This window comes from Cyrtonyx montezumae, unplaced genomic scaffold (genome assembly GCF_038088225.1).
Source record: "Cyrtonyx montezumae isolate F1298 unplaced genomic scaffold, pur_monq_1.0 scaffold_3, whole genome shotgun sequence".
Classification (NCBI taxonomy): Eukaryota; Metazoa; Chordata; class Aves; order Galliformes; family Odontophoridae; genus Cyrtonyx; species Cyrtonyx montezumae.
In genome coordinates, this window is record NW_027072034.1 from 12,580,140 (window position 1) to 12,868,497 (window position 288,358).

Genomic DNA, 288,358 nt, shown 5'->3' on the forward strand with positions numbered 1-288,358 from the left:
CACCCCATGAAAAACTCTGAGCTTGAAAATACTTTTCCACTATCACATATATTACAGAATATTTAAACTGTTACAAGGATAGTAAAATACTTTCAATGCATTTCGATTTCTAAAGATGCAGTATCCTTATAGCTACTTTTCTTTTTCTACTAAAAACTGCTTTGCTGCTGCAGTTGATCAGAAATCAAGCATTTTTAAGGTACCAACAGGTATGACTTCATAAGCATATTACACAACAACCGTAATGCGATCATGAAACTATGAAAATATAACAATCATCTCTGAATCTGTGTGCTTCTCCAGTTATAAATCACAGGCAAAAGCATAATACAGTGATACGAGCTAGTTTCTTAAGAAGGTAGTACTTTCTTTAATGTCCAATTTACTCCCAATTCTTCATCTTCTGCTTTGTTTTTACAAATGTGTTTGTTTATATCTGCTGATGGGAGGAGGGATGTGGAAGTGCTGGCGTTTATAGGCATGGCTGTTTGGGTGAGCATGTAGCAAGGCGTATTTACTTTAGACACATCTGCTGTGGAAGATGTGGTTCCTCACACTGACCTTTCCAAACCAACGTTCAAACTAAAAAATAAGCAGGGTATTAATGGTGAATCTTACTCTGATTTGAGGTACCCATCTTCAATAAAGGAGAAAGAGATTTTTTCCATTAAACATCATTTATTATCAGAAGATAAATTTATAAATGGTAACTAGAATACATTTTCAATGTGGCTAATGGAAAATGAGATTTATGATGACTGCTATTCCATTATTAAAGAGGAGAAAGGTTGTCCAACTATTTATCCATGCTCTGCACTGTAAGTTTATCCCAAACATCAACATCACTGATGTCACTTTTAACACTGTTAGTTTTGTTATACATTACTCCCGCAAATAATCATATATACAAGTCAGTCTAAATCTATTTCATTAATTGTGTAAGCATGATAGAGAATAAGGAATACTGCATCTTCATCCCTAGTATAAACTGCCGTTGCAATGAGCCAATTTTACAGTGCTGAATAAAACAGATGCTCAAAAAAATAATGGCAATTTAAAATTTAAAAAGTTCTGTATCAAGGCTGTTTGCTCATTATGTTTTCATGTAATGCTGGCTACTGAGATTTCCTGGCAAATCCACTGAATCCTTTTGAAAACATCTGAAATCTGACACTTCAGAGTTTCCCATGTAAGCCGTAGTGCTCACAGTGGGTATTACCCATCCTCTACTCACACTGAAAAGCATAAATCTCTGTCTTTCTGAAAGGACGGGGACGCCATATATTTGTATTTCCCAACTGCTCAGTTAATTAAGATGGACTTACTGTGCTGTGCCAAGCCAAGATCTGGTATTTCTGCATGCCACATGTGATGTCAGCCTTCACCATGGTTATGCAATGCCACGGCACTGCAGTGAGATATTGTTATTTTTGAGGAAACCACTACAGAGCAGCTGCCCTTGGAGTCCGTACAAGCACAGGAACTTGGGAGGAACACAGATGGAAGAGCACCCTGAGCACCTGGGAGACAACCACTCCACCTCCCAACACCTCCCTCCACAAAGCAATTTCTCTCAAAATACTCCCACAAAGAAAAACAAAATCAAACATATTCTCACAGAATATCTGGGGCCAAAGCCTGAGGGCTCTGAACAAATGAGAAATTCTCATTTGCTTGAGACCCAGTGGTAGATGACTGCTGGTTGTATAAGTTGTCAAGGGGTAACAGCAGCATAAAAAGCTCTTACATGTCTGCTGGAAAGGCTGAGCATACTTTTCCTGCTGCTAAAAAAGAACATTTAGGGTACACCTCTTAATCTTTTGGCTTCATTCTCTTCGCACTGACACGTTCTGTGACTGCTGCTTTACCCCATTATTGCTGTGGGCTTCTTTGAATAAAACCACACCCTCTTTCTGCCACAGTTTCATATGTATAAAGTAACTAGCTGAAAGACAAGGAGTTCACAAAGAGTGACTTCTGCCTTGGGAAATGGATTTCCTACGGGACCTCTGTGCAGTCAGCAAAGGACAATTCAAAGCTGCATACTGAAATTTAAAGCCTCACAATTGCTCTTGGAGTCTTTTTTCTTCCCATTCACTACACAGAAGCCTGAAGAAGATATTGGTCCCTCTCAGTGATGTTCAGTCCTTGTGAGCAACACCAGAGAAGATCTCTCTTACTGCTTCTCTTGAATGCTAACAGAATGGCCTGATTTCTTTCTGGTCAAATAAACTTCATTTTCTATGGGGGAAGAAGAAAATCATGGATTCTACTGCTATTTAGGTAATTAATAGGTAAAATGTTCTTGGGCAGGAAAATAATTGTATAAGTTGACTTTTACTTGACCTGACTTCTTTCCCAGAACATTGAGATTGACTGATCTGTTAAAGGGAATGACCTTCAAGTACATAAAAGACAGAGCTCAGATGCAATCCATGAACCACCTCAGGTACAACACTGATAACCATTTTTTTTTTAAATTAAAGAAGTAATGCTGTCGGCAAAAATGCAGTTCTGTTGCTCCACAATGGCTTATGGGTCTGATCTGTTTCAGACATTTTAAACTGCATCAACACTTGGCACTGCTTCTTTATGCCCAGTTCTGAGTTGGATGCTTAAATGCTGCAAAATTTCATGGAAGCTGATCACCAGCGTGGTCAGTGGGAATGGGAGAGACATTTTTCCCACTATCATATAATCCTTGGAGTCGGAATCGACCTCTGAGGGACACCTAGTACAACTCCCCTGAAATGAACAGGAACACCACAGCTACATCAGGTTGCCCAGGGCCTTATCCAGCCCCGCTCTGAAAGTATCTACGGATGGGGCATCAACCAGCTGGTTATCAACCTATGGCTATTACATTCAACCTATGGAGTTTCTATGTTGACCACTCACCACAGGGAAAACTGAAATAGTACTAAAGTTCTTTTAGGGGACTGATAGATTATCAGACAGAACATTAACAATGTATTTAAAGACCATCAAACTCTGAAGCCTCTAAGTACTGTTATGATGTATTATCCCAGCCTTATGAATCCTCAGTTAACTGCAATTACTTTCAGTGTTTGTAAGGGTTTTCTGTTCTGCCTTTTTCTTAAAGATTATCTTGACTTCAGAATCCATTCCCAACATTACAACTATTACAATCAGAACTGAATTCAGACTGATCAAATCTTTAAAAATGAACAAATGGCATCACAAGTTGAATCTGTGCAATTCCTGGAACCAAGTATTTGTAATTAAATGCATTGCAAAAGACCTTTATGTATACATCTTTTATCTCTAAGCTATAAAAATCTCAACACTTTAAAAATCTTGCCAAGTCTTCTCTTTGTCTCATTTAGCTGAATAGGCAGATCCTTGTGAAGAAGGAAAATAGAAAAAAGCTATTCTGTTTTCACAAACAACTGATGACTAAGAGTTTCTCTCTTTCCTACATAATTCAATTAATACAAATCGATTCACAATTATAGGGCTGTATGGGAATGATCAAGAATTTCCTTTTATTTAATCTGAAAAGGCTTGGATTGAAAATCCCAGCAGAGGCAGCCACTGATACCCATATAAAGGAGCATTTGTATCATAACAGACAGCTGGCAATGTCTTGCTATTCCCTAACTCCCAGGGAGAAACCTAATGTCTTGCAGAGCACCACTGCAGAACCATTTCTTCTTCCTACTTACAGTTCATCCACGGACTCCTCAACACTCAGCTCTCTCCTTTATATGTTTTGCTTTCCAGACACAAGTAAGCATTATGTTTAAGGAAATGAAAGTACTTAATTGTGGTAACTAGCAGGTCAGTGAAACCATTGGGAAGATTAACTTAAATCATCTTATGTGCAATTTCTGCATGCCTCCCTTCTGTTGGTTTGGAGTCAATTATTGTCTCGAGAGCCATTTTACTCATTATTGCTTTTTCTCTGCAAAGAGACGCAGCTGTTTCTTCTCTATTCTGCATCGTGGGTACATTCAATTCTGTTTCATGGATGGCTACACCACTAACCTTGGTACTGGCAAGTATAAGATCTGACCATTTCCTCATATTCAAACACTGGTCATGGGGAAGAGGATATCTGCATGAAAGGAAACTGCGCATTGAGAACGGGGTAGTAGCTTTTAGATTGGCTTTCTCTATACAAATCAGGAAATGGTTCTAAATAAGTCCATGGTAACATACAGATACTTGATGTTGTACTTGCAGCAGAAATGCTGCCGCCCCTTTTTTATTTTACAGACTTCAACAACAACAACAAAAGAAAAGAAAGTTAAAAAAAAAAAGGATAGAAGAAGAGGGTTAAATGGCTGGTGTCTTCTAGGGCATAATGACAACTTGTGGTACAACATTAAAATGCCACCATTGTTATTGCAAAAGTCTGCTCAAGAAACCCTTCAGCTCTGATGGTGAGACCTCTCCAGCAGGATCTTCTCGCCTACTCCCATGCAGCTCATTCGTAGCACAGCTCAGGCGTGATGCTGACACTGGCCAGGTGGTATTCAGAACAAGGGGAAAAAGATGGGATAGTAAAGGTCTACTGGTCTTGCTCTTATCTTCATCATCGTTTGGTGGCATCTAATCCTCCCATCAGCAGTGATTTTTCAGGAACAAAATGTCCAACAGCTGAAAAAACATACAAGCTATAAACATTTTTTCTCAAAGGATGCAGCATGTAAAATAATGCCCATTCCTGTAGCACTTCAACTGCTATTTCCCAGGCGATTGTGATGACATTTTGGGGGGGAACCATGCTGAGGGGCAGACGGGGTTAGCTTCAGATGGCGAGGAGAAGAGTGGCACTTCTTTTCCTGCTTCTTTTTTGTTATTATTTTTTTTTGTTACAGACAGCAGAGACAGCCCTGCCTGCTAACACTGTAGAAGGTGATTCAGCCCTGCTGAATTCACTCCGGGTAGTTAAGAGACCCAGCTCTTAAGCTCGGCTGGAATAGGTAGCGTTTCTCAAACCAGCATGTGCCTGCGGCGGTGGAGCGCCAAGTGATCTGAGCGGGAAAAGCTGCGGTCACAGTCTGCACACTTGAATGGCTTCACTCCTGTGTGCTTGCGGTAATGCCTCGTCAGTTCGTCGGAGCGAGCAAACTTCCAGGTGCAGCCTTCCCAGGTACATTTGTAGGGTTTTTCTCCTGGGAGAGACAAAAGAAAGAGAGAGCGGGGTGGGAAACAGGTGGTGGCTTTTCCCTCATTGCTCTTAATCCCCACAACCCCCTCTGTAGGCTTCCCATGAACACCCACTGCCTAGGGGTTTCTTTAGGCCAAATTACACAATTACTGTGTACCGAATCTGCTGAATATAAGGAAAGGGCCTTGAGACTTATCATTCCTGTGGCATTCACGTGACTAAGAAAATCAGCAGGATTAAGGCACCAGTATAGATCCTACCTTGCAGGACTGATGTGGGGATTAGCATAAGGACAAAGGACTGTGTAATTATTTTCATGATTACTGTACAAGTTTGCTAGCCTCATGCCACCAGGCCACACCTTCACCCAAAATGGACAGCTTGCCCTGTTTTTCAGCACGTTATCAAAGAATGCCACAAACTTCCAATTATTTTTAGAAAGTTTGTGAAGGTTTCTAATTATTTGGATAAGCAACACTGCAGGACATTTCTTAGCAAGCAATAAAAATGACTGATCATTTCCCAAGGAAACATAAAAATTCAATCAGTGAAGTGTTCTCCTTATTTACTGCTCTCACTCACTTTCGCATGGAAGATGTTACCATGGAATGGTGTATCATTTTTAAAAGTACTCAGCTGCAGGACTCGCACGAAGTTGTTGATAATATCCAGTTTACTTCAATGAGATCAGACTTGAGCTAAGAGCAGGTTTTTGGAAAATCCCACCCTCTGCTTTTTATTTGAAGTTAAGCATCATGTACTGCTTTAGCTTCTGTGTTGCACAATGCCACAGGAGAAGATTAATATGGCTGATCCAGACTTTGTGTTTTGATGAAAGAAACTGCTATAAAATCCCACTTTTGTCATCTTTGAAGGCTTTTCTTGTTTGGGATTTTTATCACCGCTCATTAGTGTCTACAAGTTAAATGCTCCTGGGAGTTACCTTCATCCCACGGTTGAGCATGCTTCAAAACTGAGGAAGAGAAACTGTGTGAGGTCCACATGTGTGTTCCCTTGGTGTGTCAAAAGTGATTTCTTACCTCCCCTTCCTACACCAGCTAACCACAAGCAGGACAACATAAGAGCATCTCTGCAACAACTGTTTCCTTCGTCAGACACAATCATTCCTAAGTTATTATCGTTTATGAATCATAAGCAGCTTGCAAGATGCTATTTCAATTTTACGAACCGGTGATGCAACACTGGCTCTGTCGTAGGCAGCACCTTCCTCCAAGCATTTCTGAAAGTCAATAAATGTTTTGCTGAGAGCCCAACGTTTCAAAATCACTGCAAAGTTCGAACAGGTCTGAGAAGCCCAGCTGAAATAGACACTGCTGCCTCTGTCAGGAAGTCAGATGTTGTACAGGCTCTGGCCACCCGTACGATTGTCAGCAGCACTCGAGCTCACTGGGGTGGTACCTTCTGGGCTCCATCTGGGACGCACTGCAGTTTTGGTGTTGGATAGGGTAAGAAACTGTTGTCGTGAGGAGAACCCAATGATCCAGGCTCCAAGGTGACAGAATCATTGAATATGCAGGGCTGAAAGAATCAAATCCAACCCCTGGCCCCGCACAGGACTAAAATCCAAACCCTCTGTCTGTGCTGTCCCAATGCTCCTTGAACTTTGGCAGCTCAGAGCTGTGACCACTGCCCTGGGCAGCCTGTTCAGTGCCTGATCGAGGGTGATTGGTGCCGAAACCTTTTCCTGACACTCACACTGACCCTCCCCTGACAGCTCCATGTTGTAATGCAGCCGCCATGAATGCACCCCTCGGCCTCCTCTGCTCTGGGCTGAACACACCAAGGGACCTCAGTCTCTCCTTACACATCTTCCCCTCCAGATCCTTCATCATCTTTGTAGCCCTCCGCTGGATGCTCCCTAATAGCCTGATGTCCTTTTTAGGCTGTGGGACGCAGCCCTGCCCACAGTGCAGGAGGTGAGGCTGTACAGGACAGAGCAGAGTGGCACAGCCCCTCCCCTCACCTGCTGGCGGTGCTGGGCCTGCTGCACCCCAGGGCATGGATGGTTGGCCCCTTGAGCTGCCAGGGCACACTGCTGGCTCACATTCAGCTTGTCGTCAACCCAAACTCCCAGATCTCTTTCTGTAGGGCTGCTTTTCACCCTCTACTCCCCTAGGAGCTGCATGGCAGACAGCAGATCTCACACTCTTGCCAGTGACCAAGTGCTACAGAATGTGCCCCGATCTGCCACTGAACTGTCTTGCATATGTGCCCTCACCACAGATGGTGGTGTGAAGCACTGTGCAATATAATTCTCCCTGTGTGACCTGGCAGGTCTACCCAAATCGCCTCATCACACAGCATGAACAGTTTATAAGTGGAGCGCTTGTTGCTTCCAGTTTTAGCATAAACATCCTTCTTTTGAAACTGCGATCCTGCCCCCATTGCTTTCTTTGACTATAGAAACTTTGAGAACAAAGCAGGGAGGTATTTTCTATGCACTGGATTCTCACTGAAAAAGATCTGAAAATCTGTGACTCTAAGACCCTTCCCTGCAATAGCCACTGTGGTACACAAAGTCACAGATCCTTTTCTGTGGTAGAAAAGCAGTGGGAAAACCTGATGCGGGAAGCGATGGAAGATGAAAGAAATACCAGAACTAGTTTGTTTGTCCTTTAAAAGAGTATCACTGTGGAGAGGAAACGAAAGCCAGCTGATGGGAAGATGTGAGCATGGGTCACTCAGCTGAAGTTCCCAGGTGTTGCTTTGAGCCTTTCTCCTCAATGAGTCCGGCCTACCCAGCCCCTACAGAACTATGTGCAAGAGACAGGACTAACTGCATTCCTCTCACACTATTTACACCGCTGACGGAAAATATCTCTTACGAGTTCAACCCAAGGAGACCTTTCATTATTTTCAATTATATATAGATGTACAGAGTAAGAAAGAAAAAAACAAGACAATGCAGTCTTACTCTAATGACATTCAGTAATATGCACCTTAAAAAAAGCCACTGTAAAAGAAACTTTGAAATCCAGATATAGATAATGATAACACTTTACACAAACCTAATTTTTAGGGGAAAAATTGTAATGTTTCTTTTCTGTTAAACTCCTACATTTTCTGTGGTTCATTACATGCTAGAAAAAATAAGTTCTTATTCATAGACAATACTACATTAATTGTGAATCTTTTACTTGGTAACATCCCAAGTCAAAGTCAAACACTCAACCATTTCAACTCAGGCACTTCTGCCTTGTGCTAGCACTTGAGTTTAAATATCTAAGACACTCTCAAGTTCAAAGTACCTCTTGTTCTTCAGCTCCTTCAACAGCTCAGCAGATGCCAGAGTATGGGCCTCAGAGTTACTGCCACACACCGAGGCACTCAAATGCTCATTCAGCTCTAAGGAGCAAAGGCAGGCTCCTTGCCCTGAGTAGTGGAAACGTGGGAATGGAGGAGGAGACAAAACAGTGGACAAACTCTGGAAAAGAGCAGGAAAGATAGCTGCAGAAAGAAACTAAGAACCTACAGTAATTAGGGAGAAAAAGACAACTGGAGAAAGAAAAAACACCATTAGCTAGTTTAATCTTCTGAATTTGTAAGGTTTTAGACTTGTAGAAGGAGCCTGTTTAAAAGCCTGATCATTTTCACAGGAGTTTGCCCTCTGCTTCCCCACCTGCCTTTGAAAACTCTATTACTTGGTCCTGAAACCTGACAAAATGATCCCGAAACAGAGAGAAATCACATCCTGGTGGTACTTTGAATCTTTGCAACAAATAGACAGTGAACAGTATATCCTGACAGTCATTTACACCAATCAAGTGAGACTCAGGAGCATGAGAAGGTTCTCGTAGGCTGTTCTCTGTAGAAAATGAGTGTTTTCTATTGTCTTGAGGGGAAGTTAATTAGAAAGTTTTAAATGTATGACTCAATGCCCTGGATGGTACTAGTCATTTTTTAATCTTCTATTAACAAAATATCTGTTTCTAAGAGCCCTCCGAAACACTGCCTTTTCTAATCCAGATGCCACAATCCAAATTAGTTTAATTACTATTACTATATTAATTTTCCTACACTACTGTGACGCCTCTCACTTAAGCACATAAGAACATAGTTGCAACGGTTACTCACAAAATCTCTCTAAACTCAGGCAAATAATGAATTAATAGTGTTGAATGATGACCATTATTTAGTCAGTATTCATGTCTAACTTCTGGAAGATCATTCATCCAAGGAAATAAATCTCTCTCGAACTTATACTTCACTGTTCAGTTACATTCACATACTCCACAGAAAAGATGTCATATTTTGATACCAGCAAGACATCAATAATTTTCCACTGCCCATCAGCTAGTTGGTATCACAGTAATTGATGCTTCAAGGGAAGGTGCAACAAAAGCCTGATGTGAAGAGTAATGAGGCGTGCTGCCATCATGGAAACTGCTCAGGAACTCCATGAAGCACAGCTAGGCTTGCATTCCCTAAAACTTCTTCGACTGAAATTGCAGATACTCTGTTGTGCACTTGTAGTCCCTTTCGTTTGTGTATTATTTAAGCATCGTTCATTCATCTGTTTATCAGGCTTTTGGCAATCATGCTAATGAGTAATGATGAGGTAACTGTCTACTACCAGGACAGAAAACATCCCAGTCATCTAGCAGTGACCCTATTTTACTCTGACATAAACCCCATTCTTTCTTTGTTATTCTAGGTGATGTCATGTCCTTTCCCAACTATGTCCCATCTATCTTCTTTTTCTCCATGTAACTCTCACCACGAATCTGAGTTCTTACTTCTCTGTGGCCTCTTCTGCGATGGTATTCATCATTCTGAAACAGTGATAACATTTTTACTTCAAGTACGATTCACCTAGAAAATATCCTCAGAGGAACGTTCAGGGTTACAGGCTTAGCCACCTAGTCAGACTTTTCTGCCTTTTAGCTCTCATTATCTTGTGAAAGAGCCACATGTTAAAATTCCATTTATTATGATTATTTTTTTTAGAAGGAAAAAGTTTGCAAAACACTTGAAATGAAACTCTGTTTACAGTTTTGTGCAGTGTTTCCAAACAAGGAGCGTGGGAACACAAGGGAGATGCTGTCCCTCGCTCCAGTCACAAACTACAACGGCTTAAGCCAAACTTACATGGTTTAACAGGTGGCTCCAGCCCAGCTCTGATACTTAGAGTCACATCCTTACACATTCCTTATTCAGTTTCTATTGTCATTACTCTTGGAGGAGTATTCCCCACAAAACAAACAAACAAAAAAAACCAACACAATAGAACAAGGTCATAAAGACTCAGCCCGCAACAAGTTGAAAGAAAACAAACAACACAGCAACCATGCCTCTGCCTATGTGTGATGATGTTACATATTTTAGTTGAAGTCAACAGGTCTGCAATTCTGCAGGGTCAGGACATCTCAGTGCTATTCCTGGTTTGGTTTCTGCTATGGAAATACTATGCAATGTGTGTGCAGCACTATGTAAAATATACAGTGTATAGTGTTTATGTCAACTGGTTTCAGCTCCCACGTAAACACCAGAACCATTCTAAAACACGTACTGTGAGACTGCAAGAGGGGAAATCATAAACTGAAAACCACAAATAATGGCTAATTAGATTTTGCATTTCTACTAAAAATTAGTGATTGCAGCAGAAAAGAATCTTTTTACAGCAAAAGCACCATCTTACAAAGAGCGTCCTCACACACTCCTGGCAGGAAGACTTAGCTTTTAGACACAAGGAAAAGGGAAAAGTGACAACTCTTATGTTTTGTGTGACATTTTTATTAGTATTATTTTTTAATGAAAAAACATCTGAGCACTTATAAAGCACTTTCCAACTTCAAAGTGCCTTGAGAAACCATCGTTTTACAAAAATATATTAATACTTTATAAAAGTCTGGCTTCATAATAGCACCACGTAACAAGTACTGCATCTTCTGCAGGTAGGAAAACCAATGCAGCCTTCCCAAAACTGCACAGAAAGTGAACAGCAGTGTATTAGGAACAACTTACTTTCTGTACGAAGACCACTAGATCTCAGTTCCACCCCTTAAAGCGTTTGAAATACTTTGAGTCATCTTGCTTCGAAAGCCTAATTCAATCCGGTCTCTTTCAAAAGGTGATTTTGGATCTCTGTTTCCAAATGATCTTTTCAGCGAATATAGTGAATTTGAATTTCGTTTCAGTATTGTTGAAATATGCAAATAAATTATCTTTCTGGGAAGAGATTAAAGTTTCGTATCAGTTGAGCAAGTCTGGGAAAATAATTTCTACGAGCAGAACAGGATGTACTGCGCTAATTGTGACATGTCTTGAAATTCAGGTTTTTTACTCCTTGTCCTCAGGTGAAGCAAAGGGACATGGTTACTTCATATGAAAATTGAACAAAATGACTCCTTCAATTCAAAAGCACAGTGACCATCTGCACTCTTAAACAACAGACAGAACTTCATCTGATTTCTGTCAACCTTAAAAGCACTTACGTTCAAACTCTGCTTCTGATAATTCAGACCGAAGTCATTTTCTCACATCACAACATACAAGTATCCTTCATTTCTCTGCAGTGTTGATACTGGGTGCTGTTTGCCACCCTGGCTCATCTTGTCACTCCCTCTGCAAGACCAGTACTAGTTCAGGACTATCATCTATTTCCCTTTCTTGCACATCGTTCCAACACTCTTTCAGGTTCAGCTTCAGTTTACTGCTACTCTATACAAATCCCAGCAGAAAAACTCTGTTTCCAGGCTCACAAAAATTCTCTATAACTCCACCTCTCCAAATTCACCTCATCATTCTCAGCTCTGTTCTGTCACTGTACACAGAGAAGGAAAACAAACAGTTAACACATGAAGCTTCTCTTCTACATTTTCTCTGTTTATGGCTCTGCAGAGAGACTTTGTCCTTTGACTGGACATACCTAGTACTATGTGAGAAACGAATTAACACTCTGGGACAAGGATTGGTTCTGTACCTTACCAAAGACATGGCTGAAATAAAGCGATAAACGCAATGCTTACTACAACAGTAAAAATAACTTTTGGAAATGTTAAAGGCCTCTTCCTGTGAATTCAGGGGTCAAATCAAATCCCAACAACAGGTATCAAACAGCACTTATTAACACTTCCTGATCATTTTTTTCCCATATGTCAAGGCGCTTTTTGCGCATATATGTATGCACACACATGCACACCAAGGTATATCCTTATATATATATATATATATATATATGTATGTATGTATGTATATACATCTGGAGCAGAAGAGGGCATGGAAATTTCCTTCTGCTCACCAGTCACAATATGGGACCATCAAAACTTCCGTTCCCTGGGTAGTGATGAGACTTTTCCTCTTACGGCAACGTCCACTCAGAAAGGAATTTGGGAAAGGTGATGCAACAGGCCTCTACTTACATCAGCAGCCAACTGCACACAGGGTGGTAGCACACCTGCATACTGACTTTCTTCATCTAGGGTACTGCTGGCCTGGGGTTTTGTCTGGATTCCTCAAATAAAACACTGTTTTTTATTTGTGGTCCGTAACTGCAAGGGAGATGTCAATTAAGTGACACTTCCCTTTCCATCTGCAAGAGCTGTGCTGCTGATCCTCCTCCCACCGCTCCTCCTGGATGCTCCAGGACTTGCTCCACCATGCTCAGCAAGAGCAATATTGATGCTTCATGGAATGATAATGAAAACCAAAACAACAACAAACAAACAAACAAACAAAAAGCCCCACAGAAATAATAATAATAAAAAAAAACAACCAAAAAGCTCCAGGGGATGCGCTTTGCCTCATTTAGAGGGCAGCACCCTAGTGTGCCACTCCATATACAGAATCAAAGCAATAGAAAAAATACCTCCCCCGAAATTTACTGTCTAAGTAACTGAACTGCAAATAGCACTGAGTTTTCCAAATGTAGAGATACCAATTTTTATCACCATAAAATGCACAAGAATTATATACACTAGTAAAGAAAAATATTAACTGACAAAATACACACGATGAGGGAAAAAAAGTCTGGGAAAAGATCATTAGTTAATGTAACCAAGATACCACTAAACTTCATATTCTGTGTAGAGACAATACTGAAGTGTAGAAAAGAACCACCTGTCCTTCACAGGAGTCATCTCATCTTTCTCTTTTCACAGGAAAGGAGAAGTGCTATAGAATTTCCCCAGTTTTCTGCCTACTTATTTGCAAAAGGTGAAGATGGAAAACACTAGCTTTTAGTCTCTGCTTTTTTTTTTTCCTTCTATGCAAAGGAAAAAGCAAACGGGGAAAAAAAAGGAAATTTGACTAAAGTATTAAAGCAAAGGCTTTTGTGAAACTTACTTGCAGATACTCTCCAAAGACTTTGCTTCTGATCAACAGGCTGCCCTGCAAAGGACAGGATGGGCATGAGCAACTCCAGATGCACTTCACAAAGGACATGTGGGGATCAGCAGTAACAGACGTTTCAGCAGCAAGTTGCTATCCTGTTCTCCGCATGGGATTGGAAGAGTGGGCTGCAAGAGTTAACATCCCTGGAAGCTCTGTGATTTGTTATTTACTCCTCTAGGTCTGGGTGCATCTGGGTGCAACATCTGGGAAAGCACTCTGGAGGGAATGGGATTAGAGAGGTCTTTCTCGCCTTCATGCCACTGCAGGGCTACACAGAAATGGTAGACCACAATCATGCCTGAGACCTCAGATGAACTACAGTTCTTTGGAGGTAGAATATTAAGAACTAAATGGTTCACTTAGAGAAAATTCTATTCTGCATAATGAAATCATCATTACTCCCTTGTGCCACACACAGACAAAACACATATGCACCCCATATTTACAAAGTCAAGGGGCATGGTTGCAAATATTTTTCATAACCTAGAGACTGAAAGCAATCACAGACACAATTAGACTTGCTTTCCCACCAAAGTGCCTTGGAATAACCATGCGGGCACTCGTCCATATCGGCACAGCATCAGACCTACAATGCAGAGAAACGACTCCCTGTGTGTAAGGTGAGTTCAGAGTTTGCAAAATGCGCCAGAAATGAAATCATTTAACTTTCCAGAGAGCAGCTTTTGGAAGAGAACTGGATGTACAAGCTCCCTGTGGTATGGACACCTGCCTGCAAGTAGCTGGATTCGGACAACTATTTCAGGCAGCTAGCAGAGGTTCATATTTCTGAACATCACCTTACCAGGATGTGGTGGCATCGGTGAGTCTGCCTTCATACCCTGGTACGTATTCAAAGAGCAGACACCCTATTTTAATAGGATTTTTCAGATACATCACAAGTTCTGTTTTGAAATGTGAACCCAGCAACATCAGTAAGCTGAGGCTTCTGCCGTCCTGGTTTAATAATTTGTGTTTCTTCTAAATAGAAAACGCATGAAGAAAAAGCAGAAAAGCTAGACATGAAGATTTCCGTGGAATACACTGGTTTCCACATTGGGAAGCTCTACTGCTTACGAAACTGGCAGTAAATTTTAAACACTACAAGCAAATTGGTTCTTAAAAAAATAAAAGCATCACCCGATACAAATAGAACCTATCTCACTTAAAGCATATTGCTTTCATAATTGGCTTTGTTTAACATCTGGAACAGCACGGGAACCTGCTGCTACAGCTTCTTTCACTCATCAGGTTTACATGCAGGAGGAAGAGTTCTGGGATAAGAGCCTACAGAGCACGTAGCACATGAGACAGAAAAGCTGGGCTTTTGAAGGGAGAGTCTGGAGGGCAGGTGACAAAGAGACGTTAATTTTAAAGCAGGCCAAAAATGTACACAGTTGAAGTCAAATCCAAGAGGATTATTTTAAAAATGCTGCTTCCTCCCAGTACTTGTCTAAAGAAGGGATTACAAACCTGGAACATATAGCTAGCAAAAGGCATTACACAGCCTTTAAGAAAACAACAGGTAATGAATGGAGTTTTAAAACCTACAGTGCAAAAATAACTTTTTTGGTGCCTCCGACTTCTTAAGTCTGCTCTGAAATTGCTGAAAGGAAAAAATGAACAAAGACTAATGACAGAGGCCCTTTCATATTAAAATAATATATGGAGCAACAGTGAGCGAGAGGAATGCAATGTTTGAAAAAGCACAGACTAAATAAAACACCCATGTACTCACTAGCCCTCTCTCCTCCAGGGTGGTGCCTCAACCCAGTGAAAAAGGAACTTCTCAGGGAGGAAATGTCATTTTCTCAGGTACAAAATCACATTTCTGAGATGCTTAGCGTCTCCATGTAATGCTGGGGAGAACACCCTGACACTGACAAGTAGGTTTCATTACATCTGCTGCAAAGGTATTTGCTCTCATATCTCAGGAATGATATAGGCGTTGATCAAGGACAAAACCCTGAATGCTGAAAAAAAATTATTTGGCCCGGGGGCTGCATTCAGCATGACTCTGTGAGCACAGCCCCAGCTCCTGCAGCATGGGCACCAAGAAGGGCGATTTGCACTCTGTGTGAGATGGGGCTCATGGATGAACAGCAGCAGTCACAGCCCTGTGTGAGCCTCACAGGAGGCCCTTCGGATAAGGGCCTTCCTCCACCCATCGGAGGCAGGAGCAAGGCCACAGTTGTGCCTATCAGAAACCCACCCTACCTTACACTTATGGACTGAATCCATTCTCACTTCTCGTCTACAGAAACACCCCAAGCTTTTGCTGCCAGTGACCCCAGGAAACAACTCTGCCACATTCCTCTAGAAATTAGTAACTAATGACTGAAAATAGAGTTTCAAGGAAGTAGAAAATGCTGTTTATTCCTGCAGTGCTGGCTATAGGGAAAACACTATAGAAGTGAGAAGACAGAAAACAATCTCTGTTGTATCAGATATTGTAAAATCACGTTCCACATAACCTTAAAGTAGGCATCCTATTTCTTTATTCAATTCTTCAGGATTATTCACACATTTTAAACTCCTTGGGCACTTGCATATGGTAAAAGAGTGGTCACATGAAGCTAGAAATGGATTTGGCTCTGAGCAACTTTAAATGTGAAATCCAACACAAATCAAAATCCCTTTAAATAACGATGTAGTTAGTGGGTTAGTTTCTCAGGTCATACTCCCCGTGCTAGGCACCGCTTTGACTGTGACGCATTCACACCACACAGTGTACTCCACACACTTAGAAGAAAGGGAAGAGCTTTAAATATATACTCCACATGTACTATCCATTATACGTTTCCAATCTCTGTGTTCTTCGCCAGGCCCCCTAGCAGACAGGATAATTTGCTTCTTCAATTTACATAATATGGCTCAAATTTACATGTTCTGTCTATTTAAGAGGAGACAGATGATGTCTATGAAAACTGGGTCACAATATGCAAAGGTTAGCTCTGGTTCCAACTGGCCTGTCATTCAGGTTGAAGTAGGATATTACAAACTAGGATTTATAGACCGGGTAGCCTCTGGATCAGAAGAGAAGATGCTGGCCAGAGGAACAGCTTGCCTCTGTCAGGTGGAAGAACTTAGGAGTGCACATAGCACTTGCCTTGGGATGTCACCCACAGCAAGCAGTGCAGAGATGGACTTCCTCCAGTGTCTCTGCAGGCAGCTAGAAACTGTCACTGTTCTATATACACACTTTCTATTATTTACTGCATTTTATACCAAGACAACTGAAATCATTACGAATAGAAATGGCTTTGTGTGTTTTTCCTGTGATAACTGTCATGTATCCAAAAGGTATTTTCACTTTTTTGGGCCTCCTTTACCATGTTATGGCGATTAGCCTAGAGGGTCCTGGGTGTCTTTTCTTACTCTCCCTTTTCCCTCTCTTAAAGCTCACTTCCTTGACCTCTCATCTTTCCATACACAACCTTTATTTGCCACTACTATGCTGACTGAAGCTAATATAATAATATGAGGGCTGTTCCAAAGTAGCACCTCCTATCTTAGGACGTTGGCTCACAACATCAGAGGCAGATGTTGGTGGTATGGCAGCAGAGGCTGAACCTTCCCACTAATATTCTGTTACATGTTGCTGCTGTGTGACAGATGGCAGCAGAGGGGCAGTTTGACGGAAGTGCATCTGAAGCAATGGTGTGCCACTGAATTCCTCTGTGCTGAAAAAAATTGCACTCTCTGATATTCCTTGAGGCTTGCTAAACTTTATGGAGACCAAACAGTGGATGTGAGCACAGTGAGGTGGTGGGTAGTACATTTCAGCAGTAGGGACAGTGACCTAAAAGACGAACCACATTCTGGATGGCTATGCAGATTTTTACAAGTGCATCACGCAGACTCCTGTTCATCACTGGCAAAAATGTACAGCTAATGGTGGTGACAAATACTGTTTTATTGCTGAGAATTTTCTCTATCAAACAATGTAATTGTGCTCTTTGTATCTGTTGTAGTTACCAATGAAATAAATAGAAGGCATTATTTTCCAAGTGACCTGCATACATACTTGAGATGTATTATGCCACCTGAGACTTTACCGTCCTCCACTGACCTAACATGATGGCTTTGTGCATCCACCTTCACCACCTCTAGCTCACTTACCTAATTTCATTACAGTTACAGATGATTAATTAAAAATTGTCACATGAAATATTGCAGGGAAGTTGCAAATATTTCTGAGCACTTCGCAGCTTTTCAGTGCCATTTCAGAAACATCCAGCCAATTAGAGAGAAGGCTGAGATACACCTTTGAATTTATGGCATGAAAATATCTGCATACTTTTTGCCAGAACAATGAAATCTTTGACATTTATTGCCAATTTTAAAGCTGCAAGGACTTCCAGTTTCATCAATATCACAGATGAGATATTAAAATCTAGTTTTGAAAACTCAGGTCAGTTTCTCAATAGAAGAAATGATTTGCCTTTTCCATTTATATAAAACATAGAAGATTTTCATAACCTCTGCTTCAAAGGAAGAGAGACCGTAGCTCTTTCATAGGCCAGGTCTGGTACAAAAGGAAACATCAATTCTTCAAGATAAATGTAAATTTTGGTGGTAGAACAAAACAAAACAATACAAAAACAAAAAATATAGTGGAAAGAACCAGTATTGCTTTAGTCTGAAATGCTCAGCTGCCCTACTAGAAGCATCAGTGGCAACTTTAATACCTCCTAAAGGACCTGAATTAGCAATCATATATCATTACATATACATATCATAAAATAATGCTATAGTTTGTTTTTTTTTCCCTGTTCGTCTTCAAATCAAAAGAAGAAAACTAAAGAAAATGAGTTCCACTCGGGCTGTACTGAGCTTGCAGGGATAGGAAGTTTCATTAACGTCCTGGGTTGCCTATGCTGAACACAACATGGACTCATGCAGACCAGGAATACAACCCAAGGCTGCAAACTTTCTGATTTTTAAGATTATTCCTTTATAGAATCACACATTAGTAATTTTCTTTACGATCACTGAAGAAGAAACTAACTCAACACAACCTCAGTGAGCCAATTTCTCACCAAATTCCCCTTGCAAAAAGAGTTGATAAACTCGAGCTTCAAGACTGACAGTGAGTCCAGAAGGCTCTCCATCACCACTGATACCTCTTGATAGCTTTATCTGACGATTTGGCAAAACAGCAACAAGAACTTGATACTAGAAAGAGAAATTCAATAGCAAGTGTCTGTGATTTATGAAATGCTCCAACGATTCCTGGTTTCACTTGCACGTTTCCGAGTTTCAGAGCTGATGCACAATTCAAGGTCGCCCCCCAGTGGATTCCACACACTGTGCTAAGCTTTGAGAAGCTGAGAAGTACTTGGGTGCCACATGATAGCATACCAAAAACGAAGAGAGACTCCAAGAGAACTGAATGCAACGGGTACTGAGTATGACGTTTTGTTTCCAATTTTAATTATGTTCAAGTGAAATTTACTTTCCAATCAATAAAGTTGTTTATCCCATCAAAAAAATCACGATTTTTCTTTCGATATCCAAATGAACGTTAATGTGTATGAATTTACTAAGCACGTATAGTAAATGAAAATCAGTTTTCAAACACATCCAGCACAGCTAAAAAATTCTCAGCACAATCAGTCTGCCTAAAAAAAATAAAAAATAAATCAAGATTATGCAATGCTGAGTTTCTGTGATTCTTTCTCAGAAAGTTTCCTATTCAAACGTGCTCACCCTTGCGTGCATAGCTGTCATAATTCATTTATACCTATCCAAAACTGCACGCTAATTACTGTGGGTCATACGTGAATAATTAACTTATTTTGCCTGAAGCAATAGTACAAACCAAGATAAAAAATGTAAGATGAGATTACTACATAGAGTATGCTCATGGCCCATGCTACATGTGGAGTCAAAATACAACAGCTTCTTACCAAGACTCAAGAAGTATCTGAAAACAAGACTTCCAGCACAATATGGATTTTCTCACCAGATCACTGGCTAAGTTCAGTGCTCACCTTCTCCATAGACTACATGTTATATTGCAGCTGACATGAAGACATGGCAACATAAAACAGTTAACAGCTAACCAACCATTTAATGAAGGTTTCTGATTTTATGTTCTTTTTCCTAATATGTTTTCTCCTTGAAGGAATAAGTCAATATTCAAAATACTTCAGGCAGTTGCCTTTTGGGATGGGTACTCATTTCAGTCAGCTAACAGGCAAGTACCTGAGCTTCCTCTGTATCCAACAGTGAAATACCTTCAGATGCCAATTCCTGGGTCAACCTGAAGAAGGAATAACATGCCTCAAAGGTGCCAATCCCTCTTCTATGACTACCCAGAGATCCCAGACAGATAGCATAGCCTAGACATCCAACTGCTGATGAGACAAAGCTGGATAGATAAATTCTACGGTTACTTTTGTTACAAAAACTCCCTTCATGCTACTGGATAGCTTTAGCTGCAGAAGTTGGAATTAACAAGTACATTTTAGCTTTTGGTGCCTAGTTTTGAGCACTTGAAGTACATTCAGTAGTGTAGACTACCTAAAGCTGAATTTGGGTACACTGTGTGCAAGAGTTATTAGCCATGAGATCATTAATGAATTATAGACTCATTAGAGAATAGGGAGAAAGCTCAGTAAATGAGAGCAAAAAAGAAGGGAGTGGAGTAGAGCTAGAGTGAGATAAATAAAGAAAAGCAATGGGTAGGGGAAAATAAAACATATTAGAAGACAAAATGTACATGTGAGAAATAAGAAAGAAGAAAAAAAGAATTAAGACAAAACATAATACACAAAAGAGAGAAGACACAAACATTAATGGGAAGACATGAGGAAATTGGAATAATTGGCCTGGAGGGGAATCTAATGAAATGCCCAAAACATTTCTGCTGTCATAGGACGGGATTTTCTATTTACAGGACTGAGTGATAAGTATCAGGACAAAGTCTTGCTCAGTATTCCTTTCAATGAAAGACCTACCATTATCAAAAGACATTACTGAAAAGAGAGACAAAGAAGCGGCTTCATCGTAAATAGAGAAGCCATCACTTGTTTTTTAAAATAACATAACATTTAGAGTATGTAATAACACAGAAAGCACCAGCAGGTTCTCAACAAAAAAAAATAATTGTGTTTTGTGCTGGGCAAACACCAGCCTGTCTCCAAGGAGTTACAAGAATGTTGAAGTACATTAAGAACGGATTGATCAATAAATTTAATTTAAGATCAGCAGCACTCTGTTCTCTGCCTCTTTAGCCATTCCAAAGGTCACCTTTTAAATTGTTCTAGATGACCTCAAAGATCTGTTCCTTAGTTTATCCACAGTAAAGTTACAACAATTACACATCAGTGCTTCAGCTAGCCTCACATGCCTGTCATGAAGTGTAGTAGCAAACAGCCCTTAAGTTCAATAAGAAAAGCAGGTATCGATTAAGTATTATCATCACTGAATGGGATCCAGCTCATGGAGGCATCTCTCTTGCATCTTTGTTGCAGGGACCCAATGCAATCTATTCTCATAAAATGATTGACTTCCATTTGCAGTAGCTAGTAGGTGTTTCTGAGAGCATCCAGAATTCTGAGTTCTTGAGTTTACGATTGAATTGAACAGAATGTATTTAGCAGCACCTACCATTGAAAGGCTTCATCTGTAAAACCAAATAATAGCGCAAGAGAAGCATGGCTGCTGAGATAAGAAGATGGTGCTGAACATCTATGCCCATACTTCTTGAAGTTTTTTTTTATTTTGAATAGCTTTGGTTGGTCTCAAGCAGCGATCATCCACTTTTGGTTGAAACACGTTGGATGTATCCATGGAGGCTCCTTTTCTATTAACTTTCAACTGAAAAGAGTAGTTTGTGCCAAGAGAGCTCGTACTGAGAAGCAACACATGGAAAGTGTGAATAATAGAGAAGTTCAATTCAAAAGCATGCTCTTGGTCTGCACCACTGTGCCAAAGCAGATGCACCTGCAGACGTCCCCGTTATTTATACCCAGACTTTTGTTTCCTGATGTAGCATGGCAAGTTCAGTAGGTCCTAAATTAGGCAGAAAGGCTTGTCACAGCCATGCAATACAGTGCCAGCAAAGTCTTACCTGTGTGCGTCCTCCGGTGAGCCTTCAGGTGGGAGCTTTTTGTGTACACTTTGTTGCATCCCTCGAAGTCGCACCGATGGATGCGTCGCTTCCTGGAGTCTGGAGACTCAGACCTTCTCTGACGCCTTGTGCTCTCAATACTGAATGGTGAAATTGAACTAAAAAACAAAACAGAGGGAAAAAGGAAAAATGAAGCAAGTGCACAGCATATATCTTGGACCTCAAAAGATAAGTAGTAGTAAATCACTGTGCCAAAAGCAACCTGATATTAAATGTTAAGTATTTCCTTTTCTGCATAATAGTCTGCAGCACCTCGTTGAAACTACTTATGTTTGAACTAGAGTATATTTTGCAGTATTAAATAACTCAAGTCTTGATTTAGAAATGCTGATTGCCAGATAAAACACCTTGAAATAATGCTTCAATAATAAACCAGCCTGACTTTATCTGAGTTTTATTTCTACTCTACATGTCCAGTTCCAAGTTCAATGAAGAAAATGGAGTAAATCTTCTGTGAGTGTGCATGTTGTTGTGGGGATAGTTCCCTGGTCCTGCGCTACTGCTAAATTCAGTGGTCTGAAAGAAAACAAAATTCACTGGGGCTTTGAGCAACCTGGTCTAGTGGGCTCCATTTCCTCCAATGCCCTATCAGTTTTAAGCAATTAAAATGTAGTGTTAAAACTCATATTGCTTTAGTTTATACAGTACACATCAAGTCAAATTCTTGAAGAAATTCTGCTACAACAATGCACTTGCCTCAGGTTAGGCAAACGGGTGCCATAAATTATCATCAAGTTGGTACACCAAGATCCAAACCCTTATTGATCTCTTCTAATTATATTTACCTACCTATAAATCATTAGTGATTGATTTCCTTATCAGCTCCATTACACTTACACTGCACAGTGGCTGTGCTCACCTACAGTTATACTAGCTTGCTCAGCTATTTTTAGTATGTGAACAACGTTAGCCTTCCTCACCTTTCTGGGACTTCCACCACATTCTCAGTTTTATTGACATCAGCCAGCTCTGTTAAACTCTAAAGATGCAAGTTCTCCGCTCCTGAAATAACTTGTGGCTGTCAAATGAAAATGAATCATAGGGAAGGAAACTGAATGTGCTCACAAAAAGAAGCATGAATCTCTGGGGAAGCTAAGACACTAAGAATGGCATTTGAAATACTGATACTGATGCATTTGCTGAGAAGCTCCCGTGTCAACACCAATAATGGACCTGTGACAGTAGCGTGCTGTTGCAACTACAGCTCTTCTGGCATAAACTCCACTTCTAGTGACTTTTGAAATTTGCTGATGATTGTACTGGGTTACAATTTTAAGCATCTCACACAACTAGCATGTGATTTCACTGATGTTCCAATTTACTGCATTTCAAATCTTTAAGTCTCAAATTGTGGCAGTCCAAATTGTGCATTCTTTCTTTTTGTCTAATTGCTTCTACAGTACAATTCCAACTTAAAGCACTATTGAAAAAAAAGAAGAATGATCTGACAACCTTATTTTTCTCTTAACACTTGATATACTGTTATACTTCACCTTCAGGCAAAGAGATTTTTCAGATTAATTGTTATTGCCTAAAGTACAGTATGTGGAAATGGGCATACAGGGGATTTCTGAAGTAGAGGATGAAATGGGCAGAGGGCCGTAATCTCAACATTAACTAGCAAAAGTGAGTCCCCAAGAGAGTGAGACACATCAGTGCTTTAACTATGTGACATGAATACAGATATGTTTAGCTGTCACAGAAATGGCTAAGGAATTGTACTGCAGCATCCGCATCTCAGGGCAAATAAAAGTCTTGGGCTAGATGAATCACTGAGATCCGTCAGACTACTCCAGATTCTCTTTTTTAACATCCCACCAGCTAAAATAAAAAACAAACGTGTAAATCAAATCTTAAAGCTCAGTACTGAAGGTACACAGTGCAGCACACAAGGCCAGAAAATCTTTATCTTCAAAAATAAATATTTGCGCATCATTTTTTTCTGCGTGATTTATGAGCCGTCATAAGAGCCTGTTTTGTAACCGAGCGTTCAGATCCTGGATAATACAGCTTGTTTAAGTGGGAGGAGGATTGAGCTTACAGTGCTGCTGCAACTGCCAGCACTGAGAAAAAAAAAAAACGAACCTTGAGCACAGTCAGCACCTCATAAAAAGCTATTTGTCACGTACAGAAGGTGACCTCACCACACGCTGCTCTCACTTTCCCAGGGATTTATACAGGAGGGGGTGGAATACAGTGGTGCCACACGATTCATGCTGTCATTTCTCAGTTCTTTTTCTCCCTTTCCCTAAAAATTGAAGCATCAGGGCTACCTGGTTATAGGTGACAGGGAAATAACCAAATAAGGCACAGAAAGTGCTGCGCATTGCCATTGCCCGTTGTGAGCTCTACAGCCCTGATGAGCTCAGCACACAAGGAGAAATGTTAACTGCCAGAGGGGAACAGCAAACATAACCTCATGCCTTCCTTCAGCACTGCAGGCTAAGTGACACGATGGTCAGCAGAAGGCACACAGGTGCCAACAGAGCATACCCAAAGGGGATCTCTTCCAGCCCCTTTGCTGCAGGCTCACCCCATGGTGCAGGTCTCACAGGTGGAGAAAGGGCCAGGTCCTACCCAACACTACCAGTTCTGCCACAGCCTTGCACAGGCCCCGTGAGTGCAACTGCTGATGCCACAGGAAGCCTTAAAAAGAGCATAAAGATAGTATTTGAGCTTCCTAAGGTTCATGCCTCCTCCAGTTCAGTTCTTCTCATTGGTCATACAACAGTAAAGGGAAATGCTCCACTTTCTTGAGTTACAAAATGACTTCACTGATCACATAGAGAGACAAAAAAAAATATATTGAAGTCCTCAAAAGCGTTTCTTGTGCTTGCTAAAGGCCACTGAGCTCGGCTAGCTGGCTCTGGTCAGCAAAGAGCTTCAGAATTACAATTTGATGGCATCGCAGAGGACAAATACTCAGAATGGAAATGATTGGGAACTCAAAGGTATTTGCTTTTTGAAACGTTCTTTTTCTTTTTTTTTTTCTTTTCTGTTTGCAGTGTGCTTAAGGTAATGTAAACATTCTTGAAAACATCATTTGTAGCAACCTCTCCTGACTGCAAGCATCTCTTGCAGACTTCCCTGAATGAAGACCTGGAAGTGCATCAGCTTCTGTGAGCTGCCAGGGTGCCCCAAGGAGCTGTCAGCTCTCCTGCTGACATCCAAGATCTCAGGAAGCCTTCAAAGCTCAAGGTAGGGTTTAGCAATAGAATCAGTGTGATATGTAACATCTCAGAGAAATTGCAGGTTATATCTAATTACTGCTGATACATCAAATTTGAAAGGTAAAATAACAAAGAAGAAAACTGTGTTCTGGCTCATTAGCTTGACATTTATTTATTTGCAACTCATCATTTCTAAAAACAGTGAAGTTTCTACATTGTTATTGAAATTATAACACTAACATAAACCCTGGGAGACAGCTGGTTGCTTCCAAAAGCAGTTGCAACACCTGTAATCATTACTGTTCATAGGGTGGAATGAATGAAATCAGACATTTTTTTGGATGAGAGCATTTAAGGTGATTTATAAAACTAGGTATTTCCAGCCAGAAGTGAAAACATGCATTTCTACAGTTCAAGTATATATAAGTCATTTTCTACAGTAAAGTCTACACTCTAAAAACAAAGACTCAGGTTTCGCCAGTAGATGGCCATCGAGACCTCCAGTGTTATGTGTTCTGCATTCAATGGGGATTAGAACAAGCCCAGGAATGCAAAATTATTTTCCCTTCCCATGAATGCTTCCCTAGGTGTCTTGCCTGTGCTCCTCATATAGACTGCAAAAGGCACCTGCCTTTGGCATGTGCAGTAATGCTATTACAAGTGTACACGGTGGGTCTTTTTACACTTGTTCTGAGCAATATGCAGAGCAGAGCTGCTCAGTGAGAGTGGTATGTCTACTGAGGCCTTAAACCACATTCAGTGACAATAAAAAGTGCCACATGTTGACAAGTGCTTTACAGAAACCGCCTGCTCAATGTGGCAAGTACACAGTGTCACCTTCTGCCACCAAAATATGAGGTTCCCAACCCTGCCAGTGTCCCAGCAACCTGTGCAAGAGCTTGGACAAACTGTACCGTGTAGCATCCTTCACGGCGTTATGGCTGCTTATGTCTCCCTTAGTTGTTCCTGTAGCTGATGTGAGACTTAGTATAGCTTTACCACTCTACCAGTGGGTCAGTGGCTGCTAAAAACAGATGCTGACTTCACTCCAGAGCAAAACACAGGCAGTTATGGTCACTGCTCCCCTCTGATTTTGCTTCTGCAAGGAGGAGCACCAGAGGGGTTGGCATCTTGCAGCAGCTGCTCAGGATAAAAGTCTTGGCAGGCCAGAGCATGCTCCACAAAGTAGGCATCATGCAAGCTGTGGTCCTCATACGTTTCTCAGGTTGTTGAAGGATGTGATTTGGTTAAGCTAATGTAACAGGACAGTCGTTCTCTCTCTGTGTCGGCACAGGCGCCTGTCTGATCCTGCAGTGTGCCAGCTTAGGGACACATGATGATGAAAAGTCAATTCTGAAAAAAAGAAGCTGAGCAGCTTGTTTGCTTTCGCTGGTTTAGCTCTCTGCACAGTCGAGTCTGCCAAGTGCCTGCCCTGACACACTGGAGAGAATGGGAAGCTGTGGCCAAGGATGAGGGGAGTGTCATCACCCTCTTCAGTGAGTTATACCCCTCCTCAGCTGTTGTACCATCATGCCAGCATTTCCATGGAAATTCGGAATTTGGTATAAAGAAAATTGAGAATATTCACATGAGTAATCCACAGAAGGAAGAACTGGAAAATGTGATTGTCGTGGATCTTGTGTACGCAGAAATAACGCATACAAAGATAAACAGAGAAATAGACAGGTTGAAAAGAAAAATGAGGAGCTGCTGCTACTGTAATTAGAAGATAATAACGTGATTTGGTGGTACAGGACAGAACCAAGGGGCAGCACACAGCTCCATTAGGGAGATAATCTCTCTGAAGACAAAGTACCCTTTTTTCAGTTTAAGATCCTCAACTTTCAGATATTAACAGGCAAGATCTGGGTAGTATGTACGTGTTTGAAAAAGGGAACTGAAGTGCATTTCCCAGTTTCCAGCTCTCAATTACTTTCCTTCCTAGCAGCTTTTCACATCAGGTAATTTCATTTTCTGATAGCTCTTATAATGTTACGTTACCACTCAGGGTATCAGTGAAAATAACTTTACAAACATTGCATATTTGACCGTGATGAAATGTAATATGCATTATTTTTCATTACAGTTTATATTACCATATCTACTGCAGTTAAGGTCGTCCCCTCAAATATTTACTTGCCTTTTTTTTTAAATACTAAGTTTCTACTGCGTCCTGTTCACAGGCAAACAGATGCACATGCATAAATACATATGTATTTTTCCTCCTCTCTGATTCTGAGACCCTAATTAATGTTTCATGAATGGCAAACATCTGCCTTAGGAATGTTTGACACTAAAACATATCAAGCAGTACTTAAGATGATCATTAAAGGGAATTTTGTACTAGTTTTATTAGTGCTAGCTACTTCTATCAACGTATTGTGGAGGTGATTTTATACTAGAAATCACACTTTTTGTCAAGAGAAAAAGGAAGATTTTGGCAGCGTACACAGTTACACACATTACATAGGAAAATCACATGGGTAAGTGAGACATGGGTAGGAGACTCTCTGAATGACCAGCGGAGTCCAGGCAAGAGGATCCTACAATCTGGCCCCACACGGCCATTCCCGTGCTCCTACGCTGGACTCTGTGATCATTAGAGTTCTCTTCCAACTCAGGATATTCTACAATTCTAAGCTCCTGTCTACAGTTGCCACAAAACAAGATGTTGAGCTGCCTTGCAGCACTACAGGATGTTACATCCCTCCAGCTGCAGTGGAACTGAAAGGCTACAAGTGGAACAAACTCCTGACAGTGGGAAAGAGCTTGGGGGTCTACTGGGAAAAGTGCCAATGTCAACTGCAGCATGTCTTACCATTAGCAGCTTTGTTAAACCAAGACATGAGAATGAGATGGTTGCTTGATCCTCCTGAGCCATGGTGATGCTGTGGGAGTGCTTTCCAGCTCCCACAGCAGTACTGTATTCCAGTTCCATGCTAGGCTGAGGCCCAAGCACACACATTTCACCCTGTTCCTTTGTGATGGATTACTGAGGAAAGGGAACTGGGCCAGAAAACATGTGCAGCATGTTCCAGCATCTCCCCCCAAATCTGATGATTAGAGGACCAGGACTGCAAAACATACTGCCTGCAAGATATAGAAATCCTATAAATCAAGCTCGTGATGAACTCTGAAATGACACGCCAATAAAACCTCCACCAAAGCCTCCCATCTATTTTACACTGTCCAATTGCTAATAAAATGTTACCCCAGAGACTCACTGTCTAAAAGAGCACAGGACTTACATGTTAACTGACTTGCACTTAGGCACTGCGTGCATTATTTAAACATTTATTCCCAGTTTGGGAAACAGCAAGTTCACTCCATCATGACAACTTGTTCTACCTGCAGATCCCACTGCAAAAATCAGAATCTGGGCAAGCTCCTACGCAGAAACAGAATGATTCCTGAAAAACTACATTCATCCATGTCAAGCACAGGCAACTTCAGCTCCTGAAACTCCTTATAAACTGCAGAAAATTGGGTAACTGAGCACTTCCAACTCAGCTTTGAGAGCACAGGGCTCTGCTTTTTACCTTTCCCATTTCTTTCTTATCCATACCTTTCTTTCATGTTGGAGTCATGGGCTGAGCTGAAATTCTCAGTGTGGAAATTAGATGAGAATGTACATGCTCATGCCTTTCACTTTTGTTCTGGTTGCTTGCAGGACTAGCGCTGTTGCTCCACTTTCTAGTGCAGCACTCCCAGTACATTTTAACTTGCTCACCATTTTTCTCTTTATTCTTATATCTCTGCTTCTGATTTCTTGTACCTGTGTAGCACAGTAGTCATTCCCAGTGTCTGTACAGTGATGACTCTTGCCTATTTATCTACCTCCTCTTAAAGCTCATACCAAGAAATGTGAAACTGATCACCTTACTGATAATTAAAAACTCTTTCGTATATCCTTATCTGACAAAATTGTCACACAGTATCTCGCCCAGACAGTGACATTAAATGAGGACACTTCATCCACTGGGACTGAAGCTCATGTAAGTGACCTTTTCTTCCTTCCTTCCTGCTCAGAAGGCTCATTATCAATATGTTAAAGATTTTATTACCCTGGATACCTTTGCATAATGCAATCCAGGGTGGTCATCTGTAACACTCTGCCATCAAGCAGATTTTGGTAACTACTAAATTGTTGACTTCATTGACATGCATACTTCAGCCAACATACGAAAAGATAAACTGCTACACTCAAGAGAATGTTATCTCAAAAAACAACTTAATATGCTCCATATCTCTTCACAATGCTCCTGTCTCTGAGAATACATACAGCAAAGAAAGCATCTATTGCAGAGATAGAGTATCATACCTATTCAGTCTGTATAAGGAAAAGAGATGAAGTAATTTAATTATTTGGGGACAAAAGAATTATTGAGTGCAAGGTCATACTTCAACGATTACAGTTTCTTCTTCTAAAACTCCCTTCTAAACAATAGTCTGAGATTTTTATTTGTCTTCCACAGCTCCCTTTCTTAATGAAAGGAAGTTTTTATAAAACAGTATAAGAAAACACTCTATAAATCAAAATAGTTACTATACCTCAGAGGCCATACAAGCCGTGCCACCATATATTTTCATTAACAATGAGAAATCCTGATGTATTTATGAAGTACGAGATCCTAGGGATATTCAAAATGCTAACTTGTACCTGGATTTACAGTCATGCATATCTATGCAGATCTTCATTTAGATTACAAGCTCCTTGATACAGCTTTTTCACTATTTTGCTTTTGCATAGCAAATAAGTACAGTGGAGCTCAAATCCATTAGGGATGTAAGAACACATTACTTCAGCATGAAGAAACTCCACTCTCTCTCCTTGCAACTGCAGTATCCTCCTCTGGAAAAAAGGACCACATCAATGTTCTGGGCACCATGGCCACATCCTCTCTATAAGCTAACAGGGCCAGATTTTGTCTCCCATTAAGATACTGATATGGGCAGATATTTATATATTCACAGTTCCATTATGTCTGCTAGAATCTGAAAGATTTCTAGTGGCTTTGACTACATGCTGGAATAGAAGGCCATCCTCAAAGCTGTAGAAGTCTCTCTGCCTTAGCATTTCTGAGAAGGAGGAATCCATTACCACCATCTACATGCTGGAATAGTTACAGTATCTTTTTACTGTCCTTGCAGTGATTAGTTGGACCACTTGGGTAGCCATTCCTTTTCTTCTCTGCATCACTGAAATATACCTAAGTTCTACCCAATAAATTCTCACATTGAACTTTAACTGTGATTAGGCAGTCTTTCTACTTGTAATTAATTAGGCTACAGAACACTTACCAACTGTCCAAACATATCAAAAAGGTAAATTTCAACAATTCCATGGTTATCACCACGTCAGTTCAAAAGTCAAGAAGACATCTGGTTCGGAAGCAGGCCCACAGAAAGACTGGCCAAACTGCCATTGTCTTCAGTGGATTCAAACGCACACACTCCCAACAGGAAGAAAAAACTTCAGTTTTCATGAATTGGTTTCTTTAACACTTTCTTACGAGGCAGCAGTGCTTTTACTACCTCAATAGCTTATAGGAAGTGCAAGGTTTGATTCAGAGCAAAATTACATTGGTAGACAGCATGCATACAGCCATATGGTGCATTTTGCACTAAGAAATATATGGAAATACACATTCTCCAGATCTTTTTGCTGCTTTGTAAACCGTTCCACTTGCACTCAGGGACAGATGACAAAGTCTCTGTTCTCCAGGACAAACTCCCCACAACCCTTTTCAAGAGCACTGATCTGGCTGGTAGCCAAGAAGTTCAACTCTTCTGGGTTTCCGTGGCTCCAGCTGGCTGCATGGGCTGCATGTTCTCATGCTCCTCCGCTCAAACAACTGTGTGGACCTCAGGGTGGCTACTCTCTGGTTGGGAAAAACTACAGAAGCCTTTAGGATGGGAACAGTCCTCTACAAAAAGGCAAGAACAAAATCCCTATGACATTTCACAGTCGAAAGAAAGGGTCAAGATTTCACTCTATGCGTGCTTCAGCTCTGCCAAAGTAAAATCTGAGCGAGGACTTGGCTGGTTTTATTAACTATGCCTTCCCAACTATGACTTCTTCGTATGTGGGTTTATAAGAAAGTTCTCATGCAAGGATTTGAACTGGGTAAGATTTAAATGATGCTGCCTCTTCAGTTTTTTTGAAATATAACACAATGCGCTCACCTGATAAGAGATGTTTTCCCACTGGCTAAAAGGCGTATGTCTCACTCTGGGACATCAAGCATTCAATTATTTGAAGAGAATTATTCTGTTATTTCCAACAGACATTGAATGTTTTGTTCAGAAAAAGACAAGAGTATGTAAAGTTGAACAACTCTTGGAACTGAAAGGTTTTTGACCCAGCCCTTCCCTAAACACTAGCAAACAGTATGCTTGTAGCTTTGTGAAATTTTATTTAATGTTATTCCACAAGTATTATTTATAATATATATAATTATAATATAAAGATATTAAAAATGCTGCTGACACAGAGAGAGAATCGGTAGTCTTTGAATACTACTACAAATCAAACAAATCTTGTTTCACAAGAGAGTCAATTGTCACCATTTTCAGATACCACATTTTTTCCTTTTAACTTGACACTGTCTCAGGGAGGAAGGTAGGAATTCACTTCTCAAATGGTTAGAAGCATCATCCAGTCAGCAACTGAATTTCTTGCACGGATCTCTTGCACGTCTTAGAAACACGACAGACCTCTTTCATCCACAAGATACTACTTGTCCTATTTAGTGCTAAAGCATATTTCTATGGCCTTGTTATCATTTGCTATATTTATTTTTTAACCATCATTTATTTGCACACTTTGAAGCACACTCAGTTACAAAGGGAAACTCGCACAGAAGCCAAGCGCATCTGTCTAGCTGCTGCTGTCTCTGAAGTGGGCATGTCCCTCCCTCCCGCATCTCCTACAATGCTGAAAATCAAGGGACTGTAATAATGGGCCACTCCGTTAACCTTGCTAATTTATGCATGTTGCTCATTAGTGCTCTGCCAAGTGCAGTTTTCAAGTCCCAAAGGTAGGTCAACAGATCTGAGCGTCTAGAAGAGCGTGCTCTGAATTACAAGTATCTGAAACTTGTGGTCAGGAGCACTGGTCTAGGATCCAGCGATCTCTTGTTTTGCTACAGGTTTCCTAAGCATTAATCCTTCCTCAAAATGTGCTGACCCAGGATGCAGTTTACTGCTCTCTGGAATTTCTGCTGCTTCCACGAAGGCACCAATCTTCTACCTCTTCAGTAACAGGATGTTTGGCTTAAGAGCTTCAGTTCTTTATCAATAACCATCACTTCTTGTCCTCTCATAAGATACAGCTACAAACGTTTCCAAAGCAAAACATACTGACAAAGCACAATAAAATGAGTGACTGCGGAGCTTCTCTGAGGAGGTTTTACAGAGAAACTTGCTCTGCAGAGAAAACTGAGTGAATGCCTCAACAGAATTAACATTAAAAAAATAATAATTTAAAAACACATCAGGACTACTTCATAGTGGTAGTAAATAAGATTTCTTTAGAATATCCTGATTAAATAAATCAAGCAATCATTCAATCAGTCCATCCATCCATCCATCCATCCATCCATCCATCCATCCATCCATCCATCCATCCATCCATCCATCCATCCATCCATCCATCCATCCCCACCACCACCTTTGGATATTTTCCCACCCCTCATCCATTAAAATCTCTGCTTGTTTACTAGTTGAGACCTTACAAACAGTATCACTCATCAGATAAAGCACCAACTTGTACTGCCAGTTTAGTAATTAAGAACAACCACTGTGCATACAATCAAGCTTTTACTGGAGAAATCATAGTCTGTTCAAATCTAGCAAAACTCAACCCTGCCCATATGTTGTTTTGTTTTGTTTTGTTAAATGGGATGGAACACACCAGAACTTTCAAGATCAAAAATCCCCATTTCCTAAAACATTTGCAGCCTTAGTTTGCAGTAAGAAGGGATAATTATCAAAGCATTTTGCAGTCACAATTGTACATTTTAGAAGAGGCACATAAACAAACAAACAGAATAAAAATAAAACACTCTCTCATCATGACAGAATGATACTGCTTAACTACAGTAAGATAGAAAGTGTTGGGCAGGTGGAAAAATCAGACAGGTATTCAGCTTAAGGTCAGACAAGACAACTGCAAGTATAGAGAGTGACGGCCTGAATGAGACATGCTACACATCTGACCCCACAGCCTGGAAATGGGGTCCCTGCTGACGCTGGCTGGAACCCTGATGTGTGGGACGTTGTTCAAAGTACTTCATGACACGTACACAGTAGAAAACACATTTCAAGGGGAACAGTGGTAGGCTCATCCTTTCCACTGTAGCTTTTCTTTCTTTTTTGTTGTATTTACCTCATGTGGGATGGATAGAGGGCAGAGGACTATCATCACAAACTGAACTGGGGCTCACTGAGATAATTCCTGATCAGTTTGAATCTAGGTAAAAAAACTGAATCATAGACAGGTTTGGCTTGGAAGTTATTACCCATTCCAACCCCCCTGCCACAGGGATGCAGGGACACATTCTACCAGGTCAGGTGCTCGAAGTCCCATCTAACCCAGTTGTGAATACTCACAATGAGGCTACCATAGCTTTTCTGGGCAACCTGATCCAGTGTCACACTGGCCACGTAACACCTCACTTCATGTGTCTGCATACATTTTTCTGTATTTTTCCCCAGAAATATTGCTATAGGAAATCTGTTTACTTCAATTATACTCCTTAATCCTTTCTGGACATTCCCATTTCCAAGCCCACATTTTCCTTCTTCGCTTGGATAAATGGATGCCCATTTGGAATCTTTTTTCTATTAGCTGTAACTTCAGCCACAAAATCTATTTGTCACTGAAGACTCATATTCAGCTACTCAAATGCAACCTATCTGGTTACACAGATGGAGGGAATACTGCCACCGTGGATTTTCTTAAAAAGCAAAACCACTAATGAAATACACCATAGAAGTACCTGTGCCAAAGGAGGCCCTCTCCTGCCATACACAGGGTAGGTACACAGAGCATGCAGACAGGAACAGGCAGTCCAGAATAAAGCTGCAAAGCTTCTGCTAATGTGTTAGTTATCAGTGTTATGAGGCTGTGCTTGCTGGCCTACAAAACTGAGATGTCAAGATTTCAATGTGTTTTGTGTTCAGCAAATTATAGTCATTTTCAGAACATCTTTAACCTTTTCAGTGGCCCGTGGTCAGGCTGGCAGACCACTCATGGCTCTTCATATTAGAAGTCTGACAGACATCTTCTAGAAAGGCAAGGCAGGCAGGGAACTGGTTTGTAAAATTACAGAGTATCAGCTGAACTGCTACTGCATACTGCAGTACTCTGAATTTAACATCGGGATGCTAAATTCCACTATCTCATTTTTGTGACAAAAAATTGAGCAACAACAAAAAATGGCCCACTATTAATCTATGTTTGTGACAGGCTGTTTTCAGTTCTGTCACTGGAGTTTAAAGGAGAAATGTGATTTAGATACATGTGTGGTGGATGAGGATTTTTTTACTGAAGTGCTGAAGCCTAACTAACCATCTAAAACCACTGAATTTAAAAGCCACTATGAAGCACATCACTATTACAAAGTCTTGTGTTATTTTAGTGTCTCTATTACTCAACAGTGCCATTCAATTGTACATTTGAATTAAACACACTTCTTGTTAAAACAATGTGTTGCACTCAAATAGCAAAGATGATCAGGAGGACAACACAGGACTCCACGACACCGCAACCTATCTCTTGGATAACCTCAGTCCCGTCCCTTATTCACTGTGTGTTTTACTTCCCAGTTTGAAAATACTGGGGATACTACCACATATCATTCCTCCTTCCTCATCACTCCACCTTAGATTTGTCATCATTTTGGGTAGTGGCTAAATCTAACCACATGCTTGTGCAAGCACAGCAACAGGGGGCTCCAACTTACCCATGACTTTCAGGTAGAACAGTAAATAATAGTACTATCAAAACGTAATATCCTCTAATTTCTGATTCTGCCAGCAGTCAGCGAATGCTACTCACTGCAATTCTGTTTAGAATTCCTTAGTCTAGATGCATATTGGAGTTGAACATGTTAAGGAACTGGTTATGTTGTATCATGGTTAGCCCTACAGCCCTACTGCATGCTTCCACATTACACACACACTGCTAGACAAAACACAAGCCAAATGGTACGTGATTTACAGAAGATCTTTTACAAAATGTTAGAGTTTCTTTTCCTAAAGCAACGATTAAAAAATCCTTGAGTAAAACAGCTTGTGATCAGACTGTTTCTGCTCTGTTGGCAAACCGCAAGCTCCCAGACCTGGAACAAGAGAGTCATTATTGGCCACACACTAACAGGAGTGCAAAGCCTTCCCTTCATATTCTGGCAAACGTCCCCACGAAAGGTGGTGCAGTGATTTATGTGCCATTCAATGTTGTTTTCAAGACATTCACTGAACTGAAGAAGCACCATTATAATACGTCAAGCTCACGTCAAAACCCATCTAAATCAGCTGGGGCTGAAAATACATCATGTGCTAGAAATACAATAATTGACATGTCGTATTACATTTGACATTTCAAGGACAGTAGTGCCTATTTAAATGGAGCCACGGTAATATGAACATTTCTTCGCTCGAGCTAATTGGGCATCTAACAGGGCATCTTGGTGAAGAGCTGATCAGTAAATATTTGAAGAAAGAGAACTTTTTGAACTTTCTAAAAGAAGGAAATTTCTAATGGCTCAAGTTATGAAATGCAGAAGAACCAACTTCTTGAATGAAGATAGCCCTACTAACAGATCACTATCTTCAGGGCTAATTCTGGGTCACACCAGCTAGGTAGCTGCTACTGATTTGCATGGAGATGTAATTTCACCCAACCCTCCCTACTTCCTTTACAGTTCTGAATAGGTTTAGGCCTCCAAATAACACTGCAGATTATCAGCATGACAACTGATACAGAAATATAGATTAACAGGACAGGAGTACAAGGAGGCATGAGCATAGCATGGGTCACACTTTTTTTGCCTGCGCAGATGAGACAAATTGCAAAGCAGCAGAAGTTTGAATTACATATGCCCCACCTGACACCTCAAAGTCTTTCCTGGACTTTGTCAGTAGTCACAAAGGTCCTATAAGACGTGTTGACAAGAGAAAGGAGGAGGTAGTATAAATTATCCAAAAAAGAAGCAGACAACTCATGACATTTTGATTGGGAGATAACCCAAACTTAGTGCCCGACAAATTCAGCTTGCAAAGCACGCCGTCATACTTTCTTTTGGCTTCTACCCATAAAGGAATTTTTTTAATTATTATTTTTCTAATTCATTTAGATATCAGAAAGGTGTTTGTTTTTTTTTTTTTCTTTTCCCATCACATGTTGTGATGCAAACTAATGCTGCTGGCAGAAAGTTTTTAAACTGAAGTAGATGAAATCAATCTGCTGCTGCTGCTTTTATCTAATACATTCCTGTATCCTTAACCGATTCCTTCTTGTTCTATCTTCTCTCCTCTGCATTTCTAAGATGTGATGCTACACTCCCCTGATCTGCTATTTAGCCAAGCAGTACGTATTCAACTCCTTTATCCTCACAGCTATCCCCTCCAGCAATCTAAGCAGTTTGCTACCCTTCTCAGGTCTTGTTCAGATTTGTAAGTGTGCTGAATGCAGCACAGTTCCCTGAAATAACATTATGCTCTCAGCCAAGAAGCATGGCAAAGGCATAATCTAACAACATTACGCTGTGTGGATACCATACACAAACCACCATATAGGAGGGCGGGTAAATCACCATTATGAAGAATGAAGAAAGCATCCAGAAATCTAAAAACCAACCCACAAAGCCCAAATCTTCAGAAAGATTTTGGTGAATCTTCTTAATTGCAGTAACTACAAAGAAAAATACTATGAGTAAGCTGTCTTAAGTCTCATCCTCCTTTCAGAACTGTGGAAAACGGAGCAAGGTAGAAAGAAAGATACAGTGCCAGGGTTTCACTTTAGCCCTCAGAATTTAAAATACAGAGATGAAAAAGTTCAAAGGAGATGAATGTAAAAAGAATTCAAGTACTCTGTGAATTTAAGTTCTTCTTAATGTTTCTGTCTAAGCTGCAATAACAAGACAAAAGCATACTGGGGAAAAACTGATGAAGACAAAACTACTAAAGAGTGTGAAGTTATTTTCAAGACTCAGAATAGGAAAATTCAAAGAACTGAGGAAAAGAAAACTATAAAGCACTTTTTGACAGCCTTCTTTTTGAGAAGTGGCTGGACAGATTTATCAAAGGGTGTGAAATGTTTGATCCTAAACTGAACTTCCATGAAAACAGAATCAGATTCCTTTCTTTTCTGAGGTCAGAGAAACACAGACAGAGCCCAAGAAAAGGAAGAGCACTTTTTGATTTTAAATTAGGTAGTGCTGCATGTGTGGACACAAATGTATATGGAGCTAAATGGCAGTTCCTGAACACAAAATATTTGTACATATTTATTTCAATAAAAGACAAAGATAAACGTTGGAATAGAAAACAATTAAGAGCAAACAACGCAAGTGAAAGGGAGGCTAATTAAAACACCGACAGATACAGAGAACGGAAATATGTAAACTAACTCAGAATGTTTTCTAATTAACAGGCAGGTGCCTCAAGGCTGTGGAAGTAGAGTGCACCAGGGATGTAAAGACAGCACAATGCTGCAGTGGTGGAAGGTACCTTATCTTGAAAGTACATAGTGCTGAACAGCATAGTACAACATGAGCTGCAGCCCCATGCCCTTGTGTGCCAACTGGGAGCTGAACCCAGCCCTGCTCTGCTCCAGTTCAGGGCCGTCCTCCTTCCCTTGGCACATCTAGTATCCCCACACTGCGATGGTGTGACCCACCAAGGGGAATGAGGCCATTCCACCACTCTATAAACTATGTTAGGAACGGGGCACTCATACATAATTGAGATGGGTAGAGTCTGTTATCCTACAGGTATCAAATGCCACATCTCATATCTCAGGTGGCATGCTGCCATGCCAGGACTGAGGAGAATGGCCTTCTGCACAAGAGAATCTCCTCCCTGAAAGACTCACTGCCAGCTCTTCTCTTGGGGCTGTGAAACTGGACAACCAGAGTGAGCGGCAATGGGGACAAGGCAAATGAGGGCACCACATGTGACACAGGACAAACAGTGTCTGCTGCTGCCCCACTGTAAGGTGCAATAAACCTCCATGTAGTCCAGATTAAGGATTTCTAATGGTAATTAGAAGGGGAAAAAACTGTAATAAAGAAACAAACAGTTCTTACTTGTGATTCATAAGCCTTATGCCAAATAACTGCACTGTATCTTCTTTACCTGCCTGCCCTTCTCCCTAGTCCTGTCCAATATGCTACCACCTAGTGTGCATCCTAACTTCCCAGTGCTGCACTACACATGGGGCTGAGGGTCTGAAGCTGTAGGAACATCTGAGGAAGGAGACAAAGGAGATGACCAAAATCCTACAGCACCACAGTGGGGACAGGCTGTCTGCACACAGCCTGAACATACTCCCAGAGCACCCTGTAAACCCTTGCAAAGTAGAATGAAAGCAACTTGGAAAATACTGGGCAGAAACCAAGCATGAGGATGGCTGTCAGTTAATGACTCCTAACAATGACTACGATTCTAATGGTATCTTTGCATTATATATATATATATATATTAATTCAATTAGATTTCATTGTTTGCAGGAATATAGCCAGGAAACAGCAGGGAAAGGTTTAAAATTCAGGTCAATTTTTAAGTTGGTCAGAAAGGACGTGACATGTTACTCAATTAGCTGTTGATTGTTTCTCTAAGGTTTAAACCACGAAAACTGAGCAACCTGCTTCCTCTCTTTCTCTCTGGAGGGAAGGCCTAGCTTCTAACTAGCTTGGTTTACTTTTAAACACACATTTCTTCAGATTGATCTTCATGCAATTTGACCATCAGATGGAATTTGGGATTTAACAACAGTGTGATAAAATTTACTGATTTTAAAAGATGAAGAAAGTAAATCCTACATGTTGGTGTTTAACATTACCGCAAATCCTAGAGGTATCATAAATCTAAATGGCAATTGCATTTTTATTGACTAAAGTATTGAAGAGAATGCTTTCAGTGTTAGTTATCAGTATCCAGCTTGGTTGCAAGTTTTTGTTGTAGCAACTCCTGTGCACTTATTTGTAAGTTATTGTCCTCCTTTTAGCACTATCCACGGCATTTGAAATTACACGCAATCAGAAAATCTGAATCAGAATTAAAATACTCAGACTATCTGTACACCAAGAAACACATAAAAGAAGTCCAAAATATGTTTATAAGCTCAAACTACTCTCACTGAAGTTAAAAGCAAAGAAAGTAATTCTATTACTCTGACAGGTCTTTCTTTACAACTGTTTTCACAAATGCATTAACTCAATGCTACTCCTGAAAATATAATCAACATTAAGTCTCAACTCTAGATGGCAGTAGACTCCTTTAATTCTTAAGTTTTCTCCTTCCTATCTCCTGGTCTTTGTTCCCTAACCCTCCAAATAATTCTATACTTTCTTCTCTTCCCTCAAAATAAAGACTTCAGTGCTCCAGGCAGTTTGGGGAAGAGCACTGCAAGGTATTTTCATGAAAGAAATCAGGCCATTCCTGCAGTTAAGCTACACAGTTCTTCAAAGCATACAGAATAACTGAGGCCTGAAGTGGGGGAGAAAAGAAAGGAAGATTTTTTTTCCTCTCCTCCTTCCTTTATCAGTCACCTGGAGAAGTGTTAGGAAAAGAAAGTGCTTTTTGTCTAATGATACCCCTTCAAATAAAAAGGAAGGGGGTAAAGGACAGAGAAAAATAAAGAAACATGGAAAAGAAAATGAACAAAAAGGTGCCATTTCGTAATGACTTTGAACCAAGAAAAAAGTATTTCTGAAGAATATGGCTTTCAAGCACCAAATGATTTTATAAATCTCTGTCTTTGGGCACAGTATACTGTTCAGATACGCTACCCTGGTACAGTTTATCAGATGAGCCAAGGCTACTTTAAGTGTTTTAAAAACAAACACATAAGGAAAGCAATCATTGAAGCTAGAAACCCTTGTTTGATCTCATTTTCCCTTCCTCTAATACTGGCATTTAATTTTGCCACTCAGACACTGTTCTTGGTGTTCTTCTACACTGAATGTCTTTCCCTGTAATGGGTATTTGGTAGGGTGCTATACCTCCTCCAACTCCACATACTCCTGGACATAATCACTTCTCTGTCGTCCACATGAATCAAATGGAAACAGAAACATCTTGAACAGATTTCTCCAAGTCCGTGCTTACTTAATTCCTTAACATCTGTCATCTGTCACAATTAGAGTCTGATTCTGTGAACCCTCAAGCACCTAAGCAATTTCATGCAGGCGAACTATCCAGTGCAGCCGTATCAGCCCATCCTGTGCAGTTTTCCATACAAGTTTTCAAAACCATTACGCTTCCGAGTTCATAATTACTGTCAGAATTTTGGGGATTCCCACATACATGTGTTGTCTTTTGCTCTACTGGTAAGGAAATGTAAGGACATCAGAGCCCACTAAAGAAACAGCATTTTGAAATAGGTCCTGCTTAGCAGTACTTCAGTGTGTTAACACTGTAATATGTTTGTGCTGCCTTCATGACCCATACACAGACTTTTCTTTCAGTGGAAAATGGAAGGGAAGAGAATAAGAAAGGAAAGAAAAGGAAAAGAAATGAAAAGGAAAAGGAAGAGGAAGAGTAAAAGGGAAAGAGGAAAGGGAAAAGGACAAGAGGAAAGGGAAAGGGACAGGAAAGGGAAAGGACACAGCTCAGTCCCCTAGATGACTTTTTCAGATCCCAGAAATTGTAAGCCTGGAAAAACTAAGGCTAAGAAGGATGGACCTTGCTGTGATACATAACACATTGTCTTCTGGGCTTATGAAGGCTACAAAAATACAGCAAACTAATATCTTTATCTTCCTCTGCTTGCAGTCAGTGAGTATGCTTTTCTATGAGAAGGAGAAACAAGAATAGGAGTAACAGACCAACACAAAGTACTCGATGAACTGCAAAAAACATCGAAGAAAAGTTTAACTTCTGAATTCATCTCTGATTTGCTCTACAGCAGGATCAGATAACTTCAAGAAGTCTGAATGACGAGGTCTTCTCCTAAACTCTGCCTGATTACCGTTACTAATTACATGGTCATTACATAATATTTTTCAGTGTGATTTTTGATACAGCAGAAAGGAGCCAACTTTGTAGTTCAGTCAGTATTTTGCTTTATCCCTCCCTCTTCACCCCAAGCCATACGTGCCTGACCTGCTAGCACTCCTCTAACCCTAGATAGAGGCAGGTTAGGGAGCTAACATGTGCTACTGCCATCTCTATGTGTTTTATCAAAAATAAGATGAACACCGGTGCCCACTTAAGAGAAGAGACCAAAACCCATAACCAGACTGACCATTAGATCTGCCCATTCACCTATGTAATTATGGCATACCTGCTACTTTTTGAAAAGTAATTAATATCACCCAGTTGTATCACTGCTGAAGGACTCAAGCATGAAAGCTTAAAATAAATTTAATGGCATATGTAGGTGGAAATCCTTTTCACATCATAACTGAAGCAATCCAGGCATAACACTACACCAGTACTATCTCAACATCCACGTGGGACCTCAGTGAAATTAAAGATATTCTCTCGAGGTAAAAAGTGTAGCTTGCATGAATGGACTTGGAGCATTGGGATAAAAATCTTTATTTTGGGGTCTAACACACAGTTCAGAAATTGCACATGAAGTATGGCCACTTTAAAGTCTGTATTTCTAAGATCCAACACAATTCATGACAACATCAGAAATCACCAGTGGTCTCAGTCTGAGGATTATAGTAATGAACAATTCATTTTGGTGCTGGTAGAGGGAGCAAAAAGAGAGCAAACAAAGTGGTAAACCTTCCTTCTCTCATTCTTCTCAATTATTAGGTTTATCTATAATTCATAGGCTTTACTATGAGAATCAACGTAATAACTGAGCTGAGTTTGGATTTCTGAATTGATTCTCTCAGTACCCAAATAAGTCTGACAGACAGCGTTACCATCATTTTTTAGTCAAAGGAATGGCATAACAGAGTAATTATCTGCATTATTTGTTGCTTTTTGTTTTTTACAAGAGGTGTGATCTACAATGGAAAATAAGAGACCAGTAAAAGACATGGCATAAGACATCTAAGCTAACAGAAATGACCTCTGGCAGGTAAGAAATATTAAGTCACAATCCCATATATGTACTGAACACAAAGGTGTACCAGATCCTTCAAACTCCACGTTCCTGGCTTTCATTTGATGTTTGTTTCACAGCATTTAAGATTAGAAATCATATACTAATTCTCCAAGGAGGGCATTTTTCTCCAGAATTGTATTTTTACTTCACATTTCCTCCACATTTGTGATGTTCTCTTCAAAACTCATTCTCTCTCACACTGTTTTAACCTATTTAAACAGTTTGCTTTAGATTTTTTTTTGATGGACAGTGGACAGGGTGACACAGGGGATAACTGGCATTTCTTGGGTCAATTTACCTCATGTACCTCACACATACATTTCTTAAAATGGGATGGAGATGTCCATCTCAGTTCATTAAATGCAGAAAAAACTACATCCCAACTTAACTAGCAAAAGGAGTCATACTGAGAGAAACACTGAATGTCTATCAGTGTTAATATCTTCAACTCTTATACTGAAGGCACTGAAAACAAAAGCTGACATGGAGAAATCAAGACAACTATTTCCATGTAGCTGATAAACGAGGTGATGGTTTGGGAAATACATTTAAGAGAGGAGAAAAAGGAAAGAAAAACACTCATTTCTTTAACAAACTGTTTGATTACTCAACAAATCGCTTAGTCATTTGTCTACTCACATTTGCCACACACACGCATTTATGAAAACGCAGTCTGAGTGAGGGGCCACAGAGGGTGTCTGGAGGCAATACAGGTCATGCTGATACACCCTTGACTTCAACACACTGGGCTTGTAATGAGGGACTAATTTGGTTCTAAGCACTAGCTTGGCAGAAACAAAATACTTGAAGACTATTAATAGAGAAACTTTTCACAGAAGCTGTGACCTTTATGACTTAGCATGGTTTACAGCCTTCCCTCTGCTGCAATTAAGCAAATCCTTGCTGCAAAGCAACATGTTTGTGTCTTTTTCTGCCTATTCCAAGGGGCAGACTGCTATGCAGAGCAACTCTTTATTACATATACTGATGTGAATCCCTTCTGCAGTACGGAGTTGTACTACTGAAACACGAGAGAGGGAAACACAAGGTTTACAGCGCACTCAGCAATAACATCCTCTCATGTCCTACAAAAATCTGTCCTCAGTATTGACAGCTGCTCAGCTGACGGCCTGTGTATGTTTGGGGACAGCGATCTCCCTGTTGTGATAATAAACAAATAGGAGAAAGCATTATCAAAAGCATAGATGCTGTGGAATTCAGGGGGAAAGAAAAAAGGAGTGTACAAAAGTGGTTACCTCTCCCCCTTCAAACTCAGACAAATACGGCAGATTTCTAAATACACTGAGTGTAATTCAACACTTAAAAACAGTGTTACTGTTTGAAATGCCTGATGGAAAACGTTATGAAAAACACTGAAGAAAAAAACGTTCATTTACCATGTCAGCACTTGTTTGCCAAACTGTGTGTCAACAAAAATAAGGTTGCTGAGACTAGAAAGGACAGAGAAATAACAATGTTGGGCTCGTTTTTAACTCAAGCAGTTAAAGCCTGCAATTCAGGAACCGAAATTAAAATCTGCAGAATACACATTTGGCTTTTAGACACAGTAAAGCAACTTCTAAAAATTATTATTATAAAAAATACTTATTCGTCTAACTCCGTCTGCTCACCGCTGTAACTCACAGTAACATAGAACATTAGCAAAAGGGCATGCAGTGTGCAAGCATGGGACTAAACGAAAGAAGACATAAAGCTGTACACAAAGACAACAGATTAATTCTGTTAATTTCTGAGACAGAAATTTAAAACTAATGAGGAGAGTTGGTACAGTAACCCTAGCTCTTTCAGGCATTGCAAAAATGACTTCTACAGGGATACGCCGCTATCTCAAGCAGCAACACCTATACGTTTTGTCACACTTAAAAAATAAAGAGTTACAAGTTACTGACTCACTACAAGCAAATGGTGAGAGCAGCTAAACAACTCTCATTTCAGCAGTTTCACGTTTGGCAACTGCTTGTGCCACCAAAAAAAAAAATGATTTGTAGTGATGTTCAGAACGTAGGAAGTGATAGAACAGCTCCGTGCGTGTAGTGGGAAGCATGTTTCTCTAATGTATCCTATTCTTAGTAACAGGTTGAAACGCTGTCAGATCTAGGATTAGTTGGGTCTCATGGAGGAGTGCAGAGTGAAAACTCCTCCTGTGAAAATTATTTCAGCCACATCTCTGACAGCTGGCCCACAACCTCGCTACTCTGGGAATGCCAAATTTCGGAGATAACTGAGGGGAGATTGCAGAGCTCTCCACAGCCAAGAATGTAATGATAGCAAGTGACTATTCACTATTTTTTCAAAGAACTGATGGCTTGAACTGAACAGAGGAAAGAACTTTTTTCTCATGCAATGCATACATGGAACTCATTGCCACTGCATGTTGTAGAGGCCAAAAGAATAAATGAGTTTGAAGGAGGATCATAAAGGGTGGGATCATCTATAGATACTAAACATTAAGGCCCAGAAACAGCCTCAGGGTCTGAAGGTGCATAAAATACTGATTCTTTCAAGATGTGAGGTAGAATATGGATGAGTGGAGAAGCAGGTAATCCAGAGGAACAACTGTACAATGCCAACCTTGCTTTGCTCTTTCAGTGCACACTAGACAGGCTATCAGCTCTGCTTGGACTGACTTGATATGAAGGATTTTAGGTTTTCATAGAACACAGAATCCTTAAGAGTTGGAAGAGACCTCTGGAAACCATCTAGTCCAACTCCCCTGCAATGAACAAGGGTTCCACAGCTAGATCATGATGCTCAAAGCCTTATCCAGCCTCTCCTTGAAATTCTCCAGGGACATGGCATCCACCACATCACTGGGCAACCTGTTCCAGCACCTCACCACCCTCTACATTGACCACTTGTTCCCACACACACACAGTAATTAAACATACACTTTTGAAATCAAATGCAAATTTTAGTGAAGTGCCCCCATGCCATATCTCATATTGCTTGAGGTACTTACAAATATATGCCATGTGCAACAGAAGACAGTTTTAAAAATGATAAATCCAATGAATCACATTCAGAAAGGAGAAAGTTAGGTTTGCAACGTCTTGGCTATCCAACAAGGCAGGGCTTCTTGCTGTACTTTGTCCACTCTTTTGTTCGGGCCTAAGCCAAATGACAGACTGAGGAGCACTGTACCACTTCCTACGTATGAATATTTTATAGTTCCATAAGGACATGCCATCTTTTCAAGAATCCTCTTACCTACAAAGCAACGGAAGGGAGAAGCAAGAAATTGCTAAAAGCATGGAAGGATGATGGCTGGGCTTCTTGGTTTCAGTGCAAGATACTGGGAGAGAGCCAAGGTATGTGGGTTTAGGCTTCAGAAAGGAACAACAACCAAAATCAATAGGATATGCAGGCTACAAAGGGGACTGAAGCAGTAATGGGCAATCTGAAGAGGCAGAGATTTCATCAGCTGAGTGTAAAGAATGAATTTCCTTCAACTTTGTGTTAAGACCATCTTCCCTAAAAACATCCCCAGCTGAAGAGAGTACAATGACTCAGTAACTTTTTCTCATCAGGTCTGGTGGTAGAAACCACTTAGGGTAGCATAGGGTAGCATGGAAACTACTTTAATTTTCCCCACTGAAATCACTGTATGGCTTAGCACTCGCACAAAGATTATACACAACAGTACTTAATGATCTCTTACCATGGCACAGTGATGAAGGAGGGGGCTGGAAAGGGGAACTTAAAAAACAAACAAACCACTACCACCAACAAAAAACGCTCTATAAAATTGCCATATTAGTCATTTTTGTGAAATGAAAAGTAATTTACACAGCAGTTTTACAGAAAAGAGAATTATGCAGTTAATCAGCGCTGCTGGATAATTACACTGTACACGAGGCCTTGCTTTTAGGAGAAAATACAAGCTAATAAAGAGAGCCAGGAGATCAGTAATGGCAGGGCTTTGGGGAGACACTGGAGACACAAAGCTAAATAATTTAAAGCGAACGAGTATAATGACTATGAAACTAAATTATTTTAAGCTTACATTAATTCTCCACCCAATTACATATCTAATGTTAAGTGCAAAAGCTAGAGAATTCCCGCCTGCTGCAAACACACAGAGTGAAAAGGAAGCCAAGGGAACGTGATCTGAACATGAGCAGACTCTGAACGCCTTCTGTGAACTACTGTGGACGTCCTTAATATTCAGAGGTCTGCTGGAGATTTCAGTTACTTTTCACCTCTCTCTGGTCACTTCTAGTTCAAGTGAGGTCTCTGGCTAATACAGCCACCGCAGTCAATTGATTTCCTTGGCCATGTCTTTTGGTGCTTTTCAAGAATAAGTGGCAGCTGTCTGCCAATGAGCAGCTAAACAATGAAGCAATGAGAAGCTAAACAACGTGGGATTAAGAATGAAAATGACGACTGGTGTAATGAGATCGTTGCATTACCTTTGTGTTGGAAACAACTTACCCCTGATGATTACTGACTTCCAGTGATGCTACATCTGAGTGAAATGCGCTGACCTAGAAAAGTGTGGGTACACTGGAACGCAGACAGAGTTTCTGAGGGCATTCATAAATAAACTAGACCTTTTCCCTTCCTGTGTTAAAGGTTCATCTTACAGCTGAGTTACCAGCACTCAGCAATCACCCTTAATTTGTACAACAAACAATGCAGGAAAAACCTGACACAGTGCACCTAGCAAATTATTATTATTATTATTACTTCTATGGCACCCAAAAGAGCGCTTGGTACTTCATGAAGTAGTTAAAAAGACAAACTGCGCAGTGAGCTAATACTTGGTAAAACAGTGAAACTGCATGAGGTGGAAGTATGTGAAGAGGTGGTGTAACGAGAAAGCAGATGAGTTACAGGAATAACACCAAACAATTACTGAGGGATCAAACAAATAACACCAATAATAACACTCAACAGTACTGTGTCAAGTTCTGGGCTCCCTGGTACAAAAAAGACAGGGATCTCCTTGAAGGAGTCTAGCGGAGAGCTACAAAGATGATAAAGGGCCTGGGATACCTCTCTTATGAGGAAAGGCCTAGAGACCTGGGGCTGTTCAGCCTTGAGAAAAGAAGACTCAGAGGGGATGGGATCCACGTCTATAAATATCTGAGGAGAGGGAGGCAAAGGGACGAGGCTGAACTCTTCTCAGCAGTGTGTGGCAACAGGATGAGGAGAAATGGCCACAAACTGAAGCACAGGAAGTTCTGCACAAATGTATGGGTTTGTTTTGGTAGGGGGGTTGGACTTGATGATCTCTAGAGGTCCCTTCCAACCCCAACAACTGTGTGATCTGTAAGATACCAGGTTCAGTGAACATTACCAATTCTTACTCCTTAAGATCAGAGGAATCCCTATGACAGGATGTTTGGTGCTTTCCTAGTCCACATTTTCCTCCAAAAGCATGCTAATCCATAATAAAATATCTATACCTTAACACTGCTTAGTTTTTGCAATCCCAAAATAGATCTATTTGAAAGTCTTGTCAGTTCCAATGTAAATATGACCATGAAGGATTTTCAGTTTAGCAAACAGAAGCCCCATATTTTGAAGCTTTCACTGATTTCACAGCGATGGTATGATAATGTCTGTGACTCTGTGCCAAGTCACACCATGCCAAATGCACAGGAGCAGCTCACATCCCTGCACAAAACATAATGCACCGACAAATCACACAGTGGGACTCTGCACACTCACAAACTAAGCAACAAGAGCTTGTGACAGATGTGTTGCTCTTACTGACTCTTCATTTAACTTTTAGAACTCACTGTTTGGGTACTGGACAGCCTGTTGGTGTAGCTGACGTAGCCGAAGCACTATGATGCTACATAAACCTGCTGCTCCCACACTTCTGTGTCCTGACAGCACTTCCCTGTCTTCTGCTGGAGGAACTGCAGCATGCTTTGTCTGCTGAATGCACTGGAGGCAGCCCAGGGCGGGGGCAAAACAGAGGAAGGTGCATTAAAACGAATGAGCAGGAAGAACAAGAGCACTCATTTCCAAATACATCTACCAGCAGATAAACAACTGTCACATGGCTCCCTGCTCTTTCAGCAGCTGCATACCGCTCAGAACAAAGTGTGCTGCTGGTGCCTCCAGATTATTATTAATAGTAAGGTATGAGCTGCAGCAGGAGGGAGAACTGCGAGGGGTGGTGCTCCACAAGGCTGGCATATGGGATGGATCTGCTCCAGGCTTCCTGCCAAACCCATCGGAAAACTTGATTTTTCCAGGGGCCACCAAGGATGTTTTTCTTCAGACTGCAGTACCCCTGTGAGAACTTAAGTCTGGGCTGGGCTACGTGGAGACAAATGCATGCTCTGCAGTCTCCCCAACCACTACTGCTGCATCCTGATAAAATGCAGTCACTGAGCTAGTGACCCTGCCTGCCCCAGCTGTATCAGTTTCTACTCCACACCCAGGGGTGTATGAAGAGGTCACAAGCCAGTGAGTGAATGTCTGATAAAGAAAGTATTCCAACTAGCTCTTTAACTCAAGGGGATGCAAGGGGGAGGGCAGAGCCTGCTGCAGGAGTGATTCAGGTTTGTCCACAACTGAGCAAACACAAATAATAGGACATTTCACCAGATAAAGAGGAGAGAAAAACATCAGTTATGTTCTGATGGAAGCAGCCCAGTTCCTGCTGTCAGACTCAAACAACTGAGACTTTGGAAAAGGCACAAAGGCTGTGAATGAGCACCGAGAAAGGAAGGGGAAAAAGAGGCAAACAAAAATTAAGATGCTAGAAACCATTATTGCTCATTTTAGAAGGAAGGAAACATGTCTGAGTGAAATAAATTGTATATTCATGATCAACCCACTGCACTCACCGTCTTGGATCACCTTCAGGTTTCTACACTCACAAACTATCCCTGGGACACAGTGCATCCCTCCTAGGGCCCTTCTCATTTCAGATGCCTGACAAAGGCCAGAGCAATGCACCCTTCACAAAGAATGAAGTCCTGGATTCCTGGCTTAGTTAAAAAGGCCTGCAGACGACTAGCTCCTGGAAGCATTACTAAATATGTTGATGTTTCACTCCTGAGCTTGCTCTCATTACTGGATGTGTTTCTGGTTTCTGTACCGCCAGAAGAGTAGGGCACTGCAAAGGCTTGCTGCTGTGCAGAGCTGCTGCTGTGCCTCACCCTCACTGGCACGGTGATGAAGGCTTCCCAGTTTGTTCCTCCCGGCAGCCTTCCCCTGTTGATGAGATGTGCTGTGATGCACTGAAAGAACCTAGCTCCTTGCGAATGTGCAGACAGAAAATGATATGTCGTCTATATACAGACTTCAGCTTTCAAAAGACTAACGCTGACTCCACAGGTGGGAGAGGCAATTTAGCTTCCATGTGCAGGGAGCAGAAAGAATCTGATATATCATCTATTTTGCAGAGGATTAAGGCTACCAAGCATCTACTTTAAGACATCAGCCTGCCCCACAAATACAAACATGCAGTTTGACTTTCCAGGGATATTATCTCACACGATGGGATAGGCCAAGGAGTTAACCTAAGCCTCAGAGATAATGTTTTACGATGGGTTTTGTTATCGTACTGCCATCTCTCAAATACAACTTTGTTTTTATAAAAAAAAAAAATCCTTTGGGAGTTTCCACCAATAAATAAATAATTACAAGTCTTTGAGGCTTATCTTGAGGATTCTTGGAAGTTTTTTTTTCTGCGTACTAGAAAGGGCCCAGAGATGACAGAGCCTGCACTGCTGCTGCCCATAGCTCTCCTCCTGGGGATGGCCCCTCCCGACTACACTTTCCTTCCCTGCCCAAATAATTTCCACGTGACGTCACAAGCTTCTAGAAAAAAAAAAAAAGCTCAATATAATTAGCAGCTCACTCCAAGCTGGCTGTATGCAAATTAGAAAGTCTGTGAGCACTGCAGCCCCCAGCAGGGAGGGTGAGCGGCAGCCTCTCCTCAAGACCCAGCACACCCGTGCCCTTGCAGAGCCGCTATTCTTCCAGCGCTCTTCATTAGTGTTTTCCCTACAACGGCTGCAGCAGCTGAGCTGTTCTGCACAGATTTTCTGCACGGTATAGGGGGGAGGGGGGAGAGAATGGGGGTGTTAATTATACAGCAAGATGGAGCGGGGCCAGACAGCCCCTCCAGCGAGTGGGCTCCTTCCTGCTGCTTGCAGCTCTGAGGATCACCTGTTGGCCCTGGCGCCCGCCCAAGCTGGGGCCTAGCGGAAATGACAGAATCAGCAAGAGATGAGAGCCAGCTCCTATTCCAGCTACTCAAATGAGGGAAATACAAAAACAGATGATGGCAACGTGACCTGGCTGCTGCGGGAGGGAGCTGGGAGGGGGAAGGGGATGGAAGAAGGAGGAACGTGTGCGGAGAAAAACAGAAAGCAACGCAGCATTAAAAAAAAAAAAAGCAGCTAAAAGAGGAGTTTTTTTTTTTTTTTTCCTGCTGAGTCTTTCTGCTTTCTCTTTCCACATTCTGCATAGCAAAAACATGAAGAGTAGTTCTCCCTGCACGCAGCCACCTGCCCGTGAGGAGAACCATCCTACTGGGGAGGCCGCATCCTTCCACCTCCTAAAGGAGAGATTTCAAATGGGCATTCAGGCAGGCAGCAGAAACAACCTGTCTCTCCATCCTGTGTAGTGACATACAGGTGGGTCACAGATTGCTGTCAGCTTTGTGTCCAGGTTTCTCCTCTCCCATAAAAACAGTGCTCAGCAGTATCTTGTAATTGATAGCATCTAGATGAACTGCAACATCAGGAGTAAGCACTACTCGCCTCCCATTTCATGCTCCCAAACACAAAATCAGCTAAGAAACCAAAGAGAAGATGACTCTTAGTAACAATTTCAAACTTCTGCCTTTTGATTGACAAAAATTGATTACTAATGACACACTGAAAACTCAGATACCTCTAGCTTAATACAATGTGGAGTCCACATTTACTCCAAGCAGAAACCATCCTAACATCTGAAAATTCTAGTGAAATTTCTCCAGACCTCTAAGTTCAGACACATATGTACACAAGAAATGCATACTCTATCAAACAGCTTAACGGGCTTTAAATGGGCTTCTAAGAGATTATGTTTTCCCCCCAAAATAATCCTTAGCATCAGTTACAATAAAAGCAGGAAACACTTTATTCTTTAAAGGAAATTTTTCTTCTCCAAAAGTGATGGAATGGATTCTTAAGTGCTCACTGCTTCCTAAGGAAATCCACATGAATAACAAATCTTGCAGATTCCAACCCCTCAGTAAGCACCAACCCTTCAAACATACTCAGCACTGGTCTGTTTCTGCAACTTCTGCCCTTAAACTGCACTGCTTTTCCCTTGCCCTCCACAGTTTCACCAGCTCCTTCTATTACTGTTCTTTCTAGCAACTAGGTAGGTAAGCAAAAGAAAAATTTAAGTAGTGGGAGCAAGCCGGAGCTAATTTGCACATTATGAATTATTCAAGTGCTCCTGATTCCTGCACCTGCACAGAGGCAGGAAGCTCTGAGGAACAGTCATTACTCTTCTCTTGGGTTTGCACAAGCTCAGTTACTACTCAGACACTTTGTTCTGTAACTGAGGATTTCATGTCCCATAGTAAGCAGTGCAAGTGAAGAAGAAAATAAATTTCACATTGTCAAAAGCCCCCTTCACTGCCCCGAACCCTGGATAATCATTCAACCCCTTCTAGGACAAACGGCAGCTTGTATCATAGTGCTGGATTCATCCCACATATGCTAATCCAGATCAGAGCATCAGCAGAGAAAAAACAATGTGTGCACGAGCTGGCCCTGCCACATATTTACTCAGCTGTATTAGTCTGCATGTTTGAACTTTTCTCTAGCTCAAGGTATCAAGTATTTCACGTGCTAACTTGATTGTTAAGGCATCCTTCTCCACAGATACTGCAGAAATGTATTTTCTCCTTAGCCTTCCGGGCTAGCATCGTGGATACTAACAGTTTAATACTGCTGGAAGAGTCAATACTGTGCTTTCAGCAGGGTGGATTTAATGCGCAAATAGGTCTTTTCCATCTTCATCTACCATTACTTCGGTAAAGAAAATGTCACACCTAACTGCAAGTCCGGATATGAGCCATGAATCTAGCCAGCCATTAAGCACATTTACAGTGAGCGGATGAAAACCAATTAGCACCATGAATATTTCAAGATAACTATGGTTTTCGAGTTAATATGCTAAGGCAAAGTGATCTAGAGGTACTATGCAAGTTCAAAGTAGCGAATCCTGTTCTCGTCCTTACTGAATCTCATGTCCATAGTTGCAGTGGATATATTTGGTTCTTGTCCTTTATTAACATGCCATCCCCAACAAGTCCTCAAGTTAAAAGATTGTCTCATTAATCACAGCTAAACATCATGCTTGGACTGACTTGGTAAAACAGATCTGCAGCAACTGATAATGAAACCTTTCTAATCCCCTATTCCAAAATAACAAGTCAAATGCAAACACTCAGAAAGGTACAGTCAATCCTTATCACATCTTCGTTCTTCTCTTTAATGCCTAAAGAAGTTAATTCAGCTTCCTTTCAATGCTGAATGCATGAATGGACCTGTGCTGCTCCTATCTCATTCCTATCCAATATAAGGTTCTCCGGTTCCTTTTTAAGGTACTTTAATCAGGCATGTAAACATGTTTTATTCTTTGATGCTCTTTCATTCAGCATCATTAATCCCCAGCATTAAATCAATTGACTTACAACATTTAATCACGTCAAAATGCAACATACAAATCCACAAATGGCTTTAGCTCATCAAACAGCGAGTAGCTTGCAAGTTGGAAGCTGTGCCTTCTTTTTGCCCTGGGATTCAGCAAACCCTATGCAAGCCTTTCACAGAAGTAAACAGATACTCTCTCCAAGCATCTGCCATTAGGCAAAGAAAAAGTTGCTGAGAAACAAAACATGGAGTTTTGTTTTTTCTCTGTCATCGTTTTTATCCCTTGCGGTCACTTTGGCCTTATGAGAAATACTTCTACTTGTTTTACAGCATTTTACAACAACCTCTTGGCAGCAGGAATGTTTAAAAAAGCTTTTTTAAGAATTGTTGGATTACAGACTGTTACTAGAGTGCAAGGCAGGGAATAACATCCTCGCAGCTGTTTATTTTCCTTTTTTTTTAATGATTAGCATACATTGTTTTTCCACTTGACAAGAATGCATATGGGGTAATAATCATTGGGATTTTTTTTTTTAAGGGAATTTGCTGTACCTCATATTATTTCCAAAGTGATTCAGACATGCAAAGTGACAAGAATCTCTTTCATAGGGCAGAAATTGTGGTTGAGATGCAAAAATTCTGGATAGCCAGTTCCATTCCTTGATAGACAAAGGACAGAAATAGGTAAAAGGAAAAACGAATTCTCCAGATAAAGGAATAATACCTTTAATTCTGCTACATAAAAAAGCACCAAGACTGCTCATTTTAAAGAAGAAATTACTGTTCTAGATGTGAAATATGTGAAGAAGGTGCCCCAAACCCTTCCTAGATCCATGATCACATTCCTACTCACTGTCCCAGAAACAGGCATACCCAGCATGTCCCTGAACTTGTCAAGTCCTTCTCTGTCACATTGGAGCTTCTTTGGATGCTTACCCGAAGTACAAAACATGTTCACATATACTTATTCTGGGAGGTGTCCCTTTTCCATCTACAGCCAAAGGCAACATCCTGAACTTTGCCTACATCTTATGAAGAACCCCCAAATGCAGGCAGACTTTTGATGGCAGTGGCAAACTTCTTGCCCTGTACCCATGTATTCAGGTAATTCAGCCAGGGAAGAAGGGACTTCAGTTTCAGGTCCTTCTTGGACAAAAGTGCTCACTAACCATCTCCGCATCCCAGAAATAACCTGGCTGTAAGGTCTCTGAATCTTCTGCATGGAAGCGAGATTGCTCTTACAGCCAGGAATGCAAAAAACACAAAGCTACAATTGGGCAGGAAAGAGGAATCCTGGCTCCATAACAGAAACCTGGGCATTCAGCTCCGAGTAGGAAACGGTGGAAGCTCTGTTTCACTACCCAGGGCTGTTTCTGTTCTAATGTTGCCTCAGGGAACTAAGCCTATAGCTGCAGTCCTGTCTGCAATCAGCTAGGATTCAGGCTCTGTTGACCCACTCTCCATCTCATCCTGTGCTCTTGTCTATACAGTGCTCTATATTCAGTAAGAAAGGAGAAGAGATAAGACCTGTGCCAAAGATCCCAATGATTAAAATGCATCTGTCATGCTTGCGCTGAGAACCTAAAATCCAGGCATCACTTGACACACTGTTAACAGAGCTCTGCAAAAGGTGGACGTACTGCTGTTGCTGCTACCAGCGTATTTCTCAAAAGAATATTCTCTACTTTGTAGAGAAAAAAGCTGTAAAGATCTTCTGTACGTGAAAAAGAAGCTCAGTTCCTGCCAGTCCCCTGTGCAGCCCCTAACAACTTAGTGTAACAGGGCTGTACTCCTATGGAAACATTTAGGTCAGATCACCCTCCAGAACTTCTAAACAATGAGGAGAAAGTTTGTGTCTAACAAAGTGACTGTTGCTAAAGGGTTAAAAAGTTTTATCAGCGTGAAACAGAGGTACCACTGTCTCCAGTGTGGATCAACATGCTCTCAGTACAGCTGAGAGAAGGAATGAAAATTGCATAGCAAGTCTGACTAATCCATACTTTACTGCAAGTATCTGAAATCTCAGTGACCTCCCGATTTTGAAGTTTTTCCCACTGAAAGCAATGCTTACGCACTGAGCTGCACGGTGGAAAAGATATAGGGATATACTAGGGAATTACTTCAAATGCTCTGGCTATCCTAAATGCATTAATTTTTCATTACCTCATTTAAAACAACAACAACAACAACAAAAACAACAAAGGTAAAACTGAAAGCACATAATGAGGACATTCAAAATGAGGCAAAGAGAAGAGCAAGCATTTACTTCTGGCAGCTATATTCTATTTATTAGCAGCATTATTCTTTATTCTTTTCCCTTCAAAATGAACTAGATTGTCTCCCAAATATGCAGCTTTTTTTTCTGTTCAACAGAAGCAAGATTCACTCATGGCTGAAAGCAATCAAAGTTTAGACACAGGGATTTATTTATTTATTTATTTATTAATCCTGTGCACTGCAGTTGATATTTGCTCTGGGAGATGAAATCCAAGTACTGAACTGGGCCTTAAATTCTTAGTGACTTAATGGGAATCGCAACAAGTGAAACAGTGTACTTTGCCATGCTTATTTTCTTTTTAAACTGGTGACAAATGAGATCTACTTTGAATTAAGTCTTACAAATGGCAGGAATAAAACACAACAGCACAAACGTTTGTCTTTTAATAGCAGAGACTCAAAGCAAACTGAGGTGAAACTAAGGCAGGGTGATTCAGATCAGGAAAGTCATCCAACTCCATAGCAGCTTGACCCTAACATAGCCCCGGAGGCAGTGCTGCAGCTGCCAGCTAGATAGCTAGCCAAGAAGCTAGCTGAGGTGCAAGCCAAGAAGCCAGCAACCAATCTATGTGCCAATGCAAGAAAGCTCTATTCCAGAATTTGGCATCTGGGTCCTCCAGCTGCCAAACATCTCCCATGCGGCCAAATCTGTGGAATGAGGTGCTAAAAAGTAGAATGGGGTGAATTACAAAGACTAAAATCAGAAATGTCTGCAAGACACCAAGGGTGAAGAGGCACGCTGTGCCAGCCAACATCTGAGATTCACATATAAAATCATTTTGTGAATGGTGAAGTGGTGGATCAGGCTACTCTTGGATCAGGAGATGAAGAATGGAGAAAATGCTCTGCATATTATAGGAGAAGAGCAGTTGGTATCTATGAACTGGAACAAAAGCCTCAGCCTGCAGCCATCCATGGAGGTCAGCAGATGCTGAATGTGGGAGGAATCAGTTTTGAGTAAAACAGATTGCATGAGCACAATAAAGAGTGGAAATCAACCTGCAAAAATGTTTCTTCAAGATTTGATGATCCGCTCCGTTCTCCTGTTGCCACAAAGAAAATAAAATATTTGCAAATATTTTGGTACTTTCATAACTAAAATACCATCATTGTGTCATTCTGTGGAGGAAAAAAAAGCTTTCTAGAAATTTGGTGGAAAAATGTAACTGAACAGAAAAAAGTGAAAAAAGAACAGATAGGGATGCATAAAACTTCACTCAAATGCAACATATCCTTAGTTAGCTGTCTTAGTTGTAACAGAGCTCATTTCTGATGAGTAATTACTATTTCTAAAAGGTAATAGCTCCATACTCCAAGAAGCAAGAGAAATACTCCCAGCAATGCAAGAAATTGTAAATGAACCATGGAATTCCATAATTTCAAGTGATACACTGACTTAAATACTCATCTCACTGGCCTCACTCCCCCCACATCACTCTGCAGATAGTCCACGTGAATTAAATGAGGTTTGACAGATGTCACCTTCTTGAACTATTGGCTCCATTATTTAAAAAGGACAGAGAAGTCCCTGCATCCCTCTTCCAAGTGTATGGCTTTATTAACAGTTATTTGCCTCACCAAAATATTGTGTTTCAGTTTCATCTCATGTCAATCAAAAAAAAAACCCAACAATTTGCAGTGGCTGAAATGGTATATGAGAAGGTTCAGGCCATCTTCATCTACTTATAAGTAAGCATGATGTTCAGGGGTCTTATGAGTAGGATCTCATGTTCTTTGTTACGGTATATGTAAATTCACAATCAACTTTTTGAGCAAATTATTGACAACATAACAGATCTGGACAAAAAAAAAAAAAAGGAAATACTTCCTGTAAAAGAGAAACTAAGAGGTCCTGGTGAGGCCTCACCTGGAGTAATGTGTCCAGTTCTGGGCTTCCAAGTACAAACAAGACAGGGATCTCCTTGAAAGAGTCCAGCGGAGGGCTACAAAGATGATAAAAGTTGTGGAGCACCTCTATTATGAGGAAAGGCTGAGAGACCTGGGGCTGTTCAGCCTTGAAAAATGAAGACTCAGAAGGGATCTGATCCACGTCTATAAATATCTACAGAATGGGAGGCAATGGGATGAGGCCATACTCTTCTCAGTAGTGTGTGGTGACAGAACAAGGGGAAATGGCCACAAACTGAAGCATAGGAGTTCCCCATGAATGCACTTCTTCACAGTGCAGTGACGGAGCAGTGGCACAGCAGCACAGAGAGGTGGTGGAGTCTCCTTCTCTGGAGATGTTCAGGACCCACCTGGACGCCTACCTGTGCAACCTGGGCTAGAGAGCTGCTTTGGCAGAGGGGTTGGACTCCATGATCTCTAGAGGTCCCTTCTAACCCCTACAGTTCTGTGACTGTCATAACAGGTGATTATATAGAATGCTGTCTCTGATTACAGCTAAGAGTCTGTATGCAAATTTGTATACAAAATACATATTTACTTTAAAAATGACACACTTTGGGAGATTAGTAGTCTCTTCAAAATCAGTACTGAAGTTATCCTGATATTTTCAATCATATCTAAGGACTTTATTTTAAAATAAACATATCTTCTCAAGGTGTCCAATTCTCAAATTCTGATAATATTTTTTTTTTTCAAAGAAAATCTTAAATGTTCTGTACTGACCTTAACAAAGAAGTTGCTGCTGCTACTTCGAAAATGTTTAATAAGATCTTGCAATTTTTTAATATAAATATACCAGTTGTAATGCAATTAACTGCAAATTGGTGATATGAGTAGATTTGAGGAATGATTTCTGTATTTGACTACTCATTAGCAATTTGGAAGCATAATTGCTCTTAAATATGCCATCTTCTTAATTTTCTTATGAAGATTATATCTACTTGTAAATGTGAAGAATTACTTTTCTGCTGTAACTTATTTGCCTACAGCGAATGAATAAAGTTGTTTCTCCTTTGGAAGACCACATTAGATAGTCCACGGATTTATACTGAGTGATTAAAGCAGTGAGTTGACGGGTTTTACACTTGTCACACAATATATGCAACTCCAAACAAACCTTTTCAGAGGGCCAAAAAGAAAAGGAAGGGAGGAGGACAAGCAAACAAGCAAGCACACTGAGAGAGGACATTTCATTGCGCACCTTTTTTGAACCCAATAAAGCAAAAGCAATGAAACCAACAAAACCAGTAACCCTACCAGCATTAGTACCCTTGTTCTGCCATATATGACATATTTATGCAGGTGAGGTGAACATGAAGCACCTGAGAGTGTTAAAAAGTGTTACAGCACTTGCTGGAACCTCAGGCAGGATTATTTTTTGCTATTCTCATTTTTTTATTTATTTACTAGGATTAGGGAGGAAAAAAAATTGCAGTTTTCCCACAACGCACAACACCATCCTCCCGGCCCCAAAGAATAAAAGCCAAAACCAAAAATCAACTTTGGATCTTGCCCAGCCCCACATATTCCCCAGCCATGACATAAAGAGGGAAATAAAGCTGAAAACTACTGCTACTAGACTTTTGTCAATAAAACAGAACATTATATAATACACAATAAAATGCTTCATACCTGGAGTTGAAAAAACGAAAAGGGTTAGCAGCTGACCTGGCACAGCCCCACATGCTCTCTCTGGAAATTGAACACAGACAATTAGGAATTTTAAGTTACCCCAAACAAGTGCAGGGGACTTAGACAAACGTGGGCAACACTTACTGCAGAGTAAGCAAAGAGCCTCAGCATGGAAGTGACTCAGGATTTTCCCATTCACTTATAACTCCTCCTGAAACTAAAATTGCTCTGTAGAGGCCCCAGCTCTACAAGGCATTAAGAGCTTTGCCACTGATTTGTATGGGAGCAGAGTCAAGGCTTAAGGGCCCAGGTGTCACTTGGTCGTCATTCCAGATCATGGTGAAACACACTTTCTCATTAAAAAATAATTAGTGACCAAGAAGAAAACACTAATGAGAATTTAGAGCAGGCAGATATTGCACAAAGAGGGAATAGAGGCTGGAACAAACGTCCTTTCCCAAAATTCTGCTGTTTCATTACTCCCAAGATATCATAGGAAAAAAACAAAACAAAACTAGCCATAAATGCTTTTTACTTAAAACTGAGACTCCAAGGAAAACAGACAATGTGCTAGAATATTATCTGGAATATTGAACAATACAAATATACTACATAATAGCTGTGCAAGCACTTATGCTGTGCTTTGGGCAAGGAGTAGTCCTTTTAACTAACAAATTCTGATCTATTGCACATGCTCAAACAAGAACCATCAGACAGCTGGCTTTCTGAAATAGTTCCACAATGTTAGAAAAAAAAAAGACCTGCATAAAGCCAAGTCCATGAAAAACCCTCTTCAGTCCTTCCTCTGTAGTTTAGATCTCAAACGTATCATGAGGCCAACACTCAAGACGCCAGCAAAAATATCGGAACAATAACCCCAATTATAAAAAATGTTTTAGCACACTAGCAGTTGAATGCATGTGCACTGCAAATATTTTGGATCCTTTAGAACAATCACTTAAAATGGCCAGGTTGGCCTAGTAGATGTTGAAAGTGAAAAGGAAACTTTCAAAGTGACTTCCCTTGATTTATCCAACTGCCCTTTCCTGTGGCCTAACTTGGCATCTCAGTGTTTAGAAATAATCTATTTTTTCCCAAGATTTTGCATTACATCTTTCAAACTTCTCATGCTTCTATGTTCTGAAGTGTAAATATTTGTCTTCTTTACCATTTTGCCATTTCTTAACTAATATATTTCTGATAAAGACAGAAATCTGCTACTGAAATGGCAAAATGATGCAAAAAATCTTCATAGCAAAATCAGCTCTGCCACAGAGTGACTTTTTTTTCACTCTTTTTCCACCCTATACGTAGAGTTTCTACATCCTTCAGAGTTATATCTGAGGTACGTATCCCATGAAATCATGAGGTAGAGATTTTTACCTTATAATTGCACCAGTACACAATCAAAGGCAACAGACAAATTCTCTCTCGCTCCATTAGTCCTCAAATGAAATGAATATGTTCTGGAAAAATGATAACTGGAAGCTATGACATTGATCATTCTCTCCCATGTCAATTAATTTATAATAATCTTTTCAGTTCTCTTCAGGTTTTAGTGGAAAAATACTTATTCTCATAGCTAATAAAGACAACAATACATTACCCAGAAATCATGATTGAATTTTGTACAATTATTTTAATTAAGCTCCATTTTTAACACATAAGCAGCAGAGTAGGTAAAATTACTGTGGATGAGGATGAGAAGTATTCATGTGTTCAATTTCTGGCAATGGGAAATTCAGCCGACAATTAAAATTTCCTTAAGAACTTTCAGTATCTGGGCACTGAAGCTAAAAACAACCAGAAAAATCTGTCTTCCCAACAACCCAAAAGACACCTAACACTAATGTTCCTCTTTGTTTGGCCTGAAAGCCAAATGGCTGTGGCTCACAAGCGAGCACAACTCAGTCTAAGACGAAGAATGAGTTTCCTGCCGCAGCTGTTCACCCTACTCTCACTCCACCAATATCTGAGTGGAACAAAGAGAGAATGTAAGCCAGTTCTTCATAGTAAAATGTACCTTAAAATATCATTCAGAAAGTTGGGGAGCATCCTGAGTGGGCAGCTAAGCACTTACCTCCCACTGCTCTGACCCTGAAGAAGTGCCCAACTCTTGATTCTGGGGCTTGAAGCTTTTCTTTGCTTTGGAAATGGCTAAAACAGACTTGACAACATGGAATCAGCACAAAACAGGATCTGTAATAGTCACTTTCCAATCCAAAATGCCAGTGTAGGAAGAAAAAGAAGAGGAAAAGGATGCTGTGGAGCCACTCCTAGATATCTTTCACATCCTGTCTTTGGACGTGTTAATTGGCAAACTTAGGTATCTGGCTTTCCAAGTTAGTGTGCTAACTGCTGGGTTTGTATGCCAAGTGTGGGTGGTTCATCGCCAGTGCCACTAGCCATCATGTCATTAGAATGAGTGGATCCCCTCCTGGGATGCTGCTAGGAAGAGACAGGATGTGTTTTAAAATAAGTAGAAACAGGTCAGCTGTGAACAAAATCAAAATCTTAAATAAAGTCTCTCATCTTCCACAATGGGAAGATGGCAGTGTAAAACTTTCTTTCCCAAGCTGTGCTTTAATGAACAGCTACAGGTCAAAAGTTCCACAGAGTAGAGATGACCATGGACTCATCCCTAGCAGAGATCCAGAGCATTTAAGACTTCATTGATGACATTAAGAGAGTGCTGGTGCATCGTGTAGATGCTCTAGAACACTGCTGGCACCAAACACCTGCTTTATAACCCTGCAACACCTCCACCAAGCTCCCTAAAGCAGACAAAGCACACCTCATCTCAAGTGCCTATGTTGTTATCATTCATCATAGTTCTGAATACATGCAGTGTTTTATGCACATTGCAAGCATATGGGACTAGTGGTACCTCTATGCCACGCGGTATATTAACAGGCATGTTCCCTTTACAGACCTGCACGTACTTGGTAAGGCACTCTATGAAACCATTCTGACTGAGGTTTGTATATATTCAGTCATTGTTCTAGTTCCTGTGCTAAATACTGAATCTTTGATACAAACAATTGAGAAAGATGTTTTTAAAAGACTGAAACTCCTACTAACTTTTAACAAGTGAATAAATGCAAGTATTTCATTTTGGGCCTGCTAGCAGGTCCTTTTAGTAACCATTCCATTTCATTTTTAGGCTTTGTTTGCAATGCTGGAAGTTTCCACATGCAGCAGATTGTATAGACAAGCCTCATCCTGAGTGCTTTTCAGGGCAGCCTCTGACCTCAGTGCCTGCCAGCCCTCTCCACTTTGCTTGTGCTTAGATACAGGCTAAGCAAGAGTGGTGTTGTCACCTGATGCATTGTTTGTTGGCCATGGTTATAACAAAGAAGGTGCCCACCTCAACTCCGCTCTTTGTGACTACTGCTACTTCTTACACACCTCAGGATCAGATGTTATCTTAGCCACTGATTTGCTTTACCTCTTATTTCATCCTTCAGCTCCTTTGATTTTGGCTAGTTACTTCATATGCTGAACAGCCTGAAGCTCTAATTAGCCCTACCTTGAAGTGCCCAGAATAGTAATGGTCAGCCACATGCACATGAAGAATGGCACTTCTTAGGCACAAGGGCTCAGCACAAAGATTTCTTCCGTGTCCATTATCCAGGAACCTCCTTTCGCTCCTTACCAGAAGCCTAAAAAGAATCTGATGTGAGAAATGAAGCTGTGCTGGAGTCAGTCTTAAGAGAAACAGGACTGAACTAATAAAGGGGAAAACCTGGGACAACCATTCCCCATTGTGAAGGAGAAAAACAGTTTTTCTTTTTGATTCCTCTACTCACACACTTAACTCAGTTATGCCTGGCTAAACAGTGCTCCCCACTGAGAGTACTCTCTTTTGCAAGCAGTTCATATACCTGGGATCCACATGTCATTCATGTTCTTGCGTGTACCGAGGAAACATTTTTCCACACATCAGCACTGCTATTAAGCATTAACTGTGCTGCATGCTGGCCTGTCACAAAATCACAGGAACAGGAGCACGGAATAGGAAAGATAAAAACTTATCAGATTCAGATAATGAAAAACGAAGTAATTTTGGCTCAAATGACAGCAGAGGACAATGCCCTTTCTTTTTCTTATCAGTAAGTCAAGGTAGCAGTTCACTGAAGTAGTTTTATTGTGGCTTTTTCTGGCAGAATTGTGCTGTCTAATCCGCACTGATGAATATTTGCTGCAGCTCTGAACATCTTAACACACACAGCTCTGCCTCCACTTTTGGTGTTGATTTAGAAAGAAAGTAAGAAGAAGCTGAATAACGAATCACTGGGGATACTCCTGTCACATAGGTGCATAAACTGCAAACTGCGTAGCAGTAATACATATTGTTATTTATAATTCATATTCAGTGTCACGCTCTTGAAGCAATTACACAATGCCTGTCTCCATCAGTACAATGCATTTCACACCTCTAACCACTAATGACTTGAGCTTCACTCTGGAGTGATTCAGCGTAGTGGATTCAGCATGAGACTAGAAGGCAGATGCTCCTGATCTCAGCTCACCCTCTACTTTGCCATGTGGCCTTGAGCAAGTCACTAACCTGAGGATAAATTATAATATCTGAACACTCAGGGGATCCGTACAATTTAATTAGCTAATGTTTGCAAGGGTCTCCAAAGATAAAAAATGCTATATGAATTATAATCATACTATATTGTTTTGAGGCATTTTATGCTAAGGCACACTTGTGTAAACATGCCTAACAATGTAAAATCCCAACAATGGAAAAGTTTGAAAGCTACACTGAAGTGATTGAAAACTTCTTGGACAAAAATTAACTAAAACATTTAATCTATTTTTTTAGAAGGCAATTACATGAAACAATCAAATATAGATACTGAACTAAAGCTAGAAAACAAGATCTTTGAAAGTTTGCTTGTGATGAATAATAATAATGAAAAAGACTTAAAGAAAGGTATCTATGAACCCACATGTTACAAATAACTGTCTTGCTGCATCATAATGGTCCCAAAACACCCTGAGTGTTACTTTCCTTCTTTTTAGCCATCCAGACCTGTTATGATTTCAGGATTAACCATTAGATGTAATGCGGCTAATGACAAAACTTCTCTGAACTTTGTTTAACAGAGTCAGGGTTCCTTGGTTCTTCCAGTTATGTGCTTAATTTAAATCTTCATCTTAAAAAGGAAATATTAGTCCTAGTGATGATATGGTAAAATAAACATCTAGCTTTCTTCAGGAAGTAATCTGACAGTATTCCCATCTCCTAATGCTCTGTCATTTAAGGAATATCATCCCTTCAAAACAGGCATCTATGGTAAACTCTCTGTAGAAGATACTTTTGATTTACAGTTGCTGGCTGATGGGAAATCTGTTTTCTTGGCCAAAGGCTCTGAGACGTGCACAAGTAGATTCCTACACCAACAATCCCAGCACTTCTGTGCATGCATGGAATGGCATCCTTCAATTTTATTGCCCAAACCATCAAGTTATTGAACTTTTTTTTTTGTTTTGTTTTGGTAAAATGTTGCATATGCAAAAGAAAAAAGTAATACAAACTGCATGTGAGTAGAGATCATAGTCTGTAGTAGTGGCATAGACCTGAAGTTCAGATGAGTTCAGGCTGAGTTTCTTCATAAGTCATAGACTTCTATCATGGCCTTAGAAAGTCCCATGGAGCAGAATTCCTCACAGACCTGCAGTAGTCTTAAGGTTAATTGTTCTCCCTAAGCCATCTGCCCAGGCTCCCTCATAACCACTGGTGAAGTCAGGCATTTCCAGAAGGCAGATGATCGCATCTGAGGAGATGAGCAGACCTAGAAGTATTCCACTCCAAGAAAATCCAAAACATTCAAGCACAACTTTCAGATAGCATGAGTTATGAAAGATGAACCTTGCTGCAAGGTTAAGTTCAAACTGCACAGTCAGTACTGCTCAGATGTTCCCTAGGCCAGCTGAGACAAAGCACACATCTGCCAGCCCTTGCCCAACCCAGCGCCATTTTATCAAAGCACAGCGCCCTTCTTTTCTGCCACAGTGTACACAAGTGAGACTGCTGACACTTTTAGTACAACTAGAACAGAAAGCATCCTTGAAATAACCACGAAGTGAGGGCACCAACCATAATACAAAGGATGGGGCTCTACATCACCAGAGCATCCCACTTACGTCAATATCTGTGCACAGCCAGTTCAGTACAGTGACTCAATGGCTGAAGGGAAGTCCCATGGCAAAACAGTCTGTGAGCAGATAGGACGTCCATGGGCACTTCTATTTTCTCAGTTTTTGGGGTACCTGGCACTCCTGAGAGCATTGCAGCAACTGTGCCATCTTCTGCTCTAAGGCTTTACAGAGATGGAAAAAACTTATTGCAATGGACAAACGCATCCCAGACTTGGGAAATCTTCATGAGAAAAGTCAAATTGAAGCTGATGTATTCCCACAGCTTTACTTTAGACAAACTAGCCTTCTCAAGTGAAAAAAAAAAAAAAGTTTTATTGAGGAATTCTGGAGCAGCACTACTCAGTTCTCCATGGGCAAAATCACCACACAACTGTATGCCAGTTTTAATTTGAGCATTTGTTTATAGAGGGCATAGAGGAGAGAGAAGCAAAGTTCACACAAGTACTGGCAAAACAACCTTAGGTTTCTTAGAAGATTCAGGATAAAGTACCTTGTTTGTAACTAGAGGAAAAGCCTGAGGTGAAAGTTCCCTATAATGAACAGCAGAATAGTAGTAATGATTGCAGCTGAAGCAGGAAAACAGACATTATCAGTGTAGAAAATGAATGGGCTGATGGGAACACACTTATAAAACTCATGAGAGATAGAAATCAACCACAGGACTGTGGAAATAAGTGATATAAGGAGAAAAAAAATAGATGTGAAAACTGCATACCATCTTAAGAGTACACTGCTACCGTGGCTGTGCTATCTGCTGAGGACTTTGTTTTTCACTAATGCAGTATACAAAACTATCTTCCATCAGAATTGAAAAATAAACTAAGATGATCACATTAGCATTAACATATCCATCTCATAACATAGCCAAAGAGAAGGCAGCAGGGTCAAATCCCCCAGTCTCATTTTCAAGCAAGCAATGAGCAGCATCCAGCACAGCACAAAAAGAGTTCGCGCTAAAGGCCACCATGGTCACATCCAGATGACAAATCACGTTCCTATGAAGTAGCTGCAGCTACAACCACCAGTATTCAGGATTTCTTTTCTGAATTTTCTGTCTCTCAAGTCATCTGAGAGAAACAAGAATCTACCTTAAGCAACATCAGTTCACATGCACAGTACATCTTCTCCTTGATGTTATTTAAAAAAAGCAAAATGGTTTCATCCACCTACATTCCGTAGCAAAAAAAAAAAAGTCAGTAGAGACAGAAAGGAATTTCTGGATCTTCAGGTTTCTTTTTTTTTCCTTTTTTCTTTTAACCAATACACCTATCAAAAGTTCACGTTAAAACTCGCCCTCTGCCTCTCCCACTTCTGCCTTCAGTCTCTGCAGGTAGGAGCGATCACATGGCACGTGTTTTTTGGGGGATGGAGCTTATGTTTTAAAATACTGGAGTTATATGGTGCAAGCATGCAGGATAAGGAGATGAAAGCCCTGTGCAATGTTTGCATTGCTGTGTATCATGAGGTGGCTCCTGAGATCCACTGCATCACAGCTACCCAGGGGTGGGAGGGCTGCCAGGCTGAGGGAACAGCCTCGAAGGGGGCACTTTAAAACGTTTTACTGGTCTTCCAAGGCTTGACTAATGCTTTCTCTTCCCTTGCCTTCATAAAGATTTCTGGAGTGTGTCTGAGATTTGACCCTGAATATATGATGCTATTCTTGCTGTGTAATAAGCACCCAGTGGTGTCAGGCATGGAGAAGCAAATCTGCTCTTTGTTAGAGAGCTACATGTCAGAATGAGTTTGTAAAACATACTAGAAAAAGAATGAAACGCTGCTTACAGTGCAAAGCTCACTGAAATCTACATATTGAGGCAATATTTATTGCCAGACAGAGCAAATTATCTAAGATTAATAAATTATTCTTAATCTAAGATATGGTAAGGCACAGGAACTGCCATAAAGCAGCACTCTCACATAAAGAAATTTCACCCAAGCGCTTTGCTTGAAATAATGACTTTGTTTATCTATAACTTTACATTATTGATTGGGTTTGCTGAGCTGAAGTAGGACTACAAAGTCATTCCAAACCAACTAATGAGAAGTCTGCAAGCTCTGCCAATACAAAGCTAGCAGCAAGAAGGCATTTTCCCTGAGAAAAAATAGTCATACTTGGTTATTTTACAAATATGCACCCAAATTACATTCTGTTTAAGTAAATAAGAACTAATGCCAAACATGTGGCTTTTAGCATCTGACTGTCAGAATTTTTCTGGTAAGATTTTTTTTTCCTAGTAAGACTACAATGGATCTAAAACAAAGCAGAAACACAGGAGGATGCCTTCAGTTTTAGATGACATGAAAAGCAAAGCTGTCATACAGGCATTACAAACTATCCTGTGACCTACCCACATAAGGGCAATTCTCAAGGCGACAAGCTTAAAAATGGCTATATTAATACAATTCCCCCTCACATACTGACTAGTTTTTTCCAGCTCATGGTTAATCCTTGGTGTTATTCATCCAAATTAGCAGGTTTAGACCCAAGGGAAGATGCTGGTAACATGCAGCACCAACTCCCACACGGTGGCACACTGACCCTCAAGACCAGCCATGGATTGGCTTACCCTCACCTGGCACTGGAGACCTGCAGGGCCAATGTGCACACCCTAGACAGCTGTGTACATGGCCTCCCTAAATTAGACGGTTCTCTCCCTCCCTAAATTAGACAACTAGCATTGGTCAAAAGAATAACCAGCTGGGCACATCTCCTGCTATCTGCTCCATATGCTGGGAGGCCAGATAATGAGCCTGGATGCAGATATCTGTGTTGCAGATGTCTAATTAGGCAATTGGAGGATAAGGGCCAACAGGCAAATATATATTACATAGACGTGTATTTATAATCCTTATGAAGGATAATTTAAAAAATGTATGATACCCAATCAGAGAAAGGTCAAATGCTGTCTGGCACCTGCCACTAGCACATACAAACTAGGCCTGGCATTTCATTAAACAAAGACAACAGCTATCCAATACTGAAGAACAGTACTGTCATCCCTTTGGAGGCAGCCAAGCTGTATTTTCTAACCATTATCCTCCATGAAGAGAATACTCTCGCCAGTAAGTTATTTGTTGTTGTCAACCATCTAACTATTCACAAGAAAGCACTTGTATACTGCTAAGAAAGACCATTTGCTATAGGAGAGTCTTCTAGACTCTGAGATCGACCTACCTCATCTCAACACTTAACTTAGATCCACTTGAAGCAGTTGTTTTCTGCATGCACCTACACTGCCTGGTTACTCAGGGAATGGGAGGTGCCTGTCCATGTCTTCAGAGGAAATTCCTGTCTGCTAAGTTTAGGCACTAAATTGAGCACAGAGGATCTCCCTTTGGAAGGCTTCAAAGGCACTTCCCTCCCTGCAGTAATGGGACATAGAATGCAGGCTTTTAATTTCAGTGGATTGCTTTGCTAGACATCTAAAATTAAGGTACATGCTAGATGACAAAATTATAGAATGGAGCCTGCTTGTAAGGCAATATATTATAGACTGAGGAAGAAACGAGTTGAATGGAGTCAGTATAATGTACTAACATCTCTTTCTTCAGCTCAGCAGCTGTATGTATACTGTCTGCAACTGAGAATGAAGTAAAAAAATAAGACAAATTGCAGATCATGGTCAAATTAAATTTTCCTAATGGGGCTTTTGAAATAAACTAACAGATTACTGTTTAAATAAAACCTGTAACAAGGATGAGTTGATGTTATATTATTAAATTTCTTAATTTAATTCTTAAGCTCCAGAGCAAGCCAAGTAATATTCAACACATTTTCCTTCATAAATTGTGGAATGCATTATTCTAAAAAAGCTTTTCATGGTTTGACCGATTCTCTAAGTGTTCCAGCAATAGCAAGCACATAAAATAGCATCTTCCTGACAGTCATATATTAGAAGTATTCACTAGCTCTCCATGCCTTCTTCTCTTTTCTTTAATTAGGCAAAACTATTTAAAGCAAAATCATGATGGGTTGTATTATTTTTCTGGCTTATTATGTGTGCTATAAACTGAGAAAAAAAAATACTTGGCACTTCAGGGTTGGGTGTTGTAACTAGCAAATCCAAAATATGTGCAAGCCTGTCAGTCAACCAGCAGCAGCACTTGTGAAGAACTGTCTCCTTCCTCTATCACTGCCAGAATAGGAGCATGCTAATTACAGTGAGAGCAAGCACCCTGCTTTGGCCTTAACACACTCCCTCTCTGCTCATGGGGAATACGGTTTTGAGGATCACCATTTCAGTGCTTGACCTAAAGATGAGTTAGCAGGTGCCTGATCAAAGTCCTCCTGAGTTGTGACAGGTGGACTTCACAGAAGCACCATGGCTGGATGCTCTTATAGGCTGCCAGCTCCTGCTGAAGTCTGCGCTGGAGAATCATTACTGCCAGCCCTCTCCTCCACAGCACCAGATCTTCCTGCATCTTTGAGTGGAATGGTGAGTTACAGTGGGAATGGGGCAACGTAAGGAATACCTCAGGAAGAAAATTATTGTCCCAACTGCCCGAACAGTACAAAAAAAAACCCCAAAAAACCAAAAACATAGCTCTCCCTCAAACACAGCAGCTTTCTGTCAGCATATAGATAACTGCTTTGGGAACATCAGCATTTTTGGCTACTGACAGCCAGGAAAAAAAAAGAGAATGTAAGTACTTTTAGATATTGAGTTAATACATTTAAAATGAATTTATAATTAATTATATAACAACTATTTTTAATGGCCTTTATTATATCACCTCTTATTCAGTAATGTCCAGAACGCCCATGGTTTGAACCTCTTGGGTGGAGTAATATGTTTTGTAGGGCTAGCACAGGCTTCAGTGCCTGGAGGCTCTAGTGCTATTTCCAGCTCTGCTTCAGACTTACAGGGTGACCTTTACACATAGCCTCATTTTCCTCACCTATAAAATGGGGATATTAATACTTATTTACCTCACAGTTGGTTCCCTTCCAGCTGCTACAGTGACTGAGCGAGCTTATCTGTCTGTAGAATTACTGATGCTTGTGATAAACTTTCTCTTTTTTTTTTTTTTTTTTGAACGAGCAATAAAGAAATTAAATTCAGAATATATTTTGTCTGTCCCGAAAGTAAAAGAAAAATAGCAGTAGTGGAAAAAATGTTCAAAGCCCCTCACTAATTTCCTTTCAATTATTCTATTCTTCATGAGAAATGTGGGCGATTTCTATTTGACAGCAACTAGAAGAAACTTCCTGATGCTGCTTTCAATCAGTAAAAAGTTCCTTTTTGTTTCAGAGAAGACTAATCTGGTATCCCTTTGGAGTAAATATAAATACACTACGATCTTTGCAAGCAAATAATGGAGAATCATTTTGATCAGAAATTTTATCTAATAATTAGGAAAGAAATGAAAAGAGGATCAGAGAGAGCAGAGAGAAGTAGCTATCTCTTCCTAAAAGGAAAGAAGCTAAAGAGAAAAGCTGCTAACAGGTAGGCCAGCTCACAGCTGAGGGACACCTCTGCAGAGCTGCTGATGACAGGTGCCTCCATCAGCCAGGGCGCACCTTGGCTGGCAATACTTGTCTCACTCTGGGAAGGTGATACTTACTCTTGTACTGCTCTGGCTATGGAGAGCGCTGTAGATCCAGTTTCATTAACGCTATCTAAGGTCACATTTGGCAGGTCGTCATCATCACTGTCACTTTTAATTTGCCTGGGAGATAGGCCTCGGGGGTCCATTTGTGCTGGAAAGAGACATACAATGGGTTAATATGAGCATGCTGAAATTAATCTTGTTCCAGAACAACATTAGGGTGTACAACACATCCATCCACTTAGGCTGCATGGCACATTTTGCTCAGAGCTGCACAAATCAGATGACAAATTTGCAAAATAATCTAGCATAGTACTACAGATAAACACAAATGTTTCTGAAGGCATGCAAACATTTGAATGCACACAAGCTACAGGAATGCATTCTGTGGACTCGAGTCAATGAACACAAATGAATATACACACACAGTTTTTGTCAAAAACTCAGTTCACCCTCAATTATTCTGGTCGTTTTCAGGAAGCAAAGGGAACGCATCACATTTGCTTTGTGTTTTGTACATTACACTTGAGAGTAGATTTTACAGCTAAATTTCGAGAGTGATCCTGTGCTTTTGACTGTTCTGAGACACATTGGGTGGAGATCTGTGTCATTCCAGTCAGCTCACAGCTAGCCATCTAATACAGGTCAGGCACCCTGGTTTCTGACTCGATTCAGTGCCAATGTCAACCTCTGAAGGTGCCTTCCTTCCACATAACATGTGTCAAAGCATCTACAAATAACTTTGCACAGATGACTAACTTTCAGGTGATTGATGCTGGGCAACTGAGCTCCTTCCTTTAAGTCAGATATTTCTGAAAGGTCACATGCTCTCGAGTCTTAAGAATATCCAAGCACCGCAGGACTATTTTGTCCATCCACAGCTCACAGCATCCATAATGCATGGTAATGTGGTGGGTTTCTGTCAAGGTGCAGGCACTGAGGAGTGGTGTTTGTGAGGCACAGCCAGAGCTGCCCCATGCTGGCCCCATTGCAGCGCATGGCTGACTGAACCCAGCAGCCAAGATGGCGGCGCCTTGGGGCAGGGCTATTTGTGAGAGGGCAAAACCACTGCACAGGCAGTGAAGAGAAAAGCGAGTAACAGCCCTGTGAACATCAGAGTCAGACAAGAAGGGGAGGAGATATGAGTGAAGAATCCCCTGCAGACTATGGAGGAGACCACAGTGGAGAAGGTATTTCCCTGCAGCCTGTGGGGAAAACGCCTGAGGAGCAGATATCCACACTGCATCCTGTGGAGGATCCCATGCTGGAGGATGTGTTTCCTAACAGCGAAGCCCAGGGAGAGCCTATGCTGGAGCAAGCTCTTATGACAAGAACTACAAGCCATGGAGAGCCCACACTTGCATAGGCTTAGCTTAAAGATCTGCAGCCTAAGGAAGAGCCATGCTGGAGCCAGAAGAAAGCATGAAGAGGAAGGAGCAGCACAAACTGCTGTGTTCTGACCATAAGCCTCATTCCACATTCTCCTGTGCTACTCACGAGGTAGGGGAAGCTGAGAATGAATGAGTGAGCTGAATCCTGGGGCAGGGGAGGGTTCACTCATTTAATTGAAAATAAATGGCATGACTTCCCCAAGTCAAGTCTGGTTTGCTCATGACAGTAATTGGTAAGCAATCTCCCTGCCTTTACCTCGATCCATGAGCTCCTCCATCTTATTTTCACACTATATTTTCAAAGTCAGGCTGGACAGGGCTCTGAGCAACCTGATCTAGCTGTCAGTGTCCCTTTTCACTGCAGGGGAGCTGGACGAGATGACTTCTTAGGGTCCCTTCCAACTCCAGAGATTCTATGATTCCAAGTTCTGTTAAAGCAGGGAAGAGTGGCTGGATGGAGTCTGGCAGACAGTCAAGAGTCAGCCCTCCAGAGGTACCTTTTGTGAAAACTGAGACAGGAAAGGAGAGCAAAAAGGCAGGCTATATGTCCTCCCTTCAGTTTTGGCTACTGCCCTCCAAATTGAAGCACAGACAACAGCGGGTGGAGAGAGGAAACCAAGAGGTGGAATGAGAGGAACCTTGGGGCACAAATGTGATCTGGGATACTGCCAAGGAGAACTGAGGTTGTTGCATGAAGGGACACATCCAGAGATAAACTTCAGAGGGCATGTAAACAAACACTCCTTGTCACCTGTGAATTACCATGCAGAATTATTAATCTCTGAGAGAGATCGAAAGCATGTGGAGCAGAGAGCAAAACCAGAGGGATATGCCTGATCCTTCAAGGGAGGAGTAGGGAGAGAGGGCAGGCAAGATATTTGCTTATAAGTATACATATTTTGTTTGGCCAGGTGAAGTAGAAGAACGCATGATAGTATATTTAATGAGCTTAATGTTGCAGTTTGTTAGTTTGTACTCTACTATAACACACTATGAGAGGATGCTTTCTGTCTTTCTTACATGTGTTCCAAGAAAGACAGCTTTTATTCTCCCTCAGCTCTGGATAAGTGGAGCCCTGCAGGACAGGTTTCCTTTACAGATCACAAACAGTTCATAAGCTGTAGGTCTATGGCTACACAACAACTTTGAAAGTCACAGTTAAATTTCCCATTTCACCACATTTCTTCAGTTGCTGTGTTCACATGACTCTAGAAAAGGGACTGAGTTACACTGAAGAACGGGAGAGATATACTACTCCAAGAGCTGTGCAGCCATAAAAGTAGCACTGATGGATAGCTGGGCTCTTGAAAAGAAAGCACTCCCTAAATGAGTGATGACTCTAGGGAAAGTTGGTCTTAAATTTTAATTTATATCTTGGCGGCCAACCACTTCTGAGCGAAAGAACAGTGACTGATTATAACTACCCTTCAGCTGCATTTCTATTTATGTTAAAGAACTTCACAAAGAAATTATTATTAAAATATGTTCAGTAAGCCAATGTAACAATCCCTTCCTGAAGCACAGCAAATTGTGTGGACGCACAGGGTTACTTCTATTAGCACAGTTTAAGTGCCTTGGTACTACTGACTGCATTCTGTTTGCTTGTTATTTCTGCATGTATGCCAAAGAAAGCACCTTTTGCATATCAAATCAAAGACTGTTGACAATGAAAAATGACCTGCACTGAGACAAACACACAGTACCTTAGAAATTATTCAAATATTTAATTATTTTAGGTAGAATAATCACCGTTCTATGTTTCTGAAAATTGCAACTTATTCATGATGATATTCAATGTGTTTCTGATCATCAAGGATAATTTAGTATTGGATTTAAGAGTGACAGAATACTCTAATCAGCTGATTTAGCCCCAGAAAACTATTTGGAAAGAAGGTGCTACTTCTGAAGTTATTTCTTCTGAAACAAGGCTACACTGTTAAATGCAACTTTAAGATGATTGTTACTTATTTCATTAGTTTTTCTTGAAGTGAATCTGATTGCAGTAAGGTATACATTTATATAAACACAGTATTTAAATGTTTTCTAGGTGACGCATTTGTGAAATAAAATTAAAGTAAAAAAATGTGTTTGTTACTTTCCATTTACTGGGGTTTAACCCAACTTGCACTATGGAAAAAGCTTTAAGGATCCAGCTCAGAAACTTTCTTGATGTTTACATCTAGGCTTAACTTAAAATCACAGAAGTTATTTAGCAATTTAGTTCACAATATAGTTATTATACACCAATTTTGAACACTTCACCATGAATACACCTACAGAGCCGATATAAATGTATACAGTATCTAACACACTAATGTTCCTTATAAGACACACAGTTTCATTATTACTACAGATTGCCAGCTCTTAAGATATTATTGAGATTTCTATGCCATTTGCTGTTGTTTCTAAAGAACCTGAGGAATGTACTAAGGTAAAAATTCAATTATACTGAATTAATATCTTCTGTTTGTATGTGCTCAGTGAAGTACATAGTACTCCACATACTCCTCATGCACCCATGAAGCTGCCATTAGGATTGTGCTTTTGCACCTAAGGATAATACAGCCCCACGGACACTATTTCCTTCACCAGCAGCCAAAATCTGAGCACATCATGGGGTGTTGTGACATATCAATATGCTGAGAGTGAAATGCTATGAATGGAAATCATTTGTCAAATTCAAGGACGTTTCTGTTATATTTTCACAGTGAACCTAATTAAAGATGAACATGAAATTACAGAGAACAATGCAGGGATTATTCCCTTATATTTGAATGTCAGCCATATAAATATGAATATTTGTCCTACTTTCCATTTGTGACCTCTTCTCCTGCTCAGCCTTTCCACAACCCTCTAATTCTTTGCTCTTCCTGTCCTGGAAGGCCAATGCTATCCTGTGTTCCATCAGCAGAGGGCGAGAGAGGCGATTGTCTCCCTCTATTCTGCCCTCTTGAGGCCCCATCACGAGTCGTGCATGCTAGTCTGGGGCTCCAACACAGGAAAGATGTGGAGCTTGCGCAGAGGCTCCAGGGGAGGGCTACGAAGATGATCCAAGGGCAGAAGCACATCTACTATGACAGCAGGCTGAAGAAACTGGGCTTGTTCAGCCTGAGGCTGTGGATGCCTCATCCCTAGTGGTTTTCAGGTCCAGCTTGGATGGAGCACTGGGCAATCTAATCTAACACTTGATCTAGCAGCAAGTTGGAACTTGATGGTCCTTGAGGTCCCTTCCAGTCCAAGCCACTCTTTGATTCTATTATTCCTTTTATGTCAACAACATTGCTAGCACTGGGGAAGAGTAAATGTTGCAAGATGGACCAGTGGAACAAAAAGCAAAATAGGCTCAACTTCCTTCCTTCTCCTGCTTCATATTTATGGACAGCCATGATGCTGGTGACCCAAGGTCACTATCCAGGAGGTTGAGCTTTGCTGCAGACATGTGGAGTAAACTGCTCTGTTTTCTCCACAGCACGGCTGCAGCTCCTGTCAAGAGAAGCAACCTTTAAAGCTATTCTCCTCTCAGAAAAGAGGCACGTGAAAAACCAACTTGCTGAAAACCTAACAGATCTCTCCTCCTCACCGCTCACTACAGTGCATGAATTGCAGCACAGATTTTTATACATACAGAGTCCACAATTCCTACTTATGCCAACAGCCTTCACTTTCCCTTGGACATCTAAGAACAACTGCTGAACGGTTGGAACCAAGGTTTTTAAATACCAGCAGCAGTTCATAAATGATGAATTAAGAGCAATTACTGGCCTAATGAACATCAAACTGGGAAGAAGGAAGAGATGTAAGCAAGAGATAATTTAACAAATTAGATGAAAAAGGTGGAGGACAAGTGAGTAATGGAAAATAACTGGCAAGCAGGTGAGTCCACAAGACATGCCAGTGCATTTTAACCTTGCCTTCCTCCAAGGACCAAGATTTTTCTTGAACTTAATACCACGGGTCTTAAAGAAATCTGTCTGCATCACTAAATCAAGTCCTCCCTTGCACAAGCAGACGTATTTAATTAATAAAGCTTAGGCTCTGAAAATGAGCTTACTACTCCTAAAATTGCCCTTACTACTCCTCTTGAAAAGCAAGAGTTTCATGAGACAAAGGAGTCACTGAAAGACTGAACAGGAGTTCCAGAAGCAAACTTTTAGCACAGCATGTTGGCAAGACTGGCAAGCCAGAAAAGTTATTTAAGAAATGTCTTTAATTGTAGAAGGCTGCAAGCAACCATACCACCTTCTCTCCCTGTTACTCTCAAGAAGTATTTTCTACTAAATACAGATAACTGCTTTTGACACAAACATATATGCAGCCTTTCTTTGATGCCCACCTTGTCAAGCTGTGCCAAAAAGCGGTTTTCTCCTAGAGAGTACAAGTGAACTCATCCTGAACTTTCTTTAGGGTAAGATGTGCAAATGGATCTGACAAACGATGCATGCCTGCCTGTAAATACTACAGAACTCATTCTACCATCATTAATGCAGTACCTGCCAACTGTCAGCTGCCAGTGGGAAAAAATCTGATCTGGATCAGATATAACTTTGCTTCTATTTGCTTCTGTCAAACTAAACACAGTTTCTGGCTGTAAAATTTACGTTGGTTTTTGAGGCCAGACAATACTTGATCCTGGCTTTGGGGACAAATCTCCTACAATGCTGGGACAGATTTAAAGTTGTATGAATTTCTAACTAGTGCTGATGTATTTTGTGCTTTCTGGCACAGAATCTTTGAGAATGAACAAGTCTCCTGGCTCAAGGATGGATGAATCCCTCGGATTTATGGCAAAGGACACAGCCTTCACCTTCCCAAGGCAATAATGTAACCATAGGGACACATAATTAGCAGATTTTTCTCCTTCCGCACTCTCTAAACTTCTGCTGTTTGCACTGGGGTGCTTCCTGCAAAGAGAATACTTTGGATTTCAGTCTCTCCAGGCTGACAAGAGCCCAGCACACCACTTCTTGTAATCATACTCAGGTTACCAGGCTGCTAGGTAAACAGCATCTCTGTTTCCTCTGAGGGAAACTTTGTGCTCTCATCACAAATAGACAGGCATGCTTCAGGAGAAATTTTGATTTGAATCACTCCAGGCACACTTGTGTGTGTTTTGTTTCCCATCACCTACCTCAGATTTTGGGGACAATTGAGACCTGAGCTCCCTCAAGAGAGAATAAAGAGTTTTATTCCACGCTAACATGGAACAACAACCCCATCACTTGATTTCATCCCAGAAATTGTTTAGAGCCACACAGCACAACTGCGCTGACATAGTTGCAAAGGCCATGCACCATCAAAAATCCTGGGGCTGAATGCCTGTAGTAGGAACTCTGACCGTCCTTTCTCAGAGGTGAAACAGAACATACACAAACACACTGCTACAGCTGCTGGCAGATTTCAGTGACCACAACTCGATTCAATTTCCTCAAATGAAGTCTCTAGCGAATGAAAGGATTCATCCCACCAAGAGGCTTGCTAAGATCCACTAGATAATTTCACATCTACACACAATCTTTGATTTAAAAGCAAATCTGAGCCCCTTGGGTTAAGAATGAATGAAGTATTTAAGAGCAGGAGAAAACTAAGAAACCACCAGGAGTTCTGCCTCATCACTAAGTCATGCAGTATTAACTAACACTGAAATGACTCATTATGAGATGATACTTGCTGGTGTGAAAATTGAGAAAATTTCAGCATCCTGAAACATGGAAGCCTCTGCCTCATTTTATTTTAATATCTCAGTTTTCTGAATTAACTTCTGTGCTAATAGCTTTGTAAAAGTACGTACGTACGTGTAGACCTGGTGATACACTACATCAAAACAAAAACTGGATCATGCTTAGCTGCTCTCTTAAAATAAGTGAAAATCTGCTTCTGCTTTATGAATGGATTTCCAAATTCAGAGCTGGCTTGTTTTTGCTTCTCACATTAAACTTCCCACTGTGCTTTCTCTGAAGAACGCCTAGGATCCAACATTCTGATCAAAGTGATTGCTCATCATGGGGTTCCCACGTGACCTAACATCTCACCACAAGATCTGCAGAAATTAAATTCTGCAGAAATGAGCAGTCCTGAGGTACCTCAGATATGCCTGCAAGAGTTGTGTTTTCTATTCTCTTAGGAACTTTTCCTCTACATTTGCTTCCAGTGCACAATGGCATACAGTAGCTAAGAGATTGTTACTAGTCTTAAGTGACAGTCACTCTGCACTAATGTCCATTAAAAATGAAAAATGCACTACTCAATGTCCCAAAAATTATGTTTACAAGAACCTCATTAGTAAGACTTAGACATGTGTGTGTCTATGGGCACAGAGAGGGAAGAACTGAGGTAAGAAGGAATTCACAAGTGGAATGTAGGAATAGACAGGTATAAACTCTTTAGGAAAGACAGGCAGGGAAGGAGGAGAGGGGGTGTTCCCCTCTACAGCTATGACCAGCCGGAGTCCTTGGAGCTCCGCTTGGGGATAGATGAAGAACTGACAGAGAGCTTATGGGTTAGGCTTAAAGGAAAGGCAGGGGAAAGAGACATCACAATGAGTCTGCTATAGGCTGCCTGATCAGGAAGACAGAGTGGATGAGACACTCCATAAATAGACAGGAGCAGCTTCATAGTCACAAAACATGGTCCTCTTGGCGGACTTCTACCACCCTGATATCTGTTGGAGGGACAAATCAGCAAGGCATCAGAAACTGAAGAGGTTCCTGGAATGTGTTGATGAGAGCTTCCTCTTCCATATCATACAGGAACCTATGAGAAAAGGGGCTATGCTGGACTTTGTCCTCACCAACAAAGAGAGACTGGTGAGTAACATGAAGCCCATGGGCAGCCTTGGCTCAGTGGCCACAAAATGGTGGAATTCAAGATTCTTACGGCATCAAAGAAGGTGCACAGCAACACTGCTTGATTTCAGGAGGGCAGACTTCAAACTCTCCAGGGAACTGCTTGACAGGGTGACATGGGAGAAGGCCATGAAGCTATGCATCCAGGAGGCCTCCATGGATCAACAAGGAGCCACTGGACATACTTAAGCTCAAAAAGAAAGTCTACTGGAAGTGGAAGCAGGAACAGGTTACCTGGGAGGACTACAAACAAGTTGTCTGAGCAGCCAGGAATCAGGTTAGGAAAGCCAAAACCCAGATAGTATTAAATCTATCCAGGGACTAAAGGAGAACAAGAAGAAATTCTACAGGTATATCAATGATAAAAGGAAGGCCAGAGAAGATGTGAGCCCTCTCCAGAAGGAAACTGAAGACCTGTTTGTGAGGGATAGGGGGAAAGTTGAGGTGCTTAATGACTTCTTTGCCTGAGTCTTCACTGGCAAGGGCTCTAGCTACACCACTCAAGCTTGCAGAAAGCAAAGGTAAGACTTGGAGAAGGAAGATCTGCCTTCTGTAAGTGAAGATCAGGTTTGAGACCATCTAAAGGACCTGAAGGTGCACAAGTCCATGGGACCCCATGAGATCCATCCATGGGTTCTGAGGGAACTGGCAGGCAAAGTTGCCAAGCCACTATCTGTCATATTTGAAAGGTCATGGCAGTCTGGTGAAGTTCACACTGAATAGAAAAGGAGAAAGATAACCCCATTTTCAAAGAGGGAAAAAAAGAAGATCCAGGGAACTATAGGCCAGTCAGTCTCATCTCAGTGACTGGCAAGATCATGGAGCAGGCCCTCCTGAAGGCCCTACTAAGACACATATTAAATAAAGATGAGGTGGTTGGTGGTAACCAACATGGCTTCATCAAGGTCTAGTCATGACTAATGAACTTGGTGGCATTTTATGATGAAGTTACAGTGTCAGTGGGTACTCAGTGGTCAATGGCTCCATGTCCAAGTGGAGACTGGTGACTAGTGGTGTTCCTCAGGGATTGGTGCTGGGACCAGTTTTATTTAACATCTTTGCAGGAGACATGGACATTGGGATTGAGTGCACCCTCAGCAAGTTTGCTTACAACACAAAGCTAAGTGGTGCAGTTGACACACTTGGGGAAAGGGATGCTATCTAGAGGGACCTGGACAGGCTGGAGAAGTGGGCCAAGGTCAACCTCATAAAGTTCAACAAGGCCAAGTGCAAAGTCCTGCACTTGGGTTGGGGCAATCCCAAGCACAGATACAAGCTGGGTGGAGAATAGCTTGAGCAGCTCTGAGGAGAAGGATTTGAGAGTGTCAGTTGATGAAAGACACAAAATGAGCTGGCAATGTGTGCTTGAAGTCCAGAAGGACAACTGTATCCTGGGTTGCATCAAGAGAAGTGTGACCAGCAGGTTGAGGGAGGTGATTCTGCCCCTCTACTCTGCTCTTTTAAGAACCCACCTGGAGTACTGTGTCCAGTTCTGGAGCCCCCAACACAAGAAGAAAATCAAGCTGTTGGAGCAGGTCCAGAGGAGGGCCACAAAGATGATCGGAGGGCTGGACACCTCCCCTACAAGGACAGGCTGGGAGAGCCGGAGCTCTTCAGACTGGAGAAGAGCAGGCTCTGAGGAGATGTTATAGCTGCCTTCCAGTACCTGAAGGGGGCCTACAGGAAATCTGTGAAGGGAATTTTTATAAGGGCAGGTAGCAAAAGGACAATGGGAAATGGTTTTAAACTGTATGAGGGTAGATTTAGACTAGATATCAGGAATAAATTCTGTACTGTGAGGGTGGTGAGACACTGGGGCAGGCTGCCCAGCAAGGGGTTGTGGATGCCCCCTCCCTGGGGGGAGGCATTCAAGGCCAGGCTGGATGGGGCTTTGAGCAACCCGGTCTAGCAGGAGGTGTCCCTGCCTATTGGAACTAGATGCTCTTAAAAGTGCCTTTCAATCCAAACCATTCTATGATTCTATGATTCTTAGAATGTGACATTTGCTACCAAACTCACAGAAGGATGCATTGGAAAGTGCATTGGAAAGTACAAGAAAATCACATGTCCGCTCCTTGCTAGGAAGAGGTGAGGAACCTTCAACAAGTCCAGCCGTGGTATTCTGAGAAAAGAACAAAACTTTCTGGGGCATCTCAGTAAGTGCCTGAAGATGGGACAATGGCAAGAGCACCAATCCCTCTCTCTGCTTGTTTCCACCATCGATGCCAAAATGATGGTCACCAGCAGCAACACTGAAGAAAACCATTTTTGGCCACAGGGCCCCAACAGACAAGTGTGGAGAATGAGTAATTCACAGGGGGGCACAGTAATAGTCATTAAAACCAGTCATCTGCCAAGGGTTATGAATACTGTAGTGTCTCAAACATAACTATGGTCTCTGCATTTGGCATGTGGCACAGTTCAGTACCTGAAATAACTGCCTGTGAAACTCTGCAGCCAGCAAAGTCCCAACCATTTCTAAAAAATCTACCTTCCTGGCAGGTTTCCACAGAGCAGGAGCCCAACGCCAAGTCCTCCCACAGAAAAACACTGAAGGAGGAGAGCATCACAGAGGCTGCTTTTTTTTTTTTTTTTGAGTGGTAGAAACAACACTTTCAGATGTAGATGCACATGAGATTTGAAACAAAGCCTTCTGAGATTACGTGTTATACTCAGGTTTACTTACTGTCTTTCAGACAGGTGCCTTAGGAAACCAAATCCTGGCTCTAGAGACCTAGCAAATGCACTCACAGTGGGAATGGCAGCATTTACCATTTTCTCCTCGTAATCTGGTATGTACTATATGAAGCACATATAGAGTATTTTTCTTCCTATTTAAAGTTCATTATAAGCACTTCATGTGCTGAGAAATGCTCTGAGCACACCTATCAGATTTTCAGTCAAAACAGCTCAGTGTCTGGTAGGGGCTGTAGAACTGGTCGATTTATTTCATAAAATTTTATGTATAAAGCAGCAGTATCCATGAACTTAATGGTCAGAATATAGAGTCTACAGGGGTAATTTTTATGACAATTTATAGCAAGATTACCCATACTCCACAGTTTTCAGATTTTATTGAGATTTTATGGGACTATATGGCTAGAACAGTTAACTGCACCCAGCATAGCTATGGTTCACGGAGAATAGGAATTGGCACTGAACACAGTGTAACTAATCTACCATAGAATATTAATTGCTATGATCCCATCAAAGGTAATATTTAAAATCATTTCACCAATCACATAATTTGCCATAAACCTGTAAAAGAATGGTTGTACGTAGAAAAGTAAAGGTGAGAGTGATTGCATGAATGGAATACATGCACATATTTAAGAAAGCCTGTCATTGGATTGCACACAGAAACATACAACACCATTTTTTCTTAAACAAAGGACTTTTCTCATTCCAAGCTATTTGAATGTTTGGATTCTTATCTACACAAACACCAAACGACTGAAACTACTGAGATTTAAATCACAGCATAAAATACACAAATACTCTACCACTAGAAGTTAACAGGGAAAACAAAGACAGATTATTTTTAAGAATAACTAAAATACCACAAAGCCCCAACAAAAATAGTAGCAGATCACAACTAATGCATTTCAACAGTCTGAAGATATTTTAGGCACCAGAAAGTTTCCAGGAGGTTGGTCCAAATCACAATAAAACCCAAGGCAGATATAAAATAAATTAGAAGTTTTATGCATGTTTCAGCTGGATCCAAATTTGTGGGATAAAAGCATCTAGATCAAAGCTCAGTGCTGGTGAGAGCACAAAACTGAAGAACCAGAGGCACTCTTGGCACTGAAGAAAAAAAAATTAACAGCTTCTAATAGGTGTAAGGACTCAGGACATGTTGAAATGGCCTTTTTAATCTTCCCTATGCTTAGCTTCACAAACAAAGCTGGAACACATACCTACCTCGCTGCCTTCCTCAAACCTGCTGCTAACAAGAAACACAAGAATCTAAATCCATTGCTGATAAATATTAGAAGAGTGTGCTTCTGTGGTGAAAACATCTATACACAAAGCCAGTGAGTCAACAGATCTGACCTTCCGTATTAGACTGTCACTCAAGCTACTTTGTCTAAAGCTTCCTTCTCAATTTTAAACAGTAGAGTATATCTTGCGACCTGTATTTTAACTCTCCGTTCTGGTGAGAATTACTATTTACTCTAGTTCTTTAATATACACACCATCTCCAGTGACACAGACTCCACCCTGAAGCCAAGCCTGTTTCTCTCCCTGCCTAGCCTCTGCCAACTTTCTTCGCCTTTCCAAGAACAACTAATATTTCTTCCAGACAAACTGCAGGGAACAGAGGGAGAGATTCAAGTTGCAAACATTTTGGGGGGTAGGAAGGAGGAAGCAGACAGACTGGAATACGTACAGACCCAAAACATTTTTGCGTCCAACAATAAAAAATTACAGCTAAACTAGGTCCACCCTGATGCAACTCAAATCCAAAATCCACTGAAATGCAGAAAGAATAATCATTCCCCATAAAACAACAAAAAAAGGCAATGTTACCGATTTTAATTTGGTGTCCTTTCACAGCAAAAATTATACAAGCAGACCATGTAATCTGATCTTTAAACACATGGAAAGGTTCTTAAATTTCTAACTTTGTGCTCCAAATTGCATTCAATTTTGCGGAATAGACTTTACAGTCAGTGGAAATTCAGCGTGCATATTTATATAAATACAGCAGACTGTACTTTAAAAAATGGGTAGTGGACAACATAATCCAGTTTTAAGCCACAGCAAAATCTGTAGCAACAGGTACTGCATTTCCTACTTTTGAATCAGGAATGTGGTATGTGTAAGCTGTGGAGAGATGCAATCCATGTATTCCTGTAGGTCTGCGCATAAACCTAATAACATAAAAACAGGTCATGCCAATGCCATTGTGGATGCTTATGTACCTGAGAAGTTGAAGTACAAGAGAAAAATTTAAGTTTATAATGTTTTGAATGTTGGATTTTGTAATTGGTTCTATCTTCTGGAAACCTTACAACTCCTAAGAGTGAAAAAACACCTGAATCTGAAAAAATGGAAACACCAAAGTTGTGCAGGCTCTTGGTGCACCATCACCAGGGGGAGCTTCTGAAATGCCCTTCAGTGAGTGGAGTAACTCTTCTGAACTGTGTAGAACATTTTTTAGGGATATTATCTTTTACAAAATCTGCCACTAGAGGGATGTGATTTGCCAGTAGTATTCATGGATATAATCTGAAATGAGAGCAGTGGAAAGACTCAGGATTATGGTGCCAGAATTTGTAGGGGAATGTGTTGCTACTCCACCAGACCATTTTGCTCCTCTTTATCTGAGCCTCTCCTTGTTCCCTTTCATTCTACAAATTCTGCCTGAATCTCTTTGCTACCCTCCTGATGCTTTTGTTTCCTTCCTCTGTCTCTCCTATCCTATCCCATTTCTCCTCTTGAACATATTCACACGTCCATACCCATCTCACCACCTCCTCTTTTCTCCCCCGTTCTGTTTCATCCTGTGTTTTACTCATCCTTTCCAGCTTCCCAGTAAAGTTTCTCCTTGCCTTTCCTTTTTTTTTCCTTGCTTTACCCCTTTAGGGTACTCTGAGGTTTTTTTTTTTTTTCAGAGCTCTGAATGTTTTCAACATGGAAAATGGTACGTTTTTCTCTCTGCTCTCAGTTTCAGGAAGAGAAGACTAGTTTAAAAAAGAACAGCCTGAGGCAAGAATGTGGCATGAAAAATGTTAGCCTAAATGGTTAACATATAGACAAACTTCAAGCAGCTGAAGACAGGCTTTAATGGGAACTCCCAGGCAACCTTATCCATAGGTGCTGCTACCTGCTGTGCCTCTAATTACACATTTTAGCATCACACATCATTGCTGAACAGGGAAAAAAAGAAGGCAAGGAAAGAGGGATTTTAACATGCTGGAATACATCAACGTGTAATAATGTCTAGTGGTCATCATGCACCAAAAAAATCTTTCAATCTTTTTCAAGATTTTTGATGACAGAGAATAATGGTGACCACTGAAGGAAGCAATGTTCATTTCTTCATCATATTATAGGGGCTGAGGGTCTCATGGTGCCCAGGAACTCCTTCATGGCTTCCTAATAGCCTTAACATATTGACTCACTTTGTGCACATGAGATGACCTAAGGATTGGGTTGTGGGTTAGCTGGCAGTGTAGGGGTAGCATGCAGGAATCTCCGCAACAGTGGGAATGTCAGGAGGGGAATTCTCAAAGATGGTAGGGGAGTATGTGTCTATCTGCATGTGTGTGTGGTTGGAGTGTTTTGGGATCACATAAAGGTGTTAGAAATGTCTAGGTATTTACTGAGACTTCACACATGCCTGTTGTTACAGTACCAACATATATCCTGAATGTATAGACCCTGATTACCTTCTGACTATATATTTTTAATAAATTCCCAAAATACAGATTCTGATTTGGGTTTAAATCAGGTGAACTGAGATGTTTTTATCCTGAAACAAGAATCAATCTGACAGAAGGGTGCTTTTGTAGCACAGCCAGGGTTCCTGTAGCTCCTCCTGGCATATGGAAGACAGGAAAGTGATTAGGGACAAGGAATGAAGAAATGACATATCCAACCGGACTTTGGTATGTTCCCACACAACATCCTTTCTCTACACTGGAGAGACATAGATCTGATGGATTGACTGTTCACTGGATAAGTCATTGGCTAGATGTCCATTTCCAAAGAGCAGCAGTCAATGCTTCAATGTCCAGGCAAAGAACAGTGACAACAGGTGTCCCTCAGGGGACCCTTGCTTTTTAATATCTCCACTGGTGACATGGACAGTGGGATTAAGTGTGTGCTCAGTAAGCTTTCAGATGACACTAAGCTGAGTGAGACAGATGACATTTTATAGGGATGCGATGCCAAGCAGAGAGACCTTGACAACCATGAAAACTGGGCCCATGTGAAACTCATAAAGTTCCACAAGGCCAAATGAAAGGTCCTGCACCTGGGTCAGACCAATCCTAGACCTGCATATCCTGAATGATAAGTTAATTGAGAGTAGCCCTGCAGAGGTGGCCTTCGGGCTACTGGTGGATGAAAAGCTCAGCATGAACAAACACTGTGCACTTCCAGCCCAGAAGGCCAACTGTATCCTGGGCTGCATCAGAGGGAGAGTGCCCACCAGGGTGAGGAAGGTGACTGTCCCCTCCCCTCAACTATGCCCTCATGAAGCCACATCTGGAATACTGTGCCAAGGACAAGAAAGACGCAGAGCTGTTAGAGCAGGTCCAGAGGAGTCCACGAAGCTGCTCAGAGGGCTGGAGTACCTTGTGTATGAAGAGAGACTGAGGAAACTTGGTTTGTTCAGCCTGGAGGCTCTGGGGAGACCTCACCAAGGACTTGCAATACTTAAAAGGGGGCTACAGGAAAGATGAGGAGAGTCTCTCTCCCAGAGCAAGCAGAGATAGGTCAAGAGGTAATGGCTTTAAACTAGAAGAGGGTAGACTTTGATTAGATGCATTAGTAAGAAACTTTTTACTTTGAAGGTGGTTAAATACTGGAAAGAGTAACCCAGAAAGGCTGTAGATGATCCATCCCTGGAAGTGTTCAAGGCCAGGTCAAATGGGACACTGAGTAACTTGATCTAATAGAAAGTCTAATCTAGAACTAGATTATTTTTAAAGTCGGTTTCAACACAAGCCTTTCTCTGGTTTTATGAATGTGTGCTGCTAGCATCTCATGTACATGGGAGCTATTTCTTTGCAAATCGATCTAGTTTTCAGTGCTGCAGAAAAGGTTTGATTTAACAGGGAATCTTGCAAGTGAAAAATAGGATAGAGGAGGCAAGGCAGAGAACAAAAATGAGCAGCACACTTGGAGGCGGAAAAGTAGATCTGAGATTCTGCTGGAGGAAGGTGTGACTGAGAGTGTACGGATCAGTGATGCCATGGATAAGAAAGCATGGCAGCAGAGAAGATGACAGTATGGGACAGAAATATTAACAGATAAGGAGGTTGAGATGAAGCAGAGCTGCTAACTCGAATGCTCAAAGAATAATAAGGAAGGACGAGTAAAGTAGAAAAAAAAAGAAGCAAAAAGAGAGTAAGAGAGAGGATACAAAAAAGGAGATTCCTTTTGTTGAAATAAAGAGAGTATTCAAGCAAAGCATGAATGAAAAAAAAAGCTTTTAACTGAACTCTACAAAGCAGTTGTTGGAAGGACAGATTTCTTGAAGAGAAAGGTGGACTTCACAGTTCCCATGAAGCACGAGGGGAAGCAGTATGCCTCCTGAGTAAAATATCCAGAGGCAGCATTAAGCTGATAAAAGAAGTTCGAGAAATTTTTAGCAATAGAATTAAAAATGAAAAGGTTCTTGTGAAATGTGGGAGGAACAGGACAAATCAGCACAAAGAATATAAAATTGTGATCTGGGGGGGAATAACAATGGAAAGTATTTCTCTGTATTTCCTGTTTCTCACATTTTTCACTGCTTTGAACCGGCTGCACTTAAGTTTGGATGGTTTTATCACTGAAAGTATATCTGCGAAGGAAAGTGGCTAAGTTTTATTCCAATGAAAAGAACATTGATATAAAGTTGGTTCAGTTGGTATAGAGGATTAGCAATCAATTCAGTTTGTCAAAGATGTCTCGTTAGCATCAGTGTCCATTTACTTCTTTGAAGCTAACTACTGAAGAGAAGTTAGTCTTGTGCATATATGAAATTTGTTTATTCAGTTATTTTATGCAACCTCACTGTTATATTTATATTGTTTTACATTAAAAGAAAAAAATACACTCCATCAAAAGGTGACAAAAGATGACTACCTAGAGATATAGCTGCCTATTACTCTTCTACTGCATTGATTCAAATTGACCTGAATATTTATATCAAAATAATTAGTGAAAACAAAATGGGTAAAACTGATGAGAAAAAAAAATAAAAAGAAACCTTAATCCCTTCTTGTCCTTTAGCTGTACATTAATAGGTGCTGCAGGGCTGGTTAATGATCTCTGCCAATAACAGTACAAAAGAGAGATTGTCAGGGCAGCTCAGGAGGCCTGGAACTTGTGGGCTGAAATCCCTACAGCGCATTAAATTCTGGAATTTTGTTGATGAAGCCAGGGTAGTGAATTTCCAGTTTTACAAGATCAAGAGGAGGTCCTTCGCATGGAAGAGACTTCTACCAGAGCCAACTAGCACCTCAGAAAAGAAAACAAATGGAAGAAATTCTGGATGAGCTCAAGGTCAGGTGCTGCTCAAAGCTCCAAAACCAAAATACAGACTAAAACTACATTTTTATTTCAGACAACATGGTGAAACATTCTGCTTTCATTTATCACTTCTTGACAAAATGCCACAAGGTCCTAAAACTGTGTAATTGTATGAAATGCACTAAAACTTCTCGAACTGTCATTCTGAGGCTTAAAACAAAACACAGATCTGCTTTCAGTTTGGTTCCTATGGTTTAAGCCTGTAACAGGGACACACCTCGTTCTTGAGTACTGAAGGAATGGGAGGAGAAGCACAGGCTTACAGACAACAGAACAGTATTAAACATCAGAATGACCCATCATTGTTGTGTATACACTAACGGGTAGACATGAGAGGTCTTCCAGTTGAGGATATCTGTTCATTATGCAATTATACCCAAGAGTCATTATGTGTTACTAAATGTCCCATAACTTCACAAGCCCTAAAGTAAAGTTATCTGTTAGTATCCTCCCTTTCCGCTTCAAGCAATACTTCATTTCAGGGGAGAATTAGCCATATTTTATACGCCCATACACAATGAACCTTGAAATGAGTATCCCTCATTCTCTACCTCATGTTCCCATTTCTGTCACTAATGTCTTCTTTACAAGGCTGTGCTTTTCAAAGCATCTGGACACATCTGTTTTCTTTTTCCTTCCTTTAACCATTATGTCATCATCTCTAACAAGTTTTTACTGCACTGGTAACTGTTACTTTCTCATTTTTTCTTGCTCTCCAGCTCCACTTTGTGTTCTTTGGACTCCTCTCTAAGACCGTATCTGTCCTTCTGGCATGTGCTTCCCTCCTCCTTTCACACCTCCTTATATCCTGTGTCTGCAAAATTCATTCCCAACACTTTGTGTGGTTTCCTTCCCTCATCTTGTTTAATCTGGAAGAGGCAACTTAATTCAAAATACGGCACTGCCACTCCTTGAGCCTAATAAAACCTACTTCCCTGCATGTGCTACTGCTCTTTATTCCAACAGCCTTTCCTTTTCACGTTCTTAGAGTATAAGTGCTTCCTCTTTGATGGAAGCAATCTCTCTGACTCTACTGCCCAGCCTCATTTTTTGAGATCTGTATCACCTGGTGAGTTTTTCACGTCCTTCTATGATAGTCTATATATTATCATTATTCTGTTGTCCTACTTCTTCTGCTCATAGGAATGATCTATTTCTCACAGGACAAAACTTGACATGAGTTGTCTAAGCACCTAACATCACTGCTGACCTCACCTATGTTTTTGTAATTTATTTTAAAGAGCACTGAGGATAAGACTTCTAAAGGTTCTCTGTGAGTAGTTGAAGTTTTATGTCACTTCAGCAAATGACACAGCAAGCTTGTAAGCTAACAGCTTTATAAGACTGTTCTGTTTTCTTCATACAAGAATGATTTTACAGATGCTACAGATGCACAAAACCAGTTCTACCTTACCTTTGACGTGGCTTCTCCCATCCTCCAACAGTGGCACTACTATAGTGTTGTTCATATTCCCAGGTGATCTCACAGCTGTATAGACAACAGGTACCGACTGTACCACAACAGGTATGCGGTGCACATGACTCATTTTATTGGACTGCAAGTTCATGGGGCTTGAAGGTGGTACTGGATGGATAATGTGCAAAAACTGCTGGCCTCCAACACCGGATGCAGAAGCCACAAGAGGACCAGGACTTAATACTGATGGTACAGATGCTGCTGAGGATACCGATGTTATTACTGTGGGTGATGAAGCTGGTCGACTAGAAGAAGAAGAAGTAGAAGTAGAAGAAGGGGAGGAGGCTGATGCTGTCATGGAAACTGGTGAAGATGAAGCTGCAGTAGGGGACGACCTGGCTTTGTTTATTGATAAGTCCACTGGTTCAGTCTGTGTTTGGAAATGATCTGTAGATAATGAATCCTCCGGGGGATCTGCCTTCATGTTGTTTAGTAACAAGGGTACAGCTTCCATATCTGGGTAGTTGTGGACGTTTGGAGACTGTTGGGGAACGACAGAAGGACAAAATTTTTAGTTACATATGTGGCTATAGGCAACATGAAAACCCAATTGTTAACAAGCACACACTAATCAGACAAGTTTGAAGAGGTTATTAAGAAAATCTTCTGTTCGTACTTCTTAGAAGGTGTCAGGATTAACTGTACAAAATCAACATTTTTCTTTGCATTATTCTAATTTTTTTTAGTAGCAATAATTCTAAAATTCCCACAAGTAACCACTACTGACAGATAATTTCTTCTTTAAGCTATATCTCTACTCTCTTGAAATCTCCAACAGAGACGGTCACCAATATTTTTAAACAACTTTCCAAATGCTTGAAGACTGTAATGTACTCCTGCTCATCTACATTCTTCTGAACTAGGAAGACCTTTCTGTCATAAGTGAACTTTACAAGAACAAGTCTTATCACTTGTTCACTCCTTGCTGCAGGAATTGCTTATTTGAATTAGAACATTATATATTTTCTCTCATTGTTATACTTTTTCTTTCCTGAACATTTATTTTATGTACAAATTAAGAAAAGAAAAATCCCGAACTTGCAAAATAACTCTATGCTGTAGGCTAACTCTTTCAAAGCTAGTTGGTCTAAATTTATTCTATAATGGTGACACCTGTGATTTTTATAGCTTTATTCTTTACTTTCATCATCAATGAGGTTAATAGAATTTTTGAATAATAATACTAGGCCAAAGATAGATCCCTGGAGAAGCCCATTTGATAAATCTTCCGTTTTTGACAGCATAATAACTACTACATAATAACATTAATAACTACTCTACAAAAAAAAAAAAAATCAAGCAATTTTTAATAGGAAGAGCAAGAAAGGAAATGCCCATTGATAACCTGGTAGTAAGACAAAGCTCCATATCTATCTGGCACAACACTGTAGTGGTGCTTCTCTGTGGGTGCACTGCCACAGGTACAGAGACTGTTCCCTACTGCAGTATGAAACCTAACATAGATCAAAGAAGTTTGCCAAGCTACTTCAAACCTTGATCCAAAACAATTCTTCCATACACAGACCTAATAAGTCATCTTTTTATGGTACCTTAACAGCTCCAAATTCATTCTTTCATTCTCTACACTACAGTATTTATGCAATTTCTAAAAATATTCAGTCAGGCACACGTAACCCAGAAATATTTTAGTTCATCAACTCTAAGTAGGCTAACAATCACACAAACTGTGAATTTGATTTGGGATTTTTATAATCTACAATGTTAAATATTTTCATTGGGAATCATCATTTTTGAGTCAGAGCCAAATTTCATTACAGAATGAACTTGTATTGCAAAAGGAAAATAGAAACATTAATATTAAAAATTATAATAACAACAGCCTAAGTGGGTATCACCCCTGGCATCCTGAAACACGAGAGTTTTAGTAGGTCTCACCCATTTAACTGATTTAGATTTGTTCTTGGACCTAACGTTTCCCCCCATTTGAAAGCATGAACATCTCTGGAACAGCATGTCTCCTGCTCTATTCATATACAAATCAACTTAAAACAAAGAGATCCCAATTCATCCGGCCACAGACCCCACTGTTCTGCTGTAATACAAATAACAAATGCAAAAATTCATTTATAAAGACAATGGGTATTTCTGATTAAAAATAAACAAAGCACAAATAACAGGTCCCTTTTCAAATGGTGTAACAAATACAAGTTGCAAGGTTATGAAAATTTCTTCTTCAAGAAGGTAGAAACACCTGCAATTGCTCAGCAATGACTGCTTACAACTTATCCTCAAGCACCTTATCCCAGATACCACCAGTAATGAGACTCAGCATTAGGTGCACCGTATGTGCAGTGATAAGGACAAAGCCATAAACATACATAGCACAAAGTGGATCATTTTTCAAATCTTGGCAACAGCTGACAGAAGTTTTACACATGCAGTGGGCAAACAGACAGGTTCAGCTTAGCTAAAGAGAATGGTGGCAGAGGGAAGGCAAGGTGGAGCAGGAAACCCTGCACAACGTACGGAAAAACCTTCAGAAGATGTTGCCTTCAATCATATATCCTAAAGGCTAGTGAGAAGGGAGATAGATGGGATTAACCCATGTACAGGAGAGACCTTCATGCATCCCCTTGTGCACAGGGCTGGGCGAGGGTATGCTGCAGCCATTTAGAAGCAGAACAAATCACCAGCTCTTTGTTGAAGAAGAGCAGACAGATGTGCAGTGGAGGAATCCCTACATGTTGGCAGACTTCCAGGCTTCCCCTGGGCGTCTGAGGCAGATTCCAGTGACACAGGGATGCCTGCCTCAGTCGTATCAGGACCCTGGCAGGAAAAGCAAGGAAGGACCCTAGACTTGTAGGAAGCCAATGCCACTACTGCAAGTGCAAATAGGATAGACAGAAGGTACATTAAGCATTTTTTTTCACGGATAAAGCCAGTTGGCTTTGAGACAAAACACAGTTCATTTATCACCACAGTCTTAAAAGATCTTTATTTGTACAGAAACTGAAGTAATTACATCTACTCTTTTGGGAAAAAAAAAACTAACCCAAAAAACAAAAAAAAAGTATAATATAACAACAGTCTATCATGTAAATCACTTTCTCTTTTAGCAGTCTTTATATATTTATTTTTTATCACAAATTCCCTATATTATATTTGCCTTTCATAAGTATGCTCTTTCCATTTAATTTCTGGATCAGCCCTCCGTATATGATTGGAGCTACGATGTACTATGGTAATACAGTTACTATTACTATTTCAGCCTTCAGTAGTGAGATTAAACTTGATAAATTAACAATGTCCTCATGAATGACTGCACAGATTAAAACTGGTTTGCGTTCCTATACCCTACTTTCACTGGCAAAACTTGAAGATTAAGAATTGTTGTCCTTGCTTTCATACACTCCGGCTGTCACTGATTTCAGTTGACATTACAAAAGACAGCAGGATCTTTACTAGTAACAGCTTGTACCTCCTTTGGCTTAAGATAAAAACTGTAAAAAATGAGTTATATTTTGTACTGTCAATAAGACAACTACTCCAACAACTCGCAATTTAACAGTGACCTAAACATGGTGCAGGTGTTTTTCCACAATCTTGGATTTTAACATAAGCTGCCTAAGCTCTATGTAAATTGTATTTGAATATAATTTCTAAATATTAAATTACCTTTATTTGCTGGAAATGCTTGGTATAAGAAAATGTTTTCTAATGACCTTTCCCAACAGCATTAGGAACTGTGTAACCAAGAATGGGAACTCAGCAAAAAGGGATGGCTGAACTCTCAGTACTTCATTTATTGGAATCTTCCAAGAACATTATTAACTGAGATTTGACTGCTCATTTCCTTAGACAATGAGTGTGGCCATTAGTTTTACTTAGTGGGACTACATCTTTTTTAATTCAAAGGATCATTATCTGCCAGATGGCCATCCCTTCCTGCACAGTTACATGTCACCTTCTTTCTAGTCCCCTGAACTCAACACACTGTCGGCCACATTTTGCAATAGCCTCCTTCCAGGCCATCACCCTACTCATGACTAGGATAATCAGAGGCATACCTCCAGCTATTATTTCAGCTCATAATGTCAGTTGGATTGAAAACAAGAGCTTTTTGTTTGTTTGTTTTTCCCCTCTGCTCTCCTGCCTTTCTACTCTTATCAAGTGAAATGGGCTTGTTGTGGCGGTGTGAGCTCAGCTAGCTGCTCATTTAAGAGTTGGGAACACATTTTCCCCAGTCATCTCCCAGAAACGTCTATGTTGCTCTTGGGAGTTTGACAGCTTCCAGAGCACTTGGTGGGTCAGGAGGGGTTGAGCTGGAGGGCCCTGTGACCCAGAGGGCTGCCCTGGCCACCAGCCCAGCCCACAGAAGCAGAACATGAGGGCGTGTGTCCCCACGTAGTTCCCTCATCCCAGTACTCTTAGCCTCTGAAATAAAGGAGAGGAGCAGCCTCAGCCCCTGCCCTCATGTCTCAGCTGAAATCCAGGCAGAAACAGAACTGCAAGGCAGATTAGCATGGCTCGCTGCTCGAAGGGGTTTTGAACAATGCCACAGCCTCTGCTGGTCACTGTTCTTGGCTCATGCTTTCTGTGCCAGCCCTTTAGAGCTGTAACCAGTACCCTTGCAGTGCTCCCTTTCATTAGCCGGCTGCTAATAAACGTTGCCAGGCACACACAACACGTGATTTTCCTATTCACAAAGCATTTTTGGGGCTGTGTGAAAAAGCATTACCGCCTGTTTTCCAGCTACCATGCCTTGAGTGGAGCATGGTACAGCAAGGGCTGATAACAAATTATCTGCTGGACAGCCGCCCTTTCCTGCACAGTTACATGTCATCTTCTTTCTAGGCCCCTGAACTCAACTTACTGTACGCCACATTTTGTAATAGCCCCTTTCCACACCACCATCCTGCTCATGGCAATCTTCTCTCAGCACCAGCATCTGTCCACTCAGCAGAAGCTGAAAGCAGCGCAAAATCAAAGATCATTTTGTTTTAAGCAGTTCATCCTGGCACCTTTACACTCATGAACTTCACAGGGTACAAGGTTTCAGTGAGACTTCATGCTTTTGTGGAGTGTTATTGCTCTCCACGGCACAGCTTACAATCCTTCAACAATCAGTTGTCAGCTTTGAAACTGCTTTTCTATCAGCACTCTCTCAAGGTCAAACAATTTGTAAGAAAGCAGACCAAAAAAGCTGTCCTTGATGACGGAAACTGAGCAGACTAAATTTAGCCTTTATAAAATAAGCTGGCTTTGAGGACAGGAAGTTAAAAAATAAATCGCTAAATATTTAACTCTTCAAACATCACAAAAAATTAAAATAAATAAATAACAAAAACAAAAGAAATTAACTATTTTCAGTTGTAATCGTGCTGCCCCGCCTCGCTCTGCTCTGGCAGCAGCAATTTGAGGTGGGATGATTTTGTTTTGCCAGGGAGTTAAAGGAGGATGAGATGAGAAAATGATACTCCTTTTGATACACCCGCCACAGCTGCACCTAAAGGAGGAGAAGGCTGAGTGCTGTGGGCACGCGGCCTTGGGGCAGGCACCACAGAACTGTGCCCATCTGCAACAGCTTTCTGCTCTGTCTGCCGTGTGTGCAGGGTGAAATCCAGGTAGCCGGGAATATTCCAGCACCTCACATTAAAAGAAACTCATGCTAGGGTTTACAAAACGGTAATGCTCATGCTGTGCAGATAGCTGCAGAAAATTCACCCTCCTGAACTTGCAATTCTGCAGCTGCTTAGCATGACACTTTCCTGCATGAGTTTTTCTTCTGTTGTGCCCCAGGCAGAACCTTGCATAGCACCAAAGTCTGGCACACGGACTGGGCGCTTCAAAGAGCCCTTACAAACATCTGAATCATTACTCAGGGTCTTTTGGTTTGTTTTGTATTACTAATCTAAGAGTAAACTCTCTTAAAAATTATAGGTAGAGATGTTTTTGAAAGCCTCTTCCTGACATGAGAAGTTGCATTCACAATGCTTACGCAGTTCTGCCTGAAAATCTCCACTTCAATCAAAGCAAGCAAAAAACTCCAAAAAATGGAAGAAATGTGGCAACTTGGTTTAAGTAAAAAAATAAAATAATAAAACAAAATAAAAAGAAAGAATGAAATGACCTCTATTTCAAATACTCTGCAATCTCTCTGGAAGGCACCGAGACTCACCTATGCTCACTTTGAGATGCAGCTATCAGAACTGATCTACACATGGGGGGGATACCAGAATGGTGGTGACAGACCACTGCGTGAAATGAGAAGGGCAAACATGCAGACAGCTGAAAATTAAAGCCAAGCAAAAGATGTAAAATTTTGTTTCTGAGTGGAAAAGCTCCAAGCGAGCAGGCATTTGTGCCTTTTGCTTGAGGCTGCTGCTCCGAGCCTTCCCTTGCTGATAGGACTGTGCAGTCTGGATTCATTAGACAAATCCAAGAGGTCACGCTGAAGAAGACAGCTAGATCTTTCTGTTTTTCACAGGAAGCATAAGTTTAATAGTAGCTTGCCATCAGTTTTTGAGAAATGATTGCTTAGGGTCAAGGGAATTTTGTGTTCAGAGTGAAAAAGAGATCCCCAAGAGAATGCACTCCTAAGTTAGGTTGAGTCAGTCTATTGCAATAACTCCCATTGATTCTTTTCTAAAAAGCACCAGTTGGTACCACGAGAAAGAGCAGGCAGGGTCCAGGGATGATTAAAATAAAAATGGGCTCAGTGCAAATGCATTTGAACAAATTGTGCCAATTGAACAGGAGAGACTGAATGATACCTACTTTAAGGAATTCATGATTCACTTAGGGGATCACTATGTCAGCACAGCAATAGGATGTTTGATTTCGAAGCAGATGGTTCCAACTGTCAATGCCTAACAATAGAATTTCTGTTCTCTTTGTGACTCTGAAGAGGCAAAATAAACTCAGTGCAAGCTATGAGGTGCAGGCACCCTCTGCTAGCAGTCTGTTGATAGACATGTAGAACCTACAGAAAAGGATCCAAAATAAGAGAATAACTTTGAACTGGAGAGACAGAAGTCAAACCAACCATTAATAAACAGACAAGTAAAATTCAGGCTCCAAGGTTATAAAAATATTTTCCGAAGTTCTCCTGAACAGTCACACTAAGGTACTACTGCACTCCATGTAGAGGTATTCCACAACTATTTGCAATAATAAAAATGTACTGCAGGCTCAAATTTTTTGCAGCGGCTCAAACGAGGTGCAGGGAAGTGTGCTTAAAAATGAAAAGAGATCTCTATACAAACAGCATTAATTTTTAAACACATTTAACAGGGAACACAAACACACTTAGTGTAAAATGACTTATTTTTAAATAATACATTTCCAAAGTCAGGGAAGCATTAAGGTTACTTGGTATTTAACTCTCTCATCCCAAAGCAGGCAGATATATCAAGGCATTGGCACACAAGGAGAAAAAGTGATTAACACCTTCTACAACTCAAAAAACTCATCAGACCCCATCCTACCTGGTAAGTTACATGTAAAAATAATACCTTTCTTGAACACAAGGCCAGACTCCTAGTATTTCAGACTCTACACAGGTCTACCACAACTTTTTTAAGGAACAAAAAACTATGCCTTCAATTCCTACATCATTAACACATTCAGAAAACTGGATGTTCAGCTTGGATTTGTTATTTATATTTGACCAGTGTGACTACAATACTCTATCAAAGGGAGAATCTGTTGAAATAAATTAATATATGTCTTTTGGCATATAACAATACAAGAGAAAGTCTAAAAAGGTGTTTAACAACAGCATTATAATAAGTTCCTTGCAATAACAGTTGCTCCAAGCATATAATACTGATAATGCATTTGTATTTCTCGTACTAATCCATTTTAGATTTGAGAATAATTTCTGAAGAAACAGCAGTTCCCTAAATAAATGCTAAAGGGGAAGTAAAATACTACTTAAAATATCTTACTTCCTTAAGTTCATCACCATTCTTGGCATTAAACAAATAGCTTATAAAATCCCAAACAATAGAAATGTTATATGCCCATTCAGTAGTACTCCTTATAGGATTTTCTCTCAAGTTTTTGGAGTAATTCTTCCTCTCTTTAATTTCCATTAGTTCTCTATCTTCCCTCGTCCAACTTTAAATTGGATTCTTTCCATTTAATTTATTGAAAAACTATGCACTGAATAGTACTATGAACCAAAGAAGATTGACTTAATAAATTTGAGTCCTTGATGCTTACATTAAAGAATATTAAGAAAGAAATGGTGAAGTTTGCTATTGGTGATGTCAAGAGGGTGACTAGCAAAACTGCTACCTTGGACTTCCGGAGGGCAGACTTTGACCTGTTCAGGTCCTTGGGACTTACTCCTGAGAGGTAAAGGGGTCCAGGAAGCCTGGATGCTCCTCAAGATGGAAATCTTAAAGGCACAGGAGCAGGCTGTCCCGGAGTCCCGTAAGTCAAGCCGGAGGAGAAAAAGACCAGTGTGGATGAACCGGGATCTTTTGTTGAGACTCCGAGAGAAAAAGAGAGTCTATGTCCTCTGGAAGATGGGACAGGCTACTTGGGGTGACTACAGAGAACTGGCCAAGATTTGCAGGCAGAAAGTTAGAAATGCAAAAGCCCAGCTCAAACTTAGACTGGCTACTGCAGTAAAGGAGAACAGAAAATCCTTTTACAAATATATTAACAGCAAGAGAAGAACTAAGGATAATTTCTCTCCTTTACTCAACGAGGCAGGGAATGTAACCACAGATGATAAGGAAAAGGCTGAGGTTCTCAATGCCTTCTTCACATCTGTCTTTAATAGACAGAGCAGTTATCCTCAGGGTACTTGCCCTGACTGGAAGTCCAGGATGGTGCGCACATTGCACCCCCTGTGATCCAAGCAGAGACGGTCAGAGACGTGCTCCTCCATCTGAACTGCCACAAGTCCATGGGGCCAGATGGGATCCACCCAAGGGTGCTGAGGGAGCTAGCAGAGGTGATTGCCAAGCTGCTTTCTACCATCTGTCAGCATTCCTGGTTATCTGGAGAGGTCCCACAAGATTGGAGGCCTGCCGATGTGACTCCCATCTACAAGAAAGGCCGTAAGGAAGACCCAGGGAACTACAGGCCTGTCAGCTTGACCTCGGTATCAGGGAAAGTTATGGAGCAGATGATCTTGAGGGAAATCACACGGCACGTGCATGGCAACCAGGGGATCAGACCCAGCCAGCACGGGTTCGCCAAGGGCTGGTCGTGCTTGTCCAACCTCATCTCTTTCTATGACTGGGTGACCAGACTGGTAGATGAGGGAAAGGCTGTTGACGTAGTCTACCTGGACTTCAGCAAGGCCTTTGACACGGTCTCCCACAGTATTCTCCTGGGGAAACTGGCAGCCCGTGGTATGGACAGGTTCACTCTTCTCTGGGTGGAGAACTGGCTGGAGGGCCATGCCCAGAGGGTAGTAGTTAATGGAGTTAAGTCCAGCTGGCGTCCCGTTACGAGTGGTGTCCCCCAAGGGTCAGTTTTGGGGCCCATCTTGTTTAATATCTTTATTGATGACCTAGATGAGGGAATTGAGTGTACCCTCAGTAAGTTTGCAGATGACACCAAGTTGGGAGGATGTGTCAAACTGCCTGAGGGTAGGGAGGCCCTTCAGAGGGATCTGGATAGGCTGAATAGCTGGGCTGAGCTCAATGGGATGAGGTTCAATAAGGCCAAGGCCAAAGTCCTGCACTTTGGCCACAACAACCCCATGCAATGCTATAGGCTTGGGGCAGAATGGCTTGAAGAATGTAGAGAGGAAAAGGACCTGGGGTGTTGGTTGATGCTCGGCTTAACATGAGCCGGCAGTGTGCCCAGGTGGCCAAGAAGGCCAACGGCATCCTGGCCTGTATTAGAAATAGTGTAGCCAGCAGGAGCAGGGAGGTGATCATCCCCCTGTACTCAGCTCTGGTGCGGCCGCACCTCGAGTACTGTGTTCAGTTTTGGGCCCCTCACTACAAGAAGGACATTGAGGCCCTGGAGCGTGTTCAGAGAAGGGCAACAAAACTGGTGAGGGGTCTGGAGCACAAGTCTTATGAGGAGCGGCTGAGGGAGCTGGGATTGTTTAGTCTGGAGAAGAGGAGGCTCAGAGGAGACCTTATTGCACTCTACCACTTCCTGAAGGGGGGTTGTGGTGAGGAGGGGGTTGGCCTCTTCTCCCTGATAAATGATGACAGAATAATGACAGGACAAGAGGGAATGGCCACAAGTTGCGCCGGGGAAGATTTAGATTTGATCTGAGGGAACATTTTTTCTCTGAAAGAGTGGTCAGGCACTGGAATGGCCTGCCTAGGGAGGTGGTTGAGGCATCATCCCTAGCGCTGTTCAAGAAGCATTTAGATGAGGTGCTAAGGGATTTGATTTAGTAGTTCAGTGGGTAGGGATGGTGATAGGAGGATGGTTGGACAGATGATCTTGTAGGTCCTTTCCAACCTAATGTATCTATGAATCTATGAAAATATATTAATCATATAGAGGGATTTTTTTAATGGATTTGGAGTTGTCAGTACAGACTGTTTATTTAACATGATATGGAACACATCAGGAACTTTTTGCAAGTACTTATCAAACAGATTTGTGGATGGAAAGGTCCAGCAAACTAGCAAGGCTTAGTGCAAGTCGTTTTTGAAATGAAATGCTGAGCAGCTTTTATGCTTCTAGGTGAACAGATTCAGAGTACATTCTAAAATTTATTTCTACCTAACATGGAAGTACTCAGTGCTCACAAGTAAACCAGCCTGCTTTGATAAATGACATCCTGAAGAATAATTTGCAGCCTATAATTTGCTGAAGACAGAGAAGTTAAAATTTTATACAAAGAGTTGGCCACAGAATACTTACTCATCAATATAAAAGCAATAAAAGGACTATGACAAATAATTCATAAATAATTTAACTATCTACAAGTTGTTGCACAGCTCCATGTGATGCTCAGCCATTTCTCCCCTGGGCTTGGAGCTCAGCCCTCGCAAACTGATCTTGCACATCTAAATCATTCCTCCTTGGGCACGTGGTGCCAGATACCACAGCAGGACTCTACATACCAGGTAAATACAGTTGATGTGAAGAGACCATAAAAGACTGGGCAGTTAGTTCTTTTTAGCTTTTCCTCCTTACTCAGTCTTCCTCGCATTACACATGAGGAGGCAACAACTTTTCTGTTGGCTGGAAAATACACCAGGAGTAGTGCTGCTGCCATGCCCCAAACTCATATATGTTTTCCATACACTGCAGCTGGATTTCTCTGCCTCTTTCTGCACATCTCTTTTTATCTTAATTTTCACCAGTAGAACTCGTTTTCCCAAACTGATCTTGTTTTTCTGTTTTCTGTCCTTCATTCTAGAGTTTATGTAGAGTTTATGTAGATTTTGTTCATCTGACCTCTGAAATGAGATTGCATCTTTACTTTTCCTTACTACACAAAGTACACTGAATGCTACTAACTACAATTAGATCTGACTGAAACTATTTTTTTTCAGTAGTTTGGGGATAAAAAGGGAAGATTTACTTCAGAAAGAAAAGAATTCAAATAAGGTTTTAAAAAACTAGCAAATTCCAGCATGTTCCTCAGGCAGATATCTGCCCTTAACTGGACATTGAGCCTGGTGAAACAAATGTGCCCTGTACCAATCAATGGCAATGAGGGTCCACAGTGTGAAGTCACACAGCCCAAAGCCTTCATCCTCCAAGATAAGAGCTCAGATTAATGAGCTCTACTTCCTGCTCATTAGACCTTTTGTCTAAGGAGCACATCTCTGATCTCCCAAACTCCCCTCCTGCTTCCCACTGTGGCCCTTCCCCTGGGACCAGGCAGCACCAAGAAGAGCACCTGCTGATCTCAGAGAAGGAATAACAGCCATGCTTGGAAGGAGAAGAGTAACGCTGGCTGGAAAAAAGCCCTACAGATGGACAAAATGCAAAGGCTGTGTTTCTCCTGAGAAAGGAAAGAGACAGCAAGTTGTGTCTAGAAAGGCTGAGATACGATCAGCACTGAGACCAGGGCTCCCAGGGGTCATGATAGCTGAGCTGTGTTTTAATGGATTCCACCATGTTAGATCCTAAAACAGCTATCCTACAAACCCTAAAAGATATACCCAATGTCACCTCAGAGGCAACTGAGTGGGCTATGAATAAACCCCTGAGTATGAGAAGGAAATGGTTTTCATCCCCCAGGGTTGCAGGGTTGACTGGCAAGGCAGTAGGCCTTGGGTTGTGGTCAGGAACAGCATGGGTGATCTCACCCAGAGCGGGGGAGATGGTCACGACAGGAGTGAAAGTTTCTGCCAAGTAAAGCTAAATGCCCTGCCAGTGGCTGACATGGGACCCAGAGCAGCTGAGATTCATCATTCTTCCACTGTCAGCAGATATCCCTGAAACCCAATGTTGAAACATCCTGTCCCTCCGTTAATACTAGGCCACAAAAACGAAGACAAGAAGTACATGTTGCAGTAATTGCACACTACAGGATCTGAACAAGAAGAGAGTTTTCTTCCTAACATTCCCAAAAGGCTGACTGCCTAATCTTTCAGGCTTAGTAATGTTGCTTTAACACAGCTTTTGGGAGGCAACGATGGGAATGGCTATTTTTGTCTTTTTCCCCAAAAGTGAATGTGCTCTTATATAATCTGTGAATATGTAGATTTGGAAAAATTAGTCTTTAATGCATCTGCAATGAACTTTGTTTCAACTCAATGACCTGGTATATCACAGTACTAACTGCAAAACCAAGAAGAAGAGTCTAACCCTATATGTGCACTTTTTCTCAGCCTCAAGTATACATACCAAAATTACAGTTAAAAGCTAAAAAAGATACAAAATGGATTATGGGATCAGCAGCCTACTGACACTATACATGAAACTGCAGACTAACACTCAGATACAGAACATTTAGCACAACACTCTGGGGGTGACTTGTTTCAGTTTTCAACCCATGGCAGTAATAACCACCTAACAGTTACTGCAAATCAGTGATTCTTCAGGAGTCTCTTTTAGGTGGAGGTAATACACACTACTTTTGCTTTACAGAAAGAAAGCACAGGGGGAGAATCTGAAGAGTTTTTCCAGAACTGCAATATTGAATTTTAAATTACAACAAAAGAACTAAGACATTATAGTACAAAAAAAAAAAAAGAAGACATATTTTTAACCATGAAGCCATAGGTATATTATAGGAATATTATTTTATTCTTTCCGATTTTAAGGCTACTGAATATAAATAGTATTGAATAAAATCTGTCACTATTCACAGTAATTTCCACACTATAGAGTTTACAGTGTGTATCTATAGCAACTTCCATTATTTTAAACTACCACAGCTGAAATCTGAGGCAACTATACACGCTCATGTTCTTATTTCCTAGTGTCTTTAACCCTTCAAAAAATATAATCTCAACAGATGAGCTAAAACGAATTCAGTCAGATATGTTTTAATTGTTAATATCATAGTGTATTTTATGACACAGCAGACAAAAATTAATTTTCCTTGTTTTTCTCAGAGCAGAGAAATACAAAAGCAATATGAACATCGCAGTATTATTTGTGGAGGACATTACTCTAAGTTTGTTCAGGAGGGCTAACTGATTTTAACAGAGGAAACATCAATTTCCAAAGAAAATATTCACAAGAGCAGCTTAGGAACTTCTCATTAATAAGCTTGTATCAACTCGAGAATATAAGACATTCACTAAAATTAAATGTTGTTAGAGACAAAATTGTTGTTTTTTTGACAAATAATGCATATAAAACACTAGATTAGACACCTGAAGCTAAACTGCACATAAAACAGTTCTCAAGTCCCCTTGAAAGTGAGATTTCAATTTAATGGAAACTTGTTACGTGCTCTCTGTGGTGACAGGGACTATTTCTTCCATGTGACCATTAGAAAAGTAAAAGAAATGGATAGCAGTTGTTCAGCTTAGCCCATCAGTTATCTTCCAATAGAATGAAAAGTCCCATTTTCTAGCTCTTAGGACATATTTTTTTAATATAAGTAATAAATAAGATGAGACATCATTAAAGATGCACGTTGACTTGTTTAATATTTTATTATTATTATTATCACCATCATTATTATCATTATTTTATATATCATAATTATAAATATATAATAATATAATAATGTAATATATTATTAAAATAATAATAAAATGATATACCACCATTGCACCTCTGAGGGCACAAGGTGGTGAAGCTGGCAATCATTTAATTTGCTATATACGCAGACCCCAGAAGAAGATACACAGCATCTCCTGCGAATATGGGAGATCGTGAGAAAGAAGTTCATGCTTTGCCTTATAATGGAAAAAAGGTACTGTAATGCTTAATTAGATTTTTTAACACAGAAATGAACACACTGCCCACCTTGCAATGCTGTGTAATATGCAGGTGTTAGGGTATGCGCAGTCACACACACCCATGCTAGATGCAACAGAACGTGACACCTGGTACTATGTAGGGAGCAGATGTTCCTTAGTGTCACTGAAATCACCCCTTTGCACCAAAATAATTGTTACTGTCAAACAGAGTCCTTAACTTTGGGATTACAAGAACACTGATAATTCATTTTTGCATTTTTCAGAAAAGCACAGAATGCTTTGAGTTGAAAGGGACCTCATAAGATCACCTAGCTGTAACTCTCCTGATCTATTGAGAGCTGACACCTCTCAATAGATCAGGCTGCCCAAGGTCCCACTCAACTCAGCTTTTAACACCTCCAGGGATGGGACATCCACATCTTCTCCAGGCGGCCTGTGCCACTGTCTTTACCTTCATAGTGAATAATTTCTTCCTTTCGATCTAATCTCAATCTCTTCTACTTTAAAGCCATTATGCACCCTGTCCAAGGAGCACCAAGGTTTAAGGTGCAAAAGTTGATCACTCCTGCACGTTTGCTGTTTTGCTGCTTTGACTCAAAAAGGAGACTAGTAACATGCAAAAAACCCACATTCTCTTTTACTTCAGGAGAGGTGCATGATGCAACTCTAAAAGAAGCAAAGATTGAATTGTTCTGCTTTTCCACTAACCACTGTCACCACACACCAAAAAACCCTAAGACCAGCACCACAACTACATCTCTGAGTAGCCGTATTCAGGTATCAGCCTCTTCTGAGTCACAAACTGTTGTCTTCGTTGACACATGGGTCCTGTGTCAATAAGATATTTTACAGTTTACAGTGCTAACTACTACTGATGATTCGTAACATATTACAAACTAAACAGAAGAATTCACACTTAGTCTTTTTTTTCACACTGAATTAAAAGAAGACTATCTCTTGCTTCAATATAAATGCAATCGCATGTTGTGGCCTTGAAAACCTAACACAAGGAAACCAAAAGCTCTAAATTGCAGCTGTTTTATAAGTGTCTTGATAGTTCATGAGTTCTTGTCAATATTGTATTTGAGCCATCCGGTGGATTGTTCCTGACACACAGCAACTCATGAGCAGGCAGCCATGGTTCCTCTGTAATGCTACCCAGGGCAGAGCTGTAGTCCAAATGACTCTCCTATGGCATAAACTGTACTCTTCTCACTACTTCAATAGCTTGTTCATGACTACTAAGGAGGGATGAGTTGGCTAGATGCCACTTGTCTTAGCATATGCATTGGCCATGGCAAGAAGCTCATCTTGGGTGTGCTTAAGAAGCAACAAGCTTCACAAATACTGCCATACCCTCAGTAACCAACAGGTAAAGTACTTGCGTTTCCAACTGTGAACTGGATGGTTTTACAGAGGAAGGCTGAAACAACTACAGAAACATGCAATTATAGAAGATTTGGAAAAGGAAAGCTTCTTGTTAACCTCATTATACACGCACCAGAGGGGGGGGTGATGCACTTCAGTCGAACTTCGGAACAAAAAATAATTCCCCAACAAATAGAAAAAGAAAAGTGAAAAGAAACCCACCAGAATTAGTCAGCCAGGCCCCAGGTTACTTAGACAATCAAGACATACATTAAAGGTATTGTGTAAGCATCACTTGAGACAACGTGTGCTTGCCTCCTTCCAACACAGCCTTCTAGCACCCACGGCTTGTGCTTCAAAGATGGCACAGAGCAGACGTTGGAAACATGCCAAAATGTCCTGCCTTGCACAAAACCAAGATGCCACCAGATACCTGTCTGGTAGCACATCTGTTAAAGGAGAAAAGTGCTGTTGAGAACATCCTTCTTGAAAATTTGCCTCGCCACAGCCTGGCAAGTAAGCTACCATCAAAATATTCTCTTTCTCTCATGTCCAGTAAATCTTACAACCTGTAAATCGGACCAGTTTCAAAAGGTTGTTATAAGAAGGAGCCCATCTCAGAACAGTCTCATAACTGCACCTCGTAAACCATAAAAAGCCTCATAAATAGAGTTCTCCTTGAGAGTACCGGAGATGGATTTGAATCTCTTCAGGCACCAGTGCAAACTTAAGCCAGGTCTTCCACATCATTAGTGGCTAAGTGATCCATGCTTCTGGGTAAAAGGAGGGCATGAACATTGCTGGCTATTTCTGTCTTATAAATACAGGTTTAAGGGTGCTTAAAGCAGAGTCTGGGCCACAGCAGTAGAAGCTGTAGTATCTCAATGCCAGGTCAGATACCCTCAACAGGAGATATATAGATCACCTAGGCCTGATTAGACACAGACATCACTGAGCTGTTCTGCTTTTAAAAACACCACATACACATAAACAAGAATTCAGGCCTTCTGAAACATAATATATTATAAACAATTAAAAAAAATCACATCCCTCGATTTTTTTTTTGTGGTCAAAAAGAAGATTTAAGGATTTAAGATTTGAATTCTGGCACTGAAATCCTTATTGATATTCCATTTCAGAAACATAAAAGACTAAAAGCCATTTACTTTGCTGTGCAGAGGATCCGGACTTTTCCAGGGGAGAATAAGAAAGTCATATCATCACTCACACATGACCAGGTGTCCAAATGACACAGAGATAATTCAGAGCGACAGCAGCGCTGCAAAAAGACTGTTTATAATGCCATTACAAGATTTTAATAGAGTGACTCACAGTTAATACAAACCCAGGTGGTCTTCACAGACAGATGAGGTACTTCATCACACTACATGGTAACAAGAACTTTGATATACAAGAGCCTATTCTTCAAATGCAGAAAGCATTTCTGAGGAATCTGTTTAACTTCAAACCCAATGATTCTACCGCTTACATAGCAATTTATATTCAGCTAATAACTAATCCAGTGCCTGCATGGGATAACTGCATTGATACCTTTATTGCTTGATTATCCTCAAATGTAATGACAAGCTTTATCACCTTTTTTTTTTTTCCTTTCTTCCCTTTTAAGAACTGAATTCTTCTTATGTGGAAGGAAAAGAACAGTTATATTTTACTGTCAGTCATTGATATTTCGATTTTATTAAATGTAAAGTCAGTTAACAATCATACTGAAAGGTCTTTGCTTGGACAGTACAAAGCGAGCTGCATTAGCCTTAAGACTAAGTGCAGCAGCTGTGCTATGTGAAAGAACACACCAGAATCACTGCCAGTACACCCGTGCACTACAGGAAGAGGATTCTGCTTGCCAACTTGCTTTTTTTTTCTTTCTTTTGGAATGCAATATCCTGTAAAATTTGCTTGTTCATTCTTACAAACACATACTAGTGCTCAGTATCACACTGGACAGCAGATCAGCCCAGCTTAAGTACTGTGGGATGCTGCCACTGCTGAGGAACACTGAACATCTTCTGAAACAGCCAGAAAAGCCAGCTCACCAACTGATCTGCTCCAACTGTTAAAAATATGTCACCACAGAGCTGATAGTTAAAACAGTAGGGCCAGCTGACTGCCAAAATGATTACCGAATGTGAGACTTTATCCAGGCAATTCTCAGGTTATTAATTCATACTCAGCACCTCAAGAGAGAAAGAACATTTGTGTAGGCCAGAATTTGCAGACTGTGTCCTAGTTCATGCACCAGTGCTATTTCAAAATGCTGGCCTTGATGCACTTAAAAAAGAAAGATGAAGGAAGAGAATAACATAAAACAACCAAACTTTTTATAGCACTTATGTTTAAGATATGAACCTAAGAAAAATGAGAAATTTGGTAAGTGAAACATATTTCATGCTTTGCCTTCATCTTACCCATCTCCAAGATTTCACAGTCTACAGAACAACATCAATGCACACGATACAGTTGATCTTGGAAATATTGATTACACACCAAAAGCATGACATTTGAAATCATATCTTCATTACATTCAGAAGTAACTGCATATTGTCATAGAGGGATATGTTTATCACTGTGAGACTAAGTCAGTTATCTCTGGAAAATGTGTTTACTCTGTAGCTCTTTCGAGATAACAGAAATACATCTTATGAAGAGAACGTAGCTCTTGGAAAGGAAATAGAGCACAACAATGACAACAAATAAGATAACTGGATCTTGGAAGGAAAGGTGTCCTAAGTTCATGCTGAGTTCAGTAAGCCCCTCCTGCTTGAAAGGTGGCGAATTTCCCTTACTAACTAGTTTTATCCAGCAAAAGATCTAGTCCCACTATTCTCAATAACATCTTGATGGGAAAGAGATTGTCTTTGAGGCCTGTCTTCACTCTTTCAGATCTGGCAGGAAGGCCAAATCCTTGGTACATAAATAGTACAAGTGCCAGTCATTTTCCAGCCATGTACATTTTCAGTAAGACACAGAATGCTTCACATCAATGATGAAGAAAAACATAGGAAACAGAGAAATTTGAACCAATTCATCCATTTAGTTCATCTAAGTTATTCCTAAAGGATCCATGGATGAAAATTAGGCAAAGCAAGCCCATCGTGAACAGGTTTAAATTCACAGACTTGATCGTGCATTTCCACTGTACACATATGTACACATGCAAAGAGAGGCAGAGAGTATGTCTATGTGCGAGATGAACTCAAAGCCATGGCTAGCCCAGCAGTGTCCTTCCACAAATAAATGTATATATGCAAGTAAAACTGCTCCTCCTAAACTAGAATGTAATGGTTTAAAAATCAGTGTATTTGTTTAAAATATCATAGTACGGTATTTTTATATGCTACTGCTATAGATTCTTAACCTAGACCAAAAAAAACCACCTTTCTTTAACAGATAGGTAGTTTATGAAATTCGAGAGGCACTTAGCTGTCAAATATTACTCTGCTTACAGTACTCATGGGTCAGCATGCCTCTTGCCATGCTGCAAATCTTAATTAACTTAACAAGCAAATAAATGGGATAAAACAGTACAGCTGAAGCCAATAAACTAGAAATATGACAGGTCAAAAAACAATAAAGACCAGAAAAATTACTAATGAAGAAAGAAGTGCAGCTGTTGAAATGTTTTTATTACGACAATAAAACCACAGAATGTGTACACTGAATACTGTAAAAAGAAAAAGAAAAAAAGAAAAAAGAATGGAGAGCTGCTAAGGTTGCCACAAGCAGTTGCCCACTTCTGTAATTTAGATGTCTACAAAGAAAGCATTGCAATGTGAGCTGAGTTCAGTGTTTGGTTAAAACCAGTACAAGGAATAGAGGCCAGGGAGCTTGAGGACCAGATCATTCCTCCAGAATCCAGATTTCCAGCAAGAAAGCTTCCGTTACCAGACAGATTCTACAACCAGCCTATGTACACATTCTCTGAAACCTAATGTTGACATAACATGGCCTTGAGAGTGTTTTTTTTCTTTCTAATGTTCAACCTGTTTAATGGAAGAAGACAACATACAAGGTGATAATAGAGATCTGATGATCTCCTTTTGACTGGAGACCTCAAGTTGCAAAAAGGTTAGAAACGAAAGAGGAAAAGCAAAGGAATATTCTTGTTAAGATATTCCGGTTGATTTTCTCAGTCTACCAGTACCCTCCTTTTTTTTTGTCCAGATTAGCCTATGGCCAGAGGTATGGGTAGTTAGAGCATGGCTGAAGTAAAAATACAAAGAGTCCAGTAGGAATTATAAATAGGATGACATTAATTATCAAAACAAAACCACAAAAACACAGCCAGCTATAGGACACTCCAGAAATATTTTTTTCCTGCTTTATAAAAGGTGCTATTTGGAGGCTTGTTGAGAGCACTAGAATTAAAGGATGTCAAGAATACAAAATTTTAATATCAACTTGGTTTTCCCAGTAAAGATATTAACACCTTTATGGAAGTCAAGAGAAGTACAGTATTTTAAATTTTTGTTACTAGCAACCAGTGAAGTAGCTTGATTAACTCTCAGAACAATAATTTAAAGTGATTAACACAGTAAAAATATCTACTCAGTCATGAATGACTTTGATAAAGTGTAGTAAAATTTGGTGTTTGCATTAATTACAAAAATATTTTTAAACAGAAAAGTAATGAGTGTAGAAGAAATGGACCTAGGGATATTGGTCAACAGTCAGCTGAACATGAGCCAGTAGTGTGCCCAGCTGGCCAAGAAGACCAATGGCATCCTGGCTTTCATCAGAAATAGTGCTGCCAGCAGGAGCAGGGAGGTGATCATCCCTCTGTACTCAGCTCTGGTACGGCCGCACCTCGAGTACTGTGTTCAGTTTTGGGCCCCTCACTACAAGAAGGACATTGAGGCCCTGGAGCGTGTTCAGAGAAGGGCAACAAAACTGGTGAGGGGTCTGGAGCACAAGTCTTATGAGGAGCGGCTGAGGGAGCTGGGATTGTTCAGTCTGGAGAAGAGGATGTTCAGGGGGAACCCTGTCACCCTCTACAACTACCTGAAAGGAGGTTGTGGCGAGGTGGGGGTCAGCCTCTTCTGCATAACTAGCAACAAGACTAGAGGGAATGGTCTCAGGTTGCACTAGGGGAGGTTCAGGTTGGATATTAGGAGCAACTTCTCTGAAAGAGTGGTCAGGTGTGGGAATGGCCTGCCCAGGGAGGTGGTGGAGTCACTGTCCCCGAAGGTGTTGAAGAAATGTTTAGATCTTGTACTAAGGGACTTTGGAGAAGTAATGGTGACAGGTGGACAGTTGGACTAGAAGGTCTTTTCCAGCATTGGTGATTCTGTGATTCTATGATTCTAACACTGGGACCACCACAAAGCTGCCACTGAGCTCTAGCAATGACTGACTTCATCAATGGTTAACTCTCTCTACCACCGTCTGCTTACAACACAGTTGGAGAGGTGGTAAATGCTTAACAGGGAGGAAATTGATGACTGAGTATTTGGCAGCTACAATGAGTACAGTGCTTATTTTGGGGTGATGAATCACTGCCTTCATTCCAGACACACAATGCTGGTTTATTCACTGTGCAGAAAACCTCTTTTCTAGATGGCACAGGTCACCAACAGCTCTCTTGGTAGAACTGTGTCAACAGGCCATTTTGGACAAAGCTGAGAATCTTACAGTGTAAGGTGGCTTTGTTGTAATCCACAGCCCATGGTCATCTGCCAATCAGCCAACAAGATGTGGGAATGTTTGTAGATCTCAAAGTCCTTGCTTTTAGTAGTAACAATAATCTTTATTTTCACCAGTAGTTCCAAACAACAAACGATGATTCCCTGAAGTCATGAAAGGTGTCAGTGACAGAGCCTAGTAGGGGAATCCACTCCCTTGCAGTCCCACTTCCATTAAACTAATGTCACACTACCACAATAACATTGCAAGTTGTGTCAAAATCTTGAATGGACTTGCAAAAATTGGAAGCAATGCTGGAAAAAGTGACAATTTAAAAGAACAAAAAACAACCAAAAACTAAACATTTTTATACACTTAGTTCAAGTGTGTCTCTGAAACCCTGCTCTCCACGAAGACCTTGGCAGCTTTACCACAAGCTGCTGGGACCAGGGCCAGGAGACATCCCCAATGTCATCACTGGCTAGAAATTTCACTCCCACTACCTTCAAAGCCCAGGATGACAGGGAGGTGATGCAGCTTTATTTGGAAATACAATGCAAGTGCTCTTTAACAACAATGCAGGTTGTCAAGATTTATTTGACTTTTCCCTTTGCCTCTTATTCAGAAATTCAGAATAGTTCTAAGACTGGCCCAGATTTTGCTACTTTCCCATCATCACTTGAACACAGATTTCTACCACAGCAGTACTCCCTGTTACAGAACATTTATATGTAGGTGATCAGCAACTTCCTGTTGTAGTAGTTTGGGGGTCAGAACAGTGTTTTTCAGTTCCTTTTGCCATCCCCAAACAGGCATCTCATAATACAAACATCTGCCTTATCATTGCCTACAGTATCAACAGAATCATCATATTCTCTTCATTCTGCCTTTGACACCAACGAGTGCCAAGCTCAGTCCTGAGAATGCATCTGTCTAAAACAACCATCCACCACAAATTCATTCATTTTAAGTCGCATCAAGAATACTGGAATAATAATAATAATTTACGTGCACATTCACATGCATGCATACTAAGTATAAAATAGAGAAAAAATATTTGAATTATAAAAATTCTACACATCATTTGGTATATTCTATGTAGTTATATTCAATTTGATTGTATATGTTATTACATTATATACTTATTTATATATATATAAAAACATATAACTAGAAAGACATGTATTATAAGCACCTCATACGAGATCAGAGATATTCTTCATACCCTAAGTTTCTTCTTAGTGACACTCACAACAGCTTAAAAATCAGCATAAGACATAGACCCCACTTCAGTATCTTCTTCTCGTTTCTTTTTTTCCCTTTGCAAACTCTTCACAAAAAAAAAAAAAAAGGAACACCACTTCTTCCCTTTTAGCCATTCTTCCAGAGATCCCTTCAATACCCTAATGAACACTTTAGTCTGAGAGTTTCTGCTTATTACAGTTGGTTTTACACCAGCATAACCTTACTGCTGTCCCTTAAAAGATCAAAGGAGAAGAGGGAGCACTCTAATGAAATCAACTTTAATTCTATTAGATCATTAGATTTCAAGCTGTGCTTATGAATCTATGCATCTATGCTTTGGGGCCAATCACTAAAATGCCTCTTACAGGTTTTGGCTTGTTTTTTATTCTTTTAAAGTACCTTTTAAGAAATGCACTATCTGCTCCTGACGTTCAGCAGTGAATATTTTTGTGAGTATATGCAATACACTGTGGTTACCAGTGCACAGAAACAGATGCCCAACATACACTGCACACAGACTTGTTGCTTCCAGCTTGCAACCTCACAGTATGTAAAAACAGATTTAAAGCAACAAAACTATTTATATCCCTTTTTCACTGTCACCTCTGGAGCAGAACTGATCATTTGTAAGTCATGTATTATTGAAAGGATATCACAGCAATGTGCCATATAACACTCTGTAAAGCCACGACGACTGTCTAGAAATGTTCTCCAACTGCAACAAATCTATCTTTAAGCTCTTATTTTTCAATTCTTATATACAGCAGTAGTAAATTTCTCTCTTTCAGAAAGCAGAGGAAGTGTAACTACCTCCATATACTATCAGAAGCATATATGTTTTTAGAGTGACTAATATAAAATCTTATTACAAGTAAAGTCAGATGTTCCCCACTGCAAGCAATCATTTCAGTAACATAATACCATTTTACAAAATAAGAATTTAAACAATCAGTGTAACCAGTATATTCATTAGTTCAAGACAATTACAGTTAAAGTTTCAGTACAGTCCTCCATCAAGAGCCCACAGCTTGACAGCCGTGTTGTGTACGGATTTATTTAGTTGAGAGGGTTTCAGCAGCACAAGGAACTGAAACCTGCAGAAACTGTTCTGTACATTTACACGTTAGGATAATCGTTTTAACAAGACACATAGACTGAGATGAGGGACCCCAGAAAAGACTCTCCCTGATGTGAAATATACTATTTCAAAATTTCCGTAGAAACTTTAAAGCTTCTTTTAAATGCTATCAGGCTACCACCACCACTGGTACTGACTGAAACACCTGAGCCCATTGCCTCTGAAACTCCTTCAAATCCTTTGATGCTGTACCTGAGAGTGGCTGACACCTTGCATCTCCAGCTGCTAAGCCTCGGGAACAAAAGAGAGCAGGACCAGGGCTACTGATGAGACATATATATACATAAAATGAATTAGCTGCATTTATGACTATATATACAAATATTTCAAAGATCAATAGCATTAAAGATCTGGTCTGCATACCTAGGTGGGCACCAAAATCCTCTTTGCTAAATTGGAAAAGAGAGACATGAATGAGGGACATGAATGCTGCGGTGGGTCTGGAACATGGACTGCTTACTATAAAGCAGAGATTTACCTTCTAGTTCTGCCCATCTGTCTTTCTGTTATTTCCCTCTGCTCCTTTACATCTCTGCTGCTGTTGTAAAACCAAAGGTGATCATTTCTCAGAACAACTTGTCAAACAACTACTGCTGTGCTGTAGCTGGTTAATCAAATGCATCCCTTTTCAAATGTACATGCTGTTACTTCATCTGCCACTTACACTTAGCAGCTCTGAAAATTCAGGTCCATTTGTAAACCACAGCCTGTCCCAATCCATTATCACATGACACTTGGTCAGCAAGCAGACTGTAAATTAACATTTCCATCTTCTGCTTTAGCCTTTTAGTCATAGCAATTACAATAAAGTCTCTTTAATCAGCAGACTCATAAAATAACCAAGATGGATGTCTTTTATTTGAGGAAGACCTTGTGATGCACATTATGTCACCAGCTGCAAAGGAAGAGGACCCAGGTTTGCTAAGGTAGCAGAAGAGGAGGCTTTTTCACATTTTAGCCACAACTAGCTACACAATGCACAGATGTAAAGCTTTCTGCTGCTATTGGCTGAAACAAGCAACAGATAATCTGACTTTTTTTGTGCACTCTCAATATATATTTCAGGTTATTTTAATAAAATGATCCTATAAATGTGTGCAGATCACCTACACTGAGAAAGACGTGCTCCTGTAATATCATTTCTACAGTGTTCAAGGCAGCCTTTTTAACAAGAGCTTATAATTAAAACCGCTTTTGATGGTGAAATTGGGCCTCTGCTGTTAATCAAAGGCCCAAAGACACCCCTCAGCATGCATAATTCTGTACCTCTTTGTTTCAGGGAAATCTTGACAGGAAAATAATGGTTCCTTCCATTTCTCTCTTCTGTGTCAGTTAACCAGGGAAGGTTATTCTGTTCAAGTCTCCCAACTGCTACAGCATAAATTACTGGGGGAAAGGAGTCAGAAGCACAAATATCCTAGGAAACATTCTTCATGTGATTTGCACTGGGGATGAGTGAACTGACTTGGCCAAACCAACATCTGTCAAAACCTATGTGTATTACACAGACCAAACTCAGCGATTGTGTGAAGTCTGGGAAAATTTTAGTCAGGGGAAACTGCCTTTCCCCCACTCCAAGCCCATCTCCCACTCTTCAGGTTTCCTCAAATATGGTTTCAGATCCAGCTAACCACTAGCACAGCACTGCCAAGACTCGAAAGCTTTAAAGACAGGAAAACAAGTACCTTTGCAAAGTTTTTGTTTCAGTTCTGTCAAGTTCTACTTGATCTCTTTCAGCTGTGGTTCTACGATGGATCTCTTAGTATGAGGAATTAGTAGTGAAAGCCTAAGCTTCATCTGACTTTTAACTTTACTCAGTGCTTTATCTCTTATGCTGGTGCTTACTTTCTAATGGAGAAATTCACAACTGTCTAGTACTTTTAAGTAAGTGCTTGCTTGAACCTGGTGAGATTCAACAAGATTAAGTGTAGAGTCCTGCACCTAGGGAGGAATAACTGCATGCACCAGTACAGGCTGGAGGCTGACCTGCTGGAGAGGAGCTCTGTGGAGAGGGACCTGGGGGTTCTGGCGGATGACAGGCTGATCAGGAGCCAGCAGTGTGCCCTGGTAGCCAAGAAGGCCAATGGGATCCTGGGGTGCATGGCCAGCAGGTCAAGGGAGGTGATCCTCCCCCTCTACTTTGCCCTGGTGAGGCCTCATCTGGAGTACGGTATCCAGTTCTGGGCTCTCCAGTACAAAAAAGACAGGGATCTCCTGGAGAGAGTCCATAAGAGGGCCACGAAGATGGTGAAGGTCCTGGAGCATCTGGCATCTGAGGAAAAGCTGAGAAACTTGGGTCTGATCAGCCTTGAAAAAAGAATACTCAGAGGGGATCTGATCCATGTCTATAAATATCTAAGGAGTGGGAAGCAAAGGGACAAGGCTGGACTCTTCTCAGCAGTGTGAGGTGATAGGATGAGAGGAAATGGCCACAAACTGAAGCATAGGAAGTTCCACACAAATGTGTGTGGAAACTCCTTCACAGTGAGGGTGACGGCGCACTGGCACAGGCTGTCCAGGGTAGTTGTGGAATCTCCTTCTCTGGAGATGTTCAAGACCCGCCTGGACGCCTACCTGTGCAACCTGGGCTAGGGAGCTGCTTTGGCAGGGAGTTGGACTCAATGATCTCTAGAGGTCCCTTCCAACCCCTACAGTTCTGTGATTCTGTGAAATGGGGTCCATCTGAGATGAATCTTCAAATTCTTAGGTTTATAGGACACATCTCGGTTTTCAACTTACAGAACTAGTCTGTACTCAGGGCACAAGAATTTGTGGCCAGTGTGGGGTCACAAAAAAAAATACTGAATAAATACGTAAATGGAAGAAATATAAGTACTTTTTCAGTCTCAGCCATACAAGTGCTTATCCCACTTTGCAGTGTTTTGATCCTATCCTTGACTTATTTCCCCAGAAAAAGTGAAGAAGTTTAATCTTCAGGCAAGTACTGAAATCACAGCAGCTAAAGAGCTCTCAAAAATAAACCACTTTCGTTTGCAAAAGCTCTTTATACCTGTAAATTTCATTCATCATTCTTCTTAAAACCTACAAGTTCAAGACAATAAATTCAAAGCTTACCTAAAAATTAGCAAAATAGTGATGAGGAGTGTCCTAGGGTAAACCTAACCATGACTTAATCACTCCTGTGCTGCTTCCTTGAGGTTACTGACCAGACAGATTTTTAAAAGATAGAAATATCCTCTTACCTTGGCTATAACACCCTCTATGCTTCCCTTCTGCAGAGCATTCCTAATTCAATGAATTTCCAGTCTTATTATGAAAACAATCATTTTAAGTAAATACCAGCATGAATTTCACATCATTGTTTATTCCATTAGAGAAAATGCCCAACAAGGTAAGGCCCTCAGTAACAGCCTAAGAAGCACTGGGGATTCAGCTCCCTAATGAACTATCATTTACTTTAAGCAATGATTTAGAGGTCCTTATGAAAGTAATGTCTTTATTATATGAAGATCTCGTTTCATGACATAGTTTATTTTTACTGGCTTTATACTTATATGCAATACCATTGTACTGCCCAATTTCATAGTAAAAAGACAAACAAAAAAGTTCCATAAGTAACTCAATTATTAGTCTTGATGAAGTGTAACTAAGTTTCTGGAGAGAGCACCATCAATAACTTCCCACCAGGACCAGTGCAAATACCAGCCATTTCATTCCCATTTGCAGTTAAAGAGGGACTGGAGCAATACCCATAAGAGATGCCTCAGGAAGCCATTTGGGGACACCATGAACAAAAAGAAAAAGAAGCTGAGATAAATAACAAGTGTGACATTACCAGCAGCTAAATCCTTTCTATCAAACATCATCATGTTGCTCTTAGAGCAGACTCAAGGACACAAGATATCTTACAGGGCTGCATCTCATCCTATTTTTAGTTTAAAATTAGACAGCCTGATAAAGACAATGTCCCTAGAGGCCATTCCCACACACTAAACCTTATCTCCTACCACCCACAGAGATCATGGGGCACAGTCTTTCCATGCTCTACTTTGCATCCCATACTAAAGAACACCATACTAAAAGTATCTTCTTCCCCTCCTTCCTCCTCAAACTCTTTTCTCTTCCAGAAGTAGTGATTTATGCTGTTATACAACCTCTCCCAAAAGTCTGACTTTATTCCCAAACACACTAGTCCAACCACTGGAACAGCAGGAGATTGAATTTGATACCAGACCGTCTTCTCCTTGGTGAAGGTACTGATTGTTTTTTTTTAATTACGAGCTGTTTTTAATTACTACCAACACTCCGTGGGCAACAGGGTTTTACTCCAATTTCAGCTGCAGTCACGGTAAGGCAAATGAACTCTTACTTTGAAACTGGAAGCCTTACAAAAAGTTGGAGGACACATTCATGTTCAGTTTTTTTCTACGCACAATCAACCGCTCTATCTGTTGCCACGGTCGTGAGGGGAAGATAGATTTCCATAATTCAGTCAGAAAGTGCACGGTGTAAACACTGAAAACTGAATGGCAAGTGTCTTCAGATATGCTGAGTCCTAGTTGGTGGATCCAGGAATCCAAAAGCTTGTCTGAAAGGGCAATTCGAATCCAAAAACCTGTAATGGACCATGCTTGTTGTTTTGTTTCCCACAACTTTTTTAGGTTAAAGGTGCTGTATAAAAAAGGGGCAGGGAAGTGTTCCAGTAACCATATATTCCGAAGTATAGAAGAGTTAAGAAGCAGTCCAAGCAGAATTTCTTTCAAAAAGAAAATATCTTTATAAGTGAAACGTATTGATTCAGTAATTTAATACCTCCCATTCAGCAACACTTTTCTCTGCTATTGTTAAACTAAATGTTCAGTAGAATACGGCCACAGCCCTGCCAACAGATAATCTGAGTTTTCATACTCAGACCCCATGCTTTATAAAAGTTGGCACCTTTACGAAAATTGGATCTTGTACACAGGCTGCTTCTGACAGCAAAGCCTGCTGATGTGTTATCATCCTCTTCTCATCTCCTCGGAGCTTATTAAGAACTGCATTATCGCAGAGCACCAGTCACTGCTGAGGCACTTTCAACTCTGATCCTTTGCCTGTATTTTTGCCTGCCGACTAAGCCTGTGTTTTCATTTCAAAGTCCCTTTCACTACTACTTTCCAGTGGTAATAAACAGTTGTCTTTTTTTTTTTTTTTTTCTTCAGGTAAAAGCTGTCTTGCTGCTTGACACTGTTCAGAAATGTTTTACAATGACTGCTACAGGAAAATATCTTAACTTCTGGCTGGTCTCCAGTGGACTTTGAAACTATCCAAGCTTTTAAATCTGAGTGTATGAAGCTCATTTTCTTTGTATCACTTGAAGCCCAGCAGTTACCTTAACTGACCCAGCAGAAAGGAAAACGTTGAGCAGTGCTCCACAGCACTGTGAGCACAGCCAGAGCAGGGAGTGCACAACAGCAGAGACAGGATGAGGCACTTCAAAGATGTTTAGGGCTTTTTTTCTGAGTTACAAGCAGTGGACACGTTTGCTTTAACAAGCTAAAACAAAACAGCAGACCGGAGTTTGGTTAAAGAGGATGCCTTTCAACATTTCTGCATTTGAAGTCTGTTTAAGGAAGGGCTCAGTGTCTACAGACATGTCTCAGGCTCCCCAGTTTGCCCCACTGAGGTTCCAACAGGAACGCTGCACAAAAAACTCCTGGAGAACTGAAAATGTAAACTCCACACTGACATTAGCAAGTACGCCGTGTATGTCACGGCCCATTTTTTCATCTAAAATTCTGACTGTCACCAGGAAAGATCTGTGACCTACCAACAGGGCATTGAGAATAATTGTGTTTCTCTGCTATCCGTAAAATAGAACCAAGGAAATAATACAACTGTTCAAGAAGCGTTTAGATGAGGTGCTAAAGGATTTAATCTAGTAGTTGGGTAGAGATAGTGATAGGAGGATGGTTGGACTAGATGATCTTACAGGTCCTTTCCAACCTTATGAACTTATGAACTTATGAACAACGTGAAGTGTTACACTGACGTGTCTTGCTTTGGTCATGTACAACTTTCGGTCCTTCCAAAAGCTCCTCTCTACCCTTCTCCACCTGTCAGTGTGTGTGTATGGTGAGTCTAAATAAATATGGATTCACTCATTCTGAAGAGCAATTGTAAACTGTAATACTCTCAAATACAAATACAGCTGTTGTACTGATTAGTCAATGGAAAAACAACTCAGGGTTACTTTTGAGAGGGGTAAACAACTCAAATTTGAAAATATGAACGACTCCTATAACAATGGGGTCTTCACTTGAAACAGAACTTTCTACATCCTGATGTAATACAAATCTAAGCCGCTACTATGGATGCAGCCGGGGAGATTGGGGGAAGGCTTTAATCACCCCACCTAGAGATGCCAGCAGCATCAGTCACTTACTCATGCTTGCATAAAGCATAGAGACTGATGCAGGTACCTCCTTCCCTCTGTGTTGAGTTTATAAAGAAAAGTTTCAGTGGAAAAATCAGAACATGACTCAATCTCTACACAGCACAAGACACAGTTAAAAACTAAGTCCCTCAGCTTACCACTTTCCTTGGAGACTGACCAGCCTACAACAGGTATCTCAGGACATTTCTCATTTCTACAATAAAACAACTGCTACTGTCTAATTCAAATAAACCAGGCTCCCATCTTCATGTGGTTATGGTAAACTGCCTGTAAGCACAAAATATTTGTAAGGCCCATGCAAAATACGTGAAATAAAAGGCATGAGTTCAAAGGGCTCAAGGAACAAGCCCCGCTGTTTGCAAGGCCACCGCCTTGCTCTTCCTGATAGCTTATTTTCCCTCCTCCCCACAAATACTAACCCAGCTATAGTTAGGGGTTAACTTTACAAACAGTGGCTGCTATCAGCGGCACTTTTCCATGTGTTATTTACAGTTTTTGCTGTATGAATCAATGAGTCCAAAACCTCACTGTCTGCTGTTTTGGATTTTGGAGGGCTCACAGTGAACACAAATAAGCTATGTATCGTAACCAGTTTACTGCTACCAGCCTTACTTGCAGTGAGCAGCATCTCACTCTCCAAACTCAGTGCTAAAATTTTATACCGCTGCTTATCTCATTGTATTACCTGAGCACTTTCCATATAAAACTGACAGCAATAGGGAATTTCCTTAGCTGGCTCCATCAGCTGCCCTCATACTATGGAAAATGACTGCGTAAGGCAATGGACTGTGAGAAAACAATTTGTGGGAGATGTTGAATGTGTTTAAGGTGTTCAAATAAGTCTAAAGTAAACATTAAGCCACGTCTCCCCCAGTAAAAAGGTCTTCCCAAGAAGATGCTAAAATGATGACCGAACAGAAGGAAAGCAGAAGTGTTCACTCAACTGCATCCATCTCTGATCTGCCTTCTCTATCTTTCTGATTTATGTAAAATGTTGCAGTCAACGCTGCTTATTTTTTGCCAGGTTTAAGATTCAAAGATTTGCAGAGACGGGGTAGCAATAAATTGAAGGTTTATTCACTCTCGTTTTGAGGTATACAGAGATAACTCTCTGATTTTATCAGACTCTCCACTATTTGGCCATTCATGATCTCATGTACCATAGAGTAACATACAAAACACCTCACTGTTGTATTAACAGAAGGGCACTGTTCTGCATTAGATGCAGGATATTATAAAAAAACATATTACAAATCTATTTGCCCCACCTCTCCTCCACTCTTACTTGCTGTGTATTTAGCTGCCAAAATCGCTAAATTTCATATGAAGTGAACCTTACAATGAACATCAACTAACATCTTCTGACTGAACTACAATGTAAAATGTCAGACTCAGGCAACCAAGTGAGCAAAACTCACGAGGGCATAATTTGTTAATGTTGTAAAATGGACTGCAGTTAAATCTTTTTCCTCTAATAATGACAGAGTTGGCCCCTAATCAAACATGCACATGCTATGAGGAGTAACAGGATCACCCTAATTCTGCCAGCTGACTCTGGTTTTTGTTTGCCTCAGTTCTTAACTGAAAACAATGCAAAATATTAAGGAAATATATTCTACAGTAGCGATGACAGACTAGATCCCAAAACGTATTCAAAGGACACTCAGTCCCCCAAAACAAAGAAAATCACCTTTGCAGAAGATTACAGTATTACAGAAATGCAAGGCAGAAACTAATGTTGTCCTAAAAACTGAAGCACGCAGATTTAGAGAGGTTTGTTCATTGACTGTTAAACTTTTCAGAAGTTGGGTTTTACAGCATCAGGAGGCAACCCGTTACAATGCTTCACTATTGCTCCAGTTACTATTTTTCCTTTGAAAACTGAACCTTTTTTCAAATTCAAGATGGAGACTTCTCCTCATCACAGTCACAGAGAATACAAAGAACTGATTTTGTCATGTCGCCCTTACACAATCCTTCTAGCAATTTGAAAAAGACTTATTTAAAAGAAAAAAATAATCATTTTTTTCTCCTTTCTAATCAAAGCTTTTTTTTTTTTTTTTCAAATCAAATGTTTATCTGTCAACATTTCTTCTACCCAGAGCTTCTTCAATTAGTCGTTTGGGTAGCCCAGAATAAACTCCATCCTAAGCCTATTAACCTGAACGCATTTAACATGAAAAAGCTATTTCATCTGTTCTCTGCCTTTTTTTTTTGCCTGGTGTCTCTATGATGCTGTTATTTCAATCACACCCAGCATCTGATTCCAAATAACCTTCTCTGCAAAGACACGAAGCAAGAAAGGTAAATCTGTACTCCAACATTTGTCTTCCATTATTTTCTCACCTTCTCCTTTTGATGAGCCTTATAGCTTCCTTTGTCTCCCTCTACTTACAGATGGCTTTTGCTATTTGCAAAACTTTGTTTTAATGTTACTGTGTGTAACTCGTCGTTTTTTAATTTGCCCAGTAAGCTTCTGATGGTCTTTTATCTTCATAGTTACCATGCTGCAAGAGTTTGAAAACATTTCTCCCTACTGCCCTCCATACTGTTGTTCAGACACTTCACTCTTATTAGGCAACAGCCACAAATTAAGTCTCAGCTCACCTGCAGAGAGAAATGGCTAAAAGAGCTTAATATTCTTTTGTAACTGTATTTCAAAGCAATGCTAAACAAATCAGTCAGAGAGCATCAGCCAAGCAGTCCACCCACGTTCACAACCTTTCTTTACCTAATGATAATTACAGATTGTACTACAGACAGCCTTTAATAAACAGCATCAAGTTTAGAAGGAAGACATCTGTAGGGACCCTTCTGTTGCCATGGAAATATCTTCAGGCCGAGCTGTCTTTAGCTCTACACATTACCTCCATATTAACCTATTATTATGTTTTTCTATGGGTATTAGTGCAAATTATGGACTAACTCACCACAATTGGATTATTATAAACGATATTACGTCTGACTCTGAGGGATTCCAAATAACAAGGAGCCACAAATGCTACATGAAATGATAACTGCGTTTGCTTTCAGACAAACTGAACACTTGCCTGGTGTTGTACAGTTTTTATTTTTGTAAGGTCTTGAATATTTTCAGCTTCCACTGGCAAGTGGATGTCAAGGCAAGTCAGCAAGGAGAAGAGCCCTACTAGCAGTTCTCCAGTAGGTCAGGACTAGATTTTTTTCATGACGCTGTAGAAGTTTGATGCAACTTAAGACATGTCAATTAAACACATTAAAGACATTACTGCTTTCCGAGACACATGATTAACACAGTAACAGTGATGAACACAATAAACAGCACCAAATGACCTCGAACTGAGATGCTACAGTGACAGGCACTGTAAAAGCACACAGAAGACAAACTCTCTCACGCAGAGGACCCCAAAACATTTTGTAACTATACACACATAACATCAGTGAAATGCAGCCACTCAAAGGGTACAGGGTACGAAGAGACTTGCCCACAGCATACTGCACAACAGTGAGATCTTTAACACCCACACAGAATAAACAGGATCTCAGTTTTTAAGCTCTCATCCAAAAAGACACCCACACGGACAAGTGCACAGGATTCAATTTACTTATTTCATATAAAGAAAGAAAGAAATTAACCTCTGCTGAGACATGAACCATTGGTCTCAAGCAGGGTGAGGGTTCCAAGCTTGGAAATTACATTTTCTTAATTAACTACGACATTTTGACTGCTTCTCTGAAATTAAATAGGGCATAATTGAAGACGTTCCTTACTCTGACAATATTTCATATTGTCAATAACTTTTAAACAGAAAATCAATCAGAAGAGTTTTCCCTAGTGGCTTGAATTGTGACACTTAATTTTTTTTTTCAACAAATATTTGATCAGAGACTTTTCAAGACAAATGGCCACTGAAATACAGGCAGTGTCTTAAGCAGGAACTGAATGACATCATAAGAACCCATATAAAAATAGACATCAAAAGAATGCCAGGACATACAAAGCTGTGTCTGCTGGTGCTTAGCTGGTACGAATTGTATCTGCTAGTGAAAATGCCATAAGTGAAGTTTCTCAGATAAAGAAAACTATAACAAAACCATTTTCCACAAAAGAAAAGATTTTCTGGGGCTGCCCAGTGTCTGACAAGTGATTTCGGATCTATTTTTGAACTGCTGACTCAAGCAGAGTTCACAGAAATCGTCCTGCAGACCCCAAAAAGTCTGCAATTATTGCTCAGAAGTAACATTAAGCTCAGTCGACAGCCTAAAAACACCTATTTTCATAATAAAAGCTGGGCTTTCCCTCTTTTGCCTTACACCTTTCCTTCGATCACTCTTTTGTTTCTTCTTGTTCTTATTTCCTCCAATCGAAAAACTGCTTCTTCAAATAAGCATATGGATGTTTTACGTGATATGAGAAATGCTTGCTAACAGGTTTGCAAGATGGAAATCTTCACATGATAACAAGTGGCCTAGCTACCATCAGTGCCAGACATGGAGCCTCACAGCTAAGGAATCAATCCATCACTCCAGTCTTTCTAACTATGACATCACGATCCCAGGGTCAGTGCAAACTTAGTTCTAAGCTTCACTGCTGCTGGGTGAAGCAGCAATCCCACCTCTCTGCTGCCCACAGCTTGCCTCCTCCTCCTGTTGCCACAGGGACAATGGCACCTGGGAACTGGCAGGTTGAGAACAGTCTTATCCCCATGAAAGAGTTATCATTTTTATTCCCTTTTGGTGCCCTGATGCCATAGCAACACTGTGGCTGGGGAAGGGAAAGCAGGTTGGGGTCGATCCCATGCGGCCAAGATGAGGTAGGAGGATGAACGGATGCTGTGCATTGCCAGTGACAGTGACAATGAAATGGAGGTGCGAGGCTGACACAAAGGACAAGGCCAATGACATCTGCCCGAGTGGTTGGATTCCTGTGCAATCAAGTCATGTTCGGTACTGTCTTCTTATCTAAGCCCACTGGGATCTGTGAGCATGGATCACTCTGTCTTCATGCTGACTGAAAAATGCTTTCCCGTGTGCTTAAATTACACGATTGTCTACTAACATTTGTGCAAACTCCCTGTTCATTCAGCGCTCATGATAAATGGCAATCACTGAATGAGACAACAGGTCCTATTTGTTATTCCACTACCACTGATGGCTGCTAGATGCTCTGTTTCATTTGGAAGATGCCACTCAGCCACCTTATGTAAAACTTTCTCATTAATGTCTTATAAGACACTGTCTGAGTTCAAGGTATACAGAATTCCCCATAGTTGTACAGAACCCTACGCTTCATGATCTGAGACCCTGTAGCACAGAGAATGTGCTGCCTTTGGGACTCCACAAGTGACACTTCTGTTCCTTGCAAGGCACGAGATACAGGATACCATTTGTCCCACCAGCCTGTGCTTCTGGAAATCCTCCTTCAGAAATAAGTGCCACAGGGATGAGTCCTCGTGAGTGTAAAGACCTCACTGAAATAACTGGGCCCAAAGTGAGCATGATGATTAAAGCAGCTTAGGTAATACTGTCCACCATAAAGCATGGATGGAAGTAAAGGAGGATGATGGACACAAACTGCACACCTTCCCCTCCACACTGCATAAGCTGCACAAGTTAAACAACTGAATAATAATGGAAAGTCAATCGCAAAGCTTAATTTAAGCTGTGTTAAATATAAATGATGCCAGAGGAACGGCAGCCATAATATGCAGGTCAGTAATATTTTTTAATTAAGAAGGAAAATTAAAGATCTCTGCAGATCCTAAACTCAATCCAGTTCCAATTAAGGCCAATGAGATAATGACAAACAATCTAGCTGCATTTAGCTGTACAACAAATGATCTCTGGTAAGCACTGCTGGCTTCACAAACAGTGTATCTGCCAAGAACAATGCACTTATTTAAAGAAATAACCAAAGATCCCACTAGCATTTTTGACACATAAAATAGAGATTCCTATGATTTCTGACACAGTTTTAAATTTCCAAGTAGGAAAAGAACAGTATTTTTTAAACAATATACTTCTCAACTAATCAAGCCCCGAAGCATTTTAAAAATGGAAGCAGTTAAGAGCCAAAGCAAGTCTTGCAGTAAGAGAATGCCACTTCCTAAGCAGGAGATTTCACGTTCAACAGCTTGGTGCTGTAGAACTTGCCACTTGACATACAGCAGTTGCGTAAGTAAGAAGACTGATGCTAATTAAATCAAGAGACTGCCACAAAAGGTCATGTTATTTAATATATTATATTCTTGGGCCTTTAAAGAACACTTAACATATGGCACTTCCATTTTTTTATGTCAAGTTTCACAGACTTCTCTTACATTCTTTATATGAGATCTCTGTTTATGAAGGCTTGTGGAAAGAACTTGAAATACCGAGTGACAAAGCAGTAACACATAATGCATGTGGGGACTGAACCATGTTGGGCACACACAACCATGACATGTAAACTAGTCACATGTGCATATGTAGCTGTTCCAGTGATAATGGGCTATATTACATTAGATCTGCTGGGAAACAGGACTACTATTTTTATGTTTTATGGAATAAGATGCATTACACATCCCTTTAAGTGTTGCAGGGGAGACAGACGAAGCAGTAAAAGACTTCCCAGTTTTCAGGAATTCATTTCACTTACACTGAAGACTTAATTATATTGTCTTACCATTTTGGGCAGATGGCTGGGGGAGTCCTAAGTAACACCTTTCTTTTAAGCCAACCACAACATAAAGCATGAAAACTCATTATAAATCTCTATTTTACATATATAATGAATGACAACAATGATGCTTCAAGAGACCTTGAAGCTACAGTGGATACCTGTCCAAGAGCATCAACCCAGCAACGTTCAGATGTTCCTGTATGAAATGAGTGAGCAGGGAGTAAGCAAAACAGAAAATACCACTGTACAACTGAATAAATCCAACAGGCACCATGTAGCTCTAGTGTCCCACGTGGGACTCAACTGCTCCAACTTATCTTGATACACTAAATTTGTGTTGGACATCCAGGCACCCATTTGCACAGCGGAGAAAAATCAGGGTACCAGAGAATAATTTGTCCTGCCTGTCTTAGCAGCGCAAGGTGATTCTCTCAGACACTGCTATCTAAGGTTTAAAATACCCAACTTACCAAAAAATCCCACATCTCTTATTTAAAAAAATGTATGGTAGTGAATGAAAAATGTGCAAAAAAAGACTCTTAAGGATGATCTGAGAAGTGAACATTCAAGGATATATCAAGCAGATAATACTTTTTTCAGAATATATTTCAGAATGATTCAGAAAAAAGATGAATGAGATTCAGTGATAAACATCAGAATCTTGATTGACTAAGAAAGTGTTACAACATGGGGACAATTAGCAGACAGTAGCTATAAATAAGTGACAAGTAGTTTTTTCTTGCAGCACCCACAGCTACCACATTGCCACAAGTGTTATGGAGACCAAAAAGCACAAGTGAGTTTTAAAAATGAATTAAACAGCTTCACAAGGGAAAGCTCATTAGTAGCTATTAAACGCAAAGTCCGGCCATGTGCTTTACATCCCCTAAGAACAGCTGACTGACAGGAGATATGTCCAAGGAAGAACTGCATGACCATATTGGAGCATGCAGCCGTGAGTGTACCTTGCCTTACTATGGTGGTTGCAGTAGAATCACAGAATCACAGGGGTCGGAAGGGTCCTCAAGAGATCATCGAGTCCAACCCCAAACTCCTGAAGAGATCATCCAACCACCATTCCACTCCACACAGGCGGATGGAAACCACAAACTGTTCTAATGCGCAATATGTTCCACCACGTATCCATATAATAAGAGGTCTGTTTGCTGACAGCCAATGTAGGTCCTGTTGAGGATTTTATCACTCAAAAAGTCATGCCTGATACACAGCCAGATGCTATTTGGATACAGATCTATCCAACGAGTTACAAAGCTTTGTCGTGTTCACCAAAAATAAAACTATGCAGGAGACTATTTGATCCTAGTACAAAATGAAGAAGCAGCTTCTCCGTTCAACACAGCTGTCTTATTTCTTTCCTGCACTGTGAGGGCAGGGCTCACATCACACAGCTTCCACAGGTTAAAGGTGAGGCTTTTCCAAGGGTTTCACACAGCAATAACAAATTCGCAGGCACAGGTGTTCCCTAAAGCTCACCCATTTGCACCACTGCCTCTCAATCTGATAGCTCACTGCTGAAGTCACCCAGGGCATCAAACAGTAACGGATCTACAAAACATTTATTCAGGGGCTGAAGTACTAGAAGGCAAGAACTGTACTCACATTCAGGGAAATACACAGCACTGGTATTTAGGTTTTGAGCACATTTCTATTTTTAGAATGCAGAAACTTGACACAGGGTCAACACAACACAGTAAAGATGAGATTACACATACTCAGCACTGAGCTAATTCCTCCTATTAGAGACACAAAATTCATTTGACCCTAAAAGAGCAACAAAACAAATACCTGTATTTTGCAAAAGGCACAAGCTTCTTGTTCTTATCAGGGTTCAGAGGAAGCAGTTGTTTTCCATCTGTGAATTCTTTACTGACTTACAGGCTGGTTAGCCCAGATAAACTCTCATCCATACATCCTCCCTTGACAACTGGACTCAGATAAGGTTCTCCAGCTCAAACCTGACCACATTAAGATGTTCAGGGCATTTGTAACGAGTGCCTTGCTTGGCCCAGAAAAACCCAACCTTATTTTTCCTGCAACTGCTGAGCTTATGAGTGATGAAAAGTTCTTTTTACTTCCTCAAGGTCAGGCTTGAAGTGGTGAGTTAACAGTGAGCTAAATGATTTACTTGGGAGAAGACACACAGTGAATTCAAAATTAGACCAAGCCTTCAACTGAAGCTGGACCACAATGAATATATTTCTCTCTAGCTCATAGGAAAAGGTTTTATGCAAGCTCCAGTTTAGGCACTGAATATTGGTAAGTGAATTTTAAGAAATGTCTACAGAATTCCACCAACATGCTACACAAAATGCTGAAAAGAAATGCATAATGGGAACAGTCTTAGCCACACTGAAGCTCACGCCGAAAAAGCCTGGATGTTGGATTCAACAAATGCAGGCGTTCAAAACCTTTGTGCTGTACAAGACAGTAACGCTGCACTACTTGACACCTGTTTTAGTCACACTGATTACTGCTTTCTAAACATGATTTGATTGAGTACCCCCTGCTACTAGCTGATGGCCTTCATCTTTAAGCCATCCCACATGCACATCCAATGTAAAACACTGCAATTTTGTGTGCAGCACAAAACTTCCAGATTATTAAGCTCCTCATACAAAACTGGGGAGCTTCTTCACTTCAAGTTCCTTTCTTGGGATACATACTAAGATCGGATTAATGCTGTATTCTTATTTATTAATAATGCAAAAAATGGAAAGTTCTATGATCATACACCAAACAGAACTATATAAAGGGCTGTGTCTTCAGCTCGAGCTGTTGAGTCTCCTGTTGTTCCTGCAGGCAGCAGTAACAGTTGGCTTGTTAGAAAAAGAGAGAATATATTGTGTAGAGCTTGTTTTTTCTTCAAGTCTGTATGGAAAGGGATCAGACTTTATGTTTCTTTGGTGTAAACTTGCAAGTCATCTGCCTAGGGGCTCTGCTGTCAGTTTTTATATGAGCAAACACAAGTCATGAGGAGAAACTATTCCCACTGCAGCGTCTCACTGACTCGTAGATGAACACAACCTACCTATGGAATATACGGGAGAAGGAAACATGATGTAGATCAGGTTTCTCTCCTTGAAACAGCCATGCTTGAAACTGTGTGAAGGAAAAGAATGCACTCTACAGAGTGCCTTGGCTCCCAGAAATGTCTAGATGTAATCAGCAGGGCATCAAAATAAATAATGATACCCTTATACCATTGTTTCCGCTCAGTCATGCCAGGATCATCTTACTGTTTCATGTGAGATAATGATGCAATAAATCTTAACAGATCTGTACCACTGCACTTTGTTTTTTCACGATATGCTCCAAGATTTCCAGCCTGCAGATACATCACCTTCATAAAGAAAGGCCTTGATCCTGCAGTCCTTGTGCAACTCAAAAGTTTGATGTACTCCATTACCAGAAACAGATACACAAAGGCATTTGGACGTAGCTCTCCATGATGTTTGAAAACTGCCATTCCTTTGCATGCACACTCCCTCAGACTCAAAAGAACAGCTTAAACAAACAATACCAAAACAAAAAAAAAAAAAAGAAAAGGAGCAGTACACTCTGCAGGGCTGAATGGAAAGCCCTGCATCAACCTAACAAGGCCAGACTGTGCCGTTGTACAGTTCCATTGTTTCATACAATGTAGTGTGAAAAAGTAGAGGCCGTCATTTAGAATAAGCAGCGCAGACAGGTGGAAGAACATAGTAAGCTGCTGCCCTGAGGTTTTGCATGTCTGTAAGAGAAACAACAGAAGTGGGGCTGTTGAGAGAAAGCAACAGAGGAGCACAAACCAAATGCATACATCTCATAGGGAGCTCACGTCTCCAGAGGTGTTCCCAGCTCCTTCAAATTGACTGCTTCCAGTCCCAGAGGTGACAGGGTAAGGGCATGTACAGACTGGGAGTACTGCCCTGAAAACAGTTCACAATTCACACTGAACTTTGGTTTGAGAACCTCAAAAGTAATGCAACTACCTCGCACTGCTCATTGTTCCTGCAGTGCAAAGCAAAAATCCAGCATTTCAAAGTGGACTTCACTGACTTTTTTTTTCCTCCCCCTTTAACAGAAGGTTTTAGAGAGCTGCAGAGAATATTCAAATAGCACATGTTCAACTTACAGGACACCAGGCTAATTAGGTTTAAAAGTATTTGTAAGAAACACCTCCTCACAGATCTCACTTCATGTTGTGATAAGACAAGAAAGACAAAGAGCAAATATGGTCAAGTTATTTAAAAGGTAGAGTCAGAACTGTTAGTGAGACTGACTTGTGAACTCTTCATCTGGCTCTCTCAGCTGCTCCACAAATAGTCTGCACAGGGTTTGTGCTAGCCTGTGACGGTGGCTTCAGCACTGGTGCCCATGACCACAATGTGCATGGACATTCCATAGGCTGGCAGATGGGCACAGCAGAAATCTCCAGCAGAGACATTCCCAGCACAGGGTTTCACAGGGGGCAGAGTCAAGGTCAATTATGAAAGATGTAACCTCCCTCTTTTTTTTTTTTTCCTCTCAAGGTGTATTTGTCTCTTAAAATTTCAATTCATCAGTTATTCATTACCTGTTTTCTCCTGTTAGAGAAATTACTCCGTTGGCATGGTAACATTCCCACCCTGAATTTCTAACCCTATTCCTCCTTTCAGCTCCTGAGGATGCTGAATATCTACTATGACCTTTTGTGCCATTATGGTCTACTCCTTATTCCATTTAATGGACTTTCATGGTCTGAAGGGGAAGATGTATGAGGTTCTTTGGTGTCCTCAGCCCAGAGCAGAGGAGCTGAGGGGAGGCCTGATGGTGACTGGAACTCCTCACAGGGAGCGGAGGAGCAGTGCTGAGCTCTGCTCTGTGTGACAGTGACTGGGCCCGAGGGAACGGCATGGAGCTGTGTCAGGGCAGGGGCAGCTGGGGGTCAGGGACAGTGCTGGCACCACAGGGTGTCTGGGCCCTGGAACAGGATGCCCAGGGCAGTGGTCATGGCACTGAGCTGTGCGAGTTCCAGAAGAGTCTGGACAGCGTTCTCAGACATAGCGTTTGGATTTTGGATGGTCCTGAGCGGGACCCTTAGTTGGATTTGGTGATCCTTGTGGGTCCCTTCCAACTCAGGATATTCTGTAGTTCTATGAAATGTTCCCCTTAAAATAAAAAAGGCAAATCCATCTACTGATACTACATACACCATCTTTCAATAGCAAATTATTTTATCCTAGGACGCACTCGAAGTATATTTGCTGATGTAATTTGCACTCGTCATTAACTACTGGATAACAAAAAATAACATGCATCTCTTTAGAAATTATATAGCTTTATATATCACTTGAATGGAATCAAGAGACATACTAATAATCATACTAACAATCAACAAAAAAAACATCTCATACACATTCACAACATTATTTCTTTTGATATTAGTACATAAAGAATATTTAGCATTTACATCTTCTAAAAAAATTTCATTTAATTATTTCGTAGTAGATTTAGAACAAATTTAAGAAGAAACATTGTATCTGACATGAAATACATTATTCTGCTTTTAAAAGCCAGGAAATTTAACCTGCTTGATTTCTTCCAATTATTTTAAAGACTTTTATACACACCTCAGTGGCTCTAGAGATTATAGCAGCAGTTTTTATGGGTCTAAGGTTTAGTCCTGCATGCTACTCTGGTCCAACAGTTTTGGCTTCTATTCTGTCTGCTGTTTTCAAAGTTTCCTATCATGAAAATTAATAGCACTTTTCATGCCACATCTACCCAACATGCTTTAACTTGCAAACTATACAGAACTGAGGATATTGCAGATACAATGCTTTAATCTGTTTGTACCTTTGTTCTAAGCTGGGTCCGTGAAATAACCCAAATTTATAAAGAAAAACTGCAATGAGTTTTAGAGGGTTTTTTTCTTGTTCTGCTTTTTTTTCCCCCCAAGGAATCCTTTTTCAGCTCTGGTTTAGAGCTCAGCCATGTGTGTAACTGCAGAAGAGTTAACTGTGGGCAGGAACTTCTCAACCTAATGGTCTGCCATAAAAGCCACAGCGAAGAATGCTACTTCTTCCATAGGGGGTCTTTTTTCTCCATAAGAAAAAGCTGTTAGTGACATTAGCTCTTTAGGTGCTTTTGATTCAACAATACAAAGACACATTTAGTACACAAGCTCTAAGTATCCTATAAACATAAGGTTTATAGTCACATGAAGTTGTTAGGCAGCATTGCTCCACAATACACAGTAGTCACAGGAAAAAAAAACTCATTTCAGTATGTTCAGAATGGCATAGCTTCTGTTCTCTGCAGAAACCTCAAGACAAGGACAGCTTTTACAGTGACTGCTAAAAATCCCAAGTCTGCTCTCCTATGACTAATGGGGAAGTAAACCAGAAATCTATCACACGAAACACTCTTTGCCACCATCAACTTTATATTAAGCTCTCATTACTATCAGGATGGCAGTAAGTAGGTGCAAGACAACTTAAGGCTTTACAGGTTTTAACCAATACCACAGCCTCCAGTTGTCACAAATTACTCCACAGAGTTCAAGAGTGACAATTTCCAATATTACAGGTTCATCTCTGTTTGCATGGTCCCTAGTATACACACTGACAGACACTGGAGTGTGTATCTGAACTAAAATCAATCTACACTTGTTTTTCAAGCATTTTCCATAGCACATACTTTGATTTCCTATTGCATAGGTGAGAATAATCTTCCATCTGAACCGCTGCGGTTACTCTTGTGTTCTCATAAAGCCTCATATGGGACTTACAAAGAATAAATACTATGTGAAGCAGTGGCAAGCACTGGTAGCATTGGTGTAATGACCTTTAAGTAATGGAATTCAAGACCCTTAACTGAGTGAGGAAAATAAGACAACAACAGAGGACTGCTGAGATCAGTCTAGACCCTGGACTATAACAGAGAAGAGGTTTTCAGGGAACTAAGTAGGATCCCATGGGAGGCAGCACTAAGAGTCAGGTGGTACAGGAAAACTGGCAGATCTTCAAGGTCAACATCAAAGTGCAAGATTAGTCCATTCTGCTACTCAGAAAAGCAAGAGACTGGTTTGGTAAATGTGGAACAAATGGAGCTGCACTGCAAAGAGGCAATAAATATCACAGGGGGTGGAAGCAAGGACAGGATATATAGGATGAGCAAGGAAACATCATGCAGGCATGCAGGAACTGCACCAGGAAAGCCAAAGCTCAACTAGAGTTCAGACTTGCAGGGGATGTCAAAAGCAACAAGAGATTCTGCCACAATGTCAGTAGAAAAAGGCTGGACAAGGAGTGAAGTATTTGATATTGCTAATGGTACCCTATCTTGCCTTTCCTTCCTCAGCCAACAGTTGTCCAAACCCTCACTGAGAAGTCCCAGTACCACATAAGTACAAAATATAAGCTCACAATTAAGCTTTTATCATTTTACATTCACAAACAGATGTTCAGTACTGATAAATGTCAGTGTTTGGAGCTACCAGGCACATGCTACCTGAGAACTATGAAGCCAGTCTACAACCACAATGTAATTAAGCCAGCTTTTAAACAGAAAATAATCAGAGGAAGAGACAAACGATGTGGAAGGGCACGTACAGAATTAAAAACATAACTGAATGTATCCGGAATTCAGAGAGGAGAGAGTGATGCTGCTATTTTCTAAGGACAGATTGATGCGACTACTAGGAAATTTCCAGTAACTCACCTACAGCAATGACAGGAACTTTACAAATAAAAGCATCATAGATGATGATCAAAGCTGAAGTCTGTGCCTCTGTATTAATACTGATCTCCAGTGCAAATTATGAAAGCAGGAGACAACAAATGTCAAAGCTGCCTCAGGAGGAGGAATGCGGGTGGCAGCAGTTTGCCTCTGCACCCACACAGTTGATATCCACCATAGGAAAGGGGAGCAGAGGCAGCTGAAAGAGAAAGGGCTGGAGAGGCTGATCCAGCATGTGCCTTTCCATGAGCAAGGCTGTATGGAGGACCTGCTGTCCTCTTGTTGCATCTCCTCCTCCACCAACCTCTCACTGCATGGCAACTCAAAAGAGCTCTGGCTTCATTGCAAGAGCCAGGTGCAGGGGCTGGCCCAGGTGCACATGGGGTGACCCCACATGGAGCTTTCACAGGCCTCCCCATGCTTGTCTGTTTGGCCTCCATGCTTGGGCAATGGCCTTGCCAGACAGCAAACACAGACCAGGAGGAGAGGATGAACATCACTTGTCACTGCTATTGTTTTTAGGTGGTTTTTTTTGCCTGTCATTCTTGTGATACTCTGATGCATTTAGGCAATGCAACCAAAAAACAACATCTGTAAAACAATGGCTGTGAAAGCAGATTCCCCTAAATAACAGTTTATTAAATACTCATTCTCCCAGCGTGAAAGGGGGGGAAAAAAATCACAAAAACAGGATCCTTAAAGTAATTTATGTAAGGGTTCATCTCCACAGAGAGAAATACGGAAAAAGCCAATAACGCTAAAAAATATATAGCTCTTTCAGTATTTCCCAGCAGGATATGGAGCAAGAGTGAAATATACATTAAAAGGACTATTTATAAGGCAACCTCAAATAGAAAAATAAATAAATAAAGAAGAGTTAAAAGAACATCAAAACACAGGCGAAAACTAGAAGCAATCCCATCTGTTAACAAAAAACAAAGATTAAAATTATGTTGGCAATATCATAACATAGCGGCTCATGCTGCTGAAGTGTTCTGTCATACTGTAAATTATTGAATTATGAGTATGGCTTATTTTTCTTATGCTAACTAGTATATAATGAAATATGTAATAATAACGTACACTTCCACAATAGTTCTCACTTCAGTGTCACAGTGCTCTTAAAGAAATAAAGTATAGCAATTACGCAAGTGAGAACAAGGGATTCAGGGAGATGTCACTTCACACTGAGCCAACACAAAGAACTACAGCCCAGTCCTTTCGATTCCTCTTCCACTCTCAGCATACAAACATGCTCTGCTGATCAAAATACAGACTGCTAGAATGAGGTGTCTCCAATGAACATTAAAAAAATCAAATTCACTGCAGAGTCTGACAAGGTGAAATGCATTCACTTTTTTTTTTCCATTTCAAAATGACTTATTAGAGTTTGTATTCACAATTATTTCACTGCTATGTTTGAATGGAAAGTAACTTAAAGAACTCTGAAACATGAAGACCGTCCGTCCATCAGCTGATCTTCATTACCTATGTGCATACATAAGCACACACAGAGGAATACAGGACCTTTCTCAACTCTATAAAAACCTTTTCAATCAAAAATGAAGATCTAGAAATTCACAGTGAACACAACTGTATGTTCTATGGTTGTTCTTTACAGCTAGAATAAATCTTCTCTGAGATTCCCATCACAAACTCTGGTAGCAGAGCAGGCTGAGATGTTCCAGATTATCAAAAAAAGCAGATTTCAAGATAAGCTCACAGAATAATTGACTGTGGATAGAAGGTAACCAGACTAGAACCTCATGATGGACTTCAGTACTACACTCAAATCAAAGGGTTGACTTCCTTCTTCCCAAAGACAGCATGCTTTTTAGGTGCATTGTCTTTTAGTTGCTGCTGTTGTTTTCTTTACAGTCAACACACAAAACTGTTAACAATCTTTTATATTTAAGGAATAATATACCGCATAACAATTTTACTGTGGGGCTGTAACAGCATACAGTTATGCTAAAATTCTGGGTAGTATCACACATTCTGTCTGACAATATTTCCAGTTTTGCATTTAAATACTACCCTTCCTTTTATCAAATCCAAATCTTTAAGCTTTTTTTTTAATTTTTTTTAATTTATTTTAAGTGAGTGCAATCACCTTCGGGTTTCCTTTTTTCAACACTGGGTGCCAATTTTCTGTCCTGGTAGCGTTACTTTAACATTGTCTGTCTGGAGCACAGATCCCTCTCTGCTTTGTTTCTTTTAGACTCGCTACTACATTCCTAAATTTGCATGACCATTGTTATCTGAAAATATCCATTGAAATGAAGTCTAAACACGGTTCTTGATCGATTAAACCAGAGACAATCAGAGACTGTCCATTTATTATTTAGTCATACAGTGTCTAGTGCAATGAAATCCTCATCCACAGATGAAAAAACTACACACTACCACCATATAACAAACAGTACTATATAGAACAAGGAATGTATTCCCTGCAGCACTCTGTAACAGCCAGCTTACCTGCCTTGGAAAGTACAGCAGCGGCAGACAGTGGTCAGTAAATTAAGTCTCAGAGGATCTAAGATCCTTCTCTTAGTGAGAACTTTAGACAGCACCATACATCTTGCAATCCCACCTGCATTTTATATTTGTAAACTTGGTTAACCTGGCTAAGCAAGTTGAATACGAGTTAGCAGTATGCTCTGGCAGCCCAAAGGGTCAACCCCAACCCCAACCTGGGGTACAGCAGACCAAGCTGCGACAGCCAGGTGAGGGGAGAGGCTGTCCCACTGTGCTCTGTGCAGCCTCCTGCACTGGGGGGAGGGCTGGGTGCCACAGTGTAAAAAGGACATAAAACCATTCTAGAGTGCCCAAAGGGGGGCTGTGAAGATGGCGATGAGTCTGAAGGGGAAGATGTATGAGGAGTAGCTGAGGTCCCTTGGTGTGATCAGCCCAGTGCAGAGGAGCTGAGGGGAGGCTCATGGCGGCTGCAGCTCTCACAAGGGAGGAAGTATCACTTCAGCAAGAAAAATAAAATAAAAGCATGGAGAAGAAACAAGGATTCATAAATTACACCAAACACTAGAAGTATGGTTTCTTCTAACAACACAGAGATGAATGTAACCCAAGTGAATCAACATAAACAGTTTCCCTGTGCAGTTGAGGAGCAAGCTTTGCTATTGACACTTCTCAGCTGAATTTCAAAAGGTAATTTCCAATGACTTCGAAAATAAAAGAGATTTCTGTCACTACCACCCAAGCAGAACACATTTCTGTATACAACTTAAGCATTCATGGCTTTTTTTCCAGACCTGACAGGATAATTTGGCTAGCAGCACAGAACAATACTGGCCTGTTAAAGGGTTTTACCATTTCAGTCACTCTGTTCATAATTCAGCCATGTTAAAGCATTGGAATGCAGATTTAGAAGATGAATTCAGAACAATCTTTGAACAGTGATCGAAGAGGAGACAATGTAGTCACAGGAATGGATGCAACTGAAGATTTGGAAACAAAAAGACTGATGAAAATTAGATGCGTGTTATTCTCCATATTTGAGAATTAATTTGTGTACTTACTCTACGAGGGCTTATGGTCTGAATCTGGAAATACTGAAGAAAGTGCTACTTCATGTGTCTGACTGAGACACATCAGTTTTGGAAAACTGGTCTAGAAAACAACAGCAACGACCATCAAGACATCAAACTCAAGGCAGCCAATAATATCCACCCTAATTTCTTGATAGTAGACATCTGCTAATGAATCCACTGCCCTGTTTGTATTACCATTTAAATTAATGCAGTCTCCATGCATTTTTACAATGAGGACCATCACTTTCTAAACTAGTTTTTGGCATAGCCAAATAATGAGTATTTATTTCCTGCTGAGGTAATCCACCTTCTCCTATATAGGCCAAGGCAGTTTTCTTCATGCCCTCTTTTGAAGGCAGTTACTGACATGCAAAGATGTTACTGCAAACCAAAAGATCTAAAGCTGTAGGTCGTTGGAGGATACGAAATGATAAGCAAATTCACATTTCTAAAGTAATTCTACCAATTTATTAGCAATGCCAGCTCCCGTTCCACAGTAGGGGAGGTAATAACGAAGCCTTGTTAAAGGGCAATGTGATATCTTTTATGTAATGTCTTTTTTAATTTGTGATGAAGTCATTAAAGCAGCACTGTATCTTCTTGAAGCTTCAAACAATAGTCGGCATTAAATCTCCTGTGCAGAATTAAGGACAGTAGTTCACTGGGAAAAATAAGCATCTGTTCTTGCTAATGCTGATGGCCTTCTAAAAATCATTAAACTATTCTAAATTGGCGATGATAAAAACAAAGCAAAACTGTTTTAACTTTTTCCAAAGCAAAGAGAAAATCCATTTTCCTTGTAAATACTTTGTTCCAAATTTGACCAGTAACCTGGTAACCTGTGCCTCATAAGGCATTTCTCACTTATGAAGTTACCTAAATCTCATGTATACACAATCATTTACCCAGTATTTAACATCTTTTAAATCTGCATTAGTAAAAGCTTCTCTTTACTGCATTTATACAGACTGTGGACCTTAAGTCACAGCCATCTTTTTCTAGTCATAGGCTTGAAGGAACTGGTGCTTCAGGCATAGCTGAAATACAGGTTTCAGCTCCCCAGTTCCTTACAGCTTAACAAGGAACTTGTCCATTCTGCTGTGGCAGCAGTTTACATAGCTTTGTTCTTCTAAGCTTACCCTGAAGTATCAACTGGACTACACTTCCTTCTCTATTGTGTTCCTTCTGCTGCACTGCCTTTTAAATACAATTTTGATTGCTCAAGCTATGTAACATTTCTGCAGTATAAGAATACTTTCTTAGGCTGTGGAGTCTCCTTCTTAGGTTTGAAGTCTCCTCCTCTGGAGACATTCAAGACCCGCCTGGACACCTACCTGTGCAATCTGGTCTAGGGAGCTGCTTTGGCAGGGGGGTTGGACTCGATGATCTCTGGAGGTCCCTTCCAACCCCTGCAATTCTGTGATTCTGTGATTGTGATTAACACTGCTATTCAATGATGTCAACTCAGGTTTGGACACAGAACTCCCTGAGACAATGCAAAAAACAGACATATCATGAAACAAAGCAAAATAAAAAATCTCATAGCAAGACAGTCAGAGATCTTGGCGTTCAATGCACAGATGGTAAAGAAGAACCTCACAACATGCTTAGCCTATCCTGCAAAAAGATCAAGGACTCCAAAACAAAAACAATGGATTGACTGTCTGGCTTGGTATCCAAACACATCAGAAAACACTTAGTCTCAGGTTTAATGAATTGCTCTGTCCTGGTTCACAACTGCATCATGTGGGATTTCTATAACCACCAAATGTTGTCAAGGGACAACATCAGGTGAATACCAGGTCACCCAAAACAGCAGATGGAAGACAAATTTCTGATTAAAGTACACATGGCCAGATGGTGCCTATTTCACCATAGCCATAAGCTGGGTCTGTTCAACCTAAGAAGACTGAGAAGGATCTAATAAATGTTTATAAATCCCTAAAGGAGGTGGGAGGAAAATGAATGAGGCCAGGTTCTTCTTGGTGGTGTGTAGTGATAAGACAAGGAGTAGTGGCCTGGAACTTACATAGGAAGTTCCATAATACCATATGGAAGAACTTGTTTACAGTAAGGGTGATGGAGCACTGGCACAGGCTGCCCAGAGAGGTGGTGGAGTCTCCTTCTCTGGAGATATTCAAGACCTATCTGGACACCAACCTGTGCGACCTATTGTAGGTACCTGCTTTGGCAGGGGGGTTGGACTCGATGATCTCTAGAGGTCTCTTTCAACCCCTGTCATTCTGTGATTTGACACAAATAGGGAATAGGAGCCAACTTAAGGTTAAAACCTGTCTTTCTTTGTATAAGGAAAGTTGTTTTTTTTCCCTCCTATGTCATGCTTCTGCTTTGCTAGAGCGGGAGTAAAAGGAAACTGAGTGTTTTCTGAGCTTTTTATTTCTACCTTGTCATGTTACTGCAGTGACCACTGTACACTTTAGCTAGGCTGCTATACAGCAATATGTTTTACTGCTTCAGTCATTCGGCTGGGACATTACTACTTCACAAACAATAAGGACAAGAACACGTTTTTTAAAAAAAAGGCTTTTATTAAGTCCCAGGTTAAACACATTGTTTAATCATTACACACATCAAATTACAAACTAAATTGAAACTTTGGAGCGCACACTCAAATGCTACAGCTACGTCACCTGCTGAAGTAATCTGCCTAGCTGGCATTTTACATTTAACATTCACACTTACAATTCCCACTTGAAGCAATGATGGAGGCATTTAGCTTACTCTCCCTGTGGCCTTGGAGACGTACCCAGAATCACAGGGGTGCCTTCTGGCCCCTACTCTTTACCATGAATTCAGTGCTGGCACTGAGTGACTCTTGATGAAATTTCCATACCTTCCCCTCACCTGTGTCACACACTGCACTCCACAGGACCATGAAGGCGACAGGACACGCTGGCACAGAAGCAGAACTTTACACAGTTCCCACCTGCCATCATTCCAAATGCATCCACTTGCATCCATGCAACAGCTGCCCAGTATGCTATTAAACTGTTGTCCACCAGTTGCTCTCACACCAGGCCAACATTTCAAAAGCCAGGACAGCAGTGGACTGGCTGGGTGTCCCAAACAGTACCACATGCATGGCTAAGTTCATAAGTTCATAAGGTTGGAAAGGACCTATAAGATCATCTAGTCCAACCATCCTCCTATCACTATCTCTACCCAACTACTAAGCTACTGGGCTAAGCAATACCCACACTCCTACAGAAAAGCCCTTTCTGCGAATCCCACGTTGGAGGTTAAGAACCAGAAGCAGCAGCTAAACAAGACACAGCTAATACAAAAACACCTTTTCTGGCTGATAGATTCATAAGCCCTGCAAGGAAGCTTTCAGAATGCCAGATAAGAAACAGTCGCACATCCTTGGGACTCACAATTAATTTAATGTTAATTTCAGCATCTCATTTCTGCATTTGCATATATGAGATAAGAGATACCAAGCAGGAACAGCAAAAAGCCAGCTGTCTTCCTAGACAGGCTTTGGAGAAGTTTGCCTATCTTGCCTGATGTTCAGCGTCCAAGGTGATAAAGCTTTGGCTGCTACCTTTAAGAAGACTCAAAAATGCTGTCCTGATTTGCAAAGTCTTCAAAGTAGAAATGTCTCCCTGCAATCAACCACGCAGCCATGGAGGTGCAACTACAGGAACTTCAAGCACTGTAACAACACAAGGGAAGCTATTTCAAATTCATACTGCTCAGATCATACTTTAGGTCCCACCCCACTCTTCCCAGTTATGATACTCACCATCCCAAACAGTTTCTCAGCACATCTTTGATGATCACAGCCTTCAAACACATGTCCCTGTTATGTCTACAAACATCTACATATTCAAGACAGTCTCTGAAGCACATGCTAAACATCTGTTTCAACTGTCTTTCTCTTTAGAGTTTGAGCTGTTTTCTGGAAAACTGCCATCTTAATGGCCAGCTCCTCTGTTAGCAAACTGGATAATTCATTTTATATTTATTGATTATTCCCTAATGAAGAGCCATAAAGGTGCTGGAAAATCCTGACCAGACACTACTTAATTAGTACCAAAGCACGTAAAATCTCAAACTGAGCTCCTTGTCCAAAGTCTCAGTCACTGGAAAAGAAAGAGATGACATCATTTTCTGCTTACACAGAAGTCTGTACATTTGTATTAAAAAAAATAAAACCTAAGGAAATTAATAAAACAACATAAATTACTCATTTCCTTCCAGTTTCTAAGACGCCAAATAAGTCTTCCAGAATGAAATCACACTTTACCGAGGCAAGTATTCTTCCTGAAGGGACCAGCAACACCTATCATGCATAGAACTTACTGTAAATTAAAAGATAAATCAATACAGCATTTGCCTTCTGAAGAATATAAAGATTTGTATTCCACATCAGGACACAACACAAAGCATCCAGGAGGATTTAAAAAGACCTCAACGGATCTGTCCTTGCATCACTGTGGTTCCTAAGACAGTCAAACCTCAGTGTTCCCTCAGCCTATGCTGTGCTGGTATATTTGCTGATGGTACTTACTCTTGAAAAGACAGAGAGATGAACAAAAGCACCCTTAAATGTCAAGGTTTTTTACTCAAAACAAGCTTCAAGAACGTTCTGAATAACTGATCTCTCCTTGCAAGTCTTTGAAATGAAGCCATCCTGAAAGTTAATTCCCTGACTTCCATATCATTTAAATTCTCAATTAAATAACTGAGAAAATAGCAGGAAGGAAGAAAGTAACAGAAGGAGGCAAAAGCCCACCCTTACGTGGCAACAACATTGCTTCTTCTATTATACTCTCTGCTTGTTGTATCCAGACCGGGAAGGTGGCTTGAATTCTTAAGCACAGCATAAAATGCACACAAGGAAATAAAGAACCCATGACAGAACAGAACCTTGTTAGTATCTATAAACATCTCAATTAAACACAGTTCCTCTCATAGCAATCTGCAATCTCTAATGTAATTATTATCACATGTATAAAAAATTGCCACAAATAAGTCCAAAACCTTAGTCACCCATTTTCCTAAAATCTACCACTCTAACACCAAATGTATCCTTCACAAAAATTCAAAATCATATTCATAGAGTAAGTTCAGTGTTCAGCAGACTCCATGATGCTAATTTTGACCATATGAAGCTTCCAGCCCCCTTATCACGATGATAAACAAATACTTTCCACCCCCAAGAGCAGATTTATATATAGTTTTGGAAAAATAGAAGATGAAATAGGACAAGCTTATAAAGGACAAATCAACCGTGCTAAAGCAAATCATGCAAGAATAGCATAAATGTGTGGGCCTTATTGGACGTATGAATTTGGCTCCTTTGCTGTAATCCATTACTCTTCCTCATTCTTCAAACTGCACGCTTCTCGGTGATCTTAAAATTGCACTGTAGAAAACATCCTTGCTAAACCACATAATTTCCGTATGTCTTCCACAGAGTTTTGTGTTCCCAATAGGTAAGATCAGATCACCACATTTTCCAAGAAAAGTGGAAATTCCAAAGTGGTAACAGAGAAAAGGGCAATACAACAGGAGGGACAGCTAACCACAGAGTAGCCTGGCAAGGGTCACCAGCCTGCTGAAGAATGAAGCCACACGGAAACCTCTGCTTACCCCTTGCTCAGATTCCAGCAGCTCTGTTTTAACTCTGACTGCCGGCATCCCATCCAGCATTAACATTCTGTTTTCAAAGGCGCTGATGTCCTACAGAAAAAAAGAAAAAAAAGATGAGGTTAATTAAAAAAAAAAAAGATGAAAAACATTTGACAAAAGTCACTGTTGTAATCGTGTAACATTACAGACGTCAGTTTCTTCTAACTGAAGTTCATGAACGTGTGATAACAGCTTCAAGTAGCTGCCAAGTTGCTGCTTCTGTTAAAATTATATTATCAGTTATCCTTAAAAGAGAAATAAGTTTATTATTTTTAATGTGAAATTAATCACACATGCACATATATGTACATTCCTTCCTTTAGGGCTGGAAAGGAGGACAGTGATGCTGAACAGCCTCAGGTTCTTGGTGATATATAGAGGTGTATTTGATTTCAATCACACATCTGTATTTCCACATTACCTTGAGAAAGCACGCACTTGAATTCTGAGAAATTACTGAAGAGCTGTGTGCAGCCTCCATAAACTAACACACATCTTTAACAAATCCTCAGGTTTCTCATCCCAGTCTTGCAAAGGATGCATTAACTGCATTTGTCAATTAAAACCTCTATGCACTCACTCCTCAAACAAACAAACATGTTAATCCTCTGCTTTAGTAATGGACAACACATGCTGAGAACTTCTGTTAGAAGTAGAGCTGCAAAGCTGAAACTCTCTGTGTCAACATCCTCACAATGAATGCCTCATTCTGCTGCTGCCTGTTTTATCAAGTATGCAGAACAATCTCCTGTGCCTTCAGTTCAGACACCAGCTTAACCCGAGATACGTTTCTAATGCAGCTGATGTTCAAGGATGATATTTGAAAGTGAGCCCCTTCAGCTGACATTAGGTTTGGACAAGATGGTGAGAATAAAGATATTTTGCCACTCCAGCATGATCTTATGAATCTGAACACTTTGGTCAGTTATATAGAAATGTGAAAGCCTCACAGCTATTTTTCAAATACGAAACTACAACAGATATAGAAGCTTCTAAGTAACTCTTCCACAGCTACTTACTTACCTGTGGCCTCATCTGGAAAGCACTACTTGAGACTCAAAACTCACTTTCACTCTGCTACCCCACAGTCCTCAATAAAAGCACTGCAATGGAAAGAACTCTTTCTGCATGCTTCACTGGTAGCAGATCTGCTCAGCACTGTGTGGTGCCAGTATCCATAAGGAATTCCTCTGTTCATTGCCCTGCTTCTTATCAAGACTCCTTCAGGAGAACGTTAAAGAAAAATGGTATGTCCTAATGCTTCCTAAAAGCTTCTAAAATACACCCTTACAACTTAAATGACTCTTTTTCTAATTAATGTACTTCATCCCAGGACCTTCATCTTCAAAGATTTAAGTATTGTGACACCTGTTAACTTCTTTCTGCTCCTTTACTTTGTTGTAATCTAAATAACTCACACAGCCATGCTTCAGCCGGGTAGCAACATAGATTATAAAACTTCAGACCAAACAAGTAACATTCAGCTTAACGTTTCCACATTCAAACTCACCTGGGATAAAGACAAATCAAGCTATTGAGATGTTTCTGTCCATGTTATGTTTCTACTGCATATCTGCTTTAAGACTGGCATAACAACAATGACACTAAAACTCTTGGATCTTTTCAGCAAGAAGTTTCATACCCACTGATCGTTATTCAGTGTTTGAGGAGCAGGATGGGAAAAGCAAGAGGGAGGACCATGATGCCAGAGAATAGTCCTCAGTAATCACTCCAGGCTCTACATCCCTGCTCCCAGCCAGTGCCATGTTGTGTTTATTTATCAGAAGTGGATCTCATGACTTACTTAGAGCATTACAGTGTCTCAGTGGCTTGGATGTGGTTTGGGGTGGAGCAGCAGCAGGAGCCAGGATGGCATTCTGGACTCTCCCAGCACCTGTTCTGAAGCAGGAAAGTCCCCTTCCTCTCTTGATTTATAAGCAGCACAGTTGAGTTTTACAGAAAGATCAGAAATATACCATAATAAAGCATCCCTTAGGCTGTTTAGCTTGTAGACAAAGAAGGATGAGCTGATATTGCTTTGTGTCCCCAAGGAGGTCTTACCCAAATGAAAAAAGGGACAAGGCTGCTTGCTGCAGGAGGCAGAAGCAGAAGGAGGGGAGAAGACAAAGCACGACTGAGGAAAGGCAGGTTTAATGAACTGTTTGAATCTGATTAGAGGCTAATGTCCCTTTTAGTGCTTTGTACCAATTTACAGCTGATATACTTGAACCATTTTTTCCTACTGGCTGTGATAAACTCATTAATTTTAAAAACGCAAGCTAACCAGAGCCTTTGAAGTTCAAAACTGATAAATCATGAAAACCTGACTAGTTCATGTACCATTTAACACATTCACATTTAACTAAATTTTCCCAGCACCTGTTTCCCTTTTTTGTTGTCTAAAATCGTATTTCTTAAAAGCAATGCTCTGCCTTTTGAGCTCTGGTCTGAAGAATGAATACAGTGAACAGTGCTGGCTTTTGGGTCATTCATAATTCAAGAGCAGCAACGATCACAGGAGTAGATTCTTTCCAAACTATTTGATCCTTCTGCATTTGTAACGGAAAGGACATTGTGTGACATATCCGGGCAGACCCGAGCAGATCTAATCTGTGCTTTACGCACGCAGATGAAATATTTAGCCCAATACCCACTCAGAGAGCTCATCTCTCTGAACACTGCTCTCCTGCTCTAACAAGCCTTTGCTCTACAGTACGCTCAAAGCCATTCTGCAAACACAATATAATCGCCGAGGCTTGTACGTGGTGGGCAGCCAGCTAAGGAGAACGGGCTCAACTGAGACGGGTGGTGAGGTGAATTGAGGTCCCCTTGGAGCCCCTTGGTCAGCTGGGCCAGATGGAGCATTCACACCTGAGCGAGGCCAGGCTGCTCCAGTGCCCCATGATAATTTATTACGCTCAGGAGACTCACCAGCCGGGATTGCCAATATGATGTATTAAGTCAAAACGTTTTTCACGCCACAGTTCCCTCCTGGTTCACTAAACCCTACTGTGGCAGCTAAATTGCAGCCCTCTCGCATCTCATGGGTGAAGCTGATGTGAACTCACCTGCCAGCCTTTGATGCCCACCCTCCCACCTCCCAGCCTTGCCCACCTACTGGACCCCACTCACCCATCTAGGCACAGCGCAGCAGATGCGTAACCTAAACCAGGCACATCACCACACCGAGCTCTGCATGATTTTATGGAAACATCTGCTCTCTTGGATCAATAAACTAACAGACCCTAAAAGACAGAAGCCTCTTGTTTCTCACTGCTATCTATTTCAGCCTTTTACTCATCAGGTTTGGATATTTACTGTCTTGAAAAATTAACATAAAAAACAAAGTATGCCCATGTCCATATGTGCAATTACAGTTATTACAGCACAATGACTACTATTACAGTAGCTGTCACAGGAAACAAATACATTTTAAGGTTTACAACCTCCTTTTTTGAGAAGAAGCCTAATGAGAAGTCACCTTCATTTTTGAGAAATGCAGTTATCACAGTCAGGGGAAGAACAAACTCAGCTTTAAATTTACAGTAAAAGGATTCAGGTTTAATGAGAGTACATTCAAAAAAGCTGAGAGCAGACGACAGCACCTAAAACTCTTCCTGACTCAAAGCTATGACTGATAATTTGTCTTGCTCCTTCATCTTCCAGTCATTTTAAAACAAGGTTTTCTGCACACTCAGGAATTCCAGAATTCATCATTATTTTCCCATTGTGCGTTTCCAAAACTTCGAGACATTTCTGCAGGACTTCACTATTTGCTTTTTTACTTTTTAGTAAATGCAGACAAATGTATCACAGAACTAAAAAACAGCCCACATCATTTCTATGCTCTGGCAATAAGACGTCTCTGCTAATTTTTCTGAATATGAATACCTAAATTCATACTCTTTCTTTTACTTACATTACTATATTGGAATATATAGCATCCATCAATCAAAGCAATCAGGGCAACCTAGCCAAAGCAATCCATTCAAGGTGAAGCTTCCGAAAATATAATTGGATCTTTTAATGATATAACTATATGATTTTGAATGTTTGAAATGTTTTGTTTGTTTGTTTTTCCTCTGGTTCAAGGGAAACTGGAAGAATGAAAGATCACAATCTCTTTTCAAATACCACTACCACCTCCAAGGGGAGAAGACAAGGAGAAGACTTCTTGAAATCTCACAGGAAAAAAACATTTAACTGCCTTCCTACTTAATCTCCTATACTTGCTTCAGACCTTCATTTCTGAAGAAGTAATTTATACACCAATACAGTGAGATGTTAGTCATAGAAATGATGTTATCTTTAGGGCAAAGCACACAAGTTAACACTGCCACAGTACGTGTAATAGCAGTTAATTCCAATAAGCGAAGGAAACAACTATCCAATAGAAAATAAAAGAAAATTTATGTGGCTAGAACGTAATCACTCAACTGGGAATTCTGCCAGGGAATCAGGGTTAACAGTCCTTGTCTTGCCATAGGATCTTCATCATATGTAATTATGTATATAACTGTGTGAAATGCTCAGAACGAAAGCAGTAACTCTGGTAGATCTACATTTTACTCTGAACTTGAATTTCAAGTCAAACGCAGCAGAAAAGGATCACCAACATTTATTGATGCTTCAAGGAAAAAAAATGTTGAGCACTACATTTTCGTACTATTTTCAAGTGAAACTGGATGTTTTTTATTTAATTCCACTCTAATTCATAGTTAATTTCCTTAAATGAGAACAGAACACAGAGCTTGCAGAAGCCTGTGTGAACAACATGGACATAAGCCTGCTCTGGCAGAGGAGCTGGACTCAATGATCTCTAGAGGTCCCTTCCAACCCCTACAATTCTGTGATCCTGTGTGCTGTTTTTTACATTTTATTTAAACAATTTTAACTAGCACAGCAATGGACTTCTGTGAATACTCTAGGACATCAGCTGAGCCCATGACTGTAAAGAATAATTAACTATGGCTAACCCTGTTAGCCTTATAGAGCTGGGGGTGAACCCAAATGCAGTTCATATAATTCCAAGCATTACATCATGCCACAGGAGGCTGTAAGAGCAAGGCAATCTACATACAGCTGTATGTATCACAGGCATACATCTACATGGCATCCAGTGATCACAGAGACATCACTGCCCTAGATCCAGGAAATGTACCTTCCAAGATGGCTTCCGAGTGTGGTCTCCCATTACAATGACACACAGTACAGCCCAGACCTCAATGCTGTCAACAACAAATGCATGTGAGAAGAACATTCACAGTGTTCTTCTGAGATCTTCTGATGTACCGGACCATGTCCAGCCACACTCTGCTGCTATAAGTTACAAGACATGCACATGCAGCACAAACTTCTAGAATTCCTACTCAGGTTCCTATATTCTTTAAAAAAAAAAGTACTAATTCTGAAGACAGCACTTTCCAAAATAGTTAAGTAGGCAAAGCACTAAGGATAAAGCTATGTTTCCATTTGCTATATATTTTTATAGATCTGTCTCCAGGGAACAAGCTCAAATCCAGACAAGATTCGGTGATTGACAGAACCAGGAAGAGTACCAAGATCTCAAGTTTCACTTTTGAAATCTTTCTGGTTTGTTTGGGTTTAAATTAGTTTTAGCAAATATAAATAGAAGCAAAGAAATGTGGTCAGCTTCCAGGTGTCAGAGAAGCATCAAGTGCACTGGCAACCAGAAGCCAATCTGCTATTTCTCTGACTCAGCAGGCAACTCTGTCAGCTTAGACTGCTCAAGAACACTTCACATCAGCTTTGCTTTCCTGACTGTTTTATCCAACCCTACCAACAATTATTGATCACTCTTGTAGTATATAATTGCTGTGCTTTAACATGGCAGGCAGCTAAGCACCACACAACTGTGCGCTCACTTCTTGCAAAAGTGAAATGAGGGAGTGAATTGGAAACAAAATAGTACTTGTGGGTTGAGATAAAAACTATTAAATAAGACAGAAAAGGAAAATAGGTACAAAAATATGACAGTAACAGTATCAATATACGTGTGTATATGTAAATATCTCCACAATGCAATGACTAGCTGATGCTCAGCTAACAATACAACTGCTTGCCAACTGACAACCTGCTGGCAACATAGGTGGTATGATGTGCCAAGCCGTTGAATCCACACAGTCCAAGAAACCCAACTGTCCCTTTTCTTCACCTGATTGGATTTAGGGCCCTTCCTAGTCCTGGTTATTGTACTCTCTACTCGTTTCTCATGAATGCATATCAAAAGACTTACTATCAAACTGAAAAATATCACCAGACCAACTCCTCTATCTGAAATACTGTCCACTGGAAACTGGAGCAGCTATTTTCCTTGAAGAACACCTTTTTCAATTGTTCTTCCTTGCAACTCGTATACCCGCGTCTTTAGGGTCAAGGTGGATTTTCCATCCAACTCCCTCATATCTTCCCCACTATCACACAGGTAAAACCACAAGGTGGCATGCAGTGTGTATGCACTATGTCCCTCTCTCAGAGGAACACCTGTTTCTAATAGTAGAAATACTGGTCTATACAGGTGAGGAGTAGCACATACGGTCTTTGAATCACTGGAAGTCTCAGGACATTATCTCCATAACTAAGCCCATATGGAGAATGAGAGATTTTCCTCATACTGTCAAAGTAGGTGAGACAGTTCATTTCTCATTGGATTTTCTTCAACTTTCCTGGCCTCTGCTACCAGCGTGTTGTCATATGATGACGGTGCCCTCCATATAAATTTCCACCTCACAGGTCAAAGGCGCTTGACATCACCTGGATCTTCGGATAACTGATCATGACCCAAGTCAATGTTATACACCACCTCCAGCACAGCTAATTCTCTCAGGTACTGGATCCCTTCTGATGTTCCACTTGCATGGGTAACATAACAAATCTTCTTTGAAGATCTTGACTCCCCGTGAAAAGTCTCCTTCAGAACGTGAAGACTCATGTCCCTTTTCCAATTGCTTTGTTGATGCCCCTCTCCCTAGAAAGGGATCCCAGCTGTCTGGTTTCACTGCCCACTACGTCTAGGCTACTAGCTCCATTATCCTAACATTGGAGCAATAGGAAGAAAAGATGCTCACTTGAATAATGGCTGAAGTCCTTTTGCATATCCCTAGCTCACTCATAGTTAGGATAGTTAGGGGTCGATTGGTTATTGCTTACGTTATGAGTTCTACCTCTTCCCATTCTTGAGACAGCCGTGCTTCATCCTTTTCTTTCCTTCCTCATCTTATCAGGGGTTTGTCCTCACTCAACAAGATGACTTCCACAGCCATTTTTCTGTGATGTGTAGGGGCAACTGATACCAACACAGACTGGTTCTCTGGTTGAATTGCAAGATTTGTCATGGGGATTGAGGCAGCAGTAGGGCCTGTTGTGGGGGCTGGAGTGACCACAGGGCTTGTTGCACTGTCATCAGATCCAGAGATCTCTTTCCCTTTAGGGAGTTAAATATTGCTGAACAGAGCTTGGTATGCATGGGCCAGGCCCCAGCACACTGCACTGATTTATGTCTCCCCAGGATTGCCTTAGTGACAGCACATCCTTTTCAGACATTTTACTAATTTTTCAGGAGTCTGTAGTTGTTCAGGGGTGAGATTCCAGAGCACCCATGCCATCCTACACTCTCTGCCACTCATAACTATCCAGTCTTGAGGCAGGTCGCTGGGTGATATTCTTAAATAGTTGTTTAACCTTAAACAAAACCCAAAACACATTCAAGGAGGCACAGCAATAGCAACATGCTGGTTTGAACATTTCCACTTGTCTCCCCCATAGCCTGACTCCTCAAGGAGACAAAGTAAAGACAGTAATTATTAATGATCTCCAAGATAAGTTTCCCAAAAGAAGATTACTACAATATTGAATACAAATACCACGTTAGTTTCCTGGACAATGATACATCACACACACAAAAAATGATAATCTTAATCTAGCATCCAGAGATGATAGACATCACTACAGGGATCATAACAAGCAAGTAGGGTACTACATAATATGATATAATGAAAAGAAGAAAATCCAAAAAACCCTCTGAAAGATCTCAGAAGATAAGATAAATAACATTGTGACCAGCCACTATTAACCTACTTTCAAACTTACACCGATTTTAACACACTCTGGTCAGATCTGCTGTCATCTCAACCTTTTGAGCCTCACACTGTATGCCAAAACAACTCTTGTGGTTTAACCTGGCAGCAGCTCAGTGCCACACAGCTGTTCACTCACTCACTCCCAAGTGGGATGAGGGAGAGGATTGGATACTACATAGAGAAAAAACATTTACTATGACAGAAAAGGAAAACAGGAACAAAAAGCAACGATAACTATATATATTTATATATATTTATATGCAATTACATGCACCCATTGACTGACACACAGCAGCAACACAACCATTCATCAACAGATGCCCACCAGCAGCAGCATGGGCTCTCACCACCCACCAGCAGACACCCAGCCAACCCCCAACCAACTGCCCAAAGCTTGATAGCTTTCCACATGATGTCACATAATATGGAATAACCCTTGGCCAATCCAGGCCACCTGTCCTGGCTCCATCCAGCCCCCTGCCCCACACCATCGTGGTGGGAGCTCTTCCTTGTTGAGCAGCTGGCCTGGCCCTGGCCATGCATCCATCACTCAGCAACAGCCCAAACATGGGTTTGATGTTAACACTGTCCAGCTGAAACTAAGACACTAATTCCGACACTATGCTACAGGTAACATTAACTCTATCAGAGTCATACCTTTAACTACATACCAAGAATAATGACTTCAATGTCCATAAAAATCAACAAAAGGAGAGAAACTGAGCTAGACTGCCACTCTGCTTTGACCACAGTTGCAAGTGAAGTGGTTTTAAAAAACTGCTACTCTATTTCCCAAGTAGTTTTGTGCTTTTACGTCAATTGCACTCAAGATTGGAGTTTCAAGAATATGACACTTAAAATTAAAAATAAACCGGAAAAATAAAATAGGTCAAGATAACGTGAAAGATTTTTCACAGTCCTGCAAACACTGTATTGATCCAATTTATAAAACAAACACTGCTTCAAGGTTACCCTTGCCATTGGCTGGGCTGTTGCTTCATTATTAAACTTGAGAAAAATGATTGCATAAAATGTAGCATCTGGTAAAAACACTCTGTACGAGCTCAAGTTTCTATTTATTTAAGAAGACCCCTTATTTCTTGCCTTTACGGAAGACTAAAATCAAAGTTCGTAAAATCAAAATTAAGTCTCAAGTCGCGACACACTTTTAATTAACTTCTGATGCTAGAAGGAGTATATGACATCAACAGTGTGTCAGGGAAATAGTTTGGCCATCTGAGAGAAGTTTTCGTGTACCTGTCAAATGCACAAATTGTGGCTTTCTAATAATTGATGAGCAAATAACTATTAAATTGCCCAGGAGCTCACCTGGAAATACACATTGACTAGAATTGTACTGTGAATTCTTCCCTTTGCTGTTTTGGTAGGAGAATGAGCTGCCTGAACCGCGGGGAGCTGCTGGAATGCTTTTCTACCCACCTGCCAATGTGGAAAGTCTGCTCCCATGAAGACAGATGCAACAAGGGCACTGCACACTGGAGAATAAAGAGCATGTAGCAGTAGCCATGGCTTAGTCCAGCATTTCTGTCTGGAGTCTCAGATCCTGAATGAGAAGCCAAACCACTGAATGTTGTTCCCCATTGCAATGTGTGGGACCTGCTTGGCTGTGCCACACCCTAAAGCCCAAAGGGACCACAGATCCTCAGTTCTGCCACAACAAAGCCTCACAGGGGTGGTGAAACAGCCACAGAAGAAGGTTTTGAGGCTTGGACATCAATACATCCTTACATCACACTGCCCTTTGCCAATCCAGCTTTCCAGGAAAGCAAATGCCCTACAAGCAATACTGTATGCCTTGCTGGAGCACGACTGGCTGGTGGACCACACCTTTCATTTTTGGGAGAAAACCCAAAAATAGCACATTCCCTCACCAGGATTGAGCATAATTATAAATTGACTGTCAGTAAATAACAGACATTACAAACTACATCCTCTTAAAAGGAGCAATATAAGGTAATGTAGTCACTAAGTATGCCTAGTTCCCTTCTAGCAGCTGGGCCCTAGAAAATTTTGAGTTGATATTGCTCTAAGCCAATGGAAGCGTTTCTCATTTATCTGAGAGCTACAACATATAAACAGAAACAAAAGTATACCAAGAAGTCAGCTGTCCTCCCTCGGGTTAAAAATGTAACCACTAAGCCTGAGAAAATTGAGTTAAGCAAGTCTTATTTTCCTTTCAGATTTTCCTTTATTTGCAGACTATTAAAAAAAAGACAACATTTCTTTCATAATGGCTTAGGCTGGGGGAAAACCTTCATGATCATCTAGTTTCATTTAGCTGCCCAGGGACCCATTCTGCTTGGCCTTGAATGCCTCCATGGATGATGCATCCACAGCTCCTCTTGGCAGCCTATGCCAGTGCCACACCACCTTGTTCCTAACATCTAACATAAATCTACCCTCTTATAGTTTAAAGACAATCCCCCTTATTTTTTCTCTTGGCCTTGTTAAACCTCATTAGAGTCTTGTGAGCCCACTTTCTGAGCGTGTTCAGGTCCCTCTGTATGGCATCCCTCCCTTCTATTTTGTCAACTGCACAACCCAGTCTGGCCTGGTCAGAAAACTTGCTGAGGGAACACTCTATCCCACTGAGTACGTCATTGATGAAGACGTCGAAGAGCATCGGACCCAAGACAGACCCCTGTGGGGACACCACTCATGATCTGCCTCTACCTGGACACAGAGCCATTGACCACAACTCTCTGGCTGTGACCATCCTACCAATTCTTTATCCACCAAATAGCCCACTCCTCAAATCCATATATACCAAATTTGGGGACTAGGATGTAGCGTGAGATCATGTCAAAGACCTTGTACAAATCCAGGTAGACAACATCAGTTGCCCTTCCTTTGTCTACCGATGCTGTCACTCCATCACAGAAGGCCACCAGATTGCTCAGGCACTACCTGCCCTCGATGAAGCCATGCTGGCTGTCTTGCATCACCTCCACATTTCTCATGTGCCTTAATATATCTTCCAGGAGGATCTTTAGCATGATCTTCCCAAGCACGGAGGTGAGGCTCACCACCCTGTAGTTCTCCAGGTCTTTCTTTCTCCCTTTCTTGAATACAGGAGTGATGTTTCCCTTCTTCCAATCAGCAGAGACTTTGCCTGACAGTCACAGTTTTTCAAACATGATGGAGAGTGGTTCAGCAACTACAGCAGCCAGCTCCTTCAGAACCCTCAGACGCATGTCATCTGTCCCCATAGACTTGTATACATTCAGCCTCAATTCAGATTCAGACCTTTTTTTATTAAGGAAAAGTCAGTATACAACAGCCTTTGCTCCCAGGTGTCAGCTCCCAGTTTCCAGCTCAGCCTGTTGCACTGCCAGGTAGAGGGACAGAAGATAACGCATATTTACTGCAGACTTACAAAGAAGAGACATGTACGTGCACCTGCACCCTTTAAGACCACAAATTGTAGGACACACCTGCAAGCAGCATAGCTGACTCTCCCAGGACCTCAGAAACCATCTGTCAGCGTCAAGTACAAAGCTGTAGAGATGACAGCCTGCAAGTGAAGAAACCAGAAATGCTCTTTCAGTGGCCTCATCCCACCTGTTAGGAAGAGCTGTAACCACAGCCCTCGCCCCAGCAGCTCCACCAGAGCAGCAGCACTGAGAGACTGCAGACTCCTTCTGCTGCCGTTATTTCCAAATCTGTGTATAAATACCACTTGATTCACATACATACCAAAATAACATGAGAATACTAAACTTCAGCTGAATGACTGTATGCTCAGGAGGAAAAGTCAGTGATTGCCAGAAGCAAAACACTATTTTATCAACTTTCCCTTTTGCTCAGAGCACGTGCATGGAAGCGTAGTAAGAGCTGTAGATGATTTTTGCTATGGAACAAGCAATCTGCTTATTTGAATGTTTCAAAAGAAAAGATAGATGCTGTGATGCAACTCCCAAACTGCAGATGTTTAACATTCTGTCGCAACCCAATCTCTGTCCTATTTAACATTGGTTTGAGGTCTTCCCACTCCCCGCAGGCTTCAGCATGAACTCCTGAGAAAACGTTGACATTGAAGCTGGCAAGTAGCACTCATTAGTGTGTTTTTAAAGAAAGGCAAACGCTGACTTTTGTGCAGTTGGTGAATGAATTATAAAGGAGCTCTATTTATGAATGAGAATTTTTAAATATCTACCAAATAGGTGAAAAAAAAAATGCCTGAAATACTGAACCACCTACAAACTGCTCGCATCAGTTCCTAGACAGTCAATATTAGGGGTATGCAATTGCTCACAATGTATTTTCTTAGCCAAGGCAGGATGACCAAAATGCTTATATGCAATAGAAAACAGTCACATTTAACTCCACAAGCAATAACTTAGGGTGGAATTAGGGTCCACTTTAAAGGCAATTCTAATTAAGCGTTAAGAATTTCTAATTAACGAGTTTCAAATGTCAACAGCATGCATTTCTCACAGATTCTAAGAGAAGTTGCGACTCCTCAAACACATTTGATGAGAAGTGTACTGCATATGAACAGTTATGCCAATAATTAAAATAACTGCCTAACTTTAAGATTGAAGAGCATTTTAAGTAACTAATGGATATAGCCAATGAAAATGACAGGAAAAAAAATAATAAAGATATTCAACTAGCATATATAAAGCTTTACAATAACAGATGTTTGCACTTTGATTATAGCACCCTTAAAATTCAGAGATACCAGATTTGCTATATGGAGTCAATCAAACTGGGTACATAAAATTAATCTGAGATTATTAAAAATAAATAAACATCCATCCCTAGGGGAAAAATAGATGCATAACTTGTAACACATCAGTTAGCACCAAACTTTGCAAAACCCTGGAAAAATTCAGGGAGCAATGAATGCTACAGCCAGTGTCTTCTTTGACAGGATTGAAGGGTAAGTCTGCTGGGAAGGAGCCACAGGAGGTCTCCAGTCTCCAGTCCAACCCTGCTATAAGCAGGGGCAGCTTGGAGCTCTGACCAGGTTGCTCAGGGTTATGCCCAGTCAGGCCTTAAAACGTGCAAGGATGGAGATGGAACAAACCCTCAGGGCAAGCTGCACCACTGTCTGAAAATAAGGTTTTCCTCCTAGTCTGAACCACTCTCATTCTCCCATTACACTTCCCCTGCAGTCAGAGCCCTCCAGCTGGGATGCAACCAACTGACCGCAGCCCTCTGAGCTGATGCATCCACTTTGGCTTTGGACATCTGACCATCCCCCATCCCCGCTGCACTAACTGCAACTTGGATACAAGAACAATGCTGGAGATAGCTGGAAGCCTTGCAGAAGTCAAGATGAACAGCTCTCACTTCCCTCACCCACTACTCTAGTCATTTTATATCACAGAAAGCAAGACAGCAGCTCAGGCACACATCACCCAGGGGTGATTCCATGCTGAATATTTCCAGGCATCTCTTCATTGTCCGTAATTCCAACTGTCCCATAGCTCTTATTGTTTTTGACATACCCTTCAAGCCTGAACTCCAGCTGAGCTTTAGCTTTGGCTTTCCTTGTGCTGCCACTGCATGCCTGCACAGTATTTGTGCTCATTGTTTTCAGACTATCCAATGCTTCTCCCTCCTGTGATATTAATACTTTTCACACTGGAATTCAGCCATTAGAAGTCCACTTGTCTTACGGCCTGCAAACAGCCTCAAACCAGGTGGGCTGCAGTCTGAAATACATCAACACGGTTCTGCAGCACTTTACTGTCAGTGATTTCACTGCAGAGGCAAATGACACCATCACCAAAGCTTGGCATGGACTTCAAATGATACCTGCATAGCTGACTTCCTTTGTTTTCCCCAGTCACAAGCCAGGATGTTGTGAACTACTGTTCTGTTCACAGAAACAAAGTACACCAGGCTATACAATAAAACATACATCTCTACTAGTTGTTCAACACCAGCTTGCAACAGAGGTACTCTATGTAAATGCATTTGACAGAACTGTGCATGACTGTTAAATGTGCCCCTGCTGTGTCTTTAAATCCTCATTAGTGTTCTTTAAGTCAGTGTACCTGATTATACATTGCACAGCAGGAAGATCTAACAAAGTATTGTTATTTGAATTATCTTTTTATAACCTAGCATCTCATTCCCATTAAAAATGTATAGTGACCTTACCCATGTCAAGGCTTTCAAGAAATAAATAAAGCACTGAGATAATTGGTTGTTTGCCATCATACACAGTCTTTATTGCGTGTCAAGCCCTGAGTCATACTAATATATTTAACGTTTCTCATTAGAACATAATAGGAAATTGCACCTTTATAAATCACATATTTATTCCCAACACATGGCTCAGTTACACTGTGCAAATGATTTCCTACCCACACTAGCTACGTCCCGCGTAGAGTAAAATGCTTCTCTTAGATTTACTTTGTGTCACAAGAACTGGATGGGTTAAGCTGCTCATATTTTTAAGCAATGATTTCTACACAAGCACAGAATGTTACATGCACTGAAATGTGTACCCCATCCTTCTGAAGAGACCTGGACCACCAGCATTAACATTGTGACAAACTGCCAACATCATTGTTCTGCATGCTGAAATTCAGTTAACGTTAATTAAATTATTGTAACCACTAAAATCACAGCCATAGTGGTTTTACCAGCAGTGTTATCACACACTGAATGATGCTGGACACAAACCTAAACAGCAACTCCCTCAGTCAACATAGATGGTTAACAGCAGTGCTTTCCACATTGAAAACTCATGCCAAGACACTAGCTTACACACAAGTAAAATAGATGTCCCTAAGGGAAATATGGCTTTTCTTAAAATCACTCCTAATAAGGCTTAAGGAATAAAGAACAAAATAAAGAAGGCTTGAAGAATATATGTCAGGTACCCACCTCAAGTTTTGTGATGAAAAGAACCAAAGCTGGTTTTTGTTGGGAAATACTCTGGTGCAAAGCAATCACACGGTCTCCCTCAGTCTTTTGAGTTCACTGTGCCCATGTGCACACATTATGTACGTGGTGGTATACTTCATACCATCTGAAGACACTGATAAATTCTTCATTTCAAGATTTATAGAAAAGAAAGCACAGTAATTATATCTCCTGTTTGGTTCTAGGAACAATAATAAATTATCCACTATTAAGAGCAAATTGTGCAAGTCCGACTATCATCATTTATCCCTGAGTTTAAAACAGTCTCTGCAGTATAATACAGACTTTTGTTGTTGTTTTAAATAATGGCTACACTTTGTGAGTGGACATTTGTCTGAGAAAAAGTAGAGAGCGAAATTTGTTTCCAACCTGAAAGCCTACTCACTGATTCAGTGGATTGTATTTGTTATTCTGAAACAGTAAATTAGGTATTAACCTGACTACACCAAAACATGCTAAATAAATAAATCACTTTGCTGATCTGAGGAGTAGTTCTGAGGAACTACTAAATTAATTCAAAAGATCAATGTTAACACTGCTGTGGATATATCTACTTATCAAGCCTGGTAACATCCTATTCTGTCAAAGCAAACCTTTTAAAATAGGTTAGCAAGTAATCATTTATATTTTTGACATCATCAGCTGCCATACACTCTAACATAAGACAAGGGTTTTTGCCTGAACTGCAGAACTTCTACTGATATTTTGCAACTTGGACAGTAGTTAAGAACTTTACATGGCAATGATCTTGAAGAGCCTACAAAGAGGTCAATAACTACTGTCCACACAGGTCAAAATCTCAGCAGGCTGCATGGATCTTCCCACAGTGTTCTAAGCTGTCCAAGTCAATTTGGACTGTTTCACATCTCACTGCATCACATTAAGAATAATAAGTGAGCTGCGATCTCAGAAAGAAGGGACACAGGCACTTCTGTGCTACAAAACCACAATGAAGAAGTGAATGTTTTTAATTTCTTAACCCTTCAACATCTTTCAAACTTCTGAAATTTTCAAAATGAAAGCCCTGGGAATTTTACCTAAAAGAAGAACAGTTCAAATAGGAACCATATCCATGTTTGTCAGCACTTAGGTTCCTTAGCAAATGCAGCATTATCTCAATCACATGTGAAGAACATCTTTTTATTTCCATCTTATTAGGTAAGATGTAGGCAAACACCTTTAGGCCTATGTTTGGAATAGAAAAAAGGAGACATCTCCCTGAGACTGACATACTCTTTTGCACACCAATCCCTCAAACAACACGTTCCCCAGAGGTTGGTACTGGGGCCTGTCCTCTTCAATATCTTTATAGATAATCTGGACAAGGGCACTGAGTGAACCCTCACTAAGTTTGCAGATGACACCGAGTTGGCTGGAAGCGTCAATCTGCCTGGCGGTAGCCCTACAGAGGGGAGGTTCAGTCAACTCTTCCCTTGCTCACCTTGTTTCTATCATACTTAGGATTTTAACATCACTCTGAGAATCATTACACTTTAAATCACATATGCCTGGTGTAATCTTCAATTTGTTTACTCTAAAGACCCCATCTGGGAGAATTCAGAGTCACAGCAGTGGAAGAATGTTTCAAAATACTGTCTAATGAACTCTGTCACTATACAAAGACTCACTGGTCTCTGATCCCATCAGGTCACCACATGGGTAAACAAGTGAGTGCCCGCCCTTGTAGTAACTATTACTGATAAAAACTTGTGACTGGACAAAAAAATAAAATAAATAAGCAGTTTACTAGAAACCCAGACAGAAAAAGAAACAGTGAAAAAAGAAAATCTAACTTTGTACTTGAATTGATAAATAACAATCACTACCCAGCATCCAAAGTAAAGTCAACAGAACTAATTTCAGTGTGCACTGTGGAATAAAGAATGGAGTACAGCACATTTAGTAGATGAACTAGGTATTGACAGTCACTGTTGATATCAACAGGAACTAATCCTGCAGTCAGAACACTACATTCAAGAAACTTTCTTTTTTCCAGTGACATTCCCACTTAAAGGAAGCAGTGCAACATTGATCAAATTAATATGTTTCAATGCAATATGGTATGATGAATTACTTACACAGACTTTTCAAAAAGTAGCAGTAGTCGATGGCAGATTAATACAAAAAGATTCTTGAAGCTGCATATAGCTCATAAAAACCAGAAACTAAGGACATCATTCATTGTTTTGGAAACTTGCTATGCCTAACAGTGAATCTCTTCCTTCTGGCAAATGCGGTAAGTAGCCTTGACATATAAACTTGCTACAGGTCAAAGAGTGATGGCACATACATATTCAGAGTAAAATAAAAGGCAAACTCTTGCCTGAAGCCACATGCATGTTTAAGAAGCACACAATAGGAGCTGAGTGCTATTGTTACCATCTACATTTTACTAATTTACTTTTTCTGAATTTTCTTCATTCATATTCCATGCTGAAAAGACACCATCAACTAAGTTACGGAAAAACAACAACTAACTAACTAAATAAATAAATAAAAACAACCACACCAACCAAAATGGGTGATCTAGTTTGAGCAAATTAAACCCTAAAACCTCTTGATGTTAATATTAGAAGATCTTCCCAACATAAACCACTATGAAATCATGAAGGTTCTAAAACTTTCAAGATTACTATTATTGCCACTATAGAAATAAATAGTAGGTGAGCTTTATTTATAAATGCTTTCCATATACTCAAACATGTAGCTGTTGAGATAATTGCACAGCCTCTTCTAAGCCTCTTTTATCAAGCCATGAATTATCAGAAGATAGTATATTCTTCTTGCGTAAAAGCCACATTCACAGAGAGATGTACGTTCACTTGTCATTCATAAAGAACTTTAAATGCACTGAATAGGACGGTACGTTAAAAGGATCCAGATTATTCAAAAGAAAAATTTGGCTCCTTGTACACGAATAGCCAGGATTACAAAAGCTCTCTCTTTCTGTACATAAAAATGATTATCCTTGCTTTCTGTGGAGATTATTAAGGCAATTCACTTGTTTTACATTCAGTGATAGAATAAACTCCACTGTCACGCCGCCTGGAGCTCCCGTATCTCATCCATTATGTAAATCTCCACAGAGTAGTTCAGCAAACATCATCTCAGTACCACTGCACTTAATAAGACTACCTACACATCTAAGTTAATTTTCATTTTCTTAAGACCAACAGAAGCTCTTTATTTCTTAATTTGCAAGACAGAGTCTCTTACCATCACCTCTCTTCAAAGAATAATCACAAAGCCCAAGCCCACAGTGTTAAACACAATTCAGACTTACATCTAAACACGTGTTCTGGGGGGTGCAACGTCTCCCTAAAAACAGGAGTATAAAACAAAGGCAGAAGTGTTGGGGTTACTTTGAATCTCACTTTTTCTACAACAACATTTTCTGGGTGTTTGGGGTTTTTTTTTTGGTTTTTTTTTGAGTCTTTTGATAGCCCTGAAACATTCTTGCATGATACAGGAATTGAGGCAGAGAGCCAATGCATTGTTACGTATGTTGGAAAGCTAAGGCTCTTCAACTGAGCTATGCCCACACATCCCTCACATCTGACTGCAGAAATCATAGCTGTAGCAGACTGCTATCAAACTGAACTGAAGCAATAACAGAAATTCTAGGTAAATAGGAAAGTTCAAAAGAAGATGACAGCCTCAAAAGCAGAAAACTTGCCCTTTCATGACTCATCACTGCACTCATGAACAAGAAGGGCTTAATGAATCACCAAGAGTACGTCTGACATGCCGTGTGGGAAGCACACAAGCAGGTCAAGTCTTAGATTAATACCAGGACCTTATTTTCTCTTTTAGACACATGTCCTTGGGTATATGAAATACCGTATTCCATATAATCATTATTCAGGTCTGTGGAGTGGATATCAGTATTAAAATAACAGCCTTCTCCTTACGTGCTAGCTATTGAATTCTAACACATTACTCTATGCCTTCCCACGAGAAGTGACAAATTGTATTGTTTGATGTTATTCTCCCCATGACATACCAAAAATATACATTTATTTCTAGCATTCACTGTTTATTGTCAGATAGGTAGGAAAGGGAAAAGCAGTAAAGTACATGTAGTATTTCCATTTCTGGTTCAATGTTTCTTAATCAGTATGACTGTGAAGACCAAGAACCAAATTTTTTCCCTTTGCATTGAGAACTAAAGATTAACTCTATTGGAAAAAGAAAAACAAAAACCCTCTCAATAGAAATATTCTGATTTTCCAGGTAAGCACTTAAACTCTGATAACTTATGACTGGCAATTAAGAAGCAAGGAGGAATGAAGTTCAATAAATCTCTGGTTAAAACTTGTTTTATTTGACGGACAATGCCCAGTTGAACAGTATTCAGCTTCTTGGAAAGAAAGAACCTTAGAGAATGAATTTAAACATTTTTCTCTCCACTCTGGTAATTTCTGTCGTACTTCTGAAAACTATATCAAAATGGTCTTGTCAAACTGCTTTGAAATTAAATGCCTTGTGCTTCTCTCTCTGGAGTACTATAAATTTAGTCATTATTAGAATTAGTATAATTGTTCTTTAAGTGCTCTAGGAATAAAAGGTGAAATGAGCTAAGTGGCTGCTCTTTCATTCCCATGAGGACGTGTTACAGCAGAGAAGTCAGAATGCAAGAGCAGGGATGTTCAGTGACGCTCTGAAAACCCGTGGACTGGAGTACAAGTCTTGCAAAGCAGAGCCTCAAGTGCCCATGATGTCTGGGCCAGAACATTTTTGTTGAAGATGTCTTTTCCTACAGGGAGAAAATGAGAATCCAGTGGGAAGAACTGCCCTCTTGAGATGCCTGCTGCTGCCTGTCAGCTTCTGGATGACAAGAACCTTCAGCAAAATCACTGAGTTAAAAGTGAAAAGCTTTAGCTCCCTGTGGACTCTGTCCCATCACTTACGACTAGTCTTCATCAGGAGCAACAAGGGTGAAAGAACTCAAGTAGTTGGTTTGAAAACAGCATATAATACAGATAAAAATACAGAGTGCCACCCCAGCTGGTAGGCCTTTGCAGCACTCACACAGCAGAACCACCAGCCTACATTTCCATCAGCAAGCACCACAGTGTAACAGGAAAGAACCTCCTTGGTGAGATGAGTTTTGCTGAAGATGTCCATAGCCTATGTCTTTTGGGGCACTTACTTTGGTCTAGGTCATAAGACAAGATTCATGGATGCACTTCCGGATCTAAGCTACAACAGTAATGCATTGAGTTCACTTTCTAGCTCCCGTCTGAACTAGCTTTCCCCCAAACCCATTCAAGTCGAGATTTCTGAACTTGATTTCCATGCTGCTTCCATCATAATACAGTCTTTAAGATGTGTTTCAGAGCCTGTATGATGTTACAACACCTGTTTCAGTTTCTCCAAGAGCCATGGACTCTGTAGTATGTCTCCCCTCCCTCTCCCAGTATCATTAACACAGCCAGGTATTTCCAACTCCCAGTAAATGGTATTAAAGTTGTCTGCATTATAACAGTCTGTCATTTTATATTCACAAGTTATTTTTTTCTAACTGCTCTCAGCTCTGGTTAGCCTATTCTAAGTGAAGGGTTTTTTTGTCTTTTACTCCAAAATGAATTTCAAAAGAAGACACTGAAAAAGCAAAGTAGTGGTTACGGAAAGACATTCATCACAGGAAGAACTTGAGCTCAAAAGGTCAAGTAATCATAAAGTAAGCCTTACAATCAACAGTAATAAGTAATGTGATTGATGTCAATGCATTTACTAACTCAAATAGTAAAGAGATATCTATTAACCTTCAAAAGTAGTTTAACAGGCACTCTACTACTCTGAGTTACATCAATAAGAACTAAATCAGACCTTTAAACACAGCTTTCATATACATCCACCATTTACTAACAGACTCATTACTGTCAGGTAGCATTTTGTGGAGCAGTGATCTCATCAACAAGTGCAAGATCTACTCTTACTGTACACTGTGATTTAGTAATTCCAGCAATACACACTGTGAAAATGACTTGCTTATTAGAAATATTCCATAGTTTGGTTACATTCTGTCAACACTGCACTAATTACTCTCCTGCAAGTTGGACTACAACATGGAGTTTCTTTTTTCCGCATGCCATCTTACACAAACATTAGTGCCTCGCCTTTTTAATGCAATTCTTCACTTCTCCAGTTTAAAAAAAGATATTTAAAAAATATCGATGCACCTGAGTCATCCCACAGCTGTTTCTAACAGAACAGAAGCCTGTGCACCACCACATGCAAACCCTGCACACCACCACTGAGCAGCTGCTGAGCCAAAGACATTTCTCTGACTCGTAGCAAAGCCTCCTGGACAGCTCCGCACTGACAACTTGAAAACACAACCTTATTTATTATATATAAAGAACCTCTTTATTTATTGATTTTACACCAAAGTTTGAGGCTTTTGTAGTAGAAGAGGCTTTGACATGGAAGGCCTAATCCCCCTCTGTCCTTCCGTAGCCCTTCTGAACTTTGCAGGTACAGAAAAACCACAGCTACCTTTAACCACTACTTTGTATTCTGAAATAACACTTCTGCAAGTACACTTTTGTTTTGTGATATGAGTTTCAAAGCAATGGTTATGATCTTTCATAGATCTCTGTCCCCAGTTCCACGTTGGCAGGAATAAAATAAAAGCACAAAGGCCTCAAAATTATAATCCAACTTGGTTTAAACAAGGTCAGGTCACAAGTCAAACACAAAGCATAGTTAGGCCCTAAGTCTGATGAACTGGTTTTGTGTGTATATATATGGGTTTGTTTTAGATACTCGGCCCAAGCCAGCTGCTGAAGAGCACTGTAAACACAGCAGAACAGTGGAGAAATGAACAGAACAGAGCCAAGACCCAAGACCCATAAACAAGAAACCACTTATGTTACGAAAGCAGGGACAGCAGAAATAGAGGGCTTAAAAAATAATGTGGCCCTGGAGGAAGCACCATGTGCTGCAGATGATCTTTGCAAGGGACAGAACAAGACAGAGCATCTCTGCTGCCTCTCCCTTTCCAGAATATACAGTTTCAGAAAAAGTAAATTTTTTCTCCCATGTTAGTCTGTTTCAGAGTGCTTTATACCTTTAAATGATTATAAGTAAAAACAGATCCATTCTATGGATATGATTGGACCCCAGGCAATGAACACTCTGTTATCTGTTCTGGCTGTTAATTATCCATTTCGCAGCAACCACCAATGGATTGGTGAGGGACCGATCTCAACAAATGCTACCCAGCAGACAAAATCCACAGAACTTTCCAGGCTTTGTGCCCTGCTGATTCCAGGCATAGGTCATTTTTAAGTGGTCATTTGTTATATTGCTCTATCCAAGATATTTATAATCATAATGAATTGAGGCAAAACATCAAACCACAGCCTCTTTGCCTCTATATTGAAAAGAACATGACAGAAAGGAGGGATTGATGGCCAATGTAAGATAACTCCCCGAGATTACTGCTTTTTATCCTGTTGATGCTTCTATCCAAAATCATAGTCCAATAATCCATTGAATGTTATTAGATGTGAAAGACCACTTAAAAGCAGCCATTTCCTTTCTAAGAAAAATGTTTGCAATAGAGGAGAAAGCACATGACAAAACCCAAACATATCACCACAGTGTTAGCAGTACTGTGACAGCAGAATACACTATACAAACAACTACAACAAAAAAATCACCTTAATCATGATCAGACTCTAAAAGCATAGAAAAATGTAGACTGAGGTCCAACAAGACCAAACTCCACCCAGAAGGGCAGCTTCGGGGACACATCACACAGCTCAGGATCTTGCCCACTCTGATGCGTGGAGCTGCTCCTCAACACGTGCAGGACTTGACATTTTCTTCTGCTGACTTTGATGAGTCTCCTGCCAGCCCATTTACCCAACCTGAACAGCAGCACTGCACTCATCATGTTGGCAACATACCCTGCAGCTCAGCCAGACCTCTCTCTCACACATCCTGCTCTGCATGGGAGCTGAGGAAGGTGATGCTGAACCTAAAGAGCTGGATACGTTTTCTCTCACTTATTAAGAGATTATACACTGGTTACATTCTCTAGAAAGCAGTACTTCTCAGGTTTGTCACACACATCTCTTCAAGAAAATAAGCAGTTGGCTCCTAACACCGATTAATTCAATACAATTCTGTGATGCATTGCATTTTTTGAGCATGACGTTAAATAATTTAAAACATCATTAAGTTTGATCAAAGGAGCTGCCCAGAAGCTGTCCATGAGACCACAGCATGACTGGGAGACTGCACCCAAGACCACCCACTGAAAAGGCAGGTCTGTTACAGTCATCTAAGTAACAACTTCTCCCCTTTGTCCTTAAGTTCAGCTTTCCAACCTCCTTTCAACCCTACCCACTTCTCTTGCCCTGCAGTCTTAATCTTATGTTGCCCAGGACTTCGGGAGCTCTAGCTCCTCCCAGCCAGTCACAAAATTCCTTATCAGCTTCTACACTGGGCTCTCTTCTTTATACATTCACATTCAACTGCTGTAGACTGATAAATGTTAATCTTAAATGCCGTATTCAACAAAGAACTGAATTTCTAGATTTAGACACAGTTACGGACAGCATAGAACCACTTTGAGTGCATCCAATATGCATTCATGCCATCAAGTTTATCATGTGTATTTCTTACTTTCCTGTGAAGAATTCATCTGACCTTCTTTTATAAAAAAAATAAAAAAATATGTCCGTATTTCTTCTAACATTGCATATATGGCTAGATGTCAGTTATACACATAAAACTAAACTTACATGCATCATGATACGGTTTGAGGGAGACCATCAAAGAGTTTAAAAATACCGGTACAGCATACAGATGATGCAACCAAGATCTTTGTGCTACTTATGACATATCTACACACATTCCATATTACTAGAAGAATTCTGGTTTTCTAAACTTATTTAGCCAAGCAGCATTTTCTTAGCTGTACAGCACCCTGAATACCAGGGTGCTGGGTGAAATCCTCCAACTTCTTCCCCACTGGACTCAGAACTTTTATCAGCTGACCTTAAAAGTGATCACAGCGAATGCCTCTCCACTGTTGCCTAATTTTTCTGGAAACAGTCTCCACAGAGAAAGATTTTCATTTCAGACCTTGAGTTAATTCACAAAAAAGCGCTTTTGTTTTTAATTGTTCAGCTATATGATTTAATCACGGTACTTTCCTAACCTAAAAGATCAACAGTTGGATTCAGAGTCCTTTTGCAAAGCCTGCCAAACTGAAAACGTGTAATGAAATAATGCAGTATTCCCTCCCTTATCTACAGATATTTTGCACAGCTCCCCCATGATTACTGAGGGATGTCAGAGAAACATGAGAGTAGAACTGTACTATGAAAAGAAAGAGGTCACCCCATTTCTCCTCTTCTTCCAGCCATCACTCCACATCAAGACAAATAAATAAAAGAAGAAAAAGGATGAGAGATACAGAGTTAGAAGTGCTGCACTTCTCACACAACTACAGCCTTTTCCAAGAGACCTGGGAAACGGCCATAGGAAGTCAAAGAGTGTTTTGACTTTGCCTGGATTCCAACTACAAAAGCCCATCTTGTGGACCTGAGAATTCCTTAATCTTTTCTGTCCTGATGTCACATCCCAGGCCAAATACACAGCATGGTTCTCTAGTCTGAACAAGTTTCTCCTCCAGAACAAAGATGGTGTTGTCCTATACTGTTTTCTGGACAGTACGTGGATATTTCTGATATAATATCAACTCTGATATCCAGAAGTAACTTACAGATAGTAAGCGGATATTCACAACCTCTCATTAACTTTCTGCCCATGGAGCATTGTCATCATCACCCCTTTCAGAATTTTGTCACTGTCATTCTGTAAGATACAAGTAAAATTTCAATGGTGCCTATTTTTCACACTACTATTTATACCCCAAAAGCTCTGAGCAGGTAAGTGTTTTACTCCTCCGTTATGTGATCCTATCCCAAGCTATCATACATCCGTACAGAGAGCACCCATGGAAATGTCAGCAATTAAATCAAAGAGAAATTCCTTAAGACTTTGCATGCTGTCTCACAGGCAACAACTGCAGGTTTGTATCTGGGAATACAGGCCCTGGTCCTGGAAAGGAATTGTGCTACAGAGCTACTAACACCACCTGTCAACTCTATTAAGGTTTTTAAATCTGGATGCTGGAGTTTTCCAGGAACCTGTGGTATAAAAAGCAGATGTTCTACAGATGTTTCTAAGGCTTTTATTTCAGGAGACTGAGTTCAAGGACACAGATGCTTCACTCAAGGCTTTTGCTCCCTGTGAAACTTTAGGTAGATAGTACCAGTGCATCTTCTACTTACTGCAAACACTAGACTAACCCAGGAACTAAAGTCTTCCATACCTAAGTCAATAAACTGCAAATTGCCTGAGCTACTCGAGTACTGATATAACCAAATTAGCATTGAGATAAATGAGAATCTTAGCCCTGCTAAAATATTTTGCACAAAGAGAGCTATAAATTTCTGGTAGTCAATTGCAACTTTGGAGAACCTCAATTGCTGTTTCTTCGACTGTTGAAGCCTCTCATCAAGGTTCAGGGGATGAAGAAAACTTTCTGTTTAAGAGCTTTTCCACTATAACGTATCCCTTCTCAACAAATTTGTGTTCCAGAATGCCTCACTCGAATGAGATGCTACACCAAATCCCACCATTCTGTGCATTGCATTTGCCACTGCAATCTGTTTGATCTGGTGCAAACTCAGGCATGGTCAGCTATGTTTAAACATCCTTGGCTGGCACTGGTTAACACAGCATCCCAGTCAAAGTCTATAGTTCACAAACAAGTCAGACTGTCAAAAGCAAAGGCCTAGTGAATTTTATCATCTTATGAAACATAACAGTAAATTTAGTAACGCACTAATAGCTTTTCCTCTCCATCTACCATAGAAAACACAGGTGATATGACATCTCCGCATGGTAAGAAAGCAAAGCACCAAGAAGCCTACAAAGACATCATATCCTATTGGACTAAAACAGCATTTCTCAATGTGGTACCTGATTGCCAAACAATAGCATATTGAGTTTCACAGCCATCAGATGTAACAGAAGACAACACCTATCCCATTTACCCTTCATCCTCATGCTGAAGAATAACACCTGATCTCCATAGCATGGCACTGCTCACTTCCTTAAGGTACTACTGCATTTCCATTTGAACATTCAAGTCCGTGTCTTTTGCCTGTTTGCTTCCTTTTGTTGTTTTTCATTGTTTTTAAGTCAGAAACTGTTGCATTAAGCTACAGTAGTGTCAAGCTAAAGTAGTCCCTGCAGGAAAGACAATATGACATGAGAAACTCTGCTTGATTGTTTCATCTATTCTGTTTTCTAATACACCGTACATTTTTTATAACAGTAGTAATATGCATAATACTTATGACTGTAAAAATGTCAACCAACTTTTATGGCTTTCCTCTTCATATGAATATCCAGTCATCCATTCATTCCTAGATCCACTTCAATCCTGAAAAGAAAAAAAAAAGAAACATTTAGTATTTCTGAGATAACCGATAAACTGGCATATAATTGACTTCTTTTCTTACAGGTATATTAACTAACTTCTCAAATATTTATACATATATATAAGTAAAAACGTGACCACAGACTTATGTTCAACAGTGAAACAGCTTAGAAGAACAGTAAGATTGTAAGCATTTGAGATAAAACTGGATTTATTATGAAAATGCAACTATATTGGAGAAAGTTTTATATTTCCTGTTCACAAATCACTTTATTCAGTGTTCTCAGTGTCATTCATTTCTAAGCTGTTCCCCATTGTTCTTCAGAGCCCATTATGTTTGCAGAGGCAAATTTTCTAAAGGTAAATTTTCCGAAAGTCACCTAATATGAACATTCCTTATTGTTTTTTTCCATATGCGTTTCCCAGAAATATTATAGGAGGTCTGGACAATAACACATTAAAAGGTAAATACATTTAATAGCTAACTCATTAACACAGTTATTTCCTGTGTCTGGACAAGACCATTAGAAAATCCAAATACATATTAATACAATACATGATTAGTTTAGTTATGATTCCATATGAATCTATAAAAGAAAAAATACATATGGAGAATTAAATACTCTACTGAACTTTGGGACGCTCCCTCAGATTTAAGAAAAATACTTATAGAATCATAGCATCATCAAGGTTGGAAAAGCCTTTCAAGATCATCCGGTCCAACAGTCCGCCTATCACCAATATTTTCCACTAAACCATGGTCCTCAACACAACATCAGAACATTTCTTCAAGACCTCCAGGGTCAGTGACTCAGCCAGCACCCAGGGAAGCCCATTCCAGTGCCTGACCACTCTCTTGGAGAATAAGTTATTTCCTTATGTCCAACCTGAATCTCCCCTGTCGCAACTTGAGACCATTCCCTCTAGTCACATGGGAGAAAAGGTCAATTCCCACCACAACCTGTAATTGTTTCCAGTTCTCCACATTTTCTCATCATTACTACTTAAATACATCCAGACACGTGCATGCACGTACACTCCCCAGTGCAACTTAGCTTCACAAAACACATGAATGCTGACCGCCTATTTAGGTTACTGTGGCAATGGCAATAGAAAAAAAAAACATAGGTAAATGTTTCAAAACTGATAACAGCTACATAGCTAATCACAGCCATGACCATGTTTGCATTATTAAATCACATGTGATTGCCTTTTCATGAAAAACCTACTCCTTTAGTAATAACTGGCTTTGCTTATTCATTTTCTTCAGGTTTGCATGATTTACCAAGCAATGAATTTCCCATTTCCTTCCGCACACCACATCACTGCAGTCTCCCTCCCTAATGCACTCCAAGCTCATGGAATTATTTCTGCATGTCTTCCTCTGCTAAGTGCAACAAGCTCCAGCACTGCAACCATCCCACATCTGAAAATATAACCCAGGATATCTACAATACAGTACACATGGTTTGAGGATAGGACAGGAATCAGCCTCCTAGCACTGAGACAGCCAGCAAGGGGGGCAAAGAGCACTGATGGTGATGGGCAATGCACACTGGCCACAAATTCCACACATACAGGCCAAACAGTTTAACCATGACGTTTTTAGGCTGTTTATGGGTGAAGAGAATCACAGAATCATTAAGATTGGAAAAAACCTCTAAGATCATCTAGTCCAACTGTCCACCTGTCACCAATATCACCAACCAAACTATGTTCCACAAAGGTACTGAGAAGTAAACCTCCATCTGGAAATATCCGCTCAACTATGAGCTCCATCATTTTGTAGCCACATTTTCAGAAGCACTGTACAGCTTCAGCTTGAGATGAAACAGCATGGGAATGAAACTGAGCAGTCTGTCCTTGCAAATCTAATGCACTGATCCTGTCTCGTGTCATCACTGTTTAAATGTGTGCTGAACTTAGTGTTTTAGCTGCTTTGTAGTATGAAAACTCAGTTTCTTCTATCACAAATATGAAAACAAGTCTAGATAGAAGTGCCTACCATTTCTACAAAGAAGACAGAATGACACAATGTTCTTCATTTAAAACCTCTGAGTCAAAAGGGTTCTTTAACTAAGGAAAAAAAACCAAAAAACAACACCTAACAAGCTATTAGCTTTAACCAAAATAAAGAAATGCAAGCTGCCAACAATTACATCCCACCACCAGCCCACAGCTAACCAGGGGCTTACAACTGTATCTTCAGACTAAGAGTTTATGAAGCTTACCAGTACCACTGAACATTAGATTCCTCCCATGACAAGAAAAAAGCAATAAAAAAATTTTACAAAGTTCAGTTTGGAAACAAACTCTTCCTCATCTGGCCAACATCCCCACCGAGGATGGTGATTCTAGCAGAGAGGATGAGAGTAAGGAAGATGGGAAGACGTTCAGGACAATCATACCAGACACTGACATATGGAGGCTACTTCATTATTTGTAGAGAGGTATTTTAATGAACTGTTTGTATATGCTTGTGTCAGTTTCTAGACACAAAGGCAAGTTCATACAAGTATCATTTCACTACCTCTTTTATGTACTACTAATTTTTAAGTAAATTCCTGCCAACGCAGTTGCGAAGTACTCTTTATGTTATACTCCTTTTTCTAGTTCGGATACATAACATAAAACATACACAGAAAACATCAACTATGTTACTAAGTCAAGTAATTTGCTGAACTTTTTTCTCTGCAAAGCAAAACCCGTATGTGGATATAACCATATCTCTGAATCACTGTCTTGCATCATTTATTTTACTTAAAAAATATATGCACTTTCATTCTCCGAAGCCCCCAAATCTGCACTTGAAGTCCCTTTCAGTAGATCCTCTTGCAATCCCTTACAAATGCCTCAAGTCACATCCAGCTTCCTGAAGGCCAGGAGTGACTACTTCCAAATTCACCACGGCCATCCTAATCACCAGATGCAACAGGAGAACTGAAAGTACACTTTCAGCAGTGTACAGAGCATAAAGAAAAGTGGTAGTCATCAACACAGCCTTGAGAACGGCTACCTGTGTACTAATAGTAGCCACACACTTGCCTCTTTGTTTCCTACATTTCTGGCTCTTGCAGGGAAATAGTTAACTCCGTAAACAAGACATTCTGCAGAATCTACAAATCTTACATTCACGTGTATTTATGTAAAGCTACAAATTTGCAGCAGGCCCTTCTGAGCAGAATCAGTAAGGGACAGAAGATAAAACTCAGTGCAGCACTACACTGTATCAACATACCCAAAAATTTACCTACACCTGCACTCAAGTACCTGCATTTCTTTCCTTGGATCTGGTCCAAAAGAGCTTCATAAACTGGATTCTGGACTGCTGTTAATTTTGACTACACAAAATACTTTGCTAGTGATTTTTCTGTAGAGAAAAAGAACTGCAGAGCGAGCCAGTGTCCTATCAGCAGTCATCATGATCTGCAAACGGAGCCAGGTAATAGGATCACAAGAGCACTTGCTATGCTTTTTGTCACTGACCACCCGACTGCAAACATGAAGTTTATTTTGTTCTCAGCTAAAGTTTCTGCTAGCGTTTGATAATTTCTCTTGAGGCAAACGGAGTTACTTGCTCTAAGACCACCAGCACCTCCCACTATCTTTGTTACTGACGTGGTGATGGTAACAAAAATACATTCGGCTGCTCTAATATTTAAAAAATATTTCTGAAAATTAACTTAAAAGTTTGAACTTCTGGCATTTTAATAAAAGTAAGGAGACTCACTGGTATTTTAATAAAAATAAAAGAGAAGCAGGAGGCAGAGAGTGGGATGCTTGTTGCTAGGTGATACCTAGGCTCTCCTCAACTCCTACAGACCGAAATATTTATCCAGACTCCCACAAAGAACGACATCCAGCATAGAGAAAGAAGAGACACGCTGAATGAAATGCATCATGATTCAAGGTAAGAAGTGGCAGCTCTGCCACCAGTTCAGTCCCTGGGGTGCAGCATGACAAGGATGCTGAGGGGGAGGCTGACGCAGCTCCTCCTTGGCGTCTGCCTTCACTTCAGTTGGAGCCCCAGCAGCAAGACACCTCCAAAAACAGCCTTCCTTTCACAACAATCCAGAACTACCTCAGTTCCACTGGGGTCCTGGCAGCGGGAGAACCTGCACCCTGATCTACCCATCTGATTTACCCATCTGACTGTAAAAGCTGTTGTGTTTTATATCTTTGTATTCCAACAGTGGGTTTGCAGCTGGCAAGATGTGGACAAAGCTGTCACTAACAGAACACACAGCCTTTGCAAGAAGGCTGCAAGCCAGACGTCTCCTCCTCCTCCCTTTGTACAAGGTTTATTCAATGACTAAACTTCCACAGAGCGCTTACAATGCCATCCAGTAGAGTATTAGAGGAATAAACATTATTCTTTACAGGGCTCGTATTTGACGTTAATGAATTATTTAGAATTGAACAGCTTCAAGGATAAGTCCCAGACCTCCTGGGACTTACAGACACACTTCATCCTCCCTATAACTCAAGGGGACGGTTTGACAAAAATAATACATAGAAGCATACTAGAATTCTGGTGATATAATTTCAGAGAATCATTACTCTGAGAAAGATGCCCTTCAGTAAAGAAAAAATCTGCAACCGCATGCATGTCCACAAAGAACTATAGCATGACAAAGAAGATTAGATAAAGATAAAACAGATATAGTAATTAAAATATGTAGAAAGAACAGAGTTTTCAAACATCAGAATTCAGGTAATGTTCACTGATCAATCCAGAATAGTGTTGTAAACTGCAGGGAGCAGAGAAAAATCACAGCAAAACAATGTAACCCCTTGAACTGTTATTGCAGAAGTAGTGATTATCCTCCATGCTTTTTGTTGATTGGATAGCTCTGAAATCTCCCTATTCCCTTCACACCTCTAGCCTAAGCAGAATGGCATTGGATTTTGTGAGATCTAAATAAAATAAAGTTCTGATAAACACAGCCACACATCATTTGGACAGCTTGCTGACATAAGGAAATGTTCACGTTACACATCACACACTTTCAGCGCAAGGTCTCTCAGATCACCATCTACCCTCTCACACAGTTCAAACTGCACATTACGGTTAAATTTCTATTCACCATCCTGCACATGTGAAGTCAAAGGACTCAGCAGGCCTTTCCTTGTTACAAGAATCACCTGCAACTTTTTAAATGTACATATACACACATGTATATGATTATAAATATATGAAAGTATGTGCACACAGACACAGAATCCTGATGAATCAATAAACTATTGATTTGTAAATAATTATCTTCCAGGAATCTGCAGAAAACACACTGTCAATTACATCACCAGAACAACACAGAAGCTTTCAGTTTCTGAAAAATAACATTTCTGAACCCCCAATGAAATGGAATTAAGAAAACTCATTTTATGCCCTTATTTTAGACTTTCTTCAGCAAAACTATATAACTATTATAGAATTATAGAATCATAGAATCATAGGTGTTTTAAGGGACCTCAAGAGATCATCGAGTCCAACGCCCCTTCCAAAGCAGGTTCCCTACACCAGGTTGCACAGGTAGAACTATCTGGAATATACTATATAACTGTGTAACTGTATGGAATCATAGAATCACTCAGGTTGGAAAAGACTTTAAAGATCATCAAGTCCAACCACAACCTAATCATACTACCCTAACTCGAATAACCCTCTGCTAAATAACGTCCCTGAGCACCACGTCCAAATGGTTTTTAAACACATCCAGGGATGGTGACTCAACCACCTCCCTGGGGAGCCTATTCCAGTGCTTAACAACCCTTTCTGTAAAGAAGTGTTTCCTGATTTCCAACTTAAACTTAAGGCCATTTACTCTTGTTCTGTCACCACTGAGAAGAGACCAGGCACCTTTCAGGTATTGGAAGAGAGCAATGCAGTCTCCCCTCAGCTTCTTCTTCCCCAGACTAAACAGCTCCTTCAGTCTCTCCTCATAGGGCATATTCCCCAAGCCCTTCACAAGCCTTGTTGCCCTTCTTTGGACCTGCTCCAGCACCTCAATGTCCTTTCTGCACTGAGGTCAAAAAACTGAACGCAGTACTTGATGTGAGGCCTCACCAATGCCAAGTACAGGGACAGGATTACTTCCCTAGTCAATGAGAATACGTGTTATTCTCAAAATGATAATGACTCTCTGAGACCTCTATTGAACTTGAAAGTAATTACAAACCAGTAATATTGAAACAAGTGCTACCTCAGTTTCAGGTTGAAGTTGCATTTCTGCATTCTGTTTGCACTGCAGCTCATACCCCAAATAGGATAATAGCATAAAGACTTGCCCATGACTCTTCCTTACTACTGTGGTGGTGAAGGGGGCAAAGCCCAAAGCTCCCCAGCAGACTCCTAAATGAAGTGACTGGATTGCACAGGAAAGTATGTCATTGTTTGGGCAGGTTTCATGCTGTTATATTTTCCTGCTAATAAGGAGTAGCATTACCAAATGCTATCACCCACCTCATCCCTTCTGCTTTAATATCATTACCGAAACCAGTTTAGAACCAAGCTGGCTCTACTTGTGGTGCAGGCAGTAGTACTCACATTCGCTGCTCAAAGTTACAAGATAATCTACATTTCTACCCTAACCCATTTAAAAACTATAACAGGGATTTTCCTTATTTCCTGTTAAGAGGCTGCTGAATCCCAGAACACTAGAAGAGCAAACAATTCTCGCACTTGCTCACAGTTGAAAGTGAAATATTCAGAGCTTTAGGAGAAGGCCACCACTTCCTTAGGGCACTCAGCAAAGCATTGATTCCTGAATGTATTGTGCACCTAACATTTCTTGTGCTGACAGCCATCACCCCACTACCTGAGCACATAGGGTGGCCAAACATACGAGGCCCCTTGCTGCAAGCCCAAAGGAGAAAGCACAACTGAGCTTCAGTCTCTCGTGTCGAAAACCACTCTCCAGCTGAAGTGAGCATCCTGCCATTTGGTAACAGGGCAATGCATTCAAGACATAATCTGCCACAGAATTTGAAAACAAGTAATCCTGCATCAGGATGTCAAATGCTATCTTTACATGGCTCAAATGTTATTCAGGTGTCTCTTTGCAGTTGCCTTACAAGAAATACCAGGACAATGAATAAGCACAGAGGACACACTCTCACAATTTACTACAAAGCTGGGAAAAATGAACAAAGAAAAAAAAGCAAACAGAAGGAAACAGTGCTCTGAGTTATGATATATGCCGAAGAAGCCCAGCCACTTGGTTTCCAGGCTCAGTTATGCCTCCAAGAGAAAAGGAAGCCCAGAGTTGAATGCATGCTGCTCTACCTATCGGGTAGTTGGGCTACTATTCCAGCCTTCCCTCAGCCCCCAACAAGTTTACTCACTGCATTCATCACAGTCCAGGACCCTTCTTTGTTTTCAGTTAGAAGCATCCCAGCCACTTGCTTTTTCATGAAAACAGCATGACAGTTTTACACGTATCGAGGCCCTAAACCCTGTACGCTATGTGATAACAGCGATGCCATTAATCAGTTTTACGAGTCCATTTGGCTGGCACGATACAAACGTGGCTGATGAGTGCCTGGTTTAATAGGAAGGTAAGCTCTCTAAAATTGATCAATTGACCAGTAGTCTTCATTAATCATTTTTAATGTCGCTTCTCCTATCATGGCCTCTACTGAAAGTGCAGACTAGCATTATTACTAATAATTATCTCTCAAGATATTGTAGGCAAAAAGCTCAGAAAAAGGAGAAATCACACAGCTGAATATATAACATTCCCATTCAGCATCACCCAGCTTGAAACAGCTCCGACATCAGACTCAGCAGTTACAAATCTTTTAATAATTACTTGAAACCCAAAGCAAGTCATTGAATCACACTCATCCTCTTGATGTCTTCGGGAAGAACGATAAGAGTAAAATTGATCCCAATACTGTTCCTTGCAAATTTCATCTGGAAACTCTGTCCTAACAGTTCAACCTTTATAATATACTGTAGAGCTCAGTGCAAGCTATGATTAACCTCATGAAAAAGTGTACTGTTAGGATCCAGGACCTACTCACTACATACCAGGTCATGTTTCCTTGGCCTTCCTACCCCAATCATTTCTCTGCTTGTTTTAACAGTCCACATAGTTTTTGACAGGAGACATAGTTGTTATGTTTATTTTTCTGACTTTTCTAAAGAGAAGTATATTTACTCTTCCTATCAGATAGTTCCACATTAATGGGGAGTGGGGAAGAGATCACTAAAGGAGGCTGCAGCGATTACCATCTGCATGCAATAGGAGCCATTGCACTCTGTGGGCCAACAGGAATCAACAACCTGCTGAATGCTGGGCTCAACCTGAAGTGGAACCTTAGTGGATACAGCTCTCACCCACTGAGGGTCATCCCAGCTACCTACAGACAGCAACATCTGCACTCTGCCCTTCGTGCCTCCCGAGCTAAAGGAGAGAAGGATGCAGTGCAAGAGCCTGAGTCACTATTCTGTAACATCACACGCATTCCAGCAATCACTCTTAATTGAAAAAGAAGACCAAGCTAATACATAAAAGCTAACAGAACTTAATAGAAGCACAGATATAACTGTAAAAAATCATTACAAAATCAGAAACTAACAATAATAAGGAAGTTGCATTGCTTAGTTTATTGAACTAGACTGGAAAGTGCTCCAAGGAAACAATGTTATATTGCACAGAAGAAAGCTCAGCATAAAAACCAAGAGTTTTCATCCTGTCCTTACTGGATCTCAGTCAGATTGACTGTATTTATACTCCATGCCATGGAAGTGTATCAATCCCAACTTTTGCTCTCATCACTCTCGCTGCTAGCTAGGAAGTGAGCTCATCATACTTAATTATCTTACAGGAAAAAGAAAGTACAACAACTACCTAAATAACAACTTAGTATCAGCAGTACATAATTTAATAATAATACAAGGCATAAATACTAAAGAGGGTTTCCACTGAAGAGCACAGGACTTTTATTTTCTTCATTATTCCAAGTGTAACAGAAAACCAATGTTATGAACACTGCTCTGCTTGAACAGTGTCTTGGTAAGCATCAGAGTTCTGTCAAAGACATATGAAACAATTTCTGGCCAAACACTGATATGTGTAATCAGTACAAACAGTCCTTGGGAAGAAGAAACATGAATGACTCAGAACTACATTCACTAATTCTCTGAGGTTCAAGATCAGTAATTCCCTGACAATCAAAGCTTCTGTATTTCAACCAATTCCCTTTGATTACTTTTTGATTTGCAGGTAACTCCTGAGATGGTACATTACTTAAACTGCTTAACAAAGCAGTGAAGTTATCTGGCAGCAGCAGCTACAGATGCACCTGGGGCTAACCCCAACCCTGGTTTAATTCCAGGAGTGCACCTATCTCATGTTTTGAAATTTTGAGGAAGCTCCTAAAATACATTACATTGCCTGTGCTGACCTTACAGGTATCCCCTTGTACACTCAAGAACCAGTGTTGGCAACTGGGAGTTCCAGCTACAAATTTCAGGGGTCGAAGGTTCTGTAACCAGATCACCCTGCCCTCACTTCACAGTCAGCAGTCTTAAACCACACCTCACGACCTTCAGTGGGTTCAAAGTAAATTAAAATCATTACCCAAAAGTAGTCACTGAAGACTTACAAACCTAACATCCCACCTACCCTCATCATGCTTTCTTAACACAGTTCTCTTTTTATTCTCCTCCCTAACTTTGTCTTTTGTGGGCCACATATTCACTAGTGTTAGTCCATCAATAAGCTGTCTCATCACTGGGACTGGCATTATTCCCATTAAAAAGACAAATTCTGACCTAAATCTGTAATCCATCCACTAACTACAAATGATGTCAGGGCTGGTTGGGTTTCTCGCATTTTTAATATACAAAAGGTATTTCTTTTTTCCCTATCATAAGTTGTACTCCTGATTATTCACTAGAAATATATATTGTCTCTTCATTTTTCAAGAGTTCACTCTCTGAATTCATTGCTAGCAGTTCCAGTGGCTGCTGCTAGCCACTCCCATAATACTCAAACTGAACATGCCACATTATTTTTCTACTGAACAGGTTTTGTTGGAAGGGCTGCTCCAAAAGTAATGCCTCCTATATTATTATGCAACGTCAGAGGCAAATGATGGTGGTACAGCAGTAGAGACCAAAACTTCCCAGCAATATTCCATTACATGTTGTTGTTGTGTAACAGATGGCAGCAGAGGGGCAGTCTGACAGAATGGCGTCTGACGTGGAAGAGCAGATGATACAAAGGGGTGTCACTGAATACCCCCATGTGTAAAAAACTGCATCCCTTGACATTTGTCGAAGCTTGGTGAATGTTGATAGAGATCAAACAGTGGATGTGAGCACAGCGAGGCAGTGGGTGGTGGGTTTTGGCAGTGGCAACAGCAACATGCAAAGCAAGCCACAATCTGAATAGCTGGGCCATTCACACCATGAAATGAAGAGCATCTCAATCAGCTCATCTGTGCAAATCGTCATATTATGACCAGGAAACTGCATTTAGCTGAATATCATCTTCAGTGCACTGGAAACGGCAGTGGCAACAACGGAAGACACACCAGGTTGATCCCACAAATGCTCACACAGAAACAGAAAGAACACCTTATGCAATTATGCTAGGACCTACTGAACCAGTATGTGGCTAAAGGTGACAGTTTTCTGGATCTCAACATTCACCAGCAATGAGATGCGGTGCCATCACTACAAGCCACAGTCAAAATGGCACCCCAGGAAGTGGTGACAAGTGAATTTCCCATCCAAAAAAGAGTTCAAGACACAGCCCTCCATGGGTAGAAGTGATGTGCAGTACCTTGGGGGTTAGGAAATGGGTGATCCTTCTGAATTTTCTGGAACACAAACTGTAGCAACTATGTTGAAAAGTGGTGTTCTGTAGCTGAGAATTTGCTCTATCAAAGAGTGTTCTTGTGTTCTCTGTATGGATTGTTCCTTCCCATGGAACACAGAGGAGGCGATACTTTCAGAGCAACCTAAGTATCAAAAGATTAAGTAACTGTGAAGGCATTGATAGAAAAGCAAACTGCAAACACATGCAATCAAAGTACTGACAGCAGTCCAGAGGCAAACAAATACAGCTGTATGCTGTACACTTCCATTAAGAGCAGAGGTAGCTGCAATATTCTTTGTAACAAGCATAAGGAATACTGCAGATAACTCTCACAAGTAGCAAATGTCATTGTTCTAATGACAACCCCTATCGAGTTGCAGCATCTTACTACAATTATGATTCTGTTAAGATGCCCATTGAAAATATCTAATTTTAATTGGATTATAATCTGAAAACAGGTTATAAATTGCTGGTTTTATAGGACTAAGAATTACCAACTAGAAAACAAAACGAATGTTTGACTCTCCTGGGGGAAACGAGAAATCAAATGTACAAGGGAGAAGTAATATAAGACAACAAAAAATAACAAAAATACACTGAGTTAAAAAAAAAAAAAAGCACAATGGTATTATGGTATTCTGGCCTTGAAGTTAGTACTGGAAAGAATACAGACACTGAAATGTGTAGGTGCGGCATCAGGCTGTTCTGAATCCCACAAGAGTTAGCTGCAAGCAGAAAACATTAAATGCATAATACACAAATATGTACACGGACATATACACAAACCCACCATGAGGACACATATCAGAGTGAAAGCAACCTGCTCCACCTGAGCCACGTTCAGCCAGGCCTACTGTCACCCTCCTGCAGCCTACTGGAACTTGGCAGTCAGGGAAGGCCTTGCAAATTGGGATGGCAAACAAGGGAAGGTTTTCTGCCTTTATGGATCATTTTGCCCACGGAATCACATCTATTCTGTGCCCCACTGCTGCATTACTATCAGCTTATTTTGCTTCCCAGCTCAGTTTCTAGTTGACTGTACAGTGGAAGCCCACTTGTCTCATCTCCCTGTCCCTTATCAACAGACCGAGTGACAACAGCACAAGATCAGCCCAGCGATTCACCTGCCTTCATGTCCCACTGCTCACAGCAGGCATCACTGCCAGTGCTGGGCAGCCAACACGTCTCGACAGCTCCCTAATCTTTAGAGTATCAAACATGTAAGTCATCCTCTCATAGGGAAGATCTCCTGGACCCGGCCCAGAGGTTTAAAGGGCTTTGACACACTGAGCAGGATTACAAGCAGCGGCACCGTTTCAAAATGAAAAAGCAGCGAGGTTTGGCTTCCTAACAAACCCACTAAAAATACACAAGCTTAACTGGAAACATATTAACCTGCAAGTCCGTCAGCAAATACAAAATACCCTCTTTTCAACACATACTCAAAGAAATAACATTGTATTCTTCTCTGTTATTTTTCTTATCAGCATTTGAAAAAAAAGACCGCAAATAATCATTGTACTGAATGAGTTCAGGAGTGTATTATATAAATACAGAAGCAGAGTTGCACTAATATCCAGGAATGACATTCACAAACATCTTGCTTCAATCCTATTACTGCCACAACTAAACTAAACAACATTCCCCTAGCATGTGTCAGGGAAATTGCAGAGAGGCGTCTCTTCAGAAGTTTCCCAAAGACCAGCACACTAACAAAGACAACAGCAGTGCCAGGTCTGTCACCCTCATCCCTCTCCTCTCTGCCTACCCCTATAACCAGACCAAGACAAAACACATCCTCCAAAAGAGAGAATGGTGTTAACACTGAATTGAAGTAATACTAAGCAGGTTTCAAGCAGGCAATCAATATCAGCTGGAGCTTAAGGTAAGACTGCCCAGAGGCAAGAAGCATCAGACCATGGAGTCTAAAGAGCTACTGACACACTGGAAGAATTTAGCAAAAGGAGGATGATGCAGCTGAGAAAACATCAGCCCTCCCTCCCCACCTCCAGTCTGGTACATGCCAAAGCAGGATCCTTATCACCAGGCACCTCTCTTCTTCCAAAGCTTCATTTTTTTCTGCTGTCACCTGAAAAGCCATCAAGAGAGAACTCTGAAATTCCAAAAGCTCATCCAGTGTAAAGAGATCATCTGGCTTATCCCTGGCAATTCTGTGATTGCATCAAAATCATTACACCCTCATTACATCCAAGCTTCAAGAACAAGTCACTGGACCTGCAAAAGAATGGCTTGCAGCATTCAGGATTCATCCCAACTCAGTCCAAGGACAAAAGTTCTGCTTTAGCTTACAACCAGGACTAGAAACTGAGCAAAAATAGTCAGCATTCACAGGCTGGGAGTTCTGTCAAGAGTTCTGATGTTTACTTCAATCATTCCTACTGACATCTATCTGTAAAGCAAACATTTTAAAATGAAAGTTAGGGCTCTGCTCCACACAGACTGTGATTAATTCCAATCACTTGTATGCCTTTTACAGTTGTTTTGCAGAGTATACTTCACAGACTATGTCTGCAAAGGAGACAAAAATAAAGACAAAAGCCAGTATCACAGAAGCATAGGGGTTGGAAGAGACCTCTGGAGATCACCTAGTCACCCCCCCCCCCCAAATATGTATTGTTGATATAGTGTTTTAGCTGTCAGGAGCAAGAGGGAATGTAAGAAAAGGACATTTTCATTCCTCAGTACCACACTGAACAGTACAGTCGCATTTTAAACGTCCAAAAAGATATATACATTCACAATAGCAATCACTTCACCAGTTTCTCAAAACTGATCTTGAACAGGAGCTTTCTGACACATGGTGCCCCCAGAACACAAGCAGCAAAAGACAGTTCCTTTATGCAGAAGTCCACATTCTCCCAGCTATATCTATTTTCTGAAAGAGGCAAGTCTGGTGCTAATCCCAGTCAGATTAAGTTTCTGGATACTGTTGAACTCTGTGATACTGGCACATCTAGGTCATTGCAAAGGTCCTCGGAGCCGATGATCTAATCGGTGGTGATCCCTAGCAAACAGAAAAGTCAGCACTTGGTCCATGGCTTTTCTTTTTTTTTTTGGTGGTGGTGATGGTAGGTTTTTGCTTCCTTCCCTTCCCCTCACCCCTTCCCCCGCACACAATTTCAATGCATCTCAACTCAAACTATGTAAAGATACAGTGCAAATCTGCAGCAACCCAACAGCTATATAGTAGCAACAAGCAATGTGGATGCATTCACAATAACACTGTTTTCACTATTAAAATAAAAATCTTTTCAGTATAGCAAAAGGACACACGGAAATGCAGCCACTCTCAAAGTAACCACACACAAAAGGTGTTATTTCTATGTACAGACACTTCTAAATACCTCTGATCTCTTGGGATTTGGTAACACCGGCTTAGTCACACTCAGAGAGCCAACACAAATAATACTAGGTTTTATTCTATTCTACACACAAAGCTTTGCAAACTATTCTTTTCCATGTTATAATTTGATCACAGAATAGTTTTCAGCTATGAAGAATCCTGGATCTGTAGATGTACTCTAATGAGTAGATGTCAGACAGAATGCTTCATTTCTGTACCGCTATGGAGATGTACTGCCTGAAAACGAGATTAATAAAGCCATTAGAAATTACACATCTTTTAATTATCTTCCCTTATGTTTTACAGTCACGTAACACACTGCTTTTAAAGGTGGGAAGAAACATCAATAAATACTTATGAAAAACAAGAGAAGATTAACAGTAATGGAAAGGTAATAGCAGGAAGAGTGCAAGAAGAATCAAACTGCTATTGAAAATTAGAGAAGAGCAATGAATACATATTTAATGCAACTCAATCTATTGCATTTGTATTTCCTCTGCTACTCAGAAATGAAAACAGGGGAGTATTAACTTACTACTCACTGCAACTGTGCAAAACACTACTGATCCCTAGAGTGTAAAAGCTGGGGTTATCTCCAGCCTCTCTCCGAAAAGACTAAATGACTGTAAGATACAGCAAATGGAAAACTGTGCTTCAAATGTGTTTTGCTGTGCTCATGTTTTTATGCAAGATTAATACTTTTACATAAGATTCTTTTCACAGAATTAACAGATGACTCCAGCATCTGACTGCTATTTTGTCACTGTGCGTTCCCACTGACTTTAAAACAGGTATATTAATTAATTTTTGCTTGAAAAGCTCTCACAGTCCAGTGCCCCAGCTTTGCCATTTTTAGCAATTCCTTCCCGTGAGAACAAGCTCAAGAGGCAGGTTTTCTTTCACACACAGACAGGAAGCCCCTGCCACCAAAGTCACAAACAGAGCACTGGGGAGACATGCAAGGAAGCAGCGTGACAAAGACAGAAAATGTCATAATATTTTGTATTTTAAAAGAAGGAAAATAGACAGAGAGCCAGGTCTCAAAGAACAAGGATTAAAATCGAGAAGAAGAAAGAATGGGAAACAAGGGGAAATATTACCATATGGTAGAACAAGAGAAGGACAGGAGAAAGCATTAGTTAAAGGAAGTAAAATACCATGACCTTCAAAAGCAAGGACTGCCTCCTGTAACTACCACACGTGCAGGTTTTCTCCTGAAAATACAAGGCAGGAAGGTCTGCGGGGAGATATGAAAATATGAATTGAACAAGAACACTGCAGATGGCTGACGGAGGCAATGACTGAAATAAAACCCTCAAGACCAAAGGAACCAGAGGATGCAGGGATGAAATCATTCTTCTGACTTATGTTTTAAAAATGCCACAAGATTTATGAGAGAGAAATACTACTACTGTGAAACAAACATGATTTATTGAGCAGGCCAGATAAACTGTCCTTCAACTCCCACTATTGGACTGCAACACAGGTGGGATACTAGCTGGACCACTGGGCTCAAAATGTGGTCCTCAGCTACTCCAATTCCCAGCAGTGGTTGACTGCTAGCCACTAGTACCACAGAACAGCTCCATTAACAGCCTGCATAGGCCACCAGTCTGGTTGGGGATTGCAGCATATGGTGCACATGGACAGGCTGTGAGAGCTGGGGCTGGTCCACCTGGAAAAGGGAAAGTGTGAAGGAGATCCTACAGCTGCCTGTGGCTACTGAATAGGGTAAAAAGACATCAGAGTCAGGCTCCTTGTGCAGGCACATGGTAGGAATCGAAGGACACAAACTGTAGCAAGCAAAATTAATTAGGAAAAGTTTTATATACAGGTGGACAGAGTTCCTACAAAGGTCACCAAATCTCCATTCTTGAAGATATTTCAAACTTGAATAAACAGCAGAGCAACCTATTTTTCCTATTTTTTTCAGTTTGCTGCACGCCAATGAGGAATAGCTACACTGTGGTCACACAGACACTAGAATCACAAAGTCACAGACCTGTAGGGACTGGAAGAGACCTCTAGAGATCATCGAGTCCAACCCCCCTGCCAAAGCAGCTCCCTAGCCCAGGTTGCACAGGTAGGCGTCCAGGCAGGTCCAGAACATCTCCAGAGAAGAGACTCCACCACCTCTCTGTGCAGCTGTGCCACTGCTCCGTCACTGCACTGGGAAGAAGTTCCCACACATTTGTGTGGAACTTACTGTGCTTCAGTTTGTGGCCATTTCCCCTTGTCCCATCATCACACACTGCTGAGAAGAGTCCAGCCTCATCCCTTTGCCTCCCGCTCCTTAGATATTTATAGTCATGGATCAGATCCCCTCTGAGTCTTCTTTTCTCAAGGCTGAACAGACCCAGGTCTCTCAGCCTTTCATCATAAGAAAGGCGTTCCATGCTCTTTATCATCTTTGTGGCCCTCTGATGGACTCTTTCAAGAAAATCCCAGTCTTTTTTTGTACCGGGGAGCCCAGAACTGGACACAATACTCCAGGTGAGGCCTCGCCAAGGTAGAGTAGAGGGAGAGAAATAACAATGTGTGACAAGAACAACCAGAAGTACATGACTGCAAAAATCACATGATTATTAATGCATACTTTCAGGCTATGTTTGGGGGACTTCAGTAGCTCAAGTTAAGTGCTCAAAGGGAGACACTGCAAGCTTCCAATAAATAAATAAATAAATAAATAATAATGATAATTGCACCGGTTCCTTTTCTAGTCTTCCAGGCACATGTGAAATGTTTATATAAGCATATTGGAATCCATCTGAGAAACAAAATATCTTCCAAACAGAAATTTCAAGTTTCAGATCTTTCCGTACAAACCAAGACTATGAATCACATGACAGAACAGAAGGATGAGCAGATTTCTGCAGTTTCTTATCATCTGTGAACAAAGCACTAAGAAACATACATGATACTAATCAGCCAGGACTCCACAGATCGCATCAGCAGAATTGCATATGGAATATGGGGTTATTATTATACTTCCGTGCTGAAGTTAAACCGAGGTCTCTGAGGACATGATCAGTTCCCCCTCATCTTCAAAAATTTATGCAACTTAGATTATACAGTTTCTCAGATTCAGAACAATAACGCAGTGCCCAGGTCATGCCACAGTTCCAGAATACTTCACGTTGCGTTATAACAACATTTTTCAGCAATGTCCATAATCATTTTTCACAATGGCGTAACAAATTTCATACGAAAATAGGAACAACGAACAAAAAGCACACTGGAAAATTCTGACTATTTCAGCATCATGATAGTCACGCTCAGTTTGGCGTCGTGGGATGTGTCTGTCCTTGGGAAATATCTGGAAGAGAGCTCTGCCTGGGGCTGGGCTCCTACTTTCACAGCCTCTGGGCATCTCTATAGAGCCCCGCCACTGACAGCAATGATGCTCACCAGCACGGCCTCTCCGTGAATGACACGTCAAGAGCCCACAGCAAAGCCCAAGGGCAAGCAACCATACCTCCCCCTCAGTGTGCTGGGTCACACCAACACTCAGTGCTTCACGTTTTTATAGAAGAGAGCAGCAGCTAAGCAACTGGCAGTGTTACTGAATGAAAAATAACAAAACATTTCACATCAAACCCATAACCAACTTGCCACAGTAACTAATGCCTAAAAGAACTACCACATTATTATCAATTCTCCTGCTACAGAGCATACGCAGCTCCATTTCTGAAGAGTACAGTAACAAAATTTAGATGCTTTAACATTTAACCCATACTCTTCAGAGGAGAAGGAGGGAGAGAACAAATCCATACGTCACTCTGAAAGTAATGCATGTACTTCCATGGAAACTACAGCTGATACGATGAGCACAACACTACTTGACAGAGCAAATTCTCAGCTACAGAACAGTACTTTTCAGCATAGTTGTCACCATTAGCTACAAGTTTTCGCCAGTGATGAACGAGAGACTGCCTGCTGCACTCGTTACTTTTGGAGCATCCCTCATCCACTGAAGACTCGCTGCCTAAATACTTTGCAGGTAAAATATAAAGCCAGTTTCACCCTCGTGGATTCTGAAGTGGAAAAGGAAGGGATTTAAATTCATTATTACAATGGCAACTCGTGAAAGTATTGAGAGGAGTATGGCTACCACAGTTTTACATATTGGTTTTCACTGAAAGTATGAGAAAAACAGATTTCTGACACTTCTGATTAGGCTTACACTGTATAAATACGTCCAGAGGGAGGAGAAAAACATTGTTTCAGACAGCTCAAATTTTTAATATCATACATTTGTTTCTAATCCCCCAAGAATAACCTATCAGTATGCTACAGACTTAATGTTTACTTTTTCCATGCATAAATATCTGACTTGACTGCAGGAGATGTCGAACACTCGGGACACCCACTGACATCAGAACTGTGAGCTGTTTCTGAGCTCTGCAGAGGCTTACTCACCATCTCCAACTGCCAGCTCTCTTTTTGAAGTCACTGCTGTTATGCAAGTTGACCAAAATGAATTTTGATGGTGACAGGTACAGTGTCCAGATCTTGATGCAGACTGAGATTATCTAATGTAGGTAAGAGAACTGTACTTACAAAACATAAAACTAATAATTAGACTCAAGCCACAGTTATTTCTTGCATTCCTTAATTCATATTAATCTTAATACCTCAATGAATTTTAAATGGATTTTAAGACAATTTTTATACTTTTGTTCAGTAGAAAGATGTCAAGAATTTAATGGCAAGAGTTGGTAGGACTGAGTTCTGAGGTCTTATAATTGGTTTGTTTTTCCTGTAATTCTGGGATCATCTCAGAAGTTGCCCACTGTTGACAGAGCCACACATTTCATCATTAGACATCAGTGGGATCATTCCTAACGTAATGAATGGCACCCCTGGAACAGTGAGTGAACCCAAGAGAACTCTCCATAACAAGGTGATGAAGAATCCACAGGAGCATTTTCACTTCTCAACACTCAATGTTGAGTCCTGATATACATACAAATGTGGTTCAAAAAAAAACTAAATTAACCCATGAGTGACATTTCATTGTCCAACACGATGCCAACGGGCACCTCAACAAGGAACAGGCAGTAAAAGACAAGACATTGGATATGTTGTGGTGATTTTCAGTACTTTGCTTCAGTACAGTTTAACATGTTTGGCTGCAGTTTCAATTTTACCTGTGAACTGCCTCACAGTATGCAGCACAAAAGGCATACTCATGTTGTGTGTTCAATTACAGAGGCAAAAGAACACAAAGCTGCAATGAAACCTCCAAGATTTGCTTGCAGGTCTAGCTTAGCAAAGGGACCAGGACAGAAATGCACCACAGACACAGCTGCTAACCAATGGAATACACATTCCTAGAATCACTCAAGTTTTCTTTGGCATGGTCTCTGAACATATTATTTAAGAAAACGAGTCCCTCTCAAGTAATTCAAAGCAAATGCCACCACTGGGCAACACCTTAACTCAAGTCACATGCCAACAGTTACCTTCCTTTTCTGGAAAAGATATCACTGCCATTACAGAGAAGGCTGTTTTGCAGTAGGGTACAACATAATTTTGGTGGTCCTGCTAAATCCTTCACAGGTAGAAGGTAATTTAAACCTGAAATCACTTTTTTTTTTCTGTGATATCCTACACTAAGTTTTTGCTCAGAATAAACTTTTCTAGTTGAGCATTATCAGCTTCTGAAAATGTGGACTTATTAGAAGCACAAACACATTTAACTGGAGATCTTGAAAGAAATACGAGTTTTCATCTACTTAATATTAAACCTTTGCCATAAGATTGTAAAAAGAAATGGACAGTAAAAGGTAAAACATTGTCTACAACCACTTTCATACACATCATATCTTTACAACTCCTAGATGCAGCCTTTTTAAGGTCCTTTCACTGATAGTGCTTATCTCAGCTTTTGTTTTAAATGCTTGTTGCAATGAAGTACCCTTCAAACTACAGTTCAAACTGCTTGATTTTGACTTGGTCACAATGATTTTTCACCACTCGATCTCAAATTACCTCCAAAATGCCAGAACCACAAATAAAACGGCGCAATAAACTCTAATGTTTAGAAGGGCAGCTACTCAGCTTGGGAACTCTGAGTTAACTGACACCTCTGAACAGAGCAGAAAAATCAGATCCAGCACTTGGCACATCACCCCCTATCCCATGGGTCCACAGACAGATGGTCCACAAGCCCAAGCACCCAGAAATCTGAGCACCCAGAAATCTGAGCTGGGACTTAAAGCCTGGGGAATAAGGCTCTTTACAGTGTGATGGAACCCTCTGCCCAACCTTTAAAGATCAGATCAGAGTTAGTAAATGGATAGTACTAAAATTTCAGGAGCCTCTAGGAACGCAATTATTTTCAACAGGATTTAGATAAATGAGACAATCCTTCTTGCTCAGAAGGAAGATGATGAATAATGGGTGAAGACTATGAGCCATGAGATGAGGCACAAAGTCGCAGAAAAGCAGAGGAGTCTTCTCCATGTATCGCACTAACAAAGGCAAACAAAGGGATGGACATGCCAAAAGGCAGCAGTCACTTTCAGGGAAAGGGGGAACCACCAAAGCAAAACCTTCTGGGAAAGGAGAAGCATAGACAAAAGAAGGAAGAACAGCACTAGAAAGATGGAACTTGAGCAAGAGAAGCAAGAGAACAGAGCACACAAAGTGAGGAAAATAAATATGGCCAAAAGTAAGAAGAACGGGACAATTGGTGGAGAGAGAGGAAATACAGAAGAAACGGAATAAATTTCTACAGCTCTTTGAGTATGAAAATTTAAAGTACTTCAAGAAGGTTCAGAAGGTCTGAGGGAAGAACCTCTTTTCTTTTGGTGGTGGTTGGTTGTTTTGTTGTTGGTTTTTTTTTCCTCATCCTGTTCTTCACAGAATCCACTGAATCTTCAGGCTGAGTTGACCACTCCCAGGAAGTGACGTCAATAAAACAAAATATATACTTTAATTTTACACATTTTAAAATAACAAGAGCATCTTTCATATGCATCCTCATTAACGAGAGACTAGAATGGAAAGAAACACAAAAAGGCGAGAGAACAATGAACAGAGAGCATCAGACAAATGTGAACAAGACACTCGTATGAAGATGAGTCAGATATGGAGAGAGGAAAAAATGCATTCAGAGAAATAAGAGGATAGAAAAATTCAGAAAGATGCAACTTCTAAGCTACTCATCTGTAAAAACTTGTGGCTTCTTTATTTTTAATATATAAATCTGTCAAATGTCCTGTGATTTTGAACATACTTAGAAGACGATAATATGGCTACTGGTGGTATATTCATCACATTCCTATTTCTGACTACTCTGAATTTCAGCAAATCAACAAAAAGAAAGAGAAAATAACATTTAGTGCACCTATGCTCAAGCTCAGCAAGAGCACAGGAACCACTCAGGCTTTACTTGACAGTTTCTTAAAAGCATTTTCAATTCTGTAGCAACTACCACAGTCTCTGAGGAAGGAGTCAAACTCCACAAGGAGAGCTTGTTGAATCATCCTACACACTGTCCTGCTTTCTCCAATCCTGACCTGAGCGCAACCAGTTAGAGCCAGGGGATTGCTTTTAAAGCCAAGGGCTATTTCTGTTTTCTCCACCAGAACATCTTTTCACAGCCACAGTGCCATGAGGGCACCTGGCTCCTGCAGACAACCCCAGCAAACCATGACTGAGTCTTTTACAAGACCAGCCAGCAGCAGAAACACAGGAATGCTGTGCGTTTTATTAAAAGGCTGAAGTGAGAAACTTGATGCATTTGAGCTGCTGTGCCCTTTGATTTTCAAACCCTGTTCACGTACTCCGTAGCAAGACTGAACAGAGCAGCTAATACTATTTACCTTGTCTTCAGCAGGAGAGACATTGTGCATGAGGCTGTCTGGCACACTACTGTTTTTTTTCTGATCGTCAACTACTGAATGTCCCAGAGACTGTCAGCCTCTTTGGCTGCTTTCCCAACCAGACATGTACACATTTATCATGAAAGAATCCCTTAACACTTCAGTTTCTGCATATCTGCGAGGAATTCTATCCTTTCCTGTTCATCTCCCATGCTTTCCTACAAAAAAAAAAAAAAAAAAAAAAAGAAAGTTTTAAAATAATAAAGCAGCCTTTCCTCAAACCACACGGAAAGGATTCTTTCTGCTACAAATGTCTTTTCATTAGAAGCGCCAGCTTAGCTTCATACCACATCAGAATCTGCGATGGCAGAAAACTTGCACAGCCTCAAAAACTGCAGAGGAAAGAACAGAAATACAAGAGATCAAGTTGTCATTTTTTGACACTTCTCCATGCAATAACACTGCACACAGGCAACTGAGGGTTTGAGCACATAATTTCCCACCACAACCACTGGTGATGACGCTGCCCAAAGTCCCCGGCCACTCCTCACTCTCCCATGAGGGCTGGTACTCCAACAGACGCCATTTAGGGAAAAAGAATGCATTCAAATACACAACAAATGTGAGCAGGTGGCAAACTACCATAGGGAGAGGTTGAGTAGTAGCTTTTTGGCAGCAGTGGATGAGGCCTGAAGGAGGAACAGCCTATGGATAACCCTGCAGGAGCAGCCCTGGGCTGGAGCTGCAGCCTGTGGAGAGCAGCCCTCAGTGGAGCAGGAAGGCTGGGGGGGCTGTGCCCATGGGGACCCCTACAGAGCAGTGCCCAGAGGGTGGGCCCTGTGGTACAGAGAAGTGTTGGAGCAGTGCTTGGAGAGCTGCAGCCTGTGGGATGCTCACACAGGGTCAGTTTGGGAAGGACAGCATCCTGTGGGAGGGACTGCATGTGGAGGAGGAGCAGTGGCAAAGTGTTACAGGGCTGAACACAGCCCCAGTTCCCCTGTGTCACTAGAAGAAGAAGGCAAAATAGGGTGGATGGAGGGAAGGTATTTGTAGTTTGCATTTAGTTCTCACTGCTCTAGTCTGTTAGCAATAGGCAATAAATTACACATTGATCTCCCTACAGTGAGTCTATTTTGCCTGTGATGGTACTAGGTGAGTGAGCTCCCTTGTCCTCATCTCAACCCTTGAACCCTTTTTCATCATATTTTCTTCCCCATCTTCCACTGAAGAGGGAGAGTGAGAGTTGTGGAGTTCAGCTGCCTGTCAGGGTGAAATCATTACATCAGACTGGACTCTCATTTCTCCCACTGACCTTTGCAGAACCTCTAAGTGGATGTATTTCACTATACCCTTCTGCAGTGCCAGCAGGAGTCATACACAGGAGATAAGCAAATCCAATTAAGATTAAAAAAAAAAATTACAAAAAATAATTACCAGAGATTAAACAATGACTTTTTTTGCTTTGCACATCTTACATGAACTTGACAGTACTTTCCTATTTTCACTTTCTCTCTTGAGTCAAGAGCTACCAAGAGCCTGCTTGCAAACAAGCCCTCCACTTTTATGGGCCTTTAGTAAGAAAAGGCTTCACACCAGCAAACAGTTTTGCCTACCGTCTACCAGGCTGTGTCTCTGGATAACCAGATTTGCAAGGTAGGCCAGCTCTCACACAGTTAACACTACTACAGATGTGTGTGGCAATATGGAATCTAGTGACAGAAATGAGCCAGAAGAAGCCATGCTGTTTAGGTCTCTCTTCCTAACATAAGAACCTGGCACTCTGCCGTGGCAATCTGGCACACTGCACCATGGGAGATGAGAGGATCCTCTGCATCCTGCTTGGGTCCCTTCACAGTGTAATGGGCCAGACCCCATGCAAGCAGTACTGCAAAGACAAATTCTGCATTTCCACTTAAAATATTGGTAATGTTTTTGTGGGGCACTCTCACCATCAGGTAGCCAGATGGAATCACAGTCTGCTGAAAAGAAATAAACACAGATCAATAACGACAGCCTGAGTCCCGTGCTTTAAATATTGTCAAAACACACACCAGAAAAAGGCTGGTGGACTTCAGAGAGAAATCTCGGTCCTATATTGAGAACTAACATCTGCAGGAGTTAACTAAAGACGTATAAATATCTGCCAGCAGACAAGATGAGTAAATAAATAAGGATGGGGGAGCGTTTCACACTCTTTTAGCTATTTATATTTAATGATCTCTATACCACTCAGTCTGTAGTTCTCCAATAACAGAGCTGTGGAACATGTGAATGAGAACAGGAAAGCATGAACTCAGAGATCAAACCTCAGCTCCTCCTGTTTTAAATTGAAAATAACAGCCCTTTCCCTATCGATTTTTTTCTCCTTTTTCATTTGTGAAAAATTGATTTTTTTTTCTCGCCTGTGTTTGCTGTAGTGTCCGCAACCTGCAGCTCACTGCTTGCATTAATCTTTGTATTTGTTCATCCATACCTCTAAGTAAGCCGTGTAAAATAAACACCCGGGAGCCTTTGTCCCACGCTGACTGTTCCTTTTATAAAGGCCTGGAAATGGTATCCTTTCCTAGCTATGACCAAAAGGTGAGGCAGCTGTGCTTGCATTCCCTGAGGACGCTCGGAGGACCCTCAGAGAAGGGCCCTTTTATAGATTTTTATGTATTTTCCACAGAATGGCACCGACTTCACGGCAGAGGCCGCAAAGACTCATACCCCCCGACAGCTCCCTTGAAAGAAGCAGAACGAAACCTCCAGGCTCGCTAACACCTGAAAGCCATGAGGAATTTCAGAATAAAAAAGAACCCTGACGTACCCGGGTAGCGGAGATAATTTTGGAAGGTCAAGATGAAAAGGCGGAAAGCTCTCAAATAACCAAGCCCTCACCGCAGTTAATACCTGTTTCTCTCACCCTCTCAGTACGAGAGTAATGGATTTAACAAAGGAGCCCACACCGCACTTTGCCGACCTACACAGTTCTTCCCACGGCAGCTGGGCTGGCTGGAAAACCGCCAGACAACTCCGGTCCTTAAAACCCAGCAGCTATAAAACTTGCGAAGTTTAACACAGAGCATCGTTTATAAAAGAAGCAAAAAGCTGAAGTCTGACTGAAAATTTTCCTCAGAGAGCGATTCGGGGATTAATCTGAAAAAATGTAATTGAGGGTAAATCTGCGGTGCTTATGAAATACTAATATTTTAGCACTGAATCTCTCCTACAAAATAGGAGCTCTTAATTCTCTAAGCAGGCCAGATTGCGCGGCAGTATTTATAATGTGCACACATGTCCACTCGGAACACGTATGGCTTACTTCACTTTTGATCTGAACTACAAATTGCAGATGTGGAAGGCATTAATCCACTTTGGCAATCAATCTCTTGCACACCAGAAAACAGTCACAGGGAGGTATTTTGAAGAAGCCACGCAATGAAGCATCACCCATCTATACTGGAAACCGTCATTAAATGTATTAGTTAAAATTTCAGAACTTGATGCAGCATGCAAAAATATTCGCTTGCACACAGCAGGCCACTGAATTTTAAGGTGGTATCATGGCTAGCTAACTTGTGCCTTGCAAATCTGAAATACGCTCCTATTCAAAGATCTTCAGGGCATTAACTATTCTGCGTTTGAATTAATTCAAATTATTTGAAGCCCTTCATGACAGCCTACTGTCATCTTTCCCTGTCCCTTTCGTCCAGAGGCATCAATAACATCCACAGAGAGAGCTGCAAACATGCTCTCATAACACAGTTCTATGACCCATTTATCAGACTAGCAAAAGAAAGGGGACCAACAGATTATGATGCAAGCAGCAGATACACAACTGAATTACAAAATGCTTCTGGAACATCTAGAATGATCCATTCAAGATTCACTATAAGACTGGCACATCCTGCTTGCAGGTTGAGAAGACAAGCTGGTTGCCAGGACAAGGTTCTTAACCAGAGGGTGCTCGGGCCCTGGGACGAGCTCATCAGGGCAGTCATCATGGCACTGAAATCATGCGAGTTCAAGAAGTGCTTGGACAAGGCTCTCAATCATATGATCTGATTTTTGGGTGGCTTTGTGTGGAGCCAGCAGTTTGATTCTGCAATCCTTATGGGTCCATTCTATGCTTCTGTAGTAGGAAAATAAGGTAATGCTCCAGACACTGCAGTGCTGACACATGCACACAGCACAGGACACAGACACTGCCCACGAGAGTGGGGCCCGAGCGAGAGTCCATATGGGTGCACTCTAACTGGAAATCATCTGCATGACACATCGTGCTGAGACTCCTCCAGTGAGATGCAGCAAGCACACAGCAAGGGTAGATTCATTTCTTACATAACTGCATCCCATTCGGTGGATTTTCTATGCAGCAGCAATTCCCAAGGGGAAAAGAAAAAAAGAAAAGGCAACTTCTGCAACATTATTCGTAGGAAAAAAAAAGTGTCTTCCTCTGGGCACAATGATGAATCATTCATCTGTTCACAGGGTAATAGTCAGGCCAAACAAGGATGCCAAATAAAGAAAAACCAAACCTAGTGCAGCACAAAGTAAAAAAATAAAACAAGACCTCTTCCCTTTCTGAGAAGTAGAAGGAACATTTTTTTGTGAATTTGGGTTCTAAAAGTAAGTGTTCGACAAATCTTTAATTGCAGCTGTAAAAGAGAACGGAGAGCTACAACACAGGACCACAAAATTCATAGAATTGTTAAGGTTGGAAAGACAACTATTAGCCCCTGACAACGATCACACTAGACCACATCCTTCAGTGCCACATCCACTCTTCCTGAACACCTCCAGGGACGATGACCCCAGCACATCCCTCAGCAGCCTGTTCAGACACCTCACCACTCTTTTTAAGAAGTTTCTCCTAACATCCAACACAAATCTCCCTGGGAGCAACGCAAGGCCATTTCCTCTCGACCTATCACTGTTACCTGGGAGAAAAGGCCAACCTCCACCTCAATACAACCTCCTTTCAGGCTGTTTGTAGGGCCCCCTAGGTCTCCTCCTCTCCACTCTAGACAATCTCCATTCTCTCAGCCACTCTCTCAGTGAGTCTTGTACATCCAACTCCTCACCAATTTTGTTGCCCCTCCTTCCACACTCCAGGGTCTTGGAGTGTGGGGTATTGTTTCCATTTGTTGTTCGTTTCTTGTTTTAAACCAATTCACAGCAGTTTCTTTATTCCCTAAACACAGCTGTGCAGATAGTCCAGGCCTGTGAGCCCAAGCCTGAAGCAGAGGGGGATGGGAACCACCAAGCATAGCCCTCAGGGCCACCAGAACAACATGGGGGACTGGAGCTCCAGCCCCAGGAGGGGGCCCTGCGGCAGCACTGCCAACAGGCCAGGGGTACATTCAGGGTCAGAGACTCTGAAAGCGCAACCAAAATGCTTGCAGTCACATTAAAAAAAATAAAAAAGAAAAAAAAAACAAAACAGAAATTCATACAAAGAAATCACACTGGTTAGGCCAGGAGGAGAGGCCAACAGCACAGCAACCTCTCCTGCTCCCAAGTGGGATGGAGCTCACCAGCATCCCTCCTCCCTTGTCCACAATCCCAGTGCTACATCCGAGCTCCATGCTCCTACCCAAGGCTCAATGAGGCAGCTCAACTTGGCAAAGGTGAGGAAATGGGAGAGAAGAAGGCTAAAATGAAGGATGAACCAATCCGTGCACTAAGTAGAGGGTGAGTCTGTTGCTGGCTTGCTGCAGGGCCAGAACTTTGCTTGGAGCAGGCTCTGGGCAAGCACGGTTGACCCAACTGTTCCTTGGGGCAACCTCATTGCAACAAAGCATCTAGACTGGACCAGCTGCTGGTGGAGGACAGCTCAGAGGGTGCAGCAGACGCTGTTCTAGAGATGTTCCTCTTGCTCTTCACTGCTAAGAGACAGAGCTCTGCAGGGTTCGTAGGCTGTATGAGCTAGGTAGGTTCTGTCTCCCAAACCATCGCATCCCAATCTCACCTTGCCCATGTTCTTCTGAGGACCCAGCAAGCTACCCACGCTTCTTGGAGAAAGCTGACTTCCTGATGAAGGCTGAAGGAATCCTTCAAGAGTCTCATCCTCCAGATCATCTCCCCAGCTCTCCATTGTTTTCTTGAAAGCTCTCTTTGACAAATATACCACTGGAGGCTGCTTTCTAATTCAGGTTCTGCATTTTTTGCAAGGCTGAAGGGAGATCTGCAGGGCTGATTTTCAGGGGAGCCCACATCAAAAACATTATCTAGATCAATCTCATTGCTCTGGGGCAAACAACGGAGCTTTGGGTGCCGAAAAATCCACTCCCATGTAACTGCAATGATGGGTTGTACGAGTGTTTCTCTGGTTACAGATAGCACTTTCAAAATATCCTGCAGGATGTCTATCTTCTTCAAACTCACAATCTCCTTGTCCACATTTTTCAGATCCTTCTAGGTGTGTTTTTTTAATTCCTCCTTAGTTTTAACCAACTCCGAAACTGTTTTCTGAAGCTCACTGTTGACAGAGAATAGCTCTTTTTGTTTCTCTCATCTCCCCAACAATCTTGCAAGTCTTCAAGTTTTTACATTCCTTCTTTATCAAGACAGTAGACCGTGAACTGCTGCCTGCCCAACTCCCATCTGTCTGCCCATCTCCTCCCCCCTAGCTCTGAAGCAACAATTCAATCTACTCAATGGCTCTCAGCTTGTTTTGTTGGTGGCAGGGCTCTTCCTCCGATCTTCTGTTAACCTCCTCCTGCTTCTCTAGGAATTTCATCTGTTTCTTGAGAGAGGAATGCAGCATCACCATCTCTCCCAGTACCTTCTGAAACAAATCTATTGTGGCATTGCATATATCCAGTGTCCCACAGCCCATCCATGACAGGCTGGCATTCTCGTTTTTCCTTCTCTTTCACAGAGAGCTGAGTCTTCACCTTGTCCATTTCATTCCATAAGGTCACTGCAACCAGTGCAGTCTGCTCCCCCAGGGCAACATCAAAGAAGAGCTTACTGATAACTTATCTTTTGCTGACCTGGATCCTGCACTGAGGGATCCCTGCAGAAGTGTCCCCGCCCCCCTCCCCCAAAAGGATCCATGGCACCAAGGCTTGAGAAGTGACAGCCCTTCTGCAGCAGCACACCAAGCACGCTTCAACCCCCAGCAGGATCACAGAAGCCCACAGTAATGACTGGTTTCATCATTTTCATCTACTGATCAGCTCCTGCTGCTCCAAATTACTTTCTTATGTCGACATAGCCTCCAGCACATTGGTGTCAAAGTTAGGTGAGATGAATCTAAATCTGGTGGGTTGCAGACTCTGTGACTGCTTCAAATCTCATTTAAAATAAACTCACACTGTCCAACATAAGAAATATGACTTGCTGATATTACTAGATGAGTATTTGTTGGATATTTTACCATTCCCTTTACTCCCCTTGACTCCTGCTGCTTCTCTGAACAATCTTATTCAATTTTCCAAGTAAGCAGAACTTTTAAATATCTTTACACAAAATTACGAAATCATGGAAAGAAGTCCAAAGGCTGAAGTACTGAAGCCAAGGAGTGGGGGTGGCTTTGTCACTGGGAAACAGTGCATGTCCCGGGAACAGACCTGACAGACATCCTCCGATCAAATGCAGGCAGATAACTGTGGGCAGCTGCACACCTGAGCCCATCACCCACAGCCTTCCCTACAGCCCAAGGGAAGAAAGGCTTCTCAAGCCAATTCCTCTCCCCCTGGTATCATACATCAGGTATTAGGTGTGCATGTTTCTGTCTCTCTGATGAGGCCGTATACCTGGACCCATTGCACTGCAGATGTCTGCCTTCTGGACACCAACAAACCAGAGAGATTATTTCAGTCAGTGCTTCAGGTTGACTGCTAAATTCATGTCTCTCGTCATGCCTTGTCAGAGTTAACATCCAAGTGTAACAAACACATAACTCCAAGGACAGTTTTCATGTTGTTGAAAACCTTCTGCTTTGGTTTGTTCACATATGAAAAGTCATGGTTTGCTTACTGAAGTTCCATTCAAGGAACTGTAGATAAGCATCACCTTTTACATGTGGAAGTTAACATAGCAACGTTATAGCACCTTAGAGCTGCTGCTGGTGAAGGGAACAGCTCGGGTGAGGTAGCTGCAAGTAGGCAGCCATGCACCAAAGCATGAGCTGCTCACTCTCCCCTCCCACCACTGCCATTCCTGAGCCTCCCATTCCTGAAACAGCGTCTCCCACACTCATCAAATCCAACTCTATGGGACTCCTTTCCTCCAGGAACCACAGCACCCCCAGCAGTGCGGCATTCACAAGCACAGACCTCAGCAGCAGCAGGAGCAGGGCACGAGGCATGCCACATTTGTCCACGGGGCACAACGAGAACACATGTACCACGCTTGGATGTAGTGGGCACGTAGCTCAGCAGGTGACCACAACATTTACACAGCCCTGACCCACCCTTGACCTGTAACAGCCTAACAGTTTTGCCATGCAAACATCCCCCTGAATTGCATGCAGTCAGTTTTTTGCTGTAACAGTAATGAAAAGGATGTACCACTTTCATCAGTTCATCTAGAAGGAGCAAAAGAAGTTACCTGGCTGATGGGAGCAGTTTCACACACACAAAACACCATTACCACAATAACCCAGCGGCAGCACGCAGGGCACCACTCACTCTCACAAGATTAATGCTTAAATACTAGTATTTGCTGCACAGCTACACCACTGAAATATACTGGTTTGTTATAGATTTATTGATTACATAGTCTTACTTAAAAGGACAAAATCCTATACTCCTTTTATTCCCCAATTCCTTTTAATGCCCTCTCTTTATTTTACGTTCCCCTCCTCCACTATGCCCATGGACTTTATATGAAGCAATATACAGAAACTCTCTCACAATTTTTACTGTCAGGTGCAAGTTTTTTATTATTATTGAGACTTAAACTACAGAAAAAACATACCTGCAAAATGATTCTGGAGATGTTCTATGCTTTAGCACATTTTATTTTGTCCAATGCACAGAACAGAAAATGGTATTTGGAATGGTATGACCAAAATCATTTATAAAACACCAGAAGCTTTAAAAACAGATTGCTGGTTCGCTGCTGCCTGACCAGCTCTTACCCACCATCTCCCTTGTTCTGAAGTGCACACAGGATCTCCTAATAACAGCCAAGGATGAAAACAGCAACTGACGTACATTGAATTCTGAAAGCCAAAACAAAAATACACCAAGACCAGGATGTAAGCTGCTCTCAAAAAATTGTTTTTAATTCTAAAAATTTAAAATCCTTCTCTTCTGGATAGTACCCCTCATTGCTAATACAGTTTTTATAAATACGAAGCATTTACCACCATTAAAATGTATATAAAGTCTGCATCAGACCATCTTCATGCAAGAATCTCCAAATCTAATTAATTCCCAAAGCAGTAATTTCCAGAGCATTAACATTTCACATGACTGAAGCAAACAGCGAGGTGCAGAAGAAGAGTGATTCAGTAACTTCCTAGAGAATGACCACTGAAGGAAAAACGCACCACCAGTCTTACAGCATGCTGCCCTCAGTAGAAACATGTGGCTTTAGACTAGTTGCAGCTGAAAACTGAGCTGCTTCAAAATCAAAACAAATGCTACTGTCTTTATTAAGAGGTTAACAGCTGATTTCAGGAGATAGTTTGGCATTAAGAAATCAAATCCTCATCCACAGAAACTTTAGGTGATTTAACTGTTAAGAGTTTCACAACTGCAGGGACTAAATGTATTAAAAGGAAAGCTTCCCTTATAGCAGTCTGGTATTCTCTGTGTGTGAGCTTGTGCTCCTAGAGAAGAAAAAAAATATTTGAGTCTCAAAGTAATAGTTGACACAACCTTCCTTAAATTTATTTGCCTGAGGAACAAAAAGACCACGCAGTTATAAAATAATCTCGGTCTGCAAACCTTAAGGAAAGCAAAATAAGAATATTTAAACAAATGGAATTAATTCAGGTTCTTTGCTTCTTAGTTTCTGAGCACCTTCCAAAAGTATGTGAAAAACATAACTTGTTATGTCATCTAGAGCTTAGTTTCTCTCAAATACCTCCTGGGAAAGTCCACACGTGCACTGCAGCATTTGAGGGTTATTTCATTCTTCGTTTTGTCCCCGATATGCATCTGCACATTTGTCTATCCTTAGTCATGAGAACATGGATGAATTGACTATGACCTCAGGGAAGAGTCGTGGAGCAGCAAGATCTAGAAAAGGCTCAGCATTATTAAGAAAGGAGATGGTCTGTATTGGAACTGTTGAATCACAGCCTGAACCACTGATTGATCACCTGAGGAGAGCACTGAGTCAGCTGTGGGAGCACAGGTGAAGGCAATGCACCTGTGTGACCGGAAGGGGTGGAGCCTGGCTCCACCTCTCTTAGACCTCTTTTAAGGGCTGATTGCCACTGGGAAAGGATCTCTTTCTGGAGATTGCTCCTTCGTGGAGTCTTTCCACTGCGAGCCTGGGACATGAGTGAGCGTTCCACCTATTTCTGATTATTCCCTTCCACCACAATAATCCTTCTCATTATACATCCTGACTACCATGCTATTTGAACTGCTTATTCTGTTAACCGTACATCTGTTAACTATACATGCTCTGTAGCAATAAACCAAGAAAATCAAAGAAGAGGGAAAAGCAAACAGAATTGCAGCTCTTCCTATTGAAGATGTCCTGGTAGACAAAAACTAAACACTACGTATGTCTTTAGTTAGCAGCCTTTCAGAAAACTGAAAAAGGAATGCACTCAGGGAGATTCACTTTTCCTAAAGTTGTTCAGGTACAGTGTCCTCAACACACTTCTTTCATTTCAATGATCTCTCACCATAACAGCAGTCCTCCCCTCTATTTTTTAATTAGTAGTTTACTGTAATCGCATCTTGAAAACCTGGAAGCGTAACTCACAGCTTTTAAAATATTTTGCATATATCATACAAAAAAATGCTCTGCTCACCTCCCATATTCTTACCATTCCCACAACAGTAAGAAATTCCCGCTCTTTGGGATCCAACAAAGCCAAGAAAACTTGCAGAATTCTCTTGCTGCGATGGCATGCTCAAATGGGAAAACAGCCCATACAGGACAAAGCAACTGCAACATATTTGGAATTAGGAACCATCATCACCTGAAGGGCTTACTTAGATTTCTTTTTGCCTCTTCAGAAACGTATGCAACTTCAGAATAATACAACTGTTAACTGGTTATTCTACTACAAATCCAGGCACTCAGACAGGAAATATTTATGGTCACTGAGAATATTAAATTTAACCTCCCTTCTTCAAAATAGAAGACACTAAAAAAGGCAAAGCATGAAATCTGATTCACAACAGAGTGCTAAATTAGATAGTCTTGACTGCAGAGTCCAAAGAATCACCAGTAACTCTCTTGCAGACGTGTTCAGAAAGAAGCTCCTGCCACTTTCATCCTTGGGCTGTCCCTGAAAAGCAGTGTTTTTGGAAAAGATTACAACACATTTTGAAGCACACGGGAAAGGAAAAAGGTAACTGTGTCTGGAATTCTTCTTCAGCCTACAGAAGGCTCGGGGAGTCTGATCAGCGTGTATAAATACTTGAAGGGAAGGTGCAAACAGAACAAAGGTAGGCTCTTTCCAGTGGCCCCCAGTGCCAGGACCAGAGGTACACTAGGCACAAACTGGAGCACAAGAGATTCCCTCTGAGCACCAGATAGCACTTCTGTGCTGTGCATGTGACACAGCACTAGCACAGGCTGCCCAAAGAGGCTGAGAAGTCTCCTCCTTGCAGCTCTTCAAAAAACACCCAGACACAGGCACGCAGGCCTGGGAACTCTGCTCTGGGCGGCCCTGCTGCAGCATGGGCAGGGCCACATGGGCCCAGAGGTCCCTTACAACATTAATCTTTCTCTGATTCTGTAATAAATATAAAAAAGAGCTCTGGAGAACTAAGTTGTGTCTGCCAAAACATTATTTTTCAGAAAACTTCACATACTTCATTTAGGAGGAAAGCAAAGAAACTTTCTCTGAGTGGCTGATACTTCCAAAACCTCTTCCCCGTGCTCTTGCTCTCAGCTGCCACCTGCTCCAGTTGGATCAGCAGCACATACAGACTGCAAACATCTTCCTTCTAGCTGGAAGCTGTGCAGACAAAGCAGGGTGCAAGAACCTGGCAGAGCAGAGCAGCACGTGCATAGTCATCCATCCCCACCCTTCCTCTCTGGACATCCATTCGTGCCACCCATCTTTCCTGGCCATCCAGTCTCTCATTTTTACAACCCTTCTGATCCCCATTAATACTATCAAGTCTCCACACTCAAATGCAGTTTGCAGAATCATAGAATTGATTTAGAAAGGATCTTTAAAGGTCATATAGTCCAAGCCCCCTCAACTAACAGGGACATCTGCAGCTAGATTACATTGCTCAGAGCCCTGTCCAGCCCGACCTTGAACGACTCCAGGGATGGGGCATCCACCACCTCTCCAGGCAATCTGTTCCTGTGCTTCACTATTCTTATTGTGGAAAACTTCCTCCTTATACCTTCTCTAAATCTCCCCTTTTAATTTGAAACCATTTCCCCTTCTCCTATCGCAACGGATCCCGCTAAAGAGTCTGAAGAGTTGTTTGAATTGTGTCACAGCAACAAGGAAGCAGCTTTTAAATGTGCTGAGTGCTCAACCTGGTCCCTCAGGGTCAGACAGAAGTGCAAGCATGAACAGGAAAGGTGTCTGATCATCCATGCACCACATCCCTAACTGGCATCTGCAAACTCAAAAAATAAAATAGAACTCAAATACTCAGCCAGCACTTTTGAACAGGGGCCGCTGCAGTCAGAACATGAGCTACAAACCTGAGGTGACTTAAAGTGGTTTGGCTTTATGTGTGCTATTAAACTCTTGAATCTTTTCTCTGAGGCTCAGAAGCACATAACCAAGAAACCTACAGATTCTTGTGGCTTTTTGGAGGTGTGGGTGTCAATGCAAAACAGCACTCTGCACTTCTTCAGCACACCGATGTCATAACACTAATTTGTTTTAATACACTGAATAATGTCACAGCCCACTACATATTTGCATTGCCCTGTAATATCAAATTTTTCCAACTCAACTGCTTCAGATTTGTATCACAGGAGAGAGGACAGCAATAAATAAATGTAATCTGGTACATTCACAGATATAAGAATGCAACTAGGAACTGCTGAGCAACCTCCCCAAAAGACACAAGCCAATCCAGCTGTTAAGACTCATTCCTTAGCACAGACAGAAGTCTTGGTGATCCGTTCACAAAGCTGTTGGGTAGGATGAGTTTTGCCGTGCTTTGGACTAAATTAGATCAAGAACTCCAATGTCCAGAGCTCTGCATGGAAAATGTGTTGGTAGTAACTGTCTTCTGATATGACACAGACTGTAACTCAAGTAATTTGTTTATTCACAACAGTAGAGGTTCCAGAAGGGAAAAGGGTTTCTCATACACGTTGATCCCCAGAGATTTATTATACAATATGCCAAATAGAGCCATATAAAATGATTTCATGTTCTCTAGAGGTATCAAGAGGTAAGAGACTGCAGGTATCACCTCCGTAACTCTACAAGAGAACATTATGAGAGCAACTGCTACAATTAACCCAGTAAAGGTGCAACCTAGTCTGCCTGGCCCTCCAGCACGTGTGCAAGGTGAGGTATGATCTGCAAGAAGCTAATGTGGTTATGTAGGTACAGAGCAAGGAGTAAAGCAACCAGATCTAAGCTCTTTGTTCCCATCTCCACAGCTGGGGAGTTCATAACCTGCCCAACCCACACAGCACATTGTAATTCAATCCTTGTGGTGACCGAAACAAGCTCCGGTCTGCACTTTCCTGACCTCTGAGGAAGAAGATAACCATCAGTAAAGTTCAGAATTGACTGTCTGCTCAGTTTCATCAAATTTCCCTATGATGCAGGATGCCAAGAAGCAACAAGAACCAATTTATAGCATATAGCAACTTAGCGGGTTTCCTCCCCAGCCCCATGCTTTCTTCACTGATTTCACACAGGACTCCTATGCAATTCATCAGCTGAGCTCAGGCAGGTCAGCGAAGGTCAGCATGATCAGACTGCCCTCTGCCCTCCTAGGAGGGCCCTGCAGCCCAGCACAACACCATGAGCTGCAGCATCTCTGCAGGTGGGAGCATGGCACCAAGCTCCCGCTCCAGGTACCCAGATCCATGTTGGGTTCAGCAAGCTCAGCTCAGAGCTGTGAAGCAACAACAGCTCACAGAGGACAGATCTTGCACTGCTATGTGTAGGAAACAATGGGTAAGGCCGAGCCTGGTACCAGGAAGGTGCAACATCCTTTAAGCAGTTGCAGTGATGCACCAGAAAAGCAAACAGTCAAGATGTGGAGCAAACAGATTAAAAGACTGCAGAATGAGAAACCAACAAAGGAAACAAAACTTTTTCTTATTATTTTAGTAGAGATTAATACAAGCTAAAAAATAACAAAGGTTATTTTATAAAATAACAAAGGTTACAAGTGAAATCCATGCCTCCATTGCTGTAGAGAAACAGATTTGCAATGGGAAAACTCTTAATTCATCTTTGGCAATTTAAACCATTTTCATACAAATTATGTCAAGAAGGCAAAACTGAATGACACTTTGTTTCACAGTAATACACCAGCCAGAAGTCCTGGCTTGCATCACTCATTTGTCATCACTGCCAGAGACTAGGAACTCCACATCTGATGCCCTGTGCATAAATACAACCTGCCCACAGTGGAAAATACACGTCATATCAGGACAGAGTCAGCCTTGACTGAGGTTTGCAACTTCCATGCACTTCTTATCAATAAAGACAAAAGAAATGCATCTCTGTATTACAAAATAAAAATGACAGTAAAAGCTTCACTTGTCCCCAGCTCAATTCCAAGTTGGGCTGCAAACGCAGCATACTCATATGGCATTAAGATGATTAAGACATCATTTCAACAGAGCTTGACTATCTCAAAAACCAACAAAAAAAGACACTTGATTTCTGCAACGAAACAAAACCATGGGGAGGAGCAGTCCTTTAACCCAACGAAGCATAATAACAACTGCACTGAGCACATCTACTTCTTGTCTCCTGAAAGCAGCCAAAAATGGCACTGTGCTCTCCAACACTGATTTCATAATTGAAAAAAAATAATCTGGTGGTTTGGAATTACTCGATCTTTGATCATTTTCTACCTTGCAAACAACTGTGGCAGACACAACCAGCATTTTTACTGTTACTTGGAGACGTCACGGTGGAATTTATGTCTCCTTCACACAGCGTCTCTCTCTCTCTCTCTGGTATTCAAATATTTTACAGCCAGTTTTCAACACTCTTGCCTGCTATTCATAATGAAAGCCACAGTGGAATCTTTCAGGTTTGCCTGCAGTTGTGGTTACCCTACTTCTCATAAACACAGCAACTTCCTGCCAAGGTTCCCACTGCTAAATCAGGTTGAAGCATGGCATCCTTCACAGCTGTGACCCCTGAATGCACTCATGCTGCAACTCTGTCTAGTTCTATTAACTACACACTGCAGTGAGAGAGCATTGCTGCTGCTGTGTCCAGAACAGCCTCCCCTCCTCTACGCCAGCTCAGAACCTGCCAGCATACTCCTTCAGGTAGCAGAACAATATCTGTTGTTTCAGAAATAACAGCGTTTTCTTTTTTCTTGTTTTGCAATACAAAGTTTGTGGTACACCTTTAAATGCACTGTGGTGACAAGTACGTAATCCCCAAGGCAGGATCCCAGGATCAAACCATGCGTCAGTCGCTCCTCTAACCGTGCAGACACGAGCACGCAAAATAAAGCTCTTGATTAAGAGAGCGATAAAGGACAACCTGACTTTTCTTACGTAGGTGAAAAGGGATGAATTAAAGAAATGAGCAGGGCATTTATTCACTCTTTGGTGCTCTTGTAGAGGGTACATTTATTGCACAGTAGGACGTTAAATGTGTTTTCCTATACGCTGATAAATTATAAATGATGTGTGTCCTACTTCTTGTAGTACCACCTTTCTGATAATCTCCTGCAGGACGGAGTCAGCTAATAGCAGCCCTGGCATTTCTGACCTTTACTTAGTAAAAAAAAAAATCAATTTCCTTCTATAAACAAAGAGTCTTGCCTGCAGTTCCCCACAGTCACCATTTTGCTTACCCAAGGCAAGCTGGTCTGTTGGACTCCAGCACCGCAGCGCCTTGACACCAAGCCACGCACACAGGAAAACAAGTTGAGCTTCTTTTGGAGACAAACAGTGAGCTGCCCCTCTAACATTTCTGGCTGAGACACTTCCAGCCCCTTCGACTTACTCCGTGTACCAAAACCTCAGCAGCATTCAAACTGTGATGCTGTCAATCACCAAGAACTTCTGCTGCGGGGATGGAAAATGAGAAGGAAAAGAAAAAAACCAGCCACCCCTCAACCCTGCACGCTTTGTGCATGCCCGCACCTCCAGCTGACCCAGTGCATCATGGCTGTGGATTAAAACACAGCAGCTGCCCTTGGCTCTCAAAGAGCCCAGCTGGCAGAGCCAGCCAGCTCCCCGAGCAGAATAGAATATTTTTTTATTTACTTCTGGTTCTCCTTCTACCACTCAAGTCTGAATGCTTGCTTTCATTCTGACCACAGGGGAGTGTGGGGGAAATCTCCCTTCTGAACATAACCTGAAACATCCAGACACCTACCCACACCTGGTGAGTAGGAATCCTTTGCGAGTGTCATCAGGTGCTGCAGAACCTTATCTTCCCCATGAGAAAAAGCCTGTCACAGAAGAGACAACCTTCCAAACTAGTAAGGCAATGAACCACAGAAATGTACCCAGTGCTATTGCTGTACCTTGCCATGCTGCTTCAGAGCAAAAACGTTCCTGCTCAGAAAACCTAGGGACAACGCCCAAACTGAAATGCCTCCATTTCACACTGCTGCTATTCTGACTGGGGGCCATCACACAGGAAGACTGAGAAGAAAACCACAAGTGGGATGTAAAGAGCTACAAGGCATGCTGAAATCCAACAGAACAGCGAGTGGCAGTGCCCACAGCTCCTCTGATGCGCTCAGAAAACTGAAGGGATGAAGACTGAGAAACACAAAACACTCCATAGGACAACTGCCCTGCTACTAAAATAAGCTTCATAAGAATACCTCCATCTGTGAGCCTTGTTCAGACACAGCCATAAATCACATGGGGACATCTTAGTATCAATTCTTTTAGATCTTGATGTGCAAATTAGCACACAGCACCTGTATGACTGGACAAAGCCAGAGAAGAAACACGGCCAAGGCTGCGGCCTTAACCCAACCCCACAGTTTGCACAGCTGGCGTTTGGGGACTGCAGTGCACCAGTTCTGCACGCCTGGCTGGAAAGCAGTGTGCTGGAATTGCAGCAATCAGGTGGCACAGACCATGTGCTTTCCTGCTGACACCTATCCTGGCCCAGGACTGCTCAACACCTTTCCATGATTACATCACTAAGGACATGAGTCACCCACATAAGACATCAAACAAGGCCCAGGTGTGCCCACGCTGCAGCCAGAAAGCACCACTGGCAGCAGCCATCCGTGCAAATGTGAGAGGAGATCTCATAAGACAAAAAGGTTTAGACTGCATTATGTCAGAATGTAAACTAACCCTCTCAGTGCCAGGTGGGTCACTTACAGAGTCATCTCCCCACCTCAAAAGCTTCAGTCCTGTTGCTAAAGCTGCTAGTTTTCATAACCTATTACTCATTTAATGCCAGAACAACTAAAAGACTACCAGAAATGTTAATCCTAGTTTACAACCAGCCAAAAAATACATGTGTGGATGGTTTGAACAGATAAAATTTACTTATGACGGCTCACTTAAAACCATCAGAAAAACAGCACAAATGTTTAGCACTGCAGTCATACATACAAGACCATAGGGCATTTCTGCATGGTCATTATGGGAGTACTTTGCTTCCCCCAGATGGACAGCTGCCAGCAGCATCACAGAGTTGCTGTGCTCCTAGCTTATCTCCTGACCATCTTTCCCCATCACAGAGCAGCAACAAAGACCATAATTCTACTTTGGATAGTCTAAAGCTGCAAAGGAGGAACCTTGAGAAGGAGGAAAATACACCAAAAGATGGAATGATGATGCAGAGTAAAAAAGTGCATAAGCTCCAAATACTTTTTGTGTGTGTTGGTTTGTGCTTTGTCCATTTTTAAGACTCACATTTAAGACATAGGAGAGCTGAAAAAATCAGGGTATGACAGCTGGGGAATGGGCCACTTTCCATACCTGGTGCTACAGACTGGTGAGAGCTACAAGTCATCTGAGTCTCAATGTTTGAACAATGCTCTCAATCACACGGCTTGATTTCTATGTGGTTTCATGTGCAACCAGAAGTTGGACTCGAAGATTCTCAAGCATCCCTTCCAACTCAGAATATTCTATGATTCAGAACAAAAAATAAAAAAAAACCTCAACAAAGCTGATGGTTTGCCATGTGAAAAGGGAGACTTAGTAGGTCAGTTACAAGAACAGGAATACAAGATCCTCAAGCACAGAACCGCAAACTGCAGATAGTCTGATACACAAATGAAAAGCAGATGGAGCAGTTTGACTCCATACAATTCCTGCATACCTGGAAGAACTTTTGAGAACAGATCCTCTTTCAGTGCTTCAAAGAGCCTGGCTTGCATGCAGCAGTGAGACAAACCCAGCTGAACAGAGCAGCCGCCCAAGCCTGTGCTTAAGGGTAATCCTTCACAAGGAAAGGTCCTTAGGAGATAGCCCTACCTATAACAAAACAGGCATTACTCACACTAATGGTGCAGGGTGGCTGTGGGGGAAGCCTTCTGCAAAGCTTTTCACTTCCATGATCACTTTCAGATTTCTTTTTCTATGAATACACAGAAGAAAAGAGTCCTTCTGTGAGTTTTATGCTAGGCAACAAACTAATCCTAAGCTAGCAGACCAAGTGTACAGATGAAGATGTCAGCAACAGCACATTCAATAGGTTATTTGCAGATGAGCACTACTCAGAGTCGAGGTGACCACAACCCAGAACACAACTGAAGTACTCAGGACTCTTTAGCCAGACAGACAGCCAGAGCAGCACCGCATCACTGAGAAACTACACAGATGTCAGCCTTGTTCATCACTTAGGAACTGATCCTGAAGGAAGGCGTGCAAGGATACCAGCAATTAAATACCATAGAGGTGTTGGGAATGGGACACCGAGGAATCACTTCAGACCAGACACAGCCACACACCATTGCAATGGGTTGGTGGTGTAAAGAATGCCAGTGATGCAACTGCAGTCAGATATTTAGGCTGGGCCACAAAGTACAAAGCTTCTAGGTAAGAAAGGTAAGAAAAGCCCTCTTTAGGAAAGTGAGGGGAAGGAGAAAGGCAGGGTCAGAGACCCTGCTGGAGATGCATCAACTTTTTGGTAAAGGAAAGATGTCAGTGGTGAAGCCCCCTCCAGTAGGGAACACAGTGCAGCAGCAGCTGGGAAGCAGCACAGCTGCAAAGCATGAAAGCTCTCCAGAGAGGTTAGGGAAGGAGTGCAGAGGCAGACCTACCCAACCCACAGACTACATACCATAATCCCCATGGGGCCTGAGGAACGTGTGACACATACCTCACACCTTGGATGAGAAGGGAAAGAGAGCAACAACTCTCTGGAGGGCTCATTCCCTCAAAGGTGATAAAAAACAAAGCTCTATCCTTGATCACACCAGCCATTTTCTGTCCTTTCAGTTGGCCATGATCATCTGTAAGTTCATTTTTCCTTCACTTCCTTTTGGGCTAATCTATTTCTTAGAAACAGAGGTTCAGAAATTACATCACAGCCTTACGTAAGGGAAACTTTTGGATGCCACTGGGCTGAAACAACTCAGATGAAAACTTGTGATATTGAGTGGAGGAAGGGATAGGCTCTGAAAAAAAATGTAATTACATTTTTCATCTGAGCTTCATTGTAAGAATTCACTGGTGCTCTGCCCAGAATACATCTCCAGACCAATCCTACCAACACAATTGTAGTACTGGATTACCTTACTGGGTAAGCTTCCCTTACGGGGAAGCCTAAGCACAAAACTTAATTTAACACTTCTAAAAATATTGCAAAAAAATTTTACCAAAAAAATATTACCAAAAATTGCCCTAAAAATACTTGGTTGAAGTTCTTTTCCCCCCTACCCACAGGGAAAAATAAGCTCTTAGAACAGTGCACTGGCAATCCCCTCTTACTGCCTGCATACGGGAGGAGAAATTTACCCCTTACGAATTGTGAGTGCATCCAAAGATGGAGCAGTGGCACAGCTGCACAGAGAGGTGGTGGAGTCTCCTTCTCTGGAGACATCCAAGACCCGCCTGGTCTCCCACCTGTGCAACCTGGGCTAGGGAGCTGCTCTAGCAGGGGGTTGGACTCAGTGATCTCTAGAGGTTCCTTCCAACCCCTACAGTTCTGTGATTGTGTGATCATCTGGCTGCTCTGTATCATCTGGCAATACCTTCACATCTTACTGGTGACTTCACAGAAGTGACTTTCACGGTATTAGCTCCAACTGATGCTCATTAGCAGTTTGAAACCTTCCAAGAACATCCACTAAAAAAAAAAAAACAACAAAAAAAACAACAGAGTAAGAGGATCATAAAGGTTACTAGGGATGAGAAAAGTAAAAAAAGAAATCTACCACCTAGCTAGCAAAGTAGTTTCACTTCTCTATGGTGTGGCAGGGACACTTCTGAGTAGAAGGGCTAAGGAGGTTGGCACGCAGCGCTCAAACAACTGTGATTTGCTACAGTACCTTTAACAGTTTGATTCATCTCATCTGGCTGCTGTCCAACCCACTTTATCAATTTATTCAAAGTAAGCGTTAAAAGCTCTTCAGTACCTCATAATTCTTGTTACTACTGAGCAGAAGCAATTGCCAACTGAGATAGCTGTCTCACAGAGCCTGTTCATGGCTGGGACAGTGGAGGTTTCCAAAAGTTTTCCAAGTTTCCAAGTCCCACGTGTATATAAGACAGCTGAACAGCACAGAAAATTTTAGGTGAGAAATCAGAAAGATGCATCAGAGCCACAATCTCCCCAGAACAAGTACCAACTGCTGCTCAGGATTCCTTGAGGAAATTCTTCATGTTGTTTTCTGTGAAAACAGTGCACAACGAACATCGTTTCACTTTGGACTCTCCGGTGTTTGGCTCCAGCGGCTGCTGCTGAAGACAGAGGGGAACCAAGCAGCCACACTTGGAGAAGCCTCAGCTTATTCAGGAGCTGAGAGTACCAAGCACCAGTCCTATGCGGCCTCAAAGAAAAGACCAGCAAGCAAAGCGCACAGTGTCCTGGCCATGGAGCAAAGCCCTAGGCAGCCAGTCCTGCCTGCAGATGCATATGTAGTCAAATGAGGCTGAGGGGGTGGAGTGAGCATTTAATCTCTCTGACAGCATTTTCAGCCAAAGACATAAACAAAGTAGTTTTCTTCAAGTCACATTTCTTGTTCAGCTCTGCATGTTACGACACACAAGTTAAGCACTATGCCAGTAGCTAGTGTCACTTGATAGCCTACTAAACCTTTGTTAAGCAAGAGGATTTGCATGCTATTATCAACAAAACCATAAACGTCCCAGGCTTCTGCAAAACCCTCAGCTGTGATTAAACCATGACCACCGCCTTTTCTCCTTTTACAACGTCAGTCGATTCAGCAGCACTGCACCTCCCCACCCCTGGACAGCTGGTAACACAGCCTCAGCCTGCCCTGCCTGGGCACAAGCCCTCAGCTCAGTGCTGCCTGCCACCACCCCTGCTGCACCCCACAGCATGGCTCCATCCATTCCCCTGAGGGCCAGCTCTGGTGCCCTGCCCCAGCACCCTGCCCAGCACCCATCCCTCTGCTTCCAGCCCTCACAATGAATTACCCCTCTTCACCCATCCCATGGAGCCTTACAGATTTCTCTGCTTCTAAGAGTGGATTGGTTGCCACGTTGTTCTGTTATTCATTTTTACCATGGAGTACTTGCCCAGGAGGGCTTGATAGCTACAGTCACAGCAGAGAGACAGAGAACAGAAAAAAAACCACCACACAACAAGGGGAATCTACTCCCTTCTAACGCAAAACATTTGAGCAAAGGCAACAGACTGGCACGTCCATGTATCCCTTGGGTTGGCTATCAGCCCACAAGATGAAAGAGGAGGAAAAAAGGGCCATAATGAACCATAATGAACAAAATGTGAGGGAAAAAAAACCACAGGGAAATCTTTTAAAATCATTTACAAGCTAAGGGAAAGCTAAACTTGATGCACCTAAGGTAGGTGGGAAACACTTTAATCCAAGGAGATGCTTCCTGCATGAAACACAGTCAGTAGGTCAACAAGAGCAAAGAGCCCCTGAGAGCAGCAACCATCACTGCAGTGTTTTTACTGTGTGAGCAACAGTTGCACTGAAATGATGTAGTCACACAGAGTAAGCCACAGGGACAGACAAATGACAGATGAGTGGAACACAGAAAATACTGTACTTATAGATACACAACACTGTAGTACACATTTCAGTCACTTCAGCAGTAGAAGGGATTTGTCCACCTTAAAATTTCCCTTTCCTTGATCCTAATTTGCTGAAACCAGATGTTTCTCCACTAGTTTTATCTGACTTGTTTTTACTTTTGTGGGGTTTTCACTACAGTTTGAGGTTTATTTGTTATTTTCTTCTTGGGTTTTGTGTTTGGTTTTGTTGGCTTTGTCCTTCATTGTTCTCCTTTGTGTTCCCTTGTTAGCCTGCTTGTGTCCATCCACTGCCAGCTTCCTTAATCCTAGACCCTCAGGACTTTGTTTGTGGACCACTTACTAGAAGGGAATCATGACCTCTGACCAAGGCTTGTAAGCACTGCAAACAAAACAATGAAATCATTTGAAAGCAAAACATTTGTGATACATTTATGGACAATAATCTCCAGCAGAACAAGAAAAGCACAGCTCAACTCTGTGACTATGCAGAACCACCGATTAACATAATTGAATAGCTTTTGTGCTCTCCTAGCAGATTAAACAATTCAGAGTCACTGAGTCTTCGGATAGATCCTAATGAAGAGATCAGCTTCTCCTCAAAGGGACCACCCATGTGCTCTGTCTCTCTGCTCTTCTCCATGCTCTTCTGATCAGGCTCTACTGTTAGAGAAACTGAAGTGCTCTGGAAGTACTGATGTAATTGTAACAAATCTGTATAGAAGATCTTGGCAGACAGGATGATCACAGTATTCATGTACTTTCTGTAAAAACTTCCTGAACAGCATTCATTTGGATTCTCATACAGCTCAGTATAAAGGCAGAAAAAAAAAAAAAAAAGCTTTCTACTTTACTTTTCTAATTCCAGCTTACCGGAGTGCCAATGCACTGAACAGATGTACTGTAAATGTTCATAAACTCTGTGCCTGGAAAGAAAGAACCAAACTGTCCTCCTCTTCATCCTAGCAGAATCCCAGAAAGCATATATTCCCCTAAAGTCAACCTCTGTGAGACCTGAAACCACTGTCACTGTAATGCTACCTTTTGCTATAGTTAGAGGCCATAAGGCCTCCTGTATGGCATACTGAAGAACCAAAACCTAGCTAACTATTGCTGTTTTCATCTGCTTGAAACCATGGCTGAGGCAAAATTCATGTCACTTCAAAGAGCTACAACATGAGGTGCACCTCATGCCACTCACAATTTGAACAGACAGAGATGAAGGGAGCAGCTTTTGGAAAAAGAAAAACTACAAGCTTACCAGGACTGACATTAAAGCAAGTTTTATGCTTCTGAGAAAAAAAATAAATTAAATTGCAAAGGTATTTGGTTGCCTCTCAGTTCACTCCCAGATGTAGCTGGAGACAATTACTACCCAAGAACTTTTACATAAAAGTAACCTATAAAGAATGCCCCTCACAACTATCATATTTTTAATTATGAATGTATGCCCATTATTTCTCAAAGTCTCAATGTGAAAACTAATACTGATAGCTGAGTTGTTTCAAAAGCAGACATTCTCAGTAGCCAACTTCAAGCCCTGTGGGTAAATTCTCTAATTTTGCTGTTTCAGCAGATGAGCAGAAACAACACTGCTTCTCTAGATCACACCTTCACTGTCTCAAACCAGTTTAATATAACCTCCAGCTTTTGGTACCTTTATGAGAACATCTCTCCCCAGACATTATCATTTGAGTCCAGGAGGATTTAATGCTAAGAGAATTTCCCAGAATCACAAAGAGTATATCAGGAACAGAAACGGAAAGCCCCCAGCCTGCACTCCCACAGTCATCTTAATCTTCCTCTGCACGTTACTGCATCATTAACTGGTACCTGCTGATGGGAAAGAGGGGTTAGTGGAGAAGTCAGTCCTTGTTAGGTGCATTTGGAGAAGGCAGCTGACCAATTACCCGATTACATTTCAAAATCCAAATGAGAACGGACATTGTGAGAAGGACCACAAAGAAAAGAGAAAAAGAAATACTACACTTGGACACTAATTAACAAGGAACTGACAGCAAAACAGAAAGGACTTCTAAGAACTATGAGGAACTGAAGTGTGAGCTCAAATTCACAGCTTCTAAGTTTTACACTCACACAAGAAAAACAATGGTGGAGTTCATTTACTTTCCCAGTTTTGCAATTTATTCCTTTTTTATAATGATTAATAATGAATATTCCCTCCTATAATGAAATGGAAGCAAAGTCTATATTCCATTACTTTAATATCATTTTTTAATGACAGTGCAATTACACACGAGTTGAGATGCTGTGCGTTTATTACTGATGAAATCACCTCACAAACTCAGTTCAGATTTTTAAAGTATGTCAAAGGGAAGGGAAAAAAAAACACTAAAAAAACCCTTGAAGCCTGGTCACAGTGACAGAACATAGTCATAAGGGAGTTGTAAGCATACAGTCATCCGTATGTACTACAAATAACTTAGAATCAAGACTTCAAAGTCCTGAAAAATAACTTAGCTTTAGGTATCTAAGAAAAGAAACATGCAGACAAAGCATCTGCACCCCCCAAAGTTTCCAACTACACGATTTTTTTGTTATTTCAAATCCAAACAGTCTGATGAAACCGTGAAGCAATCATTTTACTTTGGCTGCAGTGACTGGAAAGAATACGCTGCCCACACCAAAGCTCCTAGCTACAGAAGTGGATACCCACCAGTTCTGAAAGTGAGCCTTCACCATGCCCATCCCCACTGCTTTTCAAGGAAAGGACTTTAAAAAGCATTCCTTATGGAGTATAAACTATCTCCACCAAGCCTACAGAATGGTAGAAGTTCCAACGTATACAGGAAAGCAACCATTCTTGCAAACAAGAGGAACTGAAGTCTTGCTCATTTTTATATGGCCACTCCAACTGCACTCTTCCTATCTGCAAATTGCAAATTTGCATACACATGTTGCAACTGATTTTCTTGATGTTACTAATCAATCATATATTTTACAATATTTCATGTACTTAACTTTCTAGTTCAGAAAATCTGGCCAAACAGGAAGAGGATGCCTGCTGGTAATTCAGCCCTTCCACAGGACTCCATTTCCCACATTAATCTTTCTCTCTTTAACCCCACATTTCCCACTCTCTTAGTAACTGCACCATTTACTTTCTATTAGAATCGATATTTCTGCTTATGTGTGATTAATGTCATCTCCAATTTCTTTCATCATCTTACTCCCAGGAGTCAGAATAACCAGAAAAAGCCAACATATCCGAGGACTGACACTGATGCTGTTTCTCTAGAGCCATGGCAAATGTGCAAAGTGCTCCAAGCCTTCACTACTACTCATGAAATAGCTAAGTATCGCCTAACTATTTTGAAAATCTGTCTGTATTTGATAGAAAAGTAAGAAACCTAGAGCAGCCAGCAGGAGCAGGAAGGTGATCATCCCTATGTACTCAGCTCTGGAGAGGCTGCACCTTGAGTACTGTGTTCAGTTTTGGACTGCTCACTACAAGAAAAGCATCAAGGCCCTCAAGTGTGTCCAGAGAAAGGCAATGAAGCTAGTGAGGGGTCTGGAGCACAAGTCTTATGGGGAGTAACTGAGCTAGTATGAGCTAGAAGAGGAGGTTCAGGGGAGACCTTGTCATCTTCTACAAATACCTGAATGGAGGTTGTAGCGAGGTGGAGGTCAGCCTCTTCTCCTACATAACTAGCAACAGGACTAGATGGAACGGTCTCATGTTGCACCATGGAAGTTTAAGTTGGATATTAGGAAAAAAATTCATCTCCAGAAGAGCGGTCAGGCACTGGAATGGGCTGCCCAGGGAGGTGGTTGAGTCACTATCCCTGAAAGCATTCAAGAAACATTTAGACGTTGTACTAATGGTCGTGGTTTATTGGAGAAATACTGGTGTTCAGTGGATGGTTGGACTGGATGATCTTCAAGGTCTTTTCCAACCTTGGTGATTGTATGATTTTATGAACAATATTCTGACAGGAAAATACAGGACATTGAAAGCTCTCCTGATGGTTCAACAGGACCAAGTTCTTGCAACCATCAGTTTACTAGCAACGCCCAAGGAACACAAAACTGGAGAACGGAAATTTGGCTAAGGAGTTTTCTTTTTTCATGATCACTGCCTTAGGGCCAGCATACCTTAGTTACATAGCTACTATTCTAATGAGTAAGAAATATTCAGAAGACATGCATCCTGATAAAAGGATTATTCCAGATCCTTTTAAGAATATCACACTACCATCTCTTACATTTATATCTTTTGTTTTAATACTCTGATAACTCTCCATTCACATTCACTGCGTTCCTTCTAAGTTTAAGTGCAGTAACTCCTGTTTGGCTTTCATCTGGAGGCATTTAGTTTACAATCGGTCCTTCCACATGAAATTCAGTTTGTATTGGCAGAATGGATTCTCATAAAAACAATCACAAATTTAGCAGAACCCTATTATGCTACAAGTCCTTGTTTCTATCTTGTCTTACTGTGCAGTACTCCATGCAGTTTATCTGGTTACATGAAGAACCACTGTTCATTTCACATAAATTAGTTTTCTGTTAGTGTCTGCTTGGCATCCTAAAATGACACGCACTGTTTTTGGATCCTTGTTCATGACTGTCAATAAACTGACTCGGTATACCTGCTGTTCTGCCTTCAGCCATACAGAATTTTACCTTCTCCAAGACCACAAATAATGAAAGCAGACAAGCAAAAAAAAAAATGTACAAAAAAAAAACAACAAAGAAAACCACATACAACCTGAGACTGCTCAAGCAGACAAGCACTTCTCACTCCTTCTTTAAAGGAAAACACCAACAAATCTTTTCCTGATTTACTGACCTCCCCTTGGCTTATCATCTATGTACACTACTTACCAACAGAAGATCCCCAATTCTCTCCTCCCATTAATTAATCTTCCTGTCATTTCACAGCCTCTGACACCATCATTCACAGCCTTTATACATGACAAGGCAAGAGCAGACTGCCTTCATTGCCACAACACAACTGAAAACAAAAACAATACAGCTGAATCTTTCCTCATCTCTATCTTATAAACTTCCTCACTGCCTTCAGGATATTACTCCTTATTTACACAAGCACTAAACAAAGTCCTTCTCCTCAGTTAAATTGACTTGATGAGGAAAGCAATGATACCTGATCCATGCATAGGTGGCTTTTGTAGTCTCCTATCTGTTCTACCTGTTAAATCCCACAATATATATGGTCTATGAATATAGCTACGTCATCTGAGGTAGATCAACCTACAGATTTCAGTGGTTCTTGCCTGTCAAGGTACCAGTGCCTCTAGACATTTAAGAACCACTTCTTCAAGCATCATTCAACTTCCTATCTTCATCTCAGCACTTATAGTATGAAATACTCCTGCGGCCACAGATGTAGGTAGACCTAGATTCATTCTGCCTTAATAAAGAAAACTCTGCAAGGCTACCTTAAGCCATTCAACACAGTGTCCTTATAATCACCAAGCAAGGAAAAAATTAAAATACTCCTTATAAATTGTATGCAAAATACTGTCAAAACTTTTAGGGGAAAAATTTAAATGTTTGGTATGCTCAGGCTCTTATGCAGAGAAAGAGAAGCACAGACCTGCACACACATTCTTTCAACCATTTGTTCATAATAACACATCATATCTCCTTACAAACTATGCCTTGCTACACTCTCATGGTCACTCCCATGCCTGTGAAACAGCCAGCAATACAGTGAACAGGCAAACAGGGTGGATGGACATTTTCCTGAAGAAACCAAAGCTGAACTTCTCTGCAGGCACTCCTTTCAATAAAAAGGCAGGGGACATAAGGCTATCACATTCCTTACTTTGAAGCCTGAGGGACCTTTCCATTGGCAGCAGCAGTGGCCACTAAACACCTCTTCCACTCTTGCACAGTCTCAACAGTTTCAGGGGGTCAACAGCCAACTGGACTGGGAAAACAACCAAAGCAGAGCATAAATCAGCACAAGGCAGAAAGTTAGACCAACTGCTTTTTCCTGTTCTTTGTGCAGTATCACTAAAAGTAGATCCAGTACAAGCGATGACTGCAGCCAGCAGAGGAGGGAGAGGCACTCAGAGATGGCTGTCAACCGGGACTGCAAAAGCAACCAATTCTACTTGGAAGAGAAGTAGATCAGTAACCACAGTTACATTGGTTAGACTGATCAAACCACGATTACTTACATGCTAATGAGCATATACAGGTAATCATTGTCCACTCTATATAGAGCTCAGCTCTCCTAAAAATACACAAAACTCTGCATATGATTTTTCTCCCATACCAATGCTCCTTCACCCTGAAGATGAATATAATATAACTTCAGGATGCTCTGTATAGTACACATCACACTCCAGGGATAAAGGTACTTTCATTCTGAAAATACTAACAAGACCAAATTACAATCAGCAGCCTTTAAAGGTAAATATATGGAAGTATCCCTATATGATAAGAATAAGCTATCCAGAAAATGCAATTCACCTCTCCTCCTCACAAACCCTCCTGCATAAACATAACCAAGAGCATTAAAATCACCCTCCAAGGTGCTTGGAAACATTTGGAAGGCATGAGAAGAAAGAATCCCAAGTTGCAGACCACCAGCTGGGAGCAATTCACTAGTGAATTGATTACAAACATGTACGATACCTTCAGTGGGAGACGAGTTCTTTAACACAAGTGAAAACAGAGCCAAGGATCCCAGTTCAGCGCTTCTTATTCAACAAATCTCTCAAAGGTTCTCTATAGCCCTGCATCCAGATTTAGCTATTACATTAAGGAACATATAAACCCAGAATTATAATTTTCATGGGCACGCAGTAACTTTCAGTGCGGTCAACACTCTTCAGAGATATTAATTTAAAAGCCTGAACCAACAATTCAAGATTTCCTCTAAGCTGCAGCTTTCTCAAGTCAATATTTGTAAATCATGTTTCACGTTTCCAAGGAAACCAAGTAGGTAATACCTCTTGCAAACAGCTCCTTCAATATACTTTTCATGGTTACACAGCTCATTGAAGTTATTCCTGGTCTCACAAAAGAAAGAAGTTATACTTTTCCTTATACCTTCCAGAAAAAAAGAACGTCAGCTTGCAGAAGCAACAGAAGCAACTTCCATGATAAGAACCTATAGAAATCCCTGTGGACCTCCCAGCGTGAAGCATACATGTAGTAACCCTAGTATTACTTAGTTTTTGTATAGCAATTTTCCAAGTGACAGGTCACCACCACCCCAGAAATGTATTACGCATCTCATGAAAAGTTAAAATGTTAATGAAGAACAAATCTAAAATAATCTGTTCTAACAGAACTTGTCAAGAAAAATAACAGAAGAAAACTGTTTAGATCAGCTTAAGAAACGACCAGCTTAATGGATCCTGTAAATGAAATAAAACATCAGAGATTCATGATCAGAGAACTGTAGGGGTTGGAAGGGTTAGAGATCATCGAGTCCAACCCCCTGCCAAAGCAGCTCCCTAGCCCAGGTTGCACAGGTAGGCATGCAGGTGGGTCTTGAACATCTCCAGAGAAGGAGATTCCACCACCTCTCTGTGCAGCTGAAAATACATAATCAAAATTCCTCAGGACATTGTAAATTGATTCACTCAAGAAAACACTACACATTCAGTAAAAAAATGTATTCAGGCAGCTGAGAATAACAAGAGAAATATCAGCCCTTCAAAAAAGGGCCACAACCTCCTCCAGGCAAAGCAGACACCAAGCCAAATCTGTGGAGCAAGTGTTAGATTACTTTTATTGGGACTACTGGTGTCCTTCCCCACCCCACCCCACAACTTGATTTGTTTCTTCCCCCTGCAACCTGCCTTCATCACAAAAGAAACTCACAAAGTGCCCAATCACACAAATGGGAAACAGATGAGAAACAGCAGAAATGCTCTCTGAAGATATTTTCTCAACATAGCAAAACACCATGACGGGACATACAAAAGGCAGCCTCTTTCCAGTGTGCAAGAATAGGAAAGGGCTCAAGGAAAATTCCTGCTAGGTCACAACGTCACTGTCACCTTGAACCTGAGACACAATCACAGGATGTCTTGGGTTGGAAGGGACCTCAAAAAGTCACCTAGTTCCAACTCCTGTGGCCATGGACATGGTTACCAATCACTTGATCAGGCTGCCTAGAAATCCACCGATCCACCTTTAATACCTCCAGTTACAAACCAGGACACAAAACACATGTGACAGCCAACCTTAACAGAAGAAATGGAGTTGATTTCCACGTGACAAGCTGTGAGGTATCACAGCTTTTCCCAGAGGTAATACAATCAGCAGCGAGGAGATGCCACGTGCAGTTCCAGCTGTCTACTGCATTAACTCAGAAAATAATGGGTTACTGCTTTACCACAGTGTTTTCAGGAACTGCTGTAATAAATCTTCAGCAGAATTTCAGGACTCCAGGGACCTGTAACGTGCTATGTGATCTATAACACAAAAATATAAATTAAGGAATGAATGGTTTTTACATTTAGAAATGCATGCGATGGAAACTAATGCTGCATGAAAAAAATAAAAAAGCTTCGAAGTAAAAAGATAAAAAGCCTAACAAGCACTGGGTGGAAAAAAACGAGCAATATTTCTAGTGAAGAACAACATGCAACATCTAAAGCTTCTATTTTAATAAAAAATGATATCATTAATAGCATATTAGGATTTTAAGCTAATGACTGTATACACTTTAAGTTCACATTTCTTCTTTTGCCATGTGAAGAGCTGCACTCAGAATACAGAGTTCAAAAGCTCCATTGAGGGCTGTTCACAAGCCTGAAACACTATTCCTTGACTGTAAGAGGCTATTTCTTAATAAATTGGTGGTCCACAAAGAGTATAAAAATCATGAATAGTAGTAAGTCCAATAAAGTAAAGTACAAGCCCACTTCAAGCACTCCACTGGAAGCCTAAATAAAGCTATTGCAGAGTGAAATGAGAACCAGTTTACAAGCAGGAGGATCTGGAGCAAAAGTTGGGATTGTAACAGATGATGGAAGATCAATTTGATTTTAGAAAGGTGATGTCTCCCCACAGTCTGACAATTTCTGTAATAGTTTCATACAAGACGTGAACAGAATTTGTTTTTACAGCGTATTTCTTTCCTTTTTTAAAACACAAATAAACACTGATTTGAACTTCTCTCAAGAGCAGAATAAGATATTATTTTGGCAAAGAGCCTCAACTGAATGTATTTCTAGTGCTCTTTACCTGGTGAGCTGTTTGTTTTTTTCCCAGACAGCTTGAAACATTAATAATATCTTTCCTCTGAACAGCTCCTTTCAGTTTTCTGACTGCTGCACAAGGCAATATTGCACAATGGTACTTGTTCCTAATCCTAATCCTTCCTACATGACCTACAGTAGTTACAATAACCTGGAGAAAGAAAGTGACAGGGCCAACAAATTTCCTTTTCCTTCCTTGAGAAGGAGCAAGAGACTCAACACTTCCACTTGTACAGTTTTTGATAACACCTCATCCTACATACTTTTATCTGCCTCCAAGAGAAATACAAGGAGAAACAGAGTTATTCCACTGAAGAACATTATATACATTGGAAAAGCCAGCAAATAAATAAAAAGCATGTTCTAGCCAATTGCAAGAAGTTAAGGCTAAGAAGAAAAAAAAAACAGAAAGAAAAACCAATCTTTGATTTGGTTTCCTTATGAAAACAAACTTTTCCATTATCATATTTTTATGATCAGAACACATGTAAATAAAGCTTAATTTCCACATCTCCTTGAGAAGACTGAGAAAATAGAGCAGTACATACGTAAGCATGAAAGCAAGTCTCTAAGAAGTCTGAAATAATTATAGGAAAAAGCCCCACTGAGTTTGAGTATCAGCAGGACATCAACGATGAAATTACTGTGAAAGAGCAGAACTTCCTGAGGTAGAGCCAAACTCAGCAAAATCACCTGACGCTCATACTCCCTCTTTTAAAAATGGTATGATTAACTTACAGCAATTATGGGGTGGAAATTGAGTACCTGAATTGCATTATTACATTTGTAATGATCCTGGATCAAAATGGAAAGAAAAAAATACTGAACAAGGTACAGAAAAGTCTTTAAGTATTGTAACAGAACACAAGCACAGAAAAAAGACGGAGCATGTGTAATTCTGTGATATGCCTGGACTGTGAGAGCCGTATTTCATGCTTCAAATAAAATATACCAAGTAGACATATCAGAACAGGTACTTGAGAAATTGGATAGTGATGTCATTACATGAGAGAAAGTGAAGCCTTCAAAAAGTTACTTTCATATGCAGTATGAAAAGATAGGCACTCCTATCTTTCAACAAAGATGAATACTTCTATGAAAAGCAACCTAACAGTATTCCAAAACCTCTACAGCAAATACAAAGACTTTAGTAAAGAAGTAGTCTTCTTGTATCAGCAGTGTGTGGTGACAGGATAAGGGGAAATGGTCACAAACTGATGCATAGGAAGTTCTGCACAAATGACTACTACTAATCAGATAGAAACTACAGGCTAAACAAAACTGAAAGGCAGCACACTAACCACTAAGCAGGTGCATAAGAGTATTACCTCTTTCACAGCTTATTCAGCTACTACAGACCACTTCCTAGCTCATAAAGAAGTTGAAAAAATTTACTAGAAGCAAAAAAATCCGTGTTTCATCTCCCTTCCAATTGTTTAATATAAGTAACATGCTGAAGAATAATACATACCAGTTCTAAAACTCTGAAGTACATTTTAAACAGAGACTGTGAGTTTCCTCTACCCCTCCTTCTGCATAGCCAGCAGATCAAGGGAGGTGATCTTCCCCCTCTACTCTGCCCCAGTGAGGCCTCAGCTGGAGCATTCTATCCAGTTCTGGGCTCCAAGGTACAAAAAAAGACAGGGATCTCCTGGAAAGAGCCCAGTGGAGGGCCACAAAGATGATAAAGGGCATGGAACACCTCCCTTATGAGGAAAGGCTGAGAGACCTGGGGCTGTTCAGACTTGAAAAGAGAAGACTCAGAGGGGATCTGATCCACATCTATAAATATTTAAGGAGCAGGAGGCAAAGGGATGAGGCTGGACTCTTCTCAGCAATGTGTGGTGATAGGATTAGGGGAAATGGCCACAAACTGAAGCATAGGAAGTTCTTGTGCATGGGAACTTCTTCCCAGTGCAGTGACGGAGCAGTGGCACAGCTGCACAGAGAGGTGGTGGAGTCTCCTTCTCTGGAGACATTCAAGACCCGCCTGGACGCCTACCTGTGCAACCTGGGCTAGGGAGCTGCTTTGGCAGGGGGTTGGACTCCATGATCTCTAGAGGTCCCTTCCAACCCCTACAATTCTGTGATTCCATTGTTTAATATAAAACTTACTTCTAACTCCAAATACTTTTAATTAATCTCTGTAATAATCAGGCATGTTGAATAAATAACACAAATAATTTAAGTGATGATTCCTACAGTTCAGGAGAGTTCCAGTTTCCACCCTAAGCATAGCTTGAATGAGTCAGTATTAATACTAAACCATCCAGGAAATAATACATCTCCTGTCAAACTGAAATTTTAAAACCTCAAACTTAAAACTCAGAAAATTAACACAGCTAATACATAGGAATACTTTTATATACACACAAACACGTGTGTTTTCTCTCAGCTAAAAATGGCATATATGATGTGCAAATGCATCTGCTGCTTATCAGCATGCTGAACATCATTTAGACAATGGACATCACCTGGAGACAACACGCACCAAGTACAGCAGAGAAAAAGTTTAAACTGACTGTTTAAACACCAGTCTTCTGTTTCCTACTTTGAAGTAAAGATGATTTAAATCAATTCACCCTCTTCAACAGCTGTAAATTAAAACACCGTTCAATTATGCAGATTCTGGAAACAAAAAGAGCAGGAATTGACAGGAGATTGGCTGACCATTCAAGGCAGAAATACAACGAGGTTAAATGGCTGGAAGCAAAGTATATGGATGAATTCAGGGTACAAATAATGCACGAAGTTTAGAGCAATTACAAATATCTGGAACTGCTTACTGAAGAATACAGGTTATTCTTCATCGTGTTACATCCTTTGCATTATGATTCATAAGCATTCCAACTCTAACGAAGAATGCTGTCTTAACGTAAGTCTAGGTGGCATTCTCTTGATGACTCAATTCAAATCAGATTAACTTATTGTAACAGTCTTATTTGATCTTCAAAATAACAAATCTACAATCTGACCGCATAGAATCATAGGACACTCTGAATTGAAAGGGTTATTGAGTCCAACTCCTGACAACACACAGGACCACACCAAATTCCACCTGTATGTCTGAGTCATGGCCCAAAACACTCAAACTAGCAGCTCAGAGCTGTGACCACTGCCATGGGCAGCCTATTCACTGCCTGAGCACCCTCTGGTGAAGAATCTTTCCCTGACACCGACCCTGACACAGCTCCATGCAGTTCTGCAGCCACCATCAGGCCTCCCCTCAGCCTCCTCTGCTCTGAACATACCTGTCTTCAGCTGCTCCTCACACATCTTCCCTTCGAGATCCTTCACCGTCTCCAGAGCCCTCCTTTGGATGCTAACAGTTATGTCTTTCTTACATTGTGGCATGCAGCCCTGCCCCCAGTGCAGGAGGTGAGGCCACACAGTGCAGAGCAGAGCAGTCCTTCCGTTTGTCATTCTTGCAACATCTCTCTATTACTGAAGCAATCACAGGTATTCCCACAATTTTACTATTCCAAGTCCAGTCTCCAAATCATTGATGAAAACACTGAAGATAACCGGCCCTGAAGAAGAGCCCTCTGCAGAATCCTACTAATGACTGGTTGCCATCATGATATAACAGTATTTTATATTGCAGCCCTTTGAGCCCAACCTGTCTGCCAACTGTTCACCCACTGTTACATATTTGTCTACATGTACGCTGACACTCTGTCCAGAATTGTGTAAGAAACAGCACTAAAAGCTTTGTTGAAATTTAAAAAAAAAAAAAAGATTACATCAACCAGCTCTCCTTGTTCCAAGATGAGTAACCTTGTCATAAAAAGGAGTCCACTGTACAGGACTTTTCCTCATGGATCCTGACCAATAACTGCCTTTCAAGCAGAACAGTATCCATATTCTGGCAGGCACCAAAGCGAGGCTGACAGGCCTGTTTTTGCCTTCTCACCCCACCAAGTTCTTCCACCAATCGATATAACTTAATTTGACTTTATGCTAATTCCTTCTGGTATCTGTATAAATAACAGCACATTCGCCATCAACTTTGAGCAGAGCCCATCATCACCTGAACCACCCTTCAGGGTGGCAAAGAACTTGACATTCAGCTTCACTCTTAACAGTTTCAACATACATTTTACAAAGCATCTTTCACTAAATCATTACAGATTTTAAATACATATTTACACACCTCCCCGCTGGGGATATTCAGCATGATTGCCCAGAGAGGTTATGGATGCCCCATCCCTGGAGGCACTCAAGGCAAGGCTGGATGTGGCTGTGGGCAGCCTGCTCCAGTGGCTGGCGACTCTGCCCATGGTAGGGGGTTGAAACTAGATAATCTTTGAGGTCCTTTTCAGCCCAGGCCATTCTAAGATTCTATAATCTTTAGTTTAGTACGCATGGAATTAAATCTCATTCTCAATACTGGACTTTGTGATTAGGCAGAACAGCACAGTACGAAGAGAGAGGAAAACCCATGCCAGACAGAAAGAACAGTAGTCTTATAGGAACAAAGCCTACAGCCTAAACCTGCCAGTTCTGAGTTCATTTTTAAGTGGAACGTCTCTAGATTGATCTCCAAAGTCATCAGTCATACTATGAAGTGGAAGAATGAACCAAACTTGACAGTTATGGCTAAATGCAAGCCTGTTTATCCAGACAATTTCTTACAAGTCTTTGGAACTTGCACACCGGTCAGGTCTGGTTTCACTTTTTCTATGGCACTCACAGTGCTGCTAAGATGCTTTCAAAAGGTAATTCTTACACCTCACACAGTTGCCAATCCTCAAACTCCATAAAAGCTGCAGCTTACTCATTAAACTTTTAAATGAAAAAGTCTATCACATCTGACAGGAATTAAAGATTTAGATCGTATCAAACGATTCCCATAGCATACCTCACTTCTTCAGAAATCACGTTTATAGATTCATTTATACAGATAAAAGTTTTTCAGTTCTGCTGAATTAACTGTAGCATTGTATGAAATAAGGAGAACATTTCAACGGACAGCGCTTTAATATTGCTAATTTTTAGTTAATTTTATGTTGCTATTTACAGTATCACAGTAATATACAAGGATATCTCCAATATCTAGCACTGAATCTAGCAATAACATCCACCATCACACCAAACACAGCCCATAAGATTTATTAGCCCGCAAGTTGGGGATATGCACAGGAGTACGAGTAGAACGATTAAGAAAAAAATAGTGGAAAAAAAGAAAATTAAAAATTAAAGAAGCCTTTTCACTACAAAACTATTCTATTTGGGTCATCAGTGGAAGGGCTACAACAGAAGAAAAAGGGAATGGTATTTTTCACCTAAAGAAGGACAGGGAAACACTGCAAAAAGCAGAAAAAGGAACAGCTAAACGCACAGTGACAAGAACTGACCAATGGGAAGGAGCTAATTCGGGCTGTAGTCAATTGCAAAAATAAATCTTCTCCCTTTATTTTTAATTCTTTTTTCCAGAAGAGAAGAATGTGTTAATGAAAGCTGTACACATAAGGAACCGTAGCCATGTTTGACAGGGATGTGCAAGTACAAGCCTCTCTCACTTCACAGAATCACAGAACTGTAGAGTAGGAAGGGACCTCTAGAGATCATGGAGTCCAACCCCCTGCCAAAGCAGCTCCCTAGCCCAGGTTGCACAGGTAGGCGTCCAGGTGGGTCTGGAATGTCTCCAGAGAAGGAGACTCCACCACCTCTCTGTGCAGCTGTGCCACTGCTCCGTCACTGCACTGGGAAGAAGTTCCTACACACATTTGTGTGGAACTTCCTATGCTTCAGTTTATGGCCATTTCCCCTAATCCTATCACCACACACTGCTGAGAAGAGTCCAGACTCGTCCCTTTGCCTCCTGCTCCTTAAATATTTATAGATGTGGATCAGACCCCCTCTGAGTCTTCTTTTCTCTTTTCAAGTCTTAACAGCCCCAGGTCTCTCAGCCTTTCCTCATAAGGGAGGTGTTCCACGCCCTGTATCATCTTTGTGGTCCTCCGCTGAACTCTTTTCAGGAGATCCTTGTCTTCTTTTGTACTGGGGAGCCCAGAACTGGACAGAATGCTCCAGGTGAGGCCTCACTGGGGCAGAACAGAGGGGGGAGGATCATCTCACTTGATTTGCTGGCCACCTCTGCTGATGGACTTTGGGTCATGCCCACAAAACAACTTAGGTACCAAAGCTAAGTTCCTGGTGCTTTTTCCCCACTGAAGAAAAGCACAGCCTGGTTAAGGGTGCCTGCTCTCACAATGTGTGGTGTTATTGTGGAAGCCACACACACACAAAATCAACTAGCACATGGAGCGTGGAATCTCCCTGCCTCACAGCCAGTAAATCCCACAGGGACAGGAATGTTTTCTCAAGGACTTAAGGTGACCTGAGCAGGTCACCTCTCACTTGTCTTTAAACAAGTACAGTGTGCACAGCTATGTGGAAGCTAATCATCTTAGGCTTTCTCTGTAGTCATTCAATGAGATAGACTTTTTTGTTTTTTTACCCTAAGAACACTTGTGGTATAGTGACTTTGGTGCATACCTCTGAAGTAAGGGTGATCGAGGCTCTTAAGGAAAGGAATGAGTTTTATTCAGCTGTCCACCAGAACTGTCTTCGACAAGTGCCTTCAACTACTATGCACAGACTGCCAACCCCTGCCCCTACGCCTCTTTACAAATGCAATGAAAAAGAAATACGGCCTTCTTAAATCCAGCAGCACATAGGAACTAAAGGAGAGCACGTCTGCAGCAAGCATAAAATAAATCTATCTCAAATATGGTCTGGGATGTGGAAAAAAGAAAAGTTCTAAATCTAATATTTTTCAGTTTGTTCTGTGCTTGTATTTGTTTCGTGTGACTATTGATCTTCTCAAAATACAAGGCCCAGAACTATTGATATATGTTCTTTAAATATACATTGAAGACATTTTTAGCAAAATGTTGATTTAGCTGAATATAGATCTGGAAAGCAAAACTGAAAACGGCAGTACTTCTTGAATTAACAGCCTCCAAATCCACGTGCCAACTAGACTGGGTTTGCACGCTCTCCCTTTCAGAAGGGTAAAAACCCAACTCCACTCATGCTGTTCATTTCTTCCTTCCAAAATTATGCAAGGCATCATCTATAAAGAAGATTTCATTGACTGGATAGAAACTGAAAAATTAAGTCACCTTGTAACTTAACTGATTTACAGGGACTGGAATGACTTTCCCCAACCTCTGTTTTTAGGGGGGTTTTCTAAGAAAATCTTTCCATTCCCCACTCAACCCAAACTTTCTTGCAACTATAGGATTCCATGAAAAAGAAACTGGAATAGCTCCAACTACTGCCTGACACTTAAAAAGATTTTAAAGTATCATCAATCATAGCTCTTTACATGCTCTCCTGCAGCACTGCCAACTCTTACTCCAAAACTATTCAAAACTGTTTTATGCCAGCGTAGCACACTCAAAGACAGTCTACATTATTCTAAGTCCTGCTCTGATTTGTGTCAAGTGTTACTGCATAATACAGTCGTCTTCCCTTTTTTTTCCTAGGAAGAACCTGCAACTAGTACGACTAATTTAATGAGGATGATCACCTGCTGCCACATCTGCTATGAAAAGTGTCCTGCATTTTTAACACCTCATCTAAAAATGTCAGTCCCAAGGAAAAAAACAACATTCACAGTAACTGACAATGACCAGTTTCTCTGTGATGTAAGCTTCTAATACTAGCTTATTTAACAAACTTAATCATTTCAGCTGAAGTTCTCAGTGTCCGCTTCTGCCAAGTCTGATACAAGAATACGTCAGGTATTTTTGACGATGTTGGTAAAGGAAAAAGTCTAAAGAACAGTTCAGAATGTTTTTATTTGGAAGGATTCTTCCTCAGAGAGCCACAGAAAGAGGTTAAAACTTTCCTAACAGAAACTGTTGGGGTTAGAAGTCACCTTTCCCTGTGCTGCAGCCATTCTGTTGAGAGCTGAACACCATTACCTAAGTTACAGCCTGCACATGCTCAGGAAGGCTTCCAGAGACTTGCTGGCAAGACATCCAACTGCTAACAGGCCCCAAGCACTCCGCCTGATGGCCCTGGCTCTTCACAGGCCAGTTCCAGTGACCCAGCCAGAGGGCATCACCGTGCTTCCTGCATTGCACATGGAGACCTAAGCCTCTAGGGATGCAACACCACCACCACCAACAGGCTTTGTGGCCAAGGCAGATAAAAGGAAACCCGTCCTTAGGTAGTCAGCAGGAAGACTGGTGTTAGCATTCATAACCCTGTGCTCTTTGCAGTTCTGACCACTGGATAATGCATACACTAATTAGAAATCGGGATCATTGCTTGCCACCTTACAGAGGGATAACAAAGCAGTTATCCTAATGCAACGTGAAAAAAACTGAGACAGGAGCTCAGGTCTCCAACACGATACATCTGATTAATTATCCCCTTTGCTGCGCTGATGTCCAAGGTCATGCATTTGATTGTTCTGCATTTAAACAAAGGCAGCACGTTCACCCCACAGCCAGGAACAAAGCTGGGGATTTCTGAGTCCCATCATTACTCTGCTATGTAGCAAATACCGTGCCAGCCATTAGCAAAAAGCATACTTCATTCCTCTTCTGAGGGCTGGTTCACACAGAGGACAAAAGCTTGCTACTGCTAACCAGACGTGCCTTAACTCAAGTGATGCTGGTTTGTGCTGCAACTCCAAAGCCCATCAACGCAAGCGCTACCAGCAACCCACAGAAGGATAAACACCATGAGGAAATGTCTTTCTTGTGTTCCAGAGGGGAAAAAAAAGTATCCGTGAATAAACAAAACCAAGAGATTACCAAAATAAAAATCCAGACATTGTTAGGATTGCATTCAGAGGAAATGTCAAGTTACAATGGTCCCTGTAAACTTTGTTCATTGAATCACATGATTTCCCTTGAATCTTACACGTGCAATTTCACTTCTGACACAGCTTAGCTTTTGCATCCTTAACTTTGTGGTTTTCCATTAGTGTTAAAAATGACAACAGTAATATCAGTCAGCAAGCCATCACCTAGGCATGTCCTACCCTTCCATCTGCAAATAAACAGGCTCCCTTGACAGGAGCTGACGTGCACAGCTGTGGAGATGTGCATGGTCAGTGGGATATATCAAGACCAAAGGGTAAGGGAGTTCCCCAAAGGGGAGGAAGAGCCAACACCTCAGGATGCAGCACGGGATGTGCTTCACGCCACACACTATTCAGAGGCTACTGGGGCTGCAGCAAGTGGTGACATGGGGCTTCAGTCACCTTCACGCTGTCATGCTGCAAAGAGGCAGCAAAGAGAGAGGATGGCTCCTCCTGGATCAGCACCCAAGTTTACCCATCGGCCTGTGCTGGGCCACCTGCAATCCTGAAGATATTCCACCTGAGTTCATACGTTCACTTCTGAGCCAAGTTTTACCACGTATTTCAGTTGAACAACACTCCAATGGCTCATGCCATCACCTCTGCCAAAAAAGACAGGAAATGAAAGAGAAACAGCTACATGAGCCAGGCACAGCCACAATGTCAAGATGCCTTCTCCAATTCAAATCACATTATTTTACAATAGACACCAAAAAAAGAAAAAGAAAACAAAAATTCCATATTTTACTTCGACTGCGGTTTAGACTAAAGTCTAAATTATTCATTCTGAAAAATACCAAGAGGTGTTACATTGAAATCAAGAAAGGAAAATCCACACTAGCTCAACTTTACTTACAGAATAGATCTACTCACTTGGCAAAGCCACATTGATTTTTAACTTCCTTCTGTCTCTCAGTGTTGGTGTTTTGTTTATTTGCTTTAAGAACTCTCTACTACCAAACAATAAATAGAACTGATTAAAGAACAGTCACCTATCTTTGTGTTATAGTTATTGCTTGGGACCAAAGACAGAAGCACAGATTCAAAGCCAACTTCAACCAATCGCACCAAACCTCAACAAAGTATGAGAAAGTTCACACCTTTTAGGGCTCCAAATCTAAGCAGACCTACACAGAGAAGGGCTTCAAAATGCAAACACAACATTACCAGCACAGTTTTATTTCAAACCAAGAGAGACCACACAACTTTCCTCACCTAGGTCCAATTTTACCCACTACTGTAACTGAGCTACTCACACATAATCAGTAGTGCTTTAGTCAACTGTCTTCAGAGCCATACACTCAGCTAGAAACAATCCCAGCAACACAATCTGCAAACATAGTTCTTGTTCTTCGCTCATTGTTTAGGATGGACTTAAAACACACTTAGCAGAAACAGGTCTGTCTGAAGTTCAGCACATAGAGCTTCTGATTGACGAACACTGTTAAAGTGTCTTCAGGACTACAGCATCCAAGCATTTCACTTTTCTAGGATGTATTTCATTAAAATAAAAATCTTTTTCACTTAACATGGAACGTCATCATTTCATGGTTTCACATTTCCACTTTCAAGACTCAATGTGTCTCACAGTAGAGCATATCCTGCACAACAGTGAAGGAAGAGCTGCACTCTTGACTGCTTAATACTTTTCTTAAATCTCACTTTGAACCATCAAGCCTCTTCCTATGTTTTCTTCTTAGCCGAGGAAAGTGAGCATGCTTGCGTGCACAGCTCCTCCTCTTTCAAAGGCACACAGCTGCAGCTGTAGTAAACAACCACTAGTCAAGAGCTGAGAAGGTCAAAGTCTCACTGCTGCATCCATCTCAGCTTTTCTAAAATTGAAATTTCCATTTCAAGAAATTATTATTTTTTCTTGTTTCTCTTTGTATTTAAGTCAAGAAAAGGCAAACCACAACTATGTCCCAACACAATAAATCAAGGCAACTCTTCAGAAAGCAAAAATGAAACACTTCAAGAAAAAAAAAAAGAGTATTCCCCCAGCATTATTAATATGAGATGGTGAATAAGGCATTTGTATACTCAACCTGAGTGGAAGAAAGACCCGGTCAAAACCAACCTCATACTGAGAAGATATGTTACCCAACACAAAGAATATTCATTTCTTTGGAAAACGAGCAAGGAGGCCAGCCATCCCAAAGAGCAGCACAGCTCATAGATGACCCAGCAGCCCCAAAGATGAAGGCTGCCACACCATAGCACTGAGAAGGTGGAGTCAGCAGGCACTGCCTACCCAGTGATTAGACACAGCACACGCCTTCCCTTTAGCTGATAAGTTCTCTGGGTGGGTAGATGCCTATCCAAAAGTTCAACAATAGTTTCACCCTTCTAAGCACTACAGCACACACACTGCATTTCATAGGGTTTCAGCAACACTTAGGAGCACCTTGAACACCCGGAAGAGACTTTTTGCCCAAACAGCGTGGTCTATATTTCTACTTAATTACAGGGAGTACAGTCATGCACTGTATACATCTGCAAACTCAAGAACAGGTCTATTCTACCACTGCAGCCCTCTCCATAGCACAAGACCTGGTTTGGTGCTGCAGTATCTAAATCTCACTTCAGCAGAGAAACTCAGCTTGCACGCACTCGGATCAGGCTAATCCCAACAGGCAGAGGGCTCCATGGTTATTAGCCAGCCCTGCAATCTTTAAAGTTTATTTTCAAAAGTTGTTGCAAATATTCTTCTGCTCCCCCTCAGGCTCTCATAGGTCTTCCCCTCAGAGGTTTTTCTAGCGGAACAACGGGTAGGCAGCCTGGAAATACTACTGCAAGTTAAGTACTGCTGAAGAAAAAGAACAAAATAGAAATTAAAATAAAAACCGCCCTCAGCTGCCATTCCCCTTCTCCACACGTCTGGTACTTCTTTATCAGTGGCAGAAACCAAAGAGCACCTCCCAAGTCCCCAACTCCCTCCAGCACGCATCGCAATCATCCCTCAAATGCCCCGCAGCGCTTCTCCCCGCAGCCAAGCGCTGGCAGTCGGCGAAGAAAAAGATCATTTCTTCCACAGCCCCCTTTCAATGCTATGCACTACTCCACGAATCGAGGAGCTAAAAGAAGGTTAAAAAAAAAAAAGGAAAACAAACAAACAAACAAACCCGGACCACCTCGTCCTCCTCCCACCGCCTGCTTCCAGAGACACGCGGGGGGGGTGTGGGGGGGGCGGGGTGCGGGAGCAGCTCGGGCACTGCGGCCGGCGGCACGGTGATGTCATCCGCCAGGCTCAGCCCGGGGACCCGCAGCGGCTGCCACCGACCGACGGAGCGGTGGGGATGGAGGGGGGAGGGGGGGTTGGGTCCGCGGCGTTCCGCTGGCAGCGCGGCCGAGGGCTCGCTCGTACCTCCCGGAGGGTGACACGGCGGCTTCCAGGCGGTGTTGGCGAGTTGATTACGTCCCGTTAGAAAGGTATTTCCGGGCACCCCCGCAGGAATACCGCGGTGCGCGCAGCCTGACATCATGCCCACAGCTCTGCCCGTGCCCCCACCCCCCCCCCCCCCCCGCCCCGATCCCGCACGTTTCGGAGTTGGAGCTCCAGAAAATGGAGCCCGGTGCCCGCGTTACTGAGCGGCCCCGGGAAGTTGCCGCGGTCGCTACCTGCCAGGGTTGGGCGGGATGGGGGCGAAGGGGAAAAAGGAAGAGAATACGACGGTGAAAATAATAATAATAATAATAATAATAATGAAAAGAAGACGTTTACTTACTTACCCGGGGGAGGGGGGTTGGGGGGCTGCCAGAAACTGACATAAGCCATGGCGAGGGGAGCGAAGCCCGGTACCTCGCACGGACCGAGGCGCTCCGACCCCAGCGGGCGCGCACGCATCCGCTCCTATTCCGACGGGCGCCCCCGCGGCCGCGAGAGCATCGGGTGCCGCCACGACCCAGCCGAGGGCGAGCGGAAGGCAGCGCACCTCCGCCGCACGGCTCTCCCGGGCCGGGCCACGGCCACAGGCACACACGCCCCAGCTGACAGCGCAGCGGGGACGCGCGCACACCGGAGGGATGCGCACAGCGGAGGGACGGGGGCACACCGCCGCTCCCCCCCGCGCTCCCCGGCCGGGCAGGGGCAGCGCCCGCACCCCGCGGCCGCCCCGGGCGGAGGTCACCGGGAGGGGAGGGGAGGGGAGAGGAGGGGCGGCACAAACGTCCCCGCACTCCCCCCCCCCCCCGGCCGCCCCCCGCAGCGACCTCAGCGGGAAAGTTGGGCAAAGTTCGGGCGCGCGGACCCCCGGCCCGGCCCCCTCCCGCAGCTCTCCGCCGTCCCCGGGAAATGAATGGGGGCACCCCGGGGAAGCGCGGCGTTCTCCGCCGACTTACCCGCGTCACATGATGAGCCGCGGGCAGGGTGGGCCGGGGGTGGAGGCTCCCGGCGCCGCCTCAACCGCGCCCGCACCGCAACACCGCGCAGCGCCGCGGCCGAGCCCCGCGCGGGGCGGCCGAGCCGAACCGCTCCGCTCCGTTCAGACAAAGGCGCCGCGCCGGTCCCCTCTCGCCTCGGCGGGCGCCGGTGTCCTCGCTGGCACGCCGAGCGCCCCCACCGGCCGCCGGGCGGGGAGGGAGGAGGGAGGAGAGGGAGGGGCCGCGCCTCCGCCCCGCTGCCGCCCCGGGGCTCGGTGCGCCGCCCGCCCCCGGGGTGGAGACGGGAACGCCCGGCACGGGGGAGGGGCCGCCGGCTATTGGGGGAGGGGGGGCGGGATGGGGGCGCGGACGGCGCGGAGGGGATGCCCAGAGAGGGAGCCCCGCGAGGCGGTGGGGGCGGGAGGGGCCGCGGGGAGCTGCGGGCGGTGGTCCTTCCCCGCCTCCCGCAGGGACGGGGAGGGGCGGACCCGGGGAAGGAATGGAATGGAGGGCGGGGGCCCCGTCCCTGGGGTGGGGGCGCGGGCGGTCACCTGGCAGGGGTGGGGGCCGAGCCGTGCCAACCTCCCTTTGTAATTTCTTCTATTTTTTTATTTTTTTTAAGATAAATAAACACACTGCAGCTTGTGAGAACTCCGCGAGGGCTGGCTGTCGGTTTGTTTGGGGGGGGGGGTTCTCGTTGTCGGGTTTGGTTTATTTTTCCTTTTGTAGGACGGTGGGTGTGGTAGGGCCGGGGTGACGCCCCTGCAAACCGAGAACTTCCTCTATGGGGAAGGGTTTCGACGCGAAGGGGACTGCGGGTGCCGGAGAGTGGGGCTCTCGTGGCAGCGCGCAGAGACAGAAGCAGTCCTACATCCTGAAACGAGCGGATGAGTTGTTCTAACAGTGTTCCTTTAAAGCACTTGGGAAACAAAAACGCGATTTGGCGTTTAAACTTTGAGAAGCGAGTGCCTTTTTCGTCAGAAGGGTATTCTTCCTAAGGTGTAGGTCACTCCGAAGGTAATGCCTCCTATTTATTTCCCTAGACATTCAACCAATACAAAGAGTGCAAGAGATATAAATTCTCAGCTACAAAGCACTACTTTTCAATGGTAACTGCTGTTACCTGCGTGCTTTCATCAGTGATGTAGAAGAACCCGTGTGCTGAGCTTTCCACAAATGGAGTTAACCCACTGTCACTGTTGGGACCACTGACCCACACCACTCACTGCACTCACGTCCTCTCTCTGGTCTCCATCAGCATTCCATAAGCGTCAGTGAATGTTGGTGGGCGCCGTTTTTTTCCGCTTGACAGAATTCAGTGACACACCTTTGCTTCGTACGCGCTTCTGTGTCAGGTGCCATTTGTCAGACTGCCCTTCTGCTGCTGTCCGTCACACAGCAACAACAGAATATTGACAGGAAGGTTCGACCTCTAGCGCCATACCACCAGCGTCTGCCTGTGATGTCGTGGGCCAACGTAATGAAAGGGGAGGCATTACTTTTGGAGCAGCCCGCATACGTGTGTATACAATGCCCAAACCTTGCAGCCAGCCTCCGGCCTTAGCTCTGTTCAGAGCTGATGTGGCTGCTCCCCACTTCCTCCCTCGGGCAACACAACAGGGCCAGCGTGCCTGTGGGCTGCAGCCAGCCCTGGCTGCTGGTGTTCCTCTTGGTGATGTTTGCGAGGCCTTCAGCACAAGGAGGCCGGGAAGGCTTCTCAGGTCCAGCTGCCATGCTCCCTGGCCTTCTCTTCAGTCAGAGTGCATAGAGAACAGAACATTTGTGATAGGGCCTGTCCTCCTCGCATTCCTACAGCTCCAGAAGATCCCAGTCTGTAACCTCTCAGGCCTTCATAGCAAGAGTTTGGTCAATAAAGCACCACAGGAGACACTCTGTGTTTGTAACAGCCCGTAGGGTGTGTGTATTTACACAGAGAGTCAGGCCGAGCCTGGGTAAATAGCTACTGCTGAATGCTGTGACTTTCAGCCCATGCAAACGAACACTTGCTGCTCTACCCAGCAGTTACACAGGGAGCCCGAGGAACCAGAACCAGCATCTGTTCCCTTAGCCTGAAATACACCCGTGCATTGCTCAGTGTGTTCTGCCCTTACCACGAACAGCACTCAGCGTTTTGGGTAAAGCAGCCCCTTCGCTCTTTGTCCCTGTGTGTTATCTCTGCTTCCACAAGGTTAAAAAAGGCAGAATAGCAAATAAGAAATGCTAAAACAGACAGAAACAGAAGTCCACCTTGCTCTGTATATAAACATGTCTCTGTGAGCCATAAAGGAGATTAGGTGTGATTTGCTATTATTTAGTCTCTGGCGTAATCTTTTCCTTTGGAGAAGAGGGAGCACAGAGTTAAAATACAGTCTAATGACCCAAACAGCAGATTTATTGTTACTTCATGCATGGTGCCAGCTCCAAAAACTCACCAGAGATTACGAATGTGATTCTTTCCTTTTCAGAGGATTTACCGAAGTCGAAAGTTAACACTGTAACACCGTGTTTTAAAAGATAAAACAAGCAGTCCTGTAGGAAGTAGGCTATGCAGAACTCTGCTGGAAATGTTACCTGAGCAGATTTACAGGTTATATCCACATTTATCAATACCAGCGCAAGTATTAGCACTTGCAACAGGAAGCAATGATTTCCCAGCCTCGAGTGTTGCGCAGAGAAAAAGTAGGTTTTACCTACAGAGGTTAAAGGATTAATGAATACTTGGCACATGAAAAATGAATAGCTGTAGCAGGAAGAAGATTGCATGTAGACGGTGTGATAAGGCACATAGCAGGGAAACATCACATCGCACACGTTGCTGTGCCCTGAGAGGCAGACGAAGCTCGTTTCCATTGAACCCCGGATAAAATATTTAAATACGTCAATATATATTTTATCACACTTATGGAATATTTTATTCATTTATCTAATACATCTAAGGAAATGGTCTAGAAGAGGGGTCGGTGATGGAAACGCTTCTCTATGAGCTTGGCTCTGTGCTATGCTGGCTGTTTACGTGGTCTGCTGCCTGCTATTACCCATATGCATGAATTTGCAGGTCAGTATCTAAAGCTAAAGAATGTAGCTACATTCATAGGAGAAATGTGTTACATGATTATATATCAATAGATTGATATAGAAACGAGGATATTACACATTAGTATTTGATATATAACACAGATTTATAGAGAAATGTAGTTCTCAATCACATACTTTTATGGAAAAGCTGTCCTCCTAAATCACCGTCTTGGCTCGCTTCGCATACCTGAACCCTCTGTTTCCATTCTTGTGTAGCTTAACAAAGCTCAGCATACACCATCTATTCGGAAATGTTCTGGCTTAAATTTTTAGCACAGAAGGTGCTTTGAAGAGATGTAGTATTGCTGTTATTCACCCTTACAACCCCGAATGGGTGTTTCAGTCTTCCCATAGATTTTTTTTTCCTTTAAAGGAACTTTCTAAATCTAATCGAAAACCAAGTCTTATGAAATCTAAGTGTCCTGTCCCTCAGCCTCTCACATCTCCTATATCTATCTTCCATGGATACAGATTTCTTCATCATTTTTCTCCAGTATCCGTTGTCCAATTTGCATTTCATCTTAGATTCTAATCCAGCAAAAAGTCACGTAAATAATACTCTTGAAAGCAGTCTAACAACTTTTACATTTAACTTCGTCTTGGTTTTCTTTGTTGTTTAATAATAATAACGAATCAATCATTTTTCAAAATGGGGAATGGCATCACCAGCAGAGAGCACACTGGAACCTCAGAACAAAAGAAAAGAGTAAAATCAATAGCATATTTTAACAATGCGAGCCTGAAACAAATAAAGATACATCTGAAATAAATCAGTAGTGCGCTGAGTATTGAACCATTTTGTCATTTGAATTAACACCGGTTATAAACATGTACATACTCTTAAGTTACCTATTGCTTATTCCATTTCAGCTTGTATTTAATTTTCTAATTCAAATATCAAGTAAACTTAAAATAACTCAACCTTATTACCCAAACCAAAAACTAAGTGCTTTTTTATTTGTGATGCGTGGCTAGGAAAAAAAAAAAGCGGTAACAAATTACATGATATATTTTAGAAGACAGATTGTGTTCATTTGCTGAACTTGGGGGAACCTTTGGGTTGACAGATAATCAATTCAAATACCTGCAGTTGAGGGATTGTGTTGCTAATTCCTCTCACAAGCCTTCCCTTTTGAATAAAAGCACGTGAATGTTTTTGTTTGATTTTTTTTTTTTTTTGCCAAGGAACTGACCACATCAGCAGATACACCCTTTCTGATATGGTTGCTGTCTTGCAATCCAGCCTGTGATCATTGGCCAAGTACTTCCTCAGTTCCTTGTACACCCACACTGGCGTTAGGCTTAATGTGAGTAAACTGTGCTCGCCCTTTCTTCTGAGCGCCACGATAAAGCTTTAGACTGCAAACTCTTTGGAGTGAGGACATCAGCTCTTGAGTGAGCCTGAACACCTAGATCAGTGCACAAATGGCAACCATCGTGCTCACAGTGCACCCTTTTTTACATAATAAAGGATATAGGGGAGAATAGTTCGGAGTAGCAGAGGAAAATTATAATCTAATGTAATAAGAGTATGTTTTTCTCCAGGGATAGAGATCAAAATATTCAATTTGCCAGATTTAGATTAGCAGAGTTGCCAAGATATATATTCTAGGAAAGTGGGGCTCCATAGTGATAGCGCTCCCTTGATCTGAAAGCTGCGTGCCCTTTATATAACCTCACACTGAGATCCTGCACTTCTTTCTCTTTTTTTAAAGTTGCTTTCTTTCAGCAAGATCCATTGAAGGGTTGTGATCTTATTTAAGAGAATAGCTCCAGAATAACAGGAGGGACAGTTTCTTATTTAGAGTAATCTGACACTGGCAAAAGTTAATAGGGAGAAAGAAGTCATCAATGAACACATTCTGCGAAAGAATATTCTGCTTTTTTGCAGCTCTCCACTGTTCAGTTAATAATTCTGTAAGAAAAACAAATGTAAAAAAGCACTCCCTGGCCACAGAGAGCACTGCAGTTCAAAGCCTGGGGATGCAACGAGCAGCTCTGGATCTTCCTTTCAAAGCTATGTCAATTGCAGCTGAATTTATGGACTTAAAACCACTCCAAGAAAACTTCTTAGGTCATTTTAAGCCGTGTATTTAATCCCATTGCCTCAGCACAGTGTATTGAATAATGTGTTATTTGGTTGTTCAGGAGACAACAGAGAATGAGCCATTTCCTAAGCACTGCTTTATAAAGAGAGGTGTATCACATCCTTATACCAACACTAAAGTCACCACATCTCTTTGGTTAGACACCAACTTGTTGTGGGACCCTCTTTTGAAGTTTTCCTTGCAGTTCACACCATTCTGTGCTCTCTGTGGCTCCTGGTTACATTGCACTCCACTGTTGTCTCCGCAAAACTGCCTGTTTCTGATTTGTTCCCAGTATGCAGGTTTGACGAGCTGCAGAGGAAGTTCTGCACAGAGAGACAGACACAGAAGGGCAGTTTCAAAGTGGCAAGAAATGCTGCAGAAGCACTCAGGTTTTGTTCATGGCACTGAGAAGGTTCTGCACACTCAGCAGGGCAGGTATGGCTCCAACGTCTCTCATTCTGTACTCTGTAGGCAGGCAAAACACCTGAGCCGTCTTCTTTGCTTGTATTATCTCAACAATTTGCTTGTATTATCTCAACGCATTTCTTGTCAGGTGTTAGGCACAGCAAATATTTTCAGGAAGTTATGTGGTTTGGTTCCAGTTGTTTTTCATTCAGCAAAGTTCTTTGTTCTCTGCGGAGGTACTAAATAAATTACAATGAGAAAAATCCCCGAGCAAATAAGCACTTACAGGCTTTTTCTTTACTCAGACAGCATTTCTCCTTTCTTCTCCTTTCTCATCTTCCACACTATGTTACGGACACCTTCCTGTATAACTATGACATTCATGTTGGTAACTTTCATTTTGATTTCTTGGCCTCACAGCTTGGCTGTTCCAGTACCAGCCCCTCTTGGATTTTGATGCTATTTGCTCTGCCTTGAGAGTAGAAGAGATTTGGAATCAGGATGGAATGGAGACACAGAGAAAATGTTTCTTTTCAACACTTCTGTTATTTCATGACTTGGGCTTGAAGTGCCCACTGTTGTACCTGGGCATAATGAATATACCACAGCACTTTCTGGATTAAAAGTTGCTTAAGAGGATTCATCTGGACTCAGTTGTACACATTACATTTCAAATGAGTAAATTTCTTTGGGGGAATGCGTCGTAATTTTTAAAAGGGGTATTTCACAGACTATTAACCATAGTTGGACCACTGGGTATCAATCTAACAGCTAAAAAAAAAACCTAATCGTTGTGTTGTTGCAATTGCTTACTTAACATTTTGGCTTGCTTGTGTTTTTTTGGTTTTTCTTTTTTTTTTTTTTTAACTAAAAGAATGAATTTCTTTGACTGACTGCGAGGCTCAGAAAATACCACTTATCAATTCTCTTCCTAATGACAACTGATGACATGATTTTTACAAACGGTTGAGCACTTGGCAAATGCTAGCCATAGAAATCGAATGAGCTGAAAGAAAACTCCAGCCTGCCCCATTGTCATGACTGAGCTGACAGATGGGAAAAAGAGAAGGAGGTTGTGATGCTGTCCCAGAAGCCCAGGGGCACAGCGTGAAGTGACTGCTGAAGTGCCTTGAAAGACCCCAAGTGAGGGAAGAGCAGATTTCCCCGCAGCTCACACATCAACTATACTTTGTTTCAGAGGTTGCCCTTTCTAACGCAGATCCCCACATGGGCAGGCCAGACTCTCAGCAGTGGAGGTAACACTGAATTTCCAGGAAGAAAAGAGCAACTAGAGCCAGGCTGCTGCTGGGATAGAAGGAGGGCAGGGGTGCTGGTCCAGCTGCCTGAAGCAGGTGGCCCAAATGCCAGCATCTGCTGCTGCCCAGGACACCATCACCTGCCTGGGCACCAGTGGTGTGGCCGGGCTGCTGTGCTGCCCTCACTGCCCGTGCATAATCAGCAGGGAAAATCCCCCGGTATGTGGAAAAGCCTCTAAGCCCCAGCATAAGAATTCAGAAATTGCCAGTGACAGTCCATTGAGATCAGATCACTAGGCCTCACCTTTCCTTACCTATTTTTTCCCTCCTTCTCAACGAGTCTAATGTGTATCCTTCAGTTTTGTACAGAGTGACTTGAGAAGTTAAAAGTACCAAACCTCAGTAGCTTCACCCATATGTGCTGCGCGCCTCAGGCTAGACAGCACATATTGGTAGCCAGACTGGGAAGAACATTTACCACGTTACCTCTTAAAAACTCACTTTATTTTTCTTGTTGAGCTGGCTCCCATCCAATGTGACACTCCAGCATGAGCCATGCAGTGACAGCAACAGCCTCCATGGAAACACACCGGAGCATGAGGCCAGCTCGGGGTAGCGAGAAAAGGCAGCTTCCTTCTTTTTCTTAGTCTGCTGTGTCTTTTCTTTTGAACACACTCTCTTTTCTTCTCTTTTCCTTTTTTTTTCTTTCATTTTTTAAAGCATATTAGCAGTGACCCTCCCCTGCCGCAGTGTCTTTTGTCTGTCTTTTGTAATTAAGTCACGCTGACCCACAGCAACCTGGGGCTGATTGCAGCACACCACACAGTCCCAGCACCGCACACCTCCACTCCTTTTTCACTCTGAGTGCTGGAGCCAGGAGGGGACGCTGCCTGTGCCACCAAGATGATGTCAAGATATGCAGGCTCTGGTGGGAGGAAGTCTGAAAGTCCATTGCCAAACCTGGGGCCCTTGTGTGGTGGAAAATGTTGCCAACTCAGCGTTTCTTCTCATCCTAAAAGAGGAAGAAAACAGCAAAGGAGGGCTGGACCTTGGAAATTTCTGCACCATTTCCCATAATTGTATGTATTACTGCTTCACCCAGGAACCAGATGACCGGGAAAGGGGTGGGTGAAAGGAAGACATTAAGCAGATTGCTCTCCCAGTAGTGTCTGTGGAGAGACTTTGATAGTCAGGATGCTGTGATGAGGCAGCTTCTACCTATTACCTTCATCATCCTCATGTCTTTAACCATGCCTGTCTCTCCATCACACTAAGAACTCATCCCTGCATCTAATAGTATTACTCAACTTTGCATAATACTATATATATATATATAATATGATATGATATGATATTATATGATATGATATAATATAATATAATAATATAATATAATATAATATAATATAATATAATATAATATAATATAATATAATATAATATAATATAATATAATATAATGTTTTTATAGAATTGATGATAAGATTTTTCCCTTAATATTTCTCTGAAATTCTATTTTTTTTCCCCTGACTTTCATGAAGTAAACCTCTCACCCTGAATAGTCTCTTTCCAATATAGGTGGTGAACAAGACAGTTATTTGGCACTGATCCAAATGCTTCAGCATTTCACAGGCTAAAATCCAGCAAAATTTGCAAGCCTACAGGCTAGCTGCTATGTGTTTAAATTATGGACACCTTGATTTACATCTACAAACTACACACAAACACTGAGCTTCCCCACATATAAGTCACAGGCTCCTACTACTGAATTCGTAACATGCAGTGTGAAATATCAATTCTGTATAATATCACGGGGAGAACTAGATGCCTCAGATTCACAACAGGCAGAGCACTGAGCTGGAGGCCTCTTAAACTAACCAAGAAGAATGACAGAAAACAGATATACAGTAGCATTTCCTCCATCTCAAGATTTCAAGTGCCTATGCGTGGGCTGCAAGCAAACAGCTTTATAGGACTGGGATTCACAGCCTCGTACTCTCTTCCCAAGTTGAGCACCTTAGCCATAATTCCCAGGGGGAGCTCACAGTTTTTCAAAATGATGTGTTACCCCAACAACAATAAATGTGTGGCATGTAATATAGTGTGTAATAAGCATGTGTTAATGTATAATCACAGAACTGTAGGGGTTGGAAAGGACTTCTAGAGATCATCGAGTCCAACCCCCTGCCAAAGCAGCTCCCTAGCCCAGGTTGCACAGGTAGGTGTCCATGAGGGTCTGGAACATCTCCAGAGAAGGAGACTCCACCACCTCTCTGTGCAGCTGTGCCAGTGCTCCGTCACTGCACTGTGAAGAAGTTCCCACAAATATATATGTCATAAATAATAATAGACAGCAGGCATCTAATTGTTACATACCCTAATTCTCTTATCTCCCCACACAGTTCCCTATATTAGATGCACATGCTTGAGGGAACGGGATATTTCAGATTAAATGCAGACTGTGGGTATTTACATCAGGAACAACTACTCTCTAATGGGGAAAGATACTTCTCTTTAGGGTCTTGCTCATTTCATCCTAAAACAGATTTACTGATTTAATTGGCATGGCCAGACATCTTTGTTGTGCCATACACTTTAGAGGCCATTCAAAAGTACATTTTGCTTCATTGTAACCTTCAGCTCTCCTGACATCGATTTGGTCACTCCAAACAATTTGAGTACTTGTGGGCAGCAGTAGGTCCCCAGGGCATCTCCGTGACATAAAAGCAAAACTTTATAAATCCAGCCACTGTCCCCTTAATTGAATTTCCCTCAAAAAAAAAATAATAATAATAATAATAACATTGTCCCAGTGCATCAGACCCCCAAGAAAACTAATTGCTGCCATAAGGGAAATCAATTGCTTGATTCCCTAAGTGGTGCTCTCAGATTGAGGTTAGTGAAATTACTTCTCCACGATCACCAAGGGTTCTAGGCCTTCAGTTAACATCCTTAAAATCAATTTTCAGTGTACAAGACCATGTCTTGAACTGATGGCAATGTGAACAGCTACACTGAGTGGTTGTCCTGGCCATGTTTAGCAAGCTGGGGATGTGGCCCAAGAACTGTGTGTATCTTCCCAATACATTTCACAGCACTTCTCATCTCTTCTTCTCATCATTCCAAGAAAGCCTGGTCATTTCTACATCTTACAGAGTAGTACAATAAAAGGAAACTTTGTTGGCTACTTTCAAAGCACTTTACGTAACTTTAAGACATTTACACTACCACAACAACACTGAAAAGAAAAAAAAAAGGCATCTAATTTACATAAAGTCACCCAGAGGTTAATTAGTATATGGAGGTAAATTTCCAAAAGAGTGCACCAAGAAAAAAAGCAGCAAAAAGCAATTCTTTCCTTAATTGGCTTTGTACACACACCTCTCACTCTATGTTTTTCAAATGTACTTAGTAATTTCTGCCTTCGTTTTCTGAGAAGATTGCACGTCAGGTAGAAAAGAAGTCTGTCATTGAGTGTGTCTAAGTGGTTCCTTGCTGACCTTTTGTTGTGGGATAGACTATTTGGAAACATTACCATCACACGGCATCACAATTGCACGACAGATGCTGTACTGCTACACTTGAATGCATACTCTGTAATAGAATAAAAAAATATCCCTGGATATAACTCTGTTTGAATAACTGCTGATAAAAACTACATCTTAGAATGTCATGGAATCGTACATGTTCCCAGCTGCACACACGCTGTGGTATGGAGGGAAGATGCTCACTTGGAGAGCCCTTGGGTAGGGGAGAAGAGTGGGATGTCTGTCATTAGTACAGGCAAAAGTGATGTACTGCTGTATGAAAAGAAGCACTCTGAGAGACCACTGCAAACTGTGCCTAGGTGACCAAGGGTGAAGTCTTTGCTGGATTTACCTCTGAGTCTGGACACGTGGATCTGTATATCAGCACCACATTCACCTCTGGATCCTAAGACATCAGTGGAAGTGTTCATGCTTTTACACAAGAGATTTAATGGATACAGTCCAGGTTACTTGAAAGGCTGTACTTTCAACAGTGATATCATACCCTTCCACTGTTAAGACCTAGAAAATGTGATAGGCTGCTTTGCAGTGTTTTTAAAGACAATTTTTAGCAATAGAATTTACTGCAGCCAGACTTCTGCTCCAGCCTGAATCTTGATGACCTAAAAATATTTGATAGGGTTGACCCTGTCCTTTTAAATATGAATTAAATCCAGAGGCTTTGGGGCCAGTCAAGAATTCTAACCTCAGAATGTGTCTGTCTCTGAAGCATGTAGGAAAAATCAGTGTATCAGGATTGAACAGCAGTAGCAGATTATTTTGAGCAGAGGTTGCTCCAGCTTTATTTCTGTCTTCTCCATCTAGATGCTTACATGCTTGAAAAAGTAACCCCATTGGTGGAGCCGAGGATCCACTTTAGCTCACTTTAGAAATACAGCACCTCCTACCCTACCCCTGAATGTAGCATCAAAACAATAGGCACATCATCCTTGATTTAGTAGTTGGGTAGGGATAGTGATAGGAGGATGGTTGGACTAGATGATCTTTTAGGTCCTTTCCAACCTTATGAACTTATGAACCTGTACGGCCTCTGCTGCTTTCCAAATTGCTTTACTCACTCTGCCATAGGGAAGGTGGTGGACCCACCTCCACTCCTTTGAAAGTTTTCAGTTCTCTAAATGTTATTTCTGATGAGTGTTTCTACAAAAGGTGTTTAAAAAGCAAACACTTGCAGAACTGCAAGCACTTTCACGATAAAGAGGATACACAGTCGTACAGCCTTTCCCTGGTCATATGGAAGTAGATGTTACACTTGGCAGTGCTAATAGGGGAATTAGAGCCCTTCCATTTTCCTCAGTCATGAATAGATCTTCCCTTGGCAAGTAACATCACTGTGTTTCTTCAAGAGTTGTGCCATAATAAGAATACCAATAATCGATAGTGAACACATTCTATCTTATGCTTCTATTATTCCCTATTACTCTTGGTGCCTAGACAAGTGTTTTCTTTCTTCCATTAAATAGCCCTTGTCCATTGTTGGTGTTTACAATCTTATTGTTGCTGAGGGTTCTTTTATTCCTTCCCTACCATTGTTTAGCAAAGCTAAATGCATTTAGTTATTTTAATCTTTCTTGAAAAGTCAATCCCTTAATTAGAATCTATGGTTGTGGAGTTCCAGAGGGTGTCTGCAGGCTAAAAACCACTAAGGCTGTTTTCTTACTAATTGTGCTCACAGACAGGACATTTGTTAATGTTGTTGATGGCATTAGTTTGTTGGGGCTTTTTTTTCCCCTTATTATAATTTTTTTTAAGACTGTTTATTTAGGTGAGAGGCAAAAGGCAGAATTCATTAAATTAGATTTTCAAAGGCTTGAAGCAAACAAGGCATAGAAAGGGATGGTTTTCTTGTTTGGGACTTTTAACCAAAATACACAACAACATGCCTAAAAGCCAGAGGGATGGGGAATGAGCATGTCAAAATCTCTCTCTAAAACACAGAGATTTTAAGATTTTGCTTGTGAAAGAAGGCCGTCAAATGTTGAGCCATGCTCTCTTTGACCAATTGCTGATGAACTATGCAAAATGTGGAAACGTTCCTTGATTCCTAATTTATTGAATATACTTTGCTAAAGACACATTTGGAGATTCGATAGAAAGAACCTACTGAACACTCCCAAAATGACTACTATGCCCTTTTTCCCCTTTCTCACTTTCATCTTCCACTTTGCTCACTGACCCTGCATACCAGTTTCTAGAAAGAACTTAGTTTTTCTAGCGTGCAGAAAAACAGATGTACTCCTACATATGGACTGCAACAAGCTCTTGAAATAAGTATTTATGGGCTTCTAATTTCTCTTCTGTGCGTCTCTGAGGGATGTAAATTCTCTACCTATGCAACGGCCCTCCACAGCACCATACATACTATTCTAAATAATTAAGATGGTAACAACTTGGCCGGGAGATACATTTTTCACACATCTTTTGCACATAGATTCCCTATTGCTTGAACGTTTCTTATGCTGTGATATGTTCCATTTGGTTCAACCCACGAATTAGAACAGAAGTTCCATTGTTTTAGGCATACAAAGTGATGGTATTTCACCAAGGTATGCCCAGGATGTGCTTATATCCCTCTGCCCACCATTCATAACACCAAGATTATGAAGATCAGATGCGCAGCAGTGCTCTAGTTAAATTCTGCTCTGTTCCTGCTTTGCTCCCCCCATCACTTCCCTTGTGTTAATTTGCTCTTTGCTTTCAGTTCTAAAAGTAGCCTTTTTAAGGCATTTATCCTTCACTTGGCAGAAGAGCTCTAGCAGTTGGGGCTTCCTCATCCTTGCCATGCTGACACATGCATTTTTACATGCTAGCATTGACTGACATGGCTGTGATCTGAGAAGAATTTTCCTAATATCCAAGCATCACTAGTTATATGGGAGAAGAGGCCAACCCCCACTTCACCACAATCTCCCTTCAGGCAGAGGTAGAGAGCAATAACATCTCTCCTGAGCTTCCTCTTTTCCAGACTAAACAATCTCAGCTTCCCCGTCTGCTCCCCATAACACTTGTGCTCCAGATCCCTCACCAGCTTTGCTGCCCTTCTCTGAACACGCTCCAGGCTCTTGAAGTCTGTGTTGTAGTGAAGGGTCCAAAACTGAACACAGTACTCGAGGTGCAGCACCACCAGAGCTGAGTACAGGAGGACAATCACCTCCCTGCTCCCGCTGGCAACACTATTTCTTATAAAATTTAGAATATATTCAAATATAAATGTATCTTCCTTGCTTTCCTCTTCTCTATGTGGCTTTTTCTGCACCACCTACACAGTGTCTTAGCTTTAGCAGCAGCAGAACTCACTCCTCTGAATATCCCTTGCAGCGATGTAAGCATCCTTTTGGTATCCAGGAGCTGTAGCCTAAAAACCTCTCAGTTCAAGTATCCCATTTTCAAGGTGAGATGGCTATCACCAGAGATCCTGAAAGCTGAACTCAGACCGCACTAGGCTACGTGTCCTTGGGGATTTCAGAAGCCAGACATCTTGTCTGGTCAGTCCAGAGCAAGACAGATTTTAGGTGAGAAATGTGTGGCATTTCCTCAGCCTGGGCTACATCTGAGCTTACTCAAAACTTTGCTTCGAGGGATTTGATGGCAGACTAGGATGTTTCTGGGGAGTGTTTAGTGGATTGGGCAGTGCTGGAGAGTGGGCAGTGTGGATCCCTGCTATTTTGCCTTTGCATTTTGTCCAGGTGGCAGGATAATTTTGAGATGTGTGCATGCTGCTCTTACTGCCTATTGCTCAAAACATCTGGCAAGTAATTGTGTGTGCTAAGACCTATGAACCTATACTCACATACCTATTTACTTTGCTTTTCAATGAAATCCCTGCATTTACATGACTAAATGACACGTCTGCAAAAGCAGGCACTGGACATAAAGCTCACCACTGTGCAATGTACACTGCAGTTCCATCCAGGCTGCGGTGCCAAACGCTCTGAAGTTCAGCCATCCCGGTACTGTAAATGAGGAGATTCATTCCTACTGCGTAAATAGGAGACAAACTAGCTTTCAGGCAGTACTAAAAATCGAAAATAAATGCTTTTCCTCTTAAAGGAGCAAAAAAGCCCATCCTCTAAAAATATGGAAAACATTTCAATTTGGTAGAGAACAAAACATTTTGAAATTATGCAACGTGAAACCGTTACTGACACCCTACTGAAACATGACCCTGCTTCCAGGACGTTCAGGCGCTCCTGCTGGGACAGATAATCTGCATTTAAATTACAAGGTTCAGCCATATGTCTGGCTGGGAAATGAAAAGGTTGGAGTGATAGATACCACCTTGTGATTCTGCAATTGGAGGCTTTCATCCTATTCAGTCACTCTCCTGCACAGTGGTCTGTTCCAGGAAAAGCTCGCTTCCCATTAAACAATATCTGAATGTCTCCAAGGCCCATTTCAGAAATGAGCAATCTTTTTGTTGTTGTTGTTGTTGTTACTGTTGTTTTCTTTTTCTTCCTCAGAAATTATCTATCAAATTTTCACTTGGAACAGTTTCCAACTAACATTCTCCTCTGGTTGTTTAACAGATTATCAGTTTAACCTGCCCAACGTTTGTGAAATTTAGGTTATGACATATTACTTGGGATTGGCACTGGAAAAAGGTAAATCTCTTTCATTCATTAAAAAAAAAAAAGCACTCCCTCGTTCCCCCACCCCAGTGTGTCTGCATGTTTTAAATAAGAAAGGGATATTCTTTATAAATCAAATTATACTCTTTTTTCTTTCTTTTTTTTCCCTTTTTTGCACACCTGGTGTTAGTCAGTCTATGCTGCTGTCTTTCAGAGAGAAATATTTTTGTTGTACCTGTCAAAACAGTATCCGTGCAGCTGCTGGATATGTTCTGTAATAGCATGGACTTTGCTTCTTTTCTACTGCAGTGAATGACTATTACAGTATTCTCAGCACTTCAGTTGTATGTCCTGACAAAAAGTAAAATTACTTTGTGAGAAAATCCCATTTTTATGTTACGAAGAAAAAGAAAATATCTGTATAATGTTGTAGAAATGCAGAAGCCTTTTCCTGCATTTTAGGTGTTTTACCCTTTCTGGACTTTAATTTTCACTTGTCATTGCACAGGGCTTGAGTTTAAGAAACACAGCCTTAGTGATCTGATGGAGATACCAGCAAGAGGTAAAGGCACAGCTTAGGTTTAGAAACCTGGTTGCTGTACTCCTTAAATTGGAACTGCTCTCAGAATGTACAGTCTTCACTGAAACCCTCACACAGAGAGGACACTATTCAAGGCATCAGCGGTTCAGGTCTGGCACTGCCGGCCCTGTACATGCCATGTTTCAGCAGCTGGTAATTTGATCTGGACAGTTTTAAGCTACACATATGAGGCACTGAGCTCAAAGTCTGCGCTCTTCAGAAGGAGAATGGTACTCGCAAGGAATTCAGAGGATGCTGCCAAAGAAGCTCTATCCCAGAGACCTTTCTGGTAAAGGCAGCTTTGCATGTGAGTGAAAAAGAGGTCAAAAGAAGCTTTGGTGTGTTGTATTTTCTGCTTGTCCAGCTGCTTGCTGTGGTTTCGCCTCCCAGCATTGGAGACCATGTGGCCAGGCTGAGTTCTGGCCACCGGCCACGCTGATGTGGTATGAGCCATGTCCCCATCTCTGGGGTACGAATCCCCACGGCTGCAGGCTGCAGCCTGCCTTCTGCTGTCTCCAGCCACTGATGCAAAGCTTTGAACACAGCTACAGAGCTCAGTGCTTTTATCACCACTTTGAAAAGAAAAAGAAAGAAAAAGACCATTAGTGCAGACCAAGTGTGAATTGGTAAAAAGGGATATCCTTGTGAACTTCTCCCAGAATTGTAACTGGCCTCTGGCGCTCTTAAGAACAAAGAATTGCAAGAATTAGCGTAACAGAATGACTCTCAAGGTACTTATTTCCATACACTTTTTATTCTTGCTTTATGTCAGGATGCTATTAATTGAAAGTAAGCACTGGCAGTAATCATATAGCAAACAGTTCCTTTTGATAGCTTTGAAAAATCTCTTAAAAGCTCCTGATAGTGAGCTTGACTGAAAAATCATCTGAGTATGCATAAAAACTTTTAACATCTAATTCAGTACAGAATTTCTCCTCATACGGCATATATGCTGTGTGTTTTATGAGAGAGTTTTATGGAGGAGTATGTATCTGTAGTATATGCATATACACCACAACATACACACCACATAGGCGTGTGTTTTTGTATGTATGTCATATACAAAATACTATAGGCATCTGTTTAAAGGAAAACAGCATGACAAATTTCCAGGAGCCACAAAGTCTACCTGATGCACGTTAGCAACAATTGCCTAATGGATGTGCTGATGTCAGAAGAACCCTTTGGGTTTTTCTGAGAATAATGCATACATAAACTTTAATGAAATATGTCATCCTTTTCACTCATTAATGCTGAGGAAATACAAACAACACACTATTTTTAAAAAGCTTTAAGGATCTGATATAAATCAACAATAGCCAGGAAATTTAAGAAAGCCAAAGTCTGACACTCCCATTTGAGCGCATTATACCCTGTCTGTGCGAAGTCAGTTAGAAGCCTTGGGTATCCCACCTAATTCTCAGTTCTTTATTTAGGTCAGACCCTATGGGAAAAGCACCAGCAGTAACAGAAGCTTCCACCTCAGACCTCGTAGGCAAGAGTTCAAGTGAAAGCACGAGTGCTCTACACAAAGCATCGGTAGCTCTTTGGCCTGAGACACCATTTCCCGCAGCTCAGGCCCAGTCCCTGATCCATCAGGTAGCACCAATGTGCCCTGAGCTGCCTGCTGGTGTTAATGGAGACTCAAAACTCCCAGAGCATTGAGTTCTACCCCACGGCATGAACCCAGCCCCACATTGTGAGCCCGGCCCTGGGGCCTGCTCCTGGGCTGGAGACGGGACCCGAGACAGGGCAGGGTGGGCCTGGCTGTGAGGCCTCCACTAGCACAGGCTCAGTTCCCTTTTCTGCGCTGTAGCTCTGGTGATGATCTTGGTCCACAGGGAAACAATTTGGAGAGAGGAAAGAAGAGGACTTCCACGTCAGAAGGCTTCTTTATTACTGTCAACCTTCACACAGCCGGAGGAAGAAATCCCCTAGGCAGCTGGAGCTTATAACGTCATCGGCACAAGGTTTATTTTGAGAAAACAAACAGGCGTCAGCAATTTTTTAGTTTTTCTTTCAACCTTTAGACATGCTGGCAAGGCATCGATTCAGTGCCTTTCTTACATGAAGGCATATAGACAGGAAAGCACGATGCCAGCTGTGAGTGCAATATGCCACTGGTCTGTTAATGATCAAGAGCGACAATAGCAAAGGAACCAGAAACCAGACTGAGCAAAAGGAGGAGAGGCACGCACAGAAGAAGAGGGAGGCAGTATTGGAAATTTATTTGGTACTAATACTGAATGTCATTACAGTAGGACCAGCATTGGTTAGGGACATCTGCACAGCTGTGCCAGAGGGTTTTATTTTTTTCCAGGTCCTGCTTTCTACCGCAGCAGCAGTGTAAAAATAAACACACATTAAAATCATTCTACAGGGAACTGGATAAACACAGTGCAATGATGGCTGCACTCTTGTGGCTTGCACCCTGCACCTGTTAAACTTGGGTTTCTGTAATATAATTCAGCAAAGATAGCAGCATTTAAAAAGAAATGTGATAATTTTAAGCCTTTATCCTAAAATTAAGCCCTTATTTATGGTAAGTAGCTCCTCTGATTTAAATCTGTTATTACACTAAGGTAGGCTGCACTCGTAGCATCAATTGAAAACATGAGATAGTTCTTATCAAAAATTCAACCTTTCTGTACATACTTTGGAATAGTGTCAGATTCAGCACGTGTAGCTATTTTCAGTCAGCTTTTATGCACTTGTGTTGAACAGGTGAAAATGACAAAACTAAAAACAGTGGAGAGGAGGAAAGGAAAGCCAAAAGCTCTCAATGTCCTACCCTTTCCCTCTGAACGTGCAGAACGTATCTGTAACCAGTTGAGTCAATAACAGAGGTATTTCCCAAACTTGGACCCTGACCTTGCACCTGGACCCTGTCCCTGCACAGCCTCGCACTGCCACAGCAGGCTTCCAGCCTCAGTGTTTGAGCATACAGATGTGACAATTTGACCAGTGACCTACATAGGGCATGTTTCCTAACCCAGACGGCAAGCAATTTTGAGGGCACAGTGCTGCCACTCCTCCTTAGGAGGAACTCCCACTTCCTCCTAAAGGATGTCTCTGTCTGCAGATAGTGGCGGTGGGGGCTGTCACACAGAGGCAGAGGTTCTGTAAGGCAGCTCTATGAACATGGCAAAAGACCTGAGGGAAAATATGGAGAGAAGATGAATCTATTCAACACTAAGCATGTTTATTTTAACTTCTCTGGAGCTTCTGAAAAATCACTGAACAAAACTCCAGGGTATAAATCAAAGTGAGAGAGAGAAAGAAAAAGGGCAAGCAAAAGAAAGTCATTACTTTGATTGGCAATGAAAGATTACTCAGAATCCATAACTGTGTTTACCTAGCCCAGCTTTGTGATCTAAGTTCACCATTTCAAAACCCTTGAAAGGAGCCCATGTGAAAAAAAAAATAAAATAGAAATGAAAGAGCCTGGAGTGTTCACAGGAAAATGACTTACGTAAGTACACTACAAGTGGAAGTGTGGGTTTTGCCACCTATGCTCACACAGTCGCATTTTCTTTACTATTAAACATATGTTTTAAATAAAGGATTTCATTTCAAATTAAGAATCAGGAGGTTCTTTTATTTTCTTCTATCAGGAGTTTTAAATTACAGAATAATGACTAAAATGATGAACACAATGCCATCTACTTCTTTTGTGTTGTTTTTTTTTTTCCACTTTACTGTCCTGCAGTTACACCTTAGGGTGGCCAAAATTATATTATCAGGCTGAAAAGTCAGCACTAGGCATGCAGTTACAAAAAGCACTGTTCTCATTTGTTCGCTGTAAGCTCCCCATTTCCTTCTTAAAAGTTGTTTTCAAAAGGATCTGCTTGCGTAATTGTGCAGCAGCAAGCCCTGGTAGCCTCAATCCCCAAGAATGTTTTCAATGACCTCTTCCTGCCCAGTTTTTCCATGAGGGAACTGTTGGGAAAGGGGGAGCTGACAGAGTTACCAGAGGGTAAATGAGTAGGCAGATGCAGAACAGAGATTAGAGTTTCAGAAAAGACAAAAAAAAAAAAAAAAAAAAGAGAGACTAAAAAAAAATTATTTCTCTCTTTTTTTTCTCCCTGGTGTTATGATTGTTCTTAAAACTCCCCCTCATTTTAACATTTAATGTCCTTCTTGTAGTCACAGGCCTTTCAGCTACAAAGTAGACGATTACTTAAGAGGTAAGAATATTAAAACACGGGAATGGGAGCATTTCATCCACATAATGGCTACTGGCATCAAACAGGCTATGAAGAGGCTGGGTGGCTTTGTAGTTGACAGTGTGAGTCAACACTGCCATTTGCACTACAGATAAGTAAGTGCAAACAGAGGGTGGGAGGGCAGCAGCCAGAGTATTAAAAATGAAATGTCTGTTTCTGAGGGGAGCTGAGAACAGCGGTGCAAGAACATACCTGGGCTCCATGTGTAGCAAATCAAGATTTGTTTATTTACAGTATCATTTTTTTTTTTGGTTGTGAACTCTTCAGAAGCCAAAGGGCAACATGACCTTGAGAAGTTCAGATTATTAATAATTAATTATTACCCTCTGACAGACCCCATTTATCACCACAAACACCACATACATTAATTAGAGCACTTCTGGCATTGGAGCAAACCCTTCATACCAGATTTTGTTTTAGATTTTGTTCCCAGAGGGAGCGTTGGAATTCTTAGATGTACCGAAGAGCAGCTTAGAGTTTTTCCACTATGATGGGTATAAAAGTGTATTTTTACTGTCCCCAAATCAAGCTCCATAATAACCTCGTTAATCAAAAGAATATCTTTGCTAGAGAAAGACAGAAATAACAACCAGAGTTTCAGTTTTTAACTCTGCTTGTCACCTACAGCACTGACACTGGGGACCGCAGGGTAGATTATTCAACAATTAACATGTTGCTGAATGCAGCATATTTCCTGTAGCTTAAAAACATGCCACGCTGTGGCAATGCAGGGTAGGCAGCTTCTAAAGTTTGGACTGAATCTAAATGGAAGTCTCATGTGAATTGTTCAACTTCTGCCATTACCTTATATATAGTGATAATGGTGTGATGCAAAGTAGGGATTTGAAAGGACAAGAACAGAAATTTTTCTTTGAGACTGACGACATTTTGCTCATTTCCATGTTCCAAGTGGACAGAAGGAGATTACTGTGTTACCCTTTCCCACTCTACTCCTAATAGAGTGCAAAACAAAAGCTTCATAGTTGGGTCAAAATGCACATTTGTCTCCAGTATACAGTTTCCCATATGATTCCAGTGTGCAAATTTGATCCAAGATGGAAGAATTCAGGAGTTCTCAATAATACAGAGAATTCTATTAGCTACAGTGAACTGCAAAGTCCCCAGTGTTGCACTGCTTGCATTTTTCCCTGGATGGGAACTTACATGTATATACATATATATATGTGTATGTATGGGCAGATATGATGCACTAGTGCTCCATGCTTTTAACTATCCACCCTAACCAGCCTGCCTCTTTAAATGAGGCGCAGGCTGAAGCATGCATTATCTGCTTCTCAGAAAGCCGAAGGTGGACGCCTGCCAGGGATTTGTGCAGCTTCCTGGCCCTGCTGATAAAGCAGGCCACCGTGAGGTAAAGCCCTGCTCTCCTTCCAACACGTTTCCTCTTTGGCCGCCCAGGAGCAAGGAACTGAGATGACCAGGGAAACACAGGGACTGCAGAACCACGCTGCAGGAATCCCCAGAGAGCTTCCCATGTGACTACATTTAGAAATGTGAGCTTTCGAGTCAAGGTATTCGCATCAGCGCGTGGAAAGTATGAGAAAGCACAGCTAATGCTGAAAGTTAATGATAGCATTTGACCGTGTTAACCAGTAAATGACAAAGCAGGGTCACGGGAGTTAATTATTCAAGCAAGTGACTGCTAAAAGAAAGGTTGAGAAATGCTGGTAGTTTGCGCTGACTGAAGTGGAAGGTGAACAATCATTTCAAAGTTTAACCTCGACAGCTCTAAGTAGACTCCTCCTGCTCTTCCTCTGGTTTTGTTTTTAAAATCAATATTGTGTACTTCATGGGCAGCACATTAAAGGTTTTGCAGCAAGAAGTTAAAAAAAAAAGGGATGTCTGGCTAGAGGGATACCTGTGAGACAGAGATGAGAGTTCTCAGAGAGAAACACTGATGTGGAAGGCTTCAGCTTTGGGGAAAGAGGTTCTGGCCTCCTGCAGGATGCAAGGCTGCTCTCCCCTCCTCCTGGTGCTTGTGTCTCTGGATTTCAGCCCCTGTGCGGCAAGCTCTACCTGGTTGTATGTGCCAAGCACCGTCAGGCCCTGCTCTCCACTCATCTCCAGTGGCAGCATCATGATACAAACACTAATGAGGAGAGACTGCTCGTACCTGCCCAGCCACCAGTGAATCCACCACTTAACATTTTTCATTATTTATTCAGATAAATAATGATAATTCGGAAAACTCCAAGGCAAAATACAATTGCCGCTGTGCTACGACCGCTAAGCTTCTGTGTGACACAGCTGCATGATTTTAAGAGCCAGCATTCCACTAGACCTCTTTGTTTCAACAGGCAAGTACCAGAAAGCAAGGTAAGATTGGGAAACTGCTTTACAACTTCTAATACCAACACATGAGTCTATGACTCAAGGAAAAAAAAGAAAGCAACTATAAGCTAACACTTCATTACCACCATACAGCATATGCACAGTGCTTTTCATCCCAAGTGTACTTAAATTGGGCCTATGGTTATCACTTGGCCTCTCAGGAAAGTCCAGCTGTCTCCAGACCAGGATACAGCATGTGCTAAATAAACAGAATTTGAGGTTTGAAATCATTTTTCCCACTTACCACTTCAGTGAGGATAACACAAAAAAGAAAAGCATAAAAGAGTATAAGCGTGTCTCATATTTTTTTTCCCCAACAACCAACCAAACAAATAATAAATAAATTCAGAAAAAAACACCAAACCTTTGAAGTTTTAATCTGGTTATTTAAAAGTCTGTCCTTGCTCTTACGATCAGAACCTCCAGTGTTATTTCTGCTCATTGCTGGCTGGGTGCCACATTGGAATACATCCTTTGGGAACACCTCAAAGGGAAGGCTGCAAAATCCTCTGTAGTATTGGCAGTGGGGAAAAAGGAAAGGATTTCTAAAAAAATATTCATTCATGACGTGTAGCATGAAGTCGTGTAGGCTGCACATGATCACGTTGTAGAGGTGACAGAAATGTTATCTTACTGGGTTCTTGAAGAGAGAAGTCCACTTGTAAGATGGGTCAACATGTGGGGTCATGGGTCAACAGTCAGTCTTTCATGAAATGTTACCTTGCATGTGATGCCCCAAGTGACTTTCAGCAGCAATCCACATCCCCCTCGTGCCATACAACAGTGACTGCTCTTGTCACAAGCTCGACTCTTGCTCAGGCTGGCACTGTCCCTGAAACTCCCAGAACAGCGTCCAAATGGCTACTATGATCCAGAAATTGGCTTTCCTTCCTTCTAGCCCACTACTGTGTGCAGAGGGCCACTTCCACAAGCAAGCATGCTTGGTTACGAGAGAGAGCATGCTTGTAAAGTTAATGGTACCAATTGCTTTCAGACTGCATGCCATTTTTTCCATCAATGGAGTAGTCCAGACTATCATGGGGGCCACTAATGGCCAAGAGGAAGGAAGCCCAGCTATGACTGGGAAAAACAAACTTCGTGAGAGGAACAAGGATGTCAGGGGGAGAAGAATAAAGATAATCTTTGCTTCAGCTCATGTCTGAGAATAAACATTAAAGAGTATTTAAAAAAATAGTATCTATCGCAAGTCAGCTTGCATGAAGGGTACGCTTTTAAGATACTCGAGTACTTGAAGACTGTAGAGAGCAGAAGCCTGATTTTCAAGTCCCATTGCTCAAGTCAAGAATAATTTTCTGTCCTGCAGTACTTGGACTGAGGCAGAGGGATGCGGTAAGGGCTGCGTGGGTGGTTCATAACTTTCACTTTGCTTTGACTTGGGAAGCTGGAAAGCCACAGCACTTCTTCGCTTGTGCCTTTTTGTTTCCTTAAGCATGAATGTCCCTTTTGTCCTCTAACAATCCCATTAGTGTGTTCAGGAAGACAGTCTTTGACCCTTTCCTGGACGGCTGATAGAAGCCAGCTGAAGCAGCAGGATGCTGTTCTTCTAAAACTACACTGCTGTTCTTGCTGCTGATGCCACTGCTGTCATCAGGCAAGCCAGGGTGATTGCAAGCTACTTTGCCTTCATTAGCCTATACCAGTGGTGATAATCACTGTTTCAGTCTTTCGTGTACCATCCTTGCACTCATCCCTTAGGAATTATTTCAGCTAGTGGTCATAGAACATCAGTTCAGTACTGTGTTGCAGAGCAGGCAGAAGGGGTGAAGGGAGACCCTGCACCATGCTATCTTGATAAAGCATTATTATTTTTCTGAATATCTTTATTGGGAAACTTTTGGCCAGTTCCCATTTTCCCTAGCGCAGTTCAAGAAGCATTTAGATGAGGTGCTAAGGGATTTGATTTAGTAGTTCAGTGGGTAGGGATGGTGATAGGAGGATGGTTGGACTAGATGATCTTATAGGTCCTTTCCAACCTAATGAACCTATGAACCTTTGTGCTGTAAACCTACTAGTTTCAGGTAGCGTGGCAGTAGTACACACTCTCAAGTAAGCGTTGGTGCTTGTGACGAAATTCGCCTTAAAGTCATCACACATGATTCAGGGTCCAACAGTCACATATTTAGTACTGCAGAACTAAATAGAACTGCAAGATATCCACAGTTGTGCATATAATCTATAAGTCCAGCCTTCAAGGTGCCACTGTGGAAGGGCCTGGAATGAGTCAGTCCTTGGCTACATCCTCCCTTCCACACGGATATCTTGGATACCAAAAGAGACCTCACGTGGCCCTAGATCTTTACTAGTGGGCAAATAAATTAAGCTGCTATCTGCCATCATTTAGGATCTGTCTGCCCTTATTGGTAAGAAATAGGTGGCTGCTTATCTTATCTATCTGAGAATGGGACAGTGTGTCCCCTGGGGCTTCCTGTCTCTATCCATTGATTTAATTTAGGAATTTAGGTGAGTAGATGAGGTGAGGTGACTTATTTTTGGATGGCAATACTGAGATGAAATGAATCCCATCCATACCGGCGCATGATTAATGCTACAACAATAAGCACCTTGCACTTTGCTCTCAAATGTCATAATATTTTGGTTAGATTAATGTGTTTTAAAAAGCATTGCTGCTTTTATTCAATTGACCCTTTCTAATTTTAATCCAATAAATTTCAGAAGAGGCTTTAGAGAGTAATGATTTTTGCAACTATGTTCAAAAATCAGAAACATCACACAGTAAGTCAGCAACTTCCTACTGACTTCAGAACGTGTAAATGAAAAGTGATTTTGAATCCTTATGGAAGTCATACAGAAGTATATGCAAGACATATCACTACATTGTGACAAACCATAAAGAAGCTTTCATTCATATAGTGTTTTGACAGGCTGTTCAAAATAAAGTCTTTACTTTTACTCTTTACTTTGATAATTAGGTTTTCCTGCCTGACACATACATTTTGGCACAATGAACATACAAAAGAAGCAATGGCAATATTTTCTTTACTGTGAGCCAATTTTGTTGTGTTTTAGCCCATCACTCTTTGGTCTTTTATCATAATAAAAGCAGGTTGTACTTGCTTGTATAGCAAACAGATCTGTCCTAGCAGTAGTCCTGATATCTGCAATAGGGATTTATGAGGCTAGAAAGCAAAGTGTAGTCTTGCCCCTCAAGAATAACTTCTAGTGTACTAATCTGGGGAAAAAAAATCATATCAATTTTTCATAAGTCCTGTCTCTCTAAAGATACCGATTTTACTTACATCCTCTGAGCAGTCAGTGGTCATGACAGTGACACAACCTCACTGGCCTATTAATGCTCATAAAATATAGAAGAGTACTCCAAAAGTATTTATAGACTCAAAAAATGGAAGTCAGGATGCATCCCTGTCATAATCAACACCTTTTGGGCAGTGCTTATTCCACTACCAGGATTACTTAACTGTTCGGTCTGACCTGGCAAGGCAGCGTGTCTGGATAACAGATACCTACAAGGCCTAGTGGTTTTAATGCACTATCTACAGCATCTGCTTTTCTTAGAATGCCTTGTTCTGATCACTATTTGAACAGCCACTGCACTCACTGCAGTCCTGCTCATGTCGTATACTCAGACACTGTCTCTGTCGGTGTAGTGAGGAGCCGCAGGGGTGATGCTAGAAGGAATGAAGAACAGTATAGGGAACTACAGAAATGTCTTTAAAAAAAATAAAGTAATTCTCACAGATAAAACTAACAAAAGCGTGCAAACTTGACTCCAAGTTGTCATAGTTTCCTCCAGCAGTATTTCCCAGCCAGTCACAAAAATGTCTCAGAAGGCGTGCTGTGAGGAAAAGAAGAGTGATAAGTCCATAATGTCTTTTGTGAAGATGCACATTGTGGGCACAGGCAGAGTGCACTGCACCAGTGTTGGTGGCTGTATGACACTGGTAGAAGTTTCAATGTATAGAAAAGAACTGAGTCTAACTTGATCTCTGTTACTGTTGCTTCTCCAAGTTAAGGAACTATAGAACCTGGGTTGTGGCCTATACAATATAAAGCTTAAAGAAACTGGTGAAAGATCTGGGGCTATCGACATGCTGAATGCGTCAACTGCAGAAATTTTGGGCCAAGTTTTCAGCAGCACCGCAAAGCATTGGTTTTGATTGTGGTATTCTTCAGCATTCCTCTAGATCAAATGTCCCAACATCACTGTATTTCCTGATTAGATGCCAGTGCAGCACAGGAAGGTGATTTCTTATACCAAATTACATACATACTCTACATTGTATTTGTTTATATAGCAAAAAAAAAAAAAAAAAAAAAGAAAAAAAAAGTCAAAAATAACCACTGCTAGCAATAGGAGCTCTGAATGAAGAGACCAGCTTAAAGAAAATCTGAACGTGAACGTGTCCTTTCAAAGCACCTATGCTATTCAAAGGTCAGGCACATGCTGCTCCTCCCTTGCTTCTTAATAATGAAGCAGTAAGCCTGTTTCATGCTCACAATAATAGTCACTGTACCAAATTCAATCCAGTACTCTACATACAGCGATAGTGACATCTGACGGTACTTGTGACAGATTATTATGGTCCTCCATCATCAAAGAGCAGTAAAAATTCAAGGCTGCAGTTAAAGTTAATCTGGCCATGAAACTGGCCTTCAGTTATCTTTTCCCCCCAACTACTGTAACATTGGTGCATACAAGTTATCAAATGTGACTTTGTGAGGGTATTAGATGTACGTAACGCTTGCTGAGAGAAACACACTGTTGTTGCAAAACATTCAGATGCCAACTGGAAACCTACTGCCACCGAGCTGGTTAACAATAGTTCACCTTATATGTGGAGACTCTGGCCTGAGTCAGTCTGACAGAAACAACTCCAGTTGCTGATTTGTAACGAGTCATTAGTTCTAGTGAAAACCCCAAGGACAAAACTATGAAGTTACCGGACCACAGCTGTCCCTGGGAGGACTCTTCTGGATTCCCAGCAAAGGCCAAAGAACTGAATGCACAGAGGAGGAAACTATCTGTTGGCATCAAACTCTCTGGGAGAAGCTAGGAACTCTGCACCTTGCTGGCATCGCCAAGGCAATGCCATCAACTGTCCTGCTGATGGAAAAATTCTCTGAGATTTATCAAAGTGATCAGTACCACATCCATTCAATAAATACCAATTTGGACATCAAAAAACCCTGGTCTCCTGCTGTGGAGAGGAATACAGAGGGATGTAAATGACTTCTTTGTTTTTCTGCCTTGATTGTTTAATTACCTTAGTCTTCTCATTTCGCAGAGCACTTGTATAATCCATATTTGGCAATAATTTCAGGCACAAATGTTAGTATTCATGATGCCGTACAAGTTGAATAAACCTTGTCAAGCACGTAGCACTGGAAAACTTGGTGGTGGAACAAATTTACTGCATGCTTTAATTGTAGTCAAAGAGTCTCAGCTTCCCCTAGATTTTCATGGTTTGTTGTTCATCCATAATTTCTTTCATACATCTGAAATTCGCTGCAGGTTATTGTACGTTTTGTGGTCCATCACAAGATGGCACATTACCAGTTGATACCATGTAATCCACAATGAAAATATGTTCTTAATGCTCTGTGAAAAATGGAAAGAATTTGGGTATCGTACTAAAAAACTGTAGAGGGGAAATGAAATACAGCCCAGCCCCATGGTTTGACTTTATCCTTTCTATTAAAAAGAAGGAAGTCATACAAGTACAAGGTATCTGAAATATATATTATTTGAAGAGGGATCTTAAGCTTAAGCTTTTCTGAATTGCCCAATTTTTAGCTGCTTCCTACCCATACATGTTTCTCTAAAAAGTGTTCCAGTATCACTCTGGATATGCTTTTATCATATTAAAATGGACCTTTTGGAAAATATTTACCATTCAATTATTCCACCGTTTGGAATCAGAAAAACAGAAGAGGAACAATTCAGTCTTTTGAAATGAGCTAACAGAACCCTTTTGAATACTTGCAACTATACTCGTAAGTATGTTTTATTTTATCCTCCAACATTCCAGAGCATGACAGATACAATGCCAACACAAAGAAAGGTATGTGGTCTGTATTTCAGATAGCAAGCACAACCACGAGAAATGTTTCTATTACATTCTACAGGCTGGTTTCCAACTGTATGGACAGGTGTTTTGTTTTTTGTTCTTTTTTCCCACTAAATTCAACATGCATATACAATTGTATACATTGAGTTGTTTTTAAAAATCTACCACCCTTTTCCAGGGATGTCTTTGTTAATACCCACATTATAGCAATAACACTTCATGGACCAGACTTGATTGCAAGTAGTTCAGTGTTAAGAATATTGTGAGATGATAACTAAGTATAATTTTCATAGCACTGACATACTTTTTAAAAGGAAATAAAATTCTTAATTCCTGTGTATATCTATTTAATGCACATGTGTAGGGTGAATACCCCAAAAGAATAGCATCCACCCAAAATAATGAAGGTGGACAGTATATTTTTGTGTGGCTTAACCAGATGGTAGAAAGACAACCAGTAAATTAGGAAAGGCTCACTTGCCACTGACAGTTGAGGCTCACCTGGAACCCCATAAGGGAGGGATCTCTAGCAAGAGACCCTTCCCCAGTGGTGGTCAGCCCTTAAATGGGTCTGGGAGAGGTGGAGCCAGACTCCACCCCTTCCGGTCACACAGTGCATTGCCTTCACCTGTGCTCCTGCGGCTGACTCAGTGCTTGCCTCAGGTGATCAATCAGTGGTTCAGGTTGTGATTCAACAGTTCCCATACACATGTGTAAGTAGACGTTTAAATATTTAGCATTTCTAACTGGAATCGAGCCTTTTTATTTTACCTTCAGCTGCACTGGGAATTGAATGCATGAATTACAGGTGTTCTCGTTCCAATGTCTCATTTCTGAACTTGTCAGGGACAGTTCAGCCATTAAATGCTTCTTGGCTGAATTTTACAACATCTCAAATCAAAACACTATCATTGTGGGATGCCTCATACTGAGATCAACCATCCTGTGATTTGGAAATTTTCCTTCTGAATCAGTAATCAATTGCTCTGAAAAAGCCAACGTTCATGGCTGACATTAAACTGGTACAAAATATATATATCTCACTTTCACCAGAATTTGACTTCATTTTACTGATTCTGCACAATGTGTTTAAATGAAAAAGCTTCAGGGAGAAGCAATAGGGCCTGGAAACTCTTCTCCATTCCTCTTTGCAATTCAGCACACTTTAATTCCCTCTGTCCTTCTGTCATGTCTGAGATCGACTACACCACACCAGTGCAGTGCCAGATGACCAAGAGCACAGCGTTTAGCATTTATGCTAGGTGGTTTTGGCCTGGAGAATAGAAATTCAATAAGAGTGTGTTCCTTGACCTCACAAAGAAACGTGTGACATGTTTTGGATGTTCCATACTGAAGCTAAACGAATTCAGACCAAAATAAGGTAAAATTTTAACACGTGAGGATCGTGGACAAATGGCATAATTGTAGATGCAAGCTCAGTGTAGTTTTCAGGAGGAAGGAAGCACTACATTTTTTCCAGTACGGCATTTTACCATAACTTTCTAGCACAAAAGTAACCCTATGTGCTGATAAATCCTGTGACACTAGAAATTTCAAACAAAATCTGTTCTTTTTTTAAAAAAGATATAATTTATTTAAATTGTAACTCTTGAATTTAAATCAGGGACTAATTTCCATCAGCCTTATGGCTTATATTATGCAGTTTAATGACCATGGTAATTCTTATAACATAAAATCTGTCATAATTTCTTAGGACAATGTTACATCAACACAATGCTTTTAGGAGATCTGAGAATGAGTAAATCATACAACTCTTAGTTGTTCTGACACAAAGCCACAGTGTAGAAGCTATGGATAGGGGTTTCATTTAAAAGAGAATCCGAAAGACTTCCAGAAACTTGTGTTCCTTCACTTTAGAATTACTTGTGGGTTTTATTTTCAACAGAGCATTGCAACGTACATAATTCAGCGTGTATTTATATGCGCTCAGCAGAATGAAGCTAGCTCTCTGACAAAACCAACTCTCTCATCTTCGGTGTGTAGACAACTAGATGATTAAGAAAACTACCTGGGATCAGTTTGAACAGTTCAAAGGACACTCCCTGTACCAGCGCATCCAGCCATATCCACTTTGAAGAAAATTGGCAACCTAGTACAATTTTGATTTGCAGACAAATTATTAATTACTACTGCTAGCAGGTGGATTTCTGCCATTCATTGCTGCTGCCTGGAGAGCTAGTGAGCTTCAGAGGCCTCCTCTCCCTCCTATGGAGAGATCTTTGGATTGTTCAGTGTTTAAAGCACCAGTGGAGGTCCTGTGTGAGCAGCTGGTTGGCTGTGGGCAGGGTGTAGGTGAAAGCCCCAGGTGAGACTTGTCAAGGCTAGTAAGGGTCTTTGATCCTGGACAGCAGTCTCATAAGGCTCAGCAATCAACATTTGTTTTGGTTTGTGCCAGATGCCTTCTCAGAAAAGGTGGCTTCAGTGTTTTCTGGCAAGATATCTTACTACCATTTGTGAAAAGGAGACACCCATCCTTTCACAGTATATATAAAGAGTGATATTCTTATGCAAGCATGACATTGTCTTCTGAGACCATTATTCTCTGATGTATGGCGTCAGTTTACAAAGTGATGGCAGTTCTTGGGTCATGGGATCATATCAGGCTTTTTATCCTGCTCTATTTCATTCTTTATACAGCAGGCATCACGTTTAGTAGTTCTCAGCATCTTGTCAAATAAAATGTCAACAGATGACAACCTAAATTTAATCATTGCCCTTCTGTAATTTAATCGAAATACAGATCAGTCTGGTCGTGTACTTTATTTTAGAATACTTTATTATTTTGATATTGTTTTCTAACAATACTTTAGATTTGAGATAACAAGGATTGGCAGTTTCAAGACTACTCTCAACATATTATCTACTATTTTTTTACGCCTGGTGCTTAGTTCTTTCTACATCAGAAAATAATTTGTTTTGCCTAATTGTCTACTTAGTTGTCATATTTTCTAGTAAAGCTATCACAGGAAATTGAAAATAGCAATCTAGGAAAAACGTTTGTCTTCTTTAGCCAGCATAAACAAACGTATGCCTACCTTGCTCCAGGGGTCCAACAATTTCTGTGATGCCAATACCAGCTCTTTCATTTGATATGGCTTATCTGTTTGGCATATACAACAAACTTGAAAATATTTCCTTTTCATCTCTAATTTTTCTGAGACTTAGGTTCCCTATTTGTATATTTTAAGTACTTTTTGTGCACTATCTGCTCTGCAAACTTTTCCATCTTGCTCTATCATACTTCTCTTTTATGTCTTAGACATGCAGAAGCAGCTCAGAGGACTAAATATCTGGTGATGCATAACTGCATTTCAGAAATGTTAACAATATTTTTGGGGCCAGACTAAATTGCCAGTTGCAGAGCCCTGATGTTAAGAACATACCAATCAATGAATAGTTTCCAAGATGTGAATTCAATCTTAAATCATGTACATATAGCTTAAAAATATATATATATCTGTTCTCCGAAGTGTAGAAAGGGTGATTGTGAAGTGCTTGTGGCAATATGGTTAGCTTCCATCCACACCTCACAAATAATCTTATGGCTAATAAAGACAAAACCTTTCATCATCTAATTACCAAAGCCAGTATTTCCCTGTCTCTGTTCTCATCAACATTCTGTATTTGTAGTGATCTCTAATTTCGAACATACAGTTTGGAGAAACATGAAAAAAAAAAAAACATTGCTTCTGGCTTGTTAAGGCAAGCAAGTGATGGCCTCAGCTGTACTTTCATTTCCCTGTACGCATGATAGGGTTAGTTTCTTAATGAGGTATGCTATTTCCATGATATGAAATTTACATTTTTCTTTTTTTCTTTATTCCAGAAGCTCTCTTTCCAAAGCACCCAGGAGTCACATGACAACCTATGTTTTCCTCAGATCAAAATTTCATCTGCATATAATTTAACAACCTCTAGACTGTCAGAAAGGTGTATTTCCATGCGAAACTTCTGACAGAACAACTCAAATGGTGATCTTCAAAAACAGTACTTCCCAATAGGAAGGAAATTGGTCAAAGATGTATTTTATTCTTCTTTTGTGTGAAATGCAGGAGAGTATTTCCAATTCTTTTTCTCTACAGAAATGTATACCCTAGTCTGGAAGAAAATGTTCCCACTTCACAAGTTTCATTGTTCAGGACCTATAGAGAAACGAAACAAACCACCCACTTCTCTACCACGCTTGTGCTCTGGTCAGGAAACTGCACCCATGCTGTCAGCCATTTCATTTGCTTTCCTTCTCCAGAGCAGTGACTGTCCTGTCCCAGAGCAGTTTATATTTTGGGATGAAGACTATTCTCCTAGAAATTTGAGCTTGAGAGTGTAGGAGATTGGCAAAATGAAGGCAGTTTGATTTTCTTATCTATGTTCTGGAACACACTGAGATCTTCCTGAGTCATTGGATGACATACTACAGAGCTTTCCTCCTTCTTTCCAAGGTAGTCTCTATAAGAGCATTAAGTCCCAGATCTTAATTAATTGCTGGTCTTTTCACAATTACCCCTTCACTTAGCCCCTCAGCCCTGTGATTCAGTCCTGAATTTCCCTTCCCCAACACACAAAAATCCCTTTTAAATGTTTAAGGCTGTCTTAGTGGATTTAAGACTTTGACAGCCAACTCTAAATCACCAGTGAAGATGGGTTTGAATAAGATCTTGTACTGAAGTAGCCTGTGCATGGACATACATTTCCTCCTGTCAGTTCTGCTAAAGAGTGATAACCTCTTACAGAGAGCCCATAGCAAACAGCTGGCAATCAGTAACATCCTGAAGCACCTGAACTGTTTGCTAAGCGAAGCTGAATGAAAGCTCTTAAATCAGTCGCAAATGCTTATTGTTTCATTTTTTTATTTTATTCTCAGCTTAAAAAGATATCACTCATATTTTTCATTTGTATATGGAGTAAAATTTTCCTCACATTTCTAATAATACTTTTATGGTCAGTCTCCTGTTAACTGAAAAATATTTAAGACACTGAATGCTTCTGTGTCATTTTGTGTCATTCAATGCTTCTGGGTCATTCTGACCCCCAGTCAGAAATAAAGTTAATTTCTGACTCTTGATTCTTCCAGACACTATTTGAATCAATGGAGAGGAGTTATTTACATCTTTCTTAGCTGTATTGCACATTCATAGAGCTTCAACTCCAGTGGGACTTTTTACTGGTCCATTTATACCCATGGGAATTCCGTAGCTTATTTCATTGTTGATACCACATGTAATTGAGTAGTTATTCGGCACCAAACACTCTGACAGAATTCTGCTTCATTCAGTTCTTGAATTCTAACTCTTCAGGAGTTGCCACTATCCTCTGCACAGTTTTTATGATTGGTGAACCAACGAGATTATGCATAAGAACCTTTTAAAATACAGTTCCCACGTTTTTAACACTTGCATTCACTGACAAACTTTCTGAGACCTATCATATGGCAATAGTCAAAGCGAAACTAGAATTTCATTTACCTCTTTTCTGAGCTACCTATGACGTGTTGCAGATGGTTTTTCTTTATGTTTTCTTTTCTTTGAATTTCCAGTGGCAGAGAGTTGTGCTTTTGGAGGACAGAAATAAAATCTCTGTTGACAGTGATTGTAAAGATCCAGCGGATCATGAGTTGCTGCATGATAACAACTGAGATGCTCCTAGACAGACACTGATATATTACTATTGGTTTCTTGTCAAATGTATTCCCCCAAGTACAATTATGCTCAGAATGTGCATACATTAAACTCATTTCAACCACTACATTTATCCTCCTCAGACATGCAAAAAAAAAACCTCAACATTTTTTCCTCACTCTTACAAAGCCCCAGTATCTTCATATCCCACCTTTAAAGGAAATCAGTGTTTGGCAGCTGTCATGCTTTTGCCGTGTTACTGATTTCCCTCTGTTTTTGGCACTGCCAACACATGCTGCAATATGCTGCAGTGCCCTTAATAATATTTTGGAGCAGCCTTGCTAGAATGCTAGTTCACAGAGGATTCAATTAATATGCATCATCTAGATCATATACAGTTTTGAGTTTTAGATTTATTGATGCTTATTTTCGGAGGGGTTATTACTCGTGTGAGGAATGTCCCAATTTTGTGACACGTTCCCCTTTTTTGTTTTGCTCCTACATACTTTGGCTGAAACATTGCTGATGGCACAAAAAATTCAGTGTTTCTTGACTGACCAGGCTTAGTGTTATGGGTATTATTTTAGTTCAGTTTTACATTTCATTATTAATAAGCATACTTGCCATACACAGGTTGGCAATCTTTGCTCTTTGGCTCAATATCAATCATTTTCAGAGCTGGATTCTGACCTTTAGTTACTCAGACAAAAATAGGATCTTTAATTTATTACAGGTGTTTGCTGGAACAATTACAGCAATAGACTCAATGCTAAATACTGCAGGACTTTACATTTACATGGCACAGTGGAAACTCCCTCTACCAGAACACTGTGTTTATAGAGTTCCATAGTTTGTGACCCTGTGCAGCCATCTGTGATGACCTCTAGAAGTCATTTGATGTTGCTGTAGTAGACAGACCCTCATCAAACTTACAGAATTTTGAAATCCAGTTTTTGAAACTTATTATTTCCTCACATCATGTGTTTAATATTGGGAGCGTTAGCCCAGGCAACACAGAATCATGGAACTTCAGAACCAAGGTAGGCTGAAAATCATCTCCAGAGGTCACTTCATGCAACACCACATTTGGGGCAGGTCTGTTTCTGAGTTCTGAACACTTCAAATAATGTCCTACTGAATCTCTGAGTCTCTTCCAGTATTGGATCACCCTCGTGATTAAAAAAAAAAAAAAAAAAAGTGTTCTTTCTCTAATTGTAATCTCCTGTGTTCCCTCTGAGAATCACCAAGGGTTGGAAAAGACCTCCAAGATCATCTAGTCCAACCATCCACATACCACCAATATTTCCCAACCAAACCATGTCCTTTAGTACAGCATCTAAATGTTTCTTGAACACCTTCAGGGATGCTGACTCAATCACTTCCCTGGGCAGCTCATTTCAAATGCTGTGCACCTTCAAGAAGAGTTTAGCTTTATCTTCTTTGCATTCTTTGCTGCAGACACCAATAAGATTTACCATTAACTCTGTCTTTTCAGGCTGAACAGGTCCAGCTACACAGCCTTTCCTTATAGGCCATATGCCTCAGCTCAAGTGCAGTTTACTGGCCTCCACTGGACTCAAGACAGTGTATCCACATCTTTCATGTATGGAGAGTCCCAAAATGGACACGCAGCTCCAGCTGTCAAAAGTGTCCCATACAGACAAGGGACCACTCCTATGGATGTACTGCCTACAGTCTTGATAATACAGCTCAAGATTTTGTTGGCCTTCCCTCCTGTAAATAACATCGTTGGCTCATGTTCAACTCTTCCTCCAGGATCCCCAGGTCCTTTTCAGAAAAGCTATTTCTCTGATAGCCTGCATTGTTGTGTGCGTTTATTCCTCCTCAGAAGCAAGTTTGTATTTTTGCCTTTCATGGAATTCCCATCAGCCTATTTCTCTAGTCTGTCAAAGTGCCTCTGTAAAGCAGTCCTACATTCCCGGGCACTGACTGCTCCTCCTGGTTTGGTGGCAAACTTATTGAGAATGCAGTCTGTTCCACCATCCAGGTCTTTAACAAAGAGACTAAAGACTGCTCATCCCTGAGCATTGATCCCTAAGCGATACTACTATTTACTGCAACCAGAAAAGCTACTTCACATCATTGATAACAACTTGTTGAGTCTATTCAGCCAATTTTCCACTCACCTTATCATCCACTTTACTAGCCCATATCTCACTGGATTGGTGATAAGTGGACTATTGGAAATTGTGTTTAAGACTCACTGAAGTAAAGGTATTCAAAACATGCCACCTTCCTCTTGTGCACAACATCACTGAAAGGAAATGAGGCTGGTCAGGCATGGTTTGCTCTTGATAAATCCATGCTAGCAACTCACAACCACCTTCTTGCCCTTCAGGTACTTCAAAGTGGCCATAGCCTTCTCTAAAGTGGAAGTAAGGGCAACCTGTCTGTAGTAATCTAGATTCTCCTTCCTGCCCTTCTTGATGATGGGTACAACATTTGCCCTTTTCTATTCATCCCGCCTTTGAAACTGTCATGACCTTTCAAAGGTGCCAGAGAGCAGCCTTGCTCCTCCAGCACCTCAGGTATATCCCATATTGTCACATGTGGATGTTGAAGTGGGTTAAATGCCAGCTAATTCCATCTTCTCCTACCACAGATACTGTTCCACACCCACAGACAATTAAGTGGTTCAAGAACCAGAGAAACCAAAGATCAGTACCTGAGCCTCCTCCATGTCCTTTGTCATGAGATTTCCTGCTCCACTGAGCACTGAGTCTGCATTCTGCTTAGCTTTCTTTTTACTACTGTTATACTTACAGAAACCTTTTGTTGCCCTTTGTCTCCCTTGCTTATTTCAGCTCTAGTTGCTCTTTGGCCTTTCTGACTGTATTCCTACATGCTTGAACAGTGTCTGTTCATCCCTCCTAAGCAGCCTGTTCCTGTTTCCACCTTCTGTGTACTTACTGTGTTTGAGCTTAGGCAGGAGCTCCATGTCCATCCACGTTGGCCTTCTGCCATGCTTGCTCAACTCTGAACATTGTGCACTGTTCTTGTGTTCTGGGGAGGTTGTCCTTGAAGATCAGCCAGATATCCTGAGGCCTTTTGCCCTGCTGAATGGTTTCCCATGACAGCCTCCCTGAACAGACCTAAATCTGCTCTTCTGAAGCCCAGGGAAGGAACTCTGCTGTTTATCTTTCTCACTTCTCTCACAATCTTGAGTTCCATAGTCTCAGTTACCGAAGCCAAGGCTGCCTTCACATCTTCTATCAGTTCTTCCTTGATTTCGAGTAGCAAGTCCAGCAGCACATCTCCTTGTTTGTGCACTGAACATCTGCATCAATAAATTAGCTTCAGTACAGTTCAGAAATATGGATTGTTTTATTCAGCTATATTTTCCTTCCAGCAGATTCTGAGGTGATTAGGGTCATCCAGGAGCACCAGGGGCTGTGACTGTGAGGCTTTCTCCAGCTGCCTATAAAGGGATCCACCCACATTTCCTTCTTGTTCTGGGATTTCTAATACAACATTGCCTGTGCAAGTTCACCCTCTGATCCTTATCACTGCAGAGATGAAAAACGTCTGGGAATATTGGTCTGATCTGTCTTGGTATTGCTCAGCCCTTGGGAAAATGGCAGGCCACCAGCACAGTATCAGGTGCCAGAGCACTTCACTGAGACAGCTCTCACTGTAGAGCAGTAAGCATTTGAGAACAGCTAAGGAACAGATATAGTGAGACTTGCTGGAAAAAGAAATCCTGTGATAGGTGAGTACACCTAGAAAAGGGAGAGTTTGTACTGACCTAGGAGACATCCACATCCCCCGAGGATACAGTTGTTTCGATACCCCACACAATACTCCAGCAATATCAGAACTACACAGGAGGATTCAAGAATTAAAATTTATGTATAGATAACTGCAGAAAGACTTAAAATCTAATGGTAAAAAAAAGAAAAGCTTTTACTAGCAATAATAGATACAGATCTAAGTTTCTCTTGTGAAGCATAGTATTTATGTTACAAGACTGTAAAAGAATAAATGTACTGATATGTTGTGCTATCCACTGGTGCAACAGAAATGAATTCCCAGGTGTTTTTAATTCTTTTAAAATTATTTACATTCCCTAGAATGTTAAACCGAATAATTTGTTTATTACAGTTTCAGGCCATACTTTAAGTTAAGTGCCATATGCCTAAACACAACATTTATTTTACTCTTATAGGCCTCAGTTCAAATTTTATGTTCCACATAAGAATTTCTCCATGTTTTCCTTTTTTTTTTCCTTGTTCTCCAAATCTTTGTGTATTACTATTATTAGTGGAAGTAGTATTAGTAGTAGTAGTAATTTTGCCTCAAACACCTCCTTGTTATAAAAAAGCAGGAAAAAAAAACTTGGAAAAGCTAGCGTTCCTTCCTTGTTATCCTCCTGTTTTAGTCTCTGTTCCTTCAGTACTTGTAGTTGCTTATGTGGACTCTTTTTTAACTCTTGCTGAGTCTGTTCAATCTCCAATTACATGCCCAGCTCCTTGGCCTTTATTTCCATTTGCTGTTTAGTTCAACAAGAAGGAAAGCTGTTTTCTCACAAGATTATTTTACTAACCCCATGAAATCTACGTTCACCTTACCAAGGGTGATAAACTCTTCTCACTCTGTCTATATGTTGCTATTAAGAACAACTACTCCCAGGCATGCTTGAAAACTTGCCCATCTCATTCCCATCTTCTGTCAACCTGGCAGAATTCAGGTATTTTCTCCTCCATCTCCTTGATTATACAGGACATGGCTTTGTTACGGCACTGCACTGCCCGCTGTTCTCTCTATTTCAACTTTCTAAGTTTCTGTTTGTTCAGATATTTTAGAAGTCGGGACTGATCGTATTGATCCTACAATTTAAAATTCCTCCAGCCAATACAAGGCAAAAGTATATGTGCATGACAGTGTACCCTTTCAAACAAAGAAAGATTATGTAGGGAAAAGGAAATACATTTTCAAGTGCTTTGCTTCATCTGTTACAATAACAGAAATTATTCTCTTGTTTGACTATCACAAAAGCTAGCAAGTGCCTTCTGCACTGGAGCTCACAGTAGTGTTATTTTTGAAATGCACTTCATCAAACTTTCAAAGTCTGGTATATGGACAGTAACTACAAGCAGCTGTAAAATATGGAGCCCTTTCACAAAAACCCATATGACCAAATGACATTCCATCTACTGTATGTACTAAAAAATCACCACCCTTTGTGATTGTGGATAATAGCAGGATTTTACTGCACAGGTGGTGTATGTTGTCAACAAGAATTCATGATAAAAACACATTAAGGTCAACCTGACATTAGGAATGAGTATATATTGTCAAGCACAATCTGGCAGTCAACTTAAATCACAAAAACTAATTGAATCACATTTTTCTCTCCTGTCGCCGGTGTTTATATAATTGTATGTCCCTTAATCTGCTGAATCCCAGTTTAATTTCTTGTCTTGGTGTTTCAGAAATTGTTTTGACGTGAATGGTTTCAGAGGACCCTGTCCATGTTAATTCAGCAAAATCACGCCTGCCTCTCTCCAGTGTTGTGGAACAATGCAAAGACCACTCTGAGATCCTGGCTGCTACAAAGAAAAGCACTGATAACTTTCCGCTCCTGTCTGAAGTATATGTCAACGATGCCTCGAAAAAGCCTGTCTAGCTCTCACAGTTGAAGGTAACTAGCCCAAATACAACTCTGCAGTGGCTTACAGAAGCAGCAGCTTTCCCTTCAGCTGAATGTTAAGTGTTCTGTTTGTTTTTACATATTAATGTATGCTCTTTGTTTTACTTATGTAGCCAATTATACCAATGTGTAAGCTAGTATTAAACACTGCTTTCTATTAAAAAAATAATAATCTTACAAATCTCTCCCAATTAGCTCATCTTCTAACATGAATATATCAGACACTTCCTATATTGTCCCCCTCCAAAGCTCACAACAGCTGGGTCAGCATATGATAGCTTTGCTCGAAGCTCTGTGTTTTCTTACAGAAGAACAAGCCCAATTTATTTCTGTGATGACACCTCTGGATAGAGACATACTCATTATAAATTAAGCTATCCCAAACCTGTCCCACTGACAGGGTTAATAATTCACTGCATGCTTTCAGAGCATCCTTCTCACAGAATCCAAGAGAAACTCCCAGTACTTGAAACCTAGGATTGTATGGAGGAATTTCCAGTATGTTCTACAAACACCTTCAGAGTATGCATAACAAATGTGGGAGAATTACACAGTTCTTCAAAGACAGAAAACATCAGTTAGTGCGTGCTAACTGATGCAAGTGCAGATAATTAAGTTGGCCATATGATGTTTTCAGGTACTCCAGTAAAATCATATATCTTTGCTCATTTCAATATTTTCATTCTACTCCCGCATATTGTAAAAGAGAATCTGAGGACTGCACATGTCTTAGAGACACAGAATCTTTACTGTTAGAAAATGTCATGAATTTAAGTGTCAGAAAATGACTTCACCTGCAAAGCCTGCCTTGCCAGGAAGATATTTACTTTAAACAAAACCCAAACTTGGAGTCTCATGGAGATTTCTCATGATCAAATCTGTTGGCTTGGAAGGCACTCAAGAGTTTTCTTCCTCCTACTGCTTGCCCACTATATACAAGTCTAACATATCAGAAAATACTGCTCAGTACCACGGATTCATGACAAGTTTCTTTCATAAAAATTAACCTTTGCAAGCTCAATCACTTTTTAGTCAAGTTCTCATTTGCTGTCACAATTAGATCTCTGACGGCTGAGTTGTGCTGGAGAGACAAAAAACTGCAGTGGGCATTGAGTCACTCTAGCCAGAAAGCTGACATGAGTACTGAGTGAGCACCTGATACAAAACAACACTGAAGGAAGTCTCCTCTGTAGACATCCCGCCTCCCTGGCTTACAGGTTGAAGTATGGTCACTATCCTTGTCTCCAGTTCTGGTGTGACATATACATCAGCTGCTCCAGAAAAGTTTTTAAGAAGGCTTTATGCAAGAAATACTGTTTGGAAGAGTATGCATGCTACAGAAGAGAAGTATGCTTTCTTTTCAGTGTTTCACAACTAAGCAGGTAGTTCAGCAAGCTAGCCTTGAAAAGCAATTCTGCATCTTCTTGGAGAGAAGGAGTAAATCTTTTGCTGTCTGGCTCTTCAAATGCAATTTGTTCAAATTGCCCCTGTGAAGAGTAGAAAAAGCTGTTAAGATCAACCGAGAATTTGATGCTATAAGAAAGCCAGATTTTAAGTCCAAGGAAGGAGGGTGCCAATTGCCAATAGTCCAGGTTTCCCAAGAAGTCCTAAACACAGGCCTCAGCTTCCAGGGAAACATAGATACATGTTAAATTCTCTCAGCTAGTCATACTCCTGTAGGAGAATAAGGCATAGGCTTGAAAAAACAAGGTATGTCAGTGATTATTGCATAAATTTAACAAATAATGCCATTCTGAGAGCTTAGAAGCTTAATTCTCAGTTACGTTAAAAGGTTACATTTAAAAATACTGCAAGGTAATCTGAAGTGATAAGAATGCTTGCCATCTGTTTGAAAACATACTGTATAGTTTAGCAGATTGGGTTCCAAGCACTTCTATTGTTGTGAACCACAACTCTGATAATTCTATTGATTTCCATAATATTCCTGAGATATTTCTGACATACTGGTTGGTGCCATACTAAATAGCCAAGGACAAAGCTTATGAAGAAGGCAGACATACGTTTAGTGAGCCTTGCTTGCAGTCTGGCTTCTCAACTTCTGCAGATAACAGGAGGTGTACAACCATGGCCCCTCACAGGCTGCCAAAACATCATGACACTAGGAAAGTTTAATTTATTTCAAATCACATTGCAAACAAAGACAATTAATGTGGGGGGAGGGTGACATTTATTGTAAGCACACTGTTTGTAGAAGAAAGATGTTATTTTGAAAAATACCTGTTCCATCCATGAAAGCAAAAGGCAATATATGGATTTTAAGTTGGCTGCTGAAAAGGGGATATCTGAAATGGTAAGCTGATTCTTGCTCCATTCTTTTTATCATATTTTATCTCAACAGAAGTTACATCAATGGCTATGCTCACCATATCTCTACAAAATTACTTTTCAGTTCTTTAACTTTATTCCCCTCTGCTTAGATTTATTTCAGATAATTTCAGCATTTTTAGATATTGCATTTGAAGATTATTTTTTAAAACTGCTATTTTTGTCAATCAACAGCATTGCTTCCGATTCACAAACATCAGACATACTTGAACTCCCACATTTCCTTTAAAAAGCAGTTTTGAAGTATTGTTAGAAATAATTATTGTCATCTCACATTCAATAACAGATTCAACTTTACAATAAAATAAATTTTTCATACTTTTCTTAACATCCACATCAGCCATGATGAATGCACTTCTAGGCACTGAAGGTACAGAGCCTTCTGCCCCTAGTACCAGCTGAGACGCTCACTTTTGTTCAAAAAGAAGGCTAGGCAAAGTTTATGTCTGTCCTTGTAATGCAAGGCTTAGTTACACATTCAGACCGAATGTGGTACAGTTCTTAAAAGGGTAATGAATGCAAGGTTTAAAGAGCTCCTTCCCTGACAAGGGAACCTCAGCAGAAGTTTTCCCACATGGGTCACACCGAAGCTAAGCAGTGCCCAACTTCTGCTATAGCCCTGAGGCCATGCAACATCATGCAGAGAGAGATTTTCAAGTGATTGATAGGGAGTGCAGCTTCAGAGCCTAACTGATGTTAACTATTGGGAAAAAAATCCCCATGCAGCCAGTATTGGAGACAACCCAGCTCGGATTTCTCTTCTCACAACAGTAAAAATGGAACTAAATAGAAATCTGCCTGGATGATCTGAGGGGAAAGAAAACTGAGGCAGCCCCGCAGTGTGCCAGCAATGATCCAGTCCGACCTACTGACAATCCAGATTAAAAGTGGTAACCTCCTGCTAGCAGACTGTTCCTACAAAGCATTCTCTACGCTTTTCTTCTTCTTGGAGCAATGATTCCTTGGCTGGTCTGCGGAACTGCCGCTGTGCTGCTGTGGAGCAGCACTCTGCATCTTTGGAAGCTGTGCTTGTGGAAGTCATCCTGAGGATCAGTTACTCCCAGGAGAATTAATTCAGGCTTGGATCCCATTATATCCTGCATACCCATAGTTCCCATCCTGGGATACGCTCAGTGACGTGTAGAGTTAAGAGGCCTCGAGGTTTGCTCCTGGTCTTGAAGAAATCTACCGCGTAACATCAAAAGCTTTGTGCAGCCAAGGATCAGGCCCTGTCTGGGATGCAGAGGAGGTAAACAAGCAAACCTATGATAATCTTTGCACTAAAGATTGTTAAGTGCTACTGAGTAATGTGAAAATACACCGGATTCTCTTTTCAGGCTTCCATATGCAATAATTTTACACAGTGAATACGATAATGATGGCTAATAGTATGTCTCCAAACTACTATGTGAAATACATAATGCTGCCATCAACGGTGAATAAAAGCTCTGAAATGACAGCCTTTCAGTTCAAACAAAGCACAGTATTAAAATTCTGGTGGGTGAGTTTGGAAACAAAAATTGTCAGCTTCTGACTGATTTAGTCACCTCTCTGGCTGGGTGTCAAAACAGGTCAATAGAGCTCTCTTTTCACAACAGCAAGAAGTAACGGGAAACTTTGCACTGTTCCAGCCTAATTCAGTAGCATAGAGACATTCCCACTGTCGTGTAGCTTTTGTATTTGTTACATGATACTTGGTGATGTTAAGTGATGGCTGACAGGTTTCCAGCAACCCAAAACACCCTTGTCCCTGAGGATGGCACCAGCCCTCGCACCTGAGATGTTTTGGCCCTGCCATGTAGAACACAGCAGCACCCCAAGGTCCAGCCCAGCCAGGCATGGTGAGGTCAGTCAGCACACAGGAGGGCAGGGAACAACAGCAGAGTGGTGATGGCAGCCTGACCACAATCCCAGCGACTTGGGCTCAGTTTCTAATAGCAACAATCTCAAAAGCTTCTCTGTGCAAAGCTTCATAATTGAGTGTTAAATAAAAGTGCTGTGCTATGAGCAGTGCATCCTCCCTTACAAATTCTGACTTCATCCTCAGACTTGGTAGCCTATTAAGTAATTCAGTTTGAAAATTTTTTAACACTTAAGCAGAGACAGTGAAATTAAGCCACGGTTGGGTTTAAACACAGATGACTTCCTTTGCCAAGTACTGCTTGAGATCACTGTGTTCCTCCTGCTTGGAACTGCATTTCCATGCTAATACATTGCTAAGAGATTTTCTAAATGTCCTCTAGCTTCACCGAAAAGCTAAGACTAACTTGAGTAATAAATTACCATCATAGGCTCTATACACATAAAGGAAGGAATGAAGGCCAAGAAAAGAAGTGCAACACCATCTTAAAACTTGCACCGGACTTTTCCCATAAGTGAAAAATAATCCCTTCAAAAACACAGTGCTCTCAGTCACAGTGCAAACCTACAACAAAGCAAAGCCATCAGGAAGATGGAATGTTTTAGTTAAGACAGAAGTCAGGCTTTAGTACCTGAAGAGAAAGTAATGCCCTGAAAAATTGAAATGATCGTATGTTATTCACTGTAACACCTCCAATGACTGCAATTAGTACTAACCTATTTTCTGTACCTACGAGTCTCAGTATGAACGTTGATGTTTATACCAACATACCACAGATTTGCATCACATATGGAAATACAGTAAACTATGATTTTTGAAACAGTGTAGGATGAGGAAAGCAGGCAGCTGAAGGAGAGGTTGACCTACTGTCTGATTTATAGCTATTGCTTCTGCACATTCAGAGAGAATTCAATACATATCGTGAGATTTTAACACCATTTCGCACAAGCATGCTGTTGTATGAATCCTGGACTACCAGCTCTGCTCTGTGCATGCTCTGGACAAACATGTTTCAGGGCCGGGCGGGTTAGTGTACTAAATGAGGCATGGCTCTGAGAGAGGTTACCGCAAAGGTTACCTCTGCCACTGGAATTCCTCGGAGGAGAGCTATATAGCCAGGGTGCCCTGTAGCACCGTATCCAATTGCTCAGGTAATTGCTTAGAAACGTTTTTTCTGCTCTCCTCTTTCCTTTTGTGTCCGTGCTGTATGCGCGGGGCGATGGAGGGAGGAGGGGAGGCAGGCAGGAGGGCTATGCTCAACATGTCTACCACAGCTCTTCAATAGGCGAGGCTTTTCCACCACACAAACCTCATCTCGTTTTTAAATTAAGCACTGTGAATTCGCCTTGTTTCCTTCTCACACCGTCCCGCAGCACACCTCCCATCCGCCGGGGACACCTGCCGGCCGGGCTGCGGCTCATCCCCGCGGGCTGCCTTCCCACACGGCCTCACCCCCACAGCGAGAGGAGGAGGACGGGAGGACGGGAGGGCGGGGAAGCGGAGAACCGCCCGCCCCCGCCGCACATCTGCAGCCCAGCACAAGGCCGACTTGTGTGCTCGGCCCCGCCGCCGGATGAAACCCGCCTTTGTCCGCCCCGGCGCCGCGGCGCGCATATCAACGAGCCGTCCCCCATCACCACCCCCCAGCACGCCGCGCTGCCGGCTGCGCCCGCCCGCGGGTTGCCATGGCAACGGGGGGGGCCTGCGGGGTGGTGGCCGCCCTGCCCTGCCCTGCCCTGCCCTGCCCTGCCCTGCCCTGCCCGCTGCAACGAGAGCCGGGACTAGCAGCTGGAGCGCGCTCGCGTTGCGAGGGGCACGTCTTCCTCCTGGTGCGGACGCCCCAGGATGAGTCCTGATCAGTGGTGGTGGACATCTGCTTGTAGCTGCAGTGCTGCCCCTGCAGGCATCCTGGGGCGGGGTGTTTGTGCTGAGGCCTTCCAACTCCGCAATGCACGCTGCTGCCTTTATGCAGTTCCTGTAGCGTTTACTGCATTTCCTTTCCATGTAATGTTAATCACAATAATCTGAAAATAAAGTAGAAGGGAACAGAAAAATAATCTGCTTTCCTAACTGTGTACTCCTATGAGATTATTCATGGGGTAAGTTTCTAGTTTAGTTTTTTGCAGATGACGCCAAGTTGGGAGGATGTGTCAAACTGCCTGAGGCCCTTCAGAGGGATCTGGATAGGCTGAACAGCTGGGCTGAGCTCAATGGGATGAGGTTCAATAAGGCCAAGTGCCGGGTCCTGCACTTTGGCCACAACAACCCCATGCAATGCTATAGGCTTGGGGCAGAATGGCTTGAAGAATGTAGAGAGGAACAGGACCTGGGGGTGTTGGTTGATGCTTGGCTTAACATGAGCCGGCAGTGTGCCCAGGTGGCCAAGAAGGCCAACGGCATCCTGGCCTGTATTAGAAATAGTGTAGCCAGCAGGAGCAGGGAGGTGATCATCCCCCTGTACTCAGCTCTGGTACGGCTGCACCTCGAGTACTGTGTTCAGTTTTGGGCCCCTCACTACAAGAAGGACTTTGAGGCCCTGGAGCGTGTTCAGAGAAGGGCAACAAAACTGGTGAGGGGTCTGGAGCACAAGTCTTATGAGGAGCGGCTGAGGGAGCTGGGATTGTTCAGTCTGGAGAAGAGGAGGCTCAGAGGAGACGTTATTGCACTCTACCACTTCCTGAAGGGGGGTTGTGGTGAGGAGGGGGTGGGCCTCTTCTCCCTGATAAATAACAACAGGACGAGAGGGAATGGCCACAAGTTGCGCCGGGGAAGATTTAGATTAGACCTGAGGAAACATTTTTTCTCTGAAAGAGTGGTCAGGCACTGGAATGGCCTGCCTAGGGAGGTGGTTGAGGCACCATCCCTAGCGCTGTTCAAGAAGCGTTTAGATGAGGTGCTAAAGGATTTGATTTAGTAGTTCAGTGGGTAGGGATGGTGATAGGAGGATGGTTGGACTAGATGATCTTGTAGGTCCTTTCCAACCTAATGTATCTATGAACCTATAAACTGTGTAACACAGAATTGGATGTAAGATAGTAGCTGTGCATTTGAACAAAGGTCAGCCAAAATAAGACTGGGCCTAAGTAGCATAAATTAATGTCTTTTGCAGTTTTGCTGTCATGTGAACAACAAGCAGTTTAGTTTAAGAGTGGGTTATGAATCCTTTGAAAGCAGCATGTTGTGCATGTGTGTCCTGGCATGCAGAAGAGTGGCAATGCTTTTCTGTGTGTTTTTATAGCATCTCATGGCTTACTGTATCCTGTAATTCACATTACATAATGATCCCAAAATACTAGTTCTATGAAGATATTGCTGTTTATTGCAATACATGATCCAGAGTGTTACTGAGGGTAATATCAGCTAATTCCCACTGCCTGATTTCTGAAGAAAATGATTTTAGGGACCATTTGTATTAAAAAAAAAAAAAAAGGCAGAACTACCCCCCAACTGCCTTTCTGGTTGTGCTTAGCAATGTATCTCTCTTATATTTAGTGAGTTACTGTTTTGGAAAATGAATGAAAGATGACAAAGGGAGAGGACTGAAGAAGAGCACTGGGAGTTTTAAGATACTTTTAATTCTGCACTGTCATTTCTCTTTTTCACTGTATTCCCTCCAACAGCTTAGACAACTGTTATAGATGAAACAACGTGAGGAAGTGGAGCCAGTGTTAAGAAGGCACACTGCTTTAGTAAGTCACCTGTAAGACAAAATGATTTTGAATTTTGTATAAATACAATTGTTTTTACTGCTTTCCTGGTCAGCAACATTATCTAAGTGTATCTTGGAATATTCACCTAAAATCTTAGGTACATTTGGAAAAACATCCCAGTAAGGATTCCATCAGTGTTCATGATACTTGGATGGTGTTCCTTTGTGAGAACAGTACTTATTCAAAGCACCTTTTTGTCATGCAAATCATGACATGTCATGTCTGTATTTCTTTTCTGTGATACTCTGGGAAAAGAGGATATTACAGTAGTGGATAATAGGAATGCATGTGTGTGGGAGGGGGTGATAGGGATGGGGAGCACTGTTGTGAGAAGTTCAGAGAAACTCAGAGAAGATCCAGCCATGATGCTGATAGGATCATAAGGAAGGCAGAAACAGAAGAGAGAAAGAATCTCAGAGCCTTGCTGGTGACATACTGCTTATTCCCAACATTTCAAATGGGGTTTTAACTCTGAGAAATAAGTACAGAAATGAATTATCTATATGATTCCCAAGGGATTTGAGAGTGTCTTTAATGTTTCCACTCTTAAAGGGGGGGGTCTTTTTTTTGTTTGTTTGTTTTTTTCATGTATGTTGCATTTCAAAGACAGTCCCCTAGAGTGAAGTTCAGCTTTGGCTTCAAGCACAGAGGTTTAGCTATGAGAATGTGACTGAGATATCTTAGCTTTCCATAACAGGCAATGGATTCAGGTTCCTCCACGGGAGCCATTTTAATCTCTCACTTAAATACACTGAAAGGGGGCATATAGATGCAGCATGACATAGGGTCTCTTAGGGACCCACAATATCTGAACAGGCCACTGAAGGTTGGGCAGGATTAGCCAGGGCAACTCAGATGGCTCAGAAAGCCACATTTAGGCAACTGCAGCTAACCTAATACATTCAAATGAGTTCATGTTCTGAAGTAGATGCTTAACATTTTCTCAGCTGAGTAAGTCTCTGGTAACTGCACTGGCAAGACACCTTTCTCTCATCAGGACATCTGTGCTTAGGTTCCTTGAGTCAGGTGTTGAGTCCTGCAGGCATTCTTGAAGTTAAGCCCTACAGACTTAATTTACTTGCCTAAACACTGGTGACCAGTGCTGTTTAAGACTATCATACAGCACTGTCATGTACTGCATTGCACCTGGGGGAGACCCGCTTCTGTTGCAGTGGCAGCCAGCCTATGCATTCAGCTTGTCTGAAGGTCTTATGAATCACTTTCACAAATGTAAGTCTTTGAACATTTTCTGAGAAAAATACCTCTCTTATAAAGAGCCTCAACCTTTTCTAGATACTCAGAGCTCTCTCTTTTTTTCCCAGAATCTTTATTGCCATAGAGAGCAAACACTTATTAAATGGGAAAAAAAAAAGTGAGGAAGATAATATGAGTGCCATTTAAGAAACAGAAAGTGTGAGTGGCAGAAATCTTACTGTTCTTGGAAGTCAAAGGTTGATCACAGGATCAAGGCAGAGGTCTAATAGCATTAAATGAGTGGTTTCATTCAGAAAAGGACTGGAAATAGAATCACATAATCATAGAATCCTTGGAGAAGAATAAAGAAAAAAATAGAGAAGAAAAATAGAGAAGTATAAAAGACAACTGATTTTATACATTGGAGAATAACAGTAAATACAGATATACAGACATTGGGAATAAGTTCAGGAAAAATAACAAGAAAATCACACTTTTCTAAGAAGGCAAAACAGAGAAAGAAAATCCGATACACATTGAAGAATGTCATAAGGCATCTCTGATACACATTAAAACATCTTGACCCAATCAAACTTAAGATTGATTGGGTACGAGTATGTGACATGACTCATCTTCTCCCATACTTGTACCCAATGAACATTGCAAAGACTTGCAGAGATTCCCCACTTCTTTTCATTATGACCTTTATTTCTGTTCCCTTACAGAAGCGTTCTGACAGTTAGTTTCAGAATTTCTTTTATTCTTCCATCTTTTTTTTTTCCTGTGAAAATTAAAAAGACTTCTTCTGCCTTCGGATGACTTTTATGTGACAGAAAGTCAGGTCATCTTTTTATACTTTTCAATATTTTATGAGAATCTTGGCAGGCTTTTGAGCCTCTTTAAATTTTAGGACTCAGAGATGCAACTCAACCTTATGCTCTCGTGCCATGAGAGAATGCACTTTTCGTGGTGAAATGTTTAAGTCAGACTCTTGAACATCCTCCAGCATTTTCACCTTTTCACATCAACATCAGCTTGAAGTCACAGCTGCTAAGATATCTTCACAGGGCTGAAGCCAGAAAAAGACTTGAAGCATCTACAAGTGGGACTTAGGTGGAATTATGTTTCCTGAGCCTGGGACAGTGATCTAAAAGCCACCTGTTTGTCTGCTGCCTAGCTTGATTAGATACTTTCCTATCAGGCGGTGAAGTTCTCGAGACACTTACAGCTAAATTAAATAGCTTAATCCCTTCCCTTTTTCTAATGTAAGGGGAGAGCTGGGAACACAGGCTATGCTCCACCTACAAACGCTTAAAGGGACTCAATCTATTAGATTGAGTATTTTCAGAGTATATCTAGTGTTTCCCCTGAAGCACAGCTGAAGAAGAGAAAGTGCTTCAATGCCAAGTACACATACATGCATGCATGCACATCAGATACAGTGCCAAATGTTCAGGGCACTCTTGCCTCCAGAAATGGGGAAAATAATTGCATGGGAACTGTTTTATCACAGCCTGAACCACTGATAGATCACCTGAGGCGAGCACTGAGTCAGCTGCAGGAGCACAGGTGAAGGCAATGCACTGTGTGACCGGAAGGGGTGGAGCCTGGCTCATTTAAGGGCTGACCACCACTAGGGAAGGAGCTTTTGTTGGAAATCTCTCCTCTGTGGAGTTTGAGGCAGGCATTGACCTTTAGTGATAGGTGAGCCCTTCCTGTTTTGTTGGATGCCTTTATACCATCTAGATGACCTGTCCAAAGCTTTACTGTCTGTCTTCATTATATTGTTTGGGTGCTATTCATTCAGGGTATTCACTCTGCATTACCCTACAATAGTGCTCTTTTTAGATTGCAAAATCCAATGGGCATTGAATCCCTTTCAGTTGGAGTTCTGCTAGAAGCAAGGACTGAAACCTACAGATGCCGCTTTTCTGCTATCAGCCTAGCCCCTGGATTACAATGTCACGATTGATCAACATTTTCTTTCATTTGCTATACAGAGGGACAGAAGTTCTATTTATTCTGGTTATTTATGTTGCTGGTTTGTCAGATGGGAGGTGCGAACAGAATCATTTTGCTGGTAGAACATGAAACCCCTTGCATTTGAGGTGTGGGTGCCATTTTATTATTTTAAAGGTGGTGCTGGCACCACTTCTGATAGCATTTTAGCAACAAGAAAGACTGTGATTTCTGCTACGTTTCTTCAAATAAGAGTCAGGATAATATCCCTTCAAAGGATAGACAAGCTTTTCTATTGCACAGACTCATATAAGTTCTACAAAGAGGTAGGACTAAACTGGGCTTGGGATGTCAGTATTTCTTACCACCTGGCTTTTATGTGGCTTCTCAGTCAGTGCTGACTTACTGACGTCATTGTTGAGGGGCTGCTAACAGCTTATTCCTATGGAGAAGCTGCTTAGCATAGGTTCAGAGGGCAGAAGCATGGATGTTGCATGTATGTGTGACCAAAGCCATGTTGTATCTGCTGCCCATCAAACTGTTTTGTTAGAGGTGTTGTCCTAGGTTTTGCTCTTCCAGCATATGCTTATCTCCTTGAAATAAGAGAAAGCCATCACTCTCATCGGGCGCAGTCCTTTAATAGATGTCCAGTCATCTTTCATTGTCATGTGTCTTTGTGATAAGCTTTAATCACATTATAAGGTGGTAGGGTGGTTTGCTGTTTGGTTACTGGTCCTGCTTGAGTGAGCTGACCATGTGTCATATGCATCTGAGTAAGAAATTATCAAGGAATAGCAAAATCCTATGCTATTTACCCTATGTCCCAACAGAGCTGGAGGTAAAAACAACAGCAGGAGGGACACATACCAACCTTGCAATCAGAGTGTGTTTACAGAGGGACAGAAGACAGAAGGTAAATATCAATTGTCCAATGCTTCCGTGAGTAATTAGTGTTTTTTTTTAATTCACAATTGCCTGTGAAATCACAGTATCACTTCTTTGTCTGAAGAGTTTATCTTCCTGAAAATTTTCTGCTGTGCACTCTGAAATAGCTTTTTCCCCTTCATTGTTCTAGAATTTTGGATCTGGGCTTTGCTAGACAGATCCTCACTCTGCATTTTGAATCTGACGCCCCAGGGGCTTTATATTTTCCCTGTGTCCATCTGCTGACAGGAGGAGTTTCAGCTAGTGTTTGGGCTTGCATATTAGGGCATGTGGAGAAACAAATTAGCAGGTAAAGAATTGCCATTCTTCAGATGCATTTCTTTTTTTCCTTTTTTTTTCTTTCCCAGTAAGAGGCACAAAGATAAGTGGCAGCACATGGCTCATAGCTGCCTTATTATAACAGCCTTCCCATGTGGCCAGTTGAGAAGCTAACCAATAGTTCAGATACTAGCTAATCTGGCAAAAAGATTCCAGTGGGTGGAGGTGAGAATAACATCTGCCTCTTATATCTTATGCTTGCCAATATAGGCATGTGAGGTTTTTTGTTGTTCCAAGAACCTCTGAAGCATAGCGAAGGTAAAGGTCCTATGAATTGGAACCACCTGCTTGAACTAATGTTTTGGCAAGCTCCTGTTTTCCTGGAGCTGGTTCAG

The 288,358-nt window shown here is 41.3% G+C and overlaps 1 protein-coding gene and 1 pseudogene across 3 annotated transcripts; both read right to left on the minus strand.

The window, feature by feature from the left end:
• Positions 1-2,932: 2,932 nt before the first annotated feature.
• Positions 2,933-236,387, minus strand: KLF12 (KLF transcription factor 12). 3 transcript variants are annotated; one of them, XM_065744042.1, is made up of 8 exons: positions 236,195-236,387; positions 169,297-169,360; positions 142,841-142,930; positions 89,173-89,716; positions 70,289-70,424; positions 58,550-58,609; positions 21,567-21,724; positions 2,933-5,141 (listed from the first exon to the last, which is right to left on the minus strand). In XM_065744042.1, the coding sequence occupies exons 2-8, from the start codon at positions 169,315-169,317 to the stop codon at positions 4,960-4,962; spliced, it is 1,191 nt and encodes a 396-aa protein (XP_065600114.1). In that variant the 5' UTR covers positions 169,318-169,360; positions 236,195-236,387; the 3' UTR covers positions 2,933-4,959. The 3 variants fall into 3 exon arrangements, with proteins under 3 accessions (XP_065600114.1, XP_065600115.1, XP_065600116.1); XM_065744043.1 differs by lacking the exon at positions 236,195-236,387 and adding an exon at positions 235,586-235,657; XM_065744044.1 differs by lacking the exon at positions 58,550-58,609.
• Positions 197,155-235,335, minus strand: LOC136053210 (E3 ubiquitin-protein ligase TRAIP-like; annotated as a pseudogene).
• Positions 236,388-288,358: the final 51,971 nt, after the last annotated feature.

What these genes read in the sequence shown, in the direction of transcription:
- KLF12 (XM_065744042.1), bottom strand. Translation starts at nt 169,317, where the DNA reads ATGAAGAGGAAAGCCATAAAA. An exon ending in TGCTGGAATCTGAGCAAGGG is followed by an intron (nt 89,717 to 142,840) that starts GTAAGCAGAGGT and finishes GTTCCCCAACAG; the next exon opens with TCTCCAAACGTCCACAACTA. An exon ending in TTTCGTTTTTTCAACTCCAG is followed by an intron (nt 21,725 to 58,549) that starts GTATGAAGCATT and finishes TTTGTTTTTTAG; the next exon opens with TTCAATTTCACCATTCAGTA.